Source organism: Nomia melanderi, chromosome 12, assembly GCF_051020985.1.
Source record: "Nomia melanderi isolate GNS246 chromosome 12, iyNomMela1, whole genome shotgun sequence".
In the NCBI taxonomy this organism is placed as follows: domain Eukaryota; kingdom Metazoa; phylum Arthropoda; class Insecta; order Hymenoptera; family Halictidae; genus Nomia; species Nomia melanderi.
This window is the reverse complement of record NC_135010.1, coordinates 3177052-3465409: the sequence shown is the minus strand read 5'-3', so window position 1 is coordinate 3465409 and position 288358 is coordinate 3177052. Positions and strand designations below refer to the sequence as shown.

Below are 288358 nucleotides of genomic sequence, written 5' to 3'. Positions count from 1 at the left end.
TAAATATTGTAGCTATGAGATATAGGTACAGAGTATACCTTTGTACTCAGAATTTACTGATTTATTTTTTATAATGAATATGAGTATTTAAGTGATTCAATTTTTAAATTTAGATATACTGTAAAATATTTTTTATTTCTAAATGTACGTCAGAAAATATAATTTCAGGTTAATGGAATAAATTTGATAACATGATCTTACCATTACTTTCAATTTACGTTTAGTATTCGTATTATAATAGTTGTAATGAAATTATAACAAATACTGATTTTTTCATATTATTTCACAAACACGATGAGTGCTAAAAATCTTTCTTCTCACGTTAAAAATGTCAAGAATCTAGAATTCAAATAAAAATCGATTAAGTTTCCCTTACTCCACGTTTTTTATTAGATACTGAATACTTGTAAACACTGCAAATTCATAAAATTCACCGTCTATTAAGTAATAATATTTTATACGATTGGAACCAACAAAGAATAGTCTATTCTATCTATCGTAAAATGGCAATATATTGGTCATTTCAGTTGTTATCGTATTTAACTTACGTTTCATTCTCTTAAATATAATGGGATAAAAGACAATTGACAACTAACTTTTAAGTGTGTGTATAATTGGTATATAATCGCTCGTTACTAATCAATTTAACAATAGCTATTGATGTTAAAAACTCCGTATTAATTCTTTAATTGTGATTCATTCAGTTCTCGCCATCTATGGCGAAAGTTATTCTTGACTCAATCCAATAACAAACATTCCAATGTATTCTGCCATACAAATGTTTTTTATATTACAGATAAATAAAGATAACATATATATTTATTACTTACATAAAATACCACCATCAATTCAATGATTCATTAAAAATAAATAAGATTACATAACTAATTGTTAACATACAAAACGTTTGAAATAGTACGAACAACCCTTTGACGATGAAATTTTACGCCACGACTAGGTTTTTCCCTCAAAAGCAATAAAATCCATGCCAGGTACGAGAGTGCTAGTACTGGTGATGTTAAAAAAAGTCACTAACCCTTCAACGGGAAATCCTTTTACAGTTACCCTACAATTCGTGGCAGTCATGCTCGTTTTCCGTAAATGAAAAACGGGACTTTCGGGGATGACGCAAAAAACCAGGTTACCACTAGTTTGCAAAATACAGTAAACTGGCCTATCGACATGGTCCTTGACGAAAGAGTTCTAGGTGGCAAGAAGAACTAAGGTCAGATTTTTTTCCTCGCCGCCTTTCTGAGTTAAAACCTAATCCTGTGAAAATAGGACCCATGTTGTCTGCTATTACCATTGTATGTACCTTTGTGAGCTGCGGCGCAACTCTTCCTGAAAATATGGTCAGATTGTTGAAGTTGCATTTCGTCATTTAAATTTTTTAATTTATTTATTAACCATTTATGAATTTTATTAACCATTTAATTTATTTATTAATCATTTTTACTGAAGCTTAAAAATTTGAAGTACTCTTTGTTATTAGAATTTGCATGATTATATTGTGCTACTTTATAGAAAATCTTCATTTTTTTATTTTTTATTGCGAGTAACATTAGTACAAATTATAGTTACACATTTAATACGATAGACTTTATTTATTATTACAAGTTAATAATGTTTATTATAGTATCGAAGGAATATTTTATTTTTTTCAAAGCCATTTTTAAATTAATCCATAATATAGAACATCAGTAGGCATTTGTGCATTGCGAGAATTTCATATATTTGCTTCGTATCATGCTACTTATTGAAAACTTATTTTACCGGTAGTATTAATTTAAATATCTTAATTAATGTTATTAACAATTATAATACAAAAGAGATGTATATAAGTTTTCTATACGATATATTAGGTATGTACGTTGTTGTGTTACTTTACTTAACTTTAGTTATGTGAAATTACTTGTTCATTGAGCAAAACTCCTTACATTTTTCTTATTTTAACAATCATTATCATGGTATTCGTTCCAATAAATATTTTAAACAGTATTATACTTAAGCTAGTGTGTAACGTACAATTTTCTATTTTCTCAAAGATTGTTCGTTTCTTACCACTCATATAGACAGCGGTTCGTTTCATCGCGTGAAACAATATTATTAGTTTAATATGTTGCATTAGAAAATATATTTGACGATAACATGCGTTATTAATGTTCATTAATACATAGTGTACTAAACGAATGCGATGTATCTTAGCAGCTAATGCGAGCGTGGAAAAACGCCACGAGCAAGAAATGGCCATGACGAACTATGTGCTGAAAGCGTATGAACATCCCTTTATTCAAGTTTTTAGTCTGTTCCATTCCGTTATTTTACGGTTGCAAAAATATATCTCGATTATTTTATAAATAATTATATCTAAATTAAGAAGATGCAAACTTATTTCTTGTTAAAAGACAAAGAAGCGTACGATCACAAATCTCTTTCAATCTTTATAAGTCCATGTCAAAGTGAAACAAGATGTTTTTGAAAAATTAAATTAACATTTAATTAAGATAAATTTAAGTTAGATTATAGATTATCTATTCTTGAGAGATTCTTGTAATGGAACGAAATAATTTTTCGTTCTGTTGTATTGTTTCATTTTTATGTAATATAGCAGTAGCAGTAATGTAGCATTTTTAAACTAACTACTTTTGTTGTAGTAACAAAAATGTAACTATCGTTGTTGGATTTGTTTCGTAAAACAATTGTTGTCTTTAGAATTCATGATGTGTTTTATTCTTATATAGAAAACTATATTCTAATTTTGTGTAAAAATATTGTTTGTAGTATTGTATATCCAATTGAAAAGGACGCAATGAATACTTTTCTAGGAAACATTTCAGTTTCCTTTGAAACTACTTAAAATACGTAAATCTCTTGAAATTAAACAAATTATATTTTATTTATACCTATACAAGGATTAGAGGTAATGATTAAGAAACAATTACATTATCAATAAACTACAAATTTCATGCGTTTATTTTGTACCTAGTCGATTATTTAAAAATTTTAGAAAATTCAATAATATTCAAGTGTTTAATACAGTTTAATCGAGCTACTCTTTCAATTCAAATCTGCTAACACTCTTACAAGAAATAAATCTCTCTTACAAATTTTTGTAAATTAAATTCATTTGTTTTAACTCTCTATAAATTATTTTCTCACCGTTTTAATTCATTGTAAATTAATATTTCTTCGTTTCAATTCTCTGCGAATTAATTTTCCTTTATTTTAACCTTATTCAAGTTAATTTAATTCATATTTCTTTGTTCCATACCCTTACAAATGAATTTTTCTCTCTCCAAATTCAACTTCTCTTTGTTTCACTATATTTTTCGTTTATCCCATAAAAATTCATACTTTCACACTCGCACGATGATCATCGATCACCGATATACAAGAACACGATTCGTTGATCAGGTAACCAGGGTCGCGACGAGCCCGCGCGTTTCAACTTGAAAATGACGGAAAACCCAAGAACAAAAGAAATTGTTCCAAATAAAGAAGTGTAAGGGAAGGGTGCGCGTGCATGCGGTTTTACGTGTTTCCCTGACCATTCGCTTGTAGCTGGTGCGTGTAGGTGTTCGTCGATGTGCCCGGTGAAGGTAAAAATTGCGAAATTTCTCGTCTATGCCAATTAAATTCAAAACTCGGACACAGACGCGCCGTAGTAAGAACGAATTCCACGTTGGCCAATATCATCGATGCCACACACACGCGCCGCCGTTATTATCCACGAATTTATCGATCTTTCCGTTGCTCTCTGGTGAAACACGAGTGTATCGGTGATTATCGTTACGACCAGGAAACTTCCGTCGAAAGCGTCTCGTCTCGCTCGAATCGCTGTTTCAAGGTACTCCGCGATTCGATTATTTATACGATACTTATTTGCCGTTTGTCACGGTTCTATTGGAAGCCGTGTGAATAAACTGAACGTAGTCATTGTTCGGCTAAAATAATTATTCCGCCGCTATTAATTGTTAGACGGATCGGAAAATCTTTTCATTTACGGTGACTAATGAACGTGATGTTATATGAAGGAGACAGGAGGTTTATTAAAGGAGCGAGTACTAGGAATCACAAAATTAATTGTATTGCTAATTATGAAGTATAGGAAGTGATGAATTTTTAAGTGATTATTATGAGGATGTAATTATATTAATGATAAAATTCAGGAAGGAAGTGATTATTATATTATTTTAAAGTAAATTGATGTTTTTTTTGTAGGAGAAAAGTATAAGCTTGTCTTTTAAGATGATTTTAAGTAATGTGTTGTCGACGAAGTGTGAAGAAATTGTGTTAATTTTAAAATTGATGTGAGGTTGATTAATAAATATGGTACTTACTTAAATTTATGTAAAATTTGAAAAAGTCATGTTAAAAGTTTTACTGCAATTTTGGAAAAATTAAAGCAAAGAGAATTGTTATACTAAATAATTAATTTTATTAATAAAATGAACTACATTATATACAGTAATCTATTTTGATATTTTTTGCAATATTGATTACCTGATACATATACAAATTTTAAATTACCTTTGAGAATTTCAGCATACGTATGAATGTTTATGTACCAATACCTAACCAACTAAAAGCAGTAGTTCTAGCGTTGAAATTTCGAAATTTTTAAAAGTTGAATCACTGTATGATTTACGTTAAAAAAATTTTGTTTCTGATCTATACGTATAGTTTAATAATAATTAATATTTACATTAACAGTTAGATACCGGAACATAGTTAATTAATTAATTGGTTTACGTTTAGTTGTCATCCTACAAATGCTTTCTTAGATTCACCGCCAATAAAAAGATAAGGTAAATGAGTAATTAGCTAAGCCTAGATAAATATACATGTTTAATATTAATTTAATTAATATTTAATAAATATTAATAATATACAAGTAATATTTCGTTTCTCTGGAAAATAAGTAAAGATCCCAGAGATTTACCAAATTCCCTTGAAAATTTTTATTACGAATCTTACGAAATTATCTCTAATAGCAAGGGGTTAATTTGCAATTCGTCAATGCGGTTACAAATAATCCATCAAATCGGCGAAGCCAATGAGTCGCTCAAAATTGTAAATTGTAATGGAATAAATAATATTCTTTTCAGTTATTAAAGGATTTCCTCATTTTTCCATTTTTCCTAGGTCAGGGAACCCTTCTTTTTATAGCTTCTGAATATGTTATATAATAATTTCAGAAGTCGAAACATTAATTTTCTCAATTTTTACTTCTGGGACTTAACTGCATCGGCTTCTCAGCGATTCACATACTACTTGAGCACTACAGAGTGAACAGCTTACTCGCAAGACGCGAGTCCCGCGCAAACCGCAAACTCCCTTGTCCCAATTAAAATCGTTTTCGCCAGGAAAACACTTTCCGGCGACGCGACGGTCCCGGGTGGCGGTGTACCCGCGCGTCATAATAACGCCAGGGCCGCGGAACGCGGTGGAGGGAACACACCGGGTGGACGGTGATTTAACACGCCGATGGTGGAGGATGATGGTTCGGACCGTGAGGCAAGGTGGTGGAAGAAGAGCAAGAACGGGTGGCGGTGGCGGTTGCAGTGGTGGTGGCGACGATGGTGGTGGAACACAGGGGAAGGAGGCGGCCAGAGTTTTAGGTGGGGGGTCCACGGTCCCCCCCGGCTCAATACGCAAGGAGGCTTCTCGAAGTAGGGGCCCCTGTCGGTCGGTACAGCGTAAGGCCCCTCGCAGTAAGGGCCCACAGGCCATCCAGTTCGTTTCTTCCTCGCCTACTTTTAGGAATTAGTCGCATCTCGTCCGGCGCCAGGCGAGCGAGGCCTCTTTCCAGCTCGTGTCAGATCCACAAGGCCTCCCACCTCCTCTCTCTCTCCTCTCTCTTTCCCTCTTCCTCTCTCCTGTCTCTCTCTCTCTCTGTTCCTCTCTTCTCCTTTCTCTCTCTCTTTCTTACACACGCACACACGTGCGAACAGTCTTTCTTTCTCTCTCTCTTTCTCTCTTTCTTCCTCTGTCTCTCTCCATCCCTCAATTGAAACGAACGTGCCGCCTCGATCGAAAGATTCGCGGGACATCGGCAGGGAAGAGTGCGCGGAGGAAACGAAAGAGAAAAAGGGGACGAGAAAGAAAAAGAAAAAGAAAAAAAGAAAGAGGCCGCCGCTGGTTGACGAAAATTCGTGTCGCGGACAAGTGACGACGGGTACCTGGACGCGGGTACGCTCCGATCCGATCCGTTCCGGTTCGTGTGGCCCAGCCGAAGCGGGCTCGCTAACCGCGGCCTGTCATTGGGATCCCCCGACCTCGCCGGGGAGCCTCGCCGCTGTTCCGATCGTGTCCGCGCGCGAACCGATCGCGGAGGATCGGACGAGTCGCGCGCGCGAGGATCGAGGACGCCGCGATCGCGGCGCACCGTGAACCCGCCGGGAAGAGGGAAGGCGGACGGCCGATGAAGAACACCGGGAGGCTGATGTGCTGTCGACAGTGCTCGCGGAGGCAAGGAAGGAGATTCTGGGCAAGGTCAAGGACCCTGTCCCGCGGGAATTCCTCTTCCTGATATCCACGCCCGGACCCCGATCCTCACCGGCAGTGTCGGAAGGACGCGCGCCACCTCGCCAAGCAAAAAGGCGGACGCCTTTGGCGAACAGGAGCCAGAGAGACGGAAGAGAAGAAACAAGAAGACCGCAGTGAAAGTTTTGTGGTCCTGTTCCCGGCTTCCGGTTTTCACGGGGGAATTAGACGCGGTCGTTAATTGTCCCCGATAACGATTCGACCGGTCGGCGTTTGGTAGCCGACGCACGCGTCACACGCACACGGACGGACAATCGCTGATTATTTGCGTGATCTTGTGCCAGGTTGTTTTCCGCGCCCAAAGGGATATAAAGTTCGACCCTTGGTTCACGTACAACCGGGTCCCATCTCGCCCTTGTGAGAGGTGAAGTCTGTAAAAGTGATATCGTTCGGTATAATTCGGTATAATTCGGTTGTCGGGGGAACCGGGAATCTCAGCGGGTGAACAGTGTCTCGTTCAGTGGATAGATTTACAAGAGGAGGTCCTGAGGACAACAACAATTCCACTCTGGATACCACGCTGCTCATATGTAAGTTAACAAAACCGACGACGACGCACACCGCGCGCACGGCCTTTCCTTTCCACCTTTCTCTCGATCTTTTCGACGTTTCTCGGGCACACGTCCGACCACGAAATTATGTAAAGACCATTTTTATCGTTCTTTTCAATCGCTCGGGAACAAGCACGCGCCGCCAACCGGGCAGGGCTTATCGCGTTGACGTTCCGATCCTACGGATATTTGTCGATTATATAATGGGGACGACGAAAGAATATTCTTGAGCGTACCGATCGCGCAACATGGCCGCTCGATTGATAATCCGGGATAGCCGGACGTGTTCCCTGATCGACAAGGTCTCTCGAAACGTTTTGCAAACGTTAGTGTCCGCCTTTATGAATCGATTCCCGACTACAGAATTTCTTGCACCACATACGTCACTCGAGTTACCACGCTTTCTAACGATAGAACCCGTGTCTCGTATTCGCGACCGAAGTCTCGCGAATTCCGGCCGACATTTTTCAGTTTCTCCACTCCGAGTCGTGGCAAAGAAATTCAGCGACCCCCGGGTCGAGACTTGCTGCAGGAAATTCGAATAGGCGTCGCTGGCCGTCCTTGGCCTTTCGCAATGCTACGGACGACATCGTAGGGAAGGTCAGGTCTACTTGTTTCAACGATTCGGAATTTTCCTGGGATTAAAGAAAATTCTTTGAAAAACGTCATCGACTTGGTAATTACTCTAAACTGCTAAAAATTCAGAAATCGAGGAAGAAAAAGATGACCGATCTTCGTTTAATGAATCTATTTAATCTCTCATTGCGTGCGCCATGAAATCAAATAACAAAATGTGCACTCGTCAGACCCAGGGAAAATGCATCTATAATATATTCTAACGAAAAACCAAAGCAAAACGAAAAAGAATTACACATTTATTTAAGAAAATAAATAATTCATCGTTCAAACAGTACCATTTCGCGTTTTAAGATGACGTGTACACTCATCGAACGCAGTTAACTGATTAATCATAATAAATTTTCAAATTTCAAGTAATCCGTATACAATTACTTTTCACCGCTTTCGGAAAAATCTCCTTTAAATCATTTCATTCTGAAGTTTTTCGGAATAACGCTTGAATCGACGAGCGTATAATCGGAAACATCTTTATCCTTCGAACTGCCCGGAGAGGCCGCTCGCAACGTGTCAGTGGAACCTGGCACTAAAACCTAACAGTTAGTAACGGGTACTGGTAACCGTGTCATAAAGGAGGATTCCTGGTGGCACGGAAGCATTTCGGTATTTCGGACCGCGCTTACCCCGTATTAATGGCCGGGCAGTCGATCGCGCCGCAAATACGTCGGTCCGGCGACGGATTTTTTCACGGCGACTGGCCAAACGGCCGCGTACGCGCGACTTTCCATCCGCGCGCGCGGACAATGAAAAACGAAGGGGAACATCGGGCAGGCCGAGGCGAAAACCTCCGCACGAAAAAGCGATTGTGCTCGGCGCGAGACCGACGCGAAGCCGCGCGAATGGGACCATATATTTGAGTTAGGAAACCGGCGCGGCGCGGCGCACGCGAACGGGTGTCAAAGTTGTTGGCCCGTTGAATAATAACGAGCGTAATTTCATAGGGATATTTATTTTATGAGGATCGGCGTCCGCGATCTCGTGCGAGCGCTGCGTGTTGCAACGGTGTATCTCCTAGACGGTCCTGGGCTCTCTCGTCGGTTCGAGAAACAACAAATCACCATGGTGTCCGGGGAACTTCGGGCCATTTCGCGTCGAGTAAATTTTCGTCCCCGTTCGTCGGTCGGTTAATAAATTCACCGTAACCGGTGATCAATTATACTCGGCGACGGAGCTTAAACGAAACCAACAACCTGCTTGGTCTTTCTCGGCCGTTCAGTCTCTCTTCGCGCGCGGGGGTAATCTTGTAATCGACGGATAACCTTGTCCTTAACCTCCGGCCGATAGGATGTCCGCCGCTGCTTGAGCTGAAACGATTTTCACTGAGCCGTTCCCATTACTACGTGTGCAGATACGTCTTGCCTTGGTAGTTCTTTGACATTTAGAAGACCCCGAGCCTTGGCTATTAGGTATTCGGGTATTGGCTGTAGAGGAGGACGTGTAGCCTACGAGGACTGCCATGTCGGCGGAGGTTGCCGCCGCTGCGCTCGGTTCGCGGTGAAATTTCTCCGGAGGAGCGACTTCCTTAGCGAGTGGGGAACCGACTCGAAGCATTGCCACGAGGTTGTAGACATCTCTCGCGAGGCGGTTCGTTGCTCTTCCATGCCAATTCATGATTGGCTCGGGCAACCAGTGTCAGTGTCAGCACGCCGATTTCTCGCGGCCGCTGCATTTTTCGGAGGATCTCCGTGCCGGGCACCGCCGCCTCGCGACTCACCAGGGCTCTCGAAATGCTTGCCAGACATTTATACGCTGCTATCGTTAATTTCTCTATAAATTATTCGCAATTATGTTCACGTGATCGGCGCGCGGCTCGATCGAGCGGAAATGGTTACCGGAAGCTGCCTCCTTGCACACCTTTTTCCTTCTCTTTCGAAGAACACCGCGAACTGATGATTTCCGTCAGGGGATTAACAGTTTCCTGAGAAAAGAATTTTTCTATTCGCTTATTGGGATCTCAATCCTTCCGCGATATTAAAGAGCGTATTAGATGGTTCGGTCTATGCGGTCTTTGAATTACAGAAGAGAAAAGGGATGAATAAGAGGAGAAAAGTTTGGGTTTCCCGAAACACGGTGAACCAGGATACGTCGGGGCAGGATTATTCGCAGCGGAGGAAGAACGAGAGCTAGTAGTCCACGCGAGAGAGGCGGAATCGCCTGAGATGCTGAAAGGGAATGCGGGAGAGACGAGGACGGACGGCGCAGGAGAGAAAGAGAGAGGGCGAGGAACGGCGAGCGAGAACGAAGAACTGGAGGAGAGAGAAGGACGAGAGAATAACAGTGTGGTGGGGTATTCCCAGTGGTATCGCGGTGGCTGAAGAGTAGGTCAGTGTACCACATTAACCGGTATTCCAAGGCGGAGTAGGGGGGCTTCCGACTCGTCAGTTCCGCAAGCGCCTATAGATACCACCGGGGCTCCGTCCACGGTCGCGTCCATGCTCGCCTCGCTTTTGATCGACGAACTGCTTTGTTCGGTTGCATGTTCGAATACCGGTACTTCATCGGACTCGTTTCGTTGCACGCCACATTGTCGGACACCATTGAACGGTCCATCCGAATTTTCGACCCAAATACGAAACGATAAACGACGAGCACGATTGAGACACTTGGAGAAACAGAAATTTGAACGATAAAAAGTATACCATAGTAGCTAACCATCGGGCTTCAACGGTCAACCGTTAACCGAGAAAGCTACCAGCGGTTAGCTACCGCAACAAAGAACCGATATCGAGCGAACGATTCAGCGGTTCGTTCCAAATTCGCAATTTTGTAGCGTTCATCGGTGTCTCGACTTCTGGTCGAGCCACCTTCACCACCTCGCCCTCGTCTTCTTTAACCTTTACCTTAATGGTTGCCGCACTTTCTCCGTTGGCAGCGCGGTGCCAGGTTCCCTCGCGTATGCCGGCGCACACCTATGAGATAGCGATGCCGTTTCGATGTCGACATTGAGGCAAATACCGGAGCAGGCCGACGAATTTCTCCGCGAGCGGATCCTCCGTCGATCGGTTTTGCCGCGATCGAGCGCGGACAGCTCCGCGGGGCTTCCCCAAGTGATCTACTTTCCTCGAGACCTGATGTAACGTTATGCTCGAGACTAAAATTTACGGCGATTAAAGGCCTCGACGCGAGTCGCCGAACGTATCTATCGATTTTCCTCTTGTTTCCACTTGTTTCCACTTGTTTCCCTCTTGTTTCCCTCTTGTTTCCCTCTTGTTTTCCGAATCGCGCGAGCCGCGCAATTAAAACGGCCATTCGTTGATTATGAACGCGCCGGCAAGCTGCCTCGTGGCGCGCTCACGATCATAGAATTCCGTTTAACGGAATATTAATGAGTCGTTACGAGAACGATGACTCAAACGCCAGGCATTTACGCGAAGAATGTGAAGTGCTCCGGACGTTACCGCTCGTGCCGCCGTTGAAATCTCCGATTTCCATACGCGCGCGCGTGCCCGTTGAAGTTACCGGCGCGCGCCACGGTTATCCGCGCGGCTCGAAAAAGCTCAGGATATTTCATTAGTTCCGGATAGCTTCGAAAGGAAAGTAATCGGTCTCTCGGGGCCCACATAACGACGCGCTAATCGTTCGCCAGTGTACTAATGAAGCCGCTAAATATAACCGTGTTTGTGGATACCGCTATGATAGATAAGAGATAGTACCCTCATTTGACGTATTTGTCTTTAAAGCCGTATTAACGCGAAAGTCGACGGCGAGACTGATCGGCACACACGGACTCTAGCCGTCCTGCATTTCTCGCCGATGGAATCTCCGTAATCGACCCGGACCGACTTCCGCCGCCAAGAAAGCTGCTCGTTCGATCGCGTAAGCGACGGACATTCTCGAAATTCTGTTCGACCGTTATTCGAAGCGATACGATCCTCGTAACATTCTCGAAACGCGAAACGGTCCAGAAACTCGAAAATAAAACTACGAATTCGTTCACGACAGCGGTCTCGGAGTTGCCACGAAATTTCCTCCATTTTGAAAAGCGAAAGAACTGGGTCGACCTCGTAAATTCGCCAGGCAAAGAGGCGAGTACGGGGGAATTCGTCATTCATGTCGGATGCGGAAGCGTGGAAGTGAATTTCACGTTTACTCGTTTCTGGTTTTACGTGTTACGCGGGGAGAGAAGCGTGAGCGCGCGCGCGAACACAGCATGCGGCGTTGTCTTGTTCCACAGCGTCCGTCCGCTGCTCCGCGCGCCGTTCCGCCGAGAGAGGAGAGACGCCGCAAGTTGTGACTCGTTTCCCGTATGTGGGTCACCGTGGGGAACCGCGATTCGCACGCGCCATTTTTCGCAACGAAAAGGAAAGCCATGGCTTACGCGCCTAGCAAAATCCGACTGGTTTTGCGTAGGCCTCCTCGCCGTCGAGCGCAACGCGTAACGGTGCTTCGACCTACATCCCGTTCCCCACTATACACGCACGCGTTCAGATATAGTTTAACCGGGTATAGTGGCGCGAACAAGTGCGCTCGTCTCACGTGACCACGCACGTTCCTCTTCTCGTTCGTGAAATCCGAATTCTCCCTCTTGAAAATTCTCTTTTCTCTCGTATGGAATACGATTCTTGACGAACTCTAGCGTTTGGAGTTCCCGTGCGACTAGGGTATGAGCCACGAGGTCTTCGATCACTTCGGTTAGCAGGAGACAGATCGAAAGGGACCTAGCAGTATGCTTATGAGATTGATTCACGAGGATCGCGGAGGACACGAGAGGGAAGCGATCTATGGGGCGCGCGGCGGACCGGTGATAAGTGGGTCGGCGCGGAAACCGCGACTCGCACGCGCCATTTTTCACAACGAAAAGGAAAGCCATGTGAGCAAAATCTAGCCGATTTGCGTAGGCTTCGACCGTGCAGCGGGCTGTAACGGTGATTCGGCCTACTTCGGCCCCCACTATACACGCGAGCGCGATCGCGGTATAGTTTCGGCGTATAGTCACGGACACGAGCGGCGGCGGAGCAGACGCGGGGACCAACGATGCAGGTCCTTCTCGATCGCGCTGTCCGTCCCCGGTACACGTGCACCCGATGTCCATTTAATTTCGACGTGTCGCCACGTGCATGGAACACGATCGAGGTTCTTATCAATCGTCCTCCTTCCGTTTTATCGGATGACGTTTGAATATTGAATCCTCCATATCTCATCTTTAAGGAAGAAGAAGATATCCGTTGATAGTACACCTTATCGTCATTCTGAAAATCTGGCAAAAACTGTGACCTCTTCAATGTCATCGTTCAGAAAATTTAAGAACAAAATTAGTGACCTTCCCAAGATTGCGACGTTCAAATAATCTTTGGAGATTCTTGCCACGCAGCTACCGGTTGGTCCCAGGTGGCAATTTAACGAAAGCTCGAAAAAAAGGCGGAGGAGAAGAGATACATCCGCGACGGACAGAGGTGGGCACGTCGTAAACCTGGATGGCCTCGTGCAAATCGATACGGCCGAATTGGTCGCGTCCCGCGGATACCTGGTGATCCCATTGATAAGTGGCTCATCGAGACATTGTCGTAGGCCCGAAAAAGTGGGACCGCGGCGCGGGCTAGTTTACCCGTGAGGCTCTCTCGGTCCCAGCAGCGGCCGAGGCTTCCTTCGGGCCGAGTCCACGCCACTGGATAACGGTACCCAGCGAACACGTCACGGCTCGACGAGACCCCCCTGCCCTCTCTCGGTCCCTGAGGCCCGTAGCGGCCGATGGTGGGGACCTCCAACGCGTCTACCATCCACTGGCAATCGACAAGGACGGACTCTAACCGACGACAAGGACGGACGTGGCGTGTTCGAGTGAACCCTGTGGGGCACGGAAAGGATGGCGAGAGGAGGGAAAAAGGGGAACCTCGCGGTGGACAGCCGGACTATACGTATGTGCTTACCATTTGCATGATTCCCATGGTGCGCTCCTACGGCCACGCGGATGTGCCGATCCGTGCACACGTCGGGAGAGAGAAAACCGCGATTCACGTCTCCCACGGCCGGATGCGGAGGATCGGTACTTTTTCGATCGGGACCACGTGAAGCGTCTCCTCTTTTGTCCGGTCTCTTTCGAGAGACATTCGGCTGGTTTGCATTCGCAATGTGCACCCTTTTTTGGCCATTTTCGACGAATGTATACCACCGGGGTCTTTAGCAGTTGCGATCGTTCGAGTTTCGTGGATCCTCTTTTTCCGTTAGCTGGTTATGGTTCACGACGCGAGGACTACGCGTACGATTGAATTCCGACGAAAGTTTCTGTAAAGGAGATCGCCTTAGCGCGCATTCCCCGGACACCGTATCTTCTTGAATGAACGCTGTTCCTTTTTCCTTCTTTGTTTCTCTCTGCTTTTTTATAGACGTTTTTCTCTTGACCGTGCCGTACAGCCGGGCACGACGACAGCTCGCTATTTGCAACACGAAAATGTATTTTTAAACGTGGCAATTTGGTTGGTCGAGTGTACCCGACCGTGGCTGGCTAGCGTGCCACTAACCTAGTTAGCGGGAGCAAGTCCCTTTCTTCTCGAGAGAAGTGGTATCTGCCTACTTAACTTCATGATACACGCCGATATACATGTGTATTTATACGCGCGCGCATTGTATGTGTCGCGTGTGCGTGCGTGCGCGCACGCGCGCGTTATTCACAAAAGTATCGTTTGCGATATGCGTCGCTCGTACGCACGATTTGATATCGCCGCGGTTGACCATCGGCCTGTCTACCTAAGCACCGTAGAAGCGTCGTTGGTCACATTCACGAGGAACTTCGTGACTTTGTGTTCGCATAGCGTAGGTGAAAATGGAGCCGCCTTGAAGACTAGGTTCAATATTGATATTCTATACCTTTGTAAACTTCACTGAACTTTCATAGCAAACGATCCTCCGCGACACAAGTTTTTAGCGTCTATCATTTCAAAGAGTACTTTCTCCGATCGATCGACCGTTCCTCTCCAAAACGGAAACCTTTTTGTTACAGGTCCTCGCGGCGCCGTTGGCGGTTGCAGCACCCCCGGCAGTAGAGTGGATCCCTGGTGGAACCCTGGTCCCCTCTTCCCCTCGACCCCTGGGCCCCCAAGGATCGACGAGGGGGCACCGGACAACAACGGGAACGGTGGTTTTCAGTTCTGCGGTCCGGCGAATCGCAACGCGAATAGCCCTTCGTCCCAGCAACAGCACCAGCATCAGCCGATTCAACGGCAGCAACCACAGCACCAACAGAATCAGTCGAACGGCTCGAGGAACATCTGCACGAGCTACGGTATCGCGTCGACCGCGTCCTCTTCGTGCTCGTCGTCGAGCCTCGGTCACGTGAACACGATAGCGCGAGGAACTGATGCCGTAGGCTCGTCGTCCGGCGCGTACGGCATCGCCTCGTCGTCACCGGAACCTTCCTCGGCGAGCAATCTGATCCTATCCGCGCTCCTGACGACCACGTCTTCGGCAACAAGCAACAACATCAGAACCGTCCCATCGAACGCGGTTCACGGCAACAACGCGTTGCCGTCCGCGACGTCTCTCAGCTCCACGTACGCGAGGAATATCAACCACGGCGGCGCGGTAGCGTCCGCTGACTCGTTGAACGGAATCCTGTCGTCCCTAAACGTACGGATCAAAACGGAGGAGTACCCGAAAATACGATCAGAGGAGCGAAGACCGGCAAACGCGTCGTCGTCGCTGTCTTCGTCCTCCGCGTCCGCGTTCAACGCCTCCCTGCTTAGCTCCCTGTTATCCACGTCGCGGATCTCGTCCGGGCAGTGCCGAAACGACAGTGACGAGGACATCCTGTCGAGGTCCTGCATCAAGCTCGAGTATCCGTCCACAGACGAAACGCAGCAGCCGAGCCAGGAACAACCGGAGGAGCGAACGGTGGTGCGCAACATCAAGGTCGAATATCCGCTTAGCCAATCGTCCCAAGACGTTCTGGATACCGAAGAGGAGGAGCTAGCCGCGACGTCGCCGTACGATATCATCAGCGGGACCCCGAGCAGGTGTTTGCCGAAGCAGTCGGCCTGCGGCGGAAAGACCCAGCCGGGCTCGTTGGTCAAGGACGTCGTGGTGCCGCCTTGTCAGGGCGTCGTCTCGCCAACCTCGGACATCGTGATCGACATGAAGTACGAGACCCAGTCAGGCCCACCGGCGGCACCTCCGCACTTGACGTCCTCCGGGGTCGAGCCACCGCATAGTAGTCAGGGGACTGGAATAGTCGTCGGTGGATCGCCGGCGGAGGTCGTCGGCGTGGACAGCTTGCTCTTGTCGCCATGGGGAACGACCGGTCCGGATTTCCTCGAGCCACCCGATGTCAAGCAAACGGCAGCTGGTCTGCAGGATGCGTGGGACACACTTCTACTCGGCTCGTCGGTCGGCGTAGCCTCGGCTCAGTCGTTGGCGGAGCTGAAGCCTTTGCCACCGTTTACTGGCTACACAGGACATCTCAGTATCAACGGCATACCCGGTCACCATTATCACACGATAGCATCGTCGGCGCAGCGACCATCGTTACCCTCCTCCTCTCCCACGTCATCCTCCAATCAGGAGTACTACGAATCGCCCGTCGTATCCTCGAGCACACCCTGTCCGCAGGGTAGCCAGAAGCAACAGCAACAGCATCACCAACACCAACAGCAGCAACAACAGCAGCAACAACAACACCATCATCACCAGCAACAGCTACCGCAGTCCACGCAGCAGGTCGAGTACGATATCGAGGACATCGCGGAGATCATCGGCTCGGCGATAGCGGACACGACGGTCCCCGGTGGCGGAAACGGAGCTGGCTCGGAACACGACCCGGACGCGTCGCGCGACTGGATAGACATCGCCGAATGGATCGACACCGCGTGTTCACCGAAGGCGCAGGAAACTACATCGCCTAGCCCGTACTCGCAGATATACGCGACAGCCACGCCGTCCACTCAGGCACAGCAACATGGATCTACCTTGCAGAGTCTGCTGACACACGGGTACGCGCCGCTGCTGAACGCCAGGTTGCAGTCAGCCAACGCGGGCCTCCAAAACGCGTCGTGCGGCGAGACACCTTCATCCACAAGTCCCTATCCGCCTGTCAGTCCGCCGGGCAGGGTGTCCACCTCGTGCAGCCCGGATCACCTGTTGCACTCGTCGTTCGCGGCTCCCTCGCACCCCAGGAAGAGGTCGCGGCCCGCGCCAGGCTCTCAGAATCCTTCAAAGAAGAGTCCGGGAACTGGTGCTACGGCGCTACCCTACGGCACAGAATCTGGCCTGATCGGTGGCAAAGAAAAGCCAGTACACAGATGTTCGATCTGCAACCGGGGATTCCTGAATAAGAGCAACATCAAGGTGCACCTGAGGACCCACACCGGCGAGAAACCGTTCAGGTGCGACGTGTGCGGCAAGGCGTTCAGGCAAAAGGCGCACCTGATCAAACACCAACAGATCCACAAGAGGATCGGCAGGGACTAAAGTTGCTGACGGTTCTGATCTCCGCTTTCGGGAGAATATTTCGGATGTACCTATATTATATACCGTAAGTACCTATGGCAAAGCGATGTCGGTCAAGACTCTGAACCCCCATGTCGGAACGAAAGGTCGGTGATCGGCGTTTCTCGAAAAGGGGTTCAGAGGCGACGAGAGTGCCGTGAATCCAACGCGAATCTTGAGACATATACCGTCCAGGGAACGACGCACGATGCCTACCGGGAAACATTGGGCCGCGGCGGGTCCCTCAGGTGCAATATCGAGGATGGATCGAGGCTTTTGTAAATAGGTATGAAGCCGTCGTGCGGGGAGCTCGACCGCGCGGTTCTTCCAGCGGGGCCATGGATCGCGTACCAAGCGAGAAACGGGAAGGATGAATAGAGAAGACGGATGAAACGAAATGATATAAAAATAAAGTAAAATATAAAGATAATGATTTCAATAATCGGGTGATGTGAGAATGATCTCTCGTGCTGTGTTATAACGACGACTCGAAGTGAGTGAAACCCACTGGTCACACGGTGTGTACATATATACGTATCGGTTGATAACAGAGCACACGTACGCGGGTACGTGCGTATATATACCGTAGGAAAAGAAGCGGACGTTTTACGTTTTCCTTTCTTTTTTTAAGGCGACGCGACGGAGGAAAGAGTAAAAGCTGGCGAAATTATCGGTGAGGATGATTGTTAAAGAAAAGAGAGAGAGAGAGAGTATATATACATTTATATGTATACATTATACATAGTTAGGTGTAACATATAACTTAAAACGTAGACGGAAGTGACGAAAACTACGCGAGGCGCGGCTGTTCGCAGACGGCCGGGCTACGGATGTACCTAAGCTCTTCCAAATACGTTGTTTCAGTAGATTTTCTATCGCTTGTTTCTTTTTATTTATAATGCTTTTATATTATATATTTTTCACGGTCTCATTGTCCGCAGTCCTTTCTATTTCTTTGTTATTTATTTTCATTCGATCCCTCCTCCCTTCCCTCCCCTCTATTGGTTTATCTTTGTAAGATAGTCGATCGTCTGTCACTTTTTATTTAAGTTTCTTCCCCTTACCTCCCACCCCCGTTCCCGATCCCCTACTCTTTAGTCTCCGTATTAGCTTTTTCTTGATCTTGGCGCACCGTATGTAACATTGTACGACGACATTCTTAGGATCGTTTTAAGGACCATCCTCCTCGAGGAGACGAGACGCGCTCGTACACGGGTTACCTTCGCCGAGAAGAGTGATAAAGAACGTGAAACGAGAAACAAAGAAAACGAGAACATAGAACGATGATCGTGTACCTAGATTATTTCCGTTTGTCCCCCGAATCGTCGTCGAAAGGGACGAGCCGCGAGCTTTCCGACGAATCGAGCGACGCAGGACGATCAACTTCGCTCGCAATCCCATTAATTTTCGAACAAATACTCAAGGCCGTCCTTCGACGCGAGGATCGACGCGCTGGTAATCGCATAACTTATTTTCCGATCGTTCTTCCTCGTTCGATCCGCGAACGTCTCGTCGACGGACCATCTCGTCTCCTGTGTTGCAATGGTGGCTGCGGAATTTGTAATTTGTATAAAGTCAGAAAAATGTGGATTATTTAAAAGCTGATGTTCGATTAAATGATTGTTACCGTAACACGAAGTTTGCAATTTCGTTCCCTTGCACCGAGCGTGTATTATCGTTCGTAAGTATTTGGACAACCGACGTGATCTTATTAATATATTCATCAATATGAAATTCATTTCTACTAACCCTTTATACTCTATACTAACAAAACTATTTTATTTCAATACTTCACGCATTGATGTGCGAAGTTCAATAGTAAACATCAAACTTTACGATTTTTCTGTATTAAATTAATTGACTGAGAGATGCCTCTAGAGTGCAAAGGGTTAATATCAACTAAATTATATATTAAAACATTTTAAACAGTTAGGTTTAATTATATCTACCAATTGAAATGTTCAAATACTTACGCATAATAGTGTCACAATCCTAGAATCCTCTCCGTCCCGAATTCTCGTCCGAACAGGATCCTAACGAGAAAACGGGCAACGAAAATCCGAATAACGAAATAAACGTAACTGCGAGCGAAAAATTCATTAACTCCGATCGTTGTTTTAAATCGCGATTTTAACGGGCCGGTTTTTACGGCGCGGATCGCGTCCGATTATCGTTAGAAGCGACGAAGCTCGCCATTTTTCGTGGAAGCTTAATCGAAGCGGAACGCATCGACATTCGCGAGGTGAAAGTTAGCAAGTTTTCGTCCGAAATAATCAGGCTGTAATACTCGACGACGAAACGTACCCTCCCGCGTACTTGCTCACCGGGGCTGGCCAATCAGGTACCCCGCAATGATCTCCGGCTCCTCGTCGCGTGTTTCGCGTATCCGGATCTCCTCTGCCGCGTACGTGTTCGTTTTCTTACTTTTATTTCACTTTAAGTGTGGCACTGACTCCTCGCCGAGGCCGACGCCCGGATTCTGCGTTTACTTGACATAATGGTCACGTTGCCTGTATCGTTTTCTCGAAAACAGATTTCTTACGAATTCGCTACATTTGAGGCTGGACGAGGATCAATGTGTTTCGTTTGAGAACGATGTTGTAAATATTTTTTTGTTTGATTTTTAATCTATTTGCAGTTGTTGTTGAAGGATCCTTTATTGGAAAATGTTTAATTGTTTTTGTAGTTACTATTTATTTGTTATTCAATTTATTTTTCAATTAGTCAAATTAATTTATTATATACTTTTAATATTTATTATATATTTATAATGAATATTTTGACTCTAAAGATTATTAATCATTAAAGTCTTATAAATTTTTAATCGATACGTAAAAGCATATTCGTTTAATATAATATCGTTCCACGAAACGCAATTTATAATGTTCAATAGACTTTTTTTGAATTTATACTTGGAATGAAAATTTCACGTTACCTGAAATTACAATTTCCATTGAAACATTACAACCTATTTTTTGTAAATTTCTGGAGTTTCTTCTATATTGTGGGACTTTTTCCTTAATTTGCTACATTATATTCGCATCGTGACAATAACTTTTCTTTATAATTAAAATTAACCGGTTTCTTTTCTATAATCTAGTGACCTCTTCATCGAATTAATTTTCCATTCGATCTCTTTTAATAACACTACAATTTCCGAACAGTCGAACTAACCGGTTCGTGTTTTCTAATACAAATTACAAGACTACATTTACCGAGATTCCGATTGACTTATATTACAAAATGCGCATTGGTAAATCAAGTTATTTAATAATTTCTCAGAATAGCATCTGGATCATCTGAATAATTGAAAAAGAAATAGGTCATTCCCACCCACCCGGCGGTGTTTGTGTAAAATTTAATGTCTCAATTCTTAATTGCATTTTCTTTTTAAATTACTAAATAGTTGGAAAGATTTTGCTGTATACTATATTATTACCACGTATAATGTTATTCTTTTTATACTTTTTTAAAACAAGTTTGGTTAATATGGAATCATTTCCGAGAGGATGATAACGCCTACTTCGATCACGCGCAGTTTATAGATCCTCTAGATTGAGTCAAAGTTATTTTCATGCCGCACGCGCTCGACTTCCGGTAAGTAACGATGCTTATTTATTATACATTTTTTTTTATTTTCAAGCGTTTTTACATTACATTCATGTTTATAGAACTTAGTCACGTGTCTGCAAGTGACTGAAAGAAATCATTCAAATATTCTTTTCAACAGAAAAAATTCAATTCCTTTAATCTTATTCGAGGAAAAATTTTTTAATTGGTCGATTCTTTCTAGAAATGTAGATTTTCTTAATAACAGCGCAACTATACTTTCGCCTTGTTAGCGAAAGTATTGAAATTGTTCAGCATTTTTCTTTCGATGAGGAAAATTCATTGCATACTTAGAATAATATGAAATGTCACTAAAAATTCTCTGTTTGTCGGCATTGAACAAGAAGAAAATGATGAAAAATTCAGTCAATGATAGTTTACGTAAATTGAACTATGTTACATTCTAGAAGAAAGTTAAAAGTAAAAGTATTAAAAATGAATGGGCATAACTGACGTGTCTAATAATAATAATAATAACAATAGGGTAGATCGGGGTGAATCGGATCAATATAGATTTGACAGTGAAAAAATAATAATTAAATGCGAGAACGAACAATTTTTTCATAAATTTCTTATAAATAGACATTCGGCTTCAATATCGGTAAAAAAATAAGTCCGAAAACTTAAAAACTTTCGTTTTATAAACGAAAAATTAAAAAGTGAGAAAATTTGTAACAATAGATATTTTTTCGGTTTTTTGCTTGTAGCATTGAAGTAAAACTATTTATTTTTCAAATCATTTGAAGTATTTAACGTTTTTAAGATATCAACAATTGTAAAATAAGAAAACTGAAATCAGTCATTTTGACGGGTGCGGTAGTTCTAATATTAACGTGTTAACCCCTTGACCTACAATATCGTGTTAATTTCGCGATAAAAATTGCAAACTGAATTTGAGAAATCTAAGTGTTATTTATTTCTTTAAAATATACATTAAATATTACTTTCTTCTTATTGACTGTTAACTTTTGGAGTAAACATATACATAAGAAAAGCATCAAAATTTTTTCTTTTCTTAATAAATTATTAATAATAAAGTAGTTGTATCGATAAAGTTGTACGGATCATAGTTAAGAAACAAATCACAAGAGAAGGGGTTAATTCTGACTTTTAACCCTTTGAGTGTCAATAACCGATATATATTCCTGATTTCACTAGTAATAAAGGAGGTTTAACATATTTTTAGTATTGTGCAAAAATTTTATAAACTTCGAATCAAAATTGACTTAAATATAAATTTTCGTTTATAATCATGCATCTTTATTTAAAATTGTTTGACGTTTCTCGAATATGTACGAAAAATTCCTCTGATACTCAAAGAGTTGACAGGTTAAGCCACAAAAATCTTGAGCGTTTTCCTGCGGAGTTATCCTTTTGTAGCAAAGAAAAGCAGGAACAATTATGAATTATTTGGCGTTACAATGTTTGCATTACACTGTTATCAATTTAGTTACGTTATTAAACATTTCCATTCGACTTTGGTTATCTTGCATGTCACAATTGTTTTCTAATAATTCAGAAGCGTTCCAAATTCCTTGAAAACAGTTACAACAAGAAAACTGATATCGAACAGAAATATTTAGTAACATAAGTAATTGGACAATAGTGTGATCAATGAACTGCGATACGAAATCATTAATAATTAGTTGTAATATCATTTATCTTTGCTACGAAAGAATAAGTAGTACTGTACAAAACGCTGAAAATTCTCGTGGCAGTCAAGGTGTTAAAGCTCTTCGTTTCGTACAACACGAAATCCTTACATGTAAAGCGCCTTAACGATACGTTACACTTTATAGGAGGCCCTATTGTAGTTCTTCTTTTTGTTGGAACCGCTAAAGATATCGGTTTATTGCGTGTGGCCATCGTGAGCAATCCTCCGCGTCACCGGAACCCGACAACATGTCAAATTATGTGGAAACAGTGGACAAAAGGGATCGTTCGGAAAGGAAGAAGAAAAAGGGGCAGATCCGGTATAGCTTCAGCAACAGGTTGATGTACGGTGCATTGGTTAGGATAAAGACCGCGAGTACCATTGTTAAATGTAATAATATAACGGGGTTACGGTCTCAAAGGTTATACGGCCTCTCGTGACGTTGTCTCTGCTGGGAGATGCGGGAGATTCAGGTAACGCGGAGTGGGCCGAAGAGGAAACAAGACGGGACGATCTTTTTATTTTGGCCCAACTACCGAGACCCGTTAAAACCACAGCCTTCTTCGGGGATATTCTTCGCATCGTTAGGGCGAGTCATGTGTGGCTTCGTATTTCTTGATTGAGATGGAGTACTTATGTAGGTAAATGAAGGAAGAATCTTCTTTCGATGAAAAATATGGATTCTTTAGTGTTTTTTATAGAAATGATATGGATGTCAGTTAGTTCAAATTTTCTTTGTTTTTACTATAATTTTATTAATATTGATATTAACACATTGACAGTCACGGCAGTCACCGATGATCGGAGCGTCCAAATTTCTTGAAAACGGTTGCAATAAATAATTGATATTGTATAAAAACATTTGATAACGTAAGCAACTAGATAACAGTACAATATAAGATCTATGGTACTTATTTATGAATAATTAATCCTACTAGTATTTGCTTGTGTGTTATAAAAGAATAAGTAATACTATATAAAACGTACACAATTCTCGTGGCAGTCAACGCGTTAATGAAAAGTTAATAATGAATTTATTAATATTAATATTAATAAATAGTGAATAATAAGTTTATTAATACTAATAATTTGATTAAACTGTTAATCGTATTAAGTTCCATGAATTTTTTCAGTTGAATTTTGAGTTGATCTAATACTTTTCCTGTGAATGTGTCAACCGTTAAATGAGTGGTAATTTAATCTACAGGTTGTAGAAACTGTATTTTTAAATAAATCCAACTGAAAAAATTTATGACACTTAATGAAAGTATATTAAAATTATATGCAAAGTTTCAAATGAAGGACATTCATATTTTTTTTTACAAAAATTGTTAAAGAATCCATATTATTCATTGAAAGAAATGAGAGTGCATTATATATAATGAGATAATTTATTAAAACTACAATTATTAGTAAGAATTTACTTACAGCAAAACGTAATTCATTTCACTAATTGATTGAAATACATGAACGTGACTTAAATAACGAGTTTTAATAATAATATAATGGTGAATTTGTAGCATCTATTTCTAATTATTGAGTGTAGGACTTACAAAATATGGTCTTTCCTTGTGCCATCAGTTGGCAAAAACGTCCCTGTGGTCATCGTTGCGAGTGTTACTTGGTAATTCTAATTAGTAATTAGATAGATGCTTATGTAAAGTAAAAACTGTATTTCTGATTATTTAATAATTACTGCTAATAGCATGTACCTTTGCTATAAGCAGGATGAAGTGAACAACAAATGAGTATGATAATTAATGTGTAAAATAATTTGATCTATTTTATATTTTCGAATATAAATCTATAAAATTGTGAATTTATACAAATATTGATCATTAAAAAATCTATTACTAAATATAGAGATGTGCAGAAGAAACGAATAAAATTTATACATCGTAACCAGTTTGAATAATACAGATCAATTTAAAAACATAATGAAAAGAAATTGTAATGTAAAGAGCCTCGTTCTTACGATTATATTAACAAATTCCTAAACAGAAGACATAATTCTCTATTTATTTCTGCTTTTCTAAATTGATTTATAATAATGCGAATACTGTACAAATATCCGCGACCTAATTATAATTTCCCGAACAAAATGATTCTTACATTCTCGTGGCAATATTCGTTAAGAGTATACATTTTCCCACAATAAATAAGTGTCATTAGAATTGTCTTTAATATACACTTTCATCTCACAAACTGCTAACTTTCATTCTTCAAAATTACTGCCATTCATACATGAAGAAGCATCTATTAGAAGGGTCCTTCCTGTACAATTCAAAATTATAAAATTATACAAACACACACCATCAAAATAATATATTACAATCTTAATTGTTTCTTCGTACACTAATAAATTTCAGAGATATAATCTTCGTAAATAAAATTCGTACTTATCATTAAACCTAATATTAAAGCATACTTCCATATTTTTGTTTTCTTAAAAAGTTTCAACGTAAATATAAGAAAAAAACTACTTTGTATAATAATGTGTGAATAATGTGAAAAATTTATTCAGTTTTCATAGTTATGATTCTTTGTTAAATTTCACGTATATCATCCTATAGGTAATGTCGTTTCTTGTCTAAGATATTTTTGAATGTCATTTCGAAAATGATATTAAAAAAAGTTAATTGAAAAATAGAGGAAGGTTATACACAACGATAATAAATATGTCGATAATTGGAAAAACGTAAATATTAATTTTTTATATTAGCTAAATATATTTAATATAATATTTAATACAATAAATAAATATTAAAAATATATTCAGATTTATCATAATACATAGATTTATTACATAAATATATTATTAATAAATCTCCCACAAGATTTCTAAAAAACAAAGAGAATCTCATCGATGTTTACACGAACCCATTTGCGCGGTCCACGCAGTGTTGACCGTGATCGCACATGCATAAATTGGACACGCTTTATATACGCGTAACTATCGCGAAAAGCTATGGACATCATCGGGCCCAGACACTCGCGACTCGATCTAATAAACGCACCGTACGATATCGGGGCGAATTAATCAGGAAATAAGAAATACCGTATTAACCGCGCCGTTTATGTCCCAATTAAGATGGTAACGAAGGAACAGAGATAAAAGCTCCAGGCCCGGCCGAGACAAGGACGGTTGACAAAACGATCAGTCGAACCGGAGCGGAGGCTCGTGTAACGCAAACAGTTAGAGGCTAAACCCGGTGATGGAAGAAAGGGATCACGGGTACCACGAATCCCATCGCGGCCTACGTAGCCAGCCAGGCCAACGACCTACATTTTTCGGGCCCCGTTGGACCAGGCAGGGCTTCCTACTCGAGATCGCTGGGTCAGGTTATAATGCTTGTACACCTTTTCTAGGAGACTGGTTCCTTGACTCCTCGTCGAGTAGCAACGTAAGAGGATTCCTGACGCTCCAGGAAATCAGAGCCACGGAATTGATGGCGAACTCGACGCCAGCCGTCACACCGTTCGATACTTACACGTTTCGTACCACGGCCGATATTGGTAAATTCCGCTGTTCCCCTTTCACCGATAAACAGTTTTTTAATGAAATTTAGTCTGGCCGAAGATGACTTGTCGGATCGTTCATTCGCGACGATTGGCGAGCTGTTGTGACGTGGGGTAGTGGGGGTGGTCCGGCGAGATTATTTGTTAGTGGAACGTTTAATTTCAGGTTTGTATTTAACGTTGGTAGATGATTTTATTTTGTACTTGCGTTTTAACTAGTTTTAAGACTTTAATGTATCGTTTCTACTTTGATGTGCTGGAAAGCTTGGTTTGCGATTCAGTCTTAATTTAATGAGAATTTGAATTTGCCATTTTTGGTTTGACTTGACGAAAATTTGAGTTTATCATTTTTACCTTAGTTTAATGAACATTTGAGTTTACTATTTCTACTTTAGTTTAGTAAGTCTTTGAATTTACAATTTTTACTTGGATTTAATAAATATTTAAATTTACCATTTTTACTTTAATTTAATAAACATTTGAATTTACCATTTCTATTTTAATTCAACAAACATTTACCACTTCTATCTTAACAAACTAAAAATTTTAGTTTACCACTTATATATATCGACATTCCTAATGAAAATAGTATACATACTAAGATTTTAATGTTCCTTTAAATGATATTACGAAACATCCACGACATTTGCAATTAAGTTTTATTGCATTTTCTTCTTCGGTCCTCGCTATTTCTTACACGTTGTTGATTTTAACTATTATTGAAGTTTGAAAACTATAGTTTGCAACAATCTTTCCATTCGTTTTCATGCAACTGGAATCGTAAAAATAATGGGGAATCTATAATTAACTGAAAAGATAATTTATTAGCTCGAAAGCTGACTACCGCTCGTCTCAACGACATTCTTATCTTTATACGCATTCCGTTCTATCTTATAGGCAGCTGTACCGATTCTACGCAAATGGCACGACAAGACGAATCAATGTTCTACATTTTGAAGTTAATGAAGTGACTCTGACAACGAATAACTTTCCACCGATTTGTTTTTATTTAATTTTTATATGATCTATGTCCAATAATCGTTTCATTATATTATTTCATATAATAATAAGTGAACATAATTTAAATGCAATAGATATTATTCTATTTTTCAATTTACAAAAATTACATTGTTCGTTCGAAAAGATAGAGTAGATAACATTATTAAAGTGAAATATGTTTCTTATACCATTAGACGTAATTCGTAGTATAATATAGTCACCTTTTGCTATTTTAATTGAGTACGCGATAGTTATATTTTCTATTAAACATACATTTTCGCCTTTTCGCTTGGTAAAAGGCGCTGCGTTGCATTAGCAAATAATTATACATAATTATTGATTTAGAAATCGGTATTGCTCTCGTAAAAAGTCTAGCACATTGCCGATTGATATTCTAAATAAGCGATACAGGACGTATTGTTAATAATGTTAGAATTCATATTGGTGAGAAATATATAAAAAATACAACGAGATCGTCACAATATATAAAGTTAAATTGCAGATGCTTATCTAAATTCGCTGTTCTACGGATTAACATATAGGGTCAGGAATTAAAAGGCTATTTATCTGAATGATTTATTATTTTTTAGTGATATTAGTGTTCTATAGAGATTATGGATGTAAATTGTTTCATTAATACTTTCCAGCATGCTATGTACTTTTGACTCAGTGAAAAGTTAATTTCAAATAATTTAATTATTTAATTTAAAATACATTGCTTCTTTCAATAATTGTACGATTGGCAATAGAGGTTATGCCAACAATTTTCTATGAACCTATATTTTAAATTAAAAACTAATAAATGATGAAAAAATTAATTTCAATTGCACGATAAAATATTGCTTCATTCTAAATACGCACAAACTTAAAAACTATATTTATTCTTTATTGACCAAGCTAATAAAACATGGCACATTGAAAATGTATTTTCAAGTACACAACATTTGATGAAACATTTATATGTAATATCTAAAAAAATGTTTTTACATTTAATTTTTATTAACCTTCCATCATTCTAGGCTTAAACTAGAACTATCGAGTGGTTAAACTGACTGTTTATGATTGTATTGTATACATAATAAGAATATATTTATCGAAATTTCGATTGACTTATATTTCAGTTCGCGCGTCAGTAAAAGCATTTACCAAATAATTTTTTACAAAAGTATCTTTCGAATACTCGCAAAAGAAATCCAAAATGGGTCATTTTGATTCATCCGCTGGTTGCAGTGTTAATCGAAAAACACATAAAGATCTAAAAATTCACAAAGATCCTCATTCTATCAGGTTCAAAGTGCAGTAGAACCCCGATTATCCAATTTAATTGGACGGTTAAAAATCCACGTAATTAAAGTCTCAACAGTAAATTCTCCAAAGTATACCCCACCCCTGTTTTTTCACGATTTTGATTTCACACGAATTAAATTATTTTTCTCTGTTTACATAATTTATTTCATTTATCATAATCTTTCAAAATCTAACATGAGTTTTCATAGAGTTATGTATTATACGAACCATCTTTGTTTCCTAACTGAAGGTCGCGGTGATCAGCCATTTTGGGTTAGGCCTGGGACAATATTTATTTAATATTATAACATATTACTAATATTTTATCATTATTATTCTCATTATTATTACTATCATTAATAATATTTTATTTCTTAAAAAAAAAGGTAGTCTGTACAACACGTAACCATCATATATTATTACGCTGATTCCTTATGTCTAGAGCCAGTTTCCATTCTTCCATAGACGCAGCATATCTTTTCACACGAATTGTTTTACACGCAATGTATCTACCCAGTAAAAACATAATTCGATGTATATTTATAAACTACGATCGCATATATCTAGACACACAATTCAAGAATCTGAATAGCGATCTAGCTCGCAAAAACCAGGGATCAGGCCAATCGGGGTCCACCCATACACCGCATTACCCACGCTTCATTGAAAATCCCGCCCAACAAAAACCGCGCATATCTGTCAGCTTGCTAACGGAGTTACCGCTTCCGTCGCTCGATAATGAAACCAATAATTTTGGGTATCTCTCTGCATTAACACAGCAGGATACACGGAAACGGATGGAAGAGGCCGGTTTTCGGTAGGAGGACCCGTCCCGATCGCATAAGGATCACTCCTGCAGGAAGGAAGGGACACGAAGGAGAAGCGGATGCGTGGAAGATCGGGCCTCGATTATGGCCTTGTCGTGTGAGACAATGGACATCCTTCTGTAGCACGGGTTTTGCCGTCCGGTAAACGTGGCCGACGGTAGCGTGCAGGCACTCACTGTAGAGCCTGCTTAAAGAAAGTCTTTCACCGTGTACGGTGCTGAAGGGGGTCGAAGGGTGGGGGGAGTGGTGACTCGCGACGAGGAAGAAGAAGAGGAGAAGTTCACTCGCTCGCCTCGTCGGTGGTGGAAGGGCAAAGAGGAACGAAGACGACGGAGGAGGAGGACGACGATGTTATACTACGTTGGTATACTTGATCGTCGGTACCAGGCAGCGATGTTCCACTTACACGGCACACTTAGCAACCCGCCTCGGTTCAGGATCCTGAAGTCTATCCTACAGAGCTCCGATCGGCGGTCGTTTACTACTCAGCCGTGTACGAAGCCGGCCCCTGTTCCGACGTGAAATTCGTGATAGAGCCGTGCGCCGAGCCGCGAATGCTTCCTTAGGAAATGACGCGCGCGCGAGCGCGAGCTGGTCGCTCGAACGATGGAAACTAGGGGAATCCGCGAGTGTGCACGCGAGTCGGGATCCGATCATTATCGAGGAAGATTCATGCGGCGTTGTGCTGGATTTTTCACTCGCCCAGATGTATAATAAAAACGACGCACACGAGCTCGCATGGGCGCGCGCGCGCGGAGGGGCAGTGGTGTTGCTGTTTATTCACACCGCACCACACCACGCCAAGAGTTCTGGAGTTCGGATGATTTTTGAAACTCAAGCGAGTTTCATTCATTCGGACGTTAGACGGTGAATGGGAAATAGAGAGTTTGGTTATGAGTAGACTGGATTAAGGATGGATGAAAGATGGATGAAGGATGGAGCAGAAAGGGATGAAGTAAAATAGGGATTTGGAATGGGTTATTGTGATGTGTTCGGTGGATTTGGAGGTTTGGAAGTTGATAAGTACATTGCGGATCTTTATGTCGATTCAAATTTTTGAGAGTGTACCTAGGAAAGTAGAATTATGATCGAAATGGTTTTCTTAAGGAATATTATAAAAAGTATTGCAATTTGAATATTTTGTATATTTCTTTTATTGTATGCGGGCTATATAATTTTGTACTTTTAAGTTATTTATAAATGCATGAGAATTAGATTTTGGCACTGGTATTATTAAATGGATCAGGATAACCCATTTCAGATTTATTTTATTTTATCAATTTTTTTGTTTATTCTATCTCATGATTGAAATTGTAAGGAGGTTCTTTGAAAAATTTCAAAATGAATTTGCTTACTTGCGCGGATTTCGCATTGTTATGTTGGATCCCATTGTCAGCGAATAAATGTAGATTTCTAATGAATATATGTTCTTATTTATTTTAGAAAATTAATAACGATAAAGTTGTTTTTGTGAAGGAAATCAAATTATGTGAAGGAAATCAATTAAATACAATTAAATTGTATTTAATACTTATGAGTAGTAATCATTTCATATCATATAATAAATATTTAATTTTTACAGTAAATTTTCTTTTACAAACTTTTTCCCTGTTAGAAAATCACTTTAAAATTTCAATTTTCAATAAAATGACAATATGTACAAGATACTTTCGATTTTCATCTGTAATTTAATTTAGTTTTATTTGAATTGTAACTACATATTAACGATTGTAAAACATTTTTATACTTAGCACATGGATATTTTATATTCTGTAATATATCAAATACAGACACTAGCAAATAATAAATCTAATAGTGAAAATATTAAACTGAAATTGTTCAGGTAAATGCAATCAGTAGTTAAAAAAAAACTGTATAATTAATCATTTTGTTATTATTTTGATCATTATGATTGATCTATCATGATTACAGAAGCATATGTACGATATTCCTATACGTTCACATAACATTAATTAAATTATCAATAGAATGCGGATATTGTGCATTTATAAGAAATACTGACGTATGAATTACTATAAAATGAAGCCTTCAAAAACAGATTTAATGAATGTACTTTCTGCTCAATAAAACTATATGAAAAAACCGTGTAATTTTAAGTAACATATATCTCCTCTGATTATTGCAAAACAACATTTTTCTATATAAATCCGGGGTCTAGTTATTAATTATGGAATTTATATGATTGTTCATATTTGGCGAATATTGTATTTGTAATTCGGATTGAGGATTTTATAGTGGCATGATATTGAACGCTGGTATGATACCATTTTAATCACAGAAGTTGTGCAGAAGAAGCGTATAAAGGTTTAATTCTAATTAACAGCAATTTGTACGTACATTCATTAACTACTTTAGAATTCATTCGAATCATAATATTCATGTAATTGAGTAGTGAACTGAGCATTAGGCAATGAAAAAATGTTAGTGATAGATAAAACATTATTTCAAAAGCAGATATTAAATTGATACGGGCCATTTCTTTCGAAATAAGTTGTTTTTAAACGAAGAAGCTGCAAAAACTGAAAGAAACTAAGCGTGAGGATGTGTAGTCTCTTGGACTTTCTAATTTTACCTTATTAATTATAAATTAATCGAGAATACGAGAAACTGTTAAATGGATTATGTGAAAAATTCTGTGATCATAAAAATGAGTTTAAAAGAAGAAGATTATGAAGATTGATAAGAGATTACGGTTTACATAAAATTAATTATTATTGATCCATTAATTATACTGAATTCAAGTTCTCCATTTGATAACACTATTGTAAGGTAATATAACAGGTGCATTAAAACAGTATTTACTGTATTCGTAATTTATGATATATAAATGTTACATAATAATTTATTATTATCCTTATACATTAATAATCACAATAATTGATAATACTATGTGCTATTCTGATGTTCTACAAATAATTACTTTCAAAAATATTCAATTTAGTTGATTAATTTTTTTAAATTAAATTTTTCTAAACTATTAAATCGTTTTTAAGCTATATATATATATAAATATTAATACCTTATTGTATAGTAAAAGAAATAAGAAAAGAAATTAGAAATTATATAACGAAAACAAAAAAATGTGCAATGATATAAAAATAAATCTATAAACAAGTTAATTAAAATGTATTAGCATAATTAACTGTATAATAGCATTTCATTAAAAAGTCGTTCAAAACGCTATTCTATGGGATATACTTGTAGATAGTTTTACGTAGCGAAGGTAGAAAATGATAGATGTACTACTTACAATGTGAACTGCAATAATTCATAACAGGTTATATTCATTCCGAAATGATCTATTAGTCGTTGACACGCTAAACTGTCGAGATCTTAGTCATTCTTCGTCACGTGGAGGCCTGTGTACAATGAGTTATTGACTTACAAATTAACAAGCTGAATATCCGTGCAAAAAATTAGTTTTCAAGCGTCAATGTGTTAACACTTTCTTGCCCCTGTCAGTGAGTTCTACTAACCCCTAAAGATTGCACTTACGGTTTACTTATCTATTACAATACATTACTTGCGTAATATTGTAATGTTGCACATGTATATGTCTTTTCAAAATTCTATCCAATAAACTTGATCATATCATATACAGATTTTATAAAATTCTTTCCTATTCACTTAAACATTTTGTAATGTTTTATAATAAAGATAAAAATAATGAGAAACTTCTACACTTATTTACCTTTTTAAATAATAAATTTACTAAACAATCATTATATGTGAGTTTTTATTCTCAAGAAAATGAAATTTGATTATTAAGTGTTAATATTATTATTTCTGTATTGATATACATACTTGAATAATTTTATTTGACTATATCATACATATTACTAAATTCTATTGAATTCGTTTAAATATTTTGTATTGTTTTATAATAATATAATGAGAAACTTCTATACTTATTTATCTTGTTAAATAATAAAGTTATTAATCAATAATTATATGTGAGCTTTCATTTACAAGAAAATAAAGTTTAATTGTTAATAAGTTGTTAAGTACAATTAATATAAATTGTTAAGTGTTTATATTATTATTTCTTTAAAGAATAATTTTATTAGCATGTGATAAATAATATTCATAACATTAGGACAAGTTAATATCCTTGATGTAATAAACAATGGCATCTCCAGTTCTAAGAGTAAACATTCACAATGAAGATTTCCTTTCTATTTAAGTACACGCGCAAAATGCTACATGGTTATTTGAAGAGAAATTATTTTGTTACGAGCTAAACGTAATCTACGAACTAATTCTCACGGATTGAAGGTTCTAGGGCACCAGGGTGTTTCGGTACATGAAACGCGCGATGTAATTAACATAACAATTGCATGTCGCAGAATGACGGCAATGTGTTCCTGCTCCAGTGGGTTGCGTTTATGCGCTGCTATCTTTCGAAACAGTGTACTCATCAATTTATAGTCATACAAACGTATTCAATTAAAACATAATAAACTAATTATTTTCACTGAATTATATCTGATTTCGTATCACAACATCTCAATGTGGTAATAATTCTACGGTTCAATTTAGACTCGAATTTTGATTTATTCAACTTGCAGTTTAAAATAATTATAAAATAGTTGAAATAATTAATATTATAAATTAACAGCTAACTAATATTATAAATTAAAAGTCAAAAATTTATAAATTAAAAGCCAATATTTTCGTTAATCTTATTTTAATATTGAGAAATATTTATTTCAGCAAAAGGACTAATAAGTATATATTTAATATATATTTCTATTTCTTTTCCTAAAAATATTTCAAAAATTTTATTTTAACAAATATGTACGTAAGTACGAAAATTCCATTGAAATTTTATACATTAATCATACTAATGAAATGCCATAAATAAATTCATTATCTACGTTCTCAAAACAAATTAATAAATAAATTATTTTATACAATATTCTTATTTTATAAATAGTAAAAACGATTATCACATTTTACAATATACTAATAACATAATCTCTTGCGTTTCAAATGAAAAGTGACAAAGAAAAGGGAGCGCGAAAACAAACTTCAAACTAAATACTCACTAGAAAAGGCAGTCGGTGCGTGCGTTGGTAGAATTTCTATCGTTCAACGATCAAAGGCGACTAATCGTGCAACCCGGTGTGCGTCGAAATCACGAAATATTCGGTGCACGTAACTCAATTCGGTCCGACATTTCGGCGGTTAGGAATTCATAATCAGCGACGAGGTAAAGGCACGCGTTTGGGCCGCGACTGGTTCGTGTATCGGAGATTATGCCTGGAACTGGGCCAAGTCGAAATTTGACACACTTCTGGCTGCGTGTTCGAATTCGAGCGCCGTCTTCTTCAGGGTAGAAGGCTGCTGGCCTGTCGCGGGAGTTCAAACGCGGAACAAAGTTCATTTGAGCCGTTTCTTTTTACGCTAAAACCACCAGATGGATCCAAACAAGCCAGTCCTATCTCTTTTTTTTGCAATGATTAAAAAAATAACAGATATTTCTCTGAGAAATTATTAACACTAGTTTTACGGACATTTATTGTACATTTTATTCTATTGTTTCTGGAATAATTGATATTCATTTCAATCTTGGAAATTAAGGGTTTAACAACAGACGATCAAGATACATGTTGGTACAGTTATATCAGTAAAAATCGACGTAAAGACTTAACAAATAACGTTTATAAATTTCAATTCGCGTGAGATTGGCGCGTTCCGAAAACCTAGTGTTAAATAAATTGATTTAACAATACGTAAACTGCGTCGCAAATCAATTAAGGTCTCAATAGATGCACTCTTAGAATTTCTACAGAGAAATTTGGAAAAGTTAATTGAATTTCACGGTAGTTTTAACGTTAACAGTTGTATAAGTTCTTTTTTTTATACATTGAGATATTTAAAGGATTAACACTAAACGTATCGCGAACGGTCAAACGATCGGTTTTAAAATTGGATTAAAAATTCTTTGTTTGTCTTTGTTCATTTAACATTGAATCAATTCCTCTATTATCCTATTAATCGGTTTTACAATTTTTATCTTTCTTTATGCTTCTGTTTCCAATAAGAAATATTTATTGTTTAACTCGTTTAGCTTTATTTTTTAACCAGTTACTGAACCAGTTACAGTAGGTATAGGTGTATACAAAGTCTCGGTACGTTTAGTGTTAACAGGTTAATGTAGAGATGGAGGATTTCGTACGATTGCGCGCCGTGCCTAGCCGTGTTCCTCAGCAACAACGTTTGACAAACCCAACCGTCCCTATGAACCACGATGAAACGGCAAGATATTCCGAATTCCCGCTGAGAAATCGAAATTACGTCGAATGGCTCGTTCCAAGTTCGACACGCTTTCGACCATTTAAAGAAAGTCGCGCAAAATTCTGCGCCAATCGCGAGATTCAGAAAACTATAAAACTGGAAGTATAAACGTGTTACATGTTGTTCTGCGCACCAATGAACAATCTACTGTGTTTCTGTCAAATTCAGTTAACTCTGGCGCCGTCCTCAGGTTAACTGGAAATTTGAAATGTTACTGAAAAAGTAGGAGCACGCAGTCCAATAATAATTTGTTATATTTTTCTTAAGTTTGAAAGTATTTTCATTTTGAAAATAAAGCCAACGAAGTGAGTTAAATAAAAATATGAACTTGAGGGGCTTCTGCAGCCTTATTATTTTGATTAAGTTCCAAATCTGAAATGTAATGTTATATACGGTTAATATAGAAAACGAATAAAAAATTTCTCTAATGTTACTAAATAAAAAATTTGAGAAAGAAACAGCTATGTTTGCATTAAAACAACGTGGTTCGTTGTATTCAACTGTTAATGGGATAAAAAGTTCATCAGTCATTGATTTCAGCTTCCAATTAGTAATATTTCATTTCGTACAAGACTAAATTAAAAAGCCATCCAATATTAAGTTAAGGAACAATAACTTAATTTGAAGTTATCGCAAAATACATTCTAAACAATTAACTTGATTGTATTACCATTAAAAAATACAATAACAAATGTTATTATAGCAACACAATTACAATTACAGATACTTAATTGTATACAACACTAAATTACGAGATTAATACAAATAACTACTAACTAAGAATTTACATTTCACTAATCAATGCATCACAAAATCCAAATAACAATTTCTATCAACACACCAGAATATATTCTAAACAATAAACTCGGCACAGCATTAATTAAAAACATGACGCAGCGTTACAAGAACACTGCCATCGTGTGCTTCCACAAATTGTATCTTTGCAACGCGCTAAAAGAAAAATTCCCGTCCTCTTATCGTTCTACCTTCGTTGGCCGACCGCGCGGGTAGGGGAGAGAATTTCGCAAATCGTCGAATAATTAAAGACGATTCGGATCATGTGAGTGGTACTGTTCACACAATTACGCGTTTTGAGCTCCTTCTCAATGGACGCCGGTGAGTATGCCTCGCCGAGATGATGATACACGCGTATACCGCGTGTGCGTGCATACACGGCACCGCATCCATACTTCTGACTCCGTAATAGGATTCTCCATTCCCGTGGTAAAGTTCCCATCGTCTGGCCTATCGTTCTTCGCTTCGGTCCTTTCAACGCAACTTCGCCCGGAGATTGTGTCAAAAGATTCGTGACACATTAGGTTGCGGTCGGGCGAAAATGAAACAGAGGATGTCCCGGAGAATGGCTACCCCGGACTTGCTGTGTCATTTAAACTTTGAACTTGGAGCGTTTGCGTGTTTGTTCGCGCATCATTTAACCCTTTACACTCATATGTCATGTATAGAGATGACAATACAAGTTTGTTATAGAACTGAAAATGGTTTTAAAAAGCACCAAGTCTTAAAAGATTATAAAAATTAAATCTTGTTAGAATGATAATGAATAAAATAAATATCAAACGTTGAATTCTACCGTTGTAAATTACTTTTATTCATTTCCCTAAAAACTAATACAAGTTTACACTTAACAACACTGAAGATAAATCGAGTGTAAAGGTTTAAGGGGGACCACCTAGAGACGTTCTAAATATAGGGAAACTTTAGGAACTTTTTTGTTAACCAGTTAACTGCGTTTGTCGGGTATACACGTCATCTTAAAGCTTGAAATGATACTAATTCTTTCAACGATGAATTATTTATTTTTTCACATTGTAATTCTCCTTTGTTTTACTTTCGTTTTATATTAAAATATACTTATATATAATTAGATGCATTCATCCTGCGTTTGACAAGTACACAATTCATTTTTTTAATTTTATCGCGCGCAGAACGAGTGATTTTTTAATCTAAATTGCACAGTTAACAGAGCAATGACTGTTAAGCGGAGACTTCTGACTTTTTCTGAGTGTATAACTGTAACCTTCTGCTTTATATTCTTTTCTAAGCCAAAATATTAGAAAATGACGCAGTTATACGCTAGCTTCGGAGTCCTCTGTCGTAAAATGTACATTGTTGGCCGACTCGATTGCAAAGAATTGAAACATCAGAAGACAAAAATTTGTGTGGATTTATAAACGGAAATGTATTATTTAAAATGAAATAGCAAACATTTGAAGTGCAAAAACCTGCTTTTACCCCAAAAAATTAGCTGTAAATGTTTATAAAAAATTAAATAATTGAGATATCGAAATATCCGTACTCTATATTTAGCTAGGTTTTATAGATTTTTATTCAAGTTTTAGCATAAATGAGGTTTTATTGCGCAAACAGATTTTCGTGAATGCTTTATTAGTTTTTGTTGTTAATAAATCTTATGATCGACGTATGAGAGTTGTTTTAAAGTAATTCTATTTAAACATGGAAACTGTAAATATTTATTACAATAATTTCTAAATAGTGTACACAAAGTTAAATGATCTCGTACAAAGTAAGGAGTAATTAGGGAAAGTTGTTTAACGGATTAATTAAAGCATTGTTTGAGATTATAAACAATAAACGTAAAAGCGTGAAATGAAAAAGAAAATGTGAAAGTTGAAATAATAATACAATAGATACGTATGTATGATAAATTATCTAATCGGTATCCATAACAACTATAAGATCGAGAAATAATTGCAATTTTTTTCATTGATCATAACAAGAACGATCAACAGATTCAAGTTTAATTTCTCTACGAAATACTCTGTTTGTTCAGTATTAATTTTGAATACGGAAAATTGTATATTACTGAAACCACTTTCATAATCAACGTCGCGACTAACAATTGCGCATCTTTATCTCTAATAGGTCCATGACCGCTGAAAAATGTTAATCACTTCTTTTATGAATATACTGTGGATCTTTATGTATTTATAACAAACCCTGTTGAATAATATCCAGTAAAACAAATATTTTTATTGAGTTAAGTACAGATTTAATAGCCTTCCGTAGGAAAACATTTATAGAGGCTCTTGTATAATTCCTGTTTTAATTAATTGACGTTTAAGAATACGAATTTATATGAATAATAAGATGTGAGGAATGATCAAACGACCACTGTTTAAGATTTTAGATGTATATTTGAAGTCAATTGTGTATGGCAGGAAAGAAAAATGTTAAATCAACAATCATAGAACAACAAACTGGTTTGTATATATTTAATTTCATTTTCTTCTGTTAATTGTTAATACTGTAAACGATTAAATATTTTTGAGTAGTAATATACAGTAGATTACATGTCCTTCGTTCTTATAGTGAATGAAATAAATTATAATAATAACCTTTCTAAACCTGGTATATATTTTAATATATGTATTGCGGATTTTTATTTATTTATAGTATTTGCAAGTTTGTCAAATATAAAGAAATGTTTACATTGATAAAATGTAATGATATTTTTCATTTTATTTTTATAATAGAAAATTTGTTGAACGACGAAATTAATTTTCTTTTTATTATGACTTTTATAAAACGGTCTATGAAAATGAGAATTTGCATCATGATTTGCAATATAGTAATGTCAGTAGGTTAGGCTTTCTCAAATTTCCAATGATTAGGATTAATAATATGATTCCAGTTTGTATATATTTTCTACGTCATTTTAATTATAATAATAACCAAATTAATATAACATAATAACAATCAAATATTTTTAATTAAATTAGGTGAAACTCAGATCTGAAAGGATTAATAATAGAGTAACATGTAGAACCTGAATTTCCAAGAGAGACTAGCACTTTTACTAGCACTAGTACTTTTCTGACCTTGTTTCAGCATCAGCTTAGAGATAACTGTTCTCAGTTATTGTGATTTGGAGTGGTAAAGACACTCATAGGGTAAGCAAGTGATGAAACAGTACTTCAAACAGAAGTATGGAAAGATGGAACTATGACTGAGAAAGATAAATTGCTGTATTGGTGTTCAATAAAGAATTAAACAAACATTTTCCTTTAATTTTCTTTTTGAAAATTATATTTAAGAGAACAAATGAATTATACCGCCTATGATACATATCTAATTTCGCACATAAGGATTGCAATAATTATATATTATTATAGTTTATTGGTTATAATATTAAACAAAACTTTCACTTATTTGTAGAAGATAAATACTTTTGAGGAAAAGAGGGATGCAAACGGCTTTATTCTAATGAAATAGTTATTTTTCCAACATTTCTTTTTCAAAGAAAGGTTTATATCGTACTTCCTTGTCTCGATGAAGTGTTTGGGAAAATATTTCTTCCACAATTATAAATCACGTTACTATGTGCCATATCGATAATACTTTTCCTATTTCACGTTAATTGGTAAATTGGCTAAAGTCAACAGGTACAACACCTAATCAGTTAACACTAGAACAACCGAGCGTTTAACATGATTAATATGTAATCTTTATAAAAGATGTAACAATAGTTTTTTTTGATTTCTTCGTATATTAATTATAGTATTAAACTATTATTTTTCAAATCATTCCGGTTATTTAACTCTTTATTCTATTAGGTATTTCTTTCGCGAATGTACTTGACAGAACTACTAAACGTTAACAATTTAGTAGAAAAAGAAGAGGATTTGATGCTTGTTCTGTGTCTGCCTTTACTCTGAAGAAAAGTAAATGAATAACGTTGATGCAAGATGTAAAGCATGGGTTATTTGTTCTACAAACACAAATATGGTAGAAGATTTATCGATGTAGTAGACGTATTGTTTCTCGTTCAAAAACGATCGAAAACCATCATAAAGGGTTAGAGAATTAATCTCTTGCTCTATGATTTCTTTTTGAACTATAATCCATTTAACTACCGTGTTATTAGTAATTCATTGAAAATAAGAGAGAAATTCTAGGCATATTCTACGTCAACATTTGCTGTAAACTATAATCATTGATTAGAGAACAAAGAAATAACACATAGTTCGAATTTAAGCAAATTGAATAATATTTATGTTTGTTAAATTCTATTTGAAATGTTCACCGCGAGTCTGGCACGATATATAGGGCAAGGGGTTAAAAAAGAAATGAAGCGACGCAGTTCATTTCGGTCGTTCAAAACTAGATAACAGCGAGACCGTTCCCTAGTCACGCTAGTCCCCAATTAAAGAGGCCATTAAGGGTTACCGCTGTCTTACTCGAAATTAGCGGATACCTCGTCTCTGAATGGGCCTTACAATCAGCGTTTGACGCAGTTCCCCTCATGGACGGCTCGAAAAGCCCGGGGGAGAAAGGGTGGGGTGAAGCGAAGGAGGAATATACAGTTAAGAATTCGTCGCACGTGGAATGGCTATATCTAGCTGTTCCTGCCCTTATCTGATGCTCCATTTAAATAAGAATTCCTAATTACCATTGTCCGCTCCCATCCAGTCACGATTCACGATTTGCCGTGGATCGATGTTGTACACGCGGAATGACAACGATCGTACTTCCCGCCCGCGGCAGCCGCCGCTGCGTAAACATGGCGTCCTCTAAGGGCACCTGCTCCACTGACTCGCCGAAGACTGTTCCTTTCTTTTTTCTTTTTACATTCTATCGGTTCTAACGGTATCACGCGGGCATTAACACATTTTTCACGTGCTTGTAATGTGTAATTCTAATATCCAGTATCGACCGGTAATCGACGGTTTGATTGACTGGAAATCTTAATTGATTGCCCTGCTAACGAGGAAAGCGATTATTGGTACGCATGAGGGAAATATTTGCGTTTTGCTGTCGGATTGTTTTTCGGACACGCGACTGTAGGAAATAAAGATTGTTTAACCCTTCGGCTTATAGTAATAAGTTAATGGTGAAGATTTTAATCTGAATTTAATTAATGCGAATGTATATTTTTTCCCTTTATGTTACAGTAAATTGCTATCATTTTCTTAATGCTGTTTAATGATTGTAGTGAACGTGGATTTGTTATGTAATAAGCATAATCTTATCTAGAGTATTATTAAGGATAATGTATCTTTGATGAGGACAGTTGGAAGAATTGTGAGGTAAAGGATTAAATGAACGATTCAGGGAATGCGGAAATCTGAACATTGAATTGTGATAATTATAATACAGAATTTCATGGAAATTTATATTTTTATAGACAATTTTGAAGGTATTTCGGAGAATTTTGTATATTGTACGTATAAAAAATTCTGCGGGCTAATAGTAATGTTTCTCGTAATTTGCTTCTTTTTGCAAATGAATGTCAGTATTTAACATAAATTATGTGGTATTAAGGTATTATAATATTTACGTACTATAATCATTGCTATTAAGTTAAATCATTTTTATTTTCTGCTTTGTGTTCGTAAGAAATAAGTCCAAGAAAAAGGTACTTTTAGAACATTTTTATTATCTACTTATAGTCTTACAAAATGCTTTTTCATAATGGCTACGATTAAACTAATGGGAAGATGCAACAAATATTTGTCCCGTGGATATTATTTTCTATTATTTTCTGTTTTCATTAATTGTAAGGAAATTGTATGATACATTCCTATTGTAAAACTTGAATGTGAATAGCACAGTAATAAGAAATACAGTATTCAACTTTAGAAATATGTTAATTTAAGTGTTTCCTTAGCTATTCTATTCATTCCCTTTTAACAACTTTGCAAAATCTATTCAAATATCTATTAATTTGCATAAATAGAATAATCATTTTAAGCATCAAAATTAATTGAAGTGATAACTATAACTTCCATGTTCTGTGTGTTAATCAATTTTTTAAAAATAAACAATAATATTTATTGTTATATTTATAATATGTAATTATAGTTTTAAATATATAAAAGATACTAGAAAAAGCACTTGATTTTAATCTGTAATTTGTAATATTATTCTATCGCTAGAGCGATTACTGAGACCCGCCGTGACAACTTAATGATCGATGAGGTTAATTATGATTTCGTGTGATATATGGGACTAGACAGGATACATGGTGTTCATATATTAATGCTGGGGGTTATACTGTTAAATATCAATTACGATACCAACAAAACATGTATTATTTATGCAATATTTTGTAATATCGGTTACAAAATTAGTGTTTATTTATAAACTCTATAGCTAACCAAGCATTGTGCTAATAGCAATGATAGTTGTTTATAAGACAGGTGTTTTTTAATCACTGTAAATTGTTCAATAATAGTTGTTAAATTGTTGAATGTCACACAATTTCATAGAATAAAGTACACAAAATGGAAAAAGTGTAATATTAAATCATTTGATTGAATTGTATTATTAGCACATTCATGTAGTTGAATGTCACCGCATTAGGTAGCGGTATTTATAATATAGAAATGTTTTCAAATAATTATCGTTTAATCAGGCGAACTATTGTAATTCGGTTTAGTTGCGGGACACCAGTGACTCTCATGGCATTCGACATGTTAATGAAGAATTCGAATATTTTATATGATGAATAAGAATAGTAAAATATAAATAATAATGGTAATAATAAATAAATATAAAATCATCGGTCATTCGAAACTATTTCAACTACTATTTTTCCACTCGAAACGTGTGAACGAGACATATTTTCTTTTACTTTCTTTTGTCTTGTATACATTTCATACATAAGGTATTGGACTCGATGTATGCACCGATGATACCCCTATCATATTCCCCTAGATTTCACCGTCAATGATATCGACACAATGTGTAACAGTTTCTATGAACATTTATACATACACCTATATAACATATGTCAATACAAAAATGATGTTAGATTTAATTTTCGATTTATAGGACGTATACACTAAAATTAATAAAAGAATATACTTTATTTTTATTATTATGACGGTACAATACCTTCTGAGACTTCTGAAAATAATAAATTTTCATTCAGAACTTTTATTATTGATAAGTGATCTTTTATATTAATAAGCAAATTTAAAGACATACTGGTTATTAAAATGTGTATTTCTAGGACTATGTAAAAAGTATTTATTTATATTATAATATTGAGACATATCTTTTTAAACATTTAAAAATTGTAATCTTTTCTTAACTCGACTTAAATAAATACCTACTTAAAGATATTTAAAAGTGCCATTTTATCAACAAAATATACCTACTTACAATAGACCTTTAAATTCAATTTACTTCAATTCTAAGTATTACTATATATTAAAGAGACTAGAAAGAAGTCCATTATCCTTACTCCCAACAGGAAGCTTTATTATTTCATCAAAATTGTTAAATAATAACCCAAAATATCCTTCTCCTTTTTCCCATCTAGCGATCCACTTTTTACATTAATGTTTAAAAATTCACAGAAAATAATAAAACATTTTGTTGAGACTAAAAATAACAAGTCTCTTTCCAGTTCACTTAATATAAATACATCCAAATGATTCTTAAAAATACATGCATATACTTTCTTAGCCGAAAGCCACCGAAGAAATACGTTTTTAGTGACAATTCCTACGTGCACCCACGTAAGTGTTCCAATCGAAAATTCAGTAACCGTTTTCTGGTGGTCCGAATTTTCGGATTTTTCGTCACTACGCACGACACACGGGGCCCGTTCCTCTTCCCTGGTCTTTATAGCCCGTTCTTGTGCACAGCAGAACTGCCTCGAACGCGGCTAATGGGCCGAGCTCACGTCGCGGCTCGCTTAACGATCAAGTTCGATTTCTCTTGGCATCGTGACTACCGCGCGTGCACACGCACGGTGAAAATCGTACGGGGTGCCGACGAAAATTATTGCCGTTTAGGTTCATGCGCGGTGGGACCACCTTGCGCGCCTAGGGACATTTAATTGTATATTCGAGACCGGTAACGTTGCCTACGTCATCTTACGTTCTACAGCTGAATACTGGTGATATAGTCCTACGTCGTTTTTGATCTTTTTAGAAGAGTGATAATAACGTAGTTGTACGTGATTTAACATTCTTTAACATGTTTAGTACCAGCGTCACATGTTTGTCATGATCATAATCCTATATTTTGGATAAAGAAAATGATATGAATTGTATAGATACTGTTATTTAAAGTTATAAGCTACGGCGTTATATTTAGGAATTCAATGACTTGTTTCAGTTTTATTTTTTCAATATTTCGTTTAGGAGATTTATTAGATTGAATAAAATATTACAATTGAGAAGGTCGACACGAAACCAGCTGGTAGCGAACATGTCAAGTAAATATTGTTAACATAGTTTCACAGCATTTTTAATTTTTTTAGAATTATGTCAGTAACGTAGTCGTACATTATATTTAATTTATTTAAAAGAATTCCAGTAACGTAGTCCTATGTTATTTTTAATTTCTTTAGGAATCTCTTAGCAAAGCAGTTTTACACCATTTTACATTTTTTAGTAAAATGCCAGCAATGCAATCCTACGTTATTTTTAATTTGTTTAATACAATGTCGACTATGTTTAATTTTACGTCATTTCAAAATGTGTAGTTAAGTATTGATAACATGGCTCTGTTATATATTTTTGGGAAATTATATGCGAATGCCTTCACGCATTGATCGTTCACCAAATTATTCATAAAATCACAATTTTCTTAACGAAACGGAAACTGTAAAGTCAATATTTTTCACAACGGTCGATTTCTTTCTAACTTTCTTGTATTTTATAGATCCAAGAAAATTTGGTTTGTCTGATATGTTTCTGAAAAAAATCAATTTTTGTGTCTATACAAAAAGTTCTGTCATCCAAATTCGAATGACAGCGATCAACGTGTTAAATGACACGGTCACAATCATCGATCTCGGCTCGGTTTCAACTTCCCACTGTGTTTGGTTACGGGATACGGAAGAATGATCGATATCTGAACTACTGTTTTATTATACTGTGCTCAGGTGTAATTCTTGTTTGTTTATTTGTAAATCTCGCGTTAATAGCGAGATGACTGAGAGTTGTATTGTAATTCCAAAATAGAAATTATATACAGTACGTTATAATTTCTTGTTACAATATATAATTGTTGTTTTATTTTTTTTTTTAACATTTGTTATTATTTGGAAGGTTTATACAGAAGTATAATTTTTGATATATTAAGGGTGAGGATTATTTTGTGTTGTTAAATTTCCTTCTTACATTTAAATTATTAGTTTGATGTAATTGTTATTTGATTGTGTATCAAATAGATCATATAAGTTGAATAAATTGTATTTTCAATAATTTGTATTCTTTATATGTGATAAAGGAAAATATGAGAGAACACAATGCAAATTTGTTAGTTATAGAGTTAATAAAAATAGTTACAGATACAATATTATTACAATATAAATTGTATTATAATACAAATGCATATACATATTATATAAAAAATGTGTCGCCAAGTAGGAACTATATTAGTAGAAACGTTAAATACCATTGTTTTAAGATTATTTGAAGCGATAGAAAATGTAAACGAACATTGTATAAAAGAAGTACGAAGTAAGAAGTAGTAGTAGCAAGAAGAAGAAGTAAGAAGTAGTAGTATAAAAGAATATTAAGTACTTTTCTTATTTTATTTAATTCTTCTAATAAAATGAGTTTTCATTTGCTAATAAGGTTTTTCTTTCATTCTTTCTGTAATATGTATAATAATGTTGGAAAACAATAATTTTTATAAATATTCTCACTTCAATCTACTGGTTTTGTAATAAAAAAAATATGAAATTCATGTTATTTATAAAAAAAACATTCATAATATGTAGGTATAGCTTAGTGCACTATACATCTATATAAATTATTCTGCAGAATAATCAGGCTGTCACTAGTATGTAGGTACATAAAATTTATGACTGACTTATGATTTTATTATTATTTCATCGAATATGTATTTATTTGTTATTCTGCGTAGTAACAGCCGTTGACTATCTTTATCCATCGATCAGAACGATCCTTGTATTCGTGATTTGCTTCGAACTGCGATCTTCAAAAACGAGCATGTAGTAAAGTGCAGCACTTTCACTGCAGCTAAAATAGATCGCGTAATTCGGGTTGCATGTCTACAGGCGCATTTACAAGTTTTTCGAAAGTCTCGCATTATTCATCATCCGTGGCACTTCAATGAAGACTAATTAATACAAATTCACATACCAATGATGCAGAGAAAAGCAGGAATCTTAATGAAGTAATGTGCCTAAAATGAAATCACTGATTCAGTTTTTTATGCAACATAAATAATGTAGTAATAGTAATGGACATTCCATTTATTAAAAAACTTTCAAATGAAGCCTCATAAAAAGTTAAGGCCGTTTTGGCACTACTTCCTAACTGTATTTGTGACATCTCACTGAAAATGTTGACTATAGACTAAAAATGAATTTGACGAAGAATTGGTCATTACTTCAGTTATTTTATTTCGTATATAAAAATATAATATTTGTTACTGGTTCCAGTATACATTTAAGATTTTGAAAGACATCAACAAAATTATTCAAGTGCAATAATTTCGATGTAAACTGTCTATTAAGAAGTTACTTTAGCAATTCTAATTAATTAGTTTTAAACATAATTACAAATTGTATTTATTATTACTCTGTTATCCGGTTGCAATAGATATAAATTATTAAACTTTATAACATTATATTTGAACCGGAGACTTCTTATCATTGCAAGAAGAGGAATCATTTTTCTTAAACTTTAATATATCTTATTTTTAATCTTCGTATTCTTTTCAATAATACAGGTCTCTTTTATTCATTAGATTTTCTAATTTTTAACATCAAAATAAATCTATCAAAAAATTTAGGAAAAGATGAGTACGAACAAAATATACTATATTGAACGTTAACGGTTAATGATCGTTATAAAACGGAAGGAATGACAGTGGTTCTCAAATACAATACTCACCATAGTGATCATTTCAAATTAGTTTTCGCATTTAAGCCGAAACCTACTTAAATTAAATCACAATCAATATTCTCTTCTTCTACATATAATAAAAAAAGAACAATTTTTTTACCTTATCCTACATAAATTATGTTCCAAAAAAATAACAGAAGCTATGATCGTGAAAAAAATTTTCAGACGAGTTAATACTACAATAGAACTACTGTAGTCGTCAAAATGAAGAGTATTAATTTTGTTATTTTGCAATTATTAATATTTCAGGAGTGTCAAATACCCAAAACTATTTTCAAAATAAATACTTCCACTTGAACACTATAAGGAATACCTGAAGAAGCTGAAAAAACTGATTATCACAATCTTTATAAGGCTTACAGATTGATTATATAAAATTCAATCTTAACACTAAAACTACCGAGCCATTGTAAATGAATAGAAATCTCAATAGATGCACTCTTAGAGCTTCTACACAAAAATTTCAAAAAGTCAATTTGACTGTTCGTCTTTTTTTTATAGAAACTCTAAGAGTATATCCATTGGAATACCCATTAATTTCCAATTGTGTTCAGATATTGCTAAATCCAGTTCTTTGGTAATTTCTCAGAGAATTGTGTTATCTTTACAGTAATTGAAAAAGAAGAAATTAGGAATGGGTAATTTTAACCTGTCTGGTACCTGCAGTGTTAATGCATCATGCCAAGATTAGGATAGGTCCCAACCTGTGTATACAACAGTACCAAATATTTCACGCTCCAGAAGTATTATAGTAGTCCGGCACACGATCCTAGGTGCGAAAGTTTCACGTTATTAGTATAATATCAGCGTTAGAATCAATGTTGCTATACCATTCCACGTTTAGCGTTATTACTATAATCTGTACAATAACTGTACTCTCGGTACTGTTACCACTAGTCCAGTATTTCCGCCACGTCTATTGCCATCATTATCGAGCCTGCTATTCGAATAATCCACAAAATCAAAGATCGCCCATCGACACCTCGTTATCGTTCCATTTACGATCGTAATCCGAACGCAATCATCAGACGATCGTCCATGCTACACCTGAATAAATTTGCTCGATCGGAAAAATCGCGGTAACGATGCAACCATACGTTGAAACTACCCGTCCGAATCAGGAAGAGAGGGTGCGATATTGTTAGTATAATTCGTAAAAATACAGAGTGCGTTGGGAAACGTGAGTACAGGTGATTCGAGATTGCTCCATCGAGAAATAAATCTTAGATTGTTTTTTCTGCATTTCATGGGTTTACGAGGTTACTACGATTCTTTAATACTAGAACAATCTAGCGTTTAATATGATTAATATATAATCCTTGTAAAAACTGTAACGATAGATCGTTTGCTTGTAATTGTTATTATTAACTATTTATTTTTTTAATTATTTTGGGTATTTAACGCTTTCAAAGTTTTAGTGTTAACAGTATGGAAATAAATAAATTATGGCTGTTTATACTATATTTTCTTTGAGATATTTTATTTGTGTAACTTGGACATAATTGTGTAATATATACTGCGTTATATATTTAGATAATAAGAAAATTATAGGTTCCAGGTTTTTGAGACTATTCTCGTCTCCTTTGTCGTGCATTTGCTTCTGTGTTTGAAGGGATGACACTGATTACCATTCCTGTCAGTACTGTTGTGCTTGTAATAGTGATACTTAGGAAGTTATTACCGTGATTAATAATAGAGATTAGATTTGACGTACAACTTACCTAAGTTAAAATGGTTTGTAAATATAGAAATGTACTGGGAAATTATTTAAAAAATTTTATAATTTAAGTAGCAACAGTGTCATGTATAGTTGGTTAATATAGAAATATTACTAATGTAATTAACCAATAATGTGTTTAAAAACGTTCAAATAAATAGAATATTGTCAACTTCTTTTTATTGTAACAATCAATTCGTTGATTCAAGTTAATGTAGTCGAAGCAAAACATTTTCAATTAAATCTTGTGGACAAAATCCAATGAGATCTAAAGCTTTATAACTGCACCAAGGCTTTTATATTTGAACAAAAACATGTTTAAACATTCTTCAAATATCGAAACCCTTTGACAAATCATATATTTTTATCTAATGTATTTCGAAATATAAATATTCTTCTGCATGTGTACAATAATCCAACTTCCATAAAGTATCATTACTCTCGTTATTAGGAAATACTTTTCTAAACCTCTCGAATCACTCGATTTTCGGTAAAATTCTTCTAATTATAATCCCTGTGCGAATAATAGTTACATAGGTGTAGATCTAACACAGTGTTAACGATAAATGAGTGACACCAATAAAAAAGTATCAACAATAAACTTAATAGACCATTTCACCACAATACTATGCCAACAGTCATGCACAAAAACAGCTACATTAAGTTTCACTTCTCTACCTCTTCATTTAGTTCTTGCCTCACGGTTTATTTTAAAATAAATCTGCCTGTTTCGAGTATTTAATACCATCGTAACGCCGTGCTCGCAAATGTTCTAAAGCAAACCAAAATACTTTAACATGCGTTAAGTCTACTAAGAAAAACATGAAAATTATTCTTCTACCGACATGCTAGATTATAAACTAACACATAAATTCGAGTTTAGCACAGATCATTCAAGTAAACGAGACTCGTCATTTCCTCTACAGAGATTAACTTCTTTCTGCGGTATGCTAAAAACGCTTTATCACCTATCATTAACCTGTTAACTGCGGAATTTATTTAAAAAATTGTTCGCGGGCTGCGTAATGAAAATCAATCAACGACGAGTATACACGTCAAACGCAAGATGAATGCACTTACGACATATTTTAATGACAAACTAAAACCATAATGAATAATTACACGTTTATTTAAAACAAATAATTTATTGTTGAAAACATTGTAATTATTCTAATGATTTAAGATGACGTGTATACTGGCCGAACGTAACTGGTTTGCACGTTTGTTATCAGAGTCACACATTTGTGATGATCCTTTCACAGTTTGCATAAGAAATGTAAAATTAATTTTCTTCAAATTTTTATTCATAGTCATACTATTTAACACGATACTCTACAGATCAACGATTTTAATTAATTAGTGAACTATAGAAATATTTTTGGAAGGATACATAGCATTAACAAAATATCGTCAATATGGAAACTGTAATCGAAACAAGTCGCTGGCAGCGAACGTGCTAATACATTCGCAACCGTATATAATTTCTTAAAAAGTCAAACTATAGTCAAACACCGCAAGAATCTGTTATACAAAAGTGTATAACTATAAAAAATATATATAACAGAACCATGTTGTCAATATTTAATTCCAGATTTTGAAATGACGTAGAATTAAGTGAATTCTTCTAAAGAATATAAAATAACGTAGGACTACGTTATTTAAGTTACCAGCATTTTTCTGAAAGAATTAACAATAACGTACGACTGCGTTATTGCAGTAATTAGCTGAAGAATTAAAAATAACAGAATCACGTTCACACAGTATTCAACCGAAAAGTGTAAAATAACGTAGAACTAAGTTACTTCGATTAAAGAATTCATAATGACGCAATGCTACGTCACCGGTTTCGAACGTGTCAATATCAAAGTCACGGACAATCCATGCAACAGGATGATCGTAAAAAATGACGAACGTCATCGTGCAGTGAACAATCCGCTCGCACAAAGCCAGAAGTGAACCATTCTCCTCCTATTTGCCTATTTTGTTTCCCTCGTCAAATGGTTCTATTGTGCTTGCGAACCGGTAGACACCGCGAGAGAGCGGTGCGGCGTGGGCCTGGGATGTGGAAGTACCAAGCCGGGGTTCGAGCCGAGCGTGCTATGTTCTCTCGTGTTCCTCGTGCTCCTCGTGCTGGTGGGACCTTGTTTCATGACCCACATAAAGCAAGGCCGTTAACACTACTCACGGCTCGCGAACGTATGGGTGCGGGCCCCTACGAGCTACTCGCCGCTCTATGGGACCCCACGTGCCCATTTCCCCTCTCCTCGATCATCAGGGGGCTCGACGTGCCCCTCCAGGACACACGGCTACCTGCATATACCTGCTTGTACCTGTGCGCACCTTCGAACACATGCACACATGCACACACACATACACATCTGCACTAATGCACACGTGCACCCAACATGCAGCTCGAGATGAGGATTCCTCTTGTCATTGTTGAGAGGCGAGGATCGGAGTGTTGGAAAAAAGAACACCGTTTAAGGAACTTGAAATAAAAGAAGTATTAGGGGGACCGGAAAGAAACATTATTTTTAGTCTCAATAGAAAGTTTTACCATTTCGCATGGATTTTTAAAGATTAAGGTGAAATTTATTTCATTCTTTGTTTGAGATAGTTTCTTATTTAGTCCATTTTTTAAGTTCAGTTTTTGGATTAATATTTAAGATTTATGTGAAATAATGGAACTTTCTGTTGAGACCAAAAATTATTGATTTCTTTTCTTCTATTTATTATAGAAGACAGTGTCCTTTTTTGAAGTTTTGTATTAACTTTTTGTGGTTGAGGACTTTTTAAGCTTTTAAAATTTCTTGTTACAAAGGTTGAATTATGGATTGAAGTTTAAAATACTAGGAATGAAGGAAACAATATATCAATCTCTCGTTATTCGAATAGATAAGTTATTTATTTACAGCTTTCAATTTTAGATATCAAAACTCGAATTCACCATTCTAGTGACATTCGGTTGCAACATAAAATAATGTCCATACGCGAGTATAAAATTTATATATGTATTTTCATTTTATGATGAATTACATTCTACACATTAACATTGTATGGCAACTGCTTTTTTTAGAATTTCACTTATTTTTATCGGATGTATGTTAAATCCACATTATAATATTTAGTTACATATTAAAAAATGTACATGTGTATGGAATGTAAAGAAAATATTAACGATAAATATTAAAATAATAGTGCAGTATCAAATAGGTCCTGCGATCGTTTTATTTTACAAGTCAACTGAAAGAGAAAAATGTGGAAGTCATTACAACATGCTTGTAATAACACTTCAACTGTAAATATGGCGTGTTTATCTTATCACGCGTGGTAGCGGGAATTTCAAAATTCATTTTGTATTTGTATTCAAATGAAGAATTTTACGGTCGTTGGGCGCTGATCGATCTCCCGTTATGATTAGAGCACACAACAAACGTCGGGAGAATGGGTTAAGACGTGGTTAAAAAGGAAACGATTAATTTTAAGAGTAATAAATGACAACAAGTGGAACGAAGCTTGGAAGAAGGATAGGTTTACTCGAATCAGCCGATGATAATTCGGAATCTATTGATCACGCATCGATGAGTATCTTCGAGGCAGTTTCGCGGAATCTATACTAATTAACTGCCGCCGGAAGAAAGTCGAGAGAATCACCGTGAATTGTCCTGGAAGTAGAATTGTGTCCGCGGACAGATAGAAAGCTGAGGAAGGGTGCCGTGATGCTGTTCTAATCGCTTCGAGTTAAATCCTCGAATTTCTTGAAAAGAGAAGCTTCCGAGGCGTTCCGTGTCGCGGAAATCAACGATCGCACGGTAGTATGCTCGGTTAGCCACGTAAATGTCGCGAATCAATTAACTTTTTCAGTTATATGCGCAAACATCTCAAAATGGAGTTCATACTGAAACAATCTTCCACCTTTCACGAACGTAACAAGAAAATTATTTTGTTTGGCCCAACGTAGGTACATTAAGAGGCAACAAAAATTTGATTTTCTTTTTTTACATTAAACTTGTACCTTTGTACATTGATTCTTTTTTTGTACATTAAAAGTTAACAATTTTTCAGTTAATATCTTACTCACCTTACCTATGACACAATAGAATATTGGCTAGATGTGAAGAGAGTACTAATAAGATTTTGAATATAATAGGGCAGAACATATATCTTTAATTACAGCAAGTAGCTATAATAAACATAAATGAAAACAAAAGTTTTTACATTTTTGCGTAATCTTTGCCTTTCGAATGTTAATTCATTGGCATCATACAACAGAATAGGAAATATTCTATTATAGTCAAATTTTGCTTCATTCACTATATCTGAATAATTAAAATATCGAAACAGGAACATACATCATAACATGAAACCATAATAATATAGTAAATAATAATAATGCTAATAGTATAATAATGCGATAATATTTATTGACTATTTACTGATAATCTAATCTAAAATCGTATATATTAGAACAACAGAAAAGAGATCCATTACTTTTGGCATATTACTTTAACCCGTGAATGTTTTAAAAAATGGATTTCAAAAATAACCAATTATATAGTAAACTCTCCTAAAAAAAGGATTATATTTTGCACTGATCTCTAACAATTTATACAAAACAATAAAGTTTCCTGTTAAAACTAAAAGTAATGGATTTCTTTTCGGTCCCTCTAATAGGGTACGCTAACGATGCAAATGGTATAAGGATTAAAATAATCGGTTCTTCGCGGGCATCGTTATCAATCGTCTCCTAGAGTCAAAAAAATGATTATGGCCGTTTTAGGGAGGGAGTGGAAATTAGTATTACGTTGGTAAGCAAACGAAGCGGCAAAGAATACGTAAACCGAAAGTTGCGCGGAGAGAGGAGAAAAAAAGTCGCGGTCCTGATTCTTGTTCGTGCACTTATGTGGCACTTAGAGGATGTGTGCGCTGAATGTGCATCCGCGTACAGATGTGTGCGTACCTGGACAAGTTAGTAGGTCAGGCAGACGTGAGTCAAGCGGCCCGTGCGCGCGGCACACACGGACACCGGGCGCATTATCATACCCGTGGAGAACTGTGACTCCAAACGAGGCTTCATCAGGTACCTTGATCTTGACTCGGCGCAAGGTCCATTTCGCTGTCGTCGCACATTCGATATGGCGTTGTTGTTCCTATTTGGCCTCGCATTGTTCGCATCGGTGCCACGAAACGGGAGCCGCGCGTAATATGTCGTAAATGGGAAAAGTTGTCGGAATAATGGGGAGCTTGCGATCTCTGAAGAGATAAAGCGAAAAATCTTCTATGCAAGAATGTATGATTGATGATTATATTTTAATCGTAATTTATGTAATGCTTAGAAAATTTAATTGGTCTAATATTTGGGTCTTCCAATGTTTTGCTTTAGTATTGTTCTAATTGATAGATCTTGTATTAATCTTAAATTGTAAGGCTTATATTAATTTTAGAAGATTGATATAATTTTTGAAATTTAATTTTCAATTGAAATTTTTGTTTTATTTGAGAACGACTGGTATTTTTGATTTAATTGTTTTTGGTAAATGGTGTGACTTTAATGTTTATGTTATTTAAGTCATTTGGAGTTTTATTGTTGATTATTCGATAAAAATGAATTTTTATCGGTTAGTTGATATTTTGGAACTAAACTGTTTATTTGAGGATTACTTGCCGTTTTCGATGGCTGTGCTACCGAATTTCATATCTACTTTATGTAGGAGGAACAATTGCTGCCATCTGACGAGAACGTTCGGCACTAACATAAATCCTGAAGGAACTCCGGAAGCTACATGCGCGGTAAATTTGCATACATCACTATGCAATGTAATCGATGATTCTTTTCTTGTGTCCGGTTTTTGCATGCGTGTAGATGATATCTCGAAGGCCAAAATTTGAATAAAAGATTCTTAGCGCCGCAGCTCCAAAGGAGTTTTAGCCACGATGTAAATTTAGTTGATAACGAAAATTTATGAACATTTTTTTCGGGCAGTGTTCCTCTAACATAGTACGCAGAAAAAATGGCACGTGTTGATTTAATGCTCGCAGGTTTTTGTTGATTTTGTTTTATAAGATAAGACGGTTTCTAAATAAATTTTCCACATTCCATAAAATAAAGCAAATATGACGTTTTCAATTTTTTGAAATTTGAGAATAAACTTCTAGATTGTTTAATCATATGTACAGCTGCTAATATAGAATTCATGGCTGTTTAAATTCTTAGATGGACGCAATTTAATAAACATGAGGTAACGTTCTCAAACATTTATTTTGAGTGTTTCAATTTTCAATTTAATGGTTTTTCCATAGGCATGGAGAAAGAGGAAAATTGCAGATTGATTAAAATAAACATAAACGTTTTGTAAATCAAAATTTGGCTACGAGAAATTATAATAAATTGAAAACGTTTGTATGTAATTACTTAGAACATACGTTTCGTTATAAAAATGATTCACTGTATTCTAAAGAAACAATATGCAGTAACATTGATGTCTTTAGAAAAGACGTATGTGTAAACTTATAAAATATTTACAATAACTAAAAAAAATAGTTTATAAATTTTTAAGTAATAAACATGATTTGTACGTATATGTTGTTGTTTTAAGTATTCAACAATTCCTACAACACAATACGTCATCGAAAAAGCAATAACCTGTTTCTTATAAACAAACAAAACAAGGTACGAATTCGAATGAAAACTCTCCATTGATATTTGTGATACAATTTATTAGAAAATTCTCTAAATTCAAATATATTACAGATGTGTTTTCAGAAACAATTCACCCAAAATCTCTCCAAATATTATGTTCACGTAAGCTGAACGCCTTTCGATCGACAAAACAAGATGGCGACTCGGCCCTTCGAAAAAACACGCGGGGTTGATGGCCGCGGAGAAGTTGCTATTCTATTGATTGACCCGGATCCGCGCGAGATATATCTTGCAGAGTTGCAATTCGAGTTTTCCGCCGGTTTCGCACGCGATCTATAATCACCGGGCAACCTCTAGCGGTACAAGTCTCGTACGAACGTGATTTCGTACACGGTTAAGAGGATTTCGATTGCGACGGTGCATAAAACGTTTCTCGTTTTTTAGTGGCACTTAACACATTCGAGACCGGTAACGTAGTTCTGCATCATTTTACATTCTTTAGCTAAATACCGGTAACGTAGTTCTACGTAATTTCTAAGTTTTTTAAAACGATGCCTGTGACGCAGTCCTTACATCATTTTTACATATTTTAGAAGAATGTCGGTCATTTAACCGTTTACTTTATAACGATGTGTTAGATTCGAGGTGAAGATTTTAAACAGAATTTAATCAGCATAAATATTACTCAGTTCTTTTGAATTCAAATTAAACATTATTCTTTTGTTATCAATAATTATGCCTTAAAACAAACAGAATATGCCTAGACTTTTTCTTCTTTTTAAATTAATTATTAATAGCAAAGTAATTATATCGACCATACTTGAGAAATAAATCATAAGATAAGGAATTAATATTAGATCTATTAGATGAGTCAATATAAAGCGGTCTTGATATCTTCATTTAAAATTATTGAAAAGATAACAAATGATTCTCTGAGAAATTATTGACGAAATTGCTTTTGTAATACCAATTTGAAAAATGCAATTTGACTGAACGGTAGTTCTAGTGTTAATCTTATTATTTTATAATCTACAGTTAAATGTTAACAACATAGTCACATCATATACTTTTTATGCTCATACATATTTGAATAGCAGACTCTTACGGTATTCAGCTATAGACTTTGGAAAATGGTATGCGGTCGCAAACGTGTTAAGGCTCTTTCGTATACTGGTTGTATTATCCGGGTTGTCTTCGACAACGGGTTGTATTATCTGGTGTACTTCTCGTTGCAAAATTTGAATAGAATTGGGTCAGAAAATATTGCGCATCTTCGGTTCACTTTCCTATTCATTTTTCCTTTTACACATCGGACGAGTGAAATCGCTGATAAGATGATAAACGTACGGTTATAAATTAATACACGACACATTTCGACGATACATATATTGTTTTTGTTATAATAACAACCAGATAAAGTGATGCTTTGAATATATACGCAATATTTCCCTAATATTAAAATATCGTTGTCTTGAAAATATTGAATCTGTTACAATTTCTTGATTAATGCGTTTATTCATTTCAGCGCCAGAACGTTGGAATATTTTTTCTACAAGTTGTTCACGATGGTTTCAAAATTGTCTCGCTCTGAAGCATATCTATGGCACGTTCTTGCTTCAAGAATCATAATATATTGTTTTAAATAGCATCATTTTTGGAATAATTAGTAAGAAGTATGTTTCTTCTATGCGATAAGCAAATCTATTAAAATTCCACGAAAGAATTTGATCTCAGTGCTAATGTAAATACACGATGCTGAATTTTGGTAACAAAACATCAATTTATATCATTCTCAACGCTCGATCAAAGTATTTACAAAATCTTTATTTATGCTCTGATTTGTGCGAATGTTTCCAGTAACTTTGCGCAATAAAGGTTTATTCAATACTCCACCTTTCCATTCGGCGATATTTGCATTCATTGTTTCGAAAAATCCACGAATAACGCGAAAAACACATTCGACTCTCTCCTCTCAATAAATTCACTCTCAGATCAATCATCGTAATCGTATCACACATCTAAACAACAAATTATTTCAGTCATATTCAACAGCACTCTTAAACGGCTACAAATCAGAATTAAAAATACCTCTATCCTTTCAAGACACTCAGAACCATTTGTGTTTGCACTAGTTTAGTAAAACAATATTAGGAACGTCCCGGGTATACACTGAATTATTTTAAGGGGTTGTAAGAGTACTAAACCGGAGTAAAAATAGCAATACATGTAGTAATACTAGGCATAGATAGTTTATAATTTTTTTAATAGAAAATTAGAAAAAAAAGTTCTTTTAAATTTATGATTCATTTTAAACTCATTTCTTCTAAGCTCTGAAATGTTCCAAGTTCCGCGATGTTTAAGAAATGAAAGGAAACAGTAAAATATAATTAAACCGTTCGTTCTATTTCTATTGAGTGACAAATTTATAAAATTATAAATTCTATAACTAATAACGTTAATGTAACAATTTAATATTTAAAAATTGTATAACGTTAATACCGAATAATTATAGATCAAACATGGTATCGAACAATATTTGATTAGTGATCTTCTACCCCCCTTAAAATTAATTAACATATATTCGGGACATTCTGTACGTTTTCTGGTATATTATCGTTAAACATTTATTTTCCGCTTTAGACAATACGCTTTGTGTCTACTAATCCCCTCGGTGTCAAATTTGTACAGGTCGACGCGTGCCGCGCGGAAATTTTTCGATCGCTCGGTTCCATTTAACCTTTAACAGTCAAAACACTCCACTAGATAGAAATGTAAAAAATAGTTTTCAATTCCATTTATATTAATTTTCTATTTTATTATATTAACTGTTTGAGTACCAAGCAGCACAATTGCGCTTCTCCGTTACACTTCTCCGTTCGTGGAATCAAATTAACTTTATTTGTTTTCCTTCTAGTTCTTAATTTTTATTTTTGTTATTACCTATTTATAAAAGGAAAAAATAGAATGATCACACTAGAATTTGTGTATGTAAAAATAAAGTGCAATTCAGTTTCTGTGCTGAAACAAAAAAAGCGCAATCGCATCGTTTGTCACTTTTCGACTAGCTGTTTGCAAAAACCAATAGCACTCAAACGGTTAAAGTACTATTAATGTTTCCTCTACAGTTATCCAATATTCGGTTGCTTCACAAATAAACTGATTATTACCAAAAAAATGATCGACGTCAAGGGTTAAAATGCCTGCCGCACGGCACGCGCCGATCGATCGAGCTTGCAACTAGTACCTACAACCGCGTGAGGGTGATAGAATAATACGTGTGACAACGATTTCTCTAGGTCCCGTCTTCGATCGAGCAGAGCGAGCATCGCAGTTGCGTCCATCGAACAGTCGGTGTCTCACGAAAAGCTACCTATCGTGTCAGAGTTCCCTAACGAATCTGACAACGAACGAATCTACGGTACGCTTATGATCAGTCCACATCCAATCCGGCCTCGGCGTGTCAAAGATCAGAAAAGGACATACCCAATCCAGAATCTTCGGCGCTACGTTATTGACGAACGTTCAAACGACAACGCCGTGTTGGGCTAGCAGTTGCTTCCTCTGATGGAGGCTCGGCGATTCTGCGTCAATATCGACAGTCTTAACGCCGTCAAAGGACTTCGAAGTCTTCAAATTGTTCAAAGCCTTCAAGCAGCTGTTGGTGGTCATCTCTAAAGATTTGGAACTCTTCAAAGACGCGTTCGCCAGCTTCTTGATGGTCTCCGAAATCGGACATTTGATGAAGTCCGCTCTATCCCTTTCCTTGTCCTTGATTCTCTGGCTGTCGTCCACGGCAGAGTCCTTGGACTCGGACTCTTCTTTTGTTTTCTTCTCCTCTTTCGACTCTTTGGGATCCGGCAATTGTTTTGTCTGGCTCTCCTGCGCAACGGGTTTCGATCTCCTGTGGACGTCCGATGACTCAGACTGACCTTGACACGGATCGACGCGGGCGTTGTTCGTTTCTTCCTCCTCTTTGCGGTCGTCCTGGCCCAACAGAGATTTCGGGGGAGCCTCGACGTAGCCGCTCTCGTCGCTGTCCACTTCTTCGTCGAGGGAATCCAAGGTGAGGAACGGGGACTCGTCGTTCTGCAGCAGCTCGTGATTCATTCGGCCCGGGTACGTTTCCATTACCCGTCGTTCCCTGTCCTGCGAATTGTCGATCCTACGTAGTATCTCGCCCCTCGGCCTGTAATCGACCACGTCGTCGAAATCCTCGACGTCTTCGAAGTCGAACACGTGGGAGCTCGAGTCTTCCATCTCCTCGTCCTCCTCCTCCATCGACTCGTCCTCCTCTGTCCTCGGCGTGAACCTTTTCCGGCTGGTCGCTACACCTCGCAGGAGAAAACGCGGGCTTCCCGCGCAGGTCATGAAGTTTGGGGAACCGTCCGAATTTCGCCGTGGCCCCGTGCCCATTCTCACCACGTCGTCCGAGAACATGACTCGTCTCTCCGCCCTCTGCTCCGGCTCACCTGTGGATGATCGGTATAATATATTTTATAGTTATTATTATATTTTAGTATAATTATGTTTTATTATAATGTATTGTGTAATTATGGTTACATTCTATTATAAAATATTGCGTAATTATGATTTATGTTTTGTTTATTATGTATAATTATTTTATTATTATTATTACATTTCGAATCACCTGTGGATGATTGTTATAATATTTTTCATAGTTTTATTATATTTTATTATTATATGTTACGTAATTGTGATTTATGTTCTATTTATTATAATATGTTTTATACTTATGATTATATTATATTACGATACGCTTTATTTATTACTTATAATTACTTTATTATTATTATATTTCGGATGTCATCAGGAATTATGGATTCGACGGAAATTGTTCCTTGACTTGGGTAAAGTGATATGTGAAATTTGCAGGATGTAAACATACATGTTGTGTGCACGTGAAAGTAGAGAATGAATTAAACTTTTGTCTGTGGTAATAGGTTTACGATTGTATTTGTACGATTGTATTTGTGAGGAACATATTTTCCAAATGTAAACAATACATATATTTTTTATTCCATTTTTTATAAATAATAATTTATTATTGGAAATGACTATCTAGATTATGTATATTATACATAGTTTTTTTACAAAAGTTTTGTATGTATTTCATTGTAAAGAATAAAAATATATTTTTCATGCAAATAGAGATCGAACAGTTCATTACCATCTTGCATATTGGGGCATAAAAAATATTTAGGAACAAGAACATATAAGATAGATGTTAATTATGTGGTAATTTAAAGAAAGCAAACAATTATAGGAAAAGGAACAAAAGAAATATAAAATACATAAGAAAGAAATGCAGGAATTGAAACATTTTATGGAATAATACACTATCGCTAAATATAAGGACAGAAAATTACAATCTTTGTACAACCTTTATAATGGCATTTACTAATGATAATATATTTCTAAATTAAAACATATGTCTTGTACATCAGCATTATTTCATTTTGATGTCTGACAATTTTCACCTGTCAAATAATTTTAGTACTCTCTTAAAAGAAAACTTGATTTTTCAAATAAAGACTCTTTTATATTGAAAAACTGCAAGTAGGCTCCACAGCCAACACAATAGAAGGAAACATAACGAATTTTAGTGAATTATTAACCTGTAGCATGATTATCTTCCGGGCCAGGCGCTCTTTCTTCGCTGGTCGCTGTGCTGGCTGTTTCGCATCCGCTGGAAATGCTTCCGTTTTCGTCGGACGACTCGCGATTCAAAGCTTCGAGCAGCCGAGCGAGCCTCCAGCTGTCCTGGTCTTGCCAGCTGCGAGCGACAGTCTCCAGGGTCCTCAGTTCCTCGAGGATCCTCTGCTGCTCGATTTCTTCGGCGACAATGTCCTCCTCGATCGCCGACAATTTCGGCGCGCTTTTCGATCTCTCGAGGGGCGGCCGGTAATTCTGGCCACCGGTGCTTAGAAGTAACTTCCGTCTTGGTAACGATGGGTTCTCGTACAGGGCGTTTGCTAGGGATAGTCTGCAAAACATAGAACACAAAAGAAATTACTCTCCTGTTATTATAAATAATTCGGGAATCATTTAAAAAATGTATGAAAATTCATGGAATTTTATTCAATAATTATAAATGTTAAATTATATAGGATTTTTACTCATGTTTGCTACCAGTGTTTGTTTTGGTGACGATATTTTCAATTATAATATTTTATGCAATCTAACAAATCTAAACATTCAAAAAATTAAACTAAAAGAAGTCATTGAGTTCTGAAATATAATGGTGTACATTATAAATTGAAAGAACAATATCTATAGGGTTAATTTAATTTTCTTTAGGTAACAAATTTGTTCGTGACAAATAGGTGACGCTGGCAGCAAACGCGTTGAACATTTTCTGATTCTGTTTCCACCGCCTTTTTTTCTTTTATTAAGATTTAATTACTATTATTTTTCTATTTTATAGAATTAACGATATGTAGCTATAATAAATATTAAAGAATTTAAATTTAAAAAAATTGAAAGAAATCAGGAATTGAGCATTGTTCTGGATGAGTAAATAGCCCCTTCACTTCTACTAAATTTTGTTTACTTTTGTTTCTAAGAAGCTAAGTAATGTCAACTTTGTTGGAAAAATTACAAGCATTCTTTTTGAGTGTACCATAGATATTTATAATATTGAAACGTTTTAAAAAGTGTTATGTATGTAGTTTCTACTTTTAACAGTGACATTTAGTCATTTTTTCGTGTATTAGAAAAATAAAATTTCTTAAGATGTATGAAGATAAAAATTATTTAAATCAAATTTGTGTTTCTGTTTAGTAATTAGTGATAAAAAATATAGTACATTAAAAGTTTAATATATTCCACCATAAATTGTAGAAACCTGTCACTTAAATTTCTTCTGTCGTCTGTAGAAAGTTCTATTATAATTACAACACAACGCATTATTTAACAATGTACCGAATACTATTATTTTGAAAAGTTAGTGTATAAATAATCAAGTTTGGAGAATGAAAATTGTGCCATTAAAACTTAACCAAATACAGATATGCCTACTTCACGTGCTTTCGAACTCTCTCTTCTATTCAAACTTGCAAAGTAAGTTGTTTCCAACAGACGTAAAACAATTTCCTATTTTACGTTGACATGCTTTTCCATAAAGAGGTAAATTTCTTTGACATTTTTTTACAGTGCACCTTTCTATAAAAGAGAACATTTAAACGTTAATTACTGAAACGGTTAAATATAGTAAACATAGTTTTATATGAAGACTTAAAAATTCATTTTTATGATAAATTTTTATGTAAATTTGTATACATTTGTTGAAACTTCAATCGGCCTTTATTGTTGTACACATACGAATAAATGAATTTGTTTAAGAATAATTTCCTAATAAATTAATGAATATTTAAGACTTGAGTAATTAAAAAATAAAATATTTAAAATGTACCATTTTCATTCGTCTAACATATATATTCGAAAAGTCACTATGTTAAATAAACAATTTTCCAAATTCCTACTTTATTAAATAATTTAATATTTGCATAATTCGTAGAGATGCCAATTTGCCAGCCAAACAAGAAAATGTCCCTACACGTTGAAAACGTGTAAATTAATAACTGAAGCAATTACTGAAATACAAAATTATAGATATTACAATTATAGAATTGTTCATTATATTAGTTTATTTTATCTCTGTCTACATTAATGATATCTTCATTGCAATTAAAACATTCAAATTTCAACGTTTCACAATAACATCATAAGAACATATATTAAAGCCTCAATATCATTATTTTCAGTTACATTGAAAGTTATTTTATTTCCAGTTTATCCTGGAAACCACGATTTATCAGATCAGATTCGGATATTCATGTGAAGCGTCCATAATTTAGAAACGTCGGCGTCGTTCACACCGACGATATATTCAGAAAAATATATTGCCCCTCTATTGACTCCCGGTTTTCTTAGAAACATTGAATCAAATATGCGTTGTCAGACGAATCAACACGACCTGAATCGTGACTCGATCTCGTACGGTGTGATCTATAGACGTGACCCAAATTGTCTATTCGAGTAGGGGTCGCGATGTCGCGGCAGCTCGTGTTTACAAGAGGATAGAAAAACAACTGCTTTCCTCGTAGTCGTATCAATGGAATATATAGTACATATATACGTTTTCCGCGACTACGAACATGTATTTAGAAGATCCGCCGATAGTGTCTCGTAAATTATCAACGACAGATTTATTACCAGTCAATTTCAATTGACGATGCTTAATGATCGTTTAACGATAGATGAATGGTTCTGGGAAGGGGTGTACATAAATACGATATTTCATAATGTAAGTATGTGGAAGGTAGATTTGATCATAATTCGTTATCAAAAAGAAATTTGAATGTACTTAAATTATTTACTATATGATTGGATTACTTATCTTGAGAACAAGTTTCTATATTTTTAAGTTTCAAAGTGAACGTGTGTGCACAGAAGCTTTATTCGTTTCAATATATTCAATGCCTTGAGTTATAGGAACAGATTAAATTCATGATGAGGATTTTAAATTGACTTTAATAAATAGAGAATATTATTTAAATTACATCGATTATAGAGAAGTATTATTATGTGGTCTTGTATATTGAATCGTTGCCATGAATTTACTTTTATCACGAATATATTATACAATAACCTCTCCAGTTACGAAATTATTAAGAAGAAAGCAGCTTGGGCAAGATTATGTAAACATAGGTTTGTATATTCTTTAATACTAGAACCATCGAGAATTTAATGCGATTGATATGTAATTCTTAGAAAAACTGTAACAATGGATTATTTTCAGTTTCTTCACACATTCATTATAGTATTCAAGTAAAACTATTTTTAAAATTATTTTGAGTGTTCAATGCTTCGAAGATATCAATAATTGCAAAAAAAAAACGGAAACTAGTAATTTTGACTGGTACGATAATTTCAGTATTAAAGAAGTAATGGAACAATTCAGAATTAGTAATCGTAAGTAATAGTGAATGTTTAACTAAATTATTAATAATTAATATACCAGATAGAAACTTTTATTTATGTGTTCTATACGTTCCAAGTTTAGTTATACTTTGTTTCTAGTATTTATACAATATATACAATAATATGCAATCAAAAAGAAGATGATTCCGCTCTGTTAAAAAATTCAACAAATTTAAATTATTGTACATAATTTAATACACGTATTTCAGTGTTTATAAATGATAAATTAATATTAAATATCGATTAAGCAATCATTAGATTAATAGAAACCAGGTAATATCCGTGAATTTAATATACAGGAAACCCTCGAATAACATGGTGCTTAAATTACATGGGGTCTCAAATGACACGGTCAAAAATTCCAGTAACCGGATTATTAGATAATTATATAATACTGTACTTCAATACACGGTTTTTTTTATCTATGGATGTGGAGTGTCCGAGAACGCGACTTTCAACAATACGGAACGAAATCATTGTATGATTTCTAATTGTAAGACTTGTATAAAACGGTTTTGAATAACCAATTAAATAATAATTTACCAACTATTGGTAAAAAATAAGTCACTCGTTTATTTAGTAAGCAAACAGTATAGCTTATTTAATACTAAATTTACGGAATGACTTAATTTGATTCATACTGAATTTTATAAGCATTATTTGGTAAATGTTTGGGTCGATTTTGATTGATGCAGATACGCAATTGTGTATCGCAATTGTCTACTTTTAAATCTCTAACTGCTAAAATCTAAATGAACGAATATCAATTTTTCTAAAGACGATATAACAAACTATACAATAAATGTCCGTAAAATTAGTGATAACTCTCTGCACTGGAAAGATTTTCAGTATCAATAATCACTGTTTTTTGATGAAGTATCGATAATATTTTTTACAACTTAATATAAAGAGAAATCATACGTAAATACAAAAATAAGGAAGGGACCTGTTTTATCTTAATATTCTATGAACTGAAACAGTATACAAAATTGAATAAAATATCAGCTGTATAATACAGCTGTATCAAGTCAAATGGCGACTCAGTGTCGCCTATTGAACGCAAAGGGTTCAAAAATAATAACAATCCCATAAATTGGTATCGAGTATAAAAAACGCCATATAAATAGAAGGACATTTATACCTAACTTAAAACTGAAACTACCGTACAGTCAAATTGACATTTCAAAATCGTTTCATAGAAACTCCAAGAGTGCATCTCTTAAGATTTCTATCAATTCACAATTCAGTTTGCGTATTGTTAAATAAATATCTCTAGTCATTTCCCAGAGACTAATTTGCTATATTTCCAATAATTGCAAAAGGAAGAAATCATGGATTATTTTGATCTGGTTCTAGTGTTAACACTAAAACTACCCAGCAATCACAGTGAGTTATTTCCAACTTTCTATAAAATTAAGTACTTCTACTTTAGTCTTCATAATTTAATACTTGCAAAATAAAAATGCTAAAGTGGATCAATTTGAAGTGGTTCAAATTTTTATAAAAATTAAAACAATACGTTTCTTGAGATTCGCAGGGTCTCCTACTATCGTATCTGAACAGTTCCACAAATTCAATTGAATATCTTTCGCAAAAATGCCTTCAAAATTTAAATACTTCCAAAAATAAAAATTCCAAAGTGGGTCAATTTAACCCACCCGGTAGTGTTAATGTTAAATACGTAAACATCCGCAGTCTGCTGCGATCTAAAGCTTCGATCGTATACTATACCGTCGCGTACACACTTGGGCGACGGTAGCAAACGCCAGAAAGCACCCGGCAGGGTCGAAAGAAGAATAAATGATCAAAGAGAATTTCCCCGGGAATGGATCGATGATCGATATCCTTACCTAGCATTTTGCCTGGAGACCTTGTCTCGTCGGAATTCCAGGAGCGCCTGCTGTAGCCTGGCGTTTAAGGTCGAGGCCAGCCTCCTGGCGGTGGACTCCTTGCTGCAGAGGGCGGCATGGCACCTGAGCTCGGGCCTCAACCTCCGCCCCTCGTGTCTGTAGACCCAGACGAACAGGCGCGGGTGGGAAGCGGGCGCTGTGCAATAAGTGACTCTGTGCGCCCAGTACTCCGTCAAGCCGTGGTCCTTCGTCGTCGCGGTCAAACCACCGTTCGTGACCGTCAGCCTCATCGACACGTCCGGCCTGTTGCTGGTAACGTAATTGCGCCATAAGGTCGACACCGGTTTCTCCACGCAGCCCTCACCTGCAATTTCAATCGGATGTTCTTGTCAGACCAACGGGATGAGGATCGTTTCTGTTGCGCACGGTGGAACGCCGGTTATCTGGACTAATTGGGAGACAAGCTTGGATAAGCGACTTTTCGGGTAACCGTCTGAAAGGAACAAATTTTTGGACATTGAATCGGGAACTGATCACTTGGGAGGTTTGAGAGTTGTTAGATGGTTTAACATGTTGACGCCAGCGTTGTAATTTTCAGGTCTGTTAAAATTATTGAAATTATGAGTAAGACAAATAATTGGTATAGTTGGGAATTAACTTTCTTATTTTAAAAAATTGCCATTTTTTATTCAGAAAAATCTTATCCGAAAATTGTTGTGTATATGTATTATGAATTATCATAAATTATGAATAAGAAAATTAATTTTGAAATATATCAATTAATTTTCTTAGTAATAATTTATGATAATTCGTAATATATGAACATGGTCATTTTTTTCTATCAAACTAATTTAACGAACTACATATTTGATGGTACACACCGTCTGATGCGATATTCAAGTGTGAACCACCGGTGGTACACTCCCACGTCAACATATTAATGCAACAGAATTCTCACGTTTGATAATTAGTATTGAATGCATGACGTATTAATATATGAAATATTGAAGTAAAATAATCTTGTTCCGTGACTTTTGTATGATTTTTCTCTGTGCAAACAGTATCATTGACATTTCATCAGACAATGATGGAAATTTATCGTCAACAAGTTAACAAGTGCAAATGGTTAATCGTAGTTAGTACGTAATACAGACGTATACTATTTTCAAATGTACTTTCACTGTTTCTTATGTGTTTAATAATATTAGATTTATCCTCTAATTTCAGTACTGTTCTTTTTCTTCTATAGCAAATAAATTTGCATGCACGTTATGAACTCATTAGTAGATGCGACACAAAGAAGGAATACTTGTAAATACGTAATTTATAGGTATACTTATATAAATGAATCATTTATGTAATCGAATGTCGGATAATTAACGTTCTCGATAATTGGTGTTCGGATAATTAACGTATAATTTCGGATAATTTCATTGTATACGTTGAACGTACTTAGAGTTAACCCCTTCACGTTCAAAGTGTTACGCCATATTTTCCGCGTCAACCGTTTAGAACAATTTTCTATGTGGCGTTATTGACATCAGTAATTATTACATCTGTTTACATGGTAGTTATTATTTTTTTGTTTATACAGTTAAGTCCTTTGTATTATTAACTTATACTTATTGTAATCTATACTAATTGTCAATTAATATTTCCATATGATACTAACACTATTATTATTACTATAATCATATTAATTATAAGAATAATGTGGTTAATAATCATAATTATTATTATTAGTATAATAATAATATAATATAATAGTATTATTAATGATTATTGTTATTATAACTACATTATTCAGATTTTAATTTTAATATTTATAGTTGTCTAATACTTCTTTAGAGTGCGATAGGCTATAAAATAGGTAATTTTAATTGCATTGCTCTCTAAAAACATCGAAATACATCTCCGGTCAATAACTTTCAAGTAATTAAAGGCTGCTATTGAAGCATGAATATTAGGACTGTCAAAAAGACTAACTATAATTGGTTTGTAGTTTTCTTATGCAAATTATAAGAGTGCATTTATCAAAATTTGATTGATTTATATTATAGTACGTGTATGAGTAAATTAATTTTATTAGTAATTCCTTAGGAAAGAATACTCATCTTTTCAGCAGCTGTAGAGAAAACAAATTGAAACGGATCATTTCGAAGATCGTCTCATGAATATTAAAATCAAATAATATGTGTACCATTAATTCAAAGATTTCCAGATAAAATCTGAATCGGTATCTGAATATATTTATTTCAGTATGTATCGCATAAAATCTAGTTCAGTTACTAATGTCATATATTAATTGCATGCTTGTATTCTGTAAATTACTCTTTATGGAATCATTTGAATAACTAATGTATGTAATTACTGAATAAATTACATGTTTTATACGTTAATCCTTATGTACACAACCGGAAACCCGTGTAGCCATTTTCGTTTCAAAGTAAAAATTGATTATGGTTTGTTTGGAATATTTAAAAATCCTTTTAGATACTCTTTCTTTGAACACTGTTGAGTCAACACACGTTTAATAAATAAAGATTCTTGTAACAATTAAAAAGTTATTTTTATTACTCTCCTTACGACCTATATGGCGGATGATAGAGGAAGCTTCAACAATTCGTTGTCATGTCACTCTAACATTATTACGATTTTATCACAGATGCTTTTGGAATTACAGATTTTTCTGACTACGTATTTAAAAAAACACAAGAAATTAATTTTATCTATTAAACATTTTTCATTAGAAGTATTCAAATAGACTGTTCATTACATAGTATTTTGTGTATTCGTCGGCGGTATAAATACGTAGAATCTAAAGTTAAATCATAATTATACATCTGTAACCGTATCGCGTATACTCGATCATTCTAATTGGTTTTCACTAAGGATAATGTCTTAATATTGTAGATACTGTGTTACCTATTCTAAGGGTAATAATCACGTTACTGTTATGGCGGGGTATTACTATTCAATGCTGCCATTGCACTATTATTTAGGATACCATCAGCGAGTAACAGTAATCGGGACAGACGGTACGTGTAAGTAGGTATATACACGAGTTTCAACGCTCGTTTCCGTGTACAATTACACACGGTACAATTGCACAGCATATAATAGCTATTACTTGTATTACATAGGTGGACACAAAATGGTTCCCTTCAGGGTTAAAGACGGGACGTGAATTACATTCATGTAAAGGATTATGTACATTGTACAAATGGCGCCGCAACGTAGAAATTATCCTGCAATAAATCCACGAAAGTTACGTTCGTATTAGATGTAGGAAACAGTTCGTCGCGAAGAATTTTAGTTTGATGATTTTTCTAGGCAGAAAGTCATAAATAACAATAGCAATTACATCGACGATTAAGCATTTATACATTATTTTAAATAAAGCATTGATTTTAATGTTAACTCGAGCAAATATTTTTACCACATCTAATATTTCATAATTTTTATAGATTCATTTTCGAAAATAGTGATGAGACGGTGCTGTTATTTTTTTGTGTGAGATAATTTAGAATGTTTCATAATAATGTGGGCTCGTTCAATGCGCTAGTACAGTGAAAACAGATATTGTCATTTTCAGAAAGGTCAACGCAATGTATGTTACATTCGAAGTTTTCTTTCGATATGTTTAAAATTGAAAAAAAAATATATTTTGAAGTATAAGTATTTATATCTTTTAGAAGTTTTATTTCATTACATCTATTCTATATTTAAGAAAATATATGTAATATTATAATAAAACGAATCGATTGAATCGATCTGTTGAAAAAGTAATTTATTCTGATTATAAAGGAAACTAGTTAATATTACAAAAAGCTAATTACTCCTTCTTAATTTACGTTTTTAAGTATGTATAAAGTCGTGTTTGCAGTCCAATTTTGCGTATCACCAGTGTAATTTCAACAATGCCTCTCATTCTTTTATAGATTAATTTTTAAAGCAATAACACTATCATGTATGATAAGTAATTGTCTTTAAAAATGTGTTATATGTCTTTTAGCATGTTTATTGCATTTTCATGATTTCTCATGGTCACTGACAAGATAATAATATAGCTACCGATGATCTCTTTTTTATCATAAATGCTAATCCATGACCTACGTTATATCACACATCGAAGCTATTGATTGAACATATAAAATTGCAATTGTAATGGTTATAATTGTAAATACAAAAACTTGAATTACTTATTCATACACCACTTGTTACGTTACACGTCAATACTGTTCCTCGAGGTGAACGCTCAGAGAATGTTTCTTTAACATTTATAAACGACTGTAAGAACGCTGATAATTGTAATAAAAGATATAAGTCACACCATTCGAATAGTTTTTATAATTTCAAAGCTTTTCTGGTTATAGAGTCGTGAAAAATTTAGGCACAGAATACCCAATAGCTTTCGAGCATTCAGTACCTTCAAAATTATTAAAACTTTCTCTTAAAACTTTCTCCAAGTTTCTTCAGGATTTCTGCAACTTTTAAAGTTTGCCAAAGCTATTGAATTTCATTAGCTTGACATTGACCCTGGAAACTTACAATTCTTTCGTGAAATTTGAAATTCGAGACACTGAATGTAGAAAGCATTCCAGTTGAAAACTTAATAAAATACGTTGCCAGTATCTTTATATAGATATTTTCAAAATCACCATTTTTTATTAAATACATGAAATAGATAAGAAAACGATAAAATGTTATACAATTATATTGAAAATTCACAATTCACTATAAGCCTATCAAATAATATTCAATAAAAAATCGAAAAATCAATTGAGGAAAAATGATTAAACTTTTAATCATCTAAAAAGGAATAAAATTATTTTCTAATTTTGAGTTAAAATTTTAAAAAATGTTTATGACACCTTAGGTAAAGATGGCATTAATTTTGTTATGGTTCTCAATTTATCTAAGAATTTCAAATATTTTTAAAAATAATAGTAACATATAATTTACATAGCAACAATTTTCTTATACCATTTTTAAATCCGAAGTATTTTTAACAAAATAACACGACTAAACCGACAAGAATTAAACGAACCAGACTGTCATAAAAATGAAAATATTGTTGGGTCAAAAGGGGCTCGAAAAATGTTACAGGGTTAACACGTTGACTGCAATGAGAATTCCTTTTGTACAATAACACATATTTTTTCATAACAAAGGTAAATGATATTAAATATTAAAAATAATTATTAATGATTTGGCGTCACAGTACTCATATCACACAATTATCTGTCTGTTTACGTTACCAAATATTTTCATTCGACATTAATTTTCTTACTGTAATTATTCCCAAATAATTTGGTAGTTCCGGTCATCACTGACCACCACGAAAGTCAACGTATTAATACATTCGCGACCGCTGACGAGAATTCACATCTTCCCAGACTCTACTCTTTCAAAATATTTGATTCTTTCGTTCCTTTCAATTTTCAAAATTTTTCATTTCAAACATCTAATCGTCACAAGACAAGACTTTCAAAACAAATTTTCTAATTTTCTTCCATATTTCACCTTAAAAAATCCAAAGCAATTGGCTTAACCGCTTGCTTTATAATAACGTGTGAGACTCGTGGTGAAGATTTCAAACAGAATTTCACAAACATAAGTATTACTCAATTTCTGTGAATTCAAATTAAATACTATTCTTCTCCTATTAATGATTATATCTTAAAGCAAACATAGGGGTAGAATATATCTAAAACTTCTCTTTTTTATCATCACATTATTAATGACAAAGTAGTTGTATGGATCATAGCTGAAAATAAATCATAGAGCAAGGGGTGAAGATTTTCGTTTTCATCGGAAATGAGTATTAGAAAAGCGAAAAATTTGCCTGCCACGAATTTGTCAATATTTTTTAACTTAATATTCTTCTCCGAACACCCTGGCATTCTTCCCTCGCGATTCGCCCGCCTCCCCCCTCTGCCGTCCTCCACCATTGGTTTAGAACTCGAAGTAACTGTACCTGCGTTTCCTGTATCTCTTAATTGGTAACGCGATCTGAGGCACAACGGGCAACGGCGAATCAAACTGTATCGAAGGTCAGGATATGCTTGTCCCTCGATTTAGTTCCGTCAGTGTATTCCAGTCGCGTGTAGAAGTCCCGCGGAATGCCTGGCTACAACATATATGTAGCGGCATCCAATGGTAACGGACATTCGGTGCCGTTTCTTGCAACTTCTCCGGAGGAGTTGGTCACCGCGAAGCATCGAATCGCGTTGAGTTTTCATTGTTCACGATTAGATTTTATAACTGCGTAAATGGCAATAATTACGGGCATTTAATTTTCACACCCTGATTGCAGTGGGAAGCTTCAGATGTTGTTTGAATCGTGATAATATCTGATTATTAAACGCTACGTAGCAGATTGTGAATAGAGCTGAATTTAATTGAAAATTGAAGGGAACAGAAATAATAATTCGCTGAATATAAAGGAAAATTGAATTATGTAACAGGAGATGAAACGTAACTTTAGTTGCATGTACATTACTCTTTCGAAGTATATTTTTTAGTTATAGTGATCCGATTAGATAAAGAAGAAACGATTGCTTTCTTTTCTAATTTTAAATTGAATCAAAGTAAAGTGTTTTTATTTATAGTATTCATAGACCGATTAAATGAGAAAAGAAATAATTGTTTTTTTTTTAATTTTAAATTCGATCAAAGTGAATGTTTCATTATAAGGAGAAGTTTTTCTATAACTCGATTTTAATGTTTCTCAAATATTAATATTGAATCGATCTATATATTTTATTTAGAAGAAAAAGTTGACTTTTGGCTCGAGTTAATAAGATCACGGAACTTTTATTACATCATCACTTTCTTAAACATAGAGTTCCTAAATAAATGAATCTTAACGAATACAGATTACCTAGTATCGACTGAATAATAGTATTACTTATTCTACTATGTACACGTTCATTACATTTCAAGAATAAATAACACATCAACTACCTGTAGTTATTCTGAGATAATTGCGAAAAAAACATTCGCATTTCCGATGCAAATCGATGCAAACATTAAAGTAGTAGGAGAACAAAATGATTTCAGGTATATTTCGTAGTCATTTAACTTATTCGAACGGACGTTTTGCATTTTATAGCGAAGAATACAATGATGACTACCGCGTCACTGCGCTAAACAGTAATTTGCAGAAATAACCACAGGTTAGGTCAGATATGAAAATATCAACACTTAAAATTCAGCTTGTTTCTGCTAATCGCAGACTAAATCATCACAGACGGAGTCTGATGACTTGTACGTGGAATTCTCATGGTCACGTTGTTCAAGAATATTATTCGAGAACTTTATTCGCGGTCACGTAGACATCTGCTATATACTGTTGGGAGATGACTTGATGTCTAGCGGAACGCCACAAAAGCAAGAGGTGTCTTCTAGTTCATATTAATGGATTTATAGAAATAAATAGAATTCGAGAGAATTGAATTTAAATCTGTAAATAAATCTTTGATTAGAGAAGTTTTGGAATATCAATTTGAATTTATTGGTAAAAATTAGTAGTACAATTTTATAGTTTTGATTGCTTACTGTAACCGTATTGACGAATAGTAAATTGGCGAACAAAAATATCAGGAATTAGGAAACAAAGCCAACAGAAAAGTTTTAGAAGCGATTTTTACACTAAAACTACAAATGAGTCAAAATGATCCATTGCTGATGTTTCCATTTTGCACTTATTGAAAAGATAAAAAATGTTCCTCTAAGAAATTATTAAAGAAATTGATTCAGCATCACGAAAACTGAATTGTAAATCGATTAAAGTCTCAACAGATGCACTCTTTGAGTGTTTATAAAGAAATTTCAAAAACTCAATTTAACGCTTTGTTTTAGTGTTTTAAAAATATATATATAGAAGCTAATAGATTTAATCAGATTGATACATTTTCGAGGAATTTGAATAGTTTTAAAAGCTTTGTTAAGAAACTGCTAAGTGAAATTTCAAAGTTTAATTTATATTTCTTATTACCTTATCATCTATTATATTGTAAAACTTTTGTTTCATAAACTCCATACATTTCATTTATATCTCTACCTGTTCTATACTAACGAGCATCCGCCCGTCAAATGAATAAATAAATAAAAAGGAAAATTGAGTGAGAAAAACTGAAAACTGATCGATCAGCCGAATTCCTCAGCCATCAAGTGATCTAGCAGTACTCAGGCTTGCGCCGGCAGCCGAACAATCGCGAATAAATTCCCGAATTCTCATGAGGCGATCGTTTCCCCTCGTCGTTCCAACGAAATCTGAAATTCGGTCTCGAACCGGAGATAACGAAACGGTACTTTTAAACAATCCGCGGGATGTAACCGTAATCGAAATACATCGCAGACGGATCGTGTTCACAATCTAGCAACTGAATGCAACAGATAAAAGTGAGCCGTGCGAAGGATCGCGGAGACGTGGAACACAAGTATCGTTAGTTGGTTCGTTTCTACGATCAGATTAGCAGGCAACAAGAAGATTTAACGCGAATTTCTTGGCCATTTTCTTATTCTCCTCCCGACGCGGGCTCATTTCGTCGCGTCGCTGATAATATCTGTTTGTTTACGCGCCATAGGCCAGAAACGAATGTTGTTTTCGAACGGACGTACTTCTATGTACAAAGGAGACGCGGGATGCGATTTCCGCGGAACTTCACGATCGCTCGTGATTCCGCGATACGCGTTTTAACGTGCAACGAAATCGTTTTCCGCGGATACTTAACTCATCTTTAATGCGTTAACTGCCTTGAGAATCCAGCCACTTATTCTTTCGCGGCGAAGGTAAATAGAAACAATTGAAAGGTTTGCTGCGAAGGAGGCATCTTCCTTTAATGATTGACAGTGGAATTATCCAGCAGCAAAATTGATTGTTTTATATGCTATAAAGTTTATAAAGATTCATTTACTGAGATTTCAATCTGATTGTATTTTAATTTTGGTTTATCTAAATCGGTTTATTTAATAGTTTCTCGGAAAATCATCTGTGTGTTTAATAATTGTGAAAGGAAAGATTAGAAATAAGTCATTTTGATTCATCTGGTAGTTCTAGTGTTAGTGTAGTAAACAATTCTTGTATTGCAATTGTATTACAATTCTTGAGTTATGTTATTAGTTAGTTATTATATAAGAATAATAGTTAAATAGGTTTCTGTACAACATTCAGTACACCACTCAAGAAAATTGATAATATTTGACAATTTTAATGATATCGGACCACCTCAACCGTAAAGTTATATCACCTGGAATTACCTTATGCTTTAGAGCAAACATGGACACAAATATGCCACAGAAAATGTACCCAGAGATTTTCTCTTTTTTCTAATAAATTATTAATAATAAAGTAGTTGTGTCGATCAGGGTTGAGAAATAAATTACAGGGCAAAGGGTGAATCCCATCGGAAGCACATTTCAGGATTAAATTCTACGTGTGTACTTCATAAACCGCCGAGATTGACCTTCCAAGTCCAATGATCATGAAACTGGATTCCGTTTACACGTAATCTACATGTAATGGTATTTTTATGTTAACAAGTGATTACATAAGTGGAAGATGTCGTCCACACTTTGTGCGCTCTGTCGAAATGACTTTGGACTCTTTCAACTGATAGTTTCCTGCGTCAGGATATGTGCAAGGCTAAAACTGTTATTTAATTTCAATGCGTTTGCCTGTGTTATTAACTGTCATTCAGTTTTGTTGGTCACTAACTTATTAATATTAATATATTGCCGTATATGTAGGTTACTAGAGAGTGGTTGTGTGACTTTTTCTATTATAAATTTTTATTTTTATTAATATGACTGATGTAACTTTTTATAAAAATTATAAAATACTGCCTTAGATTTTACGAAATTATCAATTTTTTACGCAATTTTGAATATAAACATTTGTAGCTTTAATAATTAGCATAATTATAATTATTAGTAAATATTGTAATTCGATAGATATGGTAGTTTTTTTGTTGATATTCAATTGTTAACGTTGTATTAATATAATATAATTTACAGGGTGTACAATAATAAATGGAAGAAAACTGTAAAAATAACAAATTGCAAATTGGACTTCACTTTTAAATAATTATTATTACAAAGTTTTGAGGAACACTGACGATACTTCCCATTTCATGGAATATTTTATTTTCTTCGTGCAAATATGATCTTCTTTATAGAGTATTTAAATTTCTGCTCAGTCTTTTAGTTTTTCAATTAAGGTGAAAAATATCCGTGAAAAAACTGCCTCACTAGCTTTGAAAAATATTTAAATACGTTTAAATACTTGCAATATTACAAAAACATTTGTTATGTCATTTGAGACAATTTATAGAGTTATTTTCTGTAATAAACATTTGTATACCTATTTGTACATACATGTATAACTATTTGTACATAGTTTATGTACAAATAATATTTAAAACAAAAAATTTAGTATTTTGTGTAAAATTAGTCTAAAAAATTACGAGTGGCAAAGGAAAAATAGTTTACAAATTCATATTTAATATATAAAAGCTTACAAAAATTGTCTACTAATAACATTAAAATATAAATTATACGTTAACCAATAATTGAAGGATTATCACACGTCAAAGACTAGAATAAAAATTCCATGCGATTAGTGTAATAAATATGATATACTTCCAATTTACCTTACTAAATCCTTCGAACTCGACACAATTAATAACTCAGACAGATAAAAATGTAAATAGAGATTTTTTTCAGCGTAGGTTCATCCTCAAGTTTGAAAGCACCCGATATCCCATTACACAAAATTTATTTATCCGATCCATTAATTATGTTAAGAAGTGTGAAATGAGAAGGCGATTAGTCATTTTTTCGCTTCTTTTCGATGGATACAATAACCGTCGAACGAATGATTTGTTGCTAAAAGTAACGGCAACCTCTAATTAACCACGTCACGTATAATACGAGCATTCGTATCCAATAATGCAGCTCGTAATTATCAATTAGACACGGCTCTTGCGAGATATGCAGTTCGTAGGGACGGCAAAAAAATGGATTAAAGCAAGTTAATCGATTCATAACTCTTTCACGGTATCTGAAAGGATTGAAAAGAAAGGTGATACGTACAACCTTCTCGAAATAGTGACAGTGAAAATCCCAGCAACATGCTTTTCATAAAGTGTACACGCACGTCGAACGGAGTGACGAGTACAATTCGATTTATCTACACACAATTAACGCGTTATCTTGTACAAAATGAATTATCGCTTGATAAACTGATTAGAAATAATGTAGTTATTCTTAGTACGGAAATCGAGACTTGACCATTGAAATGGTAATTGAACGTTATTTCATAGCGCACGTGTCGGTGGAGCCGAGTATTGATTTTATAGTCTACTGGTACTTATTTATTTATGAATTTTTTGTCATTCAACCAAGATCTACAACGATAAATCACGCACGTGGACTAAATCCAGGGTATTTCGATCGTATTTTCATAAAGTTTTAAACGTATTACCTCTTTGCAGTAGAATATAGCTATAACTCCATGCCCTATGATTTATTTCTTAACCATGATCGATACAACTACTTTATGATTAATAATTTGTTAGTGAAATAAAGAATTTTGTGAATATTTCTATAACAAAATAAATAACACTTAGATTCACAAAATTCAGTTTAAAATATTTATCAATATATAGTCTGACACGATATTTTACGTTAATGGCGATTTCGAGCTTCCATGTATCATAAAATTGAAAATTATGAATGAGTGATTTAATTATTCAAGTAATGAGAGAGTGACACGTGGTTATTTCATTTTAGTATTTAGGACTTCGATGCATAATTCAGTTTCTTATAAAAAGAAATGTTAGAAGTTTAAGATTGTCTCATCTGCGAAGAGTTAATAAAAAGTTGTTTCGTTAACCCTTTGGGGTTAAGAGTTTAAAATTCAGATAACGACTTAACACTTTCGTGGCCAGTGTTTGTTTCAGTAGCAATGTGCATAGTTACAATATTTTATTAAAGGCAATAAATTGTCTGTAGAAAATGCAAGCAGAATTTGAGGAAAAAAGCTTGTCAACTTTCTACATGTTACACCATGCATTGCGAGTTTAGATAGAAACTCATGTGAAAGTAATTTAATTTTCTTTACGTAAGGTACAGAATGTTGAGTGTCACAAATATGCGACGCTGGTCGCGAAAGTGTTAATTATGATTTTGCGCTAATTGTCGGCGTGCGATATATAGTAGACTAAATTCTAATTAGTGAGACATTTGAAGAAATTTTAAGTTATAAGATATTTTAACTGACCATCATCATCTAGTTATAGAACAGGATTCTTTCATGTGTTTATAAATTAAATAAGTTTTATTTGTAATTGGTATTATTGATATTGCGGTGCTGTAATTATTGTTTACCTTATTTTTTACCTTTCTACAACCCTTAAAAAAATATATTTTTTAAAATGTATTATATAATGCAGATTTAATTAGTATTTAAGTTATCAGTATAAAAGTTTGGATTACAGCAAGATAACTGTAATTGTAATTGATAAAATGTTGTGAAACAAATATTAAAGTAATTTGTTTGAATATAGTGAATGAAAACGCTGTTTGTTGTAGAAAAACTCTAGAAATAAGTTTATCAAATCGAAGATGCAAATGTTTCCTTAAATTATTCATTTATTAACGTATAATAGTTGTCAACATATTAATTGATAGATTAATTTCTACAAAATTTCCCCAAAACTGTGTTGCTTTTTGAAAGAAACATCACAAACTCAGTAAACCAATAATTGTTACATTTACCAACTTAAATCGCTTGCAAATAAATCCATTTCATTAAATCTTTTGTTTTTTTGGGGGGGTTTAAATTTACACGAAGCAAAGATGATTTATAATTTGACGATAAAAAAGATTTATAGATTTCAACGAGTGAAATCATTATCAATTTTTGTTTAACTGGCTTAAATGTATACTAAAGAAAGGTAGTTAAGTTAATGATAAAATTTATAGACCACTTAGCAAGATAAATCATTATCAACTCTTTTTTCCTGATCATTTAAAATTTTGTATTAAGAAAATATATAGACTGTTCGACGAGCTAAGACTTTGGTCGTTTAGAAAATAAATCAATCGAATGGGGCAAAATTGGATTTACTTGGATTGGATTGGATTTAAAGAATGCGTTAATGTTTATTAATCTCATATAACTGTCTCGTTTAACAAGATTTATTAGGTGTACTTATACTATTACTTTTAGCAATCGCTACTAATTAGCATACTTGTATTATTTAGCAATTTGATAGCGAGTGATTAACAAATATGATACAGGCAAGCATAAAAATTACACATACCTTTGAAAACTTAATCACACCAATTGGAATAAAAAAGATGAAGATGGGAAGAATTAACACATTCTACACTAAAAAATTAAAAGATACTTTTCAAATAAAAGAAGACCCCACAGAATATTAACCCTTTGCGGTCTGAAAGGATCTTAATTGTTTACCTTGGAATCTGTATCAATGTTCCGTAAATCAAGTGTAGTAATATAGAATTTTAATCATTTATTTGAGGACATTTCAGAAGCACTGAAATTATAATTATATATGATATTGTGATTTTTAATAATATGAAACCTAAAAATTATTCTAGTAAAAACTATTTACTTCTCATACACTATGTACCTATCTAAAGTAAATCATTAATGTTTCTGTTATGTCTTTCAAGCAACAAGGAATACAGATTTCACTCTGTATTCTCAATTTCTAGTATACGTACATTTAACAATAAGAAAATTCTTCAGCACTCAAACGGTTACATTTAAAAATCAATCCCACCAATGAGGTCTCCATTTCCATCGAAATAACTTTAATATATGCACACCTAAGAGAATTTTTCAGCGTTCAAACGGTTAACATGTTTACATCAGGTCATGTTACTGTGTACTTAATCATAAATTGCAATAATAACAATGTTTGTCAGTTTTCAGATTTCAGTTGCTAATTTTAGATAAATATTAATAAATAATCTGAGAAATAATTTATTTATTAACGTTGATTTATTTAAATGTTATAAATTAGCCGTGTATACGCCACCGTTAAATTCAAAAACCAATCCAATCAACGAGGTCTCCATTTCCATCGATTCAACGCAATTTGATCGTGAAATATAAATTCCGCGCGTTATACAGCTAGAAGACATTCATTCCCGGCACGTCGCGTCGGGGGAAAGCAAACAGCCGTCGTTGACAGTGATCGTCACGATCGAACGACACGCGTATACACGTATAGATGTTCAGGGCCGCGGTGTCGGTGGATCGCGGGCGGAAAAACGGACGATCTGGAACGACGCGGAACAGGAAGCGGTACCGAGAGAGCCGCCGCCGCCGCCGGTTCCAGGACGGGTATAGCAAGAGAACGACCGCTAGGCCGTAACACTCCGTTCGGTATTATCCAATTAAAGGTAATGCCGGCAGCCCGTTAATTTTTCTTCCGTTAGCTCTCGGCCATTGTGGTGCCGGCCTCGCGGCGAGTTCACCAGTGTTTTCCAGAAAATGAGAGCCACGGACTCCAGCAGAGTTAGGGTTGCTAGATTCTCGAAATGAAAAAGAAGAAAGATTTCTGGTTCTTTTTCTTTGACGACGTACAGGGTGGAAAGGAATTGTATTTCCTTGTTGTAGCGCGATTCTATGCTTTCAATTTGAAGCAAATTGAGGTAAAGAACCCGCGAATTTCCCTTTGACGTTGAAAAAACAGGTTAAAATTTTGCATTGCGCATCGTATTCTACCCATCGTGGAGACAACTAGTCTTAAAGGAACCATGTTTTTGATGAATAAGGTTGATCCCATTCTCCACGTGTAAAATATGGAGTATTTTATATTTATCATCTTTAAGCACCATCCGACAACGATGACATGTTTTGAAAATCGATTACTTGCGTCAAATTTTCAAATAAAGCACTTTGCATCAATAATAAAGGTACAAGAGATATTTCGTCCACAGCATTGTACGTCGACATTATGATGATCAGATATCTCGTCAGTAACATCGTTTCTGCGACGTCGTGGAACCGAGATATTTTGTTCATTGTAGCAAAAAAGTTAACGTATATTGTGAAAGTAAATGAATTTTTTCGAAGTTTTTATTTTATACCTAAAGGGTTGAATTGGATTTGAAAAACGTGGTACGGGAAGAAGGTGGAACCTGGAAATTCTAGCCAGGATGCGCTGAGATCCGCCGCCATCGTGTTCGGCTCCATTTACGAACGGCTCGCAGGAAATGAAAAGTTTCGCCCGGTCCATTGTCGCCGCCGAGTGGAATGGAGCTAAAGAGGATGATCGATCGCTTCGTGCGACGCCCCGTATAGATTCAGTTGATCGTTTCATTGGATGCAAATAGAATTAAAATTGCTCGGCGACGATCTGGCTCGTTGCCTGCCACGAGAGCAAGGATGAAATCGAATACAAATGGGAATCAATCCCTTGCATTCGACATTATTTTTTAATAGAAATATTTATACTCTTCTGATGATATATCGATGGCGTTAGGTTGGCTAGAAAATTGTGTAGGACTTTTAAATGTAGTTTGAAAAAAATTTATTTAAAAACATTTCAGTGTGGCTTTTGGGATATTTATTAGTACATTATAATATAGATTGAAAAGTAAAACAATAAGATTTTTTGGTTAATATAGTATTTTTTGTAAGCTATGTAAAGGAAGATTTTGCATAAAAAACTATTTTAATTTAATGTTTTGTGGGTTGATGCATTATATGCTATTTAATGTTAAATTTGTATGTTAAATGATTGTATGAAAGCAGATGGCGACTGACAGTCGCCTTTGAAGTAAAGGGTTATTAAAATACAATCTGGAGTTTAAACAATTTCTTAAGTTGCTGTATAGATAAACATGAGAGTATAGATTTCGAATAGAATATTAATAATGTGATAACTCACATATACGTTCATCATATTTTATTGTCGAATTTTTTACCCCTGAATATGTATTTTTTCCCTTAAATTAAAGAAAGGGCAAAGAACAGTTGCTTTTAAGTAAAATTGAAGATTTAATAATAATAAGCACTTAAACTGTCAGCAATAACCATCCCCGTGTGGCATAATTTTCCTTTATCTTTAACACTAAAACTACCGATCACTTAAATTGATTTTTTGAAATTCCTCTGTAGAAACTTCAAGACTGCATCTATCGAGACTTTAATAGATTTATTTTTAATAATTAATAATTGCAACACCCGTAGTACCGAAATGGTACCTGTGTGTACCATTCGGGGCGAACGGGTTAGATTCCATAGAAATAGATTCTAATAAAAGAGCTAAAATTGCCGCGAGATAGAAAGCACGAATTACCTGTTCGACAAATACAAAGTTGATAGAAGACTTATCAATATAGTAGATATATTGTTTCTTGTTCAAAAACAATCGGAAACCATCATAAAAAGTTATAGACGATTGTGGTGTAACAGCTAGTAAGAGACTCGCAAATATACGAGACTCGCGAACTTATTTTGTCGCAGTATCCGGTTTACCGAACACGTTACTGCGCTCTTATTATCCGAACTCAGGCCATGCCGCGTCCCACTTATACGAACTCGTGTTTCTGTTCTGTATCCAAACGTGAAAATAAAAGATAGCGCAGTCAAAGAAAACGTATATATGTACATATGTAGAGAAATCCAGTTATATGGACACTGGCTCCTGTTATGCGAACTAATGAACAGCAGTGGAAGGGAGCATTACTGGACTCTTATTATCCGAACGATCCAGTTATCCTAGAGAGGATATAACCGTCCTGTCTCCTCGTAGATTCGGATAAATCGAGTTCTGTTGTAGCTGGTCATTTAACACTTTACCTGCCAGGTTATTTTTATAGAACCGAAACGCCTTTGGTCTTTGATCAAATGTTAATGTTTAATAAAAATTTTAAACGACAAAATAAATATGACCTTAACAATTGTATCTAATTAAACATTAATTGAAGATAGTTAATTTTATTACTTTATAATGGTTTTTGTATGCTATTTTTATTTTATGTTGGTGTAATTATATATATTTATTCTTATACTTATATATTGGTTGTTTATTTATATTTTATTATTTATGGATAATATAAAATATTAGATAAGATGTATTTAGTTAGTACTAGAATTGGTTTGAAAAATGACTGATTTTAAATTCTTTAGTTTATAATTGTTGATATCATAGAAGTGTTAAATAATCGAAATTGTATTAAGAATTAATAGTATTGCTTATATATTGTAATGAATACTTATGGATCAACAATAAAAAAATTAATTTTACCATTTCTATAAACAGTACATATGAATAATATTAAATGTTCAATGGTTATAGAGTTAATTTTTATAAACATGTTTTATGGTATCGATTGACAGTGAAAGAGTAGAAAATACAAGAAATAAAATCTAATAAAATTGCATTATACTTATCCATAATTTAGAAACATTTCTTTCTACTAATTTCCTGTTAGCAAAAACTGAGTTTCTAACTTTACTACTTTTTAATATATTATAAAAATCGTTAATAAATGATAAGAATCGTTAAGACAGAGAAAAACAACCGATTTGATATGTTAATCTGTTATATATAAATAGTGACATTAGTAAAAAAGAAAAAATTCCGAACGATTCACTGTTGCAAGAAATATTTTGCAAATGCTTAAATATTTATAAAAATCTGCGTGCCTATGTGTACCGTTGTGATTATGCTTATTGTATACCAACAATGAGTTGATTTGATTCGTTCCGCCCTAGATAAAACGCATGGCGCAGAAGGATCCCCTTCCTAGCCGCATACCAGCGCAAAGTCATGGGCGGCATGCAAGAAAAATGCGTGTGAAATCAACCTGAAACTGGTTATTCGATCACAGGTACAGTTTATTGCGAAACTGCTACGAGTAAATTTATTTTTCTTTATGATGAAATATTTGAAAGGATTTTCTGATTTAGAAAATTCAAAACTGATCTTTATATTTTCTCAATCTGTATGTTATAACAAATTTACTGTCAAAACTATTTTAATTTGCAAAATTGTAAAAACGTATAAGCAAATATTATTCATTTCTACAAATTCTTCCTATTGTCTTATTTATAAATTATTGTTTTTTTTATCACATACATACTAAAAGTACGGTTTTCGAGGTTTAGAAAGTTTCTAGTGGGAGCAATTTAATTTTCTTTGTATACAATCCGCATAAAATTTATTTATATTCGTATATCAAATGAAATAGTCCAATGTTTTCATGAAATTATCGCAGCTACTATTAAATCTAGTAAAAAATCTTATAAAAATTTAATCACTAAATTGAAGCGTAGTGTAGCTGAGAAATACACGTAAATGCAGGAAAGATTGGAAAACGAACCTTTATAGGTAATCGATATGTGGTGGAAGCTGATACTATACAGCTTTACGCATGGAAAACCACTGCTAAATGACTGAGTATTGGAAATCGTTAAACCAATTTACGAAGAGCTGACATCTAACGAATTGCTAGCACGATGGGGCGTTTATACTAAATAACAATGAACTCTTCAGATCGCTGACATAGATCTTCCTTTTGACAATAAAATGTTCACATTTTGGAACAAAACAAAGTTGTCATTGTAATGTGTTTACAGAGCTATGTTAATATTCAATGAAACATTTATTTGAGAAGTAAAAGTAATATAAATAATAGAATTAAATACTTCGATAAGGAATAGTACATGTTTTACAAAATATATTCCCAAATTAATGATATCTGATATACATATATTTATAAATATTCTGTTTTAATTAATAGATATAATATATATTATTTTTATTTTATCATATTAACCCCTTGCCTTGTGATTTAATTCTCAACTATGATCGATATAACTACTTTATTATTAATAATTTATTAAGAAAAAGAACAGATTTAGAAGCATATCCTATATCAATTTTTGCTCCAAAGTATAATAATTAATAATACCAGAATAATATTAAACTTTAATTCAAAGGGATCGAGTAATATTCAAGCTAGTTCGATTCTGTTTAAAGTCTACACTACGTGTCTGACATGTTATTGTAAGGCAAGGGGTTAAACAAGATTTTTAATCAAGATTGCAGATAGAGGTTACTAAACAAAAATGATTTATTTTTTAAGATTAGAATCAAAACCTTTTCTATTATAAACATTTAATTTTTAGAAAAACTGAATTTGAGGCCAAAATAAATTTTGTTTTTCATATGACAACTTATTAATGATCAAGTACCGCCAATCAACATAGTTTCGTAATAGGAATTACACTATAAGGGGTTAAACACGTCAATTTCTTAAAATAGCATGGTTCAGTCTTCCCAATCTTGTATCTTGATATATGAAGATTGATTGTCCCGAACGATTAAATAAGCTTAACAGTTAAAATATAAAGGGAGAGTAAACAGTAACAACAGTAAAAGACGGAATAAAAACATACAAGCAGATAAACATCTGAGATATTAAAATTCGATTAGGCGAGTCACGATTGAGTGATGGACTCATCATGGAAGTACCTAATCTTGTTATCGGTCATACTAAGCAATATCATACGATTAAAAATAAAAGTACATAATTAAAAATCTATACAATCAAAATAAAGACTATAATTAGACTTTAATTGGAATTTAACAAGACTTTTAATTATTTCTAAAAAAATAATCACACTATTATTAAAAGGTGAATATATATTAAGACATTAAATGAAGAAAGTTAATAATAAACATGAATTAACAAAGGAAAAGACGAAGAAGTAATTGAAAAACCTTTTCAAAAATACTAGATTAATTATAATCATTTAAATAAGCAATGAATAATTTTATACATAACAGTATCTATATTCATTTAGGAAATCAGCGTTGTAAAAATAAACTTTTTCAAGAACCAAGCATAGCTTCTGATTACTATTATTCTTATTTCATCGAACTTCGTGCTGCTTGAACATTATCCAAGGAATCCTTTCGAATAATGTTGTTTTTCCCAGAACACAAGTGAAATTAAAATCCACAACGACCGGTGAGATTTCTTTTTATAATTTACTTCTTCGTAAAATCACTACCGATTACCAAAAATCTGCTTGTTTCAAAAATGCACTTTTACCAGATATTTATTCGAACGTTCAAAAAGCGATCGAGACTCGTGATTCACCGACACGACCGTGATTGTGTAATTTCCAATAATGTATCAAATTCAAACCCAATGCATCAATGATCATTACAAAGAAAATCATTTTTGCGCCGTTTATAAGCATTTTATTATTTTAGTTTTCTACGTGCCGTCAGACGCATTTTATATCTTACAAATATTTTTATTTCAAGCGAATTATACTTTGATAAGACATATACGAGGAAAATACTGCATGCTGAAGGATTAATGTATGATAACAAGTAATCAGAAGAAATATTCCTAACAGGAAAATGTACTTGTACGTCGCGGAGTTGTCAAAATATATAAAAATTCTGAGCAATATTTCGGAACCTTTTAAAACTTTGCAAGATCGCTAAAAATTTCTGTAAAAAAAAATTGAAAAATAAGTCCGGCAAAAAGAAAATTTGAGAAACGAAGAATGAAAAATGTTTGAACGTTATTAACATTTATTAAATTTTGTAAATGTTATTTGGCAAATATTTACGTTGACTTTGACTGATGTAATTACACGAATATGTGTTCTAATTCCCTATTTTTAGATCCCTAATTTCCAAAATATGAACAAACGAATATCAATTTTTGTAAGAACAGTAGAATAAAACTGTGCAATAAATGATTGTAAAACTATGTAGTATTAAAATAAATGTGCCAACTGACCAGTTAAAGTTATGAAGTACATAAAAGTAAAAGTAAAAGTAGTAACAATAAAAGTACTAAGGTTAGTAAGTTAATATTTAATATATATATTTATTTTGTATTGATATTGTATTTGATTAATTACAAAAATCATGTAACATGTGTATCATTAGAGAAATTTCGCTGAAAATGCAGACTGGATTAATTATTATTACAGAATTGTGCAAAGATATTTAAATTAGATCTTTATTTTCATGACATGATCAACTGGATGTTCTACATTCAATGTGCGCAATTTAAGAAGTGAAAGCAACGGGGTAAAAGCAACGTGAGCCTCATGTTTGATCATTGTGCTACGATTTTTCCTCGACTTTTATCTAGTATCTCATGTTCTGTTAATAAATATCGCACAATTGCTTTTGAAGTCTGTAATTTGTCTGCCACAATATACATACTTATAATATATACAATGAAATTTTGATATAAGAGAAAGTATTTCACAGAAAATATTTACACATTACATACTACACGAAATATGTGATACTATTGTTTTATTTGGACTGTCAAAAAGTTGGTAACTTTAACTTTTAATGAAATTTTTTACTTAACTTAATATTAATAATTAATTCGTTAACTATCGAACAAATATCTATAGTTTATTATATTCGATTATTTAGATTTTTTAAGATTTATTGACATTTTTTTTACCCCTTTACCTTATCCTTTGTCATATAATTTGATTCATAAGAGTTATCACATGATTAATCATTTTTCAACAAGAAAATATTATGTATTCCTTATAGGAAAAAATTGATTGTAAATATTAAATTTTCTTGAAATGAGAATGTTATTTGTCTTTAATTAATACAGTGAAAATTATATTCATATTTACTAAATGTAACATAAAGTATTTGCTACAAGCCTGCCTTGACATTGCAAAACAGAAAGTTAAAAGGAAACAAAATCTGAAAGCTTGAGATTTATTCTAGTAATTACCGTATCAACGCTTTGGCATCTCATAAATTATAATAAAATTTTGTTCACTGAATAAATCACCATGATGATGAATATTTAAATTCGAACAAAGAATCGTTCATATATGGCTGGGCATAACAGCCAAGTTATTGACCCTAGATCACTAACCTTTCGTCAAAATAAAAATTGTATCTATTATTTAAGTAATCTAATTTATATATGTTCCTTTTGTATTATTAATTTTAAGCAAAAATGTCACTGTTTACATCCCCTTTTGTCATCTTGATGTAACAATGAACAATATTAGAGAAAACAATATAGTTCAGTGACCTACGGTTAAAAAAAGATACAATACAATTTGCAGCTTCTCGAGATACTCGTCTTTCATGTTTATGATTCGCGGATCCTATTTTATATTGACAATATTTACGTGCTGAAAGATCAACTGGAGAAATCTATTTTATACTAACCACCTAAAAATAGATAGGAATTAAGAACTCCAATAACAAACTGTCCACTGTTAATCTTGACATTTTGCCCACGATTTCGTTCAAAGAACAAGGAATCAAAGGTTTAAAAAATACGAGGCTCGGTATATTTTGACATGCTCGTGTAATCAACGTCTGCCCGAAGAAAATATTTCTCTGCTTGGAAGATCTCTTCAATCTTGATTTAACTGTTCGTGGCTACCGACGAATCGCACAAATTCCAATTTAAAATCGTCTTTCCTGAAAACCGTCAGATTTCAGAGTAAACAACCGATGCACGTTTGTTAGTTTCTTCCTGAAAATTTGCGCAGTTGAATCAATCGCAATGTTCGAATGCCGTTACTCTAACGTTGGTTATGTGTGTTACATTTTCTGCTAACTCTTTGTAGGTTATCGAGGCGAATCGGATCACAGGATCAATCAGATTGAAATTAGATTTCAAGCTACATTTACTATATCGCAAATTATATTTCTCATGTCGTGTTTCCTTGTCACCAAAGAAAGATTTAAACATTCGCGAGAGGAACTGTTGGACGAATGTCAATTAATGTAATCGATGTAAAGTGTTGCGAGTGAACTTGGTATGTGCGTGATTCGCATGTGTTTTGTACTTTGTATGTCGTGTGTTATTCTGTTCGGTTCTGTTCTGTCATTTCGATTTTTGGATTTTATATTTGGTTTACTAACACGTTGAATGCTATGGGAGTCACCGATGATTATATGAAAAGATTTCTATATTATAAATAATGCTACCTAATACGGTGACATTCAGCTAGATAAACGTGGAATAGTAATAATGCAATTCCATCAAATGATTCAACTCTTTGAGTGCTGAATACTCCTAGCCGAAACGTTCTATGTGGACAAAAGATTTTTTTGCTCGTCTGAAGATCGATAAATTATGTTAATCTATACAATTAATTGCGTTGTAATTAAATTGTAATTGTAATTTCTCAGGTTCACTAAATTGAATAATACTAAGAAACGCGTATATTAATTACATACACTTATTATTGTCATCGCGATACACGCGAGACTAAAAAGATCGCTGAACGCATATATGTTATGCGCTCATAGCCCATACCGATAGTTTTCGTTGGACGCATATATGAATCTACAGCATTCAAAGAGTTAATATTATATTGTTTCTATTTTGTGTATTTTCCTCTATGAAATTGTGTGGCGTTCAACATGTTAAATGTCTTATAATTCACATTACACGGCGTAATTCTATCCAAAACGATTGGACAAAGGATTAACGCGAAAGATCGCCGCCAGCAGGAGAACGTCGCGACGTAGGAATCGTTGTATCAGCTGTGTTTACCATTTTTCATCCGCGGCGGATTTTCGGCGCGTGTTTACAGCGGGTGGCAGTCTCTTTAATGGAAAATTAGTGTTTCGCCGTATCTCGGGCCGATAAATTCTTGAAAGGCTCCCTGTATCGGATCTACAGCAATCTCGAGTATTACATTCATTATCAGCCGCGTGGATTAAACAGATAAGCCGACGAATTACATCGTCAAAAATATATAGAAGAAATAAACCGAACGTGAAGAACTTTCCCACGATAAATAAATATAAAACTTAATGAAGACGTATCGAAATAAAGATAACGAACGTCGCGGTGGTTATCGCGCGCCGTGTTTATAGCTAAATTTTATCGAAATAATGGTTCTTATATAATAACAGATGTTTTGATAAAAACGATACTTATCACGGGATTCTCCGTAATTTCGAGACGATCGACTAAATGCGCCGCTTCTGTTTGCTGTTTGTCTTTAACCAGTTAACTGCGTTTGACGAGTATACGTGTCATCTTGAAGCTTGAAATTATATTAATTCGTTCAACGATGAATTCTTTATTTTTTCAGATAAACGTGTAATTCTTCTTCACTTTTAACGAGTACATACTTCATTTTCTTATTTTATTTCGCGAAGAACGATCAAACGACCAGTTTTTAAAATTTTATTTAAAATTCTTCGTTTTTCTTTGTTCATTTAACATTGAATCAATTTCTCTATTAACCGATTAATCGGTCTTTCAATTTTTATCTTTCTTTCTGTTTCTGTTTCGAATGTTTAGGTTTTTTTTGTTTCGTAATTATTGATATCTTCAAAGCACTGAATATTGGAAATTATTTTGAAAATGGTTTCACTTGAATACTACAATGAAAGTCTAAAAAAACTGAAAATAATCTATTGTTATAATTTTTATAGGAATTACATATCAATCGTACTAAATGCTCGGCAGTTCTAGTGTTAATTATTGTATAACTTATTTAGAAAACTAACACTAGTTTAGCAATATTTTTATTAGACGTTTCGAGTGTAGAATACGTAGCATAAAATAAAGTATAGAAAAATGTTTAAATTCCCATTTACCTTAGTACTGATTTAAAGTTTTTCGGAGTTCTACAATTATCCCTCCCCCATAATAGTTCTAGGATTAGTATTTAAAATATTGAGCTATCTTTATTTAAGTCTGGATCACTTCAGTGGTAAAGTATTTATAGTTTGGGTGTGGGACAAAAACTGTTAGCATATAATTTATTATTACATTATTATTTTAAAGTTCAAAGTACCCTTTCTTTCAGTTAAACGATGAATAAAAGATGTTATATTAAACAGTTCTTGCTGTTTTACGTTGTATATTTTACATTACAACAAAATTCTTTAAAAATGTTTACAAATGTATTTCTTATTTTATTTTTGTTTCTGCTTCAAAAAGTTTCATTCGAGTAATATACCCGTAAAATTGGTTGTTTCGAAAATGAACATTCCCTTAACCAGTTAGCTGTTTTTGATAAGTGTAATCATTATAACACAAAACCTTGCCATTTCTTCATGATGAATATACTCGCCAAAAACACCTAACTGGTTAATATTCATAATAGCTACTGATAAGCTTGGAATTATAGTTAATAAATTATCTATGTATTTTTATAATGGTTTTCTTTCAGTGCGCAAATAATATAGAATCAAGGCAGAAATTATGGAACAGGGGAAGAAAAAAGTATTTCCAATCTGATTTTATGATATTATTTTACTTAATATATTACATTAAGAACATGAATGACTAAATATATGGTGCATTAACTCATTCATATATCATCTGGCAATAATTAACATTTAATCGAGGAACAACAGGTACATATATCCCTGTCGGAAGTTGCACGAACGCCAGTAGTGATTATCCGATTCTCTAATCAGCTTCAGTTCGACAGCTTTATGGTGTCCGCTATATTCTTTCACTGGTTATTTATAAGTTTTCTCACGTCATTATAAAAAGCGTAAAATGTCTTAGGTGTGTTACGGAAAGGAATGCTACCATAACTCAGATATAATCGACAGAAAAATAATAACTATATTAATTCTTTAAACTCGAGGGATCCGGAGCAGAGTCATTTAAAATTTGTCGTTACGAACTTTAAAATTTTGTCACTAAATATATTATAACATTTATACCCATAATCGATAAAAAAACAGCAAAATACATATATAACTTTTCTTTTTATGCGCGTGTCATTTACTTATATTTTAATATCCTGTTTCTATTAAAATTACTAATCTCAGTGAGGAAACAAATTTACAAGAAAATAATTTTGAATACTTAAAAACAAACTTGTTTAACAATAAATTTTGGAAAATTACTAAAAAACTTAGCTATCTTTTAATTCGTCTCTCAAAGCTTTTACACGTTACTAAACACAGTAATGCTTCGTTTCCAACGACAACTTTACGACTGATGACCAACTATTAATACAACTGCTTTCCATTGCTAACGAAGTGTTTTCCATAGTAATCGATATATTAAGCTATTTATTTGCCGAGATATCTTGGTGTTCCATATTAGGTGCTGTTCCATATCAGGTACAGTTATCCTATGTCGCATGAATTTCATAGATTATTTAAGATATGGCCTGCTGGATTGTTACTAATAATGGGTCAGATAATAAGCAAAAATGAATTGCGTTATGTATGAGAAACACTGCCTTTAGTCAAAATAATACAATAGACCAGATTTCATCGTAGGCATGTAACTGTTTATACCTAAGGACCTGGGAAATAGACTGGACGCAGTCCTCGTCTTTTTCTTTTAATCAGTTAACTGCGTTTGACGAGTATACACGTCTTGGTGGTCATCGCGCGTCGTGTTTATCGCTAAATTGTATCGAAATAATGATTCTTACATAATAACATATGTTTCGATAAAAACGGTATGTATCATGAAATTCTTCGTAATTTCGGGGCGATCGACTTAACGCGCAGCTTCTGTTTGCTGTTTGTCCTTAACCAGTTTGACGAGTACACGTGTCATCTTAAAGCTTGAAACGATGATAATCCTTTCAACGATGAATTGTTTATTTTTCCAGATAAACATGTAATTCTTCTGTGGAAATGGATGTATTGATGAACGATGAACGATGAACATAAACGGCGCGACTGTGCGTGTGTGTGTGTGTGTTTCGAATAAATGTTCAAGGCATTGGAATATTCTAGACTAAATTGATGTTCTGTAATATTGATTTTTATACGTTTATGATGTTCATGTTAAATGGATCTAAAATATTCCAAATGTCGTGAAATTAATGCATGGCGATGAAAGAATGTCTTAGAAAGTATAGGAGTGAGATAAATACACTTGAATGTATATATTGTACACACGATTTGGTTTAGATTCATTGTTTTATTACAAGTCGCGTAAATAGTAAAAATAGACTTTATACAAATACAATATTCCCTTTCTCCTACACTTCTTTGTTTTGGCTTGGTTTTTTATTAAAATATATCCTAAGTGCATTTGTCCTGTGTTAGACGAGTACACACTTCATTTTATGACTTAATTGCGTGCAAAACGAGAGATTTTTTAAACTAAATTCCACAGTTAATAGGTTAAGTGGGCAACAGACTTTCTGTCATGCCCTTACAGGTTTTTCCTTCATTTAGAATACTATCATCAAAGCAATACAATGTCCTTCCGTGTCAAGAAATAAAACAAAGTTAGTAAAAGAATCCGCAGTATTCACGAATGATTTCAACCCATTTCTAATATCGTCTGTTTCGTTGAAAACATTCCCATAGTAAGTGATTCCCTACACCACAGATATGAGAAACGATTAATTCACCATTATCAATCTTTAAAAGCATTTATTACTTTTTAATCGTTTCCCAGAGCAAAAATTCTGATGTTAATTACCTAACTTTTTTCGCTATTAATAATGATCGTCGTTTACCACCGATCGATAATTCTGCTTGTCATCAAGGAAAAATTCACCCGCGTTATTTCCTGCATGATCTAAACGCTGCACAGGTAGAAAAAAAAAGAAAAAATATTCCACTGTTCATAAATACGTATTTAGTTACAGACGACGAGCGTGTGACACTCAGAAGATTCTCGAGCATCGAGAGTCATCGATTCTGAACGATAAAATTTATTGCGGTTATTTACGTTTTGCACTGTAATGCTCATTTTGCATACTACAAGGCATGGTATTAACCCTTTGCTTCGTAATAACGTCTCTCACTCGTAATGAAGATTTTAAACAATTTAACACTAGAACTACCGATCATTTAATATGATTAACGTGGAACAACAGATTTCCTTCGATTTCTGTATATATTTATTATAATATAAAAGTGAAACAATTTACTTTTAAAATCGTTTCGGATGTGTAAATCTCTATAAGCCGAATTTTTGTTCGAGACTATGAAAAAATGTATATAGCATAGAATTAACAAATATCAATGTAAAGACAAATTAATAATGTATTCAATAGTTTTAATAATTATATTAAAACGAATATACCGTGCAATTTTGAAATCACAATGGCGTTGAACTTTCACTCCTGGGCGTATAAAAGTTTAAGTTAATTAATTATTTAATCTTATTCGCCAGTTTGCCATGCAAAATGAAATAAATCAACAAGATGCCAATATATTGGTATGTGGCTTCAAAGTCACTTGGACTTGTAAAGGATTAATATTTTCTAGTTATCAATAATTTCGAAACAAAAATTATTTTTATGACCTCTTTCGGATTCAGATAATTATACATTTTGAAGCAAAGATAAGCGCAGAGTATGTCTACAATTTTCCTCTTTTCCCAATTATTAATGGCAAAGTACTTAATCGTATTTAATAGTACTTAATTAGTTATATCGATCATAGTTGAGAAACAAATCATAAGGCAGGGGGTTAATATTATAACATATTATTGATAATTTATTTTTATTATTACTGTTAATACTTTATTAATATTATTGGTATTATTTTATTATTATAATTGTTATTACTATTATTGTGACTATTATTATGTTACTATCGCTATTATTATTACTGTTGTTATTGATATTTTATTTATTATCATAAAAGGTAAGCCGTATAACACGTAAGCAACAAGGGCTGAACGAAAGGACGCGTGTAAGATACGATATTAACAAGCAAAGCGTTCGAAAATTGTTGCTCCGTCGTCTAACCTCAGTCGTCATTCCAGTTGGAATTCGTTTAATTATGTCCACCATTATTTTTCTCCGCGCGATACGTTTCCTTCGATCTCCCACGATTAAAATCACGCCCGGCAGATGTTGTCAATTACGCACACGCGAATAAATGGTCGTTTGGCGACTTCAAAGACTTCGCAGATTACGACAATAATTCCGTGTCGTTATTTTAATCTCGGCGGTCGCGGCGGTTCCGCTTTTTCCTCGTCATACCCCGGACATTTTATTTCTATTCCTTTTATTCCTCGTTTTTTTCTTCGCGTAATGAAGGTTTCGCAAGTGCAGGCGAGGCCTGGGAAAACCTCGGACCGGAGTTATACAGGGTGATTCACAAACGCGTGTTTATACATCAGCTGGTGAATCCACTGATAAAAATAAGTCGGAAACATCCTGTGAATTTATATTTTACGTATCTTAGCTTACGAATTATCAGTTTTTAACGTTATTTTTAACGTAGGTGTCAAAAGACTTTTCACATTTTAACTTAAACTTTTACGCTGGCAATTAATTCAGAGATTTGGCAGTCTTGTCTGGATAATTTTGTTTTTATCTATTTTACGCAAATATGTACACTAATTTTGTTTATTTATCGTTTCGTAATACATCTAAAAACAATGTAGTATGCATAATGCAGCAATACTACTAATGTGTATGAGACGTCATTGTCAATTTTAAAACAAAAACACCTTGATGTGCGTGGCACGTTTTTACAGCGCAAGAGGTGAATGGTACTTTACAACTTTTCATTTTTTTTTTTGTAATTATCAAATAAAAATTGAAAAATCATGATTATTTTTATGGTCATTTGCGTACAAATGCAAAGGAATCATTTAACATTTCTTGGTAAAAATATAGGATAATATAGAATATTGTAAAAGCAAAATGTTCAAAGTTATATGAAACATATGTCCACAGTTTCATTTCAATTCATTATGTATAAATAAAATACATTGAAGTTTATTTAGATTGTTTCATTTTCGTATTTGATTGCGGAATAATAAACGGTGATATGGGATTGCTTCTGTGTAAAATTATTGGTCAACAATGTGTTAACACGCATCGAATCCTGCACTTTCTTAAATATACCAGGTTTCCTTCGGAAAATCTTAATTTATACTTCATATTTGGTGCAAAAGGAGTAAATTACATTGACGTGTGTTGTCATCTAATATCGTAACGCATGGTACAACGTAAGAAAATCGCGAAGATTGTTTTTCTTAAATATTATTTGTATTTTGTAAGAATGATATGTTCCATTCAATAAAATAATGTGACCATGGAGATTGTTATTGAAAGAAATACTGACAGTGAATATTTTAAATTCACGTTGATGGCTACTTCGAGCTTCGATATTTAAAATCGAAAGCTCCAAATGAATAACTTAATTAACTAATGATTGTTTTCTTTTAGTATTTAACACTTCAGTGCATAATTGAGTTTTTTACAAAAAGAAATGATAGAAGTTTGAGACAGTCTCGTTCACAAAGAGTTACATCATTTACAATTCGAAAACTAAAGTGTAGTTATAAAATACAAGTTCATAAGACAGTGTTTTATTTATTTTCCAGTGTAGATTCACTACTTAAAGTGTATATGTGCATTTATGAATCAACCTGTATTCTCCGGAAGGATTCCTGTCGCGCGAATACACTGCCGACGATTAGATAAACCTCGAAACTAATATTTCGAGCAGAAGAGAATCGTGATTTATCTCCGAGCGAAACGTTGAAACGTTTCGCCTCAGTGCACGCTCTTTTTCCGCGATTTTTCCGTTTTATTTGCAATCGTGTTATATTTATACGTTCAGAGTCGACGTGATATATTTTCATCGTTGATTTTAGTGCTTTTTCTTCGATGGTCGATTTAAAACGTGATTCTGGTACAAGGTGACTTTAAATTGGTGACTCGTAGTCTATTAATACAACTTAAGTGTTACTGGATCATTTGTTTCAGGATTTAATTATGCCGGTTTCATAATAATAGAGTAAGTAGTATTTATCAAATGAAGTCGAGTCATATTTATTTTATTTGTTCTTTTCGCATAAAACCGTTCGTTTAATGCAAGAACATTACATTTTTAGTGTAACATTTATTAATTAAATTTATAAATTTTAAAGTCTAAAACATAGTAATATAAGTATTTTAATTAAAATGTGAAACAATTTCTATGCTGTTATCCTGAAAAAGAAGGATCCAAGAAAACAAATCTATTTTAACTTTTATAAGTTAATGTTAAAAAATTTGTATTTATATAAAAGTATGCAGTTCACTTATTAATAAACGATTTCTTCGTAACATCGTTGTTTCAATAAATGAATAAGAAAATGAAAATGAAAATGAAGCAATACTCACAATATTGTGAAATATCTTTTTCGAAAGTAGCCGAAGGAAAAAAAGCCGAACCGAACGAACCGAAGAAAAATTTATGTGAAACATCCGATTTCGACTTCGATAAAATCTTACTTATCGTTAGTTCGATAACTCAATGCTTTTCTAATTGCAATTAAACCGTAAATCATCAGTTGCATTGAAGCAAAGTTACGAAGAAATCTGAAAATTATTTTAAGCGTACGTTAAACATCTACCATTGTGTACAATGTAGAACAAAAATATTTCGAACATCTTAAATAAAAACCTCATAAAATAAAACCAAACGAAAGTAATACCCGTAACTCGGCCACCAGTTTCTTCTTAGCATCTTTATTTTCTAAAATGAGATAATGTTCTAGGACAAAATTAAAACAATTGATCCTAAAATGTTAACGTTGAGTAAGTAATTATCCTCCCGGGAAAAAACCAGATTAAATATGAGTGCAGCGTATCTGGCATCGATAATCCCTGTATCGCCAAATTACGATACAAAATAATGATAATGTAAAAATAACTGGGAAGCGGCGGGATTTTCTATGTCGCCAGCGAGTATCGATAAGAATGTCGCCGGGGAGCACAATCGCGATAAATTGGCCACACCGATTAATTTCCCCTTTAATAGAATTAATATTAACGACCTGAAATGATCGGGCTGCGAACTATTGCCGCTGCGGCAATCAACGCTGGGGCGTTATAATCGAAAATTATAATCGAAGAGAGTCAGCTGTGCCTGCCAGATGCGACGATACGCATATTTACGTGTACATAACTGTGCGTGTGTCTTATTTTAAACGCGAAGGAGTAGCGTCATTTGCTTGTATAATAGACCGGCGACATTCTTACGTCTTACCCTTGAACACAGCCACGCCATGGAGTCTAAAATTGTCCATGCGCCGAGTGACGTTTATCTATCCGATAACAATGTAACACTAAAACCATCGGACAGGTCAAATTATCCTACTTCGACATTTTCATTTTGCAGGTGTTTTGATTCTGAAGGCCTTTTTGGCAAAAGATTCTCAATTACATTCGTGTATTTGCACAGAATTTGTTCCAGTAGCTAATAATTCTAGCAAGCACAGTTGCGGGAGAAACCATCGGACAAAAATTGATAGATATCAAAAATAAAGAAAACGTTAAATTCGCGTGGATCCCCATTCATTCAGTAGTCGCAGGCAATGAAGCTGCAAATAAAGCGACTAAAGAGACAATTAAATCATTTATGAAGAAATCTCGATAGATCTTCACGGTGCCAAAATCACCATCAAAGAAGCAATCAGAGGATTTTGGAACCGCACATGGCTCAACTCCTCTCCAATTAAACTCGATGCAGTAAGATCCAGCTTACAAGAAAATCCAAATATGCCAGTGTTAACCAGGAAAGATCAAGCCGCAGTCTCCCGCATCCGAACAGATCATTCGAGATTGACACATGAAAATTTGATTGACACATAAAACAGGAAATGAATTTAACACAGAAAAAGCAATTAAATAAAAGCATTAAATACATTCTAATAAATTACCAGAGTTTCTCCTATAAAAGGCACAAGTGTAATATCAAATTTGATATGAAAACGATCCTAAATGATCCCAACGGTATCCTGAATGTGCTTAAATTTGTTAAACAAATTAACTTTTTAAATTCATTATAATTATGATATGTCTTTTCTATTAATCTTGTATTATTATTCATACAATTAGTATATTATTATACAATAAGTCATTATGTAATGAGTAATGTATTTGAATATAGTCACCAATGACTTTATTATTGTTAATGTGACCACCTTAAAATAAACTGAAATAAAGAAAAGTGTACATATAATGAAGATGTATATGTAACCAATGTTTATAACAAGAATGGATAAAATAAATAATAAATGAATGAAGGAGGAGGGAAAGTTGTGGTCTTATTCCTGAATTCTTGAGACAAAAAGCTTTTGCCAAATGTTCTTGGATAAAACTGATCTTTACTTTCTACGAAATTAATTCTAATAGTTGCCATGGAATTTACTACTTTCGAATTCTGGTTTTGCCAAGTAAATATTCTCTAAAATGAAATTTATTGTTGCTTTGTAGCATCTTCAAAACAATACTAAGTGCAGTAATGTGTTTATGAAGAAAATATAATGCTTACTTTGAAAAAAAAACATAGTACAATCTTGAAATTATTTTCTTGTCATAATACGATGAATGTGACAATTGAAGATCTGTTTAAGAAACTTCAATGGCTTCTAAAAAAAGTTCGTAGCATGAATAGTAAACTTCATTTTAATCGTAGAGAAATTTCAATTAAAAATGAATTTAATATTGCACCAATATCTTTAAAATAAAGATTCCATAAATATCGCACCAAATATTTACTGTGACGCTTTTTTCTCCAACAAAAGATTTCACAGTATAGTAAATATAATAAATTTAAATGATATTCTTTGTAACAGAATGTTACGATTTCTATATAATCATGAAATTAAATTTAATATCTATCTTAAACTACGCCAATTTCAAATTTCAATGAAAAATGGAATCCGCACCGTTACAGATTTGTTCATAATTAAATTTTTCTAAATATTTTATCGAGGTATTATCAACGGAAAACTTAGCACCAACAAGAACGAATTCGCCTTGAATAAAAAGTTTCACGATACAGTAGACATAACAGATTTAAATAATGTTTTCTTTAGGAGAATTTTATGACTTCCACAAAATGATAAAATTGAACGTAATATCAATTTCGAACTTCGCTAAATTTAAATTTCAGTTATACAAATACGTAGGATCAACATTGCCACAGATTTCTTCAAAGTAAAATTCTTACAACCATTTCATCGAGTTTCTAATTAAGGGAAAACTTAACACGATCTGGAACGAATTTTCCTTCACGGGAAAATTGCGCAACATTCGCTCGCAGTTCGCTCATTTGTAATTAGCATTCGCCTCGTTCTTCATTTTTGTCGAACCCATTAATCTTTTGTCTGAACAGAATAATCTGCCTGACGCACGTTTTGCGACACATCCCGGGACACGTGTTGTTCCTCGTGAAACGAAATACAAGCGTTTTCCCTGTACACGTTATAACCCATTTGTATCTGCAGGCGTAATAATCCGTAACGAAGGACTGCTCCCTGTTATCGAACGCGGAGTAATCTGGGACCTGCGACATGTATTATACCAAATTCTATTACTTTGCGGTCGTATTAATTTAATGTACAAACGAAGTTTATGATTTGTTTTTAAATTTTCGATAATCTAATACAATAATAAACCTTTATTTTACATAAAATATTTTAATAACAAATGTTTTAATGTTATAATTTTTATTTATGATTTATAATTTTATATTTTAATTATTTTCATTCTATTGGTCATACTAATACCTTTTTCGCGTAGCATCGAATAGTAATAAATAAATGTTATTTATTTCATTAACATTTTATGTTGAAACTAAAAATTGTATTCCCTTTACGTATAATTGAAAGTATTTCTATTTGCAATTAAAGATCCCGAAAATATATTGAATAATAAATAATCAAGTTGATTATAACTGATATCAGTTGAAATGAGCAAAATAGTGTGCACGGAATATGTTAATATACAGGGTGACCATATTTTCATCGGTCCTAATTTCAGCTCCTGATGTCAAACAACTTTTGTCTCGAACATTTTTTTGTCCGACAAATAAATTTCAGTGGCACGATTAAGCGGTTCATCCTATACAACATATCTTATGTTTGGAATTTTTATAACTAGTTAAAAATAAAGGATAATAATAAATATTTCAAGCAGAATAAATTATAAATAACTGGATACATGAGGTATCCACGTGTAATGGGTTATACATATTTCAATCCGAATTGTACGAGGCAGGTCGTACAATAGAGCCAGAATGCAAATAGTTTAATCGCCAGGACTTCATCAATTCATACGGAAATAGAAGAAAAAGTGTACTTCCGACTTAGCTGAAATTCCTTGCGGAATGACTGATTGAGAATCGTTATCTTGTAAATACGGAATAATGGCAATACGCCTGCACCATTAATTGATCAGGGTTGCAAATGCAACACGGTCGGTGACATAAGAATGCGTAATACATTCCAAGAATTCATATTTATGCAAGTTTGCACAAAGAATTATGTTTAATAGCGGTGGTATGTGCGTGGAAACGACGTAACATGTTTGTAAATTAGATCCCAACGCAACCATTCCTGCTCTGTTTTAGCACCTGAAAAAGAGGCAACAGTGGATGGAGTTCACTTCTGCGTAGAAGCAACCACTGACATTGAGTAGAGATTAAAATTTACCTAATAGCGATGTAAATTTATCTAATTAAAAGTGCGTTTTGTACTTTTGATTGAGAATTCGTTGCATCGTGAATTTTTATTGTTCTTCCAAAGAAATGAGATCAAATAATGAATATCTTTGACGCGAAAAAGGAGTTCTTGTCCGGAAGTAATTAACCCCTTGCCTTACGATTTCCTGTGCAACTACGTTCATTAAAGCCACTTTAAAAGAAATTATTAACCCCTTTGCTTATAATGTCCAGCAAAACTCGTGGTGAAAGTTCCAAATTGAATGCCATAAATATAAATGCACTCGGTTCTTTGAGTTCTCTCTCTTTCGGTAAATTATTAATTACGCAGGAACTTCCTGTTTAATATGCCAGTTTACATTTTTAATTTTATTTATTACATGCGAAAATATTACTCCATTTTGATTTTGGAAATCTGAGTTTTATATTTATATTTATGGAGTTCAATTTAGAACATTTACCACTTATAAGAATATTATAAGGGAATCATAAGCGAAAGGGTTAGGTTGTTGGAACATAATGCAAAAAGTGATTTTCTGAGTATTGTTTGATGAGGTTAATGGTTTTGCTAAATACGATTACACGTTTCTCGAATGAAATATGCTGCGCATAAATGATGTAAGATAAGGTTACTGAAAATTCAATAGTTTACATGATATTTTGCACCATTACTTATGGGTACATATGTATTGTACTATGCTAACGTTGATTCATTGCAACGCTGATACCTTCGTTAACATCGTTCTCATACTTTAAGATTGCGGACTTTTACGCAAAATATCGTCTTAGTAAGTATAATTTTCAAAGACTGAATTTATGAAGAAGTTCACTTCCGTTGTCAATGATTTTAGATTATTAATTGGCTTATGATTTCCTTGTGTTATAATACTTTAGTAGTATTAATTAATACAATTGCTTTTTATGATATAATTCTTTAATTTTCAGAAGCTGGATTTATGTACATGGAAGTTTACTTCCATGGATAAATAGTATAGTATAAGAACGGAGAAGTGGAGAAAAGACTAATTCAGAAGATTTAAAAAATTACTAATTCTTCGTGTAGAACTATAATCAAGTTCTATATAATGATAAAGATAAGCAGACATTCAGTTACCCGAATATAAAGGTATTCATAAAACGGGTTAACAAAATACGTGGATTAATGAAACCTTGGAAGAAAAAAGGAAATAATAGAGTAAAATGGCATCGGGCAGGATCTATTTGCATATATTCTGGAAGTAGCGCGAAGGTCAGCGAGATCAACTTCCAGGTGAAACTGGAAACTGTTAACGCGAATTCGACCAAGGACCAGTGCCACTGGATAGCGTGCCACGAACTCGAAAGCACGAATTCTGATGTCCTCTCCATAAGATGGGGACCACTAATTTGCCATGTTTGCAGAAACATCTTTAGTCCAGTGATTATTAACCCTTTGTACTCGAAAATTTATCTTGTTATAAATATTCACTATTTTGTGATAAAATCGATGATCATTTGGAACTAACATAAAGAAACATCTTGCATAAATTAAGGGATAGTGCTATTTTGTTGCAATGCTTCATTGATACAATATACCAAATGTAATATGCAATTTTTTATTTTATAATTTTGCATTTGTGGAAACTAATGGCGACTGAGAGTCGCCTTTCGAGTGTAAAGGTTAACACTAGATGTTCAATTTAACGAAGATCATTTTTTCTAGGAACAATAGAATAAGCTATACAATGAATGTTTGTAAACTTAGTGTTAACCAATTCGAGACTAGGAGTTTTTGAAAGATGACCTCGAGAAGCCAAATTTTTTTTTAATCCACATTGAAAATTTAGAAAAAAGAAAATGTTTGGAGATTGAGAAATTAATGTCCTACTTTAAAGCGATAGAAGTTCTAATTTTTATTTGGTTTATAAACAATTTTATTTCCATGATTAGTTCTTTTCTAGAAACTGATAAGATGGTCATTACACATTTAGGATTTAGTGGATATTAATGGATTAAACTTTTTGAAGTCATGAAACACTTTTGATTTTTACAATATATGATATATGATTATTATAATATATTATAGGGTATATGATTATTGTAATATATTACAATATATCCTGATTATTATAAAAAAAATTTACGGAAAAAATCACTGTTTTTATTACGAATGTTCGTAGTATCCTGATTTAGAAATAAATCTTTTTACGATATCAAGGTCATCGTGTAAATATTATTTATCACTTGACAGTTCTTTCTTTTCTATATAAAATCATTTGACCAATCTTTTAATTTTGAGTAAAAATTTAGATTAAATTTTGTATAAAAAACGAAATGTTAAAGGAAAACAAATCGAACAGTTGTAACATTTGTAGCTCTTCGAATTCAACAACGTTGCCAGACTCGATTCGAGTATTCAAGCGTAGCATGGGGAAGGTTCTATCGGCGATTTAGTGGCATGAAAATGGATTGCTCGCTTCGGAAAGAACAATGTCGATGTGAATGACTAAAATTTTTATCGAAAATTTAAAAGTTGGTAATACAACTTTGCAGAGGGAAGGAAAATTTACTGAATAATAAATGGGCTTTGATAATATCATGATGGTATCGTATAGAAGTTTCGATTTTGAAATAGATAACAAGTGGAAAAATTGTCAGGCTTCAATTTATTACAGAAACATAAAAATTATTGTAATTTATTCGCATAATGGGTACTTAATTCAGCATGATAACATCATCGTCCGATGATTAGACCCTGGTGTCGCTCAACCAGCTCGTTTAATCAAAATTCTATATAATTTTATGAGATACATAGACGGCTATGCAAATTTCCATTTTTGTAAACCAATATTGAAATACAGTAACCAGGAAAAAGTATATTTTTCCTACTACAAATTTTCAAACTTTTTATTTATGATTTAGAAACTGATTTACATACATATCACAGTTTGATTATATATTCTTTAAATAAAATGATATAAAACTTCTGCAATGTAGGTAATTAAAGATCAGTTGAAAATGATAAATAATAAAAAAATTATTATTACTTTTATGATCTAATGAGTTTTTTAACGATATAACTGCGTATACAAATAATACAGAACGTCCAATATTGCTTCACTAATCTATCTATTATGTGCAAACAAAGAAGAACGATTTTTGCCATTCAAGCTATACATCAGCCATCTAATACCTACAAGAGGCCAAGGATCATTGGTACGGCGTATACATCATGAAAGCACGGCTGAATGCAGTTCAATAATTTAATTCGCGTCACGCGTCACGTACGAACAAGTGGAATTCTTTGCGGATTCAGCCCATTAGAAGTGTCACCTGGAATTCATAGTGTAACCCGTTCCGGTTTTACCGTAAATTAATTCAACATTCAAAATACAAACGGTCTACGATTCTTTTTTTATTTTTCTACTTAGGTTGAACCAATAGGGTCATTGGTAATTATTTATATTGGATTATGTAGACAGATTGTGTATGTATAATGTCTCGCCACCATAAAAAACTAACCCCACTTGTACCAATCTTTATTACATAAATAAATCTCTTCTGGATGCAAAGTAGCAACAGCCGTTAATACTTATAATAAATTACCAGAAAACTGTTGTATATAAGAAGAATTGCAAAACAATAAATAATTTTTTTTAACAACAAGTAAGAATTTTTTTTGCAATAATTAAATAAATTCTGCAGAGCCCCTCCCTCGCTTTTGCTTTACAATTGTACAATTTATATATGTACGGGTTATCAACTGTGCGTATTTTACACTGTGCGCTTGTTTCCTGTGTGTTTCCATATATGTGCGCATGTTTCTGAACGAATTTTTCGTGTGCGCTTTTTTTTTGGTTATCGTATAATGTACGATATGTATGTATAATGTATGTTGATATCTCTTACAAACAATTATTTTATTTGTAGTCATTTCATATGTAAGTAATTATGATCGTCATTGTTTTCAGTGATCTAAAAATATTCACGTTTTTCCTTAGAATATTTGTTAAAACAGGTTTAAGCAGGTGTATTAAAAATGTACCAAAGGTTTTGCATTAATTATTCGTGTACTTTGTATTTTGTGATGATTAAACGATTATCGTAATTTTATGGAATGTTTTAATGTCAGAGTGTAAATTTAATAATGCAACAGAAGTATATTACAAAATTATATTGTAAGAAAAGTACAAATATTTTGAAAAAAAAATATACGATTCGGTGTTAAGGAACATCATTTTGATCGGGTCCATTTCGACCCAGCGTTTTGAAAACGTAACTTAACTTCACACCAAATTACACATAACTTGCATTCTTAGTTATTCACATCAGACTTAATGACAAGCATGGCACACCCCATAAAACTAGGCTTAATGAAATATCTAAAAAAATTAGTAAACAACAATTTGTATCATTCAAGACATCACAGGTCATGAAATCGTTGAAAATGTCCGAAAATGTCCGTCTTCACTGTAGGGTAACTTTGTTTCTCGTGCATTCTCCCACTTCTTTCTACGTTTTGCCCTCTTTGCAACAATCGACCGCCATTGTTCTTACAATGTTTTATAGATATTCACAATGATAAATAGTTCTCTTATGTATATAAAGATGTAAATAAATTTTTAATTACAGTAATCAGTCTTTTAATTATATGGCGACGCGACAGTAGTTCATGTAAATACCACCGGTGGATTAATTTGTCGTGAACATGTTAAATCTTAGCGAATATCATAAACAATTTAAAAAGAGTTTCCTGCAATTTCCATCTGACTTTGTATTCCGACAGAATCTTCAATAACGCGGACAAGTGTCAATTCAATTCCAATCTCCGCGATTCAACTCATGGAAATTGATAGTTGCACAGAGAATTACGATTCATTCATCGCAGGTTATAAAAGACATTTCCCCATTGTTGATTTTTCCCTTGGTGAAAGTATCAATCACGCTCGTCCGATTGCGCGTTACGGTCGATTATCCGAATCATTTTCCCAGGGACAGAAGACGTGACGCAGAGTGGTCGATTAAACTAAAAAGTAGGACAAAAATCGATATTACTCGAAAACTTACTTCTTTTTAGTGAATCATAAAATAAAATGTAAATACTAAATAATAACAGGGAATTCGTCATCGTTTCTTTTCCCATTCAAGGCATGATCTTTGAAGATGACTCTCTTTCACAACGCGCAACACGTAAACTTTTACTTATTTTGACCTCAAACAAATTTGTAATAAGGCTCTAAACATTAGTAAATATATCTGCAAAGAATGAATAAAAATTAGTGTTCAGATTTCCCCAAAAAGTTCCCAAATTAAGCTTAACAACTGTCGTTCCAAATGAAGATACTTCCTTAATTATGAATTTCAAACTACAAAGCTGATTAAGCCACAAATAGCCGCAGCTATGTTCAAATTTGGCAATTGTAGTAATGAGTATTGAAATATATTTAACAAGAAAAGACTGATTTCAATAAATTAAAAAAAATTATTTAATAATTTGAAAATAATTTAAAAAAGGAATTCATAAAAAAATACATAATGTAAATGAGATGACTTTTAAGATTAGAATAATTTGTACTTCCATTTTCTCGATTATAAATAAGATTAAATTTAAAAAATGAATTAGATATATGTATTGAACTATAACAAATCAAATTATACAAAAATTTCCCATTTTCAACACTAAAACTATCAGACGAGTCAAATTGGCTTGCTCTAGAATCATTAGTCTGCAAGTATTCAAATTAGTACAAGGCATTTGCCAAAAATTGTAAAATAAATCTGTGTAATTGTACAGATACAATAATAAGGACCCCATCAAATCTCGAGAAATATATTGTTCTAATTTTTATAAGAACTTACAAATAAGTCAGTCCAATTGTACGATAGTTTTAATGGTAAACCCTCTTCACTCGATTTATTTTCAATGTTGTTGGGTGTAAACTTGCATTTAGTTTTAGGGGAATGAATTAAAGTAATTTACAGCGATATAATTCAACGTTTTATGTATATTTTATTTATTATTATTTTCATTATTTATTATTTTTATAATGAAATTTAATTTTTATAATCTTTTAAAGTGCCACAAATAAAGTATAACAAACTTATATTGTCATCTCCAGTATGACATACGAGAACAAAGGGTTAAAGTGATTTTTTTCTATTTTTCTTCGATTTTGTCCAACAATCACAGTGCAACGGGGCCTGTCGATAACCGCGGGAAAACGATATCCGCGCGACGATTCGATCCGTTAAAGACGACCTTCCATTATGGAAAACTGTAAATAAGTCTGGCCGCCGGAGACAGGCAGGAATTAATTAATCACGACGAAGTAGGCGGTTGCGAATAAACGTACCGTAATAATGGCGTTCCCGATGATTGAGGCCGACCCAGTCGGAGGCAAAGGTATGCAGAGAAAGTAGGAGCCCCCTCCGTATACGCCTATGTCCGGTCGTTGCACCGCGCGCAATACTTCTTTCTTTCGAATCTCCCGTAACATTGGCCAGTGTGAATTTCAACCGGACGTTCGATCGACTTTTTTTTCTTTCTTTCAACCGACGACTGTATCTTGTTTGATTATTCGCTTTTCTCGCTTGCGAGACGAACTTGGAAGGTTCGTGAGGTTTTTAACCAGTAAACTGCATTTGACGCGTATTCGCGTTGTCTTAACCCCTTGCCTTATAATAACGTGCCTGCAGTTTCAACCCTTTGCGTTCGAAAGTTTCCCACTAGAAATATTCAACGTTTTCAAAGCTATTTTACTTCAATGTATCGATGCAAGTATCGATCGGTGCTATTATACAAAGCTTTAAATCAAAATCTTTCAAAATTGTAATATTTTATTCAAACCAACAAATCTTGCGAATGAAAAATTGAAAAAATAAAACTAAAACGTTGTAGTTTATAATAATTATAACCCTTTGCCTTGTGATAACGTGTGAGACTCGTGGCGAAGATTTTAAAGAAAATTTATCAAATATAAATATTACTCAATTTTTGTGAATACAAATCGAACATTACTATTCTGTTATCATTTATTACAGTTTAGAGCAAACATTGACATAGGATATGCTTAGAATTCTTGTCTTTTTTCAATAAATTATTAATAACAAAGTAAGTGTATCGATCATAATTGAGGAAGAAATTGTAGGGCAAGGGGTTAAAGCTTGAAATAATATTAATTCTTTCAACGATGAATTCTTTATTTTTTCATTTTTTCATTTTATTGCGCGCGAAACGAGAAATTTTTTAAACTAACTTCCACAGTTCACAGGTTAACCCCTTGCCCTATGATTTTTCTCTCAACTCTATGTATCTATGTTTGTGTTTGCTCTTAAGTATAATAACTGATTACAGAAGAATACTATTTACTTTGAATTCGAATGAATGGAGTAATATTTATGTTTGTTAAATCATGTTGAAAATCTTCAACACGAGTCCAACACGTTGTTATAAGTCAAGGTGTTAACGAGCTGGTTGCCACGAGAATTTCGAGCGTTCTGTATGTTAACACATTGCGCACCGGAAACGAGAAATCGCGTTTTTATATGAATACCTTTGTAACTTTGCTAACTAGCACAGTATTTAAAAAAAATATTAAATTTTATTAGAACTGATCGTTTGTTTAAAATTTATGGAATAACAATAAGTTATTTGAATATTTTGCATATAGTGATATAAGTTGATCTCATTGAAAATACCCAGTTCTCTAAAAATTAACCGGTATAATGTGTTAACCCTTTGCACTCGACGATGATGAAATCAATGATATTTTTTGTAACTGACATAAACGAAGATCTTGCGTAAATTAAGAAACACAATTATCTTATTTCATTATTTCACATATCAATACATTATATGAAGCTTAAGATTAAATATGAAACTTCATCATGTTACTGTATTAAATTTAGTGGCGACTGAGAATTAATTTTCCAGTACAAAGGGTTTTAAGAATTAACCCAGGCAAATGGTGTCATTAAATATACTGATATTTCCATTCAACTAATAAATTGTCTATAATTTGTTTAACCAGTGAACTGTGTTCGACGAGTATATACGTTATCTTAAAATCAAAATGATACTAATTCTTTCAACGATAAATTATTCATGTTTTCAGATAAATGTGTAATTCTTCTCTGTTTTGCTTTAGCTTTTCGTTAAAATATATTATAGGTGCATTTAATCTACGTTAAAGGAGTATATACTTAATTATTTCATTTTATTGTGAGCATTATCAGAGATTTCTGAAATTAAATTCCACCGTTAACAGGGTAAATTCTATTTAATTCTTTTTGAAATTCGCTTATGTTTAAAGAATCAAAAAGTGGGGAGAAAAGAATTGCCTGATTCTTGTATCGAGGTTCACTGCAAACGTGCATTGCTTAAGAAAAACCAAAGTTTTCAGGTCACCGGTCTTTCCTTGTTAACGTCCCCATTACGCGTTCACGAAAACCAGTGAATGTAGAGTGTCCGAACGGTGTCGGATTATTTATAGTCTTCGCGGATCCCTTGTTAGCAGAGATGGGACAAAGTATTAATGTAAGTGAAGCTTTCAAAGTTCGTTGAATACTTCGAATACTTCGGAAATGGAGAACAATACTTTGGAATTGTTTCGAATTTAAGCAAGATAGATTCGAAGCATTTTTGAGTACTTCGAGAAACATAATTATATTTTCAAACATGATTATTAAAACTTTCGTCACCATACAAATTTTCTTTTGTTTCTAATAAATATTATTAATTTTAAGAGTTGTACAATTTTTGCTGAATTTAGTTTTCATATAAACTCTGGTTATTGAATTAAGGTTACTCAAAATTTTCAAAGTTTATGGAGCTTTTAATAAAACCGAAAGATCTGAAGTTTAATAACAAATTCTATTAAATATTAAAACGTTATTTGTATGCAATATTAAATATTAATGTCTCATAGAACATTCTTTTGTTTCAAGAAACTTGAATTATAGAAGTGGAACTTTGAAAAGAGAGCAATGTGTTTATATGAACAAACGATTTCGAGATTGCAAAAAATTATTTATAAAGAATAGAAAACGTTCTATCATTTGATTCAACTTTCAGAGTCACTATCAAAACTATGGAATATTTTACAAGACAAACGGAAAAATATTAATGTAGATATTGCATACTAACTGATTGCTAGGATATTAATATTAATGGTATTCTTTTAAATAAAATTTAATCTTAGCGCTTCCCTCTCTATATCATAAAATAATAGAGACGCATTTTTAAATGGTAAAAATTTTAATATGAAAAATGACAAAAGACGTAATTGATAGAATAATAACGTTTCGCGCCTCCTTTTACACTAGTTCACACCTTCCTGTTTGGAAATCGCTACCATAGGCCATTGCAAAGATAATAATCATAGTCGTACAATGATAATTTAATATTTAATAAAATTCATCATTAACAGTAGATCTACCGAGCATTTAATATGATTGATATGAAATCCTTATAAAGATTATAACAATAGATTATTCTCAGTTTCTTCATTCATTATAGTATTCAAGTGAAACTATTTATTTCCGAAATCATTTCGAATATTCAATACTTTTAAGGCATATATCAATAATTGCAAAACAAGGAAACAGATACTAGTCATTTTTACTGGTACGATAGTTCTAATGTTGAACTTTATTCAAATCTTACAAGATTACAAAAAACACAAAAAATATTAAAAACTATGAATAGCACTTTCAGCAGCCGTAGCAGTTAAAACTATTGAGAAGAAACACACTGGCGTAGACTCGAGTTTGCGATTATAAATTGAACTTGATCCCTCGAAAATTGAATTTGATCCCAGAAAGATAGTATTCATATTGATAGCGTAATAATTTAATATTTGCAAAATTTATTATTAAATCTTATTCGAACCTTTCAATATTACTAAAAACACGAAAAATATGGAAAACTATGAACGGTACTAACTGCCAGGGGACATAGTATTCGACACTAGTAAGAAGAACTTCGATTCGCGAGTACAAATTGAACTTGATCCCATGCCCACTTGTCAAGGCGACCTCAGTCACCGCAACTGAATCGAATTCGCTACTGGGCTAGTTAGACGTTAACCTTGTTCTCGACGGCCAACTGCAAGAACTATTGCGCACTTCCGGCTGGTCATTCACGTAACCCCCGTCCCGCGATTGAAAATACACGCGATGCTCACGTTTGTCCCGGTACTGCCTTTAATTGCTGTTTGCCGGCGAAACTTAATTATCTATGTATATACACATGCCATGCTATGAAGCCTCCTCCGTCCTACGTAATAATTAAAATTGTCAGGAAGCGTTCGCCGGCACAAAATTCCGCGGAACTTTGTTCTCCGTTAATTATCAAAACTGGTTCCTTTTTTGTTTCTTTTTATTGCCACGAGCGGAGATTAAATTAACCATGATAAATACGATTGCAATCCTCCAGTGGCAAGACTACAGGAGGAAAGTTCACTTTTGTTCGCGTGAAACCGTTGGATGGTTAAACTTTTGCCCTATGATTTCTTTCGTAACTGTACATGGCAGAACTATTTGTTGATAATTGTTGTATCATCACATTTGTTGCGATACAGTGATGAAATGTTAATAATTTATATTTACATGAAAACAAAACAGAAAAATTACAAATTTGTAATACTGATAGCAAAATACTGTATTTAATAATCCTCTGTAGGCCGATTTTTTCCGCAACTATAAAAACATGTATGCAGTATAAAATTAACAAATAACTAGCAAATACAAATTAACAATGTATAATAGTTTAAGTTAATTAATTACTTAATTCTATTCGCCACTTTTTTAAGCAAAATGAAATAAATTAACAAGGTGCCAATATATTGGTATGCGACTTTAAAGTCACACGAACCTATAGAGAGTTAACTCAAGCTGAGACAAAAAATAGTAAAACGTTAACTTGACCTCTTCCAAGTGAAAAAATTGAAAGGAAAATTTCTTAAAAACTGTTGAACAATGTGGGAACAAAAGGGTTGAAGAATGGCAATGGTATATCGATGGTAATTTTCAGAAAGGAATCAATTGAATAAAGTCAACAGAGTTTACATATCCCAGATTTTTCTGGGTAGATCAAATAGTCTGTAACAGAGACTTCGGACGGTGTTCGAGTACGTACTACTACATGTGCTGAATTTTTGTTTGTTTGTCGATGGTACGCACGGTTTGTATAAAGTGTCCTTAAAGCGTGAAGAATAAGATTTGCATGAAAGCAGTAATCGTATTTGCAGGAGCGTAGTAGACATCGACCTATGCACGCGGACAGTTACTGTGCGTTTAGAACTATTTACAGCTTAGAAGACGCTCGTGTTATTTTTACTACACGGACGAAACATTTTAAAATTGCAATTGGTGGAACTGTCTTTGGATAAGAAATAACTGTGGCTTTTATACGGATGTATTTACATATATGTGGAGTTTTCCTGGGAAAGAGTTATTTTATTAGGTATTAAGATAAATGTAGCAATAAGTGATCAGTTAAAGATATAGAAACATATTTATATTATAAATATAAACATAAATACAATACGAATATGTATATTTATAACATAAACATTAATAAATTTAATATTCAAATATTAATTTTAATTTTAATATTGATATTAATAATTATTCAATACGTTTAATATTAACATTAATGTTTATATTTATAAAATGAATATTTTATATCTGTGTAATCTTAACTGGTTAGTTATTGGTGCCTTTACCTTAAATGGAGTACATGTTGAAAGATAAACCGCTTAATTCAATGTATCTTTGCATTTACATTCTCTGGGAACATAAACATCACCGTCATTCATAAAACTAAAAATAACAGACATATTGAGGTGTTCCCATTTAGAAGAGGCATCCTACATATAGATAACTTAATTATTATAATTATTCCCCAGGAAATGGGGTTTGTTTTTATAAATAAAGTATTATTAAATATAGTAAATATTTAAAAAGTTTTTATGTTAATACTATACTAAAAGATGTGAATTTTTAGTCAATCTCAGTTTTTGTAAATTAGGTCATAAAAGTTTGATATCCTACAAGAATTGTCGGCTATTCATTAAAAATTATATTGCTAATAAGCACGTTCTTTTAATACAAAGTGCACATGACTAGAAGTTGCTAAAAAGTTATTTCGAAATAGATTAAAACATTGTAAAATGATATATCTGAAAGCAAGATTTTGTAATATGTAATGAATGTACATAATCAATTCTGAATCACTATCTAATTATATTACGAACGTACTGTTAACTGTAAACTCGTAATAAAATCTTCAGAAGAATCTACGATAATTGTGATAAAATGTATGATTTGAAAATTAATTAACAGAACATTAAGTAATTCAAATAAATAAAGATAAATTTTTATGTTGATTTATTACGTTCTCGTAATGATTCATTGAGTAATTTATAAATGACATTTATTCCAGAAACATTAACGACATTTAATAGCTTATAAGCTATTCAACGTATTCATTAAAATGAGGTAGATGCGAGGTTGCAATTCCTTCGAAAAGTTTCGTAAATGAAACGCGAGATGTATTTGCGTAAACCAGACGCCCTGAGAAAGCGCTTGGTAACAACAGTAATTAAGCGCCAATTGTTAGTATTTTGCGTCGGTGCCTTCCGAGTACTTCATTATCTCAATTTACCTTATAACTATGTACCTAGCACTCGTTACTTGTGTACTGCATAATTTAATGACCGGCGTAATTCAACATTATTCGTTCCCCGTTAAAAAAATACACATCTTCTAATTCTATGTTAGTGTATACGATGATAATGAATTAACGCTGCTTATTAAGACTGATAATATTGCAATGGAATGCAAATATTACACGAAATAAAATCAAACGCGCAATTAAGTTTAGTGAACATAAATCACGTTACCTTATTATACTGTTTTGCATAGACGACCACGTAAAAATTATGCAAATTAGAATATTAAATCATTGTTATCGTTCCCAATAATTTTCCATTCACTTAGAGTAACATTTCGAATAACATTTGAAAGGATTCAGCGATTAAAGAACGAAAACAAAAATAAAAAAAGTGTTATAAAAACTCATTTTGTAAAGAGGAAAGTTAATTTTTAATATGAACCGAAAAATGACATAAAAAATAACAAAAACGAAAAATATTATCATTCAAACTATTTTTAACAAAACGATAATTTCTTAAGATCAAAATTATTCGAACAATAAGAAACTTACAAAAACGACAGTTAAAACTCATAAATGGATTTCCACGAATTTTATCTAAGATTTCAACCATTATTCCACAAAAATATACATAACAAAATAATGTTTAGATTCCGTAATTTACAACATAAAGTTACAAAGTAATGAAACAATGCTTCATCATACACTAAAAGAAAATTCATTTACTAAGACAGCAATGAGCAAAAAAGTATTAAACATTACTGGCCATAAGAAACATTACACTGTAATAAGTTGTTATTCAAATTACTTGACATTACAGACTACAAATATCGTCTTCGCATATTTTCTCGCGTCGAATAAACAGCGTGGCCATCCCACAAGATTCGGGCAAATAAAATTCCTAATTTACGAGCAATAAATACGTTCGTCAAACGTTTCTAACGGTTCGAATGACATTATCCTTAGCTAATTATCAGAACTGAGTTACCATTATCCCGTGTCAGTGTCACCGTGATATTCAAATTCCCCGGGATTCCTCCTAAAATTACACGGTTTCACTGTCCGCGGCACGATTTCATTTCCACGGACCGAAAAAAACCAGCGACGCTTGCCGGTCGCTTTCACGCGACGGCTGAACAGGAAAAGCTAAGACTCAGAGATTCACTTTAAAAAGTGAATGTCATCAATTAGGATTTAAGCGCGCCGCACCGTACAGTGATCGATTAACCTTTTCAGGACCGAATTCATTTTCAGAACAGACACAAGTGATTCTAGTTTTCGTTTGATTACAGTTCATTTTGTTACAACTGATACAAATTGAACTTTCTTTTGCAATTATTAACAAGATAACACATGTTTCTCCGAGAAATTAAAGAAATTGATTTAGAAATGCGCAAATTGAATTGTAGTGTGTGATGCACTCTTGGAGTTTCTATAAAGAAATTTCAAGAAGTCAATTTAACTACTCGGTAGTTTTAGTGCTAATTTAAAAAATGAGACAAAAATCGATATTACCTGAAAGCATACTTTTTTTGGTGAATCAAAATAAAATGTAAATACTAATAGAGAATTTACATTGTTTTTTCCATTCACTACAATGATCGGGACCACGTAAACCGTCGAGATATGATCTTCGAAGATGACTCTCTTTCACAACGTGTAATTCCTAAAATTTTATTTATTTTAATTTCAAACAAATTCGTAATATGAATTAAATATTAGTATATATATCTGTGAAAAATCAACAAACATTAGAGTTCATATTTTTCAAAAGAAATTCCTAAATTATGCTTAAAAACTGTCGTTCTAAATGAAGAAACTCCCTTAATTATAACTTTCAAACTACATAACTGATTAAGCTGCAAGTAGCCGCAGCTACATTTGAGTTTAATAACTGTAGTAATAAGTATTGAAATATATCCAATAAGAAAAAAATGATTTTAATATGTTCCAAAAAAGTTATTTAACAATTCGTAAATTGCATCCGTTCTTTAAATAATTCCTTCACTATCGCAACACTCTTAAGTCATATTTTCAATCTCTTAAGTAATCTGAAACATATTTATCCTGACGGATGAGAAAAATGACTCTTAAGATTTGAATAATTTGTAAATATTAATTTTTTGTTAGGGTATAAATAAGATTAAACAAGAAAATGTGTCACTTATATGTAATAGACTATAATAAATCAAATTACATACAAATTTTCCATTTTTAGAGCAACTTTTTTTCTATTTTCGTTCCATTTTGTCCAAGAATAAACCACTGTGCGAGAAACTTAAACCTTGACTACATACATACCAATGTTGTTCTGAGAAACGAACAACGTGATTTCGAAGTTGACACTACATTTATGGAACTTGTCGATTCAACCCCTTGTCTTGCAATAACATGTCAAACTCGTGGCGAAGATTTGCAACAGAACTTAATAAACACAAATATTACTGAACTCTTTTTTGAATTCAAATTAAATATTATTCTTCTAATTACAGAAAGATAGAAAATGACACTTAATTTGAACTTAAAAAGATAGAGTGATATTTATGATTGTCAAATTATATTTGATATCGTCAGCTCAAATTTTCCACGGTCTTACAAAGCAAAGGGTTAATCTCTTCTCCCATTAAATCGAATCATACGAACTATGAACATTTCCAACTGAATTCGACAAATTTAAATGTTATTAATTTTCCATATAAACAAAACATTACTTGCCTATTATCGATCTTTAAGCTTTGAAACAAACGTGGATACAGCTTTTCCTTTTCTACTAAATTATCAACAATAAAGTAGTTTTATCAAGCACAGTTCTGAAAGAAATCAGAAAAAGTGGTTAACCCGCAGTGAACGATAATGTTTTAAACTTTTGAAAACCTTTTTCATAAAGAAACTGAGTTATACATCGAAGTCTTAACACTAAAACTACCGAACAGTTAAATTGACTTTTTGAAGTCAATGAATTCCTTTGTAGAAACTCTAAGAGTACATTTATTGAGACTTTCATTGATTTACATATCAGTTTGAGTGTTGCTACATTAATTTCTTGAATAATTTCTCGGAGAAGCATCTATTATCTTTTTAACAATTGCAAAAGGAAGAAATTATCTTCTCACCTAAATAATCAAATTATTCATATGTAGCTTTCAAATTTAGCTACTAAAGTTCTTAGTTTTCAATATACCAAGATTCAACCGCAAAGTCTTAACCCCTTCCTTCATAACAACGTGTCAGACTCGTGGTGAAAATTTTCAACATAGTTTAACGAACATAAATATTACTCGATTCATTCGAATTCAAAGGAAATATTATTTTCCTGTGATCAATTATTACACTTAAGAACAAACATAGGCATATTCTATGCCTACAGTTTTCCTCTTTTTCCAATGAATTATTAATAGCAAAGTAGTCTTATCGATCAGAGTTGAGAGAAAAATCATAGGGCAAGGGGTTATTATCATATTCCACCGTTGCGTCGCGTCGGGTCAATTTGACATACGAAGGACTCATTAAGTCGCGAAAATGAGGGACGCTCGGGGGTGAACGACCGGGCACAGCCTAGACTTGCGGTCCCGCGCAGAGCACAAAGCAGAATCAGATAAACCAATATTCACGTACCCTTGGCCCATCCAGTGAGAACGTTCCCAAGATAAGCGACCTTATAACAGGGGTCGTACTCGGTGATGGAGGCGTTACCCCTGTGCCGCCTCCACAGCCTGCCGAGGCCTTTCTTCAAGGACCTGAGGGTTCTCTGTCCAAATTCCTTACTAGCAGTCGCGTTTTGTCCAGAGCTACCGTTCTGTTCAGTGACAGGGTCTGCAACCTCGTCGCTCATCGTCTTCATGGCTCGACCAGGCACAGCCTAACCCGTCTTACGAAAAGTCCCTGCACAACGAACTGCACCGTTGCCCGGTTTCAAGAGTCCCGTTCTCCTCGAAGCGGTCGACGAAAAATCATGGGACCACCGGGACGAGCTACATCGCGCGACTTCCGGTAGCGATCCGCTACTCGCGCAAGGGACCACTGATCGCGGCGGACACACGGGTATTCTTCGGTTAGGTCCCCCAACCTTTTCGGCTTGTCCTGGCGAACGGAGTCAACCAGCCAGCCAGGTGGATGAGCTCTATCGGGGTCACGACCGCCGCCGCTGCCACCGATCGAGAGAGGTTGCGAAACTCGAATAAATCTCTCCCGATGGCCCGTGTTCCCTCGCGCGACGACGATCGCTGCTCTTCTCCCGCGCGCCTTCGCCTTCAAGGCCGGGCTGTCGGAGTTGGTCTCACGTGCGAGGAAAGGTCGACGATTCTCGTGAAAACCCGGGGACACCTTCCGGGACCACCAGCCACCGTCGCTTGTGGTGGTGCTGCTGCTGCTGCTGCTGCTGCTGCGGACGACGGTTCCTCGGTTCCTGGAACGAAAACGATCAAACTGATTAGACGCGAATCGTCCGTATGCCTGCGGTTTGTGGAAGGAGTAGGATTCGCAGGTACGCGTTAATTAACCGCGGGGATAATTATTGACTATTATTTCTGGGATGGCGCGTAATGAATTGCCAAGTCTTAGGGACTGATGGCTCACGTGTGACTGTTGTTAATTTGTGGTTTTGTTGATTTTAGTTTGTGATGCCCGTGGGAGAGTTTTTGTCAGTTTTTGGAGTAGATTGACATATTGTTCACCAGTCACGAGTCAACTTGTGTTTTCTTGCTCAAACGTTGACCGGTCACAAATTAACTCGTATTTGCACTTGCATTAGCTATTTCTGTTATTCAAACGCAGAGCAATATAGAATATTTCAAAAGCAAAATATTCAAAGTTATATAAAAGATATATCCAAAAATACATTTCAATTCATTATGTACAAATAAAGTATATTGAGGTTTATTTATATTGTTTCACTTTTATATTTGATTACGGAATAATAACCGATGACATGGAATAGCTTCTGCGTAAAATTGCCGGTCAACAATGTATTAACACGTTCGGGATTACGTTTCAAAGCATGCTCTTGCTGTGGACCGTGGCTTTCTTACAACTGTTTCACGTGATGTTATGTACATATTTTTCACACATATATAATATAGTAAATAAATCAAACGAAGAATGTTACATAAATGTTAGATATGTTTGATTTTTTTATATAGACAAATCGACAATGACAAATGTATGTTAACATCATTATAGTAATAGCAATCAGCAGCATCACACATATGTAATGCGCGGTAGTGGACGTGTTAATGAAATTTTTGAATACGGACTCCATTTGGAAATGGTTTGGTGAGCGAGGTTGCTTTGCGTGGAGTTGTTTAATTGTCGGGTATTGTTTGAGTGACTGTTGCGTGTACTTCCGGCTAGAGACGCGAGGCCTGCTATTAGCGATAAAGGGAGACGCTACTTTGTAGAACTATACTGACACTCGTACATTAAAAATAAATAAAATAATTACTACTTTTACAGATTTTGTAATGTTGTTACAGAGATAACAGAATTACCCTTCATAAGTTGTAATATTAAATTATTCTTTTCTTATTTCTAATCAGTAATGCAAGTTTTAATGCTATATATTAGTATACTAAAAGCATTACTAATTATATTGTATTGCTACTGAATATATTGTTATTTATATTTACCATAAAAATAATTACAATTACTTCAATTATTAAATAGATAATTGCAATACATTGAAAATGAAAGCTAAGCTTTGCTATACTTCTCGATTGTAATCAACGTACTGCGATACAATAAACATTATTTGATTCCCTTTTCATGAGAGAATGCATATTAGAAATAACGTTTTCTAAAGAATTTATAGATTTTAACAGACTCTCAAGCTAATACATTTCTCGAAATAGTTAAAGCAGAGTTTAATGGGAAGAAACTTCATGTTGGCGTTGCTAGAAATCGATGTGGGAGGTATTGCTTCATGATTGAAACGCTTCGAAGTTGGAGGCGCTATTTTTAAAATTTTCCATGTACTCGAACGTAGTAAAAACGCTTCGTCATAATCTTTGTAGGTCTATAGTAAATAAATCCTATAGATTAAAGAAATTAGAATATGTCATATATTCTGCAAAGTTAAAAATTATCTATATACATTTGCAATAAAGAACTACTCCAAATATTATACAAAACATGTAAAACGAAATGCGTTAACATTATCCATACACGCATAAATTTGAATTTAACTACATTTTGTGAAAATTAGTTTTGATTCGTTTTCAAATGTCCCATCAACTCTAATAACAGAAGACAGGTATAATCGTGTTTAATTGAAATCAATAAAGATATCATTTCGTTCAACCGGAAAATTCAATTTACCTTCATTATTAATTATAATTATGTGCAGCGTATTTTCCAGTATAAAGTCAAACAAAGGTGTTTGACAACTGTGAGAATAATTATATACTTTTTTCCTTTAATGACTATATAATTGTGGCCATTGAGTTTCTTCCTGATCAACAGTAATAAAAACAGATCGATTATGGTGTAATTTGAATGACTAACATAGACAAAACAGAAACTAGTAAGACAGCACACAACTATATACTCATTATTAATAGCATTCAACAGGTTAATTTCACACTATAGAATGCAAATTGTTCATTAGTCAGAGCATATCTCAATGATTAGATTCTTGGACTATCTGGTTGTTTCAGGCTGTTAAAAGTTTAGTATGTAAATTGCGCCTAAGCTACTTTTTTAAACATTGATCCGTATGACATGGAATAACGTCACCAATACTGTTTTTCTTTCAATAATTTTGCTTGGTGCAACAGGATACAATATGTTTTCGTTCTCACCTGCTTTTATGTAAAAATAATGACAGTTTTTAGCGTGAGATTATTATTCTTTTACCTTGCATTACACAAACTACTTCGGAGATTAAAATAGAAGCTATATTGTTGATTGTATTAACGTTTTTTCATTCAAATTTTTAGTTTACGTAATAAATTCAACGAACAAATCGACTGTAAAAGTTTCGGTATCAATTCAGTTAAATCAAATAGAACTGCTATAGTACCATACCTATTTGAGAATTATGAAAAATGGATTTTACATATTTTCAAAAACTGACGATTTTTCAGTTGTAAAATAAATCTAATATAGGAATTATCTATTGTATTTCAAAAACATGGACAAAATTCTAAACGTATATTTCTTGAAATTATCTACCTCTTCAAAATGAAAATTCAGGTTCGAATAACCGACTCCAAATTTTTCATCTAGATTCTTAATAATTTTCCATGTTCACTAATTTAGATCATTAACTCTAACATCCATGTTTTAGTCGCAACGAATGAAAATATATCGAAAATATATCGAAAATATCTTTCTAATTCCTAATTCCTAATAAAAACGTGGTATTATAAAATATTCAAAAGCAACGCATAGATTACCTGCTACGTCCGTGGTATTAAACGATTAATAAAAACGAATTCAACTGTTAAATCTCGCGTATGATTTGCGGTCGACTCTTAAAAATCCGCGATACTTACGCGTGTAACCCATGAAAACAATTTTTTCTAAGTATACATTTTTCATCCCAGTACTTAATAATGCTGCACGAATACAATAAAACGATAATGAACTTTTATCAAGCTATTACGCCGCGGAAAAGAAACGGAAAAATGTACCTGTTTTCCGAGATTTTAAACGGTTATGCCCCCGTAAGTCATAAACTAAGTCTCCGGGTTTCCGGTAATTTTGAATTTTACAACTGTTCCCGACCCGAGGAGATGCTCATGAATATTTGTATTGCTGGTTTACAACCTTCCAGCTAATTCTCTAGTCGTAGTTCGGATATTCGCTTCCACCGACAATTTTAGAGCGTCGTATTCGAACGCGACGAGCCTCCCTAGCGTGCACCATCTTCGCGACTCGTGTCACCGTTACGAAAGTTTTTTCTTTTCTTTTCTTTCTAGGCCAATATTGACACGTCCTCACTTTAAGTGCATTCGAACCACACACTTCATGTATGTTATTGACCACAAATGACGCCGGCCACTTCCTTGCCTAAATTCATGAAGCGTACAATACCTCGTGCAAATTTCCCGATCTCCCTTTAACGCTAAAACTGCCGAGAGTTTAACCCTTTGCTTTCGAATAACGTGTCAGATTTGTAACGAAAATTTTCAACACGATTTAACAAACAGAAACATTACTCGATTCATTCAAATTCAAAGGAAATATTATTCTTCTCTAATCACTTATTATACTGAACACGTTGAATGTCACAGGATTTCATGGAGTAAAATATACCAAATCGAAAAAATGTAATATTAAATCATTTGATTAAATTGCATTATAATTATAGTAGGTTTATCTAGCATTCAACGTATTAACACTAAAACTACCAGACGGGTAAAAATGACCCATTCTTGATGTCTTCTTTTTGCAATTATTAAAAAGATAACAGATGTTTCTCTGGAAAATGATTAAAGAAATTGATTTAGCAGTACGAAAACTGATTTATAAATTAATTAAAGTCCCAATAAATATACTCTTGGAGTTTCTATAGAGAAAATTATTCTGTAATAATAAGAAATTCGTATATTATACACTTACACACATACACTTATAATCGTCACCACGGCACGTGTGATATTAAGACAATCGAAGCACTCAAAAGAATTAAAGAAATCTCAATAACGGTCAATCTGGATTTGGATTTAAAAAAGTCCGTAGGGCCTGATCAATGTTAATATACCCGAACGATCTTCACTGGCACAAAATCTGAACTTTCCGAACAAAACTGTCTATTCACATCGTCGAACCGCACTCCAGCACGAGCAAAAAGCAAATGACCGCGAAAGAAAACTGTTGCTCACCAAGCAAGCTTGCGTGGGTTTTCCCTGATTCGTGTATACAAGAACTTCGTTTGCAAAGCAGCAGATAGACTCGTTAAATGGATCAATTACATTAAAATGAAGTTTCAGAAATAGTTAATAATGTTGTTTGTAGAATGATTTTCTTCCTTTGATAAATGAATCTGGATTTATCGAGATTCGAAACGTGTTTTTCATGTAAAATAATAAAAGTGTTATACTTCTTATTTTTTGTGAGGCTGATTTTGTTTCGACTCGTATTATCAACTTTGTTAACACTATAATTATGAAACTTTGTTTCTCTGAGAAATTATTAAAGAAACTGATTTATCAATGTGCGAACTGAATTGTATATCAATTAACGTTTCACTAGATGCACTCTTGCAGTTTTTATAGATGAATTTTAAAATGACAATTTAACTGCTCGGTAGTTTTAGTGTTAAATGTTTGATATTGTATTTTTTGTTTTATCATTTTGTTATGTGATTTTGGTATAAAAAGACCTTAATATGATGTTTATATCAATTACATTAACCACTTATGCACTCGGGAAGCACCTTTCGCCATCAGATTTTAAAATTATAAAATTTTAAATCCATAGTAGATAATTAAGTAGTAGATCAACGTATGAAATATCAAAATAAAATAATTCTATTCCTTAATTTATGTAATATAATTCTTGGTGTTAGTTGCGAAAAATATTGTTAACATTTCAGTAGAAAGTAACGAATATTTGTAGTGAAAAATATTATCGAATGCAAAGGGTTAATTCATTGATATAAGAAATATGTTGTGTTTATAATAATTCTCTCTTAGTTCTAAATATTAAACATTTTAGATGTAAAATAATATTAAAGTTTTCATATTGTAATCGATCCATTTATCGTGAATTACATCACGAATTTTTATTCATTTTTCCGTTACGTAGAATAAATTCAAAGTTTTACGGTATTTAAATAAAACACGTTCGAAGGCTCCATAAGTAAATGAGGCTTGTCGAAACAAGTCTTAAGTCCATTTCAAAAGACGAGCGATTAATTCAACCAGTTTTAGTCACAGGTGTTCCCCTCCCAATATTTACATATTGAAATCAAGACATTTCACTGGCAAATCATCGATGAAAATTTAGTTGATCGATAACTTTAAGTTGACATTAAAAGTAGAAGCGACACTGATATTATACGATGACCCCATATTATTTATGCAAATAGTGGAAATATTAGAGTAACTATTTGACAGATATTTCGTAACACTATGTCGTTTAATCTTTCGAGTATGTATACAGACCTTGATCTATACACATATTAAAGCGCCCATTTTACATATTGGATTATATTCACTAAGATAAATAAAGATGGACGTTACAATACTGTATTAATCTTTTACGGTCTAACAATGTTGCGACACAGGTGAATTACCTTCATGTCTAATCTTCATTTACAACAGAAACTGAGTAGAAATTGAAACTGAATGAAATTGTAATCATTCATAGATTTTTTATGGAACGACAATGTTATTCTTTACAAATCGTTTCATTTCAAAATTGTTTAAGTGGTCAAAAACATGAAAAATGAATCGTATAATTCACACGTGTAGATATAGATCAAAATAGATCTTACGAATTCAGAGATACACAACGAGAATTGCGGACTTCTATTTTATCAGATTAAAATGTTATTATATAATTTTTATCCCGTTGGAACTACTCCTCGTATTTATGGAACACTTTATTGCAAGTCTACTGACAATCTCAATAAGGACTGTACCAGTTTAAATAGGCTTAATAATTTTTCATTAAATAATAACGACAATGACATACCAACTTAAATTATTACCAACAGATAAAGTATTAACAACACAGTTTTTCCGCAGAATAAATAAATATTTAACCAGTTAACTGCATTCAACGAGTATACACGTCATCTTAAAACACGAAATGATACTGATTTTTTCGATTATGAGCTAGTTAATTGTGTTTCGTAAATTAAGAAACACAATTATCTTATTTCATTATTTCACATATCAATACATTATATGAAGCTTAAGATTAAATATGAAACTTCATCATGTTACTGTATTAAATTTAGTGGCGACTGAGAATTAATTTTCCAGTACAAAGGGTTTTAAGAATTAACCCAGGCAAATGGTGTCATTAAATATACTGATATTTCCATTCAACTAATAAATTGTCTATAATTTGTTTAACCAGTGAACTGTGTTCGACGAGTATATACGTCATCTTAAAATCAGAATGATACTAATTCTTTCAACGATAAATTATTCATGTTTTCAGATAAATGTGTAATTCTTCTTTGTTTTGCTTTAGTTTTTCGTTAGAATATATTATAGATGCATTTGCTCTGTATTTGATGTGCTCCGCGCACAACGAGAGATTTCAAACTAAATTCCACAGTTAACAGGTTAAGATGTTATTCTATTCAATTTCTGAAAGATCATCAAACTTCTCTAAACTCTTCTGACTTTTATACTTTTTAAACAAATATTTTATACTAAATAATCACCAATTGACAAAGTAGTAACAACACACTTTTATTTCCGGAATAAATAAATATTTAAGCGGATTATGGTTGTGTGTATAAACACAGTAGCTCACGATAAACACTGAAGATGCTTTCCTAGTCGAATTGGTCTCGTTTCTGCGAGTTCTATCGTTGTCAATAACACACGTGAACACGTAACCAGAGGGTGAAAAAATAACGTAAGGTATATATTTATATTTTTCGAGCGTCCTTCTAGATTTTACGCCGTGGTCGTGTCGCGACGGCCATGCTTCCGCTCGCGCAGCACACGAACGATAAATATGTGACAAACGTAACGCAACCAGGACGCGTTGTTGTCCGAACATACTTCACGATAACAGTCGGCGCTCCTGTTCAGCGAATTTAAAGTATGAGCCGCGAGATTCACCGAACGGGCGCGAAAATTTTCCGCTAGGAGCGTTCTTCGACTTCCATAATACCGTTGAACTGTGTTAACCTTTTAACTGGGTACTTTCCGGATGACCCGAAGGAATTTAATTAACACTTACTCTGCCACGATGATCACCGATAACCAAAGTTTCCATATTAATCGAAAACAAATACTATTTGTAAGATAACTAATGTCGAATAAAAATGTGCCTTGGTGTAAATAACTAGGTGATGGTATAACATAAGAATTGTGATGCAAATAATTAATAATTTTTCCTTCTTAACTTTACTACGAAAGAATAAGTGACATAGCAGACACTGAAGTTTTTTATACAATTCAGTTTTCGTATTGCTAAATCAACTTCTTCAATCATTTCTTAGAGAAACATCTGTTTTAATAATTACAAAGAAAAGATCTCAGGTATTGGTCATTTTGATCCCTCTGATAGTTTCAGTGTTAAAAAAATCGAAAACTTATACTCTAATTATCCAACATAATCACGTTTGTCATTGTTGATTAACACGTTGACTGCCACGAGAAGTTCGAGCGTTTTATATAGTAATACTTACACTTTCATAACAAGGGCGAACAGTATTGGAAATAATTATTAATGATTTGGTGTTACGATACTCACATTACGCTATTATCAGTGCTTAATTGGTAATTAATTTTTCACATGTCGACAATTTTTGTCATTACGGAAAGGTGGTCATTTTTTTATGATGAGAATACTCATCAAACGTCATTGCAGGGTTAACACGTTAAGCGCCACGAAAATCTTAAGCGTTTTCCCATAAAGTTTGTCTTTTGTAGCAAAGAAAAGTAGGAATAATTATGAATTGTTTGGCGTTGCAACGTTTGCGTTACACTATTATCAACTTAGTTGCCTTATTAAACATTTTTATTTCACATCGGTTGTCTTGTATGTTACGATTGTTTTTTAGTCATTCAGAAGCGTCAGTCACCAGTGATTGACATGGCGCTTAACGTGTTAAGGAAGGATTCCAATTTAAAAAACAAATTTATTTCTTCTTTTTTCATTTCGCGTTTAATTGCTGCTTAAAGAATGTAGACCTAAAAGAAAATTGCACAACTTTGTAAGTTAATGAAGTTATAGGGATTTTAGTGACTGTCGTTCTTAGTTCGACTTATCAGGTGAAATTTTAAACACGCTTTTCTGTGAAATAGTAATAGATATGTAGCGGTTGTAATAGTTTAATGATACAAAATATGTTAATAAGATTGAATGATTAATTCAACAAATGACAACGAAAGGTAAACGTTTCAGTAAATACTATTGTCACGATATTACCTTTACAATGACTACAATAGTACCTCTCTTTAAAAATTAATTGTCTGTGAAATGTTAAAAAGACACCAGCATATTATATATCTAATAATAGCAGTCGAAGAGTCATTGTGTTCTCAACTCAGTGCACAAGTGTACAATTATTGCTTAATTCGCATGGTGAAAATACATACATTCAGCACACAATGCTGATGAAAAGACAAATTAATTTGTTCTATGTAATAATTGTTGAATGATTTTAGTTAAGAGAATATCAAAGAGTTTCATTAAATCCTTTCTTTATTACATTTGTGACAGCAATTTTTAAATTGTTAATTGACACATATTTCATATTATTCATGGTTACATTTAAACTTTATTTATTCTAATGTTTTGTTGTTACGAAATAACAGCTGCCTGTCGTTTTAAAATAAACTTCAATAATACACACTGTAGTGCAAGAAAAACGAACTGCCAACCATTACAATGGATATAATAATTATAATGGTTATAACCATTATAATATGTTATAACTCCATTTGTAACCAAAAAATGAAGTACGCACGAAGAACATATCATACAGTTTTAAATAAATATTTTAAATATTCTTGAAAAGTATTTCAAGTTATTGAATTTAGTTGGCTTTGACAATACAAATTAACTAATTAACGAAAATAGAATTGATATAGTAATCAGTGGCTAAGATTCAAAGAAAAAAGGGAGAAAAATTTTCCTTTTATAACGTATAATACTGTCTACTTATTTTACTTTTCAAAATTAAGACAAACATAATTTTTTTTGCCTTATTTTACATTATGCAATATACAAACTACAAACTATACAAGGTTTGTATTATTTACAAGATGATATAATATAATACGTTAATAACATCTTTGATGATCTTACCATTCTCTTCAATACATTATTGTTTAATTCATCGAAAATAATTGACACAGACCTGAAACCTTTACAAAACTTGGAAAACAATTATATCTTTTTCCCAATCCACATTCAGCCATGCATTAAATTATACTTTCACTGTGTCTTTATTCTAACGCGTTACGCGAGAATTACACGTTTCGTCAGAATCTATTAAATCGAAAGCAAACAATTTTATGTTTGTTTTACAACGGCATCCACTGTTGTTTTTTACGAAATCACGCTGATTGGTTTTCTAGCTGCAAAGCTCGAAATAAAAACAGTTTCACTGCAAACATACTTTCGCAAAGACGTTTCTAGAATACACTGATATTTAAAATTCTACATAAAAAACAGGATTAACTCTTAATCAATACTATCCGTTCAATTAATTATTACACATTAATTAAACTGCGATTAATTATTAATTAAATTCTAATTGACTATTAATTAAACTGCAATTAATCATTAAGTAATATCATAAATATCAGAAAATTGCAAATTCCAGAGAAATTAATGACGGTAGATGAAAGTCTTATTTTAAAATCGTAACGACTTGAGTTTTACCAAATTTTCAATACCAACACATTTTCCATTCACGATCACAGGATGTAAAAGAGAGCAGACAACGTTCTATCTAACATTTTATTCTACATTATCATCGAATATTATTTTTAACTTTCATCGGAGCATATTTACATAATTTCACTTATCGTGCATGAAGTTGCAAAATTATGAGCGTAAACCATTAAGTTTTCAATGATACACCGAAATCTCAGGAATATAGTAAACCGTGGATTTTAAACGAACAGCTTCGAGGAAGCGTCTATTTACGGGCTGATTAGATACGTTAATCGCAACATTTTCTCGGGTGAGTTTTCTTTGATTATAAATAGACGTGATCTTCCTGTGTGTACGACATTGTCTTTGTCCGTTCTTTTTCAAACGAAACGATAAACACGTGTACGGTTTACACGTGCGCCTATTCCTTCGACTTTGTACGCTTGAAAATGAACAATTACTGTCGAAACATGAGCGTTTTACGTAAATGAGCACCTAATGCACGCATTATTAGAATAATTATCTCTTTCGCATACTGTTAACTAAGCCACGTTACAAACTGTCCACATCTGTTTTCTAATGAGCTTCTCGAAACGCAATTTTTGTTTTACGTCAGTCGTTTGTTAGTCTTCTCGTTTCCGAATTCCTTAACAATACGTAGACAAATGAATGAAATAAATAATTTTTTAAAAGATTTTTATACTTAGAAAATTGTAAGTGCTGTTTTGATTTTTTTACTATATTACTATGATCCAATCTTATTATAATTACATATAGGTATGTCCCATTTAAATGTGACTCTCTACCACCCTCTCAACATCTTTTCCAATTGCGAATAAGCGAAAAACTGTTTTCAGACATACTTTAGTTTCGAATTTTCGACCTTTTAGACATTTCCAGAAACTCCGTTATAAGATTGAACTGTGGTTTCCAGTGGAAATCGCGAACATTCTCGGGAATCTTGAACTTTCTCAAGAATCTCGATCATTCTCAGGAATCTTGATCATTCCCCGGAATCTCGATCACTCTTGCGAACTCGAAATTTTCGGGAACCCGCCACGTCCAGACCATTGGGATCCTGACAATTTCGGGATCTCGCAAACTTCTAGTGAATATTAGAAGCGCTAGAAAGTCTTTTCGTTTCTATCATAAAACTTTGCGAGAAAATAAGAAACTGTCAATCATCATCTACATATCATCAATGACACACTCGCTGACATTTTCAATGACTTTTTCTCATTTTTAAAACATCTTCCTTATTTCCTGTTTGCAAAAACTTTTTAACTCAGATTCGAGGTACCAAAATTGAAGAATTTAAAATACGAAAATATTTTCTAGCATTCCTAACAGTAAAATTTGCGTTATGCCATATGAATCAGACAAAACAAAAGTAAATCAAAACTTTTTAGCTTAGATTCGAGATACTAAAATTGAATAGTTTAAAATATGAAAAATATTTTCCAGTACCTCTAACAATACAATTTGTGTTATGTCATGTGAATTAGACAAAAGGAAAATAAATAAAACATTTTTCAATTATTTATACTTTATTTTTGAAGTATTTTTAATTTTCTTTAAAATGAACCTCCTTTCTATAACTTATTTTAAATACTTATTTTAAGCGAGATGTTTAAAATGGAAGTAACCTACACTTTGTTACAACAAATGTTCGACGTGATAACCAGCCACAGAAAGGAAACGTCTGAATCGTTCACCCACTGACTACGTTACGCAATGACACATGTGGTGGTTGATTGCAGCACAAGCTCTTTGTATTTATGCGTTCCCACATATTTTTCTTATAGTGAATGCTTCACAATCAGCATTTTCTTTTCATTTTCTTGGTAAAAAACAATTTAATGTTTTAAGTCTGATGTTCACACTGACCGTTTACAGTCTCTCGACTTCTCGGTTATTCTACGTGCAGAATGTGCTGAGCATTCGAGAAATAATTTTTATTAAGTTAAGTAATTTTATTGTAAGAATATTTCAAGTTCATTTCATTCAATATCTTATTAGTAAAATATAACTAGTAATCTAATTAAAGGATTATCCACTTGATAATTTGATTCTTTTTATGTAACAATCTTTCTGAACCATTGAAGATCATTTGCAGAGAAGTAAGATAATTTGTAAATTGTTAGGCTGTGATTAATGAACGATGCTTCTTTAGTGAATAGAATTTTCTTCAAAGAAATATTATTATTTTAAAGTTTCTTCAGTCATCATTTATGATATACGGTTTTTAAAATCTGTGTCATATAATTCTTAATGGAGACGAACGTGGAAGGCATGAAATTTATGAGGATGTAAAATTCACAAAATCTTGTTTTGTCTGATACCAGTTTTGCGTACAAGCTATGTATGTACCTTATAGTTGCGTGTAGATTTATAATCACTGCTGCTGAGAAATTTATCTCACTGACTTCACACATTCCCTTTTTAACCGGCATTCGTTATATTTTGCCGACACTGTTGGTATTTTTAAACATCTTTATCACGTTGATACAAGAAAAACGAAACAGACAAATGCAGTCAGGAAATCCTCTGTTCGAGCGTAGTACGTTCCTCATATCCTAACCACTTTCACTATAAATCAAGGTTATACAGATTTATTTCTTTTTCGTATAATATGGTATCATGTGTAAAATGCATAATTCCTTTTCTTATATTTTAAACTAAAAAAAAGAACTATTTCTTTATATTTCAAACGAAAAAAGTAAACGAAAAAAGTAAACGAAAAAAGTGTTTGAAACTATCCAAGATAATATCTATTTATGTTATATTAAAAAGAATCTTTTTTCTCAACTAAAAATCTAAATAAAGCTTTGTTAGTGTTAATACTGTAATTTATACTGCATTGTGAGTACTAAGAAAACTCTGACAAAAGGACTAACAGTTTCAACAATATTGTTTTGTAAAAATATGTAAAATAAATTTTCATTTTTCACAATGTTCTATGTCTTTGACCTTATTTATCCTTCACCCCTTGCCCTATGATTTCATTCATAACAACGTTTGCTAGAATTACTTTGTCATCAAACTAGAAACAAAGAAGAATTTCATATTCATCTACATCTACGTTTTCTTGAAAGCATAAACATTAATAATAGACAAATAATACCTCATTTGAACTCATTCAATTTTTTTGACACTTATTTCTGTTAACTTCCACTTGAGACCTTCCTCACGAGTCTTACATAATATTATAGATTAAGAGCCAAACAACCCTAGTCCATGAAAGTTGTCCCAAAAGGAGCTACAATTGCAGATATTCAAGAACATGACTTAATTTTAAATAAGTGAAGTTGATCTTCAAGTTTTCCAGACGTATCCAATTTAAGAAAATGTTTTGTTTTTCATATGACACTTCTGGAATCAAACAGCGTTTGAATCAAACGTTCCTTTCTACCTTCAAGACTGAAGGACTTATTCAAATGATCTTATTCAGATGACACACACTCTACTTGAATGTTTCTCTTTTGGAAGCTTGTATGAATCGTAAGCAAATATTATATTGGACTTATAAACATTGAATTTTTACAAAAAACCATACGACTATAATGAATTTACATTTTTTGTCTACTAAGAAATGATTAACAATAAAGTACTTATCACAGGCTCAGCTTTAGAACAAATCATAAGAGAAGAAGTTAAATGAAAATCAGCAATTTCTTAAAAGAAATCACTTTAAATGATTATATTTATTAAGATCTTCCTTTTAATTCTAATGTCACAGTTTGCCTGCTACATTATAAATGTATTTACATTGAATGTACGTCTTCAGTTCAACGTTAAACCATCGACAAAAATAGCAAACTTCTGTTCAACTACAGTTTCCCTAAACCGCATCAAGAAAGTCTTATTTTGCATAACGATCTAGTCAAAATACGCTATAACCGTATCTAGATCTACTAATTAGAGTTTGCTTAAAATCTAATTACAATACGACCATCCAGGAACACTCTTCATAGACCATTTCTATTTCTGTCCAACGTTCTCGGTTTCAAACGAGGATACAACGACAAGCGGAATTCTAAGGAAAGGAGAACTTGTGCAACGTTTCGTACCAGACTGACCGCAAGACTTCCGTTGAAAGCCGTAATTTCCGGTAAGATAAGTTAACCGGGCAAAAACATAGACGATTTGTACGGTTCAGTCCGCTCTGATGTGCGAGCTGGAAGCCTTGGGCTCGAAATTCAGCAAGCCGTGTATTTACCAACTTTTCCGCTTACCCTCGTTCATCCTTGTAATCGTTTCCTTTTCCATGCCTCGTAGTTCACGAAATCTCGTTAATTTATGGAAAACCGGTTTAACACTAGAACTACCGCACTCATCGAAGTGACGAACTTCAGTTTTCTTATTCAGTGATTATTGATATCTGATAGCTTTGTTAGTTTAACAAACATAGGTTTTTTAACATTTTTTACTTTATTATGTATTATTAAAACATACATGTCAGCTGTAAAGTTGCCCAATCGCTTATAATTCTTAGAAATATTTAGATTTTCTGACATTTATTTATATATTTCCCTATTTTTAGTTAATTTATCCTTTAAAAAGTAGGTTAATGATTAAAAAGATAATAGATGCACTGAATAGATGCACTGTTGAAGTATCTATAGAAGAATTTCAAATAGTTGCAGTTTTAGCGTTAAAAGTGCTAAATGTTCGAAATTGTTTAAAAAATAAATGGTTCCACTTGAATACTATAATGAATATCCGAAGAAACAGAAGAAACATCTATTGTTACAATTTTTATAAAAATTAAATATAAATCGTATTAAACGCTTGGTAGCTCTAGTGTTAACCCCTTGCCTTACGATTAATTTCTACTATGATCGATGCACTTACTTTGTTATTAATATATTATTGAAAAAAAATTTAAGTATATTCTATGTTCATGCCTCTAAAGTATAATAATTAATAACAGACAAATAATATGTAATTTAAATTCAAGAGAATCCAATAATATTTATACTTGTGCAAGTCTTCTCAAGTCTGACGCGTTACTATGAGGCAAGGGGTTAAAGCATTCTTTAAGACATTCGCTAATTGTTCATCGATCGAAATATTTCGATGCCATTTGTTATGAAATATTTACTGTGGTTACTCGTAAGAAATTTACTACACGTATTAACCTCTGGCCCGGTAATATCGAATTAGGCACAGTCGCAATGAACTGAAGAAATTGTAAGTCATGGGGTCAGCGTATTAATGCATTAGCCTCGAAATTTAAATTCGAGAAACTTTTCCAATCTTTATCTTTTAAAAAGAACGCGGCTAGCCAGAGAAAATATGTATTAATTCATAAGTATGTAAATATGAACAATTATGAAGCTGAATTATAATATATGTGTACACTGAAGGACAACAGTATTTGTACAAAACAAACGCGGAATTATTTCTATTAATTACTAGACCATAGGTATATAATGATACGGAAAATTTATATAAAAATTCATAATTCCATTATTTCTGTTTTTTCCATTTCACACGACATAAATGCATGACAATCAGCAGGCATTAATTATTCAATGAAAAGATATTTATATAGTTCTGCCTTTAACATATTAAATCAATTGATTAATTGTTTACGTCAGATAGACTTATTTTATTCTGCTTAATAGTATGTCAGTTTTCTTTCATTATCGAATTGTTCATGTTACAATATTTTTCCTGAATGTATGTAACCGTATGAAATATTATATCATTTCAAATACTTGATACTTTATATATATATATATATATCAAAATTTGTACTGCACGAACACTTGCGTCTTTCATTATCCAAATAGGTGCACTAATTTGTGTGACTATTGAATACAGAAGGTATGGGACCTACGTATGCATAGCAAAAGGAATTGGCAAGAGGCAAGTAACCTTTTCGCTTCACAAAAAATTGATTGGACAAACGAATAACTAAACGATTAGTCAAACATGTGGTTACTCATATCAGGCAACATGTTACATTTAATGAGATAAAATGATTAATTACGACTTAGTAATTTTTTCTTGGAAATATTCTTAAATTCATCAATAGTTGTATTTTATTTATCAAAAACTATAACAAATAAACATCATGCTGTCCTAATTTTCTGATTATTTGACACGTAAAGTTACAATTAATATAAAATCTACTAAATTATAAAGTATTATAATTTAACTTTGACGTTTTCATTAACATAACACTGTATTCTATTTACTGAATAATTATATAATACAATACAATGTAATAATTGTTAAATCTTAAATTAAATGTTTATTCTTATATATTACTAATATTCTAAATTGAATTAAGTAAAAGTTAAATAGTAAAACGAAAGTAAATTTTTACATTATATAAAATTCGATGATTTCCTTACTTTTCATTACATAGGACATAAAAAGAAAAAGCATATCGAACAACATTTAAATTATTATCTTCCAATAAAACAATCCTGTTTATATATTCACTTCGCTTTGAGTTATGTCTTGAATATTTATTTAATTTTATTACTGTAAGTTTTTATAGGTTAACGGAAAATTTATTTTTCAGCTTATATGGTGTGTCAAAAGTTAAAACTGCCATAAATTTTAAAAAATTAATAAATAATAAGGAAAAAGATGATAATATCTACAGTAGTTAGCTGACTTTAATACAAACAGATATGAAAAAACGAAAAAAAAACATTTCTGATTCAACTTGATCAGAGAGGAGAGATTTAGGAAGAGAAGGAAGATCGTGTTTTAAAAAACTTGCCAAAAAGGAAACTTATACAGAAGCAAAATTCTGAAAAGTTTAATAAATATTTTTAAGAGCCTTCTGGGATGTTCTTCCAATTCCGTAGATTCTTATGAATACCGAGATGAATACATTATGTCTGACCTTCATCAAACGACAGATGAATCACTGAGAGATTCGAATTTTAAAATATTCTCGACAATTTCTTGAACACGAGTTTTGTGTCCTAAACACGTATTTGTATATAATATACTTATCAAAGCTATCCTTGATAATATTTACAAATATTTCAAGATTGAAAATGAAATGTAAATACTCATGATTATATGATGTAGATTAGAATTATATGATATAGAGCAGATTAGATTGCTTAAGATTACAAATTATGTAAATTCAATTGTCCAGTATGTTTAGCCCTTTTGTATATCAAATCTTCCAATGATTATTAATAAGTTACAATCCCAAGATATTATATTTTTTTGACTCTTTTTATAAGTATTAACTGTAAACAAAACTTCGATACTACCTTCGTCAATAAAAATCAATGAATATTACTAGTGCATGAGTATAAGCAAAACGATATTTTAAAAGAAATGTTCGTTTACATAAGTAATAATTGAGTAATCCAAGCCTATAAAGGTCGTGTACTATTTTAACAAACATGTCTGAAAAGTATTATAGGAATGCAGATAATTACTGCTATTTGTGGTTAGACGACACACTAAGAAAATGGTCAAGAATCATTTAAAAACTGCATATATACACGAGGAAAAGTTTCCTTAAAAAGGAATTTTGTATTAAACCTCGTACATACTGTTAACTACATATACATATTACGATTGTCATGAATTAAAAAATAAAAATTATATGAATAAATTAATAAATATGAATCTCATTTATCATGGGGAATTAATTCAGCTGTCCTCCTGTTGCATTGTAACAACGCTGGCAAAGGCTGACCTCCAATTTTGCGTTTTCCGTGAAACGAGACATGTACTCGTAAAATTCAGGTGACCTCGAACGTGCTTTGGATCGGCAAACGGCACTTGATATTGTAAGAAATGTGTCAGAAGGAAACAGCACAATGCGAAATGTATACATTTTAGGTTCTTTCCTCTTTTTCAACTATGAAAATGTGGAAAAATATTATCATTTTATTTATAAAAATTTATATTCATGTCAAGTAATTAACAGTCGTTTGAATAACTGAAGCAGATAAAATTATTAGACACTGTTTCACGCGATAACTCGTGGCTTTGATTACGTTTTTAAATTGGATTAACATATGTAACGCTTCGTGACACTTTGTACCATAGTAGTGTCAGTTTAACATTTCTTTTTACTGAAGGTGTCGAACAACTTTTTTATGTTTCTAAATTTAATCAGTTTTCCTCGATTAACTTTTCGACTCTTTTTATAATAATTACAAAATTGATTTAACGGTGTGTATATGATTTTTCTAGATTACATTAAATTATTTATTCTATTATAATAAGTAATTTAACAGATTTCATTATATTATCTCTTATCAAAAGACAAAAATAGTGATAAAAGTTATCTGTTTCGCGAAACGCTAGTAATTTAATTTCATTCTGAAGATAGAATTTTGTTTCATTTTCTCATTTTCGTATGAAACAAATATTATGTGATATAATGGCAAATCCATTTTGTTCTTGGAGAATTCCATAAACAAACATTTTCTATTAGATAGACTAGAAAAATCTTTCAGATTAATATTTAATACAACATATATAATTTTTGTTTAGAAACTTATCGAATAACTTCAGCAGCACACATTTTATCAATCTTAATTAAATACGCTAAATATTGTTATTCGACTTCACCAGGAAAAACGGCAGAATTTTTCGACTAACCCAATATACTTAGTACATTATAAACAACATTGCGTTACGATTAAGGCACAAGTTAGTATTACAGAAATATATATTAATAAATTATAGTAGTGATATTATAGAAGCAAGTACCCAGTTACGTCTAAATCGCAATTCCACGAGTTCAAGGAGTAATATAATTTCGATTTAAGTGATCGAGCACACCAACTCACGATTAAAGTGTGAATAGGTATGCACTTATCGCACACTGAAATCGTCAGAAAATATGACTTTATTTTTCACTCACTGAAGCTATCGGCGAAGAAAATAATATTTTAATGTATCGAATTTGCATAAAATTTCGCAGTCTACTTACGATAAGCTTAGTTATTAACACACACTTTATATACTCAACCAGTCGCATGGCAAGACGCGAGAACTCGAAGCACACTCGAGGACAGAATGAAAGCCGAAGTCGAACAGGTTGAACAAACAGTCGAACGAGTATCAATATTACGTTTCAATTTATTGTCTTTCTGCCATTATTATTCATGTTTTTTGGGATAATCGTCTACCGTACTCAACACGTTAAAAATTTATTTCGGAAAGATACATTAACAAAATGAATTATTATCGACGATCTTTGCTAGCGAGATACATTTCAATTGCACTATTTCTTAGATGGTCAGCAAACGACGATTTTAACACTCAAACTATCGAGCTATTAAATTGACTGTTTGAAATTCCTCTTTAGAAACTTCAAGATTGCATTTATTGAGACTTTAATTGATTTAGAATTCAGATTGTGTAGTGATAAATCAATTTCTTTGATACTTTCTCAAAGAAGCAGTCGTTATCTTTTTAATAATTACGAAAGGAGGAAATCAGGAATGAGTGATTTTGATCCGTCTGATAGTGTTAGTGTTAAAACTACTCACACGATTTTTTGTGTTTATTTTGTTTCATATTTGCAAGGGTTCTCTTCAGTTTTTCTTATTTACCAACGTGGAAGAAACTACATTCCTAACGGAAATCGTTTAAACGGATCTCGTTCATAGTGAAAGGATTAAATCGAGTTAATGGACACTCTGTTAGGATAAAAATATGAATTACTCCTCGCGCGAACTTTCTCTTTAATGTCCGCCTGATAATACAAAATTCACGCGTCGAGATAGTATCCTTAATTCCGCGTCGGGTATAACGCTCGTGAACGGATCCTTCGCGGAGTTAATAACGCCAAGAAATTATGTACCAACTCGTCATTTAAAAAGTCAAGTAAGCATTAAATTAACAAAACGTGAATGTACGGATTTTGTTTTGAGATTTGGCGTGGGTGTGTGAGGTAAATGTACCAAGAATTAACCAGTATGTTGGTGAACGTAACAGTAAATGTAAACATAAACATTATATGTTATATCTAATTATATATATACACATTATACTAGTAATTAATATATTACTACATTTAGTAAACTGTTGCTTAATATGTAGGAATATACAAAAATATACATATTAAATTAATATGTACAATTAATGTATGTACACATAATAATTATATTCATAATATAAATATGCTGTCCTTATAGATTTACCTAGTTAAATTATTGGTAGATTTACCTTACTTTAAGAAAGACAGAAAATGTATTTACCTTTGGCCAGGTTGAAACTATTAGCTATTATTCTGGAGATATAAAGTTTAACTTATTGTTTATTCATATAATCAGTATTTTTCTTGGTAGTTTGTTCATTATTACTTCATTTAGCTTTCATGTAATAATATATTCAGACATTATAATATGTTGCTTGAATGCAGATATACTTTTGTTGGAATATTTTCATCACTTACAAAATGGCAGATAATTTTAAAATATGCTTATGTGTATTTACATACAGTATTGCAATTCTCATATCACGTTTAAATGAAAGTAAGCCATCAAAACATTTTATTGATTAGACCATTTTAAGGATATAACAGTTTGAACACATTTTTGTTCGGAAATGACATGCATCGATCAGTTCTAAATAACGTGATATACAAAAAACATATACAAAGCTAATAATATAATCCAATGCAATTAAAAATAAATATCAAATGTCATTGTTATTATTCAATTATGAATATTAAAACAAATTCATATTTGTATAAAATAAGTAAAATAAATAATTTAAGTGAAAACTATTTCCTGTGTTAACAATATGAAAGATCTTATTAAATATAATAGAAATTTCTTTAAATTTTTCTACGGTTGCTGATTGTAATACTTCGGCAAAACAATTTTAATAGCCCTGATTTGCGTAACAAAAGTTAGGAAATTTAATATGAAATCGTTATATAATATCTAGTATCCATTCCATGTGCAACGATCTAATTAAAGGAAGTATATCTGATTATGAGAAAATAACTACTTAAATTTACACTACTTTCAAAATATTTTTTTTGAATTATTTAATTAAGGAATATACAAATTTAAACGAAATTTAAATCCTTATACACAAATTTATACGAAAAGAAGAATTGATAGTGACTCGTTTAGTCGAGGTGTGCCTGTAACTATTAGAATGCTGATGATGAGTACAGGCAGAAAAAGATACGACACAGTATTGGTAACGATATCATAACTCATAAGTAATATAATACAGTTGTACAATTAACCGAGTATCAAGAAAAGGAACAAAGCATTTCCCAGACAGATCTCTGGGGGGGGGGGGGGAGTCGTTTAACACTTTTTCTAGCAGCCGCAAGAACTTTCCTCAGTCTTTGATTAGTCCAGCCACACTCCGACGAAATCTCACGATATTCGCGCATCAAGAGAGCGTGACCGAGCACAGTTGCCTAGATGTTCAATAAACACTGCTGATTTTTTTCTTATAAAATTTCGATATTTCAGATGTCCAGGTATATTTTTCAACAAGCTATATTTTCATTATCACAAGAGAATTGAGTTTTTATATTGAAAATAATATAAAAACAATAAATATGCCAAAAAAAAACACGAACAATTACAAAGTACCTATAATTGCCACGAAGATTTACAGAACAACATTTTTCAGTAGTGATAATATCAACTTCATCAAGAAAAGCTGAGAAACGTTGTGTCGTTTATTTATCTCAAAAGACAAGAAGAGAAACAATTGATCATTGTGAAAATTGTGAAATAGCTTTATGCATTCAACCCTTTAAATACTATCATACTGCATAAAATAATTAACTCCTTGGGTATTATTAGCGCCTAAAGGCGCTTGAAAAATTTGATTTCGGTGTACCATTGACAGTGATAGGCGCTCGTAAAATGTTACAGCAATTGCAGCAAAGCACGCTTAGATCTGATGTAAGTGAACTCTAATTCAACAGTTACATCTTCCGTTAATTATATATTATATAAACATGATTATTTTAGATTAGTTTAATTTGGTTCTATTCAGTGTTTTCGTGGTTTCAATACATTTTCTTAGAAATACGCATTGACGCAAAATTCTGTCGTAGTCAAAGAGTTATTCAATATCAACACCACATCTGTGTAATTTATTCTTTCATACGTAAGTTTTATTATATTTCATATATTATTTTACAGTATTTTTTCTGTGTCTTATTACAGAATGCTAAAACATGAAGTTTTTTGTACTTGTTGTAATTTTCTTTCTCAGATTTCCTTATGATAGCGGCAATATGCGTCGCAGCGCATCGTCATATTATTTCGCGTGAAAATGGCTGGTTTGCTTCACGACAAGAGCGAAAGAGATAAAAAGGAAAAAAGAAAGAAACGAGAGAAACGGGAAAAGCGGTATATGTGGAAAAAAGTGATGGCGGGTTTCGTCCGCAGGTTAATTATCTCGGTGGTCGGGAGAGAGATGGAGAAAAGGCGGAAAAGAAAGGAAGATGAGACAAAGGGAAATGGAGCGTAGCCCAGCGCCCGGAACCTCCCACGATTGTATGCTAAAACGCCGGTTGCGAGAGCAACGTGACTGAAAATTCGCGATCTGCCCGCTGAAAACTCGACCGCCGCACATTTGCGTCATTTCAGATCTATAAAGACCCGAGCTCGGATGTCCTCGTCGTCAGACGGGAACTGCTTGAGAGAAGACAGGGACAAAAGTTCGGAACTTAGCCCATTTTCAGCGACCGCTGAGAAGAAGCTGGGAACAATCGAGGGTAATATCAGCGGGAAAATGTATTATTAAAATCTCTCTGCGTGCGCGTGAGAATTACGTCATTGGTTTTAATGCAAAGAAATGGTTCAAAAGGACACTGTAGTGTAAACTGCGTATTAACACTTTGGCAACCGTCCAAAGAGAAACTATAACCTCTTTCATTTACTTTAATTGAGCTTAATTAACAGATTCAATTAAAAATTGTGTCTTATAAAAGCAAGAAAGGTATTTAATGAATTTCTAAGGCAAAGTGTTAAGTGATTTGTTTCAACCCTTTCGAACTTGAAGAAACATACTTTTTTGATGTAAGATAATATTTAAATAATATAATGTTTTTAATATGAAGACTGTAATTTTTAGTGTAAACAAATTTTTTAACGAAGGCTAGAAGTATTTAAATAGTAGAATAATTTGTAATATAAAAAGATGTTTTTAGTGCGAAATAGGAGTATTTAACCCTAATCGTACCACGTGTTTTTATAGCGAATCATACCACGATGTGACTCTCAGTCACTTATGAGAATAAAAGGAATGATTAAAATGTTATTGTTTTTGCTTATAAGGACCAAATTTTAAAAACACAAAAAAACTTTTGGAAATGCAATATGAAATAATCAAAGAATTTAAGTAAAAAGTTCAAATGTGACTCAAAGTCACATCGTGGTCTGATTAGGGTTAAATACTAGAACATCTTATAATATAAAAAAATAGTGATTTGTAATATAAACAACTTTTCTGGTGCAGAAATAAGAGAATTAAACAATATAATATTTGTAACATAAAAAATAGTAGTTTGTAACACAACGAGCAAATTAAAACGGTTACAAATTGGAATAGAAACGTTTTAATTTTCTAGAACATGTCAGAACGAATCACAGACATTTGAAATGTTCTATGCGTCGCAGTGCCGCTTAATTATGTCGGAAACGAAATTACAAATAAGGTAATATGGAAGAAAGGAATAGTACAGATGGATGTAATAAAAAAGGTAACAAGTAAATACCCGCGTGTAACAAGCGTTGTCGGGCTCGCTCGAAGGCCGTTGACTCTGTGAAACTTTCGCCCGACGCTTTCATGTGGAGCAGACATAAAGGCTTGCCAGGAACACGGTAAAAAGTACACGACATTCGGATTGCACACCGAAATTCACGATCGCCGGGTTCAACTTTCTTTGTAAACAAAAGAGTCGACGGAAATTACATTTGTGAAATTTTTCCGGTTGATTTGGCTTGAATACATACGCGTCAATTAGTAGAGACATGAAAAATTGCTTACTGCATTTCATCTTAAGCGAGGAACATAATGAGCATTGACTCCACTTAACCCCTTGCCCTATGATTTCTTCGTCGATTGTAATACAACTACTTTGGCATTAATAATTTATTGGAAAAGGTGAAAAATTCTAGGCATATTCTACGTATTCGTTTACTTTGAAGTATGTATCTGCCTTGGAACTACAAATTTTATTTTCTACCCTTCGTTTTGTAATATCGGATTAAATTATGTCAACACTGGAACTACCGTCAAAATTATGGGTTTTAATTTTTTTATTTTGCAATTATTGATGTTTGAACAGTGTTAATTATTCGGAATGATTTTTAAAATAAATAGTTTCACCATTTTGTCGAAAGAAGTTTTACATTGTGAATATCATTAATACCTAACAAAAAGAAAAATATTTAAACCGTTTATTGATAACAGAAGGATAATGTTTAATTTTAATTCGAAAGACTTGAGTAATATGTTTGTTAAATTTTGTTTAAAAGTTTCACCTCGAATCTGGCACGTTGTGATATGGCAAGAGGTTAAATGATTTTAAGCGTGTTGTCTTTCTTTCTCAAAAAATACCGAGGTTCTTTGTTATTTGTGTAGATTCGTGGTTTTAAAGGTTGGACTAACAAATATATTTTATTTATATTTTTTATTATATTTTCGGTACTTTATGGAATTTTTTCAAATATATTATTATTTATATAAGATATGTTCAGTGTAACCTATAGTAATTTTATGCTTCTGTGATAGGAGAAAAAAATTAATTCAGTATGTTATTATTTTATTTTGAACCGACTGATTAAAATAATATATATTCAATATCTATACTATTACTGTCAATGTCTACTATAAATCTGTCAAAAAACATTCCTACTTTTCAGTAATTGTATGCATAAAACATAAAAGTGTGTCAATAATGTAATTAAAAAATGTTTCCTAAATGTAAATTAAAAATTATTTTATATCTTAATAATGTAATCTTAATTTATTCTAAAAGTGCTAATATTAATTGCAAAAATTATATATGTAATAACAAACCGAAGAAACAATTTCTGACTATTTAAAATTATTTTTAAAAAACAGTAATTTCGAAGTATTTTAAATACTCTATTAAGTTAACTCAAAAATAACTTTCGTTGGAGATAAAAAAATTCAATGGAAAGGTAATAACAAAAATTCTTCAGCTGAATAATAATATGATACATTGCATAACAAAGAAGAATATATAATAAATAAAAAATATTCTGCAATTGCGTTCGCTAGAAATAAAAATAAGAGGCAGAAATGAAAGTTATTTACGACTCGGCCCAGTATGATGTTACACGTGAATACTATAGTTGGACGTAATAATTATTAAATTTCGAGCGGTGAAATCAACCAATCAGTTGCGCCGAGAACCAGATAAAGATCGAAGGAGTGTGTTAACAATATCGCCAGCTTTATTAGCACGAAGTATACTCACACTCTGAATATTCACGAGTTAAATAATAATGTTATTGATGAATGCACTTCACTGGTGCATGTGAACATGAAGTAATTTAATATATCTAACCTTTTCTTCTTCATTAAATTCTCATGACAAGCAAACTCACACCAAGCATGCACTTGTTAATTTCATGTGAATTCAGAACTTGATATACATAAGTATAATGATCGTCTAGTTTAAATTTACCTGATCAGTCAAAATTAATTTCAAATTCGGAAACATTAATATTTATTTCGAACGATTTGTATGTACTAATTTGTATAGGTTTTAATCCCACATAGTGCACAATTTCTTTCTTATGATAATGTGATATATCTGGGTCACTTTTATTCTTCTTTCGAAGGTTACTTCGTCGATCATTCCTTAGTAAAATGTAAACATCATTGCTAGACTGTAGATTTTTATGCAAATATTGCTCTTGTTACATTATTTTACATAAGCGAGAATCAGAGAGAAACCTGTTTCCTCTGTCGATAGTTACGTGAAATTAAAAATGATATAAAAATCTAATTAAGTTTTCTCTAAACCGTTTCCGTTATTACCATCTTATACACTCGTATAAATAGCTATAAATGTACAAAATTCATAGTCTAAGCATTAATTAAAAATAGATTATGGGATGACGTGACTCATTCAATGATTTTAATTGATCCCTATAAATATACGGGGTGTTCCTTTATTATTAATTATCAGACTGAGGATTTTTATGAATTTATAGCTTATAAAGGTCCCCAAGAAAGAATAGGGCAAAAACTTTTATACAATTTCATTCTTTTTACGTTGATCTTAATTTACTAAAATTGTATAAATGGGAAATAACATGGCATTTGACTTGAGTTTAGCTTATGTCTCTTGATTAATTTAATTATTAAAAGGAAATTAATTATAATGGAACATTTCTGTACTGTGTATGGAGGTACATGAGAACAAATGTCAATGGCACTATTAATGTGCATTCGAATAGAAATAATAATGCAAAAATACACTTGTTTTTAGATCTGCATTATAACTGTTCAGCACTTTTGTTTTTTCTACTGTACTGTTCCTTATGAAACATCATCTGATTAACCGATTAACCTTTGACCGTAGTGCGTTGTAACTCAAAACCATCAGCTTTGTACGGCGAGATGCACCTTCTCCGTTATATTTTCGCCAAGACACTTGGAGAGCACGCAACATACACTTTAAAAAAGTATCACAAATCAGTAAAACAATATTATAAATTTCAAAAATTTAAATAACATGAAATACGGTTGTAAATGTAAATAAATAAACATTTACACATATAACGAAATCATAAATCTTCACGAGATACTTTTGGATTTATTTATGATAACAGTGAATAAATAAATTATGAAAAGAACATTGCACTGTTATTAAATAGTTTTCAATATTTTTATTTGATCGACTGCTATTTATGAAGCAATATCTCCGATACAAAACTCAGTTTAATAAAACAATTAGTATATTCTACTAAATTTTTTTTAATTAACAATAAAAAAGTGAATTGATAAACATTTGAGATTACATACGTATTGTAGGTATTGTTTACAAACAATATAACAATACACACATATTGAAAGTTCAAATTCGATTTTCTTGAAAATTAAACATCAGACAAAAAAATTGTTATTGTATATTTTTTTCTTACTTTTTTAAAAACCTCTCATTTGTTTAATATGTTATTTAGACACTCCCTGTATGTACAGGAGTAGTTTTTCAGCGGTTAAATCCGTTTTTGCATACTCCTTTATCTTTTCCATATTGATTTCCCTAAAAATGTTTCTTTTAATGACATCTCAGAATTGCTACCAACACAACTAAGATCATTTATACATATATCACGGCTTAAATTATTGCAAATCATTTTTATTCGTATTCAATTGTACGTCTTTGAAGAATGGTGATTAAAAAGTCACCCGGTTAACACGTTAATAGACGTGTGAACACGTGTGTACAGGATGTTCGATTACGTAGTATATATTGCAATGGGTGACTTTACAAGCCAAAATAAGACGAGAATTATCAATTACAAAATTGTGATTTTAGTTCCGTTATTAAATTAATAAGAATTAAAATTCATTCTTGACTATGATGATCTATTAACAATGACGCGCGTGAGGCAGGTTAGTTTTTACGATAGAGTCATATCGAAGAAAAGACTGACATAAAACGTGACTCACGCGTTCTAATTAATAAATTAAAAGTGACGTCAAAAGTGCAATTTTATTGCATGGAAATTTCGTTTTATATCTGCATGAATAGATCGTGGGTTTTATGCATTTATAGCGTTCGCGAGTGTGTCAAATGCAACCAAACTCGAACCTTCATAATAAAATAGTAATAAACCTTGATGAGTTATGAATTAAATAGTCGCAATTTTGGTAAAACACGTATAAACTGTAATTAGTGCTACTTTAACTGGTGTATATTTAGATGATATGTTCTGTACGACGATTGGTTGTGTTGTATTCATCTATATTAAATGTTAATGTTTTGAAAAATAATCCCACTGTTTGATTGTTAAATACATTGTTCTGGGATTCCCGGACATCGTCGCCTAAAAATAAATGTCAAATATGTTTGCATGTAATGTATAGTGGCGCTGGTATAAATAGAGAACCGTTGTACAATATTCATTCTTGTTTTTATATACATACAAAATTTTAAAACGCTAATAATAATGTAATTAGTACATATGTTCTTAGGAGCACATAAAAGGTGAATCGAATAAATATTAATTTCACTGAAATTCGTTGGAAGCATTGTTACAATCTAGTTTTCAATCTTAATGTAATACATTGGCTTCATATTTGCAGTTATTCATTTGATATTATTATTTATATGTAGGTATAAAATTATATATTACTATCAGAAGTACATACCACTCACATCAGAATGGCAGGTTTTAGTTTTCTTATTTTGCAATTATTGATATTTAAAAATATCCAACATCCGAAATAGTTTTGAAGGTGAATAGTTTCACTTAAATACTACAACTAATGTCAGAAAAAATCGAAAAAAATGTATTGTTACAATTTTTATAAGGATTATATATTAACTCTAATGAATTATCCATAATTTTAGTGTTGAAGATAAATAATTTTACTTGAATACTATAATGAATATCTATATGAAGAAATCGAAAAAAAAATATTCTAACAATTTTTATAATAATTGCATATTAATCGTATTAAATGTTCGGTAGATCTAGTGTTAGAAATAAACAATAAAGTCATTGTTTATTTCTAATATGGATAGACTGGTATTTTTAGGCACTGTAACCGAAAAGCGCTATTGCGCTGCTTGCCACTCATACGGTTAAAAATGATAAGTAAGTTAACCCTTATAGGCACGTGTGACTTTGAAGCCACATACCAATATGTTGTCATCTTATCGATTTACTTAATTTTGCATAGCAAACGTCATTGTAATTCCAAAATTACAAGGTACATTCGTTTTAATATAACCATTAAAACTATCGAATACATCGTTAATTTGTATTTGCAGGTTGATATTTGTTAATTTTATACTACATACATTTTCTCATAGTCATAAAAAAAAGTTCAGCCTATAGAGGGTTAACGTATATTGTCAAAACAACTGTATTTTTCCTGAAAGTTTTTCTTTGGCACCTACACAGTTAAATCACAAAGCCTGCACATAAGGAACTAAAGCCAAGAACCATTCATCGAACTCCAGTACCCCTGCTTCCCGCGAAACGTAACATCTTGATCTATCGAACGCATGCCAATAGTCGAGTCTCGCGAATAACAGACCGAACCAATCGGCCGGTTGAAAGGCTTAAAATTAATCAAGGCTCATCGGGTGTCGAATCGACGACGGTGTTAAGAAATAAACTCTGACCCTGACGTAATCAATTAAGCGCAGCGAGAGGAGTTAACGCTGTGGGGCCATGGCGGAGAGGATTCTCGGAGCGACTGCGAAGTCGGCGGCTGGCGAATCTTCTCAAGGAAGGGAAGCAGAAAAGAAGGAAGTGAGGAAGGAAGGAGGAACGGAAGAAAGGAAAGGAAAGGAAAACGGAGAGGTTCCGTGCCGGGTCTTTCTCACGACGGAGGCGCATCGTGTGCCCGCTATCGGTGGATCTCTCGTTGGATCCTAGTTGCGATCTCCTACAGCCACCTACGAGTAACCGCAGCCATTTAAATTTGTGCCATTATACTGCGAGGGGCGGGACACGACGAAAGCGCAGTGGTCTAGAGTGTATAATTAGAAAGAGAAAAGTTTGAAATTGAAAGTAAAAAATGTAAGTGTTAGTGGATATATCATATGCTACATAAGATAGATATAATAAGATGATACGTAGTGGAAATATTCGATAGCATAACATGAATCATGTAAAATAATATCAATTAAAAAATTTGATAATATAATGCGTAATAATCCTCCAATAGTAAATAATGAAATGAATCCTATTCATCTAGAACTTCCTATTCAAAATAGACCTACAGTAAATGTATGATGCACTCAGAGAATAAATCCTAAAAATTCGATTACTAATATTGCATGAATTATTCTTAAATCAAACGTATCTTTTTGTCCTCTAACATTTATAATAATTTGTGAAATTAACCCAAATCCTGTTAAAATATAAACTTCTGGATGGCCGAAAAATCAAAATAAATACTGATATAAGATTGAATCTCCTCCTTCTGATGACTAAATCCTTGAATTTTTAATCTTAATTTCGATCAGTTAATAACATAGAAACTGCATCTGCAAGAACTAGCAATGATAAAAGTAATAACATTGTAGTAACAATTACTGATCATGAAAATAATGCAATTTCATATTGCAAACTGAAAATATTTAATTTTAACATACGGCGTTGGAATATTATTGAAAAAGTAAAAGTATAGTGTGACACTAACTGTACCGGTACTCTCATCGTAACAACTAATTAATAACTGGCTACAAAATAAAATAGGCCAGACAATAAATGTTTTTTAGTGGAAACAGAAACGAAGGGACAGATAAAAATTGAAAAATAATTAATTGGACAATATAGCAATTGATGTAAAGTTAAATGAACGAAAGAAAACAAACGAAGAATTTTAAATCTGTTCATTTGACGAGTTCATGGCATGGTTAGTCTTAATACTAATTTTCTTGCATAATTCCCAAATTTCAAAGTGCCCTTGGCAAAATGAGAACATGACTAAATAAAAAGGGAATAAAGAAACAAATTGCTATTAGGAAAATGGATATGTTGAGTCAAAAAGTTTAGTGCATAGCAACTTCTGGTATTAGATTAACATGTTGACTGCCTTAATCACTGTATACCGGAGCTTTTAAATGGCTCCAAAACAATTACACTCAAGAAATTCATGTCGAATAAAAATATTCATAGTAACCTAAGTAATTATATAATAGTATAACGTAAAAACAGTGATACCGAATAACCAATAATTATTTCTAATACCATTTCCCTTTGTTATGAAAAAATAAGTAATATTCCATATATAAGACGCACAAAATTGTCGTGACAGCTAATGTGTTAAGTTTCCATTTCTTTAACATTGAAACTTTGATTATGAATTAATTACATGATTAAAAAAATTAATTTAACAATACGACAACTGAAATCAATTAAAGTCAAGATGCAAATAAAGTAAAATCAAATAAAGTAAGGATGCAACCTTGGAGTTTCTATAAAGAAATTTCAAAAACTCAATTTTACTGCTCGGCAGTTTTATTCTTAATATAATCCTTCTATATAATAATCCTATTATAAAACTATAATTCTAACGACTTGATTTTTGTTAGGTTCAATTTAAAATATGAAAATACATAGAAAATATCCCCAATAAAATAATGATGAATAAATTTGTGATCGATAAGTAAATAATTAAAATAACGTTTTCCTCCTAATCCAACAATTTAGGCCACTATGCACTGGGCCAATGAGAACACTTTGCGGTCAGAAGCATTGGGTTCTTTCCGGTTTCGAGTGATTTCCGCCTGATGTCACGGAATAACGGATGTTGTCCGGTTGATGAGTCGGCTGTAGTGGTGTTCGATTTCGGGTAACACGTGAAATTATCAATGAGGTGTCACTTGTACTTGGGTGACGGTGGTATTATATATTAGTCAGGAATGATTGAAGCTGTTATTTGGAAGAACGGTTAACAGGAAATATGCTTTACGATGATGATGTAAGAGGATTATGAACAGTCGTAGAAAATAAAACGCTGCAATTTAAAAGGATGTAATTTAAAGAAACTAAATTTAAATAAAAGTGTTTAACACTAACAGTACCAGCACTTTTCCTATCGTAACTAGTCCAGTAAATTAGTTACAAAATAAAGGTAAACAAGCTACATGATACATCTTTTAGCGGAAACAGACACAAAAAGAGAGGCAAAAATTGAAAACTGATTTAATCGGATAATATAGGAAATGGAATAAAGTTAAATGAACGAAGGAAAACGCAGAATTTTAAGTCCGGTCATTTGACTGGTTTCCGGTCACGGTAGGTGTTTAATTGATTTGTATTAAAGTTTTAATGGTAATGATTTGAAAATTGTAACACAAATTTCATTGTAAATAAAGTTCAACGAATTTCATTGTATTTTGTAAGTTATTGTGTTTATCGTATATATGTTCGATGAAAATACAAACGCATTTGTAGCCCAGTTATAAAACACTACATGAAATTATGTAAATTTGTATTGTGGTAGAGAATTTGCTATTTTTGTATACAAACAGTTATAATCTGTTTGTGAACACTTTTTAAATGTGATAATACTAAAACAATTGTAATTGAACAGATAAACAAATGTTACGAAAAAGATTTCTGATTTCACTTCACTTCCAGTGTTATTATTGAACATACAATACTGAAAATAACATTAAATGTACTATGTTCTGCCTTGAAAAATTATTCTGCAATAAATATTTCGGAAACAATAAGGAATCATTGTTTAATGCAGTGTGATTACGTGAAATGTTGTCTTACCACGTGTCGAATATTTTTTCGAGCATTATATCACTAAAAAAACAATATCAAAGTCAACGTATGTCACTTGCCTGACTTCCCTTGAAAATAATCTTAAGTGCTTTTAACTAATCGAAGGATCTTTGTTATATAACATTTCTACATACACTCCTACCTTTTCTACGTCTATTATCCTCCAAAACCATATTTCTATAAAAAATACTGTCACTATCATCATATCGATTAGAAATATCTCCATTCTATTGTATCAAAAAATTAGTAAAAAACATAAGAAATAATAAATTAGTATTATCGATGAAAAATTATGAAAATTATATATCAATTAAAAAAAAAATATAAAATACGAGAAAACATTTATCTTAGAAAGATTAATGCATTCCATATTTTATTTTTGTCGCAAGCAATGTTTTATTCATTGCAAGCAAGATTTTTCCTCTAACGTAGATTTTTACAAAATAGCCTGTGAAAATGTGGACTTGCGCAAGGATCCACATGTAACAATTGCATACTACTATAAACACTTTAATGAAAACAAGTGTTTTAATTATAATCTAATAGCATAGCTAACATAATTGAAGTTGCTGAGAACAGGTTTTTCTTCTCAGAAAATTCATTCGTTTGTCGTCATTGTCGTGTAAGTTTCCACAGCCATTTTTCTAGTTTTGACTACCGACTGATTCACTAGCAATTCTCAGCTTTTTTTATATGTTGACACCTAGGTAAACTAATTTTGAAGAATACAGCAGTAAAAACGATTTCCTATCAAATTATAGCATTTAAAAATATCTATCTGTTATCAAAAATAGAGTATAACGTTTCGTAAAGCTTACAAAAGAATATATGTATGTAATATTACTTTTCAGGGTGAATCTAAATTGATGGTGGAACCGATAAAAATCCAAGGGAGTGCGGTGAGCACGCTTTGGAAGCATCTGTAGCCATAAATTTTGGCAAGTTAACGGGAGGTAAAAGTCAAACACGTGGCTTTGAGCTGTACGTTTTCGGACGGCCGCTTTAAAATCGGTACATCGTTTTATGAAGGCTGCGAGAACGAGCAGAAACGGCAGGCTGACGAGAGACTTTTTCAAAAACTCCTCGTTGGCGTTTTATTCTCTTCGAATGATCCCTAATTTAGTAATCCAGATTCGATGCGCGGCCAGATTTACGCAACGCGAACGAAAAAACCGAGAAACAGACATAATTTCCATCGTGAAAGGGAATTGATTATAGGATTGCGAGAGTTGAATACACTCAGGAGCTCATACTTTTCCTTGTTGCGTGTGGCTCTGTCCGATGGAATTTCATGAACATTTTTCATGTTACGAGAATAGCAAGTATTCGCTGTCTTATGTAAACCTGATGTGTGAATGGAATTTGCGGTAAAAGTGACAGTGAAAGAGTGTTGACTGACTTGAATGCAATGTTATAACCCCTTCTTCTATAACGTCGACTCAAAGTTGTGACGAAAATTTTCAACGGAGTTCGACCAATCTAAATATTATTTATTTATTTTTCATATAAGTGAAACCGAATTCGACAGATCTATATGTTATTTATTTATTTTTCATGCAAGTCAATTATCACTTGTCCATTATCAACCTTTAACACGCTGACCGTCACGGCTATCACTGATGACCTGAACTTCCGAATTGTTTGAACAATTACAGAAAGGAAACTGATGGCAAATAAAGATATTCAGTTACTGTACGTAACAGCAGTTACTTGAGAGCTATGATAACAAATAATTAACAATTCATTGTAATGGCATTTGCCTTTGTTACGAAATAGTAAGTAACATTATGCGAAACGCTCAAAATGCTCGCGGCGATCAACGTGTCATCTTTAGACTCTAAAGTTTAGAGTAAATGTAGACACATAACAAGCACCAAATTCTTTTCTTTTATTACTAAAATTATCAACGATAACGTAGCTATATCGGGCATAGTTCTGAAAGAAATTATATGCCAAGGTCTTGAAACTTTGAAGTTTCAGTTCTATGCATTATGTCGGTTCTTAAAGGATGAACTGCTGGTTCCGTTTCTCCAAAGCTGTTTGTAAAGCAGGAGATTAAAGTGAAAGTGGCATTAAAAATCATGTTGTTAATGATAAAAGGGAGACCTATGTAAAATAATAATTAAATAATTATTTTGAAATGCAATAAAAGGAAAAATTAATATATAAAATATATAAACAAAATAATATGTGAAAAATTATGCAATATACTTTAAACATATAACGCATGTAATATTTAATAACATTATGTGACTACATATTGATATTACAGTACATAAATCTAAAATAATAGCAGCTAAATTCATTTCAAACATCTTCTAATAAAACTTTCTTTCAAACTATCGAGTAATACACAGATGAAAAAGGATTTGGAACCACTGATGTGTGATTGAAATTAAATAAAATTATTTTTACGTTATTGACTTATTTCTTCAAGATATCACATACGTTTCGATTGAATCATAATTTCGGAACCATGACAGTACCAACCATGAGTAGGTCACACAATTGATTAATTGCTGAATAAATTAGTTATTTTTAACACAATACACTCGCTAAAAAAAGAAACAGATCCTTTATTATTCTAGTTTTTGTACTAGAACAGGTATTTACGTAAAGACATGAGAACTATTAATCCAACTACTCGTTATTCTAATGGCAATAACAATACATGCAAATTATACAACGTATAATTTGCAATATTAACATATACTATATAATTCTGAGAGTGCATCATAAAAGGGATACTTAACACGTCCAATGCCACCGTAAATTTCAGTTACATTTTGCTCATAAAGTATATCGATTTTTAAATAATATATTAAATTAAATTTAAGTCTTTGGTGATTTTTATATTTCGATATAATTTCTTTATATTTCTACTGCTTTGTAACGTGTACTGCTATCTGTGGCTACGTGTCTCATACGAATATTTTCTTGAAATAATTACCACGTGCGGTACACGTGGAATTTGAAAACAAATTTTTGTGTACAATAACATAGTACACTAAGAATCGATAAGAAACTTAACGCGACCTATAAATTTCAGATGATATAAAGTATAATTTTGTTCATGACGTTGTACATGAAATTTGAATACCTTTAAAGAATATAGTTACATTTTTTAAAAAGAATACTGATAGAAAGTAAAACCGTCCAATCTACGCAAATAATAAATACTGAACTTTCTGAATTGACCAAACAGAACCAGTTACAAATCTACATAGACACTAAAAGAAAAAGGAAAAAAGAAGATACTTTGTAGAATAATAACAAAGAAAATGCAAACTCAATACAAGAGAGACGAAACAAAACACAGTCGCCCAATTGTTCGGAGTGCAAGGATCGATCGCGGGGCGATCGGATGTCCTCAATTCAAAAAATCGCACAACAAGCCGCTTATAAAGAAGTTGCTCGGCCCGGCACCGACGAGGAGAGAGAAGGATAAAAAAAGAGAAGAAACGTCGGGACCACTTTCTACAACGTTGCTCCAGTTACAATCGAGACACAGAGTACCTCCATACGGTTATAAAGCGATCAAAAGGTGCAAGATCACGGATCGCCGTCGCAAAAAGCGAGCAATGAGACGCGACCGGTCGGCCGGACCTCCCTTCACCCTTGACTGCCTTCGAAAGGTTCGTTAAGAGGCGTCCTTATATTTATTTTAGGCGATTTATTATTTAAAACGAAAAAATGTCAAAGGGGGCGGAATGGGGGGAGGAAAAGAAACGATGAAAATGGTAGTTAAAGCTAGCGCTCTAAAGCGTACATCGAGTTCACATGGCGTGCAATAAACAGGCAAATCATGGCAAGCAATTTGCGTCGAAAAAAAGGAAACAAAATTTGTGTTGTTGCGGTGAACGTGAAACGTTGCACGGCTCTGCTTGACCTCGAACGGGGGTGGTGGAGAGGTGGCGCACGGGGGGTCAAGATCATTTTCTGCGGACTTTCTTTCGGTATACATTTCGAATCACGGCAAGGCTGTGAAAAGATCAACGTACGGGGTCGACGAACTCGAACGCACGGACTCCCATAACCTTGTTCCTTGATTTTTATATCGACCAAGAAACGACGGATTATAGGATTAACCATGAAAATATCGATCCACCTTCCGCACCACTTTCATTCCTCCCTCTTCCGCACGCGCTTTTAATCGCCTCCCTTCAATTTCGCATGAAATAACGCGACTACTCGTGCATCCATAACCTTTACGCTAGAACTATCACACACGTCAAAATAGCGGGTTTCGATTCTTATTTCGCGAGTATTGGTATCTTAAAAGCGTTAAATATCCGGAATGAGTTTAAAAATAAGTAGTTACAGTTGTATACTATATTGAATATATGAAGAAACCAAAAAAAATTTATTGTTACAATTTTAATAAGGATTACGCATTAACCTTGTGCCGGTAATATGGTTTGTCATTAATGTGACAGGAAATTTGGAGCTTTGCGCGCACACTTGATTTCTTATTGTTACGAATTGTTTAAGTGTTTGAAAAAATTCTAAAATATTTATTATAGTCTAAATATTTACTATGGTCCATATAATATATAAATCTCACTGTATCTAAATCTTTATATTATTTTCCAATAAGAATGAAAAATCGTGGTGAAGTCATGGAGAAATGAGATTTTCGGCAGGCCTTTAATAGTCTACAATGCTGAGGGAGGGTTAATCCCTTGTTCTATGGTATGATGCCAGACTCGTCATGAAGATTTTAAACTGAATTCGACAAATCCAAATGCCATTCGCTATTTTTAAATATAAATTAAATATTAACTCTTTGCAGACGAGCATTTTTTGAACTTCTAGAAATTTCTTCCATAAGGAAAGTAAAAATCCATCAAGCTCTTAAATACTAGAAAAGAAAAATCACGTATTAATTTATGCGGTATCCTAATCCTAATCTCGAACCCAATCCCACGTTATTTGCATAATGACATGATTTATTTACAGCTTTCGATTTCAGGTATAAAAGCTCGAAGTCGCCATTACGGCAGCATTCAACCAGTTAATTTTCTGCTAACTTATAAATCAAGCCTAGACACAAGATAAATACCAAATTCGTTCAGAAATTTCGAAATACTAGAGTATGAGTGAACTGTTCGGGTTACTTCTTTAGGGTCTTCTTTTATTTGATATCTTCATTAATTAGCAAAAAAATTTCTGAAATAAATCAAAATAGCACACTTAATTTAGACTACCATCCATAACTAAGGAATACACAATACAGTCATAATTTAAAGCAGTTGCCAATGACCCAACGGGGTTGACGCAACTTAATATATAAAATAAAAAAAGATAATAATAAAATAGTTTCACTAAGCACAGTTACAAAATTATTTGACAAGAAGTTAATCATATTAAACCCTCGAAAGTTCCAGTGTTAATAACCGTAAATAATTTCTCGCGGAAGTAACGAAACAATTCAAACAGCACCTCGTCTTGTGAGAAAGTAATGAAAATGGCCGGCAACGGAAGAGGAAAATCTACTCGCTGCTCCCTGTTAGCTGTCTGTCCGGGCTTGACATTAAAGTCACCGCGGGACGGCGCGTGCAGGTGGATGCGAGCAATGTTCCGTAACGAGGGAAGCGAAAGAATGAATGTCAAGTGTGTCACGCAAGTAAAACGTCTACCCGGTTTATCGTCGGACAATTGTGCGCGGCCATCCATGCGCGCACATTCCTCGTTGCCGTTTTCTACGGGTTTCCTGCTCTGCTCCGCGCTGCACCGAGCGACGTCACTTAACGCGCGCGCACGAGCGTGCATTCGATTTTATTGATGTTAATACGTTCATTCAAAAGACCCTCGTCGCCGTTGTCACTCGACGGCGTGATTGGCTAAGTTCGCTCGGCGCTGTATTGCGAAGCGAAGGTCAGGCTACCGTAAAACTTTGCTCCGCGGAATCAAAGGCCTTCGAGATTAAATTGGGTGACACACGGATTCAGCTGGCAGACGCGGCAGCCGGGATTTCATTAATCGATAATTGATTTGGTAACTGGTGCCGGGAATAGTGATTTTTTTGGAAACAGGCCACGCGTTAATGGCATTACTTCGTAATAGTTGATGGGAACTGGTGATGAAAGAGACTTCAAGGCTACTGCTGACGATCTTGGTGTCCTTTGGTGCACTGACATTAACGACATTCAGTTTTATGTAGAAATTTCGAAAGATTTAGGGGATCTCGTATCAATATATTTATGTTGATTTATTTTCTTAACTGATCGATACTTTTAATGGAAGTTTGTGAAATTGGTTTGCTGTATTGATAAAAAAAATTTGTACTTATTTTTGTTAAGCGATGTGGTGATTTTATATTATATTGTTAGTTTGCAATTGTATGTATATATATGTATATAATTTAGGATTTAATAAATTATTTATATATTTTAAATAATAAGTGAATTATTTTAAAGAATTTCTTGCTTCTTAAATACTGCAGAAGAGGCAATAATTATTTAGTATTATTTTAGTTTCTTTGTAAATACTTTAATGATAATTTTAATATAAAAATAATGTACAAATAATTCATTTTCTGAAGCACGAGAGCTTTGTTCAATGACATTTTGCTTGCTATGAGCAATTCTTAACCATGCCAGGCATTAATAGAATCTGCGAACAGCAGTAATTGAGTATTAGACTGTTATAAGAAGATTGGCTCAAATAAGATTATGCTATCAATAGAACTTGCATGTATCAGTGACTACCTCTATGCACTTTTAGAAGATGGACATGATTCAAGTTGTTTCATTTATTTTGAGTTATTCTTTCAATTAATTGTGCTACAATTAAACAATAGATCAAATGTATAATTAAAATAATTAGAAACTATTTAATACTGTTACTATTCTAACTGTTTAAACTATTCCTTGTTACAAAATATTACAAAGAAAACAGAATAATTTTTATTATTATATCATTTTAACTAAAACCTTTAAATTCATTAATTGAATAAATTTAATTTCTTAATTGATTTTGACTTATCCATAAAAAAAGAATGTAATTAAAAAATGTACAAAAGATATTTGTAAAAGGTCGATGCACCCCAAATAGAAAACTTTCAAAATCATTTGATACCCACGATACCAAAAATACACGATTTAAAATAGGGATAACATTCAATTTAAAAATAATTTTAAAAAACTTCGAAAATAGTCAGTATACAAATTCTTTTTTAGCACAGCGTGTTTTATCTGGATTAAAAGCAATGTTACAGTAACATTTGTTAAGGGATTATTGAGATCAGTTTGGCTTTACTTGTTTGTGATTTGTTGATAGGAATTTTAGTGATCCACAAATCATTCGGCTAAGGATTTACGTGGATGGCACCACGCGTAGAACTCTTTTTATTAATGATCTATTTTTACATGAACGACCGAAATATATATCGTAGACTAATATTTATACTTTCCTCTATTATATCTTCAGAAGAATTTTAAAGAACTTAGAATTCTCCTCTTTTTTCGGAAACCAAATAAACACTAACAATTTTTTTTAATCTTTCGATTGTAAAAGCTAACAGTATAAAAAGAATATAATTTTACAATGAGGAATTATAGTTTACAACAACAATGACTTTTCGATAAATACGTAAGTCACATAAAATAATGAAAAGAAGAAGAACCTTCCTAACATGTTATAAACTTTTAGTTTACTTAACTTTCAATTGATAACTGCCTAACATTCACCAATCTCCTATTATTCTTTGTTTACTTCGTTCACTGCATGAAAAAGCTCACGAATAAAAATGTAAATGGTAAACTGTTAAACTGTTAATATTTACATATACAAATATCAATTTTAAACATATAGTTGTGCAACCAACCGTTTATGCAAATTTTGTTTATGCACCATTGAGAATCAAATGTGATAAAAATTGATGAATTCGTTCTAGATATACATATATTTCATTATCAACATTTCAACGATAACGAAAAGTAGTTCAGGTCATGGAAAACAGAAAACGCAGACAATTTTCACACGAGTTTTACCGATTTTATTGGACTGTGAAAGAGAGAACAGATTGAAGGAATAGCGTGTCAAAGAAAAAAAGGAAAACGATGGCTCGCTCCGTTTCCTCGGCGAAGGGACTTTCCCTAACAACATGCACGCGACTCGACACTTCCGACGCGTTAATTCGCGATGCATAGAACCGCGAAACACATTAGAAAACCCATGGGATGCGAACCTCGTGACTGAACTTCGTTAATCTTTTTCCGGTTACCGGCACGCAGCTGCGGCGAATACCGCGAGTTTCGTGTGTTCGCACCTGACAGGAAGGTGTCATTAATAGTTCGGCCGCATCAGTTTCAGTCGTTCGGTATTCACCGAGGTTCCTTTCACGATGGACACACTCTACACCGTAACTCCATTTACGCGGAACATTTTTTACGTATCTCTCTATTTTACGCGGCAAATTATAATACTGTTTATGCAGTATTGTTTATACGCAATATTAATTTATACGATCTGAATGTAGTGACACTAAATAAAATTTACCTTTGTTTTCTGAAATGTCATTATTATTTTTTGTTAATACGTTACTGTTACGACATTCTCCGCTGACTGAAGTTTCCAAGTTACAAGAAAATAATTATAACTTACCAGGTGATTGATGTTCAATAAACATGTTCAGTAGCGTAGGTAACTAGGTAAGTTGTGATAGCAAATGGTTAATAATTCTTCCTCATTATCTTTGCTACGGCAAGAATGAGTGATACATGAAACGCTGATGTTTTTCGTAGTAGTCAACGTTATAAATTGTGTGAAATAAATATATATTACTAAAACTTGTATCAGCTTTTCTTTTCCATATTTTGTTTTCTTTGTATTTATGAACGCTATTTACATGATTTTCATTCGTGTAAAACGAATCCACGTGGAACATATACTTCACGTAAATCGAGGAACGAGTGTAAGTCGGTTTAAGAAATGTAGAAGGTTGATAAAACTTGAAGTATTAGATTGTACTATAAATTTCTTTCAGACTTTGCTTAGATTGGCAGAAATTTTGGAAAGATGGCACTTTTTAGAAATTTAGAAATTTTATTATAAGACTTCTAGAAAAATGAAAAAAGTTAATAGATCAGAATGGATCATCTATAATTCAATATTTATTTTACATAGACCACGAATTCTCAATTTACGCGGAACATACAATATTGTGTACAATTTATGTATATGTTAATAAAATGAAAGGAATTTTGGAGACAATCAAATACGATACACGCGCCATTTTATCGTGAATCATTTCTAATTAGCAGTGTGGAGTTCTATGCAAATTCGAGAAAATTAGAATTACATGATATTTTATTTCCTTGATGAATAGTTTAAATAAATTGAAAATAAAATTAAACAGTATTTAATTTTACTAAAATACTGCGAGTTTTAAAAAATGTGTGAATACTATATATCCATAAAGTTGTACAGTTTGCTAATTATATTGTTATGTATGCACAGAAATGTGTAATCTGTTACGACACTCACGTATATTCAGTTGATATCCTTGTTTGCAGTATTCAGATAACGATATGATTTCTACACATCTGGACCAAAGCTGATAGGATGAATGAAATGTATTACCTGAAACAAATCAATGAAAAAATTTATTTATCTATCATATGTATCAATGAGTACTGTATTATATTTTTAGAAAATCTATCTAGATAACATATCTATAGATAAAATATTTATCTAATATTAAACTTGTGATATATTGAAATAAAATAGTTTTGTCCCTGATTTATGTTATTATTATATTACATATTATATAATATTACATTATGTTAATTTATGTGTACATTATCGTTAAATTATTTTAAAAAATATATCGTTTGTACCTCATCAAAAAATGTTGAATATTTCTAAGGAAAAACTTTTGAGTGCCAGGAATTAATGAATTAATTTGAAAGAATAAATATTGTTGCTATTCAATTTTTTCGAATAAAAGGTTTACGTTTCAGTTTCATTGTGTTCCATAAATGTGCTTAAAATGACCACCAAATCGAGTCTATTAATAGTAGCTGTACACTACTTAAATTCCCAGCTGATACTATGCAGGTCAAATCATGCATATATTTTCATCGCGTGACACGAGACCATCATACGGACCAAAGACTAAGTATATACTATCAGCGGATTAAACAATTCTTTCCGATAAGTATGTCCGTTCCACTCTGTGTAAATGCAAATTATATTATCTTTCCTCGAAAATCTCTCCCAATTTAAGTATCATTCGTGATTATCCGATATTTTTCCCGCGTTCGAGAAAGGCATCCGATGTTAGAAAGTTCCCGGCGTGAACACAAAATTCTTATAAAACCGTGACCATCGCGTGTACCTTTTTCCTAGATAATGTTTTTGTTCGAAGTTCAAAATATGAATTTATTTAACCAGTGCGTGTATGCGAAGAGATCTGACGTCTTATCGATCATGTTTCTAATTTGAATCATTTGAAATACATAATTTGTTCAAATTTGCATAATCAACAATTAAATACACCTAATTGTGTTTTTACACGATTTTGACTTCACACGAATTGTTTTTCTCCTTTCCCGCGATTTATTTGATTTGCCATGGATTAGAGAAAAATTTATTTTCATTTTACACGATTTGTTTGAATTAACATGAATTAGAGACTTCATTTTCTTTTCAGACCATTTATCTAATTTAACATGATCTAAAGAAACATTTATTTTCAGCTTACACGATTTGTTTGAATTAACATGAATTAGAGATTTAATTTTCTCTCTATACGATTTGATTCGATTCAACACAATCGCCCAAATTCTATCATAAATTTTCATATGGTTTATTATATTATTTTACTAATTTCTTAGGTCTGGAACCAATCTCTATTTGTGTATAGGTGCATTCTATTTTTACGTACGAATTTTTTTACACAGAACCTATCTATCGTGTAAAAATAGAATTGAGTGTAATCCGAAGTTTTCAAGGAGGCTTCGCTCCAAGAAACAATGCAGTGGTTCCTGGAAACGCGTCGAGAGGTATGCAATGAGTCTCCAGAGCGCAAATCGATTTTTCGTGGAAATAATCTCTCAGGCGCGGGCGGTTAGAAAGTCCGGAAGACCGGAAGTTGCGCCATTCAAGGATTTCTCGACGCTTTCGGACTCAATGCCACCTTCGTCTATTCAATGTCTTCCAGCCATGAAATTCCATTATTGAAGGAAATTCTTTACGAGCTTTTAATAACCGAATATTTTGTGAAGTACCTATTACTTGCAGAAATAACTTCGCATTTCAAGGAATAAAATGTAAAATATTTTTTACGTTTTCTTGACATAATGATTTTGAACAATAATATTGAAAATTCTATTTCATTTAAAGTATCAAAGTATTTCAAATTGTTTGAAAATCTAATGTCCTTCGGTTTTCTGTTTCCCATTGTTTTTATAAGTATTATGGTAAAATTAATTGTTTTAAGGAAAGACGATTGTTTTATTGATTGATTAATTAAAAATATTTCCGTATAGGTACTTATGTATTAGTACTTATTAGTACCTATTACCTTAAGAAATATACAGAAGTATATCTTTTTATAAATAATTGTCAGTGTCTTATTCTTTAAATATTAAAATAAAAGGAAGGTTAAAAAGAATAACATAGAAAACATAGGTAAGAATCGATAACGCATAATAAGATTACATCATACACTGTTTAGTAAAACAATTCATCGTTTGACAATAAAATTACGTCGTCTATCGCTTAACGAATTAATTACGGATTCAAATCGTACGAGCATTACATTCCATTACGCAAGAGATTAATGAAGGCATAATTTAAATGGAATGTAAACAGCATTTCTTTAGCGCCATGAACATGATTACATCAACTTTGTTTACATAAAACTTGAATCGTTGCTTTAAAGAACTGATGTCTAACAATAAACAATGTTTGTTTTAAATTAAAAATACCTTATGAAAAAGAAAATAATTACTACTGTATAAATACTTATAACAAAAAATGAATGAATCAGTCACGAAACTTTTTGCATCAAAAATAAAATGATACTTTTGCAATTCCAGCCAAAATGTCAGCAAACAAAGGACTATTGAATGAAATAAAGCGTCTAGTAATGATTAATGACTCCCCATTCACTTTGCATAAAATAAACTGACCAATTTGTGGTGTTAATCGTCGACTGCCGACTCAATTCATTCTCTTCTCTGGTATCCTTTTTCTCTCCGTTTTTGTTCTCGGTTTTTGTTTTCTACTCGGTTATTGTGTGTCAATCGGGTCGCCTTTTTCGTTTCGCGCCATCGTTTTGTTCGCACACTCTCTCTGAACGATTCCACTCATGCAAATGGCACGAAGATCATAAAAATTCTCACAAATCGATTTTTTTGCCGAGATTAGCCGCAAGGTGCGAGATCCGCGATAAAAGCGAAGGAAAAACGGCCATACGAATGAAACGAAAACAAATCACTCTACCTTTATCGTTTAAATCGCATCTGCATGTTTTGGAATTATTTTCTCAAAAAACACAATTATCCATTTTCAATTCTTTTTATAAGCTTTAACCTAACTAAGACTGTTTGTTTGTTTTGTATTGGTACACATATAGTATGTAATAAAATGTAACAAGTATTACGACACATAATGAACGTAAAGTTTAGTACGAAACCAAGTGAAGATTATTTCAAGTTAAAATGGAAGCAAATGAAAATGTTTGTTTATTAGAGAATATAGCTATCATATAATAAAATGTGTAACACGAGAAACACGCGCGCGCGCGTGTGAGTGTGTGTATGTTTGTGTATTTGAAGAGTGAAAAGAGCAACTTTGCTAGAATTTTTAAGAGAACTCAACATAAGATTTAATTTATAATGTACATAAATATACATTTTTACTTAGAATTAAAATGTCTTGTTCAACAGTGATTAACGTCAATCTCACTTAAAATCAACAAACAGCTCGACAAGTTGTATAACCAACCGCGGAAATAATTGGCTTCCTTAATTAGCCTCATTATCCATAAAAGAAGAGAACGAAAATTGAAAAAAATTACAGAAAAAACCGTCACAGCAAAAAGAAAACTTTCGAAATCGCACAATCGCGTCGATCTGCAAACAAACCAATTTCCGAAGGGGCAAAAACGAGCCGCATTAAAAGATGCGCGATTCAAACTACACGAAGCGACTGCCGACGAGCATAAAAATAATTGCGGAAGGAACGGCGGTTCTCGGAATCACGCCGAAATGTAAAAACAGGCTGCCATAACAGTTATATTAGTTCATTATCTCCAAATAAAAGGAAAACAATACCGCATGAATCTCCATTCGCAATTAATTTTGCGCAGCCGGCTGCGAGCCAGGCTGTACAGGATCCTGCGCTTGGAAGATGAGATTGATCAACTTCCTCAAAGTCACACCGGAACAATCAGCCGTGTGCAATTAAAGACGAGCCGCGAGTAATTCGTTTAATATCACACTCACGTTACCGCCCCGGGAGGCAAATCGCTGGAGCGCGTCGCTTCGCGCTGGATAATGTCCGGCGAAGTGGGGAGGCTTATATTTCCGTAAAATAGCTGACATTTTTTCATTTGTTTTGTCGGCCGAGGGAACGGTTACATAAGCGACCGCCATTATACGCAGGCGCTACGGCGATGGGGAAACTGGGGATGTAGTTTTGAATTTCTTTCAGGTATAAAATTAGATTTTGTATGTATGTATATTATATATAATGGATTGATTGCAAATTACCTCAGTTGTTAAAAACAACATACAAAATTAATAAAATATAAAATGTTACATAAAACTAGGGATATCCTTTTGAACTTCTTTTGAGTATAAAATTAAATTTTATATATTTATATGTATACTAAACAAACGACTGAAAGAACTTAAAACGAATATGACTAAAAAAACAAAATTACGTGTCTTTTTATCGTGCGTAAGGGAATATTGACAATACTGGCCAGGACCTGTAATACAATAAAACAGAAAATATATCCCAAACTACATCGAGTATAATATATAAAAATGAAAACAAATTAGTTACATTTCTGCATAGTGTAGCCCTCCAACTGTTAAGAATTAACCCTTATGTCACTAACCAAAATCTTTATATTTATGTTACCTGTGTTATCATAATATTTTCTATGAATCTCTTTATTTTCAGAGTATAACCTAATAGACCTAACCAAGACCTAACCAACATTTAAATAGAATAACAGCCATATACATCTTTCTAACTCCACACAAAGATGCATGCAATACAGGGTTAAAAATCCATCGCTTCTTTAGAAACGCCATTGAGAAACGCTCGTGTGACCGCAGCCTGAGCCTGCAGTGGCAGTGACGGGCAACGGATTTCAATCCGCTTGAGAATTCTATTTCACCCATTACAAAATGCCGGTAGTACGCGAGCAGCGAGACGCTCAGGCGAATTCCAGTGTCGATTTTCTCAAAGTTAATTTTGATTTCATGAGCCGACGTAAAAAATCGACGGGAATTGACCGGCAGCAGAGAGAAAGAAAGCAAAACAGAAAGGCAGAAGGAGATGTTCCACCACGGTGCGGCGGAACCACGCGGTTAACCGATGAAAATTCAGGATTAACGTCCGTTAAAAGCCGTGAGAATATTTTCCGCGCGGCAGGCATGCGTCCACGGACCGATAAGAATCCCGATTTTAATTCCCCGCGACTGGATGCTTTCGATTTCCATCCTGCATACAGGGTGTCCCGTTTAACCCTCCGAGGACGAATGTCATCGCATTGGCAACGGAAGTTATTTTTCAGAACTGAAACTTGTTATCGATGAATATAATTGTGTCATTAATTTTAAAAGTGGACTGGGTTATACATTTTTAGTTTCGAGATATGTAACCCTTTACAATCGATTTATTCTCAAAATATCATTTTGTGAACTAATGTTTTAATAATAATATAGAACTGTAATTTGACAAAAGTTTTAAAGAAACCTGACTATCTAAGAATTTCAAATAATCGATTTTCTTTTATTAATTTGTTAAAACCCCATCTATATTTTGAAAATATTATAAAACAAGTTTAGAATAGAAAAATGAAAGGGTTGATATAATTACAACTAGATAGCTGATGTTTATACACTGCTGATAAGTATTACTAAATAAAGAGTAGTAAAATGTAAATTTTAAGTTTGAATAGAAATTTAATATTCCTCTTTATATAGTAGAAATTTTTACAATATCGAGTAATACCGTGAACTTCTATGTATTTTCTCTTTTTGTCAATGAAACCACCACAACTTTAATATGCATGAAAATCCGCAGTCTAAATATATCATTAAAAGTTTTCCATAAATTTACTTTTTTCTTTCCATTACATAAAAACTTAAGCTATTTTCTCCTAATTCTCTTCCAAAATACATACATTTTCACTAAAAATTCAACCATTTCTTAATTAAAACTCTCTTTAACCAATTAATTATGTAATTTAGTTTTAAAAATCTCTCATTCTGAGCACGATAAACTCACGCAATAAAGTATATACTCGTCAAACGCAGTGCAAATGTACTTATAATATATTCTAACGAAACACTAAAGCAAAACGTAGAACAATTACACGTTTATCTGAAAAAGTAACTAACTCATAATCGAAAAAATCAGTATCATTTCGAGTTTTAAGATGTCGTGTATACTCGTTAAACGCAGTTAACTGGTTAACCTAATCCCAAATTTTTCAAGTATAACAAAAGAAAATCCTTCCTCAACGAAACTATAACTTTCTGTTCACTACACTATTCCCATTTTCCAAAAGGTAACAAGAAATTTAACTAACAAACGTCTACCAACAAACTTCGCAAAAACAAATACAACGTTCCAATCTCGAATAATCCGCAACCGTGATCACTGAGAAATAACAAAACCAAAAGAAAAACAACGATGACATTAAAAAACGATATTCAAGCCAATCTGCAAAGAACGTTCCCCACGATCGTCGCGTAGCCAGATTTTTCCCGCTTCCAACAACACCGGAAATAATTAAAATGTTGAGCGTAATCGAGACACCCTGTATACACGGTCACCGACGTGATCTACACGCTCTCGTGGCGCGCGTGTGTGTGCGTGCGTGTATCGTTAAGGGCGGGACTAACTAACGTCTAATCGGCTGGCCTAACGACCCCACTAACTATACGCGATACGCAGCCCCGCTAACAGCGGCAGCATCCTCGCATAACGATCCCTACCTTACTGCCTGTTAGTCATCGTTGAATCATGATCCAGTGATACACGACCTTCCTTCGAGGGAAAAAAACGCCGCGGAAGAAAAAGGAAAAAGGGCCAGCCCAAGTGGAAGACTTACGATACACGCGATAGATACACCCCGTAGTTTGTCTTTTCAGGCCACTTCCGTGCGTGTACTCCGCCGGCAACTCGGCCTCGCATCGCGCCTCGACAACAACACACGGGACCAACGACCACGTCCGTTCATGACGCACCGTCCGTGACACCCGATTAACACGTCAGATACCACGGCCAACTGATTCGGGACGAAATTCCCACGGAGCAATCGCTGGCCCCGTTTTTTTCGCGACGATGGATTGTTTTATGTAATCTGAGATTCTTGCTGGATAGAGGACTTCGTGGATTTAACACTAAAACTACCGGATGAGTCAAAGTGACCCAGTCTTCATGTCTTCTTTTCGCAATAATTAAAAAGATAACAAATGCTTCTTTGAGAAATTATCAAAGTAATTGATTTAACAATGCACAAACTGAATTGTATATTAATTAAAGTCTCAATAGATGCACCCTTAGAGTTTCTATAGAGGAATTTCAATAAATCAATTTAACTACTAGGTAGATTTAGTATTAAACTTTACACTCGAGAGGCGACTCTTTGTTGTTATTTTATTGGATACACCGAAATTAAAAAATTTAGAATTCAGTATTGAATTTTGTATGCGGTATTAATGTGTGAAATATGAAAATATAAAATAGTTCTGTTTCTTAATATATGCAAGACTTTTGTTTAGAGTAAATACAATTATTTGCAACTATTATTATCGATATTATCAATATTTTTATTATCAACATTTCATCACTACCGAATATTTGTCAAATATTGTTAAATGCAAGGGGTTAAAGAGAATTTAACAAGGATATTATCGGAAAAATGTATGCATAGAATACACATAGAAAATAGTTGTATCGATCATAATTAAGATGTAAATCATAAGATAAGGGGTTAACAAAGTTTAATGAAAACATAATAAAAACATATGCAAAATTTCATTCAAAAGACATGCATACTTTTTTCTACAGAAAATGCTGAAGAATTCATATTTTCCGTCGAAAGAAATAAGATTCACTCTTTAAGAGATTTCTTCGTTGCTATAAAAATTTTATTGTTATTTCTTGAAGTCGCTGTAAGATACGTGAGGTGTGAAAAAGTGAAAGTGGAAGGTGTAGATGACTTTGAGAAATGATGATGAAGTCGTAAACGATTTGCACGGGAAATGGTGATACGCGCCAGTGATTTAGTAAGTTGGTGCATGAAGATATTAATTCTTTGTAGTCGAAAGTTTTTCGTTAAATATATTACCAATTTTCAAAATGAAACATTGATTAAATTGTTAACTGTCTTATATAGAAATAACATACGAATAAAGGGATAGAACTATTTTATTTCAATATTCCATGTGTAATTACCTATATTATATCATTTATATTGAATATCGAATTTAATCATTTCGCCATTAGAATTAAATGGCGACTATTATTTAGTGTAAAAGATACTAACCCTTTGGAGACGAGAATTAGTTAAACTTTTAAAAGCTCTTTTCATAAGTAATTGAATTATGCAAGTCTTAAATATTAAAAAAGAAGAAAACCACATATTAATCTCTCTACTTATTTAAATAAAGAGATACTTTAATTATTTAAATAAAAAGTATTAATTTGATTTTGAATATTATAGCTCGAAATTGCTATTACAGTAGCATTCGAACGCAAAGGATTAAGCTAACATATGAAGATTTATCTGTGTATAATTTATTCAAGCGATATTTAAATGAGGGCACCGTGTTATACAAAATTATTTAAATTATTAGTTATTAACAGTGACCATTGTTGTTACTATTAAGGCCATTTCTGTGTATGTTCTTAAAAAATTCAATGGGAATAACAATCGAATGGATTACTTCAAGTTTTGTTACAATAAAAGATAATATATTTTTAAACAATTTGACGAATAGCAGATGAACTATATGGTTCTGGAATAACTAATTAGTTTTCTTGCTGTATAGTTACATACATAATACTTGAAATATGTTTTCTTACAAAATGATTGTTGAAATTTTTGAATAAATCTTCGAATCGAAAAGCTAGCATTAACTTCGCAAAAATACATTTTTTTTTAAATACCATCATTTTGTTATATTTCAATAATTTTTTCTTGCAATAATTTATACAGCAGTCACGCTTATGTAAATGAAGAATCTTTTTGGTATTTTAGTTTTACGAAACTCGTGTCACCCATGGACGACAAGTTTTTCAAGACACCGCTACAAAACTACTATAACTTCAGATAAAACCAGTATTTTCACTTCAATAACACGCTGCATATTCTTGAAATATGCGATAATTAGTCTACCATTTTTTATCCCAAAAAAAAACCATAACGAGCACCCTTCAAATAAACTGAACGTGATAGTACAATATATGTGACGAAAAATTCGTATAATTGAATTAAATTTACAGAAAGACATAAATATATATATATAATAATTTATATGAATTTGGTAAAAATCGAATGAATTATGGTAGGATTAGATATACACAAAATACCGGTACGTTTAGTGTTAAGACTAAGAGTTAAACAAAGAAATGAAACATGAGTTACAAAAAATTAAGATATGATCAGATAAAAATGAAATTGCTGGTTCATTGCTGACCTTCTCAAACATGGCATCAACGGTGGCCCTAATTTTTTTATCAGAGGCTGTACATATTTCAACGCAAGAGGCTAATTCTCAGAGATACATCAACAATATACACATCATCTTCAGACCGTTCCAATATTTCAAACGTTCCCACTACAATAAAAGTTACAACGCAATAATTCCTGACTGGGCTGCATACATACTTACCTCCGTGATCAAGCGCCATTTAAATCATTAACTCGGTCGATCCACGGGGTTATTTATAAACATATGGTCGAGCAAAAATCGTCGGGATTTATGGTTGTTCGTGCGTAACTATGAAACAAAGTGTTCGAAGAAAAAGAGGGCGACGCGACGGGCGGCATCATGCGATGCAGGAACAGGCAATTTCAATTTGCATTGCGCCGCGTTTGCGGATCCAACGAAAGCTCCATGGAAATTGTTATCACCGACCAGGGGCCTATATTGGAATAAATTAACGCGTATGAGGTCGACGGCAAACGGCTTCATCGCGTAATCGAGAAAAATCCGTAATACCACGTCCCGCGGTGCTACGGCTTCTATACAGGGTGTTTCCAAAATCGTTGTATAACCGGTTACATTAGAATTGTAACAGGAAGGGTGTCCACTATTCTATATTAAAAACGAAATATATACAATCGTGGTTCTAGACGATTTACTTGTCTCTTTTTACAGGCTTTTGATTTATAACGAATTAAAATGAAATTCATTTTGTTTACATAATTTGGTTTAATTCTAGACAATTACTCAAATTATTATATGAGTTTTTATTATTATTATTATTTATAGTTATTATATTGTATTATATTATATTATTATAATAATGATAATAATAATTATTATTATTGTATTATATATAATTATTATATTACTATATTATTTACAATTTTCTTACATTATTCTGGTGATTTCTTAGGACTAGAGCCAGTGGGATATTTATGGGATGACACAATATAATCATCTGAAGTCGATTGTCTTAGAAACGAGGTCTCCAATGAGAAAATTTGATCCTCATTTACGACTTATGTTTCTATGTAAATTCCTTGCCTACTCGGTACAGTGATACTTCAATTATTCGATTAGAAGAAAACAGGAAATTGAAAAGAAATTCCCCAAAATATATTTATAACATTCCAAAGAATAATCTAAAAATCTGAAACATTAAGTTCCAATTTTACGAAGGCTTTGAACAATCTCGGTTAATCCTTTAACTGTTAAATTTCCTTGGTACACAACGTTATTCGCGAACTTTAATTCAAGTGTTAATTTTGTTTCCGTTTTCTTATCACAAATCGTTGCCATTCACTTTCTAATAAAAGTTTTTCATTTGTATAGAAAAATCAAACCATAGTTCTAAATTCAAATAAATTAATGAGGTTTAATATTGATCTTTGTGTATCTGTTATGCCTGCATATGTCACGAGATCGACGCTTTAAGAGGTTAACGGTTAACCGTTAACCCTTTCGCTACCAACGTCACATATACTTATATGACGGCCCGGTTTTCTTCGCCTAACAATAAGTCTGGCGTCACAAAGATGTGACATGTATTTTTTATCATTTTATAATAACTGGTTGTTCACCAAATCGTGCCGCAAACGATTTTTAATTGTCGAGCACCAGTTGAATTAGTCAGTTCAAAATGAACATTTACAATAGAAATGAAAATGGAAAACCGCAACTACAACTTTTCCTATTGTCTCTGATTAAACTCATTTAACACTAAAACTACCAGACGAATCAAAATGACCCATTCCTGATGTCTTCTTCTTACAATTATTAAACAGATAACAAATGTTTCTCTGAGAAATGATTAAAGAAAATGATTTATCAATACGAAAACTAAATTGTAAATCAATTACAGTCTCAATAGACGCACTCTCGGAGTTTCTATAAAGGAATTTCACAAAGTCAATTTAACTGCTCGGTAGTTTTAATATTAATATATTCTATTAAAAGTTCTGTTTTATAAAAGCAAGAAAAGTATTTAATGAACTGGAAATATCTCCAGTTCAGACCATACTAAATAAAAGAAAAAATAAACAAAATGAAAGGTAATGCGTTGCTAAGGGAAAACTAGGAGATCTCCTCATTTGATGTTAAGCCTTTGTCCTATGATTTCTTTCATAACTGTGCTCAATAGAAATGCACTATCGATAACAATTTGGTAGAAAAAGAAACAAAGATGCTTATTATATGTTTTCGTTTACTCCGAAGGTAACACGTTGAGCGCCACGAGAATTTTAAGTGTTCTGTGTAATATTATTTATTCTTCCGTAACAAAAGCAAATAGTATTGCAATGAATAATAATATTAATAATTCGGTATCATAGCTCTTAAGTTACATTATAATTTTTTCAACGATGAATTACTTATTTTTTCAGATAAACATATAATTCAAAGAAAAACGACGTGTTTATCTGAAAAAATAAAGAATTCAAGGGCGGGTCAAATTGACCTACTTCAGAGTTTTTATTTTGCAAGTATTTAAATTATATAGGCGTTTTTGCGAAATATTTTGAATTAAATTTTCATATTTATATAGATACAAGACTAGAAAATACTTCGAATCTCAAGAAACGTATGATTTTAATTTTTATAAAAAGTTCGAAATAAGTAACTCTAATTGCTCGGTAATTTTAGTGTTAAGGCGACATGCATACTCGACGAACGCAGTTAACTGGTTAATCGAGGCTTCCAGTGCCGCGACTCATGAAACACCCTGTACCTATCTGTTCGTGCGTCCGTGTCGTTAATGCATAATGCACCAGCAGCGCGCCGCGCGTATACGAGCTACCAGACACGATCGTTTTCCCAATCATTAATCGATTGCAGGAGCATTAGATTAAAGGAGGATCGTCGCCGCGTCCGCGCAAATTACGTCTCCCGGCGTCCGACGGCCGTGAGTCCAGTGATTTTCACCCTACAATACGTTACATTTTTCTTTGCGCCATCGCGGCTTCGTTCGACGACGAGGCAACACGAAAGAAAAGGCGAACAGATGAGGACGTTAAAAGTGTATACCGGGCATTCTCGTGGTTTCTTTTGTGGGGAAACTGGTATCGCCGTTCGACCTGCTCCTCGCCTGCGAAAAGTGGAGCGTTTGCGAAGATTACGGGGTTGATTTGCGTACCGCGGTAGAGAAGGGTACACAACCGTAATTTCGATATTCTTCTATTTGTTTAACCTTCGCCGTCTGTTCGCATAATGGCTACACTGCTGCCCTTTTTACGAAAGTTTGGTGGAATTGGGGCTAAAGAAACGAATTATGGTAATTCGTAATTGCGTTGATGCGCGTGGAAACGTGGAAAAGTATACATTTAATTGATTTACGATTCGTCGGGACAAAGGAATGATTGAAATGGGTATGATTGATTTGAACAACTTCAACTGGAAAAATTGTAACTTTATTGAATTTCATACCAAATTACTGAGCAATTAGAGTGACTTATTTCCAATTTTTTTTTTAAATTAGAACAATATATTTGTTGAGATTCGAAGGGTTTCCTAGTCTTATATTTGTGTAAATACAGAAATATGATTGAAAATCTTTCGCAAAAATATCTTCATAATTTAAATACTTACAAAATCAAACTTCTGAAATGGGTCAATTTGATCCGAACGGTAGCTTCAGTGTTAATATTTTTGTTCAATGTTTAAATTGTGTAATTTACGTATTCATTATGTAATAATCAATAAAATCATTAAGTAATTTTCGAGAGATTTCGAATTGGTAAAGTAATGTTGATATTTTCAACGCTAACCGTATCAAGAATCAGTCAAATGACCGGATTTAAAATTCATTCACTTAACTTTAAATCAATCCCTATATAGTCCAATCAATTAGCATTTCAATTTTTGTCTTTCCTTTTGTTTCTTTTCCCACTAAAAAAAATTTATCATCTAACTTGTTTATCCTTATCTTGCAGCCAGTTATTTGTCCGGTTACGTTAGGAAATTAGCGATGCAGTTACCGTTAAAAGAGATATTACAAGTGAAATTAAATTAAAAAATTGCATACTCGCACTGTATCACATACGAATGAGTTAAAGAAATTGTGAAACATATTAACCTCTTGAATTGTGATTTATTTTTCAACTGTGATCGATACAACAACTTTGTTAGTAATAATTTATTGAAGAAAGAGAAAAATTCTATGCGTATTCTGTGTCTACGTTTTCCCGGCAATATAATAATTAATAACAGAAGAATAATATTTCATTTGAATTCAAACGATTCGAGTAAGATTTATGCTTCGTAAATTCTATTTAGAATGTTCACCACGAATTTCACACGTTATTGTAAGACAAGAGGTTAATACATATACTTTTTTAATATATACCTTCGTATTTCGTGGTATACTAGATTAGAACGATCGTTCAGTCTTTTGTCGGACAATATGATTGCACTAGATTGCGCCACAAGACACAAGACAACAGTCATAGACTGTATGTACGTCAGTTCTGAATCACGCGTGGGAGACTTAATCTATTAACCGGATTAGTTTTCAACTGGAATGCCTCTGCAAGACTAAAAATGCAAAGGTCTAATTAATTTCACTAGAAACTAAGTACCAAGTTAACACGTTTACCGCTGACGAAGTCTCTCCACGTCATCCGGAATTTACGTTCAGCACCATTAACGTTTATGTACGTAATAGGCAATATGTTTTGCATGTAGCATTGTGAGGTTTCCAGTAGTTTCTTTCGTACAGTTGATTGATGCCTCATAATAACTATGTACATTGCGAAACTTACTGCACTTTGTAGCGCATAAAAAACTCGGGAAAAAAACTTTGTAACGCAGGATTAAGTAGAATTTAACGTGCCGGTTTTCATTTTGGTTTTAATTTACCAAAAGCTGCCACGAAGGAAGAGAAATTTCTTTAAGATTGAATTTACTTAAACTTCCCTGTAAAGAAGTAAGCATTTTTTGTAGTTAAGTAATAACATCGTATTATGTTAATGTAAGCCGTGAAAGACCACTGAATTATCTTGATAGCGATAATATCGACAGGGTTAAAATAACTTACACCAGTGCAAATATTATAGTATAATAAAAATTAACAATTTTGTGCATGTCAATGGGAAACCAAAAGATCAGTGCAAACAATAATTAGGTACGAATACTAACAACGAATGAAATGGTCCCGTTTAAACCCTAAATTGATATTAATTATCTCTAAAATGGTATAACAAGAACATAAGTAAATCTACACAAAAAACAAACTGAAAAATCCAATAAACTTTCTTAATTTTTATATTCGACAAAATCACATTTCGAATATCGATTTATTCTAAAATTAAACGTCTCAAAAAACAAATTATACTACACGCTTTTTACTTCTTCCGTCATGCAAATCCAAGCCATTTCAAGTTGTACTTCCAATTTGGAGACGCCTGTACAATTAAAGTAACAACTAATGCAGAAGATATTCCGCTACCATAGATAATTCCTCGAACAGCATTTATCTCATTAGATACGTGTTCGCGATACAATCTTAATGGGAGTTTTTCACTGGAGTTCGCGTCGTTCGCGTCCCTATCTAGGTGACTCTCAATAAAAATACCATCGTTTTCATAAAATTATACTTCACGTCGGCTAGTTGGCTTAGAGCGGACCGAGTGGGCCGATTTAACACATGGTAGTTAAATACGTCGATTCAATGACCGACGGAGCTACTCTGTACCGGTTTAACGTTCAAATATTCATTAAGCGTAACGACAGGCTGGGATATCTTCGCTGCGCGGCACCATCAAGCACCTTTTGTGCTTCTCACACAAGCGTGCAGAACGTAACGTAATGGCAGTTCACGGGCTGATACCGCGCAAGGACAGAGCTAAGCCCCCTACACACATCGAGCCATGTTGCGATGCATGCGTCGACTGCTAGGTTGAAATGAAACCTGCAACGGCGTCAGTTTGGCTCCACACTACCGACTTTTTTCGATTTGCTTCTGATGGTGACGCCTTGATTATGAACTATTGGGTCAGTTCATAAATACAATGGCGTTTTCAGAATTTCGCGTTATACGAAATGAACAGCTTCAAAGATAGAATTAAACTAATATTTTCTTATAATATGGCAGGAAATAGTATGCAGTTTATTTTAAAATAAGAGGAAGGTAAAGTGTTTTGACTTCATATAGATAATAAGTTAAAACAGAAAGACGAGCAAAACTAAAATATAATCGCTATTAGTATATTAATAACTCAGGCCTAATATGACAGGAAACAGTATGCAATTTATTTTAAAACAAGAGGAACGTAAAGTGCGACATAAACGTTCTCATTGACATCGCCTTTTCGATACTGGTTTATACTTGTTGTCAGCCGAATTTTCTGCTATGTCAGAATGTTTGTATTACTCATTTCGTAATGTATCTGTTTGTATTATTTCTAATGAAGAATCTTGCTTCTACAATTATTTTTGTTATATGAGTTTACGTTATACTTCTCTAATTTTAAAAAATTAAGATAAAAGAACCTTTTTCTAATCTAAAATATATTTTCTTTCATTATCTATAGATTGTCAATCTATACATTACAAGTAAATAGATTCAGCAAAATTTTGTACACGTTAATTCCTAAGAATAAAAGAAGTTTTGTAAATTAATCAAATTGTAACTAGAAAAATACACTGATTAATATTAACTTATAAATTAAATATTTACTGTTTAAAATTTTTTAAATGTCTTTATTTGACAATTTCATTGAATCTCTAAAAGTTTGTAAAATCCTGATTGATATTAAGAAGTCTGTGTTACTTATAGGATAACCAAGGGTGGGGCAATAACTATTAGCACCACAGATATCTTCGAAATTATAAGTTTCACAGAAATATTTGTTCAAATAAAATTGCACAGTATGAAGGGGGCCATCGGGTGGCGATAATAGTTTTTTTGCAAGTGGAGGTACTTTGTACATTTGAAGGTCACCTCCGTTTTTTTGAATGGATCGGTATGTTTTTGCTTCCGTATCATGATAGAGGATCTTAAAACGTATTTAACGACCTATTACATAAGGTCAATGAAGGTCGTAGAAAGTTGAGAAAGGTGATAATACTTACTGTTTTGGTAGTAAATGAAACATATGTTTATAGTAGGTGATCGAAATGATGACCATCACTGTTAGTGAAACATTAGATTCTTTTACGACTGACTTGCAAGTCTTAAACAGAACTTATTAACGCACAGGTTGCAATAATTCGCTGTTGCATGTCGTAAGGTGTAGTTGGTACTTCTTTGTACACTTTATCTTTCAGTGTTCCCCACAGAAAGAAATCTAGAGGTGTTAAGTCTGGTGAACGAGCTGGCCACGATATTGGATCGCCGCGTCCAATCCAACGACAGTGATGATCATCATTTCGAACACCTACTATAAACGTATGTTTGATTTACTACCAAAACCGTAAGTATTATCGCCTTTCTCTACTTTCTATGACCTTCAATGACCTTATGTAATAGGTCGTTGTATTCGTTTTAAGATCCTCTATCATGATACGGAAGCAAAAACATACCGATCCATTTAAAAAAATGGAGGTGACCTTCAAATGTACGAAGTACCTCCACCTGCAAAAAAACTATTATGGCCACTGGATGACCCCCTTCGTACTGTGCAATTTTATTTCAGCAAATATTTTTGTGAAACTTATAATTTCGAAGATATTTGAGGTGCTAAGAGTTATTGCCCCACCCTGGGTAGAAATTGTAACGTGTATCACAGAACCTAGGAGTCGATGCATGGAATGCAACATGTTCGAACATGTACGGGACCTTTATGCCGCGTACACAACCGAAAATCGTCGCGGACAGATTCCTGCGACTTCGGCTGTCCGAACATGTTTTACGACACTTTTTACACCGACTCGACGAGCATTTTTATGGTCTCCTTACAGTTTATGGCTGTTTTTACCCACCGCATTCTCCGCCGCGAACCATCGCGGCTTATCTGTCAATAACTATGGCCACGGCCTTCGAATCGTGAGACTGCGGGACGTCGTCTTTATCGAAGTAAATGTACACTGTTCCCGAAAGGATTCATTTATAAAGTGATGATGATGTCGCGAGTTTACAAATTCTTGCATTATTTCGTCGTATTTTTATACTATAATGTTGCTTTTCGAATTACTCAGGGTAGAAAAAGTGGTTATTGTAATCAGTCTTTAGAATCGAATGTATGAAAATTATTCGTACGCATATTCTATCTAAAAAAATGTAATATAAAAATAATAAATATAAATATAACAATACAATAACAATTTGGAATAATTCTGAACCGAAAAGTACAGTGAAACATTTACTTCTATATCGTCCTATATACAGAATTCTTCACGCCTACCTTAACCCGTTGCCCTGTGACAGTTCTGAACTGTAATCATTACTACTACTTTGTCATTAATGATTTTTTTAAATAAAAGGTGAAATTTTAGGTGTATTCGGTTGATAACAGAAGAATGGTTAATTTGAATTCAGAGGAATAAAATAACATTTGTTCGTTAAATTCTGTCTGAAATCTTCACTATGAGTCTGGCACGATATTATATGGCGAGGCGTCGAAATTAACCTACCCATAGCTAAAGCACACGTTCAATGAAAATAAAATATAAAACGTCATCAAACTTCTAAGAGAAATAAATTTAATCAAATGAATTATAAAGTAATTACAATAGTTACAGATAAGTCATGAGTCACAATTAAAACAATTTAAATGCCCTTAAGTAGCATTAAAAAAATGTTACTCTTTCCAACGTTTGAAAATCGACAACGAATTTCCGGTTTATAAGAAATATGCAGTTAACATCGAAACTGGTAAAGCAAGATATTAATACGTAAATTACGCACGAAGTGAAATTATTTGATTAAAACTTTGTTTATTTATGAATATTCCGTGTTTTTGTTTATTACTCACAGTTACGTCTCATCTTTACTAAAATTAGTAATTCTGTTGTACAATTGAAACAACAAGTATGTATCCGTTTATTTATTTATTTAATTTCTAAATTTTCTGTGCTTACGGAGGATGCGACTAGGCATAGTATAAGCGATTGAAACGTTCACAAAGCTTAACATTCAGTTTAGTTTTTGCTTCAACTGGTACTGGTTTAAATAATAGGTTTCAATTTGAAGCGTGCTTCGATAAATAGACTCTTCATTTATATGATGTAATCTACTGCATTACACACTACTGTACGACCTATAATTCTAGTGATAGGAAAAGAAATCTTGTACAGCATCTACTGTTTAGTTACGTCTAGGTACTTTTAAGATGCCTGCATACATATTTACCTGCATTTTATAAAATATTAATAATAACATATTCACTTACTTATTATGTATCTTCTTGACAGCGGTGGTATACACGCTTTTTGAATGCGATAACGTATTTAACAATAAGCGCAGCGTTTGCAAAGCAGTAGAATACAAAGACTGGCATGAGTGTAATATTTTCCAAAAATTAATCTGTTACAATCTACGTTTAAAAATTTGTTATTAGGTATTTCTTAAAAATTCACAACAAATAATTCGTTTTAATACCACAAATTGTACTTTATTTTTACAGTACGTAAAGTGTATAATAATTATATTGAATATGTGAAAAAGTAATATCGACTTATGATTATTAATATATTTTCTCAGTAAAAAAATTTTTCAAAGATCTATTATACTTGCACAGAAAAATTCACCATTTGAAAATATACAAAATATATTTTTGGATTTTTTGTTTGCTCCTAATAGTGTGCAATATATTACAAAAATAAATGATTGAATTCAAATTGTGCTTATAATTTTGCAGTGCAGTAAAATCGATTCAAGTTAATTGGGTAACGACTCTTGTTAGACTTTCTCAACAGATCACCGTATAAACATTAAAATAGTTGTATTTTAAGCCTCTATTTCATCATATGTCAATCATTCGAATAGACAACTAACACTTTATTTACAAGACAGTTATTAATGGTCTTTTCACTGCCATAATCTTATATCAAAAAGGAGACTAATAACTACCTCTGAATAATAGTCGTTAAATAATAATTAAATTACGATACTTAATGCGATTTGCTAATTCAAGATTGTAATTGCTATTGCTACTGAAAGTTCGATTACGACGTATATTAAAATCTTTAAACATTGATTATTAATATTTAATAAACTGTTCAATAACTACCATTAGATAACATGTTAAAATGGAGAATATACCAAAGCAATCTCACTCGTAATTAATTACGTAATTACCCATAAATTCATAAACATCATGACACACACGTCAACAACGAAGAATTAGAGTATATTGGTCATGCAAAGAAAATTTGCTTTCGTTATTTCAAGTAAAAATCAGGCGAAACGAAAAACATTCGTAATTTTGACACATCATGGAGTAATAGTAAGTTAAACACTACCAAACAAAACGCAACAATTACGTTAATAAATAAAACAAATGACAGATTCAACTATTCCAACAGGTAATCTTTACGAACCAGAATATCATTCTGTTCTACAAACCAAATCTACACTTCCTCTTTGCCAGATATTTGATTGTCAAATATAAAAATGTTTTTAATTCGACATATTAATGATCTGTTTGTTTACGAATTAATCACATATATCAATATAACAAATAATGTTCATTATATATTAGATTAACAAATATTAACGACAAATAACATTAATAACACAAACATCAATGGACCTTTAAATAACAAACATATAAATTTTCTGAAAAATTCAGCCGAAGAGCTTATTATACCGTTACAATTTATTTCGGTTCTCCTAATAAACGCTGGTTTTGTCGAGCACACTCGTCACCACTCGGAAAATAAATAAAACAGTTAATGGTTGAAAAAAAACGCGAGCAACAAGGGAGAGGGAAGCCAGTAAACCCAGGAAGAAGGAACTAAAATCGAAACGTCGATTCGCGTTCCTTGCAATTAAGATAGCCACGATAATTCGTCGAGCCGCGAAACACGAATTGATTAAGCCTGAACAATCGTTAATGGATTTAAACTGCTTTTTTCCCCGTTTACGCCGAATTCGAACCGCACGGCACAGCACGAAAGAGAAGGATTAACCAGTCGATAATTAAATCTATCTTTACAGGACGAGATTTCCGCGGCGGTCGTAATGGTCCGGCGGCTTAATGACCGGAGCGATCCGACGCGGCGAGAGAATCGAAATTCTCTTCCGTCTCACGCTCCCCGTGCTCGCGTCTTGCGTTTCGGATTGTTGAAAAGACGATGGGCTAGCGTAAAGGAGAACGATTCTTTTTCCGGCAAGAAAATGGATTACCATATCCATCGCGGCGCACGGACCGATTAATCTAATTGCGGCTGGGCCCGTTAATCCTATATAACGTAAAATTTAATTGCACTTTTTCTCGTAAATTTAATCACGATAGAGAACAGAAGGAGAGGGGAGCCCTCTAATCGTTGCACGCACTTCATTTCATTCTATACTGGAGGCCAATCAAGCTATCCGTGGGTATACAAGGTGGACCACGAAGCATAATCAGCTTATAAACGAACCTCTTCAATCAGCACGCGCCGATTTTGATGAAACTTATGTGGAATGTAGTTCTCAAGAAAATATTTGACACGTACTTTTTCTTATCGGCCAACACACTTTGAAGAGCGAAAACACCTCTCAAAATTGAGGGTTGAAAGTATATTTTTTACAATATCACGGAAACTGGGAGTATGTAAAAGAAATTTTCTTTTTAAATTGTTCGCCTGAAAATGAGCAACTTAGATTTTTTGTCTACGCCCCCCAGTTTCGGAGATATTGTAAAAATATATTTTCAACCCTCAACTTTGAGGAATGTTTTCACTCGTTCAAAGTGGATGTTGGCCGATAAGAAAACATACGTATCAAATATTTTCTTGAGAAGTATGTCTCACGTAAGTTTCATGAAAATCGCGTGTGCTGGTGGAAAAGGTCCCTTGTTATGTTACTCTGCTGCTAGTGGTTCGATCAGAAATTTTGTTAGCTAAAATAACATGGTTCAAGGAGAGCTTTAACCCTTTTCCCTATAATTTCTTTCAGAACTGCGTTCGCTAAGATAACTTTCTCTTTAAAACTTGACCAAAAAACAATGAAAAATGTCCAACTCATCTGTATCCACATTTACTTCAGAGTATAAAAATTAATAATAGAAAAGTAGTATTTGAATTGAACTCAAAAATAACTAGGTAACATTTCATTTTTGTCATTTCTGTTTGAGAACTTCCTCATGAGTCTGACTCGATACTACATGATAAGGGTTTAAAATGTTCGTACCAAATTTTTCGTCAACCCTTTTTTTTCCAGAGTTATCAAGGACACCTTCAGTTTTTTACGGGCAAACCTGCCATTTTTTGTACCCATCTTTTGGGGGATATTGAGACGAATTCGACAAGCATCATTACAAATATTTTTTTCTGAATCTAAAAAGACTGAAGGAAACTCTGCGTTGGAAGATTTTTACAAGATTCTTAAAGATTATTAAAAAGGATCCCCCGCGTAATGTTTGTAAAAATTTTGTTCTGTACATTGAGACATATTTAATGATATCGAACGTGAAGTGTTAGCAGCGTTTCGTGATCTGCGTGTACTGAAGGTGACCTTGATAACTCTGGAATAAAAGAGTTGACGAAAAATTTGATAGAATCATCTTAGAGCACTCCTTGAATCATGTTATTTTGGCTAACAAAATTTATAAAGAGGAAGCAGAATAATCTAAGCTGATCTGCTTCATGGTCCACCTTGTATACATGTGATACGTTATTTACAATTCTAATAATTGAAAACAGTTGCGTGTTTCTTAATTATACATGCTTGGTTCACCTATGAGTTATCCCCCAGTTTTTGCCGGCGAGTGATCAAAGTTATTAAATAATAGTCGAATCCAGCGAATCGGGATAAACAGTAATTAGTAGGATCGGAACTGTCCGTAACGGGTTTAATGGTTCTCTTACAATGATTGAACGTTATACTGCATACATTGCATCGTGATATTTGCAGTAACGTTATGTGCTATTACGCTGCGAATGTTTGGGCGATTTATCGTTTTGTTAAGAATGTACTTTTCTATATTAATAGTTTTAGTGGATTAAACCATTGATTTATTTGCTTGTAGTTTTGTGAGAATTACTTTATCGTTACTAATGTAGTTGTGTGAGGGGAAATACGTGTTTGTTGCAGATGCCTGGTTTGTATGCAAATTCAATAAGGGAAAAGAATTGAAGATATTGTGTAAATATATTAATTTCTAAAATTAAGCAAATTATTCGTTTAAGATATTTATGATGTATAAAGGGGTAGAAATTCGTATTTTAGTGACAAACATTAGATATATTATTTTGTACTAGTTTCAATTCTATTTATCTGAAAATAAAATTAAAATAAATTTGAGGAACAGTTTTCAGTAGTTCTGAGGAAGGAATCCCAGTAAAACAAAGCTAATGTGTAGAATAGTAAACATTTTAATAAATCTTATATCCCAATTTTCACCGTTGCTTAAGACGAACAGTTTATGCTATATTGAATTTTTAACAAAAAATTAATAATTACAAGACATTAATGGAATTATTAAAATTAATTACTGAATAATTTAAGAAATAGTAAAATTTATATTATTCATTTAATGTAGTAAATATTTTACTGAATATGTAATTTATGTAATTTTTTGAAGAATGTAAAGCATTCTTTACATATTCCATTAAATAAAATACTCACACGTATGTTTCTACATTTGCTATAAATCTTGTGTCACAGTTATCACTAAAATTTAATACTCTAGTCTAAAATAATGAAATGAGTCATAAGTTGTTATTCAGTTTAAGCGCGGCATTTTATGTACATAGATTATTATGCATGTAAAGTGGTGACTGGTTCTAAGTCATCAGTACCATAAATAGTGAAATAAAAGAAAACGTTATCAACAGACATGTCTGAAATACAGTAAATATTAACAAAGTAACATCATACTTGATAAAATAATATTACGTAAATTAAATAAGCTGTGACTCAGCTTTACTATTTACGTAGTCTATTAAATTTTACAACAAAGTTGTAGGTTTTACGTTTTGGCAACGTTGGACAAAAAACGAAGATAAAGCGCGTTATTTATCATCTCCTAATTTCCAAATGTCAATTTTGTGTACTCAATTGCCTCGAATATTCACATGTGTATACGCAACACTTGGATATTAAGTTTTTAGCAAAATAACTTTAGACATTTATCAAATTCAATTCATAAAAAAAGAAACAAAATATTAAATCACTTTATCAAGAACGTCGTTTCTAATGAATTTTTTAGTGGAAAAACACGAAACTTTTTAAAAACCGACATGGGAAAATTGATAGTAAATACGTCAGCAACTAAACAAACGTAAGCAATAATTTTTGACATTAAAAGTTAGAATAAAAACGATATTATTTAAAGAATAACCTAATAATTAGGAGAAAATATTTCAAAAGGCTTTAGTTATAAAAACTACATATTTCATTCTTTTTGTACTATGGGAAACGCCTAAATCGTCTAATTGTTTACGACTATACGCAATTTTTCAGATGAACAAGTGAAACAACGAGGAATAATTTCCATTTTAAAAAAGCACCAATCTCTCGATGGGAGATATGTAGGGCGCGTTCTAAAATGAAATCTTGTTTACGGTAAAAGTGCGTTCATGGCTAAAAATGATAGTGCACTGGAGTAACGACGAGTATGGTAACGTGAATCGGAAAATTGCGCTTCGTGTATTCTCACATTACACACTTGGTTACCGATATAAGAACATTTTACTAGCTGCGTTATCTAGAGCGTATTTACGATTTTTTTCTTTACTCGATTCGTGCAAACAGCATTACCTTATCAGACCAATCATGTATTTCTTCAAAATTTTTATCAACTAGATTCTCACGTGGACAATATAATTATACAAATCTCTTTCCTCACTTAAAAAAAAAATGTTACGTATTCTAGACACAACTATTTTCAGCTGAGGAAAAAAAATGTTTGTAAATGTTCATTTGAAGAATCTCACTTCTAATAGAAGTAACAACAATATTGTTTCTGTAGTACCATAGTTTTAAGACAGTGGGACAGCGAGTATTCTGAGGGCCATAAAAGAGAAAGAGACTCATGGAGACCAGGCCCAAGGGTTGGTGGGTTTTTCCGAGGGATGCGTAAGCAAGGACGATAATTGCGTGGTGGTGAGAGTAGGGTGTGTTTGAGAATTTGTTGGAAGTGTGAGTAAGAAGAATGCTTGTGGGGGAGAGAATAATTTTTAAGTGCGGATGGCGAGAGATTTTGGGGAGAGTTGCGTTGACCTAAGAAGAGAAAAGACCTGTACACTGTGAGCTATATCGTTTTTATCTATTTGTATTTTATTCAATTATCTATTCCTATGCTTTTTTTAAAAAATAAAACATATTCAAATTCCATTATATCATATTTCTTTAATAGAGAAGAAATGTACGTAATAACCGTCTTAATTAGCTTGCGCACTCTTCTATGCCTTTCGCAAGTTTTACACTTCAAGAAATAAAGAAACGAATAAGAATGTTGAAAGTAGGTATATACAGGTGTCTCCAGAGATACAAGACAGTATTTATGGCAAAAATTATTACTTCCAAGGTGAACGTTATTGCAAATAACACGTGATATGTTATGAATCATAACTTATGATTATTTTTATAGGCTACTAAAAACAACCGATAATTAAATAGATGTTAGTCATACTTTGCCAAATAATTCTCGAAAGTGACTTTGGAGATTCACTGTAATAAATGGAACGTGTAATAATACATAACATTGCAATTAATTAAGGAATAGAGACTATTATATACTTATAACGATTATTTCGTTCTGTACAATTCATTTATTTTTACTGTAACTTTGTAACATAACAAAATTCCCATATAAAAATAAAAGATGTAATAAAATTGTAATTATTAACTTAACAATAAGAATGATTTACTTATATTATTTATTTCTCTGTATTGTTCAAATCACATTTTAAGCCGTGATATTTATAATGCAATTATTTTTCAGCAGGTTTTCGAGGAATGTAAAGTAAGTTCCATCAGTTTTGCTTCAAAAACGATTACATAAATGTATCACAGAACTCATGAAATTCATTAAAATTGTACGCTCTGTAATTTTTTCGCATTATTTTACAGTAGATCAAGTCTGACTTAACGGGAAATAACAAACATCTGGTATGTATCCTGTTTCACAAAATTTATGTTTCAAAGCTTCTACATCTATAGAGATCTATACATTTATGTATACACATCTTAGTATAGATTATTACAAAAATAGTCAAAGACAAGCATCCGGAAAAATTGAACTAATTATGTTACGTTAAGAAACTGCACTTTGATAATCTGAAATCGTTTGTGAAACATGGCCGAAAATTAAACCATTTAATTGCACTGATGGTTCTATTCTTACAGAGCATAAAATGAACAGATAAAATGCAGAAATTGAAATGTCTACATGAAAAGTACTTAAGATCTTTTTACATCCTGGATTACGACATTCTTTTCTACTGTCTTGATTATGGATACTTTAAGTTTCTTCAAATCACATGCGTGTTGAATTTAAATATTTATCATAGAAATACTTAAATGTTGTTAAAATACTGTAATCGTAAATATTGTAATTGTAAATATTGCAGTTGTAAATACTGCAATTGTAAATATTCCAATTATAAGTACTACAATTATATATACTTCAATTATAAAATTGCGTTTATAAATATTGTAATTTGAAATACTGTAATTATAAGTACTGCAAATTTGACACATCGCAATTCGAAATATTGTAATCATAAATACTACAATTTGAAATATCATAATTTGAAATACTGTAATTTCATGTAATACAATTTGAAACATTCTAATCAGAAGTACCACAATTTAAATTACTATAATTGTAACCATTGCAATCCAAAATATCGCAGTTATAAATATTCTACACTACCAAAAATATAAATACACATGTGGTAGTACTTCGAAAAGTAAATGAAATTAAATTGAATCAAAAGGAAATCTAAGCACATTTGATACATAGTAACGTTTTAATGGAAATCGTACTTCGAAGCATCTTCGAGGCGTAAGTGGTTAGTTAAGCCACTTTCATAGCCAGACGCACACATGAAAACGTGATACAACGTAATGAATGAAGCCCGGGCAAACACAATTAAACCTGAAGTCCCACTATTCGTGTACGCGCAACCGGTTGTTAACCTCCGTCAAAATATACTCCGAGGGAACCGTTAGGCAGACAGTGTGAATGCCACTACGCGAAACTCATTTAAAAATATTTTAACAAACGCATGCTGGTGGTTAACAGCCGGTCATTTTAACGGATGGTAAGAATGTAGCTTAACGCGTTTGCCCGCACGCGACACGTATACCTTACGACGTTCTGATACCCGTATCGAAACGTCATCACGTGTGCACTTGTGTGTGTGATAGTCATAATTTTGCAAGTACGGTAGGAAACCGAACGAACCTTCAACGCATACCTACACATGCACACATAGATATATCTTGTTATGTGAAAGCGCAGCTTGCCACGCAACATTTAAAGAACCCACGAAACCTGTTTCACACACTTTTTAATCCGTAATTAACGAGATATTTTGTTGAATATAAGAAAAATGTAACGTGGTCTTTAAGGACACGTTCCTAAAACGAATGCTGGCGACGAACTTGTTTCGAGTGACGTTAAATTGAGTTAATACTGGAATAATGGAGTGCTGTGATAAGTATGATGATATCTACATACAAGTTCCTTGATACAAAAGAACTGTACTTCACAAATTTATTTTTTAGAAACGAATTTCATATGATATTTCGATAGTATATCTTGATTGGAATAATGTTTTAGAGAAAGGAATACGGTAACTTATTTATTCACTAGAACTACCGAGCGTTTAATATGGTTAATATATAATTCTTATAAAAATTGTAATTCATTATTGTATTCATATGAAACGATCTAATTTCAAAATCAATTAGGATATTTAACATTTTTAAGATATCAATAATTAAGAAATAAGGAACCTGAAATCCGTTATTTTGACAGGTACGGTAATGCCAGTATTAACTTCTACAAAATGTTATATTTTATCAACATTTTAAGATACTACACCACGAGCTACAAATGCCCGAAGATCATCACTCTATTCATAAGCAATCGGTTGTACGCAGTTTCATTGAACAGTTGCTTACAAAGTCTTCAAAGAAAACCCCGAAGGCATTCAACAAGGGAAATACAGACGAAAGCCTGGAGGCATCGAGGAATCGCTAAGAGCACTTCTTTCCGCGGCGATCCTTCCCCCTCCGGTCTCGTGGGACGCGAGAAATAGCGGGCATAACTGTTGTGCAAAGTCCCTATCTCGTTGTCAGTCTACTGTAAACTTGATTTTATGGGCGTTACGCGGCTGCAAGCGAACCGCGGCGCATAGCTTTTTCGCGGTTACCTCTACATTTTCCCTCGTCTCGGCGACGTAACGGTTCCCCCGTTGCAGCTTGTCGGGCCGCGTGTGCACGGCCGGAAGATCGAATCCACCGTCGACCGACTAGCATTTTTCTTTTCCGAGGAAGTATGCCACGGAAAACCGTGGCCATTTTCTCCGCGTCGCGATACGCCGTTACGAATGCCAACCGAGTTTCGAAACGCGACTCTAAAGGCCCCTATACACGATGAGATTTGTCTCGAGACATGTCTCTGGACGAGTGATGGGTTTGAGTCTTTTTCACTCTTTACTTGATGCGTTGCGATGCACGCATCATTACTGAGATCTTATAAGACCTGCGTTAATTTTGAAGACCCTTTCAAACTTGTTTGAGGACATCTTTGCAGACAATAAGTTTGAGTTTTACTCAATTTTTGTATGCTTTTGTTGATATGTTCGTAGGGAAAGTGAAAAAAGCTCAAACTCGTGGCTTGTAGCCATGCATGCATCGTCACTGAAGTGAAGTTTTCCTATAAATTATCGATTGTATTCAGTAATTTTGAACCTCGAGCTTCGACAGCTACAGCCACGGTTCAAGCCGTAAGAGCTAAAGTTTTTAGGACTCAAACCTAGAGCTGTAAAACCTGGAATCTTCAAAGCTCGAGACTTTGTCCTCGGAGACTTGAGTGTTGAAAGCTCTTAATCTTCAGATAAAGCTTTCAAAGCTTCAAGATTAAATCTTGAAACTTCAAAGATTTAAGTTCCATACAGATCTATCCGTTTAAGACTTATCTTTTAGGTTAAACCCTGGTTCTGTGAATTCTTAAGCTTTATAGAGGTCTAAACATTTAAGGTTGAGCCTTAGAAACTCGAGGACTTAAACTTCACAGTTCTCTAAACCTTCAAGAATCAGTCTTTAATGTAGAATCTTAGAGCTGCGAATATTCGAGCTTCATAGAGCTACAAACCTCCAATACTTAACGCTTAAGATTGAGCATTGAAGCTTCAAGGACTTTAGCTTCATAGAGCTCTAAACCTTCAAGAGTCAGCCTTTAAAGTTGAATCTTAAACCTGCGAGTATTTGAACTTCATAAAGCTATAAGCCTTAACCTTTAAGATTGAGTCCGGAAGATTCGAGGACTGAGCTGCTTACAACACATAGATGCATGCATCTCAACAAGCAGTAGGTTTGAGTCTTTTTCACTTTCCGTATGATGTAAAGATGTCAACATGTCATAAAAAAGGTGAAAAAGAACCAAATCCATCGCTTGCTCAGACACAAGTCTCATCGTGTATAAGTGTCTTAACGAGACGCGTGGTGTGACGAAACGCCAAGACGAAAACGAGAAGCAATGCACGTTCCGCGATTCCTGTACGGGGAGAAATTGCCACGAATTCCGCGATCCTATCGAAGAATGTCGTTCCGCGATCCTGCGGAACCGCGTGTCCCGATACGTTTCACTCGTTTGAATAACTCGAATTGCAGATCGACGTCGGCCTATTTTCTTCCCATGAATTCGGGAAATTGGCCGTAAAGGAGATCTTCTATTCGGAACATTGAAACAGAATCAAAATTCATAAGACAATTCAGGAGCTTCATCGAACCACACCGAGTCACAACTTGGTCGCTACCAGGGCTACATACTTGCGAAAATCAATATTTTGTATTTTTCGTGAGAGAAAGTGAATTACTTTTACATATGTTTCCATCTAAAGTCGTAACACGCGGAATAACATGTAGGAAGTAGATGAGATTTCTTTTTTAATTTTATTTATACTCATTAATAAAATATTCTGACTATAGACATAGCTAATGGAATGAATGGTGGTGAATGTGTTGACACATATCCGACAAGCATTTTTTGCACTGATATCGACTAAAGACCGGAGTTTTTTAGTGAGATTTGTGGAAACTATGATTTATATTGAAACCACGTAACTTCGAAATTGTCACGTACATTTCACGTATTTTTCCCATATAACTATCTGCGTTTAGTAAACATTTTAGTTTGATTTATTTATTCAGATTTGAGAAAACAAGATCATTTATTTACTGCAAGACTCAAATAACTGATGATTGATTGGATATGTGTTAATCAAAAAAGGAAATTTAGATACATTTCTTAGTAAAGAATATTGATGTTCCTCGCTGGAATTCTTGTTATTTTAATATCGTGGATAAACACTTACCATACGAGTACAGAGATTTTTCTATCCAGAGAAGTAAGTAGATACAAATTCAAACAAAAAACTGCTTTAACGTTACAAGGCCATATAAAAAATAATTCAGAATTCCTCAAAGTAAAGTAACTTGTATTGAAAACTCTGATTAATCAATAACGACACACCGGCTGTTGCCAATTAATGTAATTAATTTACAAAAGAAAGAATTCTTTGAACTATTGAAGCATTTGAACTATTTGAACTAAACTTGATGGAAATTGATGTTTGATAACCAATGTATTTGATAATTTAAAAAAATAAATTTTATTTACATATGTATTTCGTGAACTGATATTTGAAAAATGTTACAATGCAAATAAGGTGTTCAAACTTTAAAAATTGACGAGATCATAAAAGCTTGAACGAAACGATCTAAATAGCTCTACAACTCAGGCAAGACTTTAAACGGGTTTTGCTCGAAACTACTTTCCTCTGTACAGTGGAAGCGAAAACTCGAGCTACTCGACTAATTGGCTTTACATTTTGTATGTAAGTTCGTAATAAGATTTCGTATTTAACAAAAACTCTGTTTTTATGCAAGCTTCTTCTTTTTTTTTTGTTACAACAAAAAACAGTGGTTTCTATAGTATCTTAAATAAAAGTAACTTTTTATTTAATACATCACTATTCTTCTGCCTTTCAAAATTTTGTAACAAATTTAAAATAAAAATTGTTATTAACATACTTCGTGTAAACAAATACTACTTTTTTAATTTCTTGTACAGTCTATAACTACTTTCATGACCATTTTTTAAGCATTTAAAATTAAAAGAGAATTTACAAGTGAGAACATTTATAACTCTTGAATAAAAGAATTTTTCTGAATTGTACCAGAAAAAAATGATACATTTTCATGAAGTTATTCGGCTGTAAAAAAATTTTTTAAATGTATCTCTGTTCCAAATTTTTATATGATTATGCCATTTTAAAAAGGCAAGGGCAGAAAATTAATTCTGAAAGGCTAGCGTTCACAAAACAGGAAATGGATTAAATGTTTCGTGAAGATTTGAAAAGTAACCTAATAAACAAGAGCATTCATTTCTGTTAAGTTAAAATAAATTAAGCTGAAATAACTCTATAAACAAATCACCTTTTTATAATTAATACTTAACGTGTCTTTTTCTTCAAAAAATAATTAAAATCAAGGTAACTCAAAATAAGAACAGTTGTAAGATAAATAAAATTTCTATAACCACTTCAATTTTAAAGATATTAAATTTGCATAATGAGATTGCAAATTTTTTTTTATTAATTGTGTAATAATCTCGCACACTCGTTTCACTTAATGTCTTAATCACTCACTATTAGACTCCATACGTAAAAGGCAAGTACAGGACTGAATATCATCAATGAAGTACAATAGAATCTCGATTAACCGAGTCACTATCTTCGCAATCTAGATTACTCAGAGCATTGGTTATTCGGAAATTCAGCACTTCGTATACTTAGATTACATTTCTTCTCGAGTCTCCAATTATCTGGATTATGTATCGTCCAATTAAATTGAATAGTCAAGATTCTACTGTAATAAACAAGAACTAAGAAATAAATTTAGTAATTCTTTTAAAGTTCTGACAAATTTCCAAAAACAATTGATCCGGTTTTTAAATTTTACAATTTACAATTCACGAAATCCACGTACATTTCTAGAATAGTAATTCATAAGACAGTATAAGCGTGGCCACTAGAGCCAATCGCAGAAATTCTTATTCCTTCCGCTTTTTTATAGACAGACACATAGTTTCACGGGTTCATCGAAGTGCATTCCCCTATTTGGTATTTATGACTCACAACGAATCGACGTTATCAGTGCGGAATTAGTATTCACGATCCTCGAAATCCTTTTTGCACCTCCTTACCATCGACCATGATTACTGGAGTATAGAGTTTGATAAAATTCGAGTTGTTCTGATCTATCCGAAATCGAAGTTTAAATGGTAAATTATTCCTCCAATTAGACTTTTCATTCGAATGTATCTCGTGCAATAAGATCGATACTGCAAATCTATGAGAATTTATAGTCTAGTTGGAATTTTATTTGCATACCTCGAACGGATTATTGAAATTGGAATGATGACAATGAAATTTAAAGATTAATTGAAATTAGAGAAAATGCAATTAAAATCATGTTCACGACTAAGGCTCAGTGCAGATAGTCATTTTTCTTTGTTTATTGGCATTGTGATTTTATGTGAGTTGTATCATTTCACTGCAATTTATTAAATTGCGGGACGCGAAAATTTGACTTGTATTGAATTTGAGTTTGACACAATTACATGGATATGTATCTTAATTATCTATTATTAAACTCATAATCTTCAAAATTTAAGTGAACGAACATCAATTTTTCTAGGAATTGAAGAATAAATTATCATTTGTCTCTATCTTTTTTAGAATATATTTTTATACGAAATATGCTAAAATCTTTTCTTTCTTCAAATATAAATCTATTGTATTTCGTGTTCGAAATGTTACTTTCTGATACCATTACATAAATAATTCAAATGCGTTAGTGACGTTGAATTGATATAACCACAAACAATCGTAACACCGATAAAAAATCATTACCTGTAACCCATCACTTTATCGGGTTTAGTAATTCTAGTGTTAACTGTAAAACTACCAGACGGGTCAAAATGATCCATTTCGGAATTCTTCCTTTCTCAATTATTAAAAAGATAATAGACGTTTCTTTACGAATTTATTACAGAAATTGATTTCGCAATACGCAAACTGGATTACAAATCAATTAAAGTCTCAGTAAATGCACTCTTGGAGTTTCTATAAAGAAATTTCAAAAAGTCAATGTAACTGCTCGGTACTTTTAGTATTAATGACAATAAAGTTACCCTAGCAGGCGCAGTTGTAACAGAAATCATAAGGCAATTGGTTAAAACGCGTATTCGCATAATCGCGTCAATCAAAAGCGACTATAACTTTTACAATGAAGTTTACAAAATTTAATATCCATCAAACGTCCGTTAAATTCGTCCGTTAAATGTACGAACTCCATTTAGTTACAGCAAATAAAATGTACTTTTATTTTCATAATATCATATATATATGGATACTAATAAGAAAACTAACAAATAACTATGTTTATTACTCATAAAGCAAGTAACATTAAAATATAAGCAACTATATACCCCACAACGCAAACAAAAATATAACCACCATATGTTTATTTCTATATTTAACAACTTTTGTCTGAGCATTTTTTTTTATATCATTCATACTTTTTAAGTTATCGGGCTTTGTCCAGAAAACGGCCAATTAGACACACTGTGCGACAGACTCAATGCGATTTTTATTCGCATAAAACGAATCCAAGTGGAACGGATTTCCGCGTAAATCGTGGCCCAGGTGTATTTCATCGTCACGCGACATCCAGTTAGAACATAGAGTAATCTGTATCAGCGAAAACGTGAACGACAGATCGTTTCACGCGGAATTCCGCGAGACGCACCGTGTGAGTTTTCGCCGCGCGCTCCCGCTACCCTGAACACGCTCCAGCAACTCGATGATCGGCGCTCGTTAACTTCCGCGGTTAATTACATCACGGCGAATGACGTAAGCCAGGAATCATCTGCATGGAGCTCGCGGTATGTGCGAAATTATCCGGGAATATTTTTGCAATGGTCACCATGTACCGATTCCGGTGCTGGCCGCGCACCGTGACAAATTACGCGACCCGATGAATAACGGCCTACCCGTTACAATTAGACAGACTGCCGTCGCGTTTAATATTCATTATTGGCCGATCGACGTGATTATCGTGACATATGAGCCGCTCATCAGTCGAATCAGTGGGTTTAACCTCAATTTCTTTTAGTTTTTGGAACGTTTCTTTTAATCTTATAAATCTTTTCTAATTTTTTTAATCTTCCCTAATATTTCTTAAATTTTCTTAATTTAAGGAGTTTTTTTTTAATTTTAAGACACTTTTTTTTAACTTTTTCGAATTTTTTAAAGTTTAACGTCAAAGCAATTGATTGATTATTAACAGATTCGAAACTGGTAACGTAGGCCTGCGTAATTTTAAATACTTTAGCTGTATATTGGCAGATTAGCCTTGTCATTTTTAAATTGTTTACAAATATATAAGCATATATAGACAACATAGTTATAGGCAATTTTTAAATTGTTTAACAGAATATCCGGCGCATAGTTCCACGTCATTTACATTTTTAATCCTTTGTATTCGACAATTTCTGAAACTGACAATGAGAACAAGCTATTTTATTTTAATATTTATTATATTGATGCATTATACAAAGCTTGATATTAAATAACAAACTTCATAATTTTACTACATCAAATCATGTGGCGACTAAGAATCGCTTCTTGAATGCAAAGGGTTAATAAAGTTCAAATAGGATTAAAATGTCCCTTAATATTACTTCATTTCGAAATTTATAACTAAATATTGTTAACACAGTTCTATTACATACTATTTATAAATTTTGAGAAATTCTATGCTGTCGCGAATGTATTAACATTTTATATTTGAAATTTTCCTTACCGAATTTTGTACTACGAAATAAAAATTCTGCTGGCCATCCAAAGATTGCAATGATAATAAAAATTACATCAATAATGTACTATCCTACGTATTTTACATGTTCGGTTAAAGCTGTATCTCAAGCTGTATACTGTTTATTTAATTTTCTATTTAAAAAGAATAATAAATTTTAAATTTAATAAAAGTATAAAATTTAAAAAGAAGACCGCAACAACAAACGGATGAGCACAGATTTGTTCATAAATTACGAGCATCTGTTACTTTACCTTGGATTTTAAATACGAATAACTGATTCTTAAAGAATGTTAAGTTTATTATCTTTCTCTGGGTTCAATTTCTGAGTGCATGATCTCACAGATTTTTGTTTATACATTAATTAATATATTAGCATGACCAACAGTTTTCTTCTATGGAAATGTATAGTTTGATACTTTGATGGTTACACGTATTATTGTGAAAACCATTTCATTTTACAATATTTTAATTGAAAATGTAAGGTTCTTTTTATGTTGGAAATATTCTTAATTAAATATGACGTGTTAAAGATTCTCTGACAGAAATCGCACTTGTGTGAATTTTAATACTAGAACTTTAACTTTTTGCGTAGTTTTTAACACTAGAATTATCGCACGCGTTGAAATGACAGATTTCAGTTGTCTCATTTCACAATTATTAATATTTTTATAATTATTAATAATATTCTAACAATATTTTCTGTATTTGTTAACATCTATGGACATACTCAGATGAAAAACAATAAGAAAGTGCGATTAAATTACAAGATGTTTCAGAAATCTAGGTATAATCGGAAAGCAGTGTGAAAACTTAGTTTAAAAATAACATTGTTTCATGCGATAGCTCGTTTTCCAGATGAACACGCGATTGATTGAGACTCGAACGTGTCTGTTCATGATTCACCATTTCCACTTCTCGTAAAAGCTATAAAGCCCAATACATACTACCGATTCGCTGACAGCTGTTTCATGTTCTTTCATTGTTTATTATCGTTATGACCGAGAAAAAATCATTTTTTTTAGTCCCAACAGAAAGCTTCACTTTTTCAATTTCACTATTTCACTTCAAAATATAATTTCCTCCTTCTTTTAGGACAGTTTTCTATCTCGTTATTTATTTTTCAAATTCACTTCTTGAATTAATATTTACACATTTTTTAAAATAAAAAAGCTACCTGTTTAGAGTAGAAATAACGGATTGCTTTTCGGTTCCCCTGATACAGTAGAATTCCGAATAACACGATTAACACTAGACCTACCGTACCAGTCAAAATGACTAGTTTCGATTTCCTTGTTTCAATTATAATTGATATTTTAAATCACTAATTATTGATATCTTCAAAGCATTGAATATTCAAAATTGTTTTGAAAATAAACAGTTTCACTTGAATACTATAGCAACTGTCTGAAAAAACTGAAAAAAAATCCATTGTTATAATTTTTATACGGATTACATAGCAGTCGTATTAAATACCCGGGAATTTTAGTGTTGATAAATTATTGAAAAATAACCATAAAACTGAGATTCTTAATAAAAAAAAGTAATGCAAGCAGGAAAGGAAGTTGGATCAGTATCAAAAAAGGGAATTTAACGCGAAATTTATATGTAAACATGACATCGCTATCATGCGGAATTTTTTAATAGCGTTATAAGGGATTTTACTGTTTTCTTTGAACAAAGAAAGGACGAGATCGGATCGGAGTTCATATAAGGAACAAATGCATTAGAAACATTTGAATAATACTTGATCAATCTGGAAGCAGATCGAGAGACCAATGTGTATCGAACCTAATAAATGCAATCAGTTAAATGCTCAATTATTGGGAAATAGATTTCTGTAAAACAATTTTTTGGTGTTTTCGATTTGTACGTGGTTGCTGCTAAAGTTTTGAAACGCTGCGAGATAAGTTCCAAATAAATCTGAACTAATAATTTTATCCTTTTTCAGATTATTCTACTTCAACATTAATACATTTTACATTGTGTTCTATCAGCACTTTCTAAACTTAAAACTACGAATCTATACGAATCTATATGAAGAGAAACAACTGAATGATATCACTAAAAATGGAGGATTTCCTAAACCTTCTCAGCAACCTAAGTACATTCAATTAAAACTATAAATCTTATTAATATAATAGGGCTATTTAATGGAACTAAGTGTGTAAATATATGATGTATATTTTTAATTCAACATAGTTTCGTCGTATAGGTTTATTCTTTCCTCGGTAAGAAGCAAGTTTTCTACAAAGTCGTCTGTATCCTAGAAACTCATTCACCCTATTCTACTCAGCATTTGAAAATAAAAGTTCACAAGCTGCTTTGTAACAGTGCATTCACAACGAAATCGTCGCAGAAACTTAACAAACTTGATTATCTGAAAAAAATGATTTGTCCGCGGCATATCGATCACGTTCAACTTTTTCCGTTCTTGCCGGGTGGAACTCGTTATCGTAAAAAGCCATTCAACGCTGATGTTCAATGCAGTAAGCAATTTTGCGGAATGTTTTTTTTCTTCCGGGAACGTCCGCCGATCAAAGAACGCGCGTTCGTCCCTCGATGTGACGGCCATTAATTTTTTTCGTAGCCGGTGCACGCATGCGTCGTTTCAAGGAAGACGTTCCGCGTGTTATTGCCCTAAAACTAATCACACAAACCATCCATGGCAGTCGGTCGCTAAATGACAAGTTTACGCGGGAAGAGGATGCCAGGTTCGAACCATCAGATTCTATTTCAGTCGCATCTAACATATCAACCGCTTAATAATCTTCGTTGCCGTGTTCATTTCCATCCGACCGTTTCCCGGCGCGCATATAATCCCAAGGATCGTCCATCTTTCCCGCGATTATTAATTACAATCCAACGCGGCTGATTCCATCCTTAATTCGAGAGATTCTCACGAGATTGCTTTCCGCGCTGGTGTTTGTGGCTGGAGCATCAAACACGTGGATACTTTACAAGCGACGCGACGCGCACTGGGCCAGAATCATAAAAATGTGCTAGAAAGTCAAATTTTCAACTTTCCTAGAAATTAATGAAATTTGGACTATCAACATGTCGACGTAAATGCCGCCTGTAGCTAATGCTCGTGAATGTACATTCAAACGACGGCGATGACCGTTCTATATTTTCAGTGTTATAAATAAAAAAATATAATAATTTTATTCTGAAAGTATGAAATCTCGATTGAACTCCCCAAGGATCAACTAATTAACAAAAGAAAATTGCTTTTGTCGTCCATCACCGATTTCAAAGTGAGCGTCAACGGGTTAATTTTTAACCTTTTAGCTATTACACGCCACCATAGTGGCTTTCGTGTATATCATCTTTTTGAACGGTACCCCACTATAGCGACTCAATTCTTTCTTTGTCATCGACAGCAGTGCACATTATAGTCTAACTTAACGTGTTTGCACAGTGGAAAATTCTATCAGTCGCAAATCGCAATGCTGTTTTATATTATGCAGACTACATCAAACCTTGCCGTACAAAGGTATAGCTTCCAAGCTAGTTCCGCCGTAGCTAAGAGGTTAAATGTACAGAGTAACCATTGGTGTAAAAATAAATTGCCATACTTCATTCAAAACTGTTTAACCCCTTGCCCTCTGATTTATATCTCAATCGTGATCGGTACAACTACTCTGTCATTAATAATTTATTTAAAAAAAGAGAAGAATTCTAAGGATATTCTATCCCTATACTTAATCTATAAAATAATAGTTTATAGTAGAAGAATAATATTTAATTTGAATCCAAAGAATTGAGTAATATTTACGTTCATTAAACTCCGTTTAAAATGTTCATCTCCAACCTGACACATTATTGTACGTTAAGGGGTTAAAAGAGCTTTGAAGTTGAAGAAAAATGTCTGTCTTAGAAAGATCACACGTTTTTCGGGGAACACCGTAACTTTGACACATGATATTTTTATATAGGTAACAATTTCATCGAATTTTATTATACTGTGTTAAAAGATATTCATTCGCCTATAAGTGTATGTAAAATTTATCAAAATAAATGAAATGTCACGACGTTACGTAAAACGCTTCACTCTATGGGAAAATGTAAACGCATCTATCGAAACAATATGAAATGTGGATAATAGTTAAATGGTAAACGAGAATTGAATTTATTTGCCTGAGTTACGTGTTTATTTGTCTTCGAGGTGCCTTGAGTTCATTTTTTTAGAAATATTTAGTTAGTGGTCATAATAGCAATGCAATGTTACATTATCTTTTTATTTTTAAACTGTTTTTGTTTCTCATTCCGATCCAGAGGATTTTGTAATCGATATTTGTGACTGTTATATGATTCGCTTCAAATAATAGTGGACTGGCATTTCGTGGGTTTTGAGAAAACAGCTTTTATAAAATGTTTTTGGATTAATTAAGTAGTAATATTATAATTACTGATGTCAGTAATTATTAATAATTAATATTATTAATGACAGTGTGTTATTAATATTTAATTTTTATTTTTTTCGAGATCTAAGGAATACAAGTTAGACCACTATCTGAACAATTTATTATAGAAATCAGTTACCGATATTCTGTAAGTTTGAAAATGTTTATTCTTACCGTTGATTCGTTGTTATTTAGCAACTTTCCAGTGATATAGATAAAATAATCTTCTTAACGCTAAAACTACCAGATGTTTCAAAATGATTAATTCCTGATTTCTTCTTTTACAATAATGGAAATGGCACTTTTTTTAAAGATTCTTAAATGAATTGATATTTTAACACGGAAACTAAAATGTAAATCCATCAGAATCTCAATAAATGCACTTTCACAAATTTCATAAAAGAAATAACAATTAATTCGATTGCTCGGTAGTTCTAGTGGTAATTAATAAATAAGTAATAAATATAAAATATAATTTTGTCGTATAGAATTTTAATTACATGTACGAGGAATTCAAATTCGAGTGTTTACATGAGCTATTGAATGCTATATCGGGAACGTGTTTGCGCATTGTTTACTGTTTCTACTTGCTATACACATCGATAATTATGCGGTTTTTATATCAATCACGCGTTGTGTATCTTATTCTAGTATCAAATTACTGAGCTGCGCATTCGATTTTACGCATTTGTGAGGAAACTAAAAGTGCACACAATACATTAGCTATTATAAATTTGAGTAGAATTTTTTATTTTATTATGTTATGTATACGTTTCCAACCGCTATAAATATGTGAAGTCTGTAGGCTGACAATAAAACCGTATTTTGTGTTTATTTCATACATGTTCGCAAACATATTATAATTACATAAGTAGATTTATTATAAAAAGGCATTTTCAATTACACACATGATTCCTAATTTCTTTACATTACTTTTTCGTCTTTTTTATGTCCTATGAACTTGAAAGAAATTCATTTTCTTAAATATCTTAAATAATGTCCAACTTTAAACATCAAACAAATACACGGATGCACACTGTGACTCATAATTATTAGCAAATTTTTATGTATTTATAGAATGTATATGGTAGATAAAGAATATAGATTATATAATTTTATATTCGTAATTAAAATTAAAGAACATTATGTAATTAAATAAAAAATTTCATTTAATTTCACTTCAATTATCTTTCATAACCAATTAATACAATTACTATTACAACTGTAGTTTTCTCATTTATAATTTTCATTCTTGCTGTTTATTTTGTAAGAAACTAATTAAAATTTATTTAAAAATAAAACCTGATGTTCCAGTTACTTTAATTTCCATTTAGATGTGTTTCAATAAAAATATAACCATCTCTCCTGCAATTACCCTGATATGTCTACTTGTCACTGCGTTATTGGAGAATACTACTCATTAACGCGAATAGTTGTCACCCCCAGGGACAAGTGCCTACGTGACAATATTAATTAAAAGGCATTAGAATAATGAAAAACGCGAAAGAGCATAAATCTGTAAAATCAACAATAAGTGACGAATATTTTCTTCTCTCTTATTATAATATTAACTGTCTTCTGTCTTATTATAATATTAATAAAAAAATTATTCAGAATTAGTTATATCAGAACTTCTAATTAAATCCCAGTTTACGATAAAATAGTAATCTTAAATACTAATTTACTATCTTACAAATGCAAGTAAATTTACATAAACCTTAAAAGTGAATGAATTATTACGAGAACTTGTTTCATTAAATCGAAAAAAATACATCGCTCGAAGTAGTTAAAGGTAGCAAAAAAATATGAAACATGATCTTGTAGCTGTTTAAACGAGGATTTTGTAAACAAACAACAGACGGACAAGATAAACAGTAGATGGCATTTTAACGTGTTTAAATAATACTGATATTTTTTTTATCAGAAATGAAAAGACAAAAGCATTGAAATTTGTTCTTTTCCTAATAAATTATTAACGATAAGATTAATTAAATTAACGGCAATGAATCTATAATTTGTTTGTGTTCGCTTTCTATGCATTAGATTCATTAAATATTTGCGTATGGTATTTCAGTTCTTCATTAATTATGAAACATGATTGCACGTCTATGATCGGTAATACAATATCACATCTATTGTCGATTGTATACTGTCCTTGGAGACAGACAATTTGAAAATCAATAATCCGAGCTGTTTACATTTCAGCCTAGTAGATTAAACGCTGGGCTATTTCTCCCATGATATAAAGTACGCATTACACGAAATCTTCGGCAAACTTAGTGTTTAGTCATTAAATGAATGCTGTGCGTAGCAATGTGCAACCGGCAAAATGTAATAACGCTAATCGGTCAAACAAAGATAAGAAAAGAGAATATTTGCTTCATGGTGGCACAATTTTTTCTTTAATAATCCCAAGCAATTATGCAAATGAGCCCAAGGAATTCGCGATTACGGCGTGCTTTGAATACTCTCGAACAATCGTTCTCAGAAGACTCGAGACTTTTTCGTGTGATACAATAATTTGTATCCTAGTATCGCGTGGAAGGATCTAAAAGGCTGATGCAAAAGTACTGCCATTCCTCTTATACACTGTCGCTTAAAAGTTTTGCATCGTTTCCTTGATCAGAGAAAAATGTCAACTTTTTTACTGAAGAAAGTGTAAATGAATGCTTGAACGTTTATATAACAGTACAAGTTAATGCTGTTGGGTTTTTAATCAATTATACTATTGTATTTTTAATAAATTGTACTGTTGGATTGTTATACTGTTGACTTTTTAATAAATTCTACTTTTATTGAACACAGAACATAATTTAAATAAACCACTTCCAGAACAACAAACAAACTACAAGATATTAGATACGTCGATATGTATCGATACATGCACTGTTCTAACAAATACATATATTTAAAATACAATTATTAATTAAAAATTAATGCTTTTAAACTAATACGAAATTAATAATAAAAGGTATATTTTAAATTGTTTGTCTGGGATCTTTTAAAGTTCTTTTCATTGAAATAACTTTTTGGATTCTTAATACTATAATTTATGGATCCACATTTTCAACATATATTTATATAATGCTTTTAGTAATACACAAGTCTACAACAAAATACAATTTTTAAAGAATTCGAAGTTTATGATTTACACACAATGAAAGAAACTTTTTAAAACTTTTTAGATGTGCAGTACCTTTGACTAATAAAAAGAATCGAATTTTATGATGCTATTAACACACTTAACAATAATACTAACATGACTAACAAATTTTTACTTTCATGAACTTCGTGCAAGTTCTACGAAATATAAGGTTATCATTATGTGATTCTTTAGAGCAACTTGCATGCTTTATGGGTAGTTAAACTAAGGAATTTTACTGCATATGTGTACGTCGATTGCGAAAAATGCGCGATGGCCAACGTATAATCAACTACAATTCGTATGACTGTCGAAATGTTAATGAGGACTTCGTCCTGAAAAAGTACTTACTTAATGAAAATACAAAATATTACGACCCTTGCAAATACAATTAACTAATTTCATGGCAAACAATCGTATGGACCAGAAAACAATAGTACGTCCAGGCATTAATGCGTTGAGTGCCGGCGTGTACCATTTTTTGGTACATGCCAATTTTTGTATGTAAATAGTTTTTATCGGGCATGTGAGTAATATACATTACAAAGCAGTAGATATGTAAAACAATGACATCAAGATATATAAAAGTCACCAAAAACTTAAATATAATTTAATATTTTATTTTAAATATTCAATACAATATATAAGCAAAATATAATTGAAATTTTCGGTGGCACGGAACGTATTAAAGAAAACAAACGGAACATTACTCTCTACTAAAATAAAAAGTAAGATAAACCGAAAAAAGTATAACAAAGGTACAAAGGCAAAAGACGTTAAATTTCTTCCCATGATTCTTTTTTTCATGATTTTCCTTCATAAATCATAAACATCAAAAACGGTTCCAAACTTTTGAACGGCAGTGTATATGCATGCGATACACGGTACGAGCGATGATATCGCGACTTCGTAGCGCATTAAAGTAGAATAATTTTCTGATAGGTAGAACGTGCAGAAACTTCGTTCGAGGTCGAGGTAATTTTCAATGTCATCTGCATTCGAGAAGAATATGCATTACGTCATGAAGTGACTTGAAAGTTTCTTATTGTTAGCCGTAAATTCCACCGTTCGTGACGATCCTATTGATTTAACCCTTAACCCTTCCTGGCATAACTGGGTTATACTTGACCCACGCTATTGGATTAAGCGGTACATAACGTTCACTGGGAATAATGGAAGTTCGCTAAATAATAATCAGAGAACAAGAAATATTGAAATAATTTGATTAACGGTTAATATATTTAAATATGATGAATATCATTTGATTCTTTAATGTTAATTCGAAAATGTTCTCGATTGAAAAAATTGAACAATGGAAGCTTTTTCACGTTTGAGACAATATTAACTATAAAAATTAATGAACTTTGCACTTGTTTCAAGTATTAATTGAGGAATTTGATAAAAGTTTCTTGTATTAGATATAAGAAATATCTCATTAATTTCCTATGTTTTCCATTTTTCTCCTTACAAAAGATGAAAACTGTAAAATACAAAGTTCTTGAGTTGATATTTAAATTGGTGGAGAAAATGAATTTTAAAAATCGACAGCTTTATTAAGTTATTTAAAATGTAATTTCTATATATTTGATTATCGTATTATTAATTTTTAAAGGCAATAATAATTAACCGAAAATGCGGAAGAGTCGTATCAGGAAAATGCTGGTATTCCTGCGTCTAATTTTAGCTCCGGAATTAATGGCAGAGATCGATACAAGTTAAACTTGTTATCTAACATTCGTGACATTATCTGCGATATTTTTGTGTGATTACCTAAATATATATCAATTGTACTCCAGCCAATGTAATTCCACTGATATAACATCAATTAATTATTTCTTGTCAGTCTAATGATCATTTTCTCACCTGAGTTCCTATGTACTTTGATTTCTAATATTTGTCCATACAATATCAGCAGCTAACACATAGATATATACATATAATAATAATTTTAATTAAATTATAAAATACTATTCAATTGTAAATTAAAATACGATTAACTTTTTCTACTCATACAATTTATTAAATTGAAAGTAAGCTATTCGCCAATTTCATTAATTCTTCACGACAATAGTTTAAAACAATAATTAATCTAAAATTCATCACGTGGTATTTCCTAAAAATTATTTTCCTGGGCACAAAATGTATCTAATTATGTCGTTCAATTTGCATTCATGAAAATCGGTTAAGAGTCATGCATGTGTAGTACTGATCATAGAAACATTAGAAGTACTCGGATTCACTGTAATTTAGATGAGTTTATACATTATAATTGTATACTTGCAGTTTTGTTTACAAAAATATTAACAGTTTCACGAAATGAAGATAAACAACGAAAGGTTCATTAAACTTGCTATCTCTAAATTGTTCAAGGAAATGGTTACATAAAAATATCAAGAAATTATTTTAATCAACCATTTCAAACTTATATTTCATGCTCTAGTTCGTTTTTTTCCAGTAATATTTAAGATGACAATCAATTCTAAAGGCATAAATAATGTTATTCCAATTTAATAATTACTTTGACCTGTACCGGTGAGTTCTCTAACGAATCAACTGTCCAATTCTTATATAAAAATCATAAAAATATAACTTTGTATATACGTTATAAAAATTGATTACATATGTGTGTATTCGAACGATTGAAATCGATAGGAAACGTATTCATACGAAGCAAAACGTAGCAGTAAGTCTAACGAATATTTCCTATTCATTGGAACACATTCAAATATCACTTTCATTCAAAATGCATTCAAATATCACTGTTACACGTGTAATGCAAATGTAACTAATTTATTTCCTAGCTTTTTATGCAAATATATGTTTTGAAAAATTAATTTACACGAGTGAGAATTAAGTGTAAAATTATGTGGTTTATTCGAAGCTTTAATGCAGTGGAAATGTTACGTGAACTGGTTAATAAACTTCATTTACATGTTCACTTTACGTTTTGCAAAACCGCATTTACTGTATGCATGTCATCACATAATATTCATTATGTTACCATTTCTGACACTGTAAATGTGGAACCATTTGAATCGAAATAATGACCATTTGAATTAAAAAAAAGCATTTTCATACACCTGTTTATGATATGATAGTTTACATCATAATCTCATTAATTTTCTTGTAGAAAATGCCATTCAAAATTGAATGGTATAGATTGACCAATGTTTATTCAGTAAATGTCACAGAAACAAATGCCTTTAACAAAAGTTAAAAAGACTATCAAATACAAGAGTAAAAATAAAATTGTATATCTTATTTCAGAATGTATGTTTGTATATGGAACGAAATTTCTAAACTGATCTGATTATAAGTTACAATTTGTAACTTCCTGACCTATGATTTATTTTACAACTAGAATCACAAAAATACCTCTAACGGTAATCGAATTTATCAAGAAAAGAAATGAAATAGACGCTACAAGAATAAATTTAGTATAAAGGATAAATGATCGTAGAACCAAAGTAGTATTTTTTTGTCAATTTATGTGAAATATACTATATACGTTTATCAAATTCAATCTAGTCTTTACCACGAATTTGACTCGCTATTATAAGCTAAAAGATAAAATAATAAACATAAATAAAAAAACACAAATTTTTAGAAAATATTTTTGGAGTGTATAATATATAATATATTTTAATTTTATTTTAACTTACAGAGACCAGTTACAAAGATTATTCACCTAAAACTTTAATTACATTTCGTTTTTCTTCGTATCTTTAACTACACGTGAATATGAAATATTCTGTATTTAAATGTAATAATTTAAATTATTGTAATAAATGTAGTAATTTAAATAATTACATTATTACAATTACAAAAGTATATTTAAGTTATATTACATTCAATACATACGATTAAATTCACATTTAGCATTTTTCAACGTTAAAATCACGTACTTTATTTTTATTTTCTTATTTCTGAGTATTATCCACTTACGATTTCTTTTGCATTTACGTTAAAACCACTTCATCCATAATAATTGACTAGAAAAAAAATTATTGCAATATTCATTGCAAATCTACATTTACGACAATCTTATTAATAGTATTTTCTCTCAAATTAAGGAAAGAGGATAATACTCACGTTTGCTATATTCAATTTAAAATTCTCTTCGCGATTCGACTTAACATTGTAAGACAAAGGGTTAATCGAATAATCAATAATATTGCTGATCATCAGTTATAGAATTTATTTCTTATTAACAAGTGAAAAATAAATAATTCTCTGTCAACATTCTGTTTATAAATAATGAATAAATGATAAAAAGGAAGACGTTAAAACAGAATTTCGTTGAATCACGGCCAACTTATTCCTTGAGAACTTTGTAAAAGGCTTTAGTTGGCCAACCCTCTCGACACACCCATCATGAAAGCAATAAACAGAAATTTAAAAAGAGTACACGCACAACACACCAGATTTACGAGAAAAAAAGGACATTCCATGTGCGCCAAATATTAAGCGTCTATCATGTTTAACAACAACTGTACCATTTATGATAAAAATGACGGAACTACATTCTTCCATGCTGAGGTACTTAAGAATTTACATGTCAATCGTTGCAGAAATACTAATAAACTTCACCCAGTTCATCCACCATAGTAAAAATTAAAACAAATAAATGCATTACATACTACACAATATTTATGAACATTGACATTTACCATTTATTCATAATAAATTCCATAGTAAATGATCATATGATGTCATTTATCAACAAGTTCCCAATTAACCAAAGTATACGTCTATTTTCAAACACACAAACAGTCTGCAAATAAAAAGTCCACGCTAAATTACACGTAAATCATTTGTTTCTAAACTTTACTCCAAAAAGAGACTTACACCATTTCCATCCTACACAATCATACAACTGCCATTCCCCATTAAACTGTCAATTCCTCGACGCACGCTTATGCTTCAAAATGCAAAGCGTAAATTGTCAATAACTAAAAAGTTTGCACTTTATAAATGATACTCGTCCCCCCAATTTTCTGGACTCGCAACACTTATCCCAATAAACGGTCCAATTCAAATCCACTAATTCTAGCATAAAATAAAACGAGTGTATCGCCTACCTGTCGCGAAGAAAATTCACCCGATCGATCCACGAGAGTGCGATGATTACGAGCACAAAACTTATTCGCGACGTCGAACCACGGCGCAATGTTGTGGCTACGATGACAGGAGAGCTTCGACATGAAACGCGTTCCGCGTGCGACGGTCCAGCACCGACTGACGACGCGCCGTTCACGGGCCGACGTCACCGTCTGACTACAGACGGCGCCTAACTACTCGCCACGCGATTGGTTGCCGGCCGACCACCTTGCGCGTGTACTACACTTCTTCGTGTGTACACCTGGCTAAATCGCGCGCGCGATACCCGCGCACGTTTCAGCGGCCGGGAACAATAGAAGTGGAACTGATACCTTTCCGTCGTACTTTTTTCGGTTTAAGACGACTGAATGAGACGCGCCATCCACTGCTGGTGGCTCGCGTTCCAACCCCCTCCAGACGTACTATTGACCAATCATGGGAATTGAAGGGTTTGCTGAGAGAACGAGGTAGCTCCAGTTTTAACTTATTTTATTTATTTATTTATTTATTTATATGATAAAACCTTGAAATATATTGCCAAGGACGTCATTATAAATTACTTCTTCCTATATACATAGTGGATGGTCTCTTTTATTGTTCAATATATTTGGACAAATATGTTCAGAGAAGGAAAGCTATTGAAATAATTAGAAATAGGACAAAGTTTTATATGAACTTCACGTTGGGATATATAATCAGCTAAAATCTTTCGTCTTTACATTTATTTATTGATATTGTTTTTTTACTATATGCACACGTCAGTTTTATTTAGATGATAGAGATAGGTGTTAGCGGAGCTAATTTTTGCGAGGTGGGGTGCAACACCTCCTCCGAAAAAAGCTAGCCACGCTAATCCAAAATGTTTTGTTTTTCATTTCTTTGTGTCTATCATGAATTTTCATGAATTTTCATAAAATTCAGTGACTATTTATATCAAAATTTATTTTCCGCGTCGAGTGTAAGTAACGTTAATAGAAATTGATTAATTTTCAATGTTTTGCAGTTAAACAAGTTAAGCAACACTGCAAATTGTGAGTGTATTGATACATGTATGAAGTTTCTATGTGAGAATAGTCAGAAAATACAATAAAACAGTCTTTATCAATATTTTCTTATTTATTTCATTACTACACTGACATTTAAATAGGATAACAACCATATATTCTAACTCCTTATAAAAATACATGCAATAGAGGGATAACCTTTTGTACATGTGTCTCGACGTATAGCCTTGTCAGACATATCGTTTGTGGTTATCTATCGTTCATAGCAAGCTTCTATCAGTTAGTTCCTGAAATTCTCATGCACTGAAACTACCAAACAGACCACTTCTATGTGAACAATTTGTAAAAGGCAAGGTACTTCTATAACGTGAACTAAAAATTGCGTTGTTGCCCCTCTAAAACGCGATTAAAAATTGCGGAAAGGTAATGATAAAAGTGGGATTCTTTGAAAAGAAATAATACAAATAAAATTAATCAAATGGCGACGTCGATGAAAATTTTAAAGGAATCTGACAGTGATTAGTACACTGATAATGATTTTACAAATACATATTTTATAGCAAAAAGTTAAAGATGTAATTCGTAAATACAGAAAATATATTTTTTTGCAATTTTGCTTACGTTATATATTACACAACTGCATGCTGTTTTAGATATATGCATATATTTTGAATATTTGCATATTCGCTTGACAATTTGTCGAAATTGACATTGTCGCATATTGTATTTAAATACAATGTGCTAAACTTACAATAAGAATACCTAATGCTTTGGTAGTAGAAATTTTAATATTTCAATATTTCAAAATTAAAATGACAACATTATGAAATAACAAAAAACACACGGGACATTTATAGCTAACTATTAACTTCATATCGTTCCGTACTGGACCCATAACTCCATTAGAATACTTGTGTAATATATTTAAATAATCTATAAGACAATTGTTCCCAGTTTTACGACTACACTGTAGACAAACACAATATTAATACACCAGAAACATTATAAACATATTATATTAAATTAAGATATTAAAATATAATTAAACTCACGATTTTGGAGCTGCTTCCAAAATAAGAAATTGAACATATTTGCAACCACCAACAGTAACAGTTAATATTCATTTTAATAAAATTTGAGAAAACATGTCAAAAATAAAATTCTCCATAGCTATTCACGTACAGTATTACATTTCGAAGTAAAATGTGGAGGCATATTCAGAACTGATGTGTTTAATACAAGCATAAAAATAAAATTTATTATAAAAGGAAGATATATTATTAAGTTATCTATGATTATCAACTTACACAGAAAACTCACTCAATTATCTGATCAGATAAATTATTTACAGATTGCTTAGGAATTATAATCCTCCACTACCTTTGAATGTATCGGTTATATTTTCATTAAGAAGTAATTGCACCTTTGCAGGTCACTATCGTATCGTTCATTTTAGTGGTATTTCGTGATGTAATCGTACAGATAAAAAAAAACTTTGTCTCGTCATTCATCGTGTTAATTTGTTACTGCATTGGTAGACAGAAAATTTAATGAGAGTTTTTATACCTTATTCACATTCAGCATTCTTCTGAATATTTTTACACTAATGATGTCTATGATAAAAAATTACTGTACAACTCAGTAAATATGAACAACACAATTATAAAAGAAGTCACAATTAGTTATAGGTATGTATATGAATTACATGGTACCAAAAAAACATTACGACTAGTAAAAAGATTTAAATTTTTGTCCATGAGTTCAACCTGACGAAGAGGAAAATATGTTTTCTTTACAAATGAGTATTTTATAATATTATCAATTTTTAAAGTGTTCCTTGATTTACCACATTTAATAGAAATATCAATTATATCACATTCTTTTAGCTGCAGTGGTTGAAATTCTATCTTCGCTTACAATTCCTTTAATATAATATTAATTCGTTTTTTATTTCTAACTATTAACTGCCTAATATTCGTTGATCTTTCATTATTCGTATTCAACCATGTAAGGAAAAAAACTGCTTATTACTGTACAATATTGCTATCATTAGTAAAAAATTGTAAACTGATCTATGTCAGCTGCGTACGTCTGATAAAAAGAACCATTTGCATACTATGCAAACACAATCGTATGAACAAAACAAAATTTATATTCTACGGAATAAATGCATAGATACACTAAATAAACGACTGTTACCGACACAATAAACATGCCTAGCATAAAAGCTGCTAATATTTATGAAGATAAATGTTAATTCAAAAATTTATGAAGATAAATGTTAATCCAAAAATTTCATTTATTTTCTTTTATTGTGCATTATAAGTGTTTATTATAAACCATTTTTGAAAAATATTATAATTGCACAGATTACACAAGATACGAAAAAGTGCATAAAACATCCAATTTGTAACGCTTTTTATGTTTGCAAATAAAATCCATCGTCTGTCGTAGGTCTGCTTTTCTAATAACGTTCTTGGCTATAGAACTACCAGGCAGGTCAAACTGACCCATTCCTGATTTCTTCTTTTTGCAATTATTGAAAACATTACCGAAGATTCTCTGGGATGTAAGTATAAAAATTGATTTAGCAATACGAAAACTGAACTGCAAATCGATCTGCAAATTTTCAGGAGATGCACTCCTGGAGCTTCTATAGAAAAAATTCAATTTAACTACTCGGCAGTTTTAGCGTTGAAATTCTGAATTCGCATGAAGATCCGCAATCTACTCATCACTGTCCACGCAGGACTGACGTTTAATCTCCTGAATCCCTCCGGAGAAAAAATTTGGAACTAGTGGAGATATGAAATGAAACTAGGAAGAAACGAGCGACGCGGAAATATGCGAAGTTTCAAGATTACCCGGAGCATTGTTATCGGGAGAGACAATGAAACGAGATCTCGTCGCGGATTTCACGTTTCCGCGATTCCGGCGGGACTTTATTCACGCGTGTCATTCAACGACGAAAGACTACGTGATTGCTGCACAAAAGTATGCAAATACAGAAACGAATTCCACGAAAGAAAACTCGTGGAACGTTACATCATCAACGACAGTCTTTTACACGACGACATAAAGAATAACAACTTTCGCCCGTCCACCATTTATAATTTGGTGAAAGTGAACGGCACCTCTTCCATCTGAATTTCGTTCAAACTCGGGGACATCTATTTAGTTTCATTGCTCGAGAATATCGGGCCTTCTAATTAATTCCTCGCCCATTCAAATAAAACCTTTCACGTCCTTTCATAAACGTCCTTACAAAATATCTGTAGTTCTTTAACCACTTAACTATGGAATTTAGTTTGAAAAATCTCTCATTGTGCGCGCAATAAAATCAAATAATAAAGTGCATACTAGTCAAACGTAGGGCAAATGCACCTGTAATGTATTCTAACAAAAACTATAACGAAACGAAGAAGAATTACATGTTTATCTGAAAAAATGAAGACTGATCGTTGAAAGAATTAGTACCATTTTGTGTTTTAAGATGACGTGTATACTCATCGAACGCAGTTAACTGGTTAAAAATAAATAGTTATAGACAGTTCCTGATAAAAAATTAGGGCCGCCATAGTGTTTAACATTTTTCGTGATAATCATAGTATTGGAAATCCAAAAGGTAATTTAATAGTAATTCGTCGTCCTGTTAACCCTTTGTACTGCAGAAGTGTTTCGTATGACGACAAATCGCACGTAAACTGAGGAACAACACTATATACTGCATCAATATGTGAAATATTGAAATTTAATAGTTTGAAATAACTATAAAAGAAATAAAATAATTGTAAAGTTTTATATTAATATAAAGGTATAATAATAATAATTGTAAAGGTATATTGAAATAAAATAAAGTTTAATATTAAATATCAAACTTTACAATTTTGCTGTGTCAAATCAATTGGCTATTGAGAGATGTCTCTGGAGTGCAAGGGATTAAGACCAAGAGTTGAGCAAAGATGTTAAGTCTGTGTTATAAAAAATTAATATGAGGAAACAGATAAGAAATAAATTATTGATTTATTGCAGGTCTTCTCAAAGATGACATCTGTAGTGGCTCCAATCAGGGACTGTGCATATGTTTTGTTCTTTTTTTCCATTTCTTTATATCTATTGTGAATTTTTCAATAACTATCTATATCAAAATTCGTCTTCCGCATCGAATGTAAGTAACATTAATTAGTAAGAAGTGGAAGTCCGTCTGTCACTCATAAATAAAAAAAGATATTAGTAAGATATTTTGAATTTAGAACACACCTGATAGATACAAGTAATTGCATCTGTTAACAATTAAATATTAATTTGTGGAACTAGGCAAAATCTAATTAAAGGCAGCTGCAATTCTGCGAAGATTATATCGTATGCATTGAAATTGCATACATTTCAGAATAAAAATTGGCAGCATTTTATGTTTAATCGTTTGTCTTATTTATTTGTTAGAAGTATAAGAAATTTTATGTTCTGTCTGTAAGTCTACGTGTATTGTAGACGTTGAATATTGATAACAAAGAAACGATATATTTAATTGTGACTTAAAAGTAATTGATAATACTCATATTTATTAAATCTAATTTAAGATTCAATTTCTTTCTAATGAAATAAACTATTATTTTATTTGTTATCAATATTTAAGCTTTAAAGAAATCATAGACTAACAAAGAACAGATATTTCTTTTTGATTTATGTTTTATCTTATGAAGATTTTTTATAAATTCTTGGAGTATGAAAATAATTGGATTTTTGAGTCATTAAAGTATCCTTGTTAGTATAATAGGATACGCTAATAACTCCGATTTTTCTATTTTTCCCTTTCATATTATGCAATTAATCCGTTTTTTTTTGTAATCCAAGCTTTATCGACTGTAATCTAACGTTTGATTGCAGTAAACTGATTATCGTTATATAATCCTTTGACGTTCAATATTATGTAAAACTATCAAAATAGTCAATCTATATGCAACGTATTTTAAAATATTATTAAGTATTTAGAATTAATGTAAAAGGATGCATGAAATTTAACATAAGAAAATTCCAAAGCGAGCGCAATTCATAATATTATATCAATATCATTATATTTATATTTATAACACATATTATCTATATTTATAATATTATATGTATAATATATAGATAGTCTTATTACTAATTTCCTACATTTTTAAAATTATTTCAAAATTCACTAGAAAACAACAAATAGCAATAATAATATTAAATTTGCTTACTTTTGCGAAATATATTATTTATCGCTACCAATTAATTCATATTAATAATATAATAAAAAATAAACATCTTTAATATGAAAATATAAATTCACATACAGTTCTGCAAAACTAATTAAATTGTTGAAGTGCAAAGACTGCTGAACTTTTTCTGATTTTATTTCTATTGTTAATAATAGTCTACTTATCAATAATGTATACTTGTTTTCCTCAATTTCTGTAATCGTTAATAACCTCTATCGATAATACGATTCTTTCAATCATTCAAAAAATGTTCTGTAAACTGATTCACCTAGACAGAATCCCATAGAAGATTCTACACATCATTTCTGAAGATGCATGCACAAAGAAATGTTGCAAATTCGGGGAAAAAGCAGTGATTGTGTAGAGAATTCTGTGCAATATGAAGTAATGCGGCTCGTATACAGAGCGCGTTCACCTCGCTGGCTAATCCACGTACGTGTGCTATTGCAAAATCGCAAAACGGCCTAGCCACGCGCGGAATATCACGCGAGGATACGCTGCGGTGCACGTAAACACGATAAAACCTGTGAGTTGAATGTTAAAATAGAAACAACGATTTTCACCTGTTTGCAAAATACGGATTTTATTTTACTGGCAATGAGCATGCAACTCATCGAAACGCTTGACGTTTCTAAAGAAAAGGAACAAAGGACCGGCTATCCCTTCATTTATTGGGTTGATGCCAACATTTTGACATTTTCTGTACGTAATTAACAAGAAGATTTGTTTTTTTGAAACAAATAATATGTGTTTTCAGACAATTATGAGTGTATAAATGGCACTTCGTTCTTCGTTTTTACTTAGTTTTGGTTTAGCCAGCGAACAGTCGAGAACTCTTCTTTTAATTTCTTATAAAAGAACGCTTTTTCAGTCCTAACAGGGTAATAAATTATCGGGAGTTTTAAAAAAACATTACTAATAAAGGAACCTTTTCAATGAACACACGTTGATTTTGATGAAACTTGTGTGAGACATAGGTTTATAGAAAATGTTTGACATTTATTTTTTCTTATCAGTCAGCATCCACTAGAAACTTGGGCTATGACGAAAAAAAATTATTGAACAACGAAATGAACAACTTATATGTTCTTTCTACGCCCCCAAGTTTCAGAAGTATTGTAAAAAATATACTTTTACCTTTGAACTTAGCGGTGTTTTCATCCGTTTAAAGTGGGTGTTCGCCGAGAAGAAAAAATACGTGTCAAATATCTTCTTGAAAACTACGTCTCATATAAGTTTCATTAAAATCGGCGTGTGTTGGTTGAAAAGGTTTCCTCATAAGATAATATATCCGAAAATCGTACTACGGATACGTTTATCTGATTTTAAAAAGATGTAATTTATAGTTGCAATTTACGAATACACAATTTAATTCGTAGTAAGTATGTAGGCGGTATCAATGTAGCCAACCAAATGATTCAAATATAAAATCAATATACGACTGTAATAAAAATTCAACGAAATGGTGAAAGGCTTTCTTTTGAGCTATTAATGATTGCAAATGTCAACAGTTGAATAATTCATATCGAACTCAGTAGGCAAAGTTTCATTGGGTTTGCTTTCTAATTTAGTTAAAGACATAATTTTTCATAGATGAAAATGTTGCATAACAATAATATGTTGTGGCGAAGAAAACCTATCTAAGATGTCAAGTTTCATTTCTAAAAATGTAAAATCAACAGGACACGAATGTTTTAATTGCAAAATTTATTAAATCAAAATTCCTTCTCCTTGAACTTGTTTACGCATTTGCATAAAATTAGTCAACCACAAACTGAAAAATGTAACGTCACAAAATGGCACTAATAATTTAATTCTATCATATAATCCTATAAATCTAGTTTGACAATGACGTTACAAATAATTACAAACAATCGAGTCCGCGTTGCCTGCTTTAAATTCGCCAACGCAAATTAAAGACAATGAGGCCAAAGAAAAACATTCCTCGTCGCGTGAACTCCATTCAAATTATTAAGTCTTCTAATATTCGCGAACGAGTATGCACGTTCCGATCTTAATCCCACCGGGCAGCACTTAAATCAGACAACCACGGGAGAAAAGGAAATGCACCGAGACCGCACCGAGTACACAGTGTTTACGAATGCTAAATCGGATGTTAAAACAGATATTAAAACTATATCGCGATTACTCGTTTTATCGTTCGGTCGAGGTGGGCGTGTACATTGTACAAATAATTCCTACCGGTCGTGACGACGCACCGGTCAGCTACAGTCGGCAAGAATCATTCCGCGAGATGCACGCGTACACCTAGTCTAACCTGGTTGGTCACCATCTATATCTCCAGGGACTAACTCGTACATTTTCTCGTGCGTATCTCTGCCTGTGACAGTGTACCCGTAACAGAGTACGGAACAGTTACAATCTTGGTCGCGAGGCGACGCCAACATAACTCTCTGTCGCGGCCGGTGTCGTATTTAATCGAGACTAGCGTAATTTATGCGTTCCCTGCGCGACCCTTCGTCGTCATCCAGCATGAAAATTGCCGTGGGGAACGAGTTTCGCGGTTTTTACGCGTTGACCGAAATACGATAATTGATACCTGGACCGATTAGAACGACGACGGGGCCGTACCACGTCCGTGCTTATCTGTAAATATCCCCCCGTGAAAACAAGAGATTTGACGATACCAAACCGCCTTCCGACACACAAAGATAACAGGTGGCACGAAAATAATTATTAGCAGGCTGCCAGCGTATCGCCGATTACACGCGAGATTCCGCGTTTATCGATGCGTGTTTCCAGATGCGCGCAACCCGCTGCCGCTGCTGACGAGCACCCTGGACGAGACTGATGGACACCTTTGTCCTGTGACGTCCCATCAACCGTTAGAAGGCACTTTGCGTTATAGTTCTTGGGAGTCGAGTATATACTCGATGCAGTAAGGTAAACGTAGCAATAACTAAACAGTTAAGGTTATATAAATATAAATATAAATATAAATATAAATATAAATATAAATATAAATATAAATATAAATATAAATATAAATATAAATATAAATATAAATATAAATATAAATATAAATATAAATATAAATATAAATATAAATATAAATATAAATATAAATATAAATATAAATATAAATATAAATATAAATATAAATATAAATATAAATATAAATATAAATATAAATATAAATATAAATATAAATATAAATATAAATATAAATATAAATATAAATATAAATATAAATATAAATATAAATATAAATATAAATATAAATATAAATATAAATATAAATATAAATATAAATATAAATATAAATATAAATATAAATATAAATATAAATATAAATATAAATATAAATATAAATATAAATATAAATATTTATAATATACTGTCTTTGTAAACTGAACTGATCAATTATTGATACATTTACCTTATTTCTGAATGAAACTATTAAAGTTTCCTTATTCTTCGATTTCTAAATGCGTTTGTTATTTTAACTCGCAGCATGAACATAATCTGTCTTATTGTACATATTTGAATTAAATAAAACTGTAATCATCGGTAGTTTTCTGATTCGGAATCTTACCTATAATAATTAATAAATTAGTTTGCAAAGTTTGGAAACACTAGTAACAGTAAAAATAAATTGTGTTAAAAACGGCGTTAAATTAGAAATAGATAAAAGTAGTTTATAGAGAAAAAAATATTAATATTTAAAAATGTTATTGGAAACAATAGTTGTCTGTTTCATTAAAGAAAGCTATCTTAAATTATATAGATAATGTTACAAAGAAAAACATAGAAAACGTAAAATATGAAATAATGAAATAAAATTATCCATAAATATAAATAAATATTTGTATAACTGCATAAATTAAAAGTAAAATTACAATGCATTAAATGTAATAAAAATTGAATAAATATATGTTATTTTATTTATTAAATTATAGTAAAAACTAACTCTTCCCGCAGATGATGAAAATATAAATTATCTTTCTAACCTGTATACTCTGAGCGTTTTTATGTATTACGGGATTTTCTCCTATGAAATTAATTTCATGCATCGTAGAGCCATAATAATCTTTCGCTCTTCATTAGATAATTACAGCAAAATCTTCGTTAAGAAAACGGGAAATCATTTTAATGAAAGAAATGTAATACAGGTTGAAACGATAATTTCAAACAAATATACAAGCATAATTATGATTGTATAATTTTTTTATTACTATTATTCATTTCATCAAACTTCAAATATTAATTTATATTTTTAAAACTTATAAATACTGCTTTTGTATAGCTGGTTTAAAAAATTAAGATAACCAAAACGTTTTTAAATCTAAAACATATTCCCTTTTGTTGTTTAAACATATATTTTACATGAAAAAAACGGTTTGTTAACTTAAATGCTTAAATGTACAAGCAGTACACCAGACTAAAAAGGAGTACATACTAGACACGAAGATAAGTAATTTCTTAAAATTGTATTAATAATGGTATTAACTCTCACCACTCCAAGAATATCATAGAATGATGGCCAGTTGCTCCAAATCAATTTTGTTAATTTGAAAAAGAAAATTCAATTATGAATATTGTGCAAACATTTTATAAAGTAATATAAAAAAACAGCAAATTAATTCATATATATTTTAATGTTGCAACTGTTTCTGATGTATTCGTGCTTGGCAGTGAGACTACCGATTTCAATGATTAGGGTCAATGAAACCAAGTTTCCTCAAAAACTCCTAGGATTGGAGAAAGATTAAAAAAGACCGTTAACCCTTCACCTTACGATTTATTTCGGCTCAAATGTTCCTGCTTACGTTACTTAGTTTTGTTGCAATTTTATAAACACAGTTATTACAAAAGAAATTATAGTATTACAAATTCAATTAAATTTACTCATGAAAATACGAAAATTTTAGTTTCAATATCGCAGATTTGTAAAACAATGTACAAAATCAATTTTCGTACGAACGAAACTCGTCATTTCCACTCGAGGGGTTAACATTTTCCGATGCAATCTCTTCTAAACCTGATTTTTGTTGCCCTAACTTTGTGCTTTTTGTCGCGAACAGGAAATGGTGGTGGGTCAGGGTCTTAATGACAGTGAGGGACTGAGGCGAAGGAATATAAAGAAAGACGAGCAGAAATTCTTGGTCAGACGTGTAACCTCGTGTAATCGAGTTGACCCCGTAGGACGATTAACCAAATTGGAAGGTCTCTTGGATGACACTGAGTCATGGTTTCTCCTTAAAGTTCACGATCGTCGAGTTTCTTTGCTTCTGCTGAGAACACACGACCGCTTAATAAATATCGCATGCGACGGTTCGAGATTCATGAGGGCTTCCGCAGCCATTGACGCAAAGGAGAAGGGGGGTAACAGGTTCACGGATTTTAACAAGCTACGAACCACCCCATGCATATTCAGCGCGAAGCCACGATGCCAAGATAACGATATCTTCGTGATTCTTCAGCCACTTTTCAGACGAGCCACGGAAAATTTCCAGATAATCGATTCGAAGGAACATGCGCCCGCGCAATCGAAACCGTGGCTATGAAGAATACGGTTTTATGAAGTTTCTAAAATACACTGCTGGTCAAAAGTTTGGAATTACTTGATATGTAATATCAATGAAAAATTATATATCATAAATATATAAAATAAAATAACAAAAATGTTATATCTTGTATGTTCCTTTATCATATACAAGAATTCACCAATAAAACTTTTGACCAACAGCATAACTGGACGCGAAAAAGCTTCTCTTTAGCAAATATTCATTTTAGCAATAATAATATATCACTGTAAAGTTTACGCGAGTATAAATATTCGAAATATTGTTTATAAAAATATACGTTTCCAATTTGATTTTGTTGTTTAGTGAATAACTAAAAAATTAGTACTTTTTGAAATTCATCTTTTAAAGTTAAACTTCACCTCAAATTTAGATGACATTCAAACATTATTTTTGTAATTCTTACGTCAGTTTCTAATTGCGAATATTTAAATAAATTTATATGTCTGAAAATATATTTACAATTAGAAGAATTAAAGTTACTTAGAAATACAATCTTTTTGTCATGGATTTTATAAAAATGTATGTATAATATACACATTTAATCACATTTTTCGAAAATGATCTAATGGATTGATTAATCCAAATAGATTACATGATTATACTTGAAAAAATAGTAGTAAGTTTTGTATTTCCTACATACGTGTACTTCAAAATAAATTAGGTGTATTAAATTGCTGACCTTTCAAAACAGAAGAAATTATATTTGAAACACTTTTTTAAATAACGAATAGTTCCGAGGATAATTGCATTTATGAATTAAAATGGAACTATCTTTCGTAACAAAATTAATTTTCTTACATTATTATTTATAGATAAATTGCAAATATTAAACTATCTATTCGGCTAAAAGTAAAGCAAAATTAGTATTACATTTTATTTGTTTTTTTATCATTTTGTTTCACATATTAGCCTTATTCTCATTTTACATTTCGCCATATTTAATCGTATACAATGTGCAGAATATTTGTCAGCTGGAATACTTTTATAAATAATCAAAAGAAGCATTTGTTAACGATTTATATTATAAAACTTCCTTCATCAATATATTTGCATTATCTAAAAATAACCATGCCAATGTCAAACCAATCATGTCATGGTACCGCTTTTTATTCAAACAGTTAGTAATTTTTCAAGTTGGCTTTTTTAATCATTTTTTCTTTAAAGTCAGTCTAGTTTACCTCCTTTTTGACATGTGACAAATGTTTTCAGCTCCTGACAGATTTCAAATCAATCAAATGTAAATTGTTGCATAATGATATAGTAGAAGCGTCCTAGTTCCCAAGTAAATACTTTGAATAATATTGAAATAAATTTCACGCGTATTTTGTTCATTCATTATGTGTAACAAAAAGTGAGGTAAATCGCTTAAGGAAACTACAATTTTTAAATTATAAATTGAATGTTTCCGATTATATGTTGACTTTAGAATAGATAACTTTGTAATGAAAAGAAGCAACAAAAAACGAAACGACACCTTAACCGACTGTCTGTGTTATAAATATGTTATATAAAAAGTATTAATAGTATCATATATATTACATAAGTATTGTATACAAAAATTTTAATTTTTCAAGAAAATTGTTTTTATTTTTCTAACCACTTTTACGACGAATAGTGATTTCCAACATTTTTGTGTGTAAAATTAAATCTTTAGCAGTCAAGAGGTCAAACCGTTCAATTTAAACAGTAATTACTTTATTATCGTAATAAATACATAAAAAGATATTGAATTTAATTTTCAAAGATTGAAGAGTTTCTTTATTACGTTTTATTCGTGTCTTGTAAACACATGATAGAAAATTTGTAAGTCATAACAGTATTGATATTAATATCACACGTTGTGCTCACTTTTTTGCGATAGTGGTGTGTAACGTAAGATGCATGGAAAAAATATAAAATCGCTAACTAATTGATATGTTTATCGATTGAATTGAACAAGATTGACGTGATTATTAAAACGAATGCATTGAATAATGTATGGTAAATCAAGATCAATGCAACAACATTAAAAAAATGCCCTGTATTTCAATACGCGTATGTCGCTCGTAACACCTTCCGCATAAAGATGTTGGACCATGACATCAGTAGTTACAAGAATGTAACAAAGGTCAATCTTTGCGTGTCAAGGTTTTTTTACTATCGATACAATCTAAAATTATGAAACACGAATAATGGTCAGTGTAAGGAAACCAAGATCAAAATTCAACTAATATTTTGACATGAACGTGAATTCAAATATTCTTAGTTAATCGAACATTAAAGAATCTGAAATTATACAAAAGCAAATTGTATAAAATTGTATCGAAAAATAAATTAGTTCTTTCCCTACGTTAACTTAAAAAGTTAAAAAAAAAAAAGTAAAAAAAAGCAAACATAAAAATGTGTAATAACGATAAATACTAAAAAGACACTAAAATAAGTTATTAACTTTCATTCAATAGCCAATATATCTCTTAAAGTTTGATTACAATAAAAGTCAAAAATAAATTGATCACCAATCTCACGCGAGTGAAACAGAAACTTGAAAAATGATTCATCGACTATATTTGAGTCTTTTAGTATTCATTTGTCGTTTTGTCACGGTCGTATAAGGATTGCCGAATCCGACACATTCTTACTTTATTTGGAACATGGACAAATCGGAAGATTAAATATGGACTTACGCCCAAAGGCTGGTCATTTGTTTGCAATGACTGGTTACATGCGTCCGCATATTTAACCAACTGGTTTAACAATACGCATGCAAGACGAAAAATCTCGAAGAACGTAAGAATTCAAGAATATGAAGAATAACGGACGACATACTCGGTAAAAAGAGTGCTGCGACAAACATCATGAATGAAATAAACTTGTAATGCAAATTAAATGATTATTTTACTGTCATTTCTTGTTTTAAACTTTTGAACGAAGAAATTAATGTTTAAAAATATACATAAGAGTTTGTGTTGCGTGATGAAAAGCCAACAGTTTTTAAGATAAGGAAAAGGTTAGAACTGTGATATCGTTGATAATTAAATTATTTCTCTTTAAAGTAAAATAATTATATGGTAAAACATAAGCTGATAAATACATATCAATAATAATAAAATACAATTTCTTATATTTTTATATTTGAAATCAAAGATTGTTAACCCTTAACGGACTAATACCGCCATAGAGGCGGCATGCCACTTTTACTTACTGAATCCAATGCCGCGTATATGACAGCAAAAATTATTTTATTATTTTTAACGCTGCCATTGTTGTAATATTTACAATTAACAAGTTAAGCGTTGTGCTTAACATCTTAACAATTACAGTGATCACTCGCAAATTCATTTATCCAACAATTCAACGTATCCTTCATAAAGGATTAAAAATTATAGTCATTGGCACAAATGTTTAATATTTGATGTGACATAAAATGTGAACTTGTTTTGATACCTTTGTTAACTTTAAAATACGTTCAAAACCTGGCAATCTAGACAAAGTAAATTACACAAAGATCGATGTCAAGCAAAACAATGTTTTGATATTTTAAAAAATTCTTGTCATTCATCTTAAGCCGCATTGTTCCTAGATATAAAAATGTTGTAAACACGCGTTTTGTTCAGAATAGTTTAATTAAAAATTTTATGAATAGCGCTATCGAAGATGAGTGATAATGATAAAAGATAGCGATTACGATAAAAGATGCATCACTCGACTCAAGAATGATGTGATCACGTGACTTATAAGATTACCCGTAAGCCCCTTTAATTATGTGATCAACACTACATAAATACGTAGTTATATTTTTCGATCAGTAGGTAGTTTACGATACTGGGATTTCACAAGTTTTGTCCTCTATTACTTAAATAATTAAATTGTATTAAACAACAAAATCTTTATGAAAAAATTATACACGTACTACTAATTTCGTAAAGTTTTATAACATATCTAAATATATGTTTAGAAATTAAATGCCTTTAATTTCTTTTCCTGTTTACTCGGCGAAGGCAATGAAATATTAAATGAAGTTGTTAAAAGAATGACCGGAGATAAAAATCATCAAATTAAGCCGCTTAATTTTATAGTTTCCAATTCAATCCTGATGGTAGAGGATTTTTAAAGAAAAATAAGTTTGCGCGCGATATTTATATACAGTGACTCTGAAAACGGTTGCAATGATTAGAATTATTGATTAAAAATTTTTTAAATATCACATAAATGCTTTTGGAAAATACATACTTTATTGAAAATTAAAGTAATATTATAAAACTTTGAAAGATACATAAAATAATAATTTTCCCTATCAACTTCTTACAGAAAGAAAATTTGCACTATATTTTCTAGACCTTGTTTTGAAATCATACGAAATTTCCTATTAGTATTAGTACTGGTATATTAATATTAGTATTAGTACAGATTCAGCTTCAATATCGGTAAAAAAATAATTAAAAAACTTAAAAACTTTCGTGTTATAAGCAACTCACTTTTCAGTTTTTTGCTTATAACACAAAGGTTTTTAAGTTTTTTAATTATTTTTTTTACCGATATTGGAGCTGAATATGTATCAATAAGAAATTTATGAAAAAAATGTTCATGATATAAAATAAAGAATTATACGAAAACTTTAACACTAAACGTACTTCCCTTCCCTAACACTGAACTATTCCTATCGTAATCAGTTAAATACTTGGTTATCAAATCAACGTAAACAAGTCAGGTGATAAGTTATTCTTAGTGAAAACAGAACAAGAGGAAAGACAAAATTTAACGAACCAATTAATTGATAATATAAGAATTAATACAAAGTTAAATGAGCGAAAGGGAATGCAGAATTTTAAATCAAATTTCAAAACCGGTGATTTGACCGGTCGCGGTATTTACGTTTGATATTAATACTAGCAAGCAATTGAATTGCCTATTTCTAATTTTTTTATTGGAACGCTAAAAGTGCATCTACTGAGATTTCGACTGTATTACGAAAACAATTTCTTCGATAATTCTTTACGGAATGATTTGTTATCGTTTCAATATTTGAGGAATAAGAAATCAAGGACGAGTCATGTTAACCCGTCTGGTAGTTATAGTGTTAATCATTGAATCAGTTTTGCTGCTTATTATACACGCGATCGGTTTAAAAAAAAACTGAACATGATCCATGAAAGTCGCTGCTGCTCCTTATACGCTCTAATGAACTGGATATGAAAATAGAATATTATAAATGATAAAACGATGTTCGATAAAGGAAAACTAGATAATGGTACTTTAAAGCGTGGGCAGTTATCGCAGAGTCCTACTTTGTGAGATCGATCTTCTCGAGTGGTTAAAGACGGAACACAAAACGAGAAACCATCTGGATATAGTTCGATTGGATCTATTTGTGCCGAATAAGCGTCTCGACTACTAGACGCGTCGTCCCGCGACCATATAATGTACAACGCGAACCTCTTACTATTCGACATCCGGCGATTTTATGTCCTGACAGATAAAATACGGCGCCGAGGTGGACTGAATCTAATTTTGTCTCATTAAAAGTGCAAAAATTTGAGAAAATATTTGCACACGGGGTGCTGCACTTCGTATTGGTATATTTAACCATCGCGTGAAGGTTGTCTGAGTCTATTTTGACCTAGATTTTTGAGGACTTCAAATGAAAACGTTAGGTGTAAGTAAAATTAAATGAATGAATAATTATATATGATTATGAATGATTGTATTGGACTTAATAACAAGATCGACACATTTCGTAGAAATAGGTCTGAAAAAATAACGAAATTTTGGTAAGTAGATAACAATTTGAATGATCTAAGACAATGCTGCTCATAAAGTCGTGAAAAATGTTCTTCAAGGATTAATCACATTTTTGTGAATGAATTTTTTGCGGATATTTTTTAAACTTTGTTGAAATAGTGGGTTGGATTTAATTGCAAATTATTCGATTTTCAATGAACCTAACCTGCTGGTTTACAGTCTTTCTACACTTTTACCCATTTTTTGTATCAATCTATTCATCTTTTTCGCAACAACTTAATTTTATGTATATATTGTATTCTGTTAATAGTAATATCGTTATGATCTTAACTAAAATAATACTATGATTAATAAATAATAATTCGAAATATAATTCAATAAATGAAATATAATATACAAGTAAATATATTTCATTAAGTATAATTTAAAAAGTTTTAGCTATGGTTAAAAATATTTTTATGTTACTTTATAAAATTTGCTTCCATAATTTTGAAAGTTTATAGATGCTGTTACAAACTTCATAATATAAAATAAAAATACACTGCATTCTTATTTAATTTAAAATATATTGATAGATTATTTATTACTATATTTTAATTATCGTGGTTATGATATAATTAGTATTTTTCGAAAAATTTCTTTTTTATGAAGCTCTTAATAGCATCATTCGATTACTTTATGAAATATTTACATACAATAATTCAGTGACATATTTAGAGTTGGGTTATATTTCTTGAACATTTTTTTTCTTTCATTACACATTCGAAATGCGGACAAGATTATCAAACATTTTTTATTTTGAAATGTTCTTCCGTGCAGGCGCTCCGGTGAAAGTAGTGCAGCCGAGTGAAAGTAAAATTTATCACATCGTGCCTTCGAAGCCGCATAAAGACGATTAATTAAACAACAAGATGGGCCAATGCAACCGTTTAAAGAATAAGAAAGGGGGATCTCATTTCTTTTGATGAAAAATATGAATTCTGTAACATTTTTCCTAGAAAAAATTATGAATATCTTTATTTGAATCGTTGCATACATTTTTACTATACTTTCATTGAATTTTATGGATCTTTCCGTTTGTATTTATTCAGAAATATAGCTTCTACAGCCCATAAATCAAAATGGTACTCATTTCATGGTTGACATGATATCTAACCTTAATATCATCTAAAATGAAAAATTCCCATAATCTTATTTTGGTATAGATGTAGCTATCCTCTGATATAAAAAAATCTTATTATTTGAAAAGTGAATAAACAATTAGTTGACAAACAATTTTTGTCAATTGAAAAAAGTATACGTGATATTACCTTATCTGTGGGTCAAACGACATTAAGATTCCTTCTTAATGAATAATCCAAATTTTAAATTGATAAGTCCAATATTTTTCTTGTAATAAAACTATTTATGAATAAACTCAACTGAAAAAATTATGAAATTTAATGAAAGTATAGTAGAAACACGTGGGAAATTTCAACTAAAAGACATTAATATATATTCTTCCACAAAAAGTGTCAAAGAATCCACACTTTGCATCAAAAACAATGAGATTCCCCCTTTAAATTCACGAAAACCTCTAATTCAGAAAGAATCTCAGATTATACGGACGACACGTTGCGAAAAAAGTTTGCAATGTTTCATTTTTTTCTTTCATACGCAAACTATATGTTTAATTTAAATAAATAAATAAATGTTAGTAATGAAATTAAAAAATAAAACAATCGTTTCATTGCAACTTAATTCTATATTATAACAGCCACACATACTCTGTGTTTCACGAGTATACTCGTCATCGCTTACTTTTTGCGACACATTTTAGGTAAATACACACTTTTCAAAGAGGTCGCAACAGTTAACTAGTTAAAGACATACATACTTTTTTTCTACAAAGAAAGCCACAGAATTCGTACGTTTCATCGAAAGAAATGAGATTTCCATCTTAGGTAACGATCGTCTCCTACGTCCTCGGACAGACTTCTACCCTGTGCTTGGAAAATCGTTTTCCCTCTTTATTGACCCTACAGTAATCACCTATGTGGATAAGATAATTCGCACGTAAGTGCGGACTACTCGAAGTTAGAACGGGTACACGTTACGTGTTGTATTTAGATACATATTAACGCATTAGAAACGATCGTGTGCACTAGCTACGAGAACTCGTAAAACGACCCTGTCGGACGTTGCTTCATTAGAGCCGTCTTTGCCGCGGTCACTTCAAGAATCCTCTGGTGCCAGATGAATATCATTAACACGCAATGTTCGAATAAATAAGCGACACGGTAGTTGAACACATAACGGAGAATGTATTAGGTGTTCCACCTTTCAGGCATTTTAAGCATCTTTTCTATCAGGTTCCGTGAAAAATTTGATTATCGTATTAGTGAATCTCGTTCACTTTTCCGATTGTAAATAGGAAAATTTGTTTTGGAGTTGCTTAGTTATTACTTTATCCAGACACCGACGGTTAATTAATAGTTCTTTAAAAGGAAATGATTAACATCCAAGGATTTCTTAATCCCTTGCACTGAATTGACGAGTCTCACTTGCGCGTGCTCTAAGCGCGAAACTGGATTTCGCAAATTGTGTTACAAACATGCTGTATCGTAACTAAAATAATGCTCTTATTTTCATAAATAAGTTTAATTGAAGCAGTGAGACTTCAATTTCCTTTAACCTGTTATCTGTGGAATTTTATTTAAAAAATCTCTCGTTTTACACGCAATAAAATAAAAAACAGAAGCGCGTACTCGTCAAACACCGGACGAATGCACCTAGGATATATTTTAATGAAAAACCAAAGTAAAACAAAGAAGAATTACATGTTTGTCTGAAAAAATCAAGAATTCATCGTTCAAAGAATTAGTATCATTTCAAGCTTTAAGATAACGTGTGTACTCGTCAAACGCAGTTAACTGGTTAAAATCGTATCCACAGAGTTGCGACAAAATTAAGCATTGTAAGCAGAAACGCTTGATTCGAAATTAATCGTCAGGCAAGGGATTAATAGGTTTGTCAATGGCAGTGGCAATCGCAATCGTGAACTGATAGATCATCTCGAGTTGCTATTTAATCCCTTACCTTGTGACATCAAATATGATACAGCAGTTTAAATAAGAGTGTGTAAATATGATTACAACTCGCTTCTTTCAAGTTCGAATTCAATATTTTCTTATATTATCAATATTCAATGAATAAATGTCTATTTTTAATGAACGAGAAATTGCATTTTCTTACTGTAAATTAATAGTCCTAAAGTAGCTCTTGTAAGAGTGGTTGATAAAAAGTCGTGATTCAAGGAGTTAATAACCTGTTTAGAAATTATTATGTAAAAATGAATGAAAGATACATTCTGTATTGACGTAGTATAGTGAGTTAGAAAATGATTCAATTTTTAGTTGTATAATTTTTCAGTTTTCAGTATTCATATAGATACGAATGTCAATTACATACGAATAGGCAAACAATTTGAAGTGATTTACCCAATAATACACGGATATACGATTTTTGTATTTACATTATGCTGCTAAAAATATTATTATAACAAATTTAAAAATGTCTGGGTAAATAAATAAAAAAAGAAAACAAATAGTAATCAATAAATGTAGATAAATACAAAGATAAGTAAAAGGTGAGGTATGTTAAATGTTAATTAATATCAATATCGATATTAATGAAGAAGTAACTCTTTAGGATAACGCATACAACATACAGCAAGACTAATTAATGATTATTATTTAATTTATAATTTTTTACAAGGAACTCTGCATCAATAATCAATGAATCATAAAAATTACTAAAGACCGTCACTAAAAAAGAATCCTTTCGAGAGAATTTTGACTTTCACTTTATTATGGATTGCCAAATTTAGTTGTACAGGTCTGGCACATACAAATCTATGAAAATGAATTATTATACATTTAATTGTGGTTCTAATACCTACGCTTGTAACATTTAGAGCAAGCACTTAATCAATTTTAATCAATTTTATCTCTAAACTTTATCAATGTAATCATAATGCTCACAGTTTTTAATCGTGTATAATAGTACTGATAAGAACAGAATAATATACCACTAATTGTTCACTACTTTACGCATTTCACACAATTAATAAAACAAAGATTTAATACACAAATGTAAACAATATATTAAGAAACTATTACCACATTTTCGGTAAATCTTTCTCAATTCCTATATATATCGCCACCTAAATACAAATTTGAATTTTGTATTTCGTTCCTTATAATCATGAACAACTAGATTACAAATATTCATGGTTCAATTCATAAACCGCAGGATCAAGTAAAAGTTTGTTTACTTCGTTGAGAGTCTAGTCAAAAATGAGATAAACTAAAAATCACATGGAATGTCGCTGAACGTTCGACTAAAACATATTTTCTACGATGATCCACGCAATAAATCCACGAAATTCACGATGCATCACGAATGTTCGAATTCTTTCGTGAATCACTGTAACCGCAGCAAGAGCAAAGCACAGGCAAAAGACAGGAGTCGCAGGCAACGCAAAGCCACATACCTGAACGAGTCGCTTCGCGTCGCTGCGATCGCGATTGTCAGGCCCCACGGCTATGTTGGTCCCCGCATTCCACCTGTCAGAAGGTGGGTCCGCTCTCTCACGGACCATAAAGGAAGCGACGAAGCCCCTAACGGCAGGAAATGTATCGCGTCCGAAAAGTTTCCCCGTTCGATTATCTCGGCGGCCAGCCTCCAATATGGCAGATCGGCACATAGATCCCGTTCCCCTATTCTCTACACTTTACATACCTCTCTAATGTCCATTTTCCATCAGCGATACGCGCCGCATGCCTGCTCGGCCCGCTCGAGGTCCCTTCGCACTTCAGTGTGTGCACGAGTTTTTGAACTCGTTCGGTATCCCTGGTCCCCGGATCGACAATAAAGAGATCCGCGACTTCTCCCGCGAACGAGTTCACGAAGCACTAGATCCTTGGTGCCGGAGACCACGCATGGGTATGGAATGTAAATGGTCCCGACAGCGGTATCGAAAAATGCGTCGATACCTACAGGAACCGAACGCGTTTCCCCGCGTTTTCTGCTCGCGCTCGCGCACAATTACACGGCCGGGTACGCTTCGCGTCGTCGACGATGAACAATGTTGAGAAACCGGGAGAAAATGAAAAACAAACAAGGGGATTTCCTCGCGATGGAAATGCTCAAACGAATTGTCGCCCCAGCAACGTTCGCCACGACAACATAACTGGACACCGGTAGGTAGGGGAACTGATCCGTGGAGGAACGAGTAGAAGGGCGGTCCCGAAGGTGAGAGGAAGGACGCAGGATTACCTGTCGGGGAGAGGGAAGAATAACCGTGCTGCCTAGGGAGGGGGAAGACCACTCTGTCCTGGCCAGGAAGGAGGATGGTCGGTAGGCGTTAGGGTTCAACACAGTTCCGCGCCTATGTACGGGCCTCTATACGCACGTGAATGTAATTGAAATATCCTTGTTTTCTTTCAGACCTTTCCTCTCCTTTTTTTTCTTACCGCGGCTATCGCGAATACTCTCGGACTCTATTTTTCCTTTCCGCGCTAATGTCTGGCTGCCGCCGCGACCCAATCGTTCTCGCGACCATCTGCAATCGTTTTATACTTTTTCTATCATATTTGCATAGGCAGATGAAACGAACTGACTTCTTTCCAGCTTTTTTTATTTCAACGTTTCCTACGAATCGTTCGATTTTGTTCACCATGTCGCTGTGTCCTTGGAGTTGTGTTTCTTTCTGGGGAGAATTTTGTTCGCCGCGCCTCGGAGGTTCATGATGTAGCATATAAACATGGAACCGAAGATGATCTTACCTCTTAGCGCATATCTCCGCGAACCATATATTTAAAAAAGGAAAATAATTGTTACGCAACCAAGGATATTCGCACGTCGAGTATCCTTTGTCTTGACCTTTACCGTACGACGATCAAGCAAGGTACACATGTAACGAGAGATGAGTTACCGTGTCGAGGACTCTTTGCTTTCATTTTCGGAGCACATACTCCTCAATTTGCAGGTGATGCGTCCAAATTGAACATCTCCGACGAGATAAAAGTGACTAAAATTTTACGCGTGCTGTTTTTCATATTAATTGAACATACGAAATATGACATTTTGACGAACTCACAGAAACCCAGCTTCCTCTCTGATTTTTGTGACTTTTGAGTATGTTGTAGAAATCAACATTTTGAATAACTTTTTCTGTTTCATATGATCAGCGGCCGAGTAAAATAAATTAACCCAAAACCTAGCTTTTATCTTTTGTTTGTATACTGCAGTGCTTCGATTAATTGAGTCGCTATTTTGTACTATCTAGATTGTACAGAGTCTTGGTTACATTGAAATTCAATAATTCATATTCTTAGATCCTAGACCCTTATATACGAATATGTTTCGAAAAGTATCTTCTTAAGTATACATTTACCTGATTGTCCAACCAGACAAGACAGTAACCTATGCAAAACGTTCAGAAGTTAGCACGACGATTGACCGGCACATACGATTATCTCAGTCGCACCTAAGTTAGCTACCGTACACTTTTATTTACGTTTACTGGATCATCTCATTGTACAGACTAGTATTTGTGTCATGTTAGTTAGAACGATGAGCTAGGGCCAGCATTGTAATTGCCGTCGAGGTGTCGGCTCGGCGTTCCATAAAGAAAAGATCTCGAAGTGTTTGTTGGACTTATTTGATTGTTAAAAATTTTAGTACACAAATTGGCGAAGGATTGCGTACAATTGTAGGTATTACTCGCTTTAGAAGACTAACCTGTTTCGTGATCTTTGCCTCAGTATTTAAAGCAGGGTTGTCCAACCTTTTAATAGTATGTTTAATAGGTTTTTTAATGATAATCTCATAAAGTTACTAAGATTATAATTTTTTGTTGGACCATTTTCACAACCATCTTGGACCGCGGGTTAAACAAGCCTGATTTAAAGGATCTAAATTGAAAGGAGTGGCGAAAGAGGGTAGGAAAACTGGGAGGCTGTAATGATTTATAGATTGAATAGAGTTGTTGTTTTAAGGTCTGTCATTTTGGGTCCGGTAGCCCGTGATCTCCGACCCTACTCGCTGCAGTCCCATGAGTTTTGGAGAAAAAAGGAATTTCCCGGGTACATAATTTGACACACAACTCCCACGTTCCCAACCTTGGTCTAAAAGCTAAAACTGCACAGGGGCAAACAGAATCGGCCGCACGCTGCACCTCAGTTCTTCCAGGAAACACAGTAACTGAGCCTCCATGTCCCCGGGATTCAGTAAACATAAAAAGCCATCACCGCGCAGAAGCGAAGTCTGACACCACTGTTCGTAGATCTCGCTTCATCGCATTCCGTTTCGCTTGTGTTCTATGTTGAGCTACTCGGCCAATAACAAGACATGCCGAAACTGAGGTATCACCGTTGCCATAACTACCAAGCCAAGCGTTGCAAGTGGATGTCTCCTCCTGCCCCTGTGCACTTTTAACTTGGTGATCGCGTGTACGGACAAAAGAGGCGAACTGTGTGTGCAAGATTCGACGTTCTAGTTCCGGCAATTTGTTAATCAATATCTTGGGAACTAAGGCAGATTGCGGATAACACGTAGAGAAAAAAGTTGTTTTACAAACTTCATATAAATATTGCACGTAGAAACATACGCATTTGCAGAAATTCTTATCTTGGCATTCATATCTCGACAGGTGGACTGCAATCATAATGATATGTCTTCGTGATTATAAACCTGATCACATTCAATGTTACAATTTTGTTTTGTGATTAGCACGGCTTTCGTTGATTCGGTAGTTAACCTAGATTTCTTCTGAGACCTCATGCTGTCCATAACAACAAATATTTTAGTAAATTATATTGTAAGACTTACACTTAACTGCATATCATGGTACTTATACAAATAGGACAAAATGGAAGTTTATATTAAAAAGATAGAACAGCGAAACAGAAATGATACGATACTCTCCCGTTCAAAAGGGAACGTATTAACGCAATAATAATTACAATTGAAACTAGTAGTTAAAGTAATCGATTTCCATAAATGTTAAAATGTTTAGTGTTATAATAATGAACATGAATGTTACTTCACAATAATATGAACAGCAATATAACTGTACTATAAACAAGTATGAATGGTCCTAGTACGTAGAACTGTACCGTGCATATTCAATGAATCCCCACCTGTGAAGACTGAAAGACGTAGTGCACTGCGTCATTGATAGTGAAAGTTTCTGTATGATGTTCATTTAGGTGTAATTACCGACGAATAAAACATAAAAATGAAAAAGAACAGGTATTGTTAAACTAAAAATGAAAAAAAACGATAACGAGTGAAATGAAAAATAAGATGAAAGAAATGGTAGTTTGAACTATTACAATTTACAGAATTCGAAATTTACCACATATAAAAAGCACAATTAATACACAACATTTTTTTAATAACCATCTTCAACACATATCAAAATTATTTGATAAATATAAAAACGTTCCATATTATTTCCTGTTTTCCTATTTTATAATATATCTTGAGCGTATATACCAATATCACATTTAATTAAAAATAAATGTATTTTACATAATACCATAAAAGAAAGATTGTAATTAAGAATGTAGTGAAGAGTAAAAGTGGAAACAATAATATTATAAGCTTTCGAATTGCCTAATAAAGAATACAATTACTTGATCTTTATAACAATATAATTACGATTATATAAGAACTTCACCTTACATTTGTCCTTAATACTTAGTAGTTTTTACATGTTTAATATTTTTTCATTGTATCAGTTACAATTTATCGAGAAACACAAATTACGCATATTATATATTTATGTAAATACTTATCCTTATTAATCCTTCCGTATAATTCTTTAAAACTATGCAAACTTTTCCTCCATGCAACAACTTTATCTTAAATCTTGACCTTGTATAAGGAATTTTGCACCACGCGATTTATATTACGGTTAATCATGATAAGTCTGCTCTTGATCGTATTCCTTTCATCTTTATTAGATTTATCGTACGTTAACGTATCAAACTCGAGTTGAAGTAGACCTCTTTATCTGATGGAACACTTAAAATCTTTTAGAACATATCCAGGAAGTAATTTTTAAATAATTAAAAGTTAGAATAAGGGAGCATAAAAAATTAGGGATAATTTACTTATAAAATTTTCTCGAAAATTTAGTGATTTCAATAATATAATCTAGTTTTCAAATAAATGATAATTATATAAATTACTATTTTTGATAGTTATTCCTAGAAATAAAAAATTATGTTACTACTAATAACTAAATTAATTATAATACTGAACATAATTTTAAGAACTTATGCAGTAGTTACAAATGAACAAAAATTAACGTTCACTATATATATCATTTAATATAAAATGATTGCTTTTTATTTGTACAATCGAATAATAGTAAAATGCAATTACGCGAGGATGATTTGTTGTCAAATAGCGAAGCTCAACACAATTGTGTTTGTGTTTACAATGCGTGACCAACATTTCCTTTTTCACTTCGACTGCAACATTGCATTGTTGTATCACCCATAATTAAGAGATACCAAACTTAAGTATATGCAACAATGTAAATAACAGTATTGTTCATTACATTTCCACATTTCAAAATTATTAAACTTTTATTTTAAAACTAAGTAAAAATGGTGTAAGATCTTAACTAATTTAGACATTTGTATACTTAAATATTTAAATACTAAATTTTAAATATTGAAGTTAAAATAAAAATTTTTAATCTTAAAACTTCATAAACTCTAAACAACGAAAAGATTATTTCTTAATTAAAACAAAATACGCGAAATAAAAAACTAATTGGTAAAACTTTTATTCTAATTTTAACAGAGAAAATGTTAAATGGAAAAATACATTTTTATTTATTTCTTACTTTTCATGACTAATTTATAAAATTTTGTATTTTTCAATATACCATTCATACATGTTATAATATTGTTCACTTTTTTGCACTTTTCTTTGTATGCATAATTAATAAACAGAGTGTACACATGTTTTTACTTAAGAATATTAATTTTCTAAAGAATTTTTTAATTTTTACATATTCACTTTCCCATTTTTGCTTTTACTTCCCTTCCATTAAGGATCCCTGCTGTATAAATTCTGCAAATTATAAGAAATATTAGCGAAACATATCTAGTGCAAAGAGGATATCAGATTTATTTATTATATGATCGAATGCATTCATAGAAGGAGAAAAATTATACCTACCGTCACCACCGAGTGTACCACAAAATTACATAATAATTCCTTTTGCGATTGAGGCCAATCGCGTTGCGTAAAAGATTCACGGAGTTTGTTAAGCTCTGACTGTACATAACTCTAATAATAAATGTACGATTTATGGAAACCTACACAGATATTTAAAAAGGAATATTAGGAATGTATAAAGCTTTATAAACAAAAGTGAATGCTTTTATTTATCCTTATTAAAATATAATAGCGAATTCGTATAGTTAATGGTAAATTCAATAAGTAAAAATCATGGAGAATATTGTTTGAATCTAATAAAAATATTTAAACAAACAAATGAAAATTATTATGTACCATATAATATGAAAATAAATAAGAATTTTAATGTATCAAATTGTATACACAATATATGTATACCTATTGTAAATATAAATATATATTATATATATGCAATGCACATATTATTTTAATCCATTAAAATAATTAATTGTTTTTTATTTGTATAAACGTGTATCACTTAAGTAATAATTTTCTAAAAAATATTTCTTATATTCTGAAAAATCTTATTTCCAGTAAAATACAGCTATTATTAACAATAATGCATAAATTAGAATAAAAAAATGTAGTAGTCTCTATTATCTACTTGTACATATATAGTGTATTACCTACTGTTGAATTCTATATAGTGTTTGCGTACTTAACCTCATCAACAGAACCATCAGAAAAACGTGTAGTGATATATATTAAAAAACAATGGCAACAATAATGGAATTAATTAATTTTTATGACCACAGTTCAAAGGAATACGAGCAACTGTTACAGGACTTAATATGTTCTAATGGAGATATACCATTTAATATAGAAGAAGTAAAAAGAAATCTGAAATACCTTCTTAGTTTAGGATCTTAGATTCTCAATAACTTTTAACATAATTTTACTATTTTCAGTTAAAAAATTAATTTAACATCTTTAATTATATTATTTTTATTTTAGGTTGACGAAGCACAAAGTGTAATTATATCAACTATTAATAATTACTTAAATCGAGCTCACACAAGATATAACGGTTTAGTAATTTTAGATAAGAGTTTGTCACAATGTTCAAAAGATATACTTTTAAAATATAGCATCCTATGGATGTCAAAAGCCACACAAGTATTAGAAAGTATTCATAGTGTTCCACAAGAGTTGAATATCTCTTGCAAAGTGCTTGGACAATTAATTATACAAACAAAGGAGATTCCTGAAATACAGAAACAAGTATCTATGCAAAATGTGAAACAACTTGTAAATGCTATTGGGAATTTAGATTCAGAAAAACATTGTGGTTCAGTATATTATTTAATTGCCGTGTTATTACATCAATATCCTGAAGTATGTGAGCGTTTCCAAGTAAGTTTCCAAGATGAAGTTTCTTTATAGTGTTAAAATAAATTGCACAATAAATATTAATTATCTTACTATTGCAGGTAACTTTGAAAAGTCTAATACTACCACAAATTGATTCCACTCAAGAAAATGTAGTTAATTCTAGTGCAAGATGTTATGCGCTTTTAGCTAAAGCTACAGAACGTTCATTTAAACCACCAGTTTCAAAGCCCACTTATACTGGATGGTTATATCACCAAGCGCTTATTTGTAATAATTTACATACTATAATGGACATATTGTTTTCTAATTTGATAGAACTACAAAATGTAAGAATTTGGGATAAATTAGATTTACCGAATATATCTGAAGAAAATATTATTCAATTTTACTTCAAACAAAAGCGAAGATTTTTAAATCTGTGTTCTTATTTATCTTGTATGTTACGGTAAGTAAACAATATTATTACATATATTTTTATTAATACATATGTCTTGGAAAAGATGTTAATCTTTAAATAATTTATATTTTAAAGTGGATTTGATAAAAAGAATTCAGTATTACCCAATGAGATTTTGAAAGTTTTATGTAGAGGATTAGCAATACAACCTTCAAATCTAAAAAAACAAAATTCTGTTAAAGAACAAATGTTGTATCTTATATTACCACAGTTGCACATTGCTTTGTTTAATGTGTTGGATGCATTAATAAATGGGTAAGAATATGTTCATACAAAAAGAAGTACTTAAATAATATTTAAATTGAAATTCATTAACTTAAAATACTTAGATTCAAGGAGCAGTTAATACCGTTTGGGTCAACAATATTACAATTATTTCTTCAATCATTACAATGGACTGAAACAGTTTTAAAAGATAAAATAACCCTGAGTGGTGATAAACCATTCAAAAATGTACGAATATCTGTTTATAAGTGTCTTACATCTTGGCTAGTGAATACTAACTCACTGTCAGGTATAGAGACAATTGCTGATGAATATCTTCCTTCTATGTTAAAAGATATTGTACCAGAAAAAGATTGTGTTTTATTAACTGTAAGTTCAAGTTAAATTGAAATCTGTTTTAATTAATAAACTGCAAAATTAAATAATACAATAAAAACATATTTAATATTAATAAAAACATATTTCAAACTTTTATTGTAGATACAAAAAACTCACAATTTATCAAAAAGAGCATTGAAACGTCTTCGAGATAGTCAATATGAGAAAGGTACATATTTAGGTAATGGATTGACGTCCAGCAAAGAATATTATTTAGACACAGATATATGTAAAGGGTCTCTTACTGTGTTGCAAAATATATTTTTCAATGGTGGAACTTGTTTGAAGCAAACATTTTTTAAAGTAAGCTGTTTATATTTTTGCAGCTTTTACTTTAATTCAATATTTTACATAATGATAATGTTCACAGACAATACAAAATATGATAATACCTCTTTTATATGACTGTTACTTGAGTTCTGTAGAGCAGAAATTTTATAAAGAAAATTCTGATTGCCGTTTGCAATTACTAAGACTTTTGAGAGCTTTACAAATTAATCCGCATTGTTCAGTGCCTTTGCCTACACAATATTCTTTACAAATATTTGAAATGGCTTTACACGACACTAACTTGAACATTACGCAAGAAGCAAAAATTGCATTAGCAGAATTAGATAAAATTGTACATCCCCATGCGCCATCCATACAATTAACTCAAGTAGAGTAAGTTATATATATCTATTTACTTTCCTATATAAATTTCAGTACCTTAATAAGTCTTATTTTGATTTATTAAAATAAGTTATAAATTAAAAATAATATTTTTCAGAATAATACAGAAGGAATTTGTTGCTGAAAATCGAAGTGCAGAGCATAGAGAGACAGAAGATACATATTCAGTTGATACTGAAAATGTGGTAATTCAAGATACAGTTTCAGTCGATGCTGAAAATGTGATAGTCCAAGATACAGAACTATCATCAAATACAAACAATGAAGGAAATTCTCATCCCGAGGAAAATATTTTAGATGAAGATATGATACCATCTTCAAATAAAAGATTAAAAATAGTAGATTTACATCTAGATAAATCAGTTAAATCTACTCTAAAAACTAGTGATATAAATATTAATGAAAATATTTCAGATGACTTACAGTCAGAACAAATCAATGCAAAATTATTTAATAAACTTACAGTACAAGAAAATAGAATAGAAAATGAAGAACTCATGGAAATTCCAGATAAATCATTAGACGAGGCTGAAATGGAGCTAATTTTAAAGGATACAGCAAAAAGTATAGATAGTGAAATGAAATCAACATCACCAATTCTCAGTAAAGAAACTGATGATTCTCAATTAAATAAAATAGATCCCTCTGGAAATGATCACCAAAATCAACAAAACAATCTTGATATGATAGAAGTCTCTCAAGAACATTTATCGATAGAGAGTGAAAAGGAAGAAGAAATTTTACAGTTGTTTCAGGATGTACCAAAAAATGATGTTTGATTATAGTGTTTCTATTTTTTAAATGCAGAACAAACATATTATTTTATTGATCAAATAAATCTTGTTTACTCTTCAAATTGTTCACTGCATTTATGTTACTTATGATTGTACACCTTATATCTTTTGAATTTCCTTAATATTAATACCCTTTTTAATTTATTGAAACAAAGAAATTGAGTACTGTAGATTATATAATGTTTCGAAATAACACTTGTAAAGAAGTTATTTATATTCAAAAATGCTTTACATTAGAATAATCAAAAATTAGATTCTTAATTTCCAAAAAATTTATCTATTATGCTTATAAACGCATCCTTCATATAAAAGAGCACATAAAACTAAACTAAATTTCTTAGTTAACACCTTTTCTTCAATCATTATTTGTATCAGCCTATATCAATTACTCGATGTTTATACAACTTTTTATTCGTTTGATCATCTGCATACATATCTATCATTCCTTAATCCCAAAAATATTATTAAAGCTTTATATTTTTCTTAAATCTATAATGATACTATCACAGATGAGATATACCTGATACTATGCAAAAATACTTTCTATAACTTCTGCTACATCAAAAACATTAACATAACATAAATTTTTGAAAATATTGTATACCTTGAATAACATTATTAAAATAAGCAATGAATCAATTTTTCTAAACGATATGAGCATTGATAAGACGTATACAAGAGAGAATAATATATCTAAAATAAAATTTAAGTTTAATTTTTATAATTTTTTACTAATTCATTAAAATTACTATGAAATATATTTATTTGTAATAAGTACTTAAATACAACATATTTTTAAATTGACTATATTGGCGGACGCAGTGCAACCAACTTAAAAATTGTAAAATGTAGCGATTTCCGGCTGCGTCTTTCTCTGTTTGATATCGGTTCACTTGGTATGAGATGTGTTATTTGTTTCCTTGCTAAAATCGTCTTAATTCTGTAAAATTAAAATGCATCCAACATAAAGATGTTGTAATTAAAGAAGTTCAATCGATTCTTTACATGTTTCCACAAATATTTTTAGATAAATTTTAGAAAAATTGTGTTATATATTTCAGTTGTCCTGTTTTAAGGTTATATTGTGCCAACCAGCATAGTGTCACGTTTCGTGTTACTGTAGGTGCTTCAATAAACAAGTGTTTGAACGTGTTCAATTACTTTTGTGCAGGTTTTAAACCATGGGTCGAGTAATTCGTGCTCAGCGTAAGGGTGCTGGGTCTGTCTTTAGATCCCACACGAAAAGAAGAAAGGGAGCACCTAAACTTCGTTCTCTGGATTATTCTGAAAGGCATGGGTATATCAAGGGTGTTGTGAAGGTTTGTATAATTTTCTGAATGTAGAAAATTTTAAAGCTTTTAAATGTATATTATGTTAAAACATTTATGATGAATTCTATTAAATTTGCTCTGATTGAAACTGAAGTAAATATTAGAGGCTCTTTCTGAAAATGTATTTATATTAAAAAGGAACATTCACAATAAATGACATGTTTTATATAATAATTTTTTCTTTGTATAGGATATTCTTCATGACCCTGGTCGTGGAGCACCTTTAGCTGTTGTTCATTTCCGTGACCCCTACAAGTTTAAGACGCGTAAAGAATTATTTATTGCCCCTGAAGGAATGTACACTGGACAATTTCTTTATTGTGGAAAGAAAGGTAAATGAATAAATGTTAAAATATTTGTTGCATCGAACATTGTAATTTTATGAAGGAATATGGAAATGTGTATTTCAGCAAATCTTCAGATTGGAAACGTGATGCCTGTTGGTCAGATGCCCGAAGGTACCATTGTTTGTAATTTGGAAGAAAAGACTGGTGATAGAGGCAGATTGGCTAGGGCGTCTGGAAATTATGCTACAGTTATAGCCCACAATCCTGATACAAAGAAAACTAGAGTGAAACTTCCATCTGGAGCTAAGAAGGTCATTCCATCCAACAACAGAGCAATGGTTGGCATTGTTGCTGGTGGTGGAAGAATTGACAAGCCAATTCTTAAAGCTGGTCGTGCTTATCACAAATACAAGGCAAAGAGGAATTGCTGGCCCAAGGTACAGTATTTAATGATATGTATAAATTTTAATATTTGATATTATGCTTTAATATTCGACTATGATGTTTTTAGACATTTGAAACCTGAATAATTTATTGTAGAAAATTTTTACTGAGTCACCTTAATATTTATTAGAAGTTAATCCCGTTAATGCATCGTTTTTAAAACACTTTAAACAATTTTTAGGTTCGTGGTGTTGCTATGAACCCTGTTGAGCATCCCCACGGTGGTGGTAACCATCAACATATTGGTAAAGCATCCACAGTTAAACGTGGAACAAGCGCTGGTCGTAAGATTGGTCTTATTGCTGCGCGTCGTACCGGAAGAATCAGAGGAGGAAAAACCGACACCAAGAAAGACGATTAGATTAAATGCTGATTAAATTTTGGAACTTGTACAATAAAAACACTAAAATAACATTGCTTTATGTGTAAATTTATTTATTTCAATACCTATATTTTATATAATCCATTTCCTCTTTAAAATTAAAAAATTTGGAAATATATTAAATGTTCTTTTTAATTTGATATTATAATTTTTTATATTAAAGTCTGAACCTAGCTATATAATCCGTTTTGGAATCTGAATATAGCCATCTTGAACATAGGTATTAATAACCAGTAAATTGAATGGGTAACACGAATAAGTTCACAAATTTAATTTCAATATTATGTATCAGATATAAATCTAAGTTTTAAAGTCTATTAGGATGAGAATAATAGGAACGATAAATGCCAAGAAAATTGTCCAGTAGAGTGTGCTCTTATAGTTTTCGCAATATCCGGCGGAAATAAGTTGTCAGCCATCTTGCTAGCAGTATTTCGGCGCTCGGCCATTTTTGTTGCGTCGACGTCAAGTGTGGCCAGAGGCCTTTCATAGTAGTCAGTCTTCGAATTTCCTTTGCATCGAAGTAGCGACAAGCGGACACTGTAATTATAACAACTTGACTTAATTGACAAGTTTCCTTCGTAGATCAGCAAGGAGCGGAAGGAGAGAGGAAAGTAGCGAACAATTAAAATTTTTTGCTTGGTGATTGTCTAGGCGAGAAACAGCTAAAGAGATTCTGCGGCAGAGCCACGAAAAATACGCACCGAGGCGGAGTAATATGAGTAATGCAGCCAACCAGAATGGATCAGGTCTAGAGCAGCAGGTAAAATAGTGAAATAATTTTGCCTTTTATATTTTTGACAACCGTTGCTTCGACGCTACGTTTCTCTATTCGCCCTATCTATTCAGTCCTTCATTGTTCCGTGCTATTTGAAACTTTTGTTTGAAGCAATCATGCTAGAATGCACATAGGCGTCATTTGATAGCCTGTGTCTATCTAAATTATTTAATCCCGCGTCTTACTTTCGTTATAAAAAAATTTATAGACTCGGGTCATTGTTGAGATCGTTTATGACGTACAGCTTTGTAATGGCGGCAACCAATTCCGGGAACAGCATGCCTCGTGCCATGACGCATTCTCGTATTGCTTTTATATCGTGTTGTATTTCTCATGATTAAGTATATTATACGCGCAATACATATTTTTTATTTTTATTTTTTATGACCTAGTTAATTACAACTACCAAATCTAAATATTTTTACACGTCTAAATTTTAGTTGCATTCTAATAACGACTTTTCTCATATGAGTAGTATATGTCGACAATGATTTAACATTATTCGATTAAAGTTTTACAATCCAACTTGTATATTTTTTCTTTTATGAATTAATAAGAAATTTTAATTTTATAATACTTTAACATTTTTATTTATAATATATTTTATAGATAATAATTTTAACGAGTTACATTTTATGTTTTAGTTAGCTGGTCTGGACTTGTCAGGCTCCCGCCAACCAAGTGGGGGCCGTTACATACCACCACACCTAAGAAATAAATCTGGAAGTAAATATTTTTTTCAGATTTTATTTTTAATATCTATTACGTATTATTTAAAAACACAAATCAGGTTTAATGTTTCCTTTGCATTTTAATATTTTTACTAAATATTTAGTAAGTTGAGGTGTTGCTACTGAGAGGATTTTAGAGTCAGTAGAACTTCTTGGTGATCCTGTATTCATTAATCAGAAGTACGTACAGATGTTACAGGATACAAAAAAAACTAAACTATTGATTATTTATAGGTAACGGACCTTCTGCAGGAGATCAACATTCTTCCTCTTCGAGATCATATTCTGAGAGAGATAGAGGAGGCGGTGAACGTGATCGCGAGAGGGAAAGAGACAGGGGCAGAGGTGGATCATCAAGCTATAGAGATTCACGAAGTTCTCGTGATGTTGACTTCGGCAACTTTGGGAACTATGGTGGACGTAACAGACGAAGTGCAGCCGAAGAAAATGGAAGAGATTATAGATACCCCAATTCCGAGCGCGATCGACCTCGTGATCGCCCGATTAGCTCCGGCAATGATCGTTGGCCAGAGCCTAGGAATAACCGTTGGCCAGAGACAAGACAAAACGATCATAGATCAGGAGGTAGCGGCGGTGCTGTTAGGTGGAAGGAAATTGACTGGACGATTCCTACTTCCAGAGATGAGCGATTGGAGGTGGAATTATTTGGCACTGGTAATACTGGTATTAACTTTAGTAAATATGAGGATATCCCAGTTGAGGCTACTGGAGACAATATACCTCCACACATCACATCTGTAAGTTCTAAACTATCGTCGTAATACGTAAAGCTAATAATAATAATAATAATAATAATAATAATAATAATAATAATAATAATCATTATTAGCGCAAATTGTTTATTTATTGCATTTTGATAGTTCGACGAGGTTCAGCTGACGGAGATAATAAAGAACAGCATTGGTTTGGCTGGTTATGATAAGCCTACACCCGTGCAGAAGTATGCGATACCGATCATCATTGGACGTCGTGATGTTATGGCCTGTGCCCAAACAGGGTCTGGTAAAACAGCGGCTTTTTTAGTGCCAATATTGAATCAGATTTATGAAAGTGGGCCACGTCCACCGCCACCACATGTCAATTCTTCTGGCAAGCGTAAACAGTATCCACTAGGTCTAGTATTAGCACCTACAAGAGAGCTTGCCACTCAAATATATGACGAAGCAAGGAAATTTGCATACAGATCACGTATGCGCCCTGCTGTTGTATATGGTGGTTCCAATATTGTAGACCAAATGCGAGAATTAGATCGTGGCTGCCATCTTCTTGTAGCAACACCTGGCCGTCTCGTAGACATGTTGTGCCGGGGTAAAATTGGTTTACATAATTGTCGGTACGTACATTTTATAACAAATACTACGAGTAAACATTTTAAACCATTTTAATGTTTATTTTCAATAATATGTAGCTTGGAATATAATAATAAATTTAATATTACAGATATTTAGTATTGGATGAAGCAGATCGTATGTTGGATATGGGTTTTGAACCACAAATACGACGTATAGTCCAAGAAGATACAATGCCTCCAACTGGGGAGAGACAAACACTTATGTTCTCAGCTACGTTTCCCAAGGAGATACAGATGTTGGCAAGGGATTTCCTTAGCAATTATATCTTCTTAGCTGTAGGCCGTGTAGGCTCTACATCTGAAAATATTACTCAGAAAATTGTGTGGGTGGAAGAACATGATAAACGTTCATATTTGCTTGATTTGCTTCAAGCTAGCAACTTATCAGATCCTTGTAAGTTAGCATATTTATAATGTATATAATAATATAGTTTGTTTGCACTTGTCAGTTTGCATTATTTCTTAAAGTATTGAAGGTAGAAATAAATGTTCATGCAAAAATGATATGGTATGAGAGGATAAATTTTTTAATAGGACTGAATTTTTCTACTTATATTGTTAATTTAATATTTAAATAAACTTTTAATATTCTAAAAGATAATAGTCTGAACATTTATGCATGAACACAGCGTACAATAGATTGTGATCAAGTAATTACATTACACTTTTAGCTACTGAATCATTAACGCTCGTTTTCGTGGAGACAAAGAAGGGTGCAGATATGTTAGAAGAGTATTTACACTCAATGGGATATCCGGTTACCAGTATTCATGGTGATCGCACTCAACGTGAACGAGAAGATGCTTTGCGTCGTTTCCGTGCTGGTAAAACGCCAATACTTGTTGCAACTGCCGTTGCTGCCCGTGGTCTCGATATTCCGCATGTAAAACATGTAATTAATTTCGATTTACCGGGCGACGTGGAAGAGTACGTCCACAGAATTGGTCGTACTGGTCGCATGGGCAATTTAGGTCTGTTTTCGTTTCTATTTCTCTCGTTCGTGTTATATAAGCCCTGTAGTAATGCACTTTTATTTCTGTAATAGGTCTAGCAACCTCATTTTTCAACAGTAAGAATCAGAACTTGGTGCGTGATTTGGTGTCTTTATTGATTGAGGCTAACCAAGAACTCCCACCATGGCTGGACGATTTGTTCAGCGAAGTAAGGTATTCTGGAGGTGGATCTCGACGTGCTGGTGGCAGTACTAAAGGGCGATTTAGCGGTGGGTTCGGTGCAAGAGATTACCGTCAACAACCCAGCTCTGGACCCGTTCGTAATAACGGTTCCTCTAACAGACCTGGTGGTTATGGAGGTAAGTATTTGTACATTCTCGTGGGAAATATTAAGTCTTACTGTCAGTTATCAACTTGTGCATAAATTTCGATGTGTCTGTATTCTTTTCTCCTAGTATGTGTATATTTACATACTATTCATATTTTCAAGGTTATCACCTTGTCATTCACTTTATCATCAAATTGTATCTCAAATATTTTACACTGTTCTATACAAAGCTTTTTGATAATTCTTTTATTGACAAGCATTAAAGTTTAAAACTTCAATTACATTTTCTTTTAAAGGAACCTGTCTACTTAGAAGTATATTTACATAAACATATTTCTTTTTTGTAGGTAACTACGGAGGTTATGGCGGGAATTATAATAATTCATCGCATAATAATTCTGCTAACAACGGAAGCAGCAATGGCACCGATTGGTGGGGGGAGGTATGGGACAAGTAATCATCGCCATTTAAATTTCCACCCTTACCATTATTATTACTGTACACGTAAATTCAAATATATGTAAGAAAGACACGTACGACATACACATCATACGCAATACGCGTGTATTTCTGCGCGTATACACACACGTGACAAGAGACAGACAGACACACGCACGCACGCGAAACAAAAGAGACAGACATACACGCGCACGAAACAAGAGACAGACACACGCACATAAACAAAAGACAGACAGTATCACGTATAAACAGATCACGTTCGCTGACTGCCTGAGCACTACAATTTTTGAACTAAAAAAAGTAATTATGTTCATTCAATTCAACAAAAAAGAAAATAATTAAAAAAAAAAGATAATACTTTTATTCGCGTGCGACGAAACGTTTTGACAAATCCTAAGTGCAATTTCAGCATTAACAACCGAGACGACGAGTTTGGACAGTGACGCGCGAAGGAAGGCAGTGATCTCGTTTCGAAAACATTCATGGAGGGATATATGAGGATTTGTCAGGCGCTAGACAAAGATATGTAAGATCCATCCAAAGTTTCGTTGCCGTGCGTGTTGAGGAACACAAGTAGTCTAAATCACTAATGAATCGAATCGTTATTGCCTAGACGGGATATAACGATAAAACACATAGTAGGTGGAGGAACTTAGTAAAATTTTTTAGAACTCCTGTCGAGACTATGGGGCTCGTTGTAGCTCCATTATTTAAATTTTTTGAAGGATGTTATGTGCGTATCTTCGAGAATTATGGCGTCTAACAGAGAAATTAATATAGCTTTAAATGCACAAGTGCTTTAGTACTCCCGCCTGAATGGCCAGTAACTTGTGTAGTTTGATTTAAACTGACGGCGCCATCTTTTTTTGTTTTCTCCTTTTTGTTTTGTTAGTTTCTTTTTCTTTATTATTATTATTTTTTTTAATGTAACGCACTTATAAACTTGACTAGGCGCCTAGGATACGTCATATCATCGCCATCGCCATAGAATTCGTGACGATTCCTGTTTTAAATTTACTGTAATCCAGCGACGAATGGTACTTTGTTGTTTTGCCGTCCCCAGATACAGACGACGTTGCGCCGGCAATATCATGGTTTTATCGACTGAATTGCGGTGAAATATTCCACTAGTCGAAAGCTTTGATATTACGAAAAGGACACAGGCTGCGTCTTAGGATTACTTTTAGAAATCTACGTTTGTATTTCTGTCTCGCGTCCTCTTAAACCGATAAGTAAGTTTCATAACAGGAACACTGTAAACTAATTGCTCATTTTAATCTAACTTAATTAAAAGTGTCGTTTTATTTAAAATTTTGGTCGCTGTATCTAGAGAATAGGCTGTAACGTTTCAGCAAGCGCGTCAGGTATATAATTCGTTGTACCTGAATTTTTAATGTACTCTAATTAGAATTTCTAAACGTAACAAAGACGTTGTCCTGTAAAAATGGTATGATGGTGCGTTATAAAAATGAAAAAAAATGAATCTTAGGTCGCAGTTACTGGGTGCGAGTGCTCTGGAACGAAAGCATGATATTGTGAACGGAAGATAACGTTAAACGGGTAAAAAAATGAATACGGTTGCAGTTACAGAAGGGAAAACTTCAAAAAAGAACGAAAGAGCAAACCATACGTGCACTGTTAGAAGTTGGTTCAATTTTGTGGAGAAAAATGAAAGAACAAACGAACAAACGAAAGAAAGAAAGAAAAATAACGATGAGAATTATACAAAGAAGCAAGCCCTTTGAAACAAGAAGGCGAAAGGCGCACTCATATTTTATAACTGTATTTATCAGTACGCTATATATAGATATATATACATACTAAGTAATATTCGTAAATACATAAACATTAAAATAATTGAAAAACGACTGTGATATTGAACGATCTTGTGACATTCAATTTCCACGCGAATTGATAAATATGAACAATTTAACGAAATACAAATGCTAAATGTATTAATTAATTGGTATTGAATGTCAGGGAAAGCATAGAAGCTCAGTTTTGTTTGAGCTGTGAAAAAATGGGAATATTAAGTCGTTAAATACATGAAGAAACCACGTGGCTGTTGTCCGATCGGGGAGGGCTGAACGCTCGGCTCTTAAGTCCTGAAAACACGTTTTTTGGGGCATTGTTTCTACTTAAAAGAAAAAAGAAATGAATGAAAGAAAGAAGGAAAAGAAAAGAAAGAAAAAGAAGAAGAAAACGAAATGAAATGATTAAAAAAAAATGTGTAACGCGCATCAATGGTAGATGATGAACGGCGGAACGCGTCATTACTGGATGATGATGTTGGTAGGGCTTTATAGAATATCGATATCTTTTGTGCAAACGTCGGATTCTTACCTAAACCTATGTGAGAAAAAGTACAAATTCGATTTGCGTGACAACTGACAGGATTTTTAGACATGTCATAACTTATACCTGTTATATTAATAGATTTATAGTGCAATCGCGTGCGTGAATCGTATGCCGTGTGACCGTGGACCAAGGTGTGAATGCCTCCTTGCGATATAAGGGGGAGGAAAATAATTATTTCAACTAGAACATTTCAAATAGTGTTACGAGTAAATATTGTTGGCTTCCGAACCATATGGTGTGTGTGGTTTTCAAATTCTCTATAATATGATTTCATCGTCGAGTTCATCTGTCAACTCGGAGGCCCTGCCAAGAACATTACAAGAACCCACAGTGAAGAGTGACGATCGATCATTTTTTCGTTTATATAGTGTACAACTCTATTTACGGCAACGCAGATATCTTCAGTTGGACGATCGAGTTTGTCGAGAAAAATAGTAGATCTTGCCGTAATAGTACTACTACTACTACTATTACTACTACTACTATTACTACTACTACTACTACTACTACTACTACTACTACTATTGCTACTATTATTACTACTACTACTATTATTATTAGTATCATTATTGCTATAATATTATTCTTAGTTAACGATTATTACTGTTACATTATTCGTTTTCTCAACAACGTCTACGTCGGTTTCGTAGGTGGTACTACCGTGTACGTGCAAGCTTTTTCAGAAACAGCTTTGCTGTTTGCGTTTGTGTTATTTTACACTGCGATAGAAAGAGAACGAGTATAACGGTGGCTATTGGACATTATTATCCTGAATAATTATATATATATATATGTATATATGTATATATACATACATATCTCATGATGTATTTCATATATGTATTTTATATATACATAAATATTTAATATGTATATTTTTTCCGTTATTTAAAAAATTATAATCGTTCATGTAATTGAATACGAACAGCTACACTTGTACCCGTACATGCACATATTATAAAAACATTCGTAATGAAAATTCTGGATTCTACTGTCCAATCGTTCGCCGATGCAACGAATACATATGACGCGTCGATGTAAGTTATTAGTCCTGTGCAGTTGGAAGTAATATGTTTATTTACGAGTAATATGGTGGACAGAGATCATGCAAGTAACGTCAACTCGCAAATACGCAAAAATATTTTTATACTTATTTCTCTCCTAGTTATAACAATATTTTTATATATGCAACAGTGTTGGTCGTCGAGCGGTCAAGGTGTACTATTGAGTTCATGTATTTTTTGTCTATTCTCTTTTTTTTTAATTTATATTTTTCCATATCGCGAACAAACCGTCGATCGAATTTAAAAGGTTCAATTGTCGGTGTGATTTTGATCGCGAAAATCAGGATTATTGACAAGTTAAAATTTACGTGATAATCGGATGTCCACCGTTTCCGTAACCGGTATACGTATACAAATTCAAGTACGGCATTATAATTTAGATGGTATTAGCATCTTTAGAGAAGATAGGAGAACGATGTAATAAACGAAACTATTATTTATTAACGTTTTAAGTATTTATTATAGTTTTTTTCTCTCTTTCTGTTATTTCTCTCGGAAGGACAGTGGTCGCGTATTTGTACCGTACACAAAGTACCTTTAACAATTGTTTGGTCCTCTAAAGTATATCGGACGAGCAGCCTTAATAAACACTTACGGATCTACACAAAGCGGAACGATTAGAAAGAAACGATACAAAATAAAAGGAAGAAAAAGAAAGAAAAAAGAAATCAATCATAGTGCGAAACGAGATAAAAAGACCGTGAGAGGGGCTATGTACGAAAAGTGAATAGTGTTACACGTCCCGTGTAATGTGAAAAATAAGAAAAACATTTGAGAAAGAAAGAAAATGGTGGCGTTTAACTGTGACTGCAATCATTACTACTACAAGCAAAGAATGCGCAATTATTGAAGCACACATACACACAAGATAGAAACATTTAATTGTAAATCCATTGTATTTATCACGTACGCATCACGCAACAGTGTTGGGAGAGAGACGGCGTGCCACGCGTAAATAGCGTCGCTGAAAACACTATTGTTGTCGCGTGCTGTATAGATAATAGTTTCCTTTACCATTTCCTTTTTTTGTATTGTATATGTTTACGCATGCTCGATTATTCGAATGTTCGTGCGTGTTCGATTTGCTCTCGAGTTTTGTAAGGAAAGGGATAAAATATAAAGGATAATGGAAAACGAGGGGCGGGGGTGAAAAAAGATTTTTACGCGCTTGTTGTATGTCTACTCGAGCAGTTTTTTTTCTTTGTTCAGTGCGTGAAGGTAAACGAAGCTATATAATACTCAGAAACACAAATGAGTGGAAAGAAAAACGAGGTTGAGTGAAATTTGATGTATGCGCGCGAATGGAGAAGGCGATGGAAACGGTCGAAACGAGAGAAAAGATGATGGTAAAAGAGCACACGCGTTAGGGAATGGCGGTAACGAGAAATTCGTTAGGCGAAACAAGGCGGGATGGCAAACGAAAATGAATGTCTTCGAACTTTTACGAATGTTATTTCGTGTCGAGTTAATAGGCGTCGCTTGTTGAATCGAGTAACGCGATGATGACGCGCGTTGGAAAAATGAAGTAAGTGAATGAAACTTCAATGGAAGCGTGTCGCGCAATATTGTCACGCTTCCGACAACGAGTCTCGGTGGTTGTGTTCATATTATTTCCACGGCCAGTGATGCTCGTGTGTCATTCAATTGTAACTAATGATACCGCTATACATATATAAATATATATATATATATTTGTATTTATACATATCTATATATATGTACATATATATGTGTGTGTATATATATGTATAAATATATAAATATATATATATTGTGCGTTTCACTCGGAACAGCGAGCAAAATGTCAAGAGTGTGAAAAGAAGAAGAAGAAGAAGATGATGATGATGAAGAAAAGTAAAGAAACGGAACGGTGAACGTACCATTCTGTCGGTCTCTTATTAGTAATTGCACATTTACACGCTACATTAGGTGAACTGAGAAAAAAATATGAGAAGTAGGAAACAAAAATCTGCAAACAACTGTACGTCGTACGGCTATTGAATGAAATAATAAAAATAAAGTGTCTGAAATTGAACAAAAATAAAGGAACTCAACTTGAAACCTTATGCAATGTATGGTGTATACATACGTGTATAAATATGTATGCATAAACATACATATATGTATGTATACATATTTATATAGATATGTATGCACATTCGATATGTATACAGTCGTTCACTAGCAATAAGTTACGATCGCGTTGCAGAAAGCATGTGCATCTCGTGCTGAGATGAAAGAGCACGTGTATTTCGTGAAGAATGATGTAGAGTGTCAATATTGTTACAAATACCTCATAAGAGACGATGGATCACGTGTATTATTTACATGTTCATTCATTTAGTGATTCATTCGTTTATTTATAGTATTATGCAAAAATGACAGGAGGATTCTATAAAATGAACCATCAAATAAACAAGGAAAAAAAGATTATGCGATGTAGAGTCTTTTTTATATGTACACGCTTTTCTACCCCGTGATTTACATTGAAATTGATGAATCGCTTTACCTTTTACCGAAACACGTATTTCAAACGAAATAGTTTGTATACACAGTTATTTTATTTTGCTTCGTCGTGTGAGTATATTCGAATCAGAGGGTAGGTATTCTTTATTTTTCGGGTTGTTCTTGCAACAATTGCATAATCTTTTGTGCTGGGTGAATTTAAATCTGTGTGATTTCAATATATACGTTCTTTTATGTTGTATATTTTTCTGTATTCTACATGCCATCGGTGGTAGAATCATAATGCAGCTTTTATCTGGTAGACAAAAATATTTATTAAAGTATTTTGGACAGTTACCAAATGCATGTATATCAATAAAAACACAAATTCTAAATCAACTTTCCAAAAAGTTTGTGTAGAAGATATTTTCCATATTTTAACGATAATTTTTAATTGTCAGGAATTTATGTATTTTATGTTAACTCATATTTCTTAGTAAAGAATATATCTGAAAGTAAATAAATTTTTAATAAATCTTCAGATACGATTCTTTGTTTTTGTAAACTTGTATCAGTTAAACAATCCTTTCAAATGTTATCTTGATTGTTAGGAAACATTAAATGATACATTATTGTGTGTATGAAAATTTATATAAAGTGTTGTACATAGTAGGGATAATTAATTTTTATTTATTTTTTGTCGATAATAAGGTAAATGGTTGCTCGAAGAGATAATTTTCATGCGGTAAGATTGGCTTGCAATCTTATAATGGAATAGATGTAGGTGTAAATAGTGGGAGAACAATTTCTGTTCGACCAACTTGGACCAATCGTGTAAGACCACGATCGCAATGGCGGTGTGGCTGATCAGTTTTGTGTTATCTGGTGGTTGAATAGAGGCTTGTAAAGCCAGCAGGTCTGTTTTCTTGTTTATTGAAGTATTCGTACCATCGTCTCAATTTTTTATTCAGTCATGTACCATTGTGGTTTATTATTAGTTTTATTGGATTTGTCTTTAGACGGTAAATAATCCTAACCTGCAGTATATTTATTATAATTATTTCACGCTACAATACTTAATGACTTCGTTTTACAGTGGTTGGAAGTGTTTCTCAATTAGAAATTGATAGACATTTGGAATTAGGTAGAGAATTTTTAGCAAAAGGTCAGTTACAAGATGCACTGTCACATTACCATGCTGCTGTTGGTGAGTATGGTTTCCATTCATCATAATTTTACGATTTTATAATCATAATGGTGACGTAAACTGTTAATGTAATTTAAATGATTCAAAATCTTGAAGTATGCTGTTGTTGCAGAGGGTGATCCGAACAATTATTTAACATATTACAAAAGAGGCACAGTATATTTAGCGTTAGGTAAAGCAAAGTTTGCGCTTCTTGATCTTGACAAGGTTCTGGAACTAAAGCCAGATTTTACGTCTGCAAGATTACAACGAGGTAATGTGTTACTTAAGCAAGCTCAATTTGATAAAGCTGAAGCAGATTTTCGAAATGTGGTAAGTATACTTTTGGTAGGATATGTAGTTCTTTTATTTAAACAATTAAATTTCATACTACTGCAACATATTGTGTTTATTTTTTCTTACAGTTGGCAGTAGAACCAAATAACGAAGCTCTCAATGCCTTATATAAAATATCACCTGCACAAGAAGATCTAGAAATTGTAGACAGATTAATAAGACATGGTGATTATGCAGCAGCTGCACAACAACTTACCAAAATTATTGAAATATGTCCATGGTCAGCTGAACTTAGGGAACGCAGAGCAGAATGTTATGAAGCTCTTGAAGATTATATGAGTGCTATTTCTGATGTGCGTTCTACAACTAAGTTACAATCTGATAACACACAGGGATTCTTTAAGTTAGCTGGTTTACATTATCGTCTTGGACAAGTAAACGAGTCATTGAAGTGAGTAGTAATATTATTTAAGATTGTTTTTATAATACTACAAATTATCTAATTAAAATTTTAAATATTTAGAGAAATTCGAGAGTGTTTAAAGCTTGATCCAGAGCATTCAAAGTGTTTTTCATTTTACAAGAAAGTTAAGAAAATAGCTCAGTTATTAGCAAATGCGGAAAATTCTGAAGAAGCTAAAAATTATGATAAGTGCATAGTTTCTGCTCAATCTGTATTTAAGCTTGAACCAAACATAGGCAATGTTCGTTTTCTTGCTCAGCATCTTCTTTGCAAATGTTACACTGGTGATTTACAGCCGGGTGAGGCAATTAAAAATTGTAAAGAAGCACTAAAAATTCGAAAAGAACCTGGAGTGTATTGTGACAGCGCAGAAGCATATCTTGCTTCTGAGATGTTTGATGATGGTGAGTCATGCTTACATGGTATGTAATTTTTTTTGCAATTAAAATAATTTAATAATATAATTATATTTTTGTAAAAAGCGATAAGAGACTTTAAGGAAGCTTTAGAAATTGATCCTAGCTTGCAAAGAGCGAAACAAGGTCTTCATAAAGCTCAACAAAGACAAAAACTGTCTGAATCTCGAGATTATTATAGAATCCTAGGTGTGCCAAGAACAGCATCAAAACGGGATATTATTAAAGCATACAGAAAGGCTGCACAGAAGTGGCATCCTGATAATTTTCAGGAAGGAGAGGAAAAGAAGCGAGCGGAGAAAAGGTTTATTGACATTGCAGCTGCCAAAGAAGTATTAACTGATGATGAAAAACGAGCGAAATTTGACCAAGGAGAAGATCCGTTAGACCCAGAGTCAGGGAAACATCAGTATGGTTCTAATCCCTTCCAAGAATTCCACCACTTCCATGGTTCCCCCTTCCAATTTAAGTTTCATTTCAATTAGCAGTTGTTACTACTTTTTAGTTTCTTAGTTCCATTTTTATTATTTTTATTCGCATGGTACTAGCCCAAGTAAAGTGTCGAAATTATTCTGTCGTCGCTCATTATGCGACATAACTTCCGCTACCTTAACAGGAACTTAATTTTTCTAGTCTACCTCGTTGGTAGTCATGTGGTCTTGTATCTGTGTGGAAATGGAAGACTGTACAAGGGAAAATGTCAATCACTCAGTAAGTTGACCAATAACTAGGGATAATCTCATTTAATACTAAATTGTCTGAAATATTGATGATAGTAATGATTTTGTTATTTTTTTTTATCTGAGACTATAATTATCATTACTAATAAAATTTAATGTGTACGTAACATTGATAAAGCGTACACACAATTTAATGCATAATATATAATAATTTGTGAGAAATGTGAAAATTGTAATTTCGAGTATTTGGCTTACTCAATTATTAAGAAAGAATGTTGTAGTTTATACAGACTGATCAAGTAATTAGTTTGAAGTGGACATTCTTTACCGAATTAACCTCGTGCCAGCGACACGTGAACCAGAAGTGAAACTCATGTTTTGATAAAAAATCTAGGATATACTGTGGTGACACTACTATCTGAGTGTTATGGCGGGCTGTGGGTCATTCAGTTTGGCTTGATTTTGTGTGACGATCACATCAAATGAGTACTACGAAAATCATTTTCTAAGTAATACAGTCATCAAGTACAGACACACTTGTATTGGTGTGAATAGAATAAGTATACTGTACACTGACTGTATTTGACATTCATAAAAATACGTAGGACAGTGCTGTGAGCGTGTTGTGTTCGCATGAGTGTAAGAGAATTTTATGTAAATACTGTAATCTCTGATATTTGTTTAAATATATTTGAATTATTTATACAAACACACTCGTATCATTTGTATATAATAACTACGGGCATTTTTATACAAAATACAGGAAAATGCGTTGTATATAATGATATCTTTAAAACTGCTTTTATTTCATGAAATATATCACTGTGTGAGTTATTTTCAGTTTTTCCGCCAACAGTAACAGATTTTTTCGTATAATTAACCGCTTTTAATTTTTACTTATTCGCATGGTTAATTGAAACAATTGAGTTATAATGAAATAGAAATTCACTAAAAAGAGTACTGAACAATCATAACTAATTTATATTGAAAAATAGTAGCATATATAAGCTGTATTTCAGATGTAAATGTATCGTTCTCATAGATATTTAGAATTAATATCGTATTTTACGGTGCTAAAATTTGTTTTATTTCCAATTATAATTATTCTAAGAAAACATGGAAGTATAAAATATTTTTCTTTTGCTCTCATAGATAATTTATAATTTACATTCTGTAATAAATATTTTCATGAATTTATTTTTTGTAAACTTATTTGTACAGTAGGAACAATAACATTGTAAATTAAGAATTATTTACGTAGTAATTCGCCTTCATTTTGAACACCTTGTTGATTGACGATTTTGTCTAAAGAAGATATCTTTAATCTTCAATACACATACCTTATTTGTGTATAATATGTTAAAGTGATTTAAGTGTTTTAAATTATTAAATACAAATTAAAATACTATTATAAAAATCTGTATTGCCTTCAGATATAAATTAATGTAAGTATAAATACAACTCAATTTTTAAAAACATGAATACAGTAGTGACCAGTCAGCAAGGTGTTAAAATAAATTAAACGATATTTTTTACATACTTTTTATACTTCTTATTGTCATATATTATCTATTAATTTTAGTGAATGCTTATTTTGTATTATATTTCTGCCATATGTGACAAGTATTTTGCGTAAAATATAAGACAATTATATTCGATTACTCTTTAAGAAAGGATTTATATAACTTTTCATACATAGAATAAAATTAAAAAGTTTATGGAAATTGGAAAAGGAGTAAATATAAATATAAGTTATGTACATCACAAAAGTATTGTCTAGATTTATTTTCATTGATTATTACAACCATTTATGTATATCTTGAACACATCCACATAAGCATTGTATTTCTATTTATGGAAGGTAAACGAATGTAAAACAGATTATACTAATTTAATAAGGTAAATAATAAGTAAAACCTTTTCTGTGCAGGTAGCTTCAATATAATATTGTTTAATACATACACAATATCTCAATGATTCTTTTTTGGACAGTATACCACTATACTACAAGTCATTTACGCTGTCTGTATAACTATATTTTGTATAATAACGGAAAATACTAACATGAAAAAGTAAGCTCGATGGAAGTATAATCACAGTTATAAGGATTAACCCTATTAACTTAAACTTCTGTATCCTATTTATTCTAAATTGTACTTTATTATAAGGACATAATAGAATAAGTTTTATACGTCCATTTTGCGATATTTCATGTATGGTATGCATACATACGCTTTGATAATAGACTTTGTCATTTATAATGTTTAATACGATCAATTTTGTACCTGAATAAAATATATATACATATATATATATATCCATAAAGAATAAAATATACGAAACTCAACAGTTTTAAAATGTTCTACAAGCAGTTAACTTCTATTATTCTACAAATCATTTTATGTATATAGTTTGGCATCAAGCATCATTAGTTATATCATTTTGTACCATCGAGACCTCTACCGCATTATTTTTGTAAAATATTACTATATCCAATGTAAATACACATAATAATTTAAATTGCAATGATTGATGAGACAATAAGACAATCAATCAATACGCAACGGTAAGTTTAAGTAAATTATTTCGTCTAAATAATTATGCATTGCACTATATATATTTGGACAATGTAATGAATTTATACGTTTGTCCTTTAACTTATGTTTTGATTCTTAACAGTCTGATATTCTCTTCTTATTTACATAAAAGGAAAATGCTAATTAACGCCAGGAGTACTTTTGGAATTTTAATCATTTTTAAATATTAGATGGCGCATGAAATGTAGATATTATTATGGAAGAAAGGCAGAATATATTTTACAAATGTATTATAAAATATCATATATTTGTTTAATTAAGAAAAGTTATTGGAATTAGTATTTTAAAGATTTTCATAAAAAATTTCGTAAATTATTGTTTCATAGAATTTTTATATTAAATGATATCTTGTTGGATTATAATGTTGGATTATAAATCAATTTCCAAGCAAATTACAAGTAAAATTCTGCAAAAGTAATTCTGGAGTTAAGCATCTAACTTCTATGATTGCAACATTTTTGGAGTATATTGTCCAGGTCACTTTTGATATTTTGCTCTGAAAGCTCTAACGAGTAAGCAAATTTTTAAAATACGGCAAACACACCTAACTGTGATTTTGAACGTAGATGTATACATTACACGAAATAGCTGGTGTATTCATGAGGCATTACGCCTCTTCTTGGATAAAAAGTGTGACTGGTTGAATATTCTAACAAGTTTGTAATCGTACTCATATAAATATCGGCAAATCTGAAGAGTCTTCTAGAAAAATAAGTGGGATTATGATATGTTCTGAACACAGAGCCGAATTGCTTATTGAAAACTCGTTTTATCTCGTTTCTTAATTCATCCCTCTCTTTGATCCATTCGTTGAGCACCGTTTGCACACCTGGTCCCTCGTAATCTTGGTGTTCCTCGATTAAACCAGTTAACATTTGTAACCAATTAGCGTTTTCCTTGAATTTTGGTTTGTTTAGCGTCCATATTTCGTGCTACAATACATATAAATTAATTAACAAATAGTATGTGATGATTACTTTATATCTTTTATGATGTGTGGAATTTGAAAATAGATGAAGTGTAAGAGTAAATTTCTTTGAAATAAGCCTTTTTTCTGTAAATGATTTGTGTCCATAACGTTGAAGACTCGTAGGAGTAGGATAAAAATGTTTCAAATTAATCTTGTTTAATATCAGAAGATCTCGAGGATGTCATTTTTTAGTTCATTCTTTTGTTCAAATAAAAATAGCCAACTTTGAAGAAGATCTTAGTTTTTAACTTAATAAACAATGTTTAACAAAAATGGAAACCAAAAAATTTAGGTCTACATCTTTAAACTTGAAGTTACATTCAAATTCATTTCAGCTATTAAGTTATTATTCGAGATAACTATTTCAAATAGCAAGAGTCACTATTATAGATAAAAAAAATGAAACGCACAATTCAAAGAAATATTGCTCTGTGTAGTTATTATATTGAATTTGAAAGTTGTATAATTACAGTTAACTCTTTAATTATGGCACCAGTTCTCCAGCCATGTTCCAAAGTTACATCCGCTAGGTCACTATAGGGATGATCTCCGAAATATAATACTTGGTGTCCTCGCCAACCGGTCATGTCTTGCAGTTGCTTAACCGTGCCCTAAGTTTGAAGACGTTAATAATTACGTAAATTTATTAAACAATGGTATATCGAAAACAATTACACTTACTTCGAGATATATTACACCTTTCTCGATTTTCGTGACTCGATCCCATAATTGAGTTTTATTGACTTCGTCGTAGATTCTGAGCGGCCGGGTTTCTTCAGTGAAGAACTTCGGTTTTCGCGCTTGTACTATTACCACGTCGAAATAATCTTTCCAGTCGTCGCCGACCAAAAATTTCATTCCTATATCACTATCGAAAAAACAGTAGTACATTTCAGTGGTTAACTGCAACGTTTTAAAGAATCATAATAATCCTTGTATATCCATGCAATCGACTAATTATTCAAACAATGAAAATTCAAATTTTTATATTATTAATTATAGTTTTAAAACACAAGTATTATATGGGGTTTTAAAAATACAAAACGATTTCAATGTTTTAAAGGCGAAAGACACTTTTGAAAATTATACTTTTATGTCCTTAAAAATTTGTTAGGGAACACTTTTTCTATTAAAGTATCAGATCCAGTGTAGGTGTTGTCAGGAATGGTTTAGGACTCACCCGCATAAATATATACTCGTATGTTCATGAAACTTTGAGGATGAAAATGGAAGTGTGATTAGATTTGAATCAATTTTAATTTTATAGAATAATATTTTAATTTGCAAGATAAAAAAAGTAATTTTGTGTAACAGATAAAATGACTGAAAGTAATGTCGCCGTTTGATTGAAGATTCGATTAATAATTACTTTTATTAATAGATATTTAGTATTCAATCTCCAAGTGAACTTGAATTAAAAGATATATAATTCGTAGATTATTAAATTAATTGTAAATAACAAAACTTACACAAAATGGAAAGGACTGTTGGTAACTAAAAACATCTTTTTGTTGGATTTTTTAAGTCGGTCGAAGAATTGTTTCAAATCCTTATTCTGTTCCAAATATTCTGATACATTTTGTACCACCATATTGTGCATTATGGGATGACAACTTTTTACAGAGTTCTACAAAGAGAAGAGATAAGCACATAACATAAGAGATTTAAGCACATATTTCGTAAATATTGAATTACTGGACTATAAAAGTTTCTGTAAACTGCAATATATTATTTATAAGAATTGGAATTAGAAAGAAATTTCGTTCCTTCGGTATAAGTATTAAAACATTAAACAGAACAAAAGAATATTATTAAAAATGACTAAAATGTTCTACTTCTTATGTTTTGGTTCTTTACTCACATTATTAATATATAAAATCCGTAATATAGATTATTACACTCTTAAAGGCAAATATAAACGATAGAACAATTAAAATAGAAAAATGTTGAAAATAAAATAATTTCATAATTGGTAAATTAAGATATGTTATATCTAATGTACTATATTATGAAATAATCATATAATAGAATTTTCTGTTCATATTGTACTATTTAAAATAGTTAATGTATCCTGTGATAATATATATTATAAATAGTACTAATATATTATTATTATTATTTCTTCCTACGAACATTTAAAACTTTCAATGATATGAAATAAATTATCATAAGTGGAAATTATTGAACTAAATATTCAAATCACATCGTTCATCGCAGGGTAACAATTTGTAATATAAACTCATGTTTTAACCCTTTACACTCAAGAAGCAACTTTCAATTTGATCTGGCATTGCAAAATTCTAAAGTTTACTATTTAACAGTAAGTTTTGCATAATGCACTAGTATGTGAAATATTCATTGTGAGTTTTCTTAAGTTAATTCCTTAACCTACAATATCGTGTCAGACTTATGATAAAGATTTTTAATTGAATTTGAGAAATCAAGTGTTATGTATTTTTTTTAAATATAAGTTAAATATTACTTTTCTATTATCAATCGTTAATCTGTGGAGTAAATGTAGATATAAAACAAGCATCAAAATATTTTGTTTTCCTAATAAATTATGAATGATAAAGTAGTTATATCGATTATAGTTAAGAAATAAATCATAGGGTAAAGGGTTAATGCTAAAAAATGTCATTTATATCTCATTGAAAAACGATAAATGTTTCCAGTAAAAATATTCGACTGCAAAGGGTTAATGCTACATCCATTTGAAAGCAAACAAGTTTTTGTATGTACCTTTACATCTCTGAAGAGTATTTCAGGGTGATAGTCTATATGATTTCGAAGGAAGTACTCCGTGACGTTGCACAGGAGCCCCATTTCCGGTACAGAGAATAAATCGGCGAGTTGAACCATTTTTGTTCGATGCAGGGCCTCCTGTAATGGAACTCGTTACAATTGAATATCCAAACATTTAAATAATAAACGTCTGAGAGATACTCACTTTCTGCGTAATAACGTTGACAAAAATTCCATCATAAAACACACACGTATCGACGCATGCAAACAAACAGAAGTACGTTTAAGTTGCTGCAAAGTTTGTCCAGTTTTCGTTCGCGGACGGAAAATTGGGGATTCGTGTACGTGCATATAAGGTATCTACCTTGAAGAGAGGTCAAAACAGTCATGCAATCGGTTACACCATCGAATATCGTTGAGTATTTAAGTTCCGAAGTTATGCTTTTCGAATAGTTTACGACATTTCGTAGTATTGTTACTGTGAATCCAAAGGAAGAAAAACAAAGGAGGCTTCGAACAGACTAAGTACTTGATTCTTTTCAGTTCATCACGAATCCAGGTTATTGCAATTTGCATCTGAATAATAGTGAATGCAATATAATCTAAGATTATGTCACACTTTTTAAAATCTTTAGAGGCCATTATTCTGTGGCTGATTACATAATGCTTGTATATTGTACTTCTCTCACAAAAGGCAGAACATGTCTGAAACGTTGTTTCAGAGATATTCCATTAGTTTAAACAAAAAGCTTAATCTTTTTTAAAGGAAAACGAGATTTAAATGTTATATATTTGGGAAACGTACAGCGATTGATGATAATCGTTTTAATGCTAAAGATGAAAATGATACCTTGGAAATTGTATTAATATTTAGACGAAATATATTAAAATTTTGCAAAAGGTTGCAGTTATGAACTATTCATTTTTAAATTTGGAATTTACTCCTAAAAAATTTGAAATGTATACCACTATATGGTGCTTTAATAATTTAGGACTTTTTTTATTAAAAAAGACAAAGTATGTTATTGCAAAATATGTTGAGCTATTTCTAAAAATTTTATTTTATTACAAAAATGATTATTTAGTTGCTTAAATGATTGAAAACCTATTAACACAATCTCTTAAATTTTATATCATTTTCTGGAAATGAGGGATATAGTACAAATTGAAAGCGAATGTTTATAGTAAATTTCATAAATAAAAGCAATTTAAAAATTAATTAATCCCATTGAAATATTTGTAGATAACTTATGAGTTTTTGTTTGAGTTAAAATTTTTTTGGATTCCTTCTTAAAGATTAGAATTATGTACAATGGAATATGTTATTTCTTTATTAAGAGCTTTAAAATATTAAAAACAAAGTGAAAGTGTTGTGAAAACTTCATTAAGGAATCTACTTTGTCGCATACCGCACATTTGCATCAATTACGAATGCATAAAGTGTGCACTCCAATTAGACGAATATGCGCCCTTGTTTTTGAACATCATATTTTTCCCACAATAATAATTATATTATAATCTCATTAACACACTGGGAGTCGTTACCGTATTTCCATGTCATTTAAAAATCTATAGCTCTTTGCCTCTGGTGTAGTTTTACGTAATTTTATACCAAGACTTCATCATTCTGATTTACGATCACTAAAGTTAGCAGCAAACAAATTTTGTTGACACATACATATCGCCGCGTTTATTATAGAACTTATTAATCATTACTTGTTAATTTACCGTTTGATAGTATGTAAGATTGTAATTAAAATTTATTTATCAATCGAATTATTTGATTATTCTTTGAAAAGTATATTTAACAAATTTTGATAACGTTTTCGAAATAAATATTTCAAGATTTAATTTTTTCTTTTTAAATAATAAACAAGTAAGCCTAATTTTATAAAACAACGTTTTATATTTTCATTCTTATTTTATGTTTTAAAATATTCTAAAATATTTAATGTTCTTCAACTTCAATTAAAGTTTTGCGTTAGAAATCACCGATTATGACGTACAAAAAAAAGACAATACATTATTAATAGATTCATAATGGGAGTACGTGTCTATAGAAACGTATTAACCCTTTGCACTCAAGAGGCAACTTAAAGTTATTATTTCTTTTAATATAACAAACTTATAAAATTCAATATTCTATATCCCATTTTACATAATACAATTAAATATAAAATACTAAAATAAAACCGTTCTATCCATTGATTCGTGTATTATTTCTATTTAACCTCTTAGCCTATAACATCGTGTCAGATTCGTGACGAAAATTTTAAATTGAATTTATCAAATCTAATATATCATTTATAAATAACGCTTAGTTTCCTATTATCAATCGTTAACTTTTGAAGTAAACGTAGATATAGAATAGGCACAAAAATCTTTTTTTCTTCTAAGAAATTATTAAAACTTAGGAAAAGGGGCTATATAAATATATTATATATTAATCCCTTGCCCTATGATTTATTTGTTAACTATGGTCGATACAACTACTTTATGCTTAATAATTTACAATACAATCAACGTCTCACTAGAAAATAATGAGTACACGTAGTGAAACTCAAAAGGTTCACAATAAACAAAAATTCGAGTGCAAAGGGTTAACAATAAAAAAAAAGAGAGATTCCGTCAACTCGACGTGACTGCCTCGTATACATACTCACTATTGGTGAAACGTGCTTACGTGAGAGTGTTTGTGCGGCGCCTCTACGTAGGCGATCGGTATTATCCTGTTTTTATAGAGCCTGAGGACCTCGTCGTCGGGGACCGGATGCAGGCCGCGGTAAACGGTGCCAAATTGAATTTGCAAGAAGCTGTCGAGTTTCAGCAGCAGACCCTTTTCGATGTCATAATGGAGGCCGCGAACGGCGAAATTCTCCTTGTACTCGAGGTCGGTGATTCCCTCGGGGTACTGTACAGTCGATTAAACGGGTTTGCCTCAAGTTTCAATTGAAATTCTCGTTCGGCCGTAATTGTCGCTTGATTTTCGAGAAAATGCCGCTGACGAACCGAACTCGCGAGCAGAAACGAGTTAGCCGAAGTTCCGTGTGCCCGTTACGAATTAGTCTCGTTGCGACAGCCAAGGCTGTCGGCCCGAAACTTTCCGTCGGCCGGTCCCAGTCGCAACGATTTTCTTTTCCGGATAATGAAACACTTGCCTACCTTGTATTTCTGGATGAGCATGTCCCGACCGAGATTGTACAGCAGGTAGTCCATCGACGGTTTGTAACAGGCCAACGTGTAATCATAATCGAACCCGTACACTTGGACCTCCTTCAAATCGAGCTCGTTGCACGCGAATACTCCCTTGGGGTTCACGTCTTGGGGTAGCTTTTTGGCTGAACAAAATATCCACGTGGTTAGTTGCGATTTTCAGGTGTTGGATAAAGCATTTCATGTTATCGTTTGGAACTGTTGTCCGTACGTGGGTTGCTGTTTCGGAGAATTATGAGAAAAGTCGCAAATAAGTTTGAACTAAGGTAAAATCAGTAATTGACTTGGTATCGCTAGTGGACTATTTTTGAAGAAGACGTAAAAAATAAGGTTTTTAAAAGTAATAATCTTTTGATAAAGGCGGGATAGATACGTTGCAGCATCTACCGACCCAACTCCGAAACACTTTTACTTAAGTTAAATTGTTTATTGTAAACACTAACAATTTATTTCATTGACGTTATTTGTGATGATGTTATTTGCCCTTTTACTTGTAATTTGTCAAAATCATTGTAAATAAACGATTTTAAAGTAATCACTTTTAGTGTTTCATTATAAGTGGTCAACTGCTAAATAACATATGGTTAATTACTAGTTTTCTCGTTTTAAAAGATGGTCAACTTTTGTCGCAAGAATAGAATTTTCAAAAACGTCTATAAAATTTGGATAACATAACTATTTTAAAAAAGTTCGCTTTGTTATGTAAGAAGTTCAAACTGTATTTTCACGCATAGAGTCTCTCTATTTAATAAAGGAGCAAGCGTTTACTGTTGTTCACGCATAAAATTTTTCTTAACTGGTCAACTACTGGTGCTTTTACCTTAATGGTTTTATTGTTTTTCAAAATATTTTCCTTTTACATTAACGTTAGAACTACCGAGCATTTAAATCGACTTTTTAAAATTTCTTTATAAAAGCTATAAGCGTGAATTTATAAAGATTTCAATTGGCTTATATTCAGTGTAGGTATTACCAAGTCAGCTTCTTTAACGATTTCTCAGAGAAGCATTTGTACCTTCTCAGTAATTGTAAATGAAGAAATTAGGAATTGGTCATTTTGACCCACCCGGTAGTTCTAGTGTTAATACATTTTCCATTGTATTGTGTCAGCATTTTATAAATTTAAAAATGTGAAGCTTTCGGGAATAAATAACTGAATCGCGACGCTGAAAACTGCGGATTCTTGAAACGTTTGCAGCAACCTACATAGAGAAAGATGAATTAACACATTCACGCCGGCACGTACCACCGGTGGTACACGGCTAATTTATAATGTTAAAATAAATCAACGTTGATAAGTAAATTATTTGTCAAATTATTTATCAACATTCGCTCACAATTAGTAATTATAGTCGATAATTAATTTAATTATAATTAAATAACCATTAAGATCGAAATGAGTAACTTCAATGTAGTAGACGATAGTTATATGTCATTTGAGAGAAAGTAAAAGAATCGTAATGTCAGTTTTATGAGCTTTGAACGCAAATGCAGGAAATGATTGGTAGAACACATTAATTCGAATGACATTATCAGTGAAATTCAACCTACTCCATCGACCACTAAGAAATAAAATCGGCGAAAGGAATTATTCAAGCAAAGCAGCAAAGAAAACGAAGGAAAGAAGAACGGAACGACTACTAGAGATAAGTGAGTACTGTAGAATTTGTCTGTGTTACGAAATGAAGTCTTTTGTCTTCCGGAAAGCGAGGTGCTATACCAAGTTTAAAGGAAATTTCTGTAAATCATAAGGACGCATTTATCTTAGAGAAGAAAGGTGAAATAATTGGAAAAAATAGCAACTGATGACATATTATTCTTTTATAGCACAAATAAGATGAAAGAAAGACCAATAAAAAATTTAATAATAGGACTTACGTATTAAATATAGACTATATTTCAGTTCTGATTATTTCTGTTTAATGAATTTTTGTTGTAATAAATAATTTTCCATTTGTTATCAGTATTTTGGAAGTACACTCAAAATGGTAAAATTGCATGCATGTCACGTGAATAATTCTTCAAATGTGTAATCTTCCATTGAATGGATTATTTTCATGGGGAGGAATTTTTGTGCATTTGAATCGACCATTAATACGTATTAGCAAAAAAGAGGTGACATTAGTAAAAGAGTGAAGGTTTCCCTTATCATACTTTTGTTGTTCTGAAATTGTAAATTTGTTGTTGTTGTGGTCATATTACAAAAAGTAGGAAGATACTTTAAATAGTTAAAGGCCAACTCATTTCAAATAATTAAATGTTACGTCGATCTGGTAACTCAAATAATCAAATTAACATTTCATGAGGATATTTACACGACGAATTAACTTTTTATAAGGTATTAATGAATGTACACAATTCACCCATAATATGTTGTATTTGCTGAAGGCACATAATGTTGGCTACAAAATGTACGTAACTGTCTTGCCAGTTTGTTTTCATTTGTTACGTAAGTATATAAGTTTTCAAGGTAGATTTCAAATTTTATTTCCGTGGAATAAGTTGTATATTGTGTGTGTGTTGTACTATAGTCATCAAGATTTACAGAAAAATGTGAAAACAGATATGAAGCTCTCAAGGGTTGTTTTTGCTCTGAAGAATCAAAGAGCAATAGTGAACAAAAGTACCTGTAAAAATGTAAAAAAAAAGAATCAATAATTGGTAATGTGTAAAACAGTCGGTTATTTAAAATTTCTGAAGATTCTTTATAAATTCCACGTTTTCATTTAATCCTTTCTAATTAATATATATGATATATGAGTAATAAAGAAAAATCGACTCCACCCTTGACTGTTCCAAAGATTTAAAATTCTAGTTTAAAAATATTTCATTCACAAACGAAGTTACCAAATAAAAATGTAATGTTCCAATAAACAAGCTCATTACAATTCAAAATGTATAAACAATAAAACACGAAGCTGACATACAGCCTGAAGCTCATAAACGAAGAAACCCAAAGACAAAAATTACCACTGCCTAAAACATATAAACAGAAAAAAATTAAAGATAAAAAGTGGTTAATGAATCCATCCATCCCTTAATTGATAACATCACAAAACAAGTATCTCCTTCATCCCAGGGGTCGAAATGCGTCACCCCTGGCAGTCCGCACATTCAACGAAATAATCTGCAAATAGAGTCGTCGGTATCAAAGAAACTCTTTCTTCTCACTCGGAAACGTTACGTACACATCAATGCCGATAACAAACGATGCAAATTCTCGGCAGACTTCGAAGCAGCCGTATAATTAAACGCGGCTGTATCAGGAGTGGCTGATTCTAGGAGTATTTGCACGCTTGTTAATGTTTCAACTTTTCTTATCGCGTCGTGCATCGGGTATGGCATAATTTAAAAACAGGCTGGCGCTACTCTCCGCACAGTGGTTCGCGTTACCTGAGATAGGCTCTATCAAGATGAACGCGGGAATACGATCTGTATGCACGTGACTGCGGCGCAGTGCAGCACACAGTGCCTTTTGACGAAAAACTGCCCAAAATTCAGAATTTCACAGGATTTTCATAAAAATTGATACACTTCTGTTTCTGGAGCTGACAAATCTGAATATTCTATCAAAAATGCAAAATTCAAAACAGCGGATCTAATGTCACTGACATAAACATCATATTTAAGTAAATTTTTGTATAAATTGATTCTTCAATTTTTGACAGGAATTATACAATTAAAACATCGAGTTTAATAGAACGATGTTAATTTAAAAACGTTTTTGCAATGATTTTTTACTTTGAAAGGAATCATTGAATCGATCGCTCTGAACCGAAGCTTATATCAGCTTGTGAAGTCAGGTTGTATCAATGGTTTAGATAAATTTCCTTACTTTATATTCAATTTTCACAAATATGTTAACCTTACTGATGCCAGAGATATCGTTCACACTAGAACTACCGAGCAGTTGCATTAACTTTTTGAAATTTCTCTATAGAAACTCCAAGAGTGCATCTATTGAGACTTTAATTGATTTAAAATTCAGTTTTCGTATTGCTAAATCAATTTCTTTAATAAATTCTCAGAGATACATCCGTCATCTTGATAATAATCGCAAAAAGAAGAAATCCTGAATGGCTTATTTTGACCCGTCTGGTAGTATTACTGTTAATATGATTTAATGGGACAGACTGTATATAACCCTCACTAACATTTTAAATTTAAATATCTCAAAATGAAATTTGTGCAAATTTTCTCAGCGGGATATCGTACTAGACATGTTACTCGATATTAGGAAACTTGTCCCAGCGTGACACTCTGTGCAACTCATTTTTGTTTCCCTTCCGGTTCATTAAAACATGACTAAGATTTATGGTACATTGAGAAAGGAATTACAAGGGTAAATTCAAGAACATTTTACTTTATTTTTATTACTAATATATGTTTATATCATCTATTTTAATAGTCAAATGTTTTAAATAAGACATTTAAGAGACATTTTACCTGGCACATTAAAGAGGCTCTAATTTTCGAGATATTAATTAATTAACTGCGTTCGATGAGTATACATGTCACCTTAAAATCAAAATAATACTAATTCTTTCAATGATGAATTATGTATTTTTTTAAATATACATGTAATTCTTCTTCGTTTTGTTTTAGCTTTCCGTTAGAATATATTATAGGTGCATTTGGCCTGCGTTTGATGAATATATACTTCATTATTTCATTTCATTGTGAGCATCATCAGAGATTTCTGAAATTAAACTCCAAAATTAACCTCTTGCCCTACAATATCGCGTCAGACTCGTAGTGAAAACTTCAAATGGATTTTAACAAATATAAATATCACTTCCTTCTCTCAAGTATGAGTTGAATATTATTTTTCTATTATTAATAGAAATGCTTCGGAGTAAACGTAGACGTAGAATAAGTGTAGAATTTTCTTCTTTTCCCAATGAATTATGGACAATAAAATGTCTGTTGAGTACGATTGGGAAGACAATCATAAAGCAAGGAGTTAACAGATTAAGAGGCTCGAAATTTCGTCAACTTTGACGGTTTATACCTCAGTAACCAGACAATATACTAAAAAATTTAAAGCGATAGTATTTTTAGAGTTATGTGATTAAATTGCTTCTACGCCCCGAATTCGAAAGGTAGTTTCATCCCCTACCATAAAGACGATCCGTTCAAAAGAATAATGCGTCGCATAATTTTACGAATTCTACCTTTTTTTCTTACTGGGTGATATTTCTTATAAGCGAAATTTGTTATATAGTATTATTTTACATAAGTCAGTTATAAGGATAACTGAAGTTTGTAAAAAAACTTGATTTTGTGATAGCATCATTGTTAAGTGCAAGTAGAAACAGTAATCATTAGACAGACACATCACCCATTCTTACACGAAACCACAAAGTTTTAAAATAGAAAATGTTATAAGTAATATGTTATATTACATATATCACCATTTACAACTAAATTTTTAATTCAAAACTATAAGTAAATTTTTCAAAATGATTGAATGCGATTAATAAACTAAAGTTATATCAGTCAATAATACTTATGAATACAACGTTTATCATAATTACCTGATCAGACTACATCGTTATTATTAAAAGTGAGAAAACAATATTATGCAAATAGTAGATTTAGATAATAGCAGATTCACTGAAGTGTATACAATAAATCTGCCACGTCAAATAAAACATTGCTGCATACTTCGAACTCTGAAGTTTGCCCAGCTTTTCGTCGAAAGGCACTTGCAAACTCCAAATAACTGATTCTTTTATTAAAATTACAGTAAACCGTATTGAAGTGCTGATTTCTTGAAGTTCGTTTATGTGGCGGTCTTAGTCGTTAGAATTAATGTACAATGAACATATAACGTAAAGTTGAAGTGCTCCTGAGCACACGGAATCTCATTGCTGACAGACTTGTTAATTTGTAAAAAACTCTCATCGTTGAGAAAAAGAAAGGTGGGGGCGTCTTCGATGACTTCCAGAAATTTTAGACCTAAATATTTTTCCTATTGACGATTTAACTAAGCGGATGTTTCATTGGTCTAAACGGGATACGCGCGTAAATACATCATTTTGGCGCGTAAGCCTTTTGTCTGGGTAGACGAGTGACCATGCCCTTGGCGAAAAGGGGTTCGCAGGTAAAAAAAGTCTTACATAGTGTTTTGGAACTTTCCGGCACGTGTTAGATGACTTTATTAGAAGCTACAACCTATTCTCCTGGAAGTAATAAACATAAAGTCGCAAGCACAGACAATGAAACAGTCCCTGGCGGTACAAATATGCATTGAAATTGAACTTTTAAGCTATGACACCTCGTGTTGCATTATAGAAATTAAAGAATTGTCTGGAAATTGCCGCTGCCCGTGGTTTGAATCTCTAACAGCAGCACCGTGAGCTGCCTTGCATCGGACTTCCTGTAACGCCGCAGGATAACGCACGCCGGGCTTTATTCCTCTGGCTTCGATCCGCGATAAGTCCGTGCGCGCTCCCGTTTTGTTCCACAGATGCTCGATACCAGACGCTTTTCACCGTCCTAGATTTTTCTGACCGTTCGCCCCCTCCGTTTTTCTTGCCCGGCACGGCGCGGCGCGGCGTACCGACATTAATTAACTGCAGACTGAAATTTCTGATAGGAGCTCTTACCTCGATTATTCCTATCGATCGCGCTCCACCGGCGGATCCAATTTCATCGAGGATTTTATATCCTGTTCGACATTTCTGAACGGAATTCCGTAGTGGCATGCGTGCCTCGAACGATCCCGTGATTCTGGACTCGTTGGAAATTAACGATTAAACACTTTCACGGCCACGCTTTTCACGCGATACATATCTTCTGCCCTCTCCTTCTCACTTTCCACAGGATGTTTCGCGTATGTTGGGTAGTGTAAGGTGCGGAGCGATAAGGTTGGTTGTTTCAAACGATTTTGTTTGTTTTTTGACGATAAGGCAAATTTATTTGAATGTACGGTGTCGAAGAAGCTATAACTTTCGTGTAATCGTTTATTGATTATTAGCAAAGTTGACATTGGTGAAAGAGTAATGGTTTTTCTTATCATAATTTTGTTGTTTTGCAATTGTAAGATTGTTGTTGCGGTTACGTTACAAACAATAGGAAGATATTTTAAATAGTTAAAGGCCAGCTCTTAATTTTACGTCGGTCTGGCGACTCAAATAACTCACTGGATGAAAGTTCAATTGTTTAATTATTAAAATTGAATTGTTAAAACATTTATTAAGTGTCATACATACTAAAGTTCTTAGCAACACTATCTTACAATTTAATGATGACATTTATATAATGAATGAACTTTTTGTAAATTACACTATGCAATAAATTTGAACTTTTTTGTATCTTGCAATAACCACTAGGTGAATTTTATAGAGTTCTTTACCCTAAATACGAATCCGAAAACCAAATTGCTGGGTCACGTTCAGTTTTCGAAAAATATGGATTTTTGTAAATACGATCGAATTTTTCAGAGAAACAAGTGTTACTAAAGAAAACTAAAAGCGATAGGCAGTTAAAATTAGTCGTAAAAAATAGAGGAGAGTTGCCCGAATATGTAGCTATAAAAATTTTGAATATTGCGTATCGTTAAATACTTGTGAATGATGATCAACTTGGTTTTCGGATTCGTATTTAGGATAAGAAACTTTATAAGGATCACCTAGTGGCTGTTACAAAACAAAAATCGTGCTGAACAGTGTTATTAATGAATGTACACGTGATACCGATCTCCTGCCTTCTTCTTCTCACTTTCCGCAAGATGTTTTGCGTATGTTGGGACCGTAAGGTGCGGAGCGATAAGATTGGTTATTTCAAATGGTTTTGTTTGATTTTCAATAATGGAGCAAGTTTATATTAATGTTTGGTGCCGAGGAGGTTGTAACTTTCGAGTAATCATTTATCGATGGCTGAAAAGTTTTGAGAGACTTTATGGTGACTCTTAGATTTTTTTAGCGACATGGAATTTTTTGTTTTTAGCAAAATATATTTTTGGCAAAGTTTGTTTTTAACAAAGTAACTTCGAAGGTGAGTCATTTTATGTGTCTGGTTTTGGTTTGGGTCAAAGATTATTTTGTTCAAAATGAAATATGTTTTATTGAAATTTGTATATGAAAGGGGAAATTTGAGTCATAATTTATTAGCAGAATTTGATTCTAAATAAAAAAATACAAGCTTTGAATTTTTTATTTTAATTTATTTTAATGAAAGCACACTGTATTTATGAATTTCTATGTCAGAAATTACTTACTGAATTGAATTGATTATTTCTTACTTTAATCTATCTGAATTCTGTAATATTGGAAATTATAAAGAATCATTATCTTACGAATTTTCTCTCGACAGTCGGATGGTTTTCAATCTAAAAAGAATATAATGAAATTCTTTGAAATTTTAGCTACTAACATACAACGTCACTTGACGTTACGGGAAGAAAAACATTTTTTTAACGTAACAGATGCTCAATATAGTGTATATTTTAGTTGTTGTGAGGTTGCAATTGCAAAGTAGTATGAAATAAAGTGACAAAGTGAAATATGAAAACTTTTTTACTTTTTGTTAAATTTTGTTGAACTTTTTTAAACTTCGGTAAAAAACTTGAAAAAAATCCAGGTGTTTTATTAGAAAGTTTATTAAATATTCGTTGAATAATATAGTACCAGTATGTTAAGTTCCTCGCGTATTATGCGTGTAGATTAAGAACTGTACTGACTGGGATTTTCCTAATTTCGTAACCAGCTTGTACGCAAAACGTGCTTCCGGATTTCTTTTCATAGAAAATGCTGGATGATATTGTGTAACAAGCAAAGTCGATAAAGCCAGAAAATATGAAGCAAAGGATCATTGCAGCATGCATTGCGATCGAACCGGAAGTTTAACCTGTTCGAGTCGAATAAAACATATACATATATACGGCCGGTATATACATTTCTAGAATTTTGCCGAATAATATAGTAAAATGAAAAAATTTTGTGCGGTTTCTGTGTTAGCAATGTATTGGAGTCCGATTTCAATTAGTATTTCACTAGTTTAATGAATGAAACTGGTTTAGCAGGAAGTTATGGATATGCTCTTAGTATCAAATAATTTAAAATGATTTCACAAAAATGTTCTCTGTGTTTAAATTTTGATTTAAGAATCCTCATGAATTTTTTCTGGTAGCTAATACTATCAAAAGTGTGTATTATTGTATGATTTTCTAATTTGGTTTGATTATACACTACAATATCCAATTAGTAAGCATGTCAATAAGCAATACAACAATGTGTACAATAACATTCACGAAAACTATCGAGCAGTGAAATTAACATTTTGAAATTTCTCTATAGAAACTCGAAGAGTGCAACTATCTTTACTATAGAACTTTAATTAATTTACAATTTAGTTTGCGTATTACTAAATTAATTTATTTAATAAATTCTCAGAGAAACGCCTGTTATCTTTTTAATAATTGCAAAAAGAAAAAATCAGGCATGGTTCATTTTGACCTGTCTGGTAGTTTTAGTGTTAAGTAATGTATGCAGTTGACTGCGGTGAAACAGTTGCAGAAGTGATTTTTAGACTGCTAACATGTTTGCTACCGCCATTTGTTTCGATAACGAGTTTCTCAGTTGTAACATTCTATTAATCCTAGATGACTAAACATTCGACTAACAGACTATCGACTTCTGTCACTTTTGCGAATTCGAATTCTAACATCATAACCATATATCTAATATAACTCACATCTACCAAGACTGCAAATCTTAATTTTATATGTTTTCCAATGTCTAATTAAAATCTACTAATATATCTCTTAAATTATGCTACTTTATTTAAAATAAATAAAAGAAATATAAAAATATGTATGTCTTTAATTTGTAGTTTACGAGTCGAATGTTTAGCTATGTATATAGTAACACTAATTTAAGTTTAGTTATCTAGAGTTAAATCTAACAAATCTTTTAAATCAAATTCTGAAAAATGAAATTAAAACGAGTTATTGAGCTTTTGAATATAATGTCAAATCTTAAAACCTTGAACAATAATACCTATAGCATTCATTTAATTTTGATGATGTCAAGTAACGGATTGTGGTTATCACAAACATTAGACGTCTATAACGAACATGTTAATGGTAAAGCTCTCTAAAGACGTTTATTGTAGCCTTTCAGTTTTTGGTATGAAGTATCCATTTTGTTTACATGATATTTGATTTTTTATTTTATTTATCTTATTGGGTGCACGTATACCTACACACTTTTAGAACACATGTGTTCTATTAGATTTTTCGCTCTTATTCCTAAATCAAGGTCAGTATCAATATTGAGTTTCACCGTCTCACGCTGCACTGACAGTTGATTTATGTATATAATAAAAAGATATGTGTAATATAGTGATAAAAGATTGAAGGCATCTACAATAACTTAATTTAATTTAATTTAAAAAAATGCTAGGTCACACTTTTTAATTTTAAAAATTTCCCTATAAGCTTCTAAATTGTTATATACTTATCTCCAGTGCAGTATTATTAATTTCTGAGAGAAAGCATAAAACACATTCAAGTACTTTAGTAGTTTGTCGACTAAAGTTTTTTATTGACGCAGATGATACATAAAGCACATCTTGTGACGTAGAAATCGTTGTGTTACTGTTTTATGTAATATCGAATGACTTTACGGTTCAGTGGTTGAAATGGGCTAAATATATATTGTTTCCTGAAGGTTAAGAAAATATAATTCATCGTTTTAAAAAATAATTATACATAATTTTCTTTCATGTTTCTAAAAATAACGGAGATAATCTAAAGAAACGAAGTTGCAACTTTCCTTTGTATATTTGACGTTTAGAAACAAATAAAATTATCATTACTCGAAGAGCAATTTTATGAACAGAATGTGAACTTTGATATATTGGTTTCTATATTATTTTACAAAATTTTGCAGGAATGAACGTCGATACAATACTATAACTCAATTATAACACGATACAACATTTACAATTCAATAAAATGCAGGAATAGTTCGTTGAACAGATCACCAAAGGTAGTTACTGGAAGGTGAAATTGAACACAAATAACCTGGTAACTGGTTTTGATTAACAGATTGACACGTTGACCGCCACAGTGGTCACCGATTACTGGAGCTTACAAATTGCTTGAAAACAATTACAAGAAGAAAACTGGTGTTACATCAAAATATTACATAAGTAACTGAATAATAAATAATAGTGTAACTTATGAGCCATGATGTCAAATCATTAATAATTAATTCTAATACCATTTACCTTCATTATGGAAGAATAAGCAATATACAAAAAGCTAAAAATTCTTGTGACGGTTGACGTGTTAATATTTTACGCATTTGCATGTTGCATAAATACATGTAAATTTACCGTCCATTTCCGAGTGAATCTAAACGTGCGTAGGAGATAATCTGTAAGAGATGTGTGAGAGACAAGATAAATGAAGTCATATTTACGTAACATCGGCCGATAACCGTCGGCTTAATTAAGTCACGCACAAGTAACGTCAGCCGTTCATGTATAATATTGATAAAAATTTCTATAATAGAATGTAGGAGTGTTAAAATCATTGGAACTTAATTCTGGTAGATTATTAACCTGTTAGCTATCTATGGTGAGTATACTCGACATAAGGAAATAGTAATTTTTTGTGTTGTAACGAGTATACTCGATATGTATAAAAATTATTCATTATAGATAAACTGGAGTAATCAAATTATTGATTAAAAAAAAGGAATAATCATATTACTATGATATAATTCAATTTTATATTAGTTGCATATATTCTGTCTTTAATTATGTATATATGTGGTATTTTTTTCATTTTTGCAACATTATTTAGATACATACTTTTGACATAGAGTATCATTGCTAACAGTTTAACAGTTCCCATTATTAAAGCTTTTGGGTGTAAGCCATGTTTCGATGGAACAATAGATGTTTTTCTAAGTAGAAATAGTGAGAGTTGCACAGACATAATACTACTTAAGAATAATCTAGGCATTAATCATGACATCTTAAAAGCAAGTTGATTTACTGATGCATGTTTATACAGAATAACACTTCTCAGACACTCATCATCCTGTTCAAACATCATAATAAAGCGAACCTGTTACTGCCTAGAATGTTGTATTTGCATAACATTGTTTTTTCTTTTTTTGAAAATAACGATGTCTGATCAGGTAATTATAGTAAACGTTGTATTCATAAGTATTATTGAATGATATAACTTCTTAATTTATTAATCGTATTTAATCATTTTAAAAAGTTTACATATAGTTTTAAATTAAAAATTTAGTTGTAGGCAGTGATATATAATATAACATATTACAATATTAAATAATAATATATATAATACTTTGACGTACAAAAACACTTTGAAAATAAAAATAATTTCAAAATTTGTGGTTTCGTATAGAAATAGGTGATGTGTCTGTCTAATGCTTACTGTTTCTACTTGTACTTAACAACGATGCTATCACAATATCAAGTTTTTTTCTCACTTTTAATTATCTTTATAACTGATCTATGTGAAATAATTTTGAATAACAAATTTGACTTACGAAAAATATCATCCAATGTGACAAAAAGGTAGAATTCGTAAAAATATGCGACATATTATTCTTTTTAACGGATCGTCTTTATGGTAGGGGATGAAACTACCCTTCGAGTTCGAGGTGTAGAAGCAATTTAATCACATAACTCGAAAAGTACTAGAAATAAAAAGAAACGGTAAATGTAGGAATTTTCTTATGTAATGAAAAGGAGGTAAATTAAATTATCAGCCAAGCGGTTTACAAACGTATATAGTGTAACTTGTCAATACTTGTTCAAGTAGCAAAGGTATAATGTTTTGAATAAATATAATTACAAAATTTAGTACAATATATTTGTAAATAACAATCTCTTATGCGGAAACTCACTAGTAAAATTTTATGGGTGTATCTGATGAACCATATAAACTGATGTTTTTTAAAACAATTGTAAAAGGAAAAAATTACCCTCTTTTTTATTAAATCGCTAAAATAATTTTGTATTCTTATGTACCATTCGTATATACCAAACGAATTCGGAAATTCAATTTTGTAAACATTAAAAACCGTTATATCTGATTTCATATAAGTTTGTGCAGTATTTATTTAATAAAGAATTTTTTAATAATTTTTGTCAGTTGATGATACATCTTGTATTATTTGCAAACTTTTATTTCTTTTTGTATTAGAATTGTTTTAAAAATGTTTATTTTGAGATAATACAATTGAATCTTTAAACACAGGTACAAAAAGGGACAAAAATGATTTCATCCGATCTTGAATGAGATGACTATTTATGCTATTTTTGAGAATTTCTTCTGTAATAACGTGAAATTTCAAAAATTCCTCTAAATAAATACGTCTGGAACAATATTAAATTCTATGTGAACAAGGATATTAAAAATCCAAAAAATTCTATACTTTGACAAACACAAGGTCCTCTAATTTCTTAATTATTAAAGAAGGTGTTACATACAATACAATACACACAACAAATGAAATTATTTTCGAAAGAAAACTCCTTAAAAAATTAAAAATCTCGACACCCAGTACATTTCAAAACAAGTCAAACGTATAGCATACTCATCTCTAGTAAATCTAAAAATCACGGGAATCGTTAGAGACAACGAGTCGTTAATAGACCGAGCGAAGAATTTGGAGTCAGGCCAGCAAACAAACATCCTATGAACGGACGCAGAAATATGCGAATACTTCCGCGTGTAACGCTCCCGTAACGTTTGACGATGACATTGCCCCCAAGATCAACCGTAAATCGAACGCTTCCTGAAAAGGTCTATGGTAGGGGAAACGAAGAGAGAAAGAGAGAGATGGAAACAGACAAGCTCATTGACATATCAATTACAATATCCGAACGGACACGCGATCAACACGATATCAAGGTCTCCCGCGCCAATGCCATCGATTCGAAATATTGTAACGGCTGCTAACTACTGCGCGTGCGTAGTGTGACGCACGCGCGACACGACAGGGAGGGAAAGTGAGCCGTGCGGCGTACGCGAGAACGAGACAGTGGGTAAGATGGCTGCGGTTAGGTGGTCTTACTTACATTTATATTTCTCGAGCATCTTCTGGTAATTCTCGAGCATGACCTCCCGCGATATGGGGCGATCGTGAATGGAACGTCTGCCGAGACAATTAGAGGACGCAACATGGCTGCTGGCCAAGCGGAATAATCGCGAGGAAGAAAGATTTTCGACGACCAGTGGCGATGCTACGGCGACAGCGAGGGTCCTCGTGTGCAGCATCACGAACGATTGGCGGGTATGCACCTACGACCCCGGTGCTCGACGATTGGCGCTACGTACGGCGGGAGATTCAACTTGCTGCGCCGTTCAACACCCCTCCTGTCCACAATGTGTCCCCTATCCCAGCGTTCTTCGCAATATTGTATCCTAATCGCTGTCGAGTGTGAATACACGCGACTACTCTATTAATAAAATAACGATTTTCTATCTGTTTATCACCTCTTCCACCTCTCACCGACTCGTATTTACTCGACCGACCGTGCCCGCTATTTATACTCTGGCCGCGTTCCTCTCGTAATTGTCGAAGTTCGGGCGTTCGAGTGAATTCGGCGCAGCTTCGAGAGACGCGGCAAGCGAGCGCGTGCTGCGTGTGGCTGGCTGACTATCGTCGACCGTTTTCCCGTGCGTCTCGCAGCGAGGGGTTGAGGAAATCGGGCGCGTCGCGTCGCGTGATTCGATCATGCAGTCGCGAATCATAGATACGGGAAACCAGCCGCTAGTGGGGAACCCGATGATACCTGCGAGACGGGGAATAAATGTGGATTGTTGGTATGCGGTGCGCGGTGCGTTGCCAAGCACACCTTCCGCAACCGAGTTTCGAATTCCATTCATTTGCGGTCGAGAGACTTTGTCAATAATCGAGGAATTGTATGCGGATGTATGCGATTGTCTCGGCTCATGTCGAGAGCTAACTGCAGACTTTTATTGCGCTGATTATTCTTGCTGGTTGTCACCGAGTGGTTTGTAGTCGAGGGATTAAATCGTTTCAGTGAAATATCGGGTTGGCCGAAAATCTTCGAGGCGAGGTAGCTTGTTACGGGTATCGGATTTCAGCTGATGGTGTTTCTTTCTTTTCTTATTTACTCGGTCAATGATTCTTGCATTTTGTTATTTATATTCGTAATAGCTGTAATAGTATTAAATACGCTATTTAAATGTTCATTGCCACAAAATGTTGACCGCGCTGATTTTATTTGTCTTCAGTTACGTCCTCGTGAGTGCTTGGTATATTATCTGGTTAACAGATTAAAGCAGATCAAAGATAAATTTCACTTTATTCGATTAAATTTTATCGAATTATGTACTGTTCGTTTTGTTCGGCAAGATTGTATAATTCTTTAGTGTGTTTATTTATAATAGTTAGGTGTGGCTCGTAATGCGAATGTTAGGTATGGTGGAAAGGAAAACGAGAAGACTTCTTAGTCGACCCAGTGTAGGTTGAGTGTTTCGTAATTAGTTATGTGAACCGAAGGGCGATGGTTTTACGTGAAGTAAGGCAGAAATGAAAATTAGAGGATGAAAATAGATTAATATTGGCACTTATTTGAATTAAAATATTTGAACTAATACTTGTTGTTTATACGAAGTGATGAGAAAGTTATAAAAATGTTTATAAATGTGACCGTAATTTACTTAGTTTTTACTTTTCATGGTCATTTTCTGCAAGTAACTGTTTATTTGTAAAATAATTATTCAGTACATCACGTGAAAGATTATTTATGAAGATTATAGTTAATTAGGCTTCATTAGAAATAAAGAATAATTGTTGATCAAAATTAACAAATTGTAAAGGAATGTTGAGCATAATTCGAATAAAACTTTATTTGAATAACAATAACGAATAAATAATCAAGTTATTCATTATTTGCGTGTGGAATTTGTTATTATTTCGATTGATAATTGATAAGAAGAATTGATAACAAGGCAATGTTATTTACATCTCCTATGTCGATATATGTAGTAATGGGTAAAAGTGTAATTTATTTATTATTTGCAAATTATGAATATATGAATTATTCATTATTCACAAATAACAATCAAATTGACTTTATTATTTTGAATATCATTTATCCAACACTGTCCTCAAGATTATCAGAACTAATGGATTTTTCCAGAATATAATATTTGTGTTCTAAAAAATAGGAAATAATATTATATATTCTAGAAGTGGTAAAAGTTATAATAAATTAGCCCTTTGGAATTGAATGTTTTTCACTAGAAATATTCAATATTTTTTAATGAGATACAAACAACATCCTTTCAAATTAACTAACGCGAAAACGTAAATAAATTATGAAACAAAGCTATTTTATGTTAATATTCCACATACCGATGTATTATACAAAGCATAATATTGTGTATAATATTATAATTTTACTATATCAAATTTAGTGGTGACTGAGAGTCACCTGTCGAGCACAAAGGGTTAGCTATCTATGTACAATAAAAAAACTATACCGAAAAACTATAAAACCATAAGATCGTTACTCCAGCTTAGTAACATTCTCTGTTACCGAATTCTAGTACCAAGTTGGTACTAATAAGTTTGAATTCGTTTTCGGTAAAGATTGTTACCCTGATCAAAGTTAAAACTTTATCGCGTGGAAGTAAGTGAGTATTTCCCAAATATCTAGCAACTGATAAGGCAAGATGTTGTGTTGACTCGAACTACCATGTGTTTGTAAAGACTCTTCAGATGTTCACTTGTACGATATCTATTCCATTTACTCAAACTGTTATTAGAATCGCACCTAGTTGTTCAATACAAAGAAGGACTATATTCGTTCTAAAAGTAAAAGAAAATATTATTGTCAAACATTATGAAATTACATATCCTTATACATATAAAAGTTATTTTAAATCTTTCTGTGATATTCAAGAAATTCATATTGTTTTTTTAGTTTCATTATTATGATAATAGTTATGTACACAACAAATTAGTAGAATTACTTTTAATTACGTTTTTAAGGTCCTCCTTGATACAATATAGAATATTGTCGGAAAACAACTTTGAAAAGGAAAAGAATTTTGAAGTAAATTCAATATACAAGAATAATTGATTAACATGAATTCAACAAATTTAATTTTGTCGATTTTGATGATATACAAAAGGAAATTCGAAATATTTCAGAATTTATTTGAGTACTGAACCGATCAATTACAGTTATAGTTACGTGTATTACGTCATACCACTGATTGTCAGTATATCACATTTTGATACAAATCAGGGGGAATATGTAATAAATCGGAGCATGTATCAAGAATTTCAGAATCGAGTATGACAAAAATCGGTGTTATCTAGCTTAATGAAAAATATTTATTTTTGGATTAAGATGAGAGGCAGTGTAGATACACCTATAGCCGTGTTTTCAAAACTTGATATTTCGTATAGTCATTCAAATTTTAGCAGAACGTTTTTAAAAAACTACATTATAAAATATAAAAACTTACATTTCGTTTTCTAATCCAATACCATTACAACTATTATAAAAATTTGTTCAGTATTCCCATTTAGAATTTGTTTCTACGTAAAATTTCAAAGAAATTGATTGATTCATTATTAAGATATCATGATATCTATACAAAATGTAACTTTACACTCAATAATAAATAACTTTGCTAATATACACAAAAATTGCATAAAAAATGCATTCTACGCTCTTGAAGTATACATAAACATACGTGTAAAATTCTAAGTTTTTAATTTTATCATTTTTGACGCTAGAACTACTGAATCAGTCAAAATGGCGGGTATTATTTTTCCCATTTTGCAAATCATTGGTATCATAAAATTATTAAATACCCAAAATTATTTTACAAATCAATAGCTGAACTTTTATACTATAATGAATATTTCTAGAAGTTTAAAATCTATTGTTTTAATTTTTATAAGAATTACGTGCCAATCATATTAAATACTCGGTAGTTCTAGTGTTAAAAACACATTGGCAGAAGTGTATCGAATGGAGCATACTTTCATTGAATAAACCTCTTATAGAACATCAAATAAGGTTTCCTTCCTTCTGCAAAATCCGACATTTCATATTACATGACTTAGTACATGTATGAGTCAAACTGACTCGTTTCGTAAATCTATTGTTAAGATTAGAAAAGAGGTTGTCCGAGGTCCACCATCCCCGTCTACCTTTTATCGTCGGAACAATTCCGATTTATCTGTGGAGAGCAATCTGAACCGGGTATTTCTGCTCGAAAATGGGTTAATTAATGCTCGAATCGGAGGAAGTAACCTTGAAATGAGTTTCACTCGGATGGGGCCATTTTACCAACGCGTCCGAGCCACTTGTCGCGGACATGCTCCCGTAAATCGACAATGCTCTTCAGCGTGTGTTCAGCACACTTCGCTGGCTGATTCTAATCGCGGGAAGATCGATCACGCGCGCCAACCGGTAGGTACAGTTGGGGCATGACTTGATGTCTAGCGGCACCGTATAGGAGCAATAGGTGTCTTCCTAGTTTGCAGTTTTATAGTTTCGATTAGCTACGTGCAACCGTATTGACTAATGGTAAATTAGTGGTCGAAAATATCAGGAATTAGGAAATAAAACCAACAGAAAATTGTGTGAGATAAAATGGAAACTGATCGATCAATCGAATTCCTCAGCCTAGTCATCAAGTAATCTAACAGTATTTATCCGAGGGAAAAAAGGTCACGCCCGCGAACTCCATTATGAACCGATATTATGATTAATGATCAGCCGCGTCCTTCTGACGGTCGTTCTCACGTTTCTGCTTCCGTGGATCGTACTTGACATTATTCCACGCGGTAGTCGCGAATACTTACTTTCTCGGCTTCAATATGAATAGCGACGGTGCTGGAACCTGTTTTGATGGCTGTAGTTATTACAACGGTTTTTCAGCTCGTACAGAAAGCAGTCGTTACGACGGATTCAATGATAATAGTTTTTTGATCTGCCAGCTGGATCAGAAAGTGGGATTAACCCTTTGCATTCGAAAGTTTTTCACGAGAGATATACAACATTTTCTGATCAGATATAGACAGAAGTTTCTAAAACACTTTTATTCCAGTATTTATTATGTCGATGCATTATATAAAGCTTAATATTAACACGTTGACTGCCATGAGGGTCACCTATGACCGGAGCTTCCAAATTAGTGAAGAACATTTACAATAAGAAAACTGATGCCGAATAAAAATATTTAGTAAAATAAGCAGCTAGATAACAGTGTAATATGATTACTATGATACCAAATGGTTAATAATTACTTTCAACATTATTTGCCTTTATTATTAATGAATAAGTATTGCCATACAAAACGCTCCATATTTTAGTAACAGTAAACGTGTTAAATAATGAATTTTTTGAATTTGCTATAACAAATCATGCGGAGACTGAGAGTCGCCTCTCCAGTGCAGAGAGCTAACGTTTGGAATTGGCAATTTTGGGTGTTGACAAATGACTAGTGTCAATTTGCATTAACTTTTCATATTACTTACATCAACTTCAGTAGTCCAATGATTAACCTTTAGCACTTAATTATTTTTTATTAGAAACATTAATCGTTTTCCAATGAAATATAAGTAACATTTTCTTAGTATTGACTTAGAGAAAACTTGCACATAAGTAATAGAACAAAGCTGCTTTCCTCCAATATTTCACATATTGGTGCATTATGCGAAACTTAATATTAGATATTAAATTGTTAAGAATTATGCAGTACCAACTCAAGTGGTGGCTGAGCGTTGTCTTTCGAATGCAAAGGATTACAATGAACACCATTTCTGTATCTATTTTAAAGACTCTTCCTAAACCTTTACGAAAATTACATGAAAACTTTCCGCTGTCCTACAGCAAAACCTCTTCGAATATAATTTATTATTAAATAATAATGAATGATAATATTTATGGGTATAAACGATGATTATTCAAAAACATTTCTATATTACCAATAATGCTACCTACTGCGGTGACATCCAAGTACGTAAACGTATAAAAATAATAACGCAATTTAGTTAAATAATTTGATACTATATTTTTTCACTTTGTGTATTTTGTTCGATGAAATCTTGCAGTATTTAATGTGTTAGTGGACCAATGCTACGATATGTGTGATTTTGTATTACAGTAAAATATAATAAAATTATTTTTATTGTTGCTAATATTATATTCTCATTTAAGTCGTATGAAGGTAGTTTATGTATTTCGGTTTGTTATGTGTATACTTTATACCATTCAGTAAAAGCAAATTTGAAATACTTCTGGTTCGCCAAGGGTGCAGTCATTATTTTCACTATGTTTTCTTAATAAACTGTAAATATTTTGGTTTTGTCCGTACTGATCAAGTGTAACTTCGAAAATCAGTATAATTTAAATATCAATATATTCCTTCAAAGAAAGTAGATCTTAAACTGAATTAATTATGTATTAAATCATTAATATTTATACAATGATTTAGCAACATGATGTATTAAACATCGAAGGGATATTTTTTAAACTTCAGAAGACGAAAGTAATTTTGTAATTATTTGTTGCCATTTGTTTTCACAATAAGTTCGTAAAAATATATTGTCATTAAGTGAAATTTCCGCTTTAAAGAAGAACTGTATTATTATTCTAATATGAATGAGAACCGTACCGTTACTCACTGATAAAGCCGTCTTTTATTTTGTATTCATGAATTAAATTATAGTTGGCATAACTACTACATATTATGACTCATAGAACGATAATAACTCTTGTTTGATGCATCAAATGACAGAGACTGTTTTCCTTGCAGAAAGTATGTTCACTATTCTTCTTGAACGTAGTTAAGCTCAAATTAGAATTATGACTTGGCATGCACTGAATGTAATAGAACAATGCGTCTGTTTAGTACTCATTGTTTCAAGTTTGAATAATTAATTAAACACATATGAGTGCTAAATGCACTGAAATACGCTTTACACGAAACTCTTTAATTTACATATAAAATTTATCTCTGTCGTGATTGTTTACCAAAATCTGTAGACGCTTTACTTGTTGTTCAGCATCACGGGATTTTACTATCTACGTGGAGAAATTTTTTTAATGTATACTAGAGAATTTCTAATTGCAATCTAGAATCAGAAAGTGCATCTAGTCGGCCGTTAATAATAAGTATTCTTTCTAATGTTGGCGGATCTATGCGTTTAGCAGCACTAATTCACTTTCTTAATAAGGTCGACGATTTAAGTTAAGAAGATAAATCGCGTTCAACTGAATACTAACAATCATAAAATTACGTCGGTGAACGGCTGATTACTATCTTCCAACTTTCTCATCGATCAATTGGTCATCTGGCGAACATCGCGCAGTAATTAATCATTTCCGCACTCCAATTCACAGGATTTGTTAATCTGTTTGCTTGCCGACATTTTTTCCCTTTGAACGCAGCAAAACGAGGATTTTGAAATAAAATAAATTGAAGAAAATTGTAACTGTCATAAAGTTTGATATTGCCTTATTAAAACCAAGCGTATAATATTCATGTAAATATTAATTTCCCTCGTGAAATTTACGGAAATTGGAATGAATTAGAAACTAGGTTACTCTATAAAGTGATCCATGGAATTCAAAGTAAAATAATATCCGCGTCCAATTTTGTTTAATACGAAAATTTAGAGAACTATGAGTTCTATATAATTCAAAAATTTGCAATCTAAGAATGACTTTTGAACTCCATTAAATGTTATTGAGTTTCGATACCACTTCTCGTAAATTAAACATATCTATTTAAAATTTAAGTTACTCGTTTTAATGCATTATCGCCAATTACATTTCGATCGCTTTATATAGTACTGTTTATTCCACCATAACAAAACCAAAAACAAATCAAATATTAGGAATAATTATTAATGATTTGGAATTTCAATATTCGTATTGCGTTATTATCCAGTTACTTATGTTACTAAATATTTTTATTCGACAACAATTTTCTTGTAACAATTATTTTTAAATAATTTGGAAACTTCAATCATCGGTGACCATGACAGTGATCGCGTTAACCCTCTATAGGCCCGCGTGACTTTGAAGTTACACATCAATATACTGGAGTTTTGTTGTATAATTTAATTCTTTACCGCATAATAAAGAATGAAATGAGATAATCAATCGACTTAAACTTATATACACGATCGTAAACATTCAACGTCATTATAATATCAAAGTTACAAAATATATTCGTTTTAATAAAATTATTAAGAGTATTGAACACATCGTTAACACGTTGAATACTACACGATTTCATAGAACAAAATGTACAAAATTAAAAAAAATACAATATTAAATTATTTGATTGAATTGCATTAATATTTTTGCATGTTCATCTAGCCGAATGTCACCGCATTAGCATTATTTATAATATAGAAATTGTCTTCGGTTAATCATCGTTTAACCGAGTGAACTGTAGTAATTCGATTTGGTTGGAGGTCACTGGAGATCTCCATGGCATTCAACGTGTTAATTTATATTCATAGGTTAATATTTATTAATATCATACTGCATAAATTTTGTTATAGTTACCAAACAAAGTTCAGCCCATAGAGGGTTAACCGTGTTGCCGATTCTTACGCGATTTGACGTAAAATTGCTCATACGTAACCATACTACCGACGTAGCAGTAGCACGTGACCTCCTTGCCTTAATCTAGCCCAGTCGTCGGTCGTCGTACTCTTCGTAATGTTTCTGATTGGAGGTGTACGATCTCAGCCGACGTCTAAGGCAAAAAAAGGCGAACCGTCTCAATCAGGAATTGTTCCAGTATTTCACAGTAATTCGTTTCACATTCACACATTCCGCTTGACAAACGGCACGGCATGGCGCGCGCGCCGCGCGGCACGGCTGGAGGGTGGGGGCAGTGGGGCAAATAAAAGAAAAGGAATACGCA

General features: G+C 32.8%; 7 protein-coding genes and 3 long non-coding RNA genes across 20 annotated transcripts; 7 read left to right on the top strand and 3 right to left on the bottom strand.

Moving 5' to 3' along the window:
• Nucleotides 1-15800: 15800 nt before the first annotated feature.
• ich (zinc finger protein ichor) lies at nucleotides 15801-17132 on the top strand. Its single transcript, XM_031975195.2, has one exon. The coding sequence runs from the start codon at nucleotides 15801-15803 to the stop codon at nucleotides 17130-17132; it is 1332 nt and encodes a 443-aa protein (XP_031831055.2).
• Nucleotides 17133-55658: 38526 nt separating this feature from the next.
• Nucleotides 55659-231054, bottom strand: LOC116426304 (uncharacterized). Of its 9 annotated transcripts, XM_031975092.2 has the most exons (6): nucleotides 208261-208526; nucleotides 161012-161107; nucleotides 118167-118956; nucleotides 66456-66819; nucleotides 61239-61606; nucleotides 55659-60071 (listed from the first exon to the last, which is right to left on the bottom strand). In XM_031975092.2, exons 3-6 carry the CDS (start codon nucleotides 118390-118392, stop codon nucleotides 59125-59127), a joined length of 1905 nt encoding a protein of 634 aa, XP_031830952.1. In that variant the 5' UTR covers nucleotides 118393-118956; nucleotides 161012-161107; nucleotides 208261-208526; the 3' UTR covers nucleotides 55659-59124. The 9 variants fall into 9 exon arrangements, with proteins under 9 accessions (XP_031830952.1, XP_031830956.1, XP_031830949.1 ...); XM_031975096.2 differs by lacking the exons at nucleotides 161012-161107; nucleotides 208261-208526 and adding an exon at nucleotides 230579-231054; XM_031975089.2 differs by lacking the exon at nucleotides 161012-161107.
• On the top strand, nucleotides 208526-212701 carry LOC116426307 (uncharacterized). Its single transcript, XR_004234884.2, has 3 exons — nucleotides 208526-208746; nucleotides 211738-211852; nucleotides 211970-212701. It is a non-coding gene; the product is annotated as an uncharacterized LOC116426307 (long non-coding RNA).
• Nucleotides 216891-220956, top strand: LOC116426306 (uncharacterized). Its single transcript, XR_004234883.1, has 3 exons — nucleotides 216891-217208; nucleotides 217293-217433; nucleotides 219575-220956. It is a non-coding gene; the product is annotated as an uncharacterized LOC116426306 (long non-coding RNA).
• A 4654-nt stretch (nucleotides 231055-235708) lies between the features above and the next one.
• Nucleotides 235709-237043, bottom strand: LOC116426178 (uncharacterized). Its single transcript, XR_004234848.2, has 3 exons — nucleotides 236912-237043; nucleotides 236042-236181; nucleotides 235709-235933 (listed from the first exon to the last, which is right to left on the bottom strand). It is a non-coding gene; the product is annotated as an uncharacterized LOC116426178 (long non-coding RNA).
• On the top strand, nucleotides 236668-239976 carry LOC116426177 (proline-, glutamic acid- and leucine-rich protein 1). The gene is made up of 8 exons (XM_031974768.2): nucleotides 236668-236890; nucleotides 237017-237415; nucleotides 237493-237839; nucleotides 237927-238106; nucleotides 238181-238445; nucleotides 238557-238757; nucleotides 238825-239117; nucleotides 239224-239976. Exons 1-8 carry the CDS (start codon nucleotides 236777-236779, stop codon nucleotides 239903-239905), a joined length of 2481 nt encoding a protein of 826 aa, XP_031830628.2. The 5' UTR covers nucleotides 236668-236776; the 3' UTR covers nucleotides 239906-239976.
• A 765-nt stretch (nucleotides 239977-240741) lies between these two features.
• On the top strand, nucleotides 240742-242399 carry RpL8 (ribosomal protein L8). Of its 2 annotated transcripts, none has more exons than XM_031974658.2 (5): nucleotides 240742-240816; nucleotides 241092-241239; nucleotides 241442-241583; nucleotides 241662-241975; nucleotides 242164-242399. In XM_031974658.2, the coding sequence occupies exons 2-5, from the start codon at nucleotides 241102-241104 to the stop codon at nucleotides 242341-242343; spliced, it is 774 nt and encodes a 257-aa protein (XP_031830518.1). In that variant the 5' UTR covers nucleotides 240742-240816; nucleotides 241092-241101; the 3' UTR covers nucleotides 242344-242399. The 2 variants fall into 2 exon arrangements, with proteins under 2 accessions (XP_031830518.1, XP_076228928.1); XM_076372813.1 differs by lacking the exon at nucleotides 240742-240816 and adding an exon at nucleotides 240876-240895.
• Nucleotides 242400-242758: 359 nt separating this feature from the next.
• Nucleotides 242759-253251, top strand: bel (ATP-dependent RNA helicase bel). Of its 2 annotated transcripts, none has more exons than XM_031975047.2 (9): nucleotides 242759-242906; nucleotides 243019-243127; nucleotides 243787-243868; nucleotides 244108-244631; nucleotides 244755-245227; nucleotides 245335-245639; nucleotides 245917-246216; nucleotides 246291-246557; nucleotides 246874-253251. In XM_031975047.2, exons 2-9 carry the CDS (start codon nucleotides 243083-243085, stop codon nucleotides 246981-246983), a joined length of 2106 nt encoding a protein of 701 aa, XP_031830907.1. In that variant the 5' UTR covers nucleotides 242759-242906; nucleotides 243019-243082; the 3' UTR covers nucleotides 246984-253251. The 2 variants fall into 2 exon arrangements, with proteins under 2 accessions (XP_031830907.1, XP_031830908.1); XM_031975048.2 differs by having other exon boundaries at nucleotides 242769-243127; nucleotides 246874-246968; nucleotides 247395-253251.
• Nucleotides 253252-253667: 416 nt separating this feature from the next.
• On the top strand, nucleotides 253668-257663 carry P58IPK (dnaJ homolog subfamily C member P58IPK). Its single transcript, XM_031975051.2, has 6 exons — nucleotides 253668-253874; nucleotides 253949-254059; nucleotides 254172-254371; nucleotides 254464-254786; nucleotides 254859-255202; nucleotides 255281-257663. Exons 1-6 carry the CDS (start codon nucleotides 253826-253828, stop codon nucleotides 255697-255699), a joined length of 1446 nt encoding a protein of 481 aa, XP_031830911.2. The 5' UTR covers nucleotides 253668-253825; the 3' UTR covers nucleotides 255700-257663.
• A 208-nt stretch (nucleotides 257664-257871) lies between these two features.
• On the bottom strand, nucleotides 257872-280095 carry Nt5c (5' nucleotidase C). Its single transcript, XM_031975050.2, has 8 exons — nucleotides 279496-280095; nucleotides 265369-265544; nucleotides 264890-265117; nucleotides 262204-262344; nucleotides 260931-261088; nucleotides 260143-260329; nucleotides 259932-260072; nucleotides 257872-259423 (listed from the first exon to the last, which is right to left on the bottom strand). Exons 1-8 carry the CDS (start codon nucleotides 279692-279694, stop codon nucleotides 259067-259069), a joined length of 1587 nt encoding a protein of 528 aa, XP_031830910.1. The 5' UTR covers nucleotides 279695-280095; the 3' UTR covers nucleotides 257872-259066.
• Between the last annotated feature and the right edge of the window lie 8263 nt (nucleotides 280096-288358).

Excerpts from the sequence above, each read along its gene's own strand:
- Nt5c (XM_031975050.2), bottom strand. The coding sequence starts at position 279,694 with ATGCTGCACACGAGGACCCTCGCTGTCGCCGTAGCATCGCCACTGGTC. Across the intron at positions 265,545-279,495 it reads GATGCTCGAGAAATATAAAT|CCAAAAAGCTACCCCAAGAC; the intron begins GTAAGTAAGACC and ends TATTTTGTTCAG. Across the intron at positions 260,330-260,930 it reads AACAGTCCTTTCCATTTTGT|TGATATAGGAATGAAATTTT; the intron begins GTAAGTTTTGTT and ends TTTTTTCGATAG.
- bel (XM_031975047.2), top strand. The coding sequence starts at position 243,083 with ATGAGTAATGCAGCCAACCAGAATGGATCAGGTCTAGAGCAGCAG. Across the intron at positions 245,228-245,334 it reads ATTGGTTTACATAATTGTCG|ATATTTAGTATTGGATGAAG; the intron begins GTACGTACATTT and ends TTAATATTACAG. Across the intron at positions 246,558-246,873 it reads CAGACCTGGTGGTTATGGAG|GTAACTACGGAGGTTATGGC; the intron begins GTAAGTATTTGT and ends TCTTTTTTGTAG.
- LOC116426177 (XM_031974768.2), top strand. The coding sequence starts at position 236,777 with ATGGCAACAATAATGGAATTAATTAATTTTTATGACCACAGTTCAAAG. Across the intron at positions 236,891-237,016 it reads TACCATTTAATATAGAAGAA|GTTGACGAAGCACAAAGTGT; the intron begins GTAAAAAGAAAT and ends TTTTTATTTTAG. Across the intron at positions 237,416-237,492 it reads AAGTATGTGAGCGTTTCCAA|GTAACTTTGAAAAGTCTAAT; the intron begins GTAAGTTTCCAA and ends TTACTATTGCAG.
- ich (XM_031975195.2), top strand. The coding sequence starts at position 15,801 with ATGAAGTACGAGACCCAGTCAGGCCCACCGGCGGCACCTCCGCACTTG.
- RpL8 (XM_031974658.2), top strand. The coding sequence starts at position 241,102 with ATGGGTCGAGTAATTCGTGCTCAGCGTAAGGGTGCTGGGTCTGTCTTT. Across the intron at positions 241,240-241,441 it reads ATATCAAGGGTGTTGTGAAG|GATATTCTTCATGACCCTGG; the intron begins GTTTGTATAATT and ends TTCTTTGTATAG. Across the intron at positions 241,584-241,661 it reads TCTTTATTGTGGAAAGAAAG|CAAATCTTCAGATTGGAAAC; the intron begins GTAAATGAATAA and ends TGTGTATTTCAG.
- P58IPK (XM_031975051.2), top strand. The coding sequence starts at position 253,826 with ATGTACCATTGTGGTTTATTATTAGTTTTATTGGATTTGTCTTTAGAC. Across the intron at positions 254,372-254,463 it reads AAGCAGATTTTCGAAATGTG|TTGGCAGTAGAACCAAATAA; the intron begins GTAAGTATACTT and ends TTTTTCTTACAG. Across the intron at positions 254,787-254,858 it reads CAAGTAAACGAGTCATTGAA|AGAAATTCGAGAGTGTTTAA; the intron begins GTGAGTAGTAAT and ends TTAAATATTTAG.
- LOC116426304 (XM_031975096.2), bottom strand. The coding sequence starts at position 118,392 with ATGAAGACGATGAGCGACGAGGTTGCAGACCCTGTCACTGAACAGAAC. Across the intron at positions 61,607-66,455 it reads GTCTCCAGGCAAAATGCTAG|ACTATCCCTAGCAAACGCCC; the intron begins GTAAGGATATCG and ends TATGTTTTGCAG. Across the intron at positions 60,072-61,238 it reads GGAAGATAATCATGCTACAG|GTGAGCCGGAGCAGAGGGCG; the intron begins GTTAATAATTCA and ends GATCATCCACAG.